At 35.4% G+C, this 288,358-nt stretch overlaps 13 protein-coding genes, 1 long non-coding RNA gene and 2 other non-coding genes across 76 annotated transcripts in view; 9 read left to right on the top strand and 7 right to left on the bottom strand.

Moving 5' to 3' along the window:
* The window catches only part of LOC18434827 (uncharacterized), an 18,093-nt gene extending 17,800 nt beyond the window's left edge, over positions 1-293 (bottom strand). For 6 of the 9 annotated variants that reach the window (XR_016060571.1, XR_016060573.1, XR_002280999.2 and 3 more), the window contains exon 1: positions 18-293. Coding sequence is in view for 2 of the 9 variants with exons in the window: in XM_088873578.1 (XP_088729704.1) it covers positions 18-140 (123 nt within the window). In the remaining 7 variants the exon portion in view is untranslated. The remainder of the gene's footprint in view (positions 1-17) is intronic. The other 3 variants (XR_016060583.1, XM_020667460.2, XR_016060578.1) reach the window with 2 other exon arrangements.
* A 6,740-nt stretch (positions 294-7,033) lies between these two features.
* On the top strand, positions 7,034-17,034 carry LOC18434828 (Radical SAM superfamily protein). 5 transcript variants are annotated; one of them, XM_088873572.1, is made up of 9 exons: positions 7,034-7,284; positions 8,002-8,054; positions 8,494-8,596; positions 13,501-13,598; positions 13,749-13,889; positions 14,155-14,263; positions 14,668-14,859; positions 15,481-15,617; positions 16,485-17,034. In XM_088873572.1, exons 4-9 carry the CDS (start codon positions 13,567-13,569, stop codon positions 16,795-16,797), a joined length of 924 nt encoding a protein of 307 aa, XP_088729698.1. In that variant the 5' UTR covers positions 7,034-7,284; positions 8,002-8,054; positions 8,494-8,596; positions 13,501-13,566; the 3' UTR covers positions 16,798-17,034. The 5 variants fall into 5 exon arrangements, with proteins under 5 accessions (XP_088729698.1, XP_006844954.2, XP_020523297.2 ...); XM_006844891.4 differs by having other exon boundaries at positions 7,040-7,284; positions 13,759-13,889; XM_020667638.2 differs by having other exon boundaries at positions 7,040-7,284; positions 13,501-13,636.
* Positions 17,035-19,315: 2,281 nt separating this feature from the next.
* Positions 19,316-22,272, top strand: PDE329 (calcium homeostasis regulator). Of its 2 annotated transcripts, XM_006844892.4 has the most exons (3): positions 19,316-19,743; positions 21,199-21,363; positions 21,723-22,272. In XM_006844892.4, exons 1-3 carry the CDS (start codon positions 19,333-19,335, stop codon positions 22,047-22,049), a joined length of 903 nt encoding a protein of 300 aa, XP_006844955.2. In that variant the 5' UTR covers positions 19,316-19,332; the 3' UTR covers positions 22,050-22,272. The 2 variants fall into 2 exon arrangements, with proteins under 2 accessions (XP_006844955.2, XP_011623625.1); XM_011625323.3 differs by lacking the exon at positions 21,199-21,363.
* Positions 22,273-22,421: 149 nt separating this feature from the next.
* Positions 22,422-25,479, bottom strand: LOC18434830 (dicer-like protein (DUF936)). 2 transcript variants are annotated; one of them, XM_006844893.3, is made up of 4 exons: positions 24,277-25,479; positions 23,747-23,938; positions 23,576-23,667; positions 22,422-23,456 (listed from the first exon to the last, which is right to left on the bottom strand). In XM_006844893.3, the coding sequence occupies exons 1-4, from the start codon at positions 24,985-24,987 to the stop codon at positions 22,679-22,681; spliced, it is 1,773 nt and encodes a 590-aa protein (XP_006844956.2). In that variant the 5' UTR covers positions 24,988-25,479; the 3' UTR covers positions 22,422-22,678. The 2 variants fall into 2 exon arrangements, with proteins under 2 accessions (XP_006844956.2, XP_088729669.1); XM_088873543.1 differs by having other exon boundaries at positions 24,273-25,280.
* A 23,546-nt stretch (positions 25,480-49,025) lies between these two features.
* On the top strand, positions 49,026-65,434 carry LOC148783925 (uncharacterized). Of its 4 annotated transcripts, none has more exons than XR_016060529.1 (4): positions 49,026-49,530; positions 50,095-50,213; positions 63,582-63,658; positions 64,969-65,434. XR_016060529.1 is itself a non-coding variant. In XM_088873518.1 (3 exons), the coding sequence occupies exons 1-3, from the start codon at positions 49,352-49,354 to the stop codon at positions 63,599-63,601; spliced, it is 318 nt and encodes a 105-aa protein (XP_088729644.1). In that variant the 5' UTR covers positions 49,026-49,351; the 3' UTR covers positions 63,602-63,958. The 4 variants fall into 4 exon arrangements, 2 of the variants coding, with proteins under 2 accessions (XP_088729644.1, XP_088729639.1); XR_016060531.1 differs by lacking the exon at positions 64,969-65,434 and adding an exon at positions 64,806-64,925; XM_088873518.1 differs by lacking the exon at positions 64,969-65,434 and having other exon boundaries at positions 63,582-63,958.
* On the bottom strand, positions 64,809-67,484 carry LOC148783924 (uncharacterized). Its single transcript, XR_016060532.1, has 2 exons — positions 67,379-67,484; positions 64,809-65,233 (listed from the first exon to the last, which is right to left on the bottom strand). It is a non-coding gene; the product is annotated as an uncharacterized LOC148783924 (long non-coding RNA).
* Positions 67,485-72,664: 5,180 nt separating this feature from the next.
* LOC18434834 (polygalacturonase 1 beta-like protein 2) lies at positions 72,665-77,064 on the top strand. 2 transcript variants are annotated; one of them, XM_011625325.3, is made up of 3 exons: positions 72,665-72,823; positions 73,034-73,845; positions 75,662-77,064. In XM_011625325.3, the coding sequence occupies exons 1-3, from the start codon at positions 72,749-72,751 to the stop codon at positions 76,857-76,859; spliced, it is 2,085 nt and encodes a 694-aa protein (XP_011623627.3). In that variant the 5' UTR covers positions 72,665-72,748; the 3' UTR covers positions 76,860-77,064. The 2 variants fall into 2 exon arrangements, with proteins under 2 accessions (XP_011623627.3, XP_088729633.1); XM_088873507.1 differs by lacking the exon at positions 75,662-77,064 and adding an exon at positions 73,953-74,412.
* Positions 77,065-88,969: 11,905 nt separating this feature from the next.
* LOC18434835 (uncharacterized protein At4g28440) lies at positions 88,970-96,137 on the bottom strand. 2 transcript variants are annotated; one of them, XM_088873496.1, is made up of 4 exons: positions 96,083-96,137; positions 93,411-93,523; positions 92,590-92,838; positions 88,970-89,535 (listed from the first exon to the last, which is right to left on the bottom strand). In XM_088873496.1, exons 2-4 carry the CDS (start codon positions 93,496-93,498, stop codon positions 89,345-89,347), a joined length of 528 nt encoding a protein of 175 aa, XP_088729622.1. In that variant the 5' UTR covers positions 93,499-93,523; positions 96,083-96,137; the 3' UTR covers positions 88,970-89,344. The 2 variants fall into 2 exon arrangements, with proteins under 2 accessions (XP_088729622.1, XP_006844961.1); XM_006844898.4 differs by lacking the exon at positions 93,411-93,523.
* Positions 96,138-104,235: 8,098 nt separating this feature from the next.
* FDH (formate dehydrogenase) lies at positions 104,236-111,239 on the bottom strand. The gene is made up of 6 exons (XM_006844899.4): positions 111,053-111,239; positions 108,606-108,777; positions 105,923-106,463; positions 105,223-105,347; positions 104,688-104,800; positions 104,236-104,613 (listed from the first exon to the last, which is right to left on the bottom strand). Exons 1-6 carry the CDS (start codon positions 111,128-111,130, stop codon positions 104,500-104,502), a joined length of 1,143 nt encoding a protein of 380 aa, XP_006844962.1. The 5' UTR covers positions 111,131-111,239; the 3' UTR covers positions 104,236-104,499.
* Positions 111,240-124,341: 13,102 nt separating this feature from the next.
* On the top strand, positions 124,342-147,542 carry ERA1 (Prenyltransferase family protein). Of its 2 annotated transcripts, none has more exons than XR_016060465.1 (14): positions 124,342-124,579; positions 125,116-125,202; positions 125,710-125,815; positions 131,996-132,031; positions 132,524-132,606; positions 132,703-132,756; positions 134,142-134,193; positions 136,082-136,146; positions 137,941-137,993; positions 138,172-138,244; positions 138,974-139,060; positions 139,141-139,324; positions 146,016-146,107; positions 146,613-147,542. XR_016060465.1 is itself a non-coding variant. In XM_006844900.4 (14 exons), exons 1-14 carry the CDS (start codon positions 124,470-124,472, stop codon positions 146,847-146,849), a joined length of 1,323 nt encoding a protein of 440 aa, XP_006844963.1. In that variant the 5' UTR covers positions 124,342-124,469; the 3' UTR covers positions 146,850-147,542. The 2 variants fall into 2 exon arrangements, 1 of the variants encoding a protein (XP_006844963.1); XM_006844900.4 differs by having other exon boundaries at positions 137,941-137,997.
* Positions 147,543-148,972: 1,430 nt separating this feature from the next.
* Positions 148,973-165,062, bottom strand: LOC18434838 (TCP-1/cpn60 chaperonin family protein). The gene is made up of 14 exons (XM_006844901.4): positions 164,865-165,062; positions 163,595-163,656; positions 163,362-163,434; positions 160,467-160,534; positions 160,108-160,177; positions 159,789-159,857; positions 159,628-159,699; positions 159,228-159,301; positions 158,497-158,774; positions 157,546-157,930; positions 156,596-156,721; positions 150,347-150,451; positions 150,145-150,219; positions 148,973-149,429 (listed from the first exon to the last, which is right to left on the bottom strand). The coding sequence occupies exons 1-14, from the start codon at positions 164,887-164,889 to the stop codon at positions 149,238-149,240; spliced, it is 1,674 nt and encodes a 557-aa protein (XP_006844964.1). The 5' UTR covers positions 164,890-165,062; the 3' UTR covers positions 148,973-149,237.
* A 9,453-nt stretch (positions 165,063-174,515) lies between these two features.
* LOC18434839 (Phosphoglycerate mutase family protein) lies at positions 174,516-178,785 on the top strand. Of its 7 annotated transcripts, none has more exons than XR_016060453.1 (6): positions 174,726-175,058; positions 175,146-175,234; positions 176,060-176,305; positions 176,744-176,825; positions 177,783-178,005; positions 178,287-178,785. XR_016060453.1 is itself a non-coding variant. In XM_088873480.1 (6 exons), exons 3-6 carry the CDS (start codon positions 176,091-176,093, stop codon positions 178,405-178,407), a joined length of 633 nt encoding a protein of 210 aa, XP_088729606.1. In that variant the 5' UTR covers positions 174,726-175,007; positions 175,146-175,234; positions 176,060-176,090; the 3' UTR covers positions 178,408-178,785. The 7 variants fall into 7 exon arrangements, 4 of the variants coding, with proteins under 4 accessions (XP_088729606.1, XP_088729597.1, XP_011623673.2 ...); XM_088873480.1 differs by having other exon boundaries at positions 174,726-175,007; positions 177,791-178,005; XM_088873471.1 differs by having other exon boundaries at positions 177,791-178,005.
* A 4,951-nt stretch (positions 178,786-183,736) lies between these two features.
* LOC18434840 (uncharacterized) lies at positions 183,737-209,932 on the bottom strand. Of its 32 annotated transcripts, none has more exons than XR_016060367.1 (25): positions 209,813-209,932; positions 209,520-209,580; positions 209,151-209,390; positions 205,469-205,531; positions 199,713-199,767; positions 199,370-199,553; positions 199,158-199,227; positions 198,969-199,046; positions 198,801-198,860; positions 198,577-198,681; positions 196,648-196,758; positions 192,717-192,758; positions 192,483-192,602; positions 192,224-192,408; positions 188,869-189,125; positions 188,636-188,757; positions 188,484-188,526; positions 188,264-188,355; positions 188,091-188,139; positions 186,877-186,947; positions 186,348-186,470; positions 185,999-186,090; positions 185,447-185,539; positions 184,903-184,948; positions 183,737-184,125 (listed from the first exon to the last, which is right to left on the bottom strand). XR_016060367.1 is itself a non-coding variant. In XM_020667513.2 (24 exons), the coding sequence occupies exons 3-24, from the start codon at positions 209,397-209,399 to the stop codon at positions 184,078-184,080; spliced, it is 2,265 nt and encodes a 754-aa protein (XP_020523172.2). In that variant the 5' UTR covers positions 209,400-209,412; positions 209,520-209,580; positions 209,813-209,932; the 3' UTR covers positions 183,737-184,077. The 32 variants fall into 32 exon arrangements, 20 of the variants coding, with proteins under 20 accessions (XP_020523172.2, XP_088729526.1, XP_088729535.1 ...); XR_016060383.1 differs by having other exon boundaries at positions 192,501-192,602; XR_016060387.1 differs by having other exon boundaries at positions 188,636-188,754; positions 192,501-192,602.
* A 31,239-nt stretch (positions 209,933-241,171) lies between these two features.
* Positions 241,172-243,457, top strand: LOC18434841 (putative aspartic proteinase GIP2). The gene has a single exon (XR_016060348.1). It is a non-coding gene; the product is annotated as a putative aspartic proteinase GIP2 (transcript).
* A 7,732-nt stretch (positions 243,458-251,189) lies between these two features.
* On the top strand, positions 251,190-253,768 carry LOC18434842 (putative aspartic proteinase GIP2). The gene has a single exon (XR_016060342.1). It is a non-coding gene; the product is annotated as a putative aspartic proteinase GIP2 (transcript).
* Positions 253,769-271,249: 17,481 nt separating this feature from the next.
* Positions 271,250-287,971, top strand: SIS3 (SUGAR-INSENSITIVE 3). 4 transcript variants are annotated; one of them, XR_016060341.1, is made up of 10 exons: positions 271,250-271,730; positions 271,943-271,981; positions 272,913-272,979; positions 273,316-273,389; positions 279,881-280,019; positions 280,154-280,246; positions 281,991-282,056; positions 283,247-285,952; positions 286,420-286,533; positions 287,178-287,971. XR_016060341.1 is itself a non-coding variant. In XM_006844906.4 (10 exons), exons 1-10 carry the CDS (start codon positions 271,702-271,704, stop codon positions 287,526-287,528), a joined length of 1,092 nt encoding a protein of 363 aa, XP_006844969.1. In that variant the 5' UTR covers positions 271,250-271,701; the 3' UTR covers positions 287,529-287,971. The 4 variants fall into 4 exon arrangements, 3 of the variants coding, with proteins under 3 accessions (XP_006844969.1, XP_011623629.1, XP_020523206.1); XM_006844906.4 differs by having other exon boundaries at positions 285,833-285,952; XM_011625327.3 differs by having other exon boundaries at positions 271,429-271,730; positions 271,943-271,977; positions 285,833-285,952.
* The last annotated feature ends 387 nt before the right edge of the window (positions 287,972-288,358 follow it).

Raw genomic sequence — 288,358 nt, 5'->3', positions numbered from 1 at the left:
GATGAAAACACAAATACCTGATCAAGTTGAATATTCCCATGAACATTATCATACACAGTTTTCAGGTGCCTCCGGCTATGGAAGCCCTGCGATTCCGGCCACTTCGACAGATACTCCTCATGCTCAAAGCACGATCCCATTCTCTCTCTCTCTACAACTCTCCCTCTCTCTCTCTCTCTCTCTCTCTCTCTCTCTCTCTCTACAACTGTCTCCCTCTGAGCATGCCGAAGGAAACTTGGAACAGAGTTTAGAGACAGACAGAGAGAGTGAGGGGACAGTATTTGAAGCGCCTGAATGTGTTTAGTGGGGCCCCCTGCATTCTCTTTGTTTCTGTTCATCTCTTGCTGAAATGGACGGACTACGTTGATTGAAAGCCGTTTGAGAGTATCTCAACCGTTGAATGCACAGTTAAATAGGAAGGCTGGCCCACACGATGGGAAAATTGTGGAACGCGGGAGTGCACCCGCCAATAATTGGAAATAAAAGAACGAACACCTTTTTGTTTTTTTTTTATAAAAGGAAAAATGACGAATTTAGCCCTAATGTTTACGTAAATGGCGAACTCTGGAGTACAATAGGCCTCGAAAAGAGGAAAAATATCCTGAGCGTGCTATTCTCGTTTTGTATCAAAAGCAACACTTCCGAGGTTTGTAGAATGGAAGTACAGTATCCATCTACTCTCTCTAAGTATGCAATCGGTCTTGAGGAGTACATACCCAAGTTAAAATATGGTGAGGTTTAATATTTTAATTTTAAGCCATCGATTTACATTTTTGGTATCTTGTTCGTAACTGAAACTCAATTATTGATTTACTTTCAAACAGTAAAACAACTTCAAATATCAATTGTAAAATCTTTTATTTCAAAATAATAGAGTTCTATAAATTTTTTAATAAAATCAAAATTAACAAAAAGTTACATTTGAGTGTTCTTCAAAGTAAACGATGATAATCGTACTCTCAAAGTGTGTGGTTAGAATCTTCTCGCAAAAAGAATTTATTATTCTCTTACACATTCAATATTTCTTATTTTCTTTTGTTCACCTATAAAATTTCCCCGTATTTATAGAGATGGAGTTTTAAAAGATTGACACATTGCTTTCACATGGCCTTAGATTATGCATTTACATAATTACACACTCATTGTAGTGTTGTAACCACCTGGAAGTATTATAGGTGACTAGTAACTGTGCATAATTTTGTATTATTTTAAGAGTAATGATCCTATAGGACCTCCCCTCGCCCATATGAATAGGACTTCAAAGAATCACCATTAAATTTGATGCAGATCTTTAGAAAAATTATCACATAGGTGTAGGATTTGATTTATTTAGATATCCATGTTAAATTTAATGATGATCTTTGGGGTTTTACACACATGGGTGGAAACAAGTCCGATCATTTCTTTTATTTTAATTATTTACTATTCATCACTTTAATTATTGTACAAATAACTTTGTATAACTTAATATTATTTTAATCATTTACCATTCATATGCGCACTTGTCTAGTTCGTTGTGCACATTATTTTTCACAATTATTGTCCTCTTGACGACTGACTTATACAATCCAAACAAACATACGAGGCGAAAAAGCTAACAAAATAAAATCCAAATATTGAACAAAGTCTTCGTAATTTTTTTCAAAGAGAGATCAAAGTGTCAAAAAAATTCAAAATTCAATTTTTTTTCTTAAAAACAATCATCAAGTGATTGTTTAGTGGTAGGTGGAAAAATGGCAAATCAAATAAAAAATAGCTAGTTCGAATCAAGAACCATTGGGGCCAGTCTGATTCGTCCAAAATATAAAGAACTAATTGGTTTTGTCATAAATCGGCCTCACTTTTTTTTTTATTATTATTTTTAAAATTTTGTTATTTTCTAAATTTAATTTTTTTTTATTGGCTGATTCACTCAGCCGGAATCCCTATCCTTACTACCAATCCACTAAACTGGACATGTTTTCCAGGTGGGCAATCCAAAAGCCACTTATCCAACTTTCTTTTAACCTTACTTTTGACTGAAGGAGTAGATGCATAGATGTTGGTGCCCCTGTGGGAGCATGATACACATGCTCTCTATATTTTATTTGTCTTCAATCCTTTCTTATGATATTACTATTTTTTCACAATTCTTGCTTTTGTCTTGAACAAGTTTTAAAACACATATGGAAAACTGGTCCAAATCGGTAATCCCCGCAGAGTGAACTGCCCAATAAAAAAAATTTAAAAAATAGAAAACAAAAATTCTAAAAATAAAAGGTGGGGCTGGTTTTTTCACAATAACAGCTGGAAATCAGCTGGCCCCGGTATGAGCAGCCAGTTACCAATATTTTGGAGACACCAGACCAACCTCACCAATTACAAATCGGATGCGTCCAGTGCTGGTCCGGTTCACCATTTTTGAAACACTGGTCCTGAAAATGTATCAATCACAATTTGAACGAAACAAACTCGATGGTTAAAGTTTGATGGACTTAATTTGGACGTGTGGATCACTATAATCAAACTTGCATGAAATTAAAGTCGTTTCAGTTACTTGGTGGCCTTCTACTTTGTTACTTGTTTGGTCGAGACCTCAGACCATTGTATACATAGCGATTACTCGCATTTTGTCTTGTATGTACTTCTGTTCGGGTTGAATCCCTTGTAGTTTAATTAGACAGAGAGTGTGGTAAGTTTGCGATTTCTTTCGCTTAAGCCTCGTTTGGGACCCAGTTTATGTAAAACCTGGGTATTTATATTATGGTTTTCAAGCCTACCAAACTTGTTTGGATGCAACTTTCACACCAAAACCATAAATATAACAATAATCCTCAAAACACTCCCAAATGAGGATGAGGTTATTCCCAAAGGCGCACCAAAGTTGTGTTGTGTAACGTATAAAAAGTATACAAACAAATTAGGGATGGGCTCAAGGCTAGGTGGTCAGTGTGGCAATATAACATGTTGAGTTTCATTCATATAATGTGGAAGAGATCCTTAACCGTCAAACTACCCAAAAAAAGGGAAAAATGATGAGTACCCTATAAATTGTAGTTTCAAGGCAATGTGTCCTCCAACCTAAGACATTTAAAACATATCTATTAACTTCAACACTATTTATTCTTGTATTTTTACTTTGAAGTAAAAAAAAAAATTTGATTTTTTTTAGGCCAAAATACTTCCATTTCATCCCGATTTTATGTTTTTTTTATCACGCTCCATGTTCACTCTCTAAGTCAGTCCAGCACAACTCGAATATAGAACTAGGACCAACACAACTTGAATATAGACCTAGACCAACACAATTTCAATATAAACCAGCCTGACATGTGTTTTGCTGGATCGATAGAGTTTTAACGTCAGAAGCTATTCCAACACATTTTGTTAGAAGCCGGACATGCACATTTTCTGCCAGACAGTGCCCAACAGATTTTGAAGATCATAAATCAATCTAACACATTTTTGTGTCGGACAGGCACATGTTGGTCACCACTTTTTTTTGAGATAAATGTGCGTTAAAATATGGGTATTTTGGTTTTAAAAATTAACTTTTTGCTTGATGGGGTGGATGCAATAATAAATAGTAGTGTTGGGTTAATAGTGGTGGTGCCAATAGCATTGGGGCGAGGGGGGGAAGTGTTGTATAGTTTGGGGGATATCTATAATTTTCTTAATAAATATCATATAATAAAACCATTTGCTCCTTTACAAAAAAGCTACAATCACTTCTAATTGTAAAACCAATTTAAGGCTTTGATGTTGATGTGCTTCAAGTCCAAAAATATTTTCCTCAAACCTATGCGCATCCTAGCCACCCAATTTCTATATGATTGCTCACATTGACTGAAGGATCTTCTTGTCCTAAAGGTCGTGAGTGTTGTAATATGTTGTAGAAAGTTACACTCATGTTCCCTAAACTAACCTTGTTACCAAAATCCCTCCCTAATTTTGTTTTTAGATGATGCCCCTTTTTTCTATTTTATTTATTCTTCAAAATACCCCATTTTTTACCTTGAATGTACGAAGTAATAACAACTTTTGGATCAAAGTTATAAACTGTGACTTTGGATTTTCATGGCTTGGGGGCAAGTTCTTTTACTGTGACTTCAAGCCTTCATAATTTGAATTCAAATGTTTACTATTATTTCAAACCTTCATAGTCAAAAGTCAAGGTTTTATTGCGACCTCCGATTTGTCCATAGTCTTAAGTCAAGTTGTGTTGAAATAACTTTCGATCATCAAGAACCCAAGTCATTTCAAAATTTTGACTTTAGCCTTTAAAAGTTCGAAGTCAACACTTTCTCAATATTTTTTAAGTCAAGTGGCTTTGGATATTGAACATCTCAAGTCATTACCAAGAGTCATACTTCGGATCTTTATGATTATCTTCTCATTTGACCCACTAATGATCCTTTGTATGGATTGTGGGTCATGAGCAATGCTAGGTCGCTTTGAGAAAACCTTTGTGGTTTATAGCTCGTAGTTGAACATGGAGTGTTCAAGTAAATATTTATTCCTATACCATATAGATAATTTTTCTGTCAAAATATTTTTTATTTTATTTTAATAATATGTGATGTTTAAAATTTTTATTTGAATTTTTATGAACATCTTGATATTTTATTTATCAAAACTGATTTTATAATGATTTAAATATTCAAACAATAATTTTATGTTTTTTTAAATAAATAATAATATAATTACATGGGAGCCTTGATAGAACTTTTGGGCCTCCCATAGCAAATTGAGTGGGGCCCATTATGTGCCATAATGGGTGGCACGCCCCACCCAGGATACTTTATATTTTTTTGTAGTCAAGCTCTAACATTTGAGAGATGAGTTTGTGTAGTTTCAATAAAAATTAAGCCTTGAGGAAAATTTGAATGGTATTTTGGTATGTATGAGAAGACTTGTGCATAAAATAAAAAATGATAATATTATCATATATTAATTTATTGTTTGAATTAATTGATACGAAAATAGTTTATGAAGTAGGGGATAATGGTTCTAGCACCTTCTATAATATATTGATGACCCATCTATAGAATGGAGAGCTCATATCTCACCCCACAAGTCACTCGAGATCAATGGTGCATATGTAATCTCACATGAGTGGCAAACCAAAAAAACCCTAAATTAACACTATAAAAAAGGGAATACCCTATCCAAATATTTACACCATATCTCTTATATCTAAAATATCTTTTATCTATTCCATATATATATATACAATAAGAGGGGCACAACCGTAGTAGAGGAATTCTCTCTCTCTCTTGTGAAAATTAAGGGGCACACCTCACCTAGAAGGAAACTGTTCTCTCATCTTAAAAACTCTCTCGCCTCTCAAATAAAACCCTAAGGGGGCATACCCCATTCCATCTCTCTCATGGTTGCTCTCTTGTCTCCCATCATCTCTTATCTCACATTGAGGATAAGGTTATAGAGTGTGATAGGAAACTAGGTTAAGAGGGTTCACTAGTAATTCAATTTTGTGATCAAAGAAGTTCATGTTCCATCATTGTGGCTTGTCCAAAACTTGCTTATCGGTTAAGATTGAATGTTGAACATTAAGCCTCGCACCATCAGAAGGTGATGATTAGGTGTGGGGTGTAAGAAGTCCGGATAAGATAATCTCCGACACCCTCTTTTGTTTATTGCATATCTATTTATTATGTATTTTATTCCCCAACATAGGTTGTGTATTTTATTTGTTAATGAAAATAACGGTTTTGAATGGCTTCAAGTTATTGATATCCTATTGTATTATTTTTAATTTTTTATTTTAAATTATTATATTATAAAATGACTCATTGTGAGTAATCTAGGGCGCGAAGAAAATAAAAAGAATTGAAAATAATAGTAAAAAGAATTGAAAAAAAGATAAAAAAATTATTATATACTCACGGCTAGATCACACGAGTCCTTCTTTCACTATTTGATAAGGAAAAAGTTTATTTAAGGTTGGGACCCTAAACAATTTAATTCATACGCATCTAAAAATTTCAATGGAAAAAGTTGGTTCAATACCAAAAAACCCTCAAATCTGATTGTCTCGATCTTGAGATGCATGGACTTAAACAAAACAGACTTCAAGGCTTAGAAACAGTGCATCATATAATGCATTATCTAGACCCTCAATTTTCAAGATTTTCAAGTTTTGCTCGATCTACACTATTTTGGAAGCTTTAAATTTTATAATTAGGGATTAAAATAAAATTTAAAGTCATCATAAAGTTTCTCAATACTGGAACGATGTCTCTAGACACTCTTTGAAGGTGCACCTTATTTTGATCATTTAGGGCCTCGGCCTTATACAAACCACACCCACTTGAGTTGAGGCTCCAAACAATAAAATTAGATTCGACCTCAAAATTTTCGCTAGAAGAGGTTGTTTTGATGCCCAAATATCATCAAATTGATCATCTTGACATCAAGATGCATGAACATGAGAAAAATATCTTTCAAGTTTTGAAAATAGTATATATTGCAATACATTTTTGGACCGTCAATTTTTTAAGATTTTCAAGTTTTCATAGATCTGCTCAATCTATCCTACTTTTTTAAGCTTGAAATTTTATACTCAGAGATAAAAAATATATTTCAAGGCTATCACAAAGGTTTCCGCTATTGAAATCACATTTCTCGACACTATTTGAAGGTGTGCTTTATTTTGATTGTGTAGAGTCTTGACTCTATACATATTGCACCCTTTGATAAATATGATAATTTTATTTCAAAATATGATTATTGGATCCAGTTTCTATGTAGCCAAGCCCCGCAAGTGGAGAAATGCGGGCCTCTTAATAAATATATTTTTGAAATGGATTTTTGGACTTAGTTTTTAAGGACATGTAATCTCTAACATAGATATCATGAACATGGAAAAATAAATAAATTTAAAAAACTAAAATTAATAATTTCAGTAAGAAAACATTTAGACCGTTGATTTCCATTGTTTTTAAGATGAAATACCTATTTGCATCCGATGGATGCTTTACACTTTTGGACCGCATATGTAGTCATGCAGTCCAGCCCGCATGAAACAATTTTTATACCACAAATTTCTAATGGCCTCAGTCCTAATGCTGGGGATTTTTAGCTTACCCTTGGGTGGAAGAAGGCCCAACTGTCTATTTTCTGTGAAGTCCATGTCTATTCTAAGATGCACCACTCTTTCTCTCTCCTCTCTCAAATTTTATTTGTACCCTCACTATCTCCCCTCTCTCAGACCAGCTTCAAATGTGCGATTTTGCTCTGCAAGTTCCGGACTTGCAGTTTCGGCTACGCCCCATTTCAAAACTGGTGAGATTTTGTTTGGATTTCTTCTTAGCCACCTGTATAATCTTAATGCTTTGTTGGGTTTCTTGCATTTTGTTATCTGATCTTACTGCCATGCTCTTTCATTCCTTCATGTTCTAAATATCTAAGTTGAAACACTTGTTGGATTTCTCTATTGCTACTTTGATGTGTTTTTATCCATAAGCATTGGGGTTTTTTTGTTAATGTGATTAATAATAATATTATACTGGTAATTTGAGTTTGGAAAAACTGGGTATTTTAGGAGCTCCAGCCTTTCTTGTGAATTTTTTAGCTTTTTATGGGAACTTTTTAGCTTGTTATGGGAACGCGATGTGCCAGTCTTATGCATAAGAGAACCAGTTTTCATTCAGTGAAACACAATAAAGCAAATTGATGCAAACAAGTGCATGTTATGAACACAAGTACACAATCTGCTTGGTATTTGTGTGTATTCCAAACCCAATGAACCTTAGAAAGCCCTAGTAATGCATATCTGCATATCGCGTAAGGAATTTATGATATTCTATGTTCTCCATGACAATACATAGTATTTCCATGTGGTTATGATATTCTATGTACTCCATGGTAATACATAGTATTTCCACGTTGTTTGAAATCCTCTAGAATACTTGCATGCACTTTATGATATCAGAAATATTGTTATGTAATCAGTGACACAGTTTAATTGTTTGTTATTGTTCATTCCATATAAACTTGCAGATTCTGAAGGTTCAAAGGTTATCTTAAAGGGAATGGAATATGCTGAACTTGAAGTATGTACATTATCTTTTAGCCCTTCCCCATTATCGAGCATGTCTTTCTATGATTTATTTCTTTAAACATTGCAAGAATATATCTTGCATCGCACTTGATTACCCGTGCTTTGAGGTTGTTAAATTGTCGGTCTTTTTATTATTGAAAAAAGCTTCTGGTCTTTTTAAGTTGAAGGTTCCAAGTTCCTAAATTTTCCTGGTAACCTGGCTGTTGATTTTTTGACTTGGGTGCATGTCACTCCAACTTTTTATTACTCCATTTTATTTACAATTTCACAGATAATTATTACCAGAATTCATAGAAGATTCCTTGTACTATTTTGTGGATCAAAGTATGTATTACTTGTAGTCACGAATATCTAGGCCCATGCACTTTTTCTATATCTCTAGAGGAATGAAATATGGCCAATACTAAAGGCGAAATTACATTTTGGAACAGAACTGGGTTCAGTCACAAGGGTATCGCTCGGGACAAGCACTGATGCTTTGGAAGCGCCTGTACGGAAACAATATTTGGGCACATCATGGTGATGAATTAGAAGGTTGTGTGTAAACTTTGATTCTGTGAGATGGTTTACTATTTTCATTAGTATGGTTTGGTTACTTTCCAAGCTTTGTTAGAATTATTTTCTTCATACTAGTCTGCCCCCTGAAGATCTTCTTTGAGTTTTGACTAAATTGTCTGGATTTTTATTCCTGATTTCTTGAAACAAAGCACATGCAGACAAGACGCACAAAGCGCAATAAACACTCTGCATTTTAACAATTGTACATCTAAGTATCTAATTCTGCTAGGCTGTGACCAATTGATAGAAGTACTGCACCATTGCCAACCTTTTCAGGAGAAAGTGCTTCAGTTTTAAGACCCTATGAATCAAATTCTCACCCATGTTTCTCTTGTTCCACACTCTCTAATATAATTGCCTATTTCGGCCCTTGGCATCATTGAATTGCTGTCTTGTTGCTTTTTGCTCAAGATGCAAACGTTTACTTTAATGCAGACTAAAGAAAGCAGACACACATCCCATAATGCGACTCTTTCTTTGATTCTATCGAATACAGTCCTAGGTACCTGTAGACACCCTGTTTGTTTTACATGTACCATGACATTACAGTATAACTCCTCTGTTTAGTCGATTACGTTGATGAGAAGAGAGGAAGAATACAATCATGAGAAGAAGAAGAAGAAGAAAGTGGTACATCTTAAACAATTAACCTTTTTTTAAAAAAAAAAAGAAATTGGTACATCTTAAACATATTGCCCTATATGCTTCAAGTGTGAATCCCCTTCTGGTTCTCTGGTGCTCTTCTGAGCTCCAGTTGTATGTTATTGGTGTGATCTTCTCTCCTTATCTCTCACATTGCACTCTCTTTGTTCTCTCATGTCCCTATGTCTCTGTGTATATTTTAATACTTATATCTGTATATCCCTTCTAGGTGAGATCCTTTAGCTTTTATACAAGCATTTTTGTGGTCTCAATTGGAGCGGGTGGTTATAGAGAGTAGTGGAGGCAGCTATGTTGAGGTAGAGGGATAAAGAACCTGAGTGGCCAGGATAGAACGTCCCTCAGGCTGTGTGACTGGCACTAAAGAGGGACCTTTGGCTTTTCGCCACGCACATCATCCTTTGTTTTATAATATTTTTTATTTTTAACCACTTATGGGTAATAATTATTGAGATACATGGCATAGATGGGGTCATTTAGCTTTTGCCTTTATTGTTTTTTAATAACATAAGCATTGCGATGGTGTACCATGGTGACTACTAAAGGTCCTTCCTAAGGCTTGAGCTTTCCTAATGAATATATGTTTGCAGTTGAGTGGAAAATCTCCTTGAATACTAGGTCTCCAACTTTGAATTGTCTAGGGATGGCCTTCTTTTGGTATGCTTGCTCAACCCCCTGGTGGTATGTCTTCATGATGTTGGAGGATCGAAGATGCCTTTCATCCATTGTGTCAAGGGAGGCTAGATAAGCTTCGTCTGTTTGTCTGTTATCTGATTCTTTCGGAGCAAGTATCTTGGGAGAGGTATTTCCACTTTGACAGGCATTACTGCCTCCATGATGTAAACTATCGATTATGGGGTCATTCCTTGATGGTCTTCTCGGTAGTTCTATAGGCCCAGAGTGCATCATGTAGTTTATTATGCCTTTCCATTTTCTAATATTCAATCAATTATCTCGGGCTTATTAGTGGCTTAGGCCTGGTCATTTCCTTAGGGGTAATATTGGTAGAGAACTTCTGTATTATGCCAAATTTCTTGCATACCTTGGTACCTTTTCATTTTTGAAGTTGGCCTCATTATTTGTGATTATGGTTTTTAGGACTCCGTATCTGTAGCTAACTAGGGGCTACCCTATTATCACTCATACATGAGCAAATAATTGCATGTTTGTATCAGAACTTCCCTTGCATGATTGTCCTATGTCTCAATATTAAGTTCACTGTCAAATCATCAAACTCTAGATCCATTTAGAAAATGGGGAATCGCAATAACCATATAGTTTATGGTGGGTCTCCATATCTGCATCACATATGGTGGGGGTTTTGATAACCATGTTGCATTGGCCTGTATAGCCTTGAAAACGTACACATGGGTTTGTTTGTCCGCAGTTGGCCCCATATTGTCTGTTTTGGCTTGAATCTTGAAGCTCGAAAGCAGGATCTGACTTTATTGAACGTTTGGGGATGGGCATTAAGCCCTAGGTCCCTTCTCTCAGAGTCTTCTATAGTCAAAATCTGTAACATCATGGCTACTCGAGCATCCATCACATAAGGCATAAGTTGTGCAAGACATGCAGATCTCGGGATGTAAGCTGAAGGCATTGGCCCTGTAGGATACAAGCCATGCAAGGCATAGAAGACAAGCACCACTTAGGGCATAGGCCATACAGAGGATAAGTTATCTGATACATAAACTGTAATGAGGCATGATTCAGACATGACATGAACCATACAAGGCATATGTCATAACAGATATGAGCCATACAAAGGTGTAAGTCACATAGGATATATGAGCCATACAAGTCATGTGTCCCATAATATGTGAACTACGACATGCATATTATTCGGTTTCTGAAGTACTAGGTGTACAACTGCCATAACACATCTTGTATGCGGCCTAATATGGTAGAGATCATATTTTGGGTTTGATCCTAGTTCAATGACAATAGGTCTACATCAGGGGGTCACTATTGAGCCCATACCTTTTTGTATCAGTCATGGATAACTTAACTAGGCACGTACAAGATGAGTTACCATGGTATATGTTGTTTGCAAATGACAGTTTTGATCGATGAAGACCCAAAACATCGTCAACACAAAGTTAAACTTTGAAGGATGCTCTAGAATATAAAGGTTTTAAAATTAGCCGGACTTAAACAAATATATGGAATGCAAGTTTAGCAATATGAGGAAGTAGTTAAGATTGACGACCAAGAAATAACAAAAAGAGCACACTTTCTATATTTTGGGTCGATAATAGAAAATGAAGCGATAGAGGAAGATGTCACGCATAGAATCAGAGCTGGGTGAGCAAAGTGGAGATGTGCATCCGGAGTTTTCTGTGATTATCGCATACCAATGAAGCTAAAGGGCAAGTTCTATGGGACAACTATGAGACCAGCTTTACTTTATAGGGAGGAATGTTGGAAGGTCAAGAACCACATACCCATAGAACGAATGAGATGGATGAGTGGCAAGACAAGAAGGGATAGAATTCAAAGTGAATACATTCGGGAGAATTTAGGTATGGCACCAATAGGCGATAAGATGAGAGAAAATAGACTTAGTTAGGCTGGTCATATGCAACGTAGACGCAGTATAGCACCTGTTAGGAGGTGCGAGTTGGTTGAAGTGGAAGACTCAAAAAGGGCAAGGGGTAGGCCGAAAAGAACATAGTTGGAAGTAGTGAGAAAAAATATGGGGACTTATGGTCTCACTGAGGATATGACCCTTGATAGAGCAGAATGGCGGACCAAGATTCGTGTAGCCGACCCCAATTAGTTGGAAAAGGCTCTGATGGTGATGATCCTTTTAAAATTCATTGAGATAAGGAAATACTAGTTTCTGATCTCAATAGCAAGAACTAATGGGGGAATGTAGTCAGCAATTGGGCCAGTTTGAAGACTGTATCACTGACTTTAGTTGGAGCATTAGGACCGGGCATTAAGTTATGGTGATTATGTCAATGGAATCCCAACTAGCTCCTTAGTCTAGAATCATAGGGAACACCCTATCTGAAGATCTTGTCAAATGTCAAATCATGTCTAGGATGTCTATTGTAAAGATTGAGAAAGAGGATGTGCGTGCTGCTTTGATCCCTTGGCCACAAGGGCATAGAGAAGCCGTGAGGAATTTCATTGAGCACTAGTAATGCGTCTTAGATGCTAAAGATGTCAACTTTATTCACAAGTATTTGCTTTATTCCCTTGAAGATGCGTTGATGAAAGGAAGCATTATTTCTGATATTGCCTTTAAATAGAGACCATCATGTCAATATCATGGCCATTGATTGGTAGGAGGCTTCGGCCTTTCCATACGTTATTGAGTTTTCCACCATGGAGGGGTCACTGAATTCTACCTTTATGCGGGTGACAGGCTTCAAAGACTGTAGCGCACCTAAATAGCCATGACGGCTTGAACTTCTCATTGAATCGCTTCATGTGACAACCATATTTGTCACAGGGCGGTTATTGAACAATTTTCTTGGACTCTCAGCTCCTACCTCAATGACTAGGCTGTACGTCAAACACGAAGCTGATTCGAGCTGCGTTAAGCTTCAATGGAGGCACTAACTCATTTGTCTCACATGCAAGGGTTGTGTTTCAGCCATTGAAAAATTGTCATGGGCCAGAGGTGTCATAGAGCATTTCGCACATGGATTCTTGGTTTTGCCTGCACAAGGCTTCCCAGCAGTCAACCTTGATCGTGCAAGGCTTTCAAAACACTCGGGGTCAGAAACTAGTTGTGACTGTGTGGAGCTTTCACTAAGCCAACTTGTATGCGTGACATACGCGTAAACAGTTCCTCCTTGGGGCGACTATGTTAAGATATCATGTCCTATCCTTTGTATGAATAAGGTTATACATTCAGGCCTCTCAGCCTTAAGAGAATGTCACATATGTGTGTGCATATTTATCTACATGCTATCTGAGTCATATCTCTAGACTCAAGCTTTTAATTGTACTTATATGCGTAACTTGTAGCTGTGAGGCTTTTCAAGCATGAATCCTGAGATGGACCTTGTTAGGTTCATCAAGGCTTAAGGGTGGTATAAAAACTACCCAAACAATTGCATGTTGTTTTTTTTCTTCCCTGTTCATTGTTGGCATCTAATCTGTTTGTTTCAATCGGATTATTTTGACATGCGTGTTAAAATTTGGAACTTTGAGAAATTGGAAATTTTAATGTATGATGTATGATATTCCAATGTCTTATATACCAGGTTTAAACAAAGATTTTAAAGCAATGTTGTGTGGAGTTGCTGAATTCAAGGCATTGACTCTAAAGGATGTTTACACTTCATCAGACAATACTCGCAAGGTGGATTTTAACAGTTGCCATTGCTTATTGATCATTAGGTTTTTGTTAACATCCTTCATAGTGGACTTGTGTATATTTGTATTGCATTTGATATTCTGACACATGATTTCACTGCTTGAGAATATTCTCATTGATTTTAAATACCGACAGGAGATTGCAGATTCTATTTAGTTTGGCAGATGGACTTGTGATAGAAACTGTAGTGATTCCTTGCGATAGGGGGCGGAACACTGTTTGTGTTTCGAGTCAAGTGGGTTGTGCAATGAATTGTCAATTTTGCTATACTGGCAGGTATGTTCTTTTGAGTTCTTCGAGTGTATTAAAACATAATGTTTTTTTAGTCTAATGAGCCAGCCAAACTGCAATACGGTCGAAGTCTAGTTGTGTACTATGAAAATAAGAAAGTTATTATGCTTCTGGATCTTGTTGTATTCAGTATTTTCCTTATTGTTAACCATCAAAACATAAGAAATTCCCTTGTAGCTTTCTCAGTCATCAAAAAGTAAAGGGAGAAACTTCTGGGTCTTTCATGTTGGTTTTTTTTTTAATTTTGTAGGATGGGCTTGAGGAAGAACTTGACTGCTGCTGAAATTGTGGAGCAGGCTGTTTTTGCTCGACGTTTGTTCTCCAGAGAAATTGGTCCTATCACAAATGTCGTGTTTATGGTGAGAATCATGGACGTTGGATTATATTTGCTAAGCATATTGCAGTTCAATGAATTCAACTAGAGACTAGCTAGAAACAACTAGTCATATTTACACTCTGGGAATTGGATATTTCTGTAAATCTTTGGCATCTTTATCATTCATGTGTTTCCATATCATTATTGTTTTTAATATGATTGTTATTAACTTATTATCTCTGATAAGAAGACTTGCTGAGTCAATCTAGGCGAAGCACTACTTTTAGCAAAACTTAATTGGGAGTGTACTTTTACTATCTACTGCCAAAAATACCAATTTTCGACTTATACAGAAAAACCTTTATTTTTTCTTACCCATTTCCTAGTAGTAAATTTTTGTTAGATTTCTTTATTCTCACCGATTTAAACATAGAATGAGTACTACAGGGAATGGGAGAACCGCTTCATAATATTGACAATGTCCTAAAGGCTTCAGCCATAATGGTTGATGAACAAGGGCTTTATTTCAGCCCTCGCAAAGTAACAGTCTCGACAAGTGGGCTCGTCCCCCAGTTGAAACGTTTTCTTCAAGAGTCTTCATGTGCACTAGCAGTCAGTCTCAATGCCACAACTGATGAGGTATTATTCCATTTCATGAAGAATATTGCCTTTTTCTTATGAACTTCAAAGATAACTGCTGTAAGATTCTCAATATTTTTCTTTTTCTCTAGATATTTTCTATTAAATTAATATTATTAGAAATTAAGAATTGAAGAGTAGAACAATAAAGCAAGAAATTCACCAGCATATAATTTCTTCTTTTAAATCTGTTAGTAAAAATGTTTGGTCACAAGGAAAATTTATCCAACATTACATGTGAATTAATAAAAAATGATCTACTGGAATAGCAGGTCAGGAACTGGATAATGCCGATTCATCGAAAATATAATCTGGCCCCTTTTCTTGACACTTAAGGGATTAGCTTTGCTTCAAGATTTCATTTCATGAAGAATATTGCCTTTTTCTTATGAACTTCAAAGATAACTGCTTTAAGATTCTCAATATTTTTCTTTTTCTCTAGATATTTTCTACAAAATTAATATTATTAGAAATTAAGAATTGAAGAGTAGAACAAGAAAGCATGAAATTCACCAGCATATAATTTATTCTTTTGAATCTGTTAGTGAAAATGTTTGGTGACGAGGAAAATTTATCCAACATTACATGTGGATTTTAAAAAACGATTTACGGGAATTGCAGGTCAGGAACTGGATAATGCCGATTAATCGAAAATATAATCTGGCCCGTCTTCTTGACACTTTAAGGGATGAGCTTCGCTTCAAGCACAATTACAAAGTGCTGTTCGAGTACGTCATGCTTGCAGGAGTGAATGACAGGTACCCCTTGCTTTGCCCCCTTCTGTTCAGTTCATGAGTTGTATATGTAATAACTGTAGGTTTTCTAGAGCGCATCTATTTTCTCTTATCTTTGAAGTTGCGTCATTAATGAAAGTTTTGAAAATGACCAAGTCCTCATTTCTTTGGAGATCAAGAGCATGTTTAGAAAACACTGTAATTTACTAATAGAACACTGTATTTTTCTTTCTGCTGCATGTGACCATGAGTAACATGATAATTACCATCCCGTTTCAATGAACCTACCTTCATAAAATATTAGGAATTATTACCATAAGGGGCACTTTCTGGGAAGAGAAATTTAACAGGTTTTTAGTCTTGCATGCACGGCTTTTTCTGAATCTGAGTCTTGATATTCATCTGCAGATATCTCCTCTGTTTTGAACCTTTGAGGCCTCTTCTGATCCAATTTTGTAGAAATTTTGAAGTATCCTAGCCAGACTAGTTTCACCAACTTGGTTTAAATAATGTAACAGTTTTTAATTTGTAGAACATATTCCTATACCTCACACATTGTCAACCCTAATTATTATTATTGAAGAAACAATTTTAAATGAAGGCACTTATTCAATCTGAGTCCAAAACCAAGAAAAATAGGAAAGTATACTGTACTTAATTGCTGAATGATATACAGCCCTGGGGCCATCCATCCACTCTGTTCCCTATGGCATATGGTGGAGCTTGACAAGGCCTCAACAAATGTTTTCCCCAATAAATATGATTAGTTTGTTCATCATCAGGAACAGATGAAGATTTCTCTGTCGTGTACCTCATTCTGTACATCGCTATCTTATAATTCTGGTCTTCTAATTTTGTCCCGAGTTTGACCCTCTACACCTGTATTTTCAGCATGGAGGACGCAAAGAGGCTGGCAGCCCTAGTCAATGGAGTCCCTTGCAAAATCAATCTCATAACTTTCAACCCTCATAGTGGGTCTGAATTCGAACCCACTAGTGATGAACAAATGGTTGAGTTTCGAAATACCCTTGCAAGTGAAGGGTGCATAGTTTTCATGAGACAGAGTAGAGGTGATGATAAGATGGCAGCGTGTGGACAGCTTGGGAAGCCTGGAGATATCCAAGCTCCTCGTCTCCGTGTTCCCCCTAGGTTTCAGGCTTCATTACAAGGGCCTGAGGGTGCAGCTGATATTTTGTCCACATGAATTTGGCTGGATTCCAGTGACTGAGAAACATAGGATCTATGTATATTTCTCGATGAGGGCCTTGTTGTTTTCCTTGCTATCTGGAGATGGCTCATGGAGAAAGGTGGGTTGGGATGTAATTTTTGGTAGAACATCTTTGTATACTCGTGGGAAAATTTGGAGTTGTATATATTTAGAAACAATTGGGGAAATATGCTACAATGGACTTCAAAAAATTAATTGTCCATTTGATTGAAATGGAGTGATGGGCTGAGTGGAATTACTGATAGAAATAAAAGGAATGCTGATGAAGTATTCAAAACTTTAGTAGAACTATCCTCGAGTATAAAAAATATCAGAAAATGGCTATGAAATATTCAATTTTGCACAAGGTGTCGTAATAATAACAGAACTTTTAAAAAGTTTTTGATTCTATGTAGGCACGTTTGGTACGTATAAAAATATTTTCGTGAAGGTATTTTTGCATAAAAGAACTTGTCCATATGAATAAGGAGATTATATACAATGAGACTATTTACGTTTGATACAAGGTGGGCACAATTCTTTACAACCATTTGATATGAAATTTGATGACTTGGATGTGTCACAAAGTTTGAAAAAAATTCTTTTGAAGTTTGAGCTTGGTCTGGAATAATTGTAGCCAACCAATTTCACATTCACTAGTCATTTTTGTGATCACTTTATATCAAAGATAAATGATTTCACTATACTTTTTCATGATTAAGTGTGGGAGTTTTTTCACCCCAAATGATCCTAGTGCATTTTTTTACACCAATTGACAACCAATTGGTATGAAATAACTCCCATGTAGTACTTTCGTGCAAGAAAATATTTTCACACAAACATGTTTTTTTTAAAAAAACTTCCCCGGAATATGTGAAAGAGCTAGAACACTTTCATTTCCTAGTTAAAATGCAGTGGCCCCTGAATATATCTAATAATATCCAGGTCTTGTTTTGGCGGGTTTGTCTCTAGATACCATCCATTGAGGGGTAGTGACCCAGTGGAGTGTGTTTTGTTCACAATCCATTGATTAATAGCAAGGACTGAAAAACCCCTTATACCGATTCAAACTGATCTTAGACTGATCTAAATCGCTGATCCAACATTTTGACACAAATTTGTGAGGTGAACGATCCGCCCTACCGATACAAGCACCATTAACCAACAAGGTTATTTGGAAACAAGTGAGAGTTGTGGGTGTTTTAGCATCAATTTTCTTTAATAAATGCGGTAAAGAATCCTCACCAATCTGCCGGACTGTTCTCTTTTTTGCTTATGAAACACTTTGGTAAAGAGCATAAGTTAGTTTTTTTAAAGAGTCACTGAAGTGGTGTCAATGGGAATAAAAACCATAATATGGTGCCTAAAGTATGAGGGTGTTATCACCATAACTCTAGCCTTTTTTCTGAATCAAGGTTTTCAATAGTAACAGTTCGGTAGAAAGTAAGGCCCATAAAATCATGACTATAAAGAAGTGCCTCTATAAGTCTTTTAGGCCTCTAAGGCTATAAAGAACCATGGCCCTTGGTAAGTAAATGATTCGCTTTAGGTTAGATTATTTGATTTGAAATTTTTAGATCCACTAAAAATTGTAAGTATTTCAAAATTTTGAGTTCCTAAACACAATTGGAATGAATTGGGTGCTCTACGTGTAATCTTAGGGTGATTTATTTTTTGTTGATCCATGGTGCGTATAGGTTTAGTGGGTGAGGTTTCAAAAGTTGGGGTCTTAAAAAAAATAAAAATAAAAGTTGTCTATAAAAACTCTATTTATTTTTGTATATGGAGGTCAGAATTATTCTTTTTTAAATTTTAAAATGGGTGGCAACAAGAATTAACACAAAGTTAAAAAAAAAATTAATAAAATTCTTGGACTTCATAACTCACTCCAAGCCACCATATCTAATGAGTAAGAATAAGCATAACCAGTTTTGATTGAACCACTCAGTAGAGTTAATCGTGGTAAGAAAGGACCAGTTTTGATTGAACCACCCAGTAGAGTTAACCGTGGTAAGAAGGGCATGTCTATTTTTAAAATTTATTAATGGATGAAATTTCCATAGGGCTTAGGCTTTATGAAGACAAAACAAAACTTCACACCTAAAATCTTCATCTAGAAAGCACTTTTGTCATCTAAAATCTAAAACTAATTTTCTACATCGACAATAAAATTTGAAACTCAAAAAATGGTATAGATCTTGCATAAATGTGAACACTTCATTTTAGGATAAAATGGATGGTCTAAATGATTTGTTGCAATATACACTATTTTTAAATTTTGAAATCCTAACATATAACATAATGTTGAAGCTGAGATAATCGGTTTCAATAATTTTCTTGGATTGTAATTTTTGATGAGCTAGGTGAGGCTTTTCTTATTTTGATAGGCCCTATCAAACTATTTTCCTTTATTAATTTGCTATCCTAAATCCGCAAAAGGAATCACCACCGTTGATTCAAGATATAATCTGCTGCACTGAATTATCATATAAGAAAGAAAAAGACCATAGGTTTTGAGAGCGGGCGGCCACCATGGCTGCAGCTTCATCCACCACTCTAAACACTTCTTCTCTCTCCACGCATTCTCACCACCTCAAAAACCTAAAGAAACCTCTCTCTAAACTCAAATCGCAATTTCTTCCAAACCCCGGTTTCTTGCTCAAGTCCTCTCTCTCTCTAGAATTATACCGCCGAAAATGGAGGAACAGAGGAAATGGGTTGGCAATTACAGCTTACATGGAGAGACCCAATTCGTTTGGGGGCTTTGTGAGAAACGTTGTCGGCTCTCTCCCAGTTGTGGGGCTCTTAGCGAGGATTTTGAGTGATGAAGGAGGAGTAGGAGGTGATCTTGTTGATTTTGCAGAGTTTCGCAGAAGGGTGGGAAAGAGATGCAGTAACATTGATTCTCAAGCTTTCTATGATTTCAAAGAGCGGCGAGGCCGGGTAAGCTTGAGTTTTTATTGGGTTCTTTTCCTTTTTTTTTGTTGGTAATTTTTTGCTGAATTGAGATTGATAATAGAAATTCCCTGGTTTTTATTCTTAAGTTTCAACCTCCATTTTGTTGGTAATTTCAGGTACGAGAAACGGAATTCTTTTCCAAGGAAAATAAAGTTATCAATTTGTGTTTAGTTTTAAAATTTTCATTTTTGGATACTAAAACAACCGGAGTATTTTTGCTGATAACATTGCTGAAGTGCTTTCTTTTCTGTTAATTGGATTATATTCCTGAATGAATTAGTGTCTTCACCTTATGGATGAAGTGGAAAAGAATCAATGTTTTCCATGTGATGCTGAGAGAAATCATATCCAAATCAATGTGAAATTACTTGGCTCAGGCTGTGGGCGTCATAACCCAGGGGAGTTTGAGTGGACTTGCTCAAGTCATGTGCGAGCCCTTAATTGCAAAAGGAAATTACAAAAAAATAAAATAAAATTAAATATAAATATCAATCAAGAGCGAAAGAACTTGTAAAATACACTAATAGGAATCTACAAAAACTAGAAAGAAGTATGCGAGAGATGGAATGGGATAAAATCGATTTATAGCTTGAAACAGTTCAGAAAAATAAAACAAAATGAAAAATAGAAAACTAGAGCATATAGTAAGAAAAATTGACAAATTATCATAAAAAACATCGAAAATATTTTACTAAATAAATAATAAGACGTTCTAATCATGCCTAGTTTGTGACCAGGGCACATCACGGTGCCGAGGCCAAGTTTTAGGACACTGTATTCAATCTTCAAGGACAGGGGTGTTTTGTCCCTTGTGTTAGTGGTTGGGTTAGAAGTTAACACTGTGCTTTTTGGTTCAAATCTCGGCTTATCCATCCAAAAGAAAAAATAGAAAGAAAAATTATGGAATTCCATTCTGTGTTTTACTTTAAATGGTGGTTATAAAAAAATTGAATGGTTTTCCATGAAATGATTAAGAGAGCATTGTGTATACATGCTTATTGTCCAGCAACTAAGGGAAAAAAAAGAATAAAAAACACTTATTTAAGAATCAATACTACAGATTCTTAGAAGCATGCATGAAACTAAAGAAAGCACTTATTTAAGAATCATTGAACACTTAAACCTATAAATCCCAAATCTACCTAACTTAATGGGCATGTGTCAAAGAAATATTGCAAAATGGTGAAACAATGAGTACATGAATGAAAATAATAAGAATGGTTGGTGCGAGATATCACCCTATCAAACTTTCTCCAGGTGGTTATACAGAGGGAAAAACATGAAACAAATTTCCAGAGTGAAACTCCAAGAATCTCCACCCTGTGAGGGAGGGAGAAGAAGAACAGGGCGGGGGGGAGAGATGGGTGAAATCTCTTCCTTTTTTGTTTCTCTTTCTTTCGTATTTCCATTTCTATGGTTTGAGGTATATCTCCTTGGTAGGCAGGAGACCCTCTGTATGTTCTCCTGTGCTGCTGGTTGCCTGCCGTAGGTGCTGGCCTCCTCAAATCGGAGGACATTTTGAGTGGGGCTGCTCGGCTTCGCATATCTAACGATATAGAATTCGAGGAGGAGACGTTCTTTGCCATGATGAATGAAGCAAAAGAGGTCAACTACCCTTCTTCTTGAAGTCTAATCCCTTTTGTCTTTCTAAATTTTGGATTTTTTTTATTGGAAAGTATAAAATGAGACCATTTACCTTTGATACAAAGTGGTCACAATAATCATTGCCATTGGATGTGAAATTGAGTGGCTGCAATTATTCCATTGGCCAAGCTCAAACTTCAAAATAAATTTTCTCCGACTTTGTGACACATCCAAGCTATCAAATTTCATATCAAATGGTAGTAAAAATTTGTGACCACCTTGTATCAAAGGTAAATGGTCTCATTGTATACAATCCCTTTTTTTATTTGATCTCAAGATTTATGTTTTATATCCAGGCTTACCGAATTCTTTTATTGCAGAGAAGAGATAAGCTGAAATCTGCAAGTCCAGAAATTCCAATGGCTCTCAGGGCTGAGAAAGCATTGGAAACCATATATGTTTGCTGTTTTGGTAAGGACTTAATTGAAGAAGAAGACGAGAAACTATTGTGTATCATGCTTAATGCAGTTTTTCAAACTGTTGGGCAAGAAGAGATTAATAGGATGGTGAATTTGAAGGCTAAGCAAGCGGCTGAGAATAAGGAACAAGAGCCTTCAGAGAAGCAGCAGACTTTGTCAAACGAAGCTAGACAATTACAGTTGAAGGAACTCGAGTTCCTAAAACAAAACAGCGAAAGCTTTCAGTAAATTTGAACCATTTTAAAATTTGAACCATTTTAAAGTGTCTTGTGATTATCTCAGGTCAGGTCTATACACGTCATGTATGCTAGAATGGAACAGATTAGTTTTGAATGATATTCCAGAGTGTATTTGGTCTCTTGAATCTGAACAAGTGGAAATTATGACTTATTTGGTTTGTAACACACAAAAGTTGTCAGTCGCCCAAAAGAAATGGAGCTTAGGTTGGTTACTTTACTTGGTGTGGTGTTTCTGTTTATCTTTTTTAGTCTTTAATCCTTGCCTCTCACTTTACAAAAGCCCATCAATAGAAACATCTGTACTTCTCAACTGCAATGATAGGTCATACTTATCTCATGGCCTGGACAACAAACAACAAAGTAACATTATGGGTTTCTTCATATATCTTTTGACTTGTTTCATCACATTGGAAGAACACTTAAATCAGGACTTAGAACTTCTAAAATACAAGTCTCTCAGCTACACCTCTAATACAAAGTACAAACCTCACATAGCCTGCAAATCTTACAAGTCAATAAGAGATCAATGAATATGTAATAACGAAATGAAGTCTAGGTTTACAATTCTGACACAAATTGTGCAACCCCTCAATCAAATCAAGCCATTGCTTCACAACATTAGCATGGGTTTTTCACCCTAATCCTCAACTTTCTTGCTATTTGAGCAGCTCTAGGATGAACTGGCCTCTTACTGTTATCACACAGTTCCATCTCCACCCAGTTTATGACTTTAAGTATGAGAGATTGAGGCCACACCGCCTTCTTCAAATCACCCTGGTTCGATCCCCTACTCTTCTTAATACCTCTCTCTAAAGCCTCCTCCAAAAATTCCATAAACCAGTTCCCTGCCTCTGTATCTATCTGCTTTCCCAGTTTAATCAGATGGCTAAAACTAGTAGTACTGCTAGTATTAGTACAAGTATTAGACTTTTTCTTCATTTCATCACTTATAGAATTAATGGCTTCTGCTGGTTTTTTCTCCATCGGTAAAGCCTTCTGATTGGAGCTCGATCTTGTCACTCGAGCTCGAGTAGTAATGCTAGTATTAACACTAGTAGATTTTGGGTTGTTTCTTTCAGGTGTGACTGAAACTGATTGAGATAGCAAGGGCCTCTTCTTACATAGGCTCTTGTGTATGCTTTGATCAATGGCATTGTATTGGAGTTCTAATAGAACTGATGAATCCAAGTCCCCTGCATTTCTTTTAAATTTTTCTCTCTCATCGCAAGTGCCCAAGCTTTGAATTGGGTGGCCAGAATTAGCGGTAGTGGTTGCTGCTAGAATTGCTTCCATGTCGGCCACTGCTTGTATCATTTGGGGATGTAGAGACAGAAACTGATCGAAGCAGGCAGCCGGTGCATCTGATCTAGCTCCCAAGCACAAGTCTGAAAATGTCCTGGAAATTGGTACATTAAATTTCATTAGTGGATACCCATCTGATGACTGCAGTAGAATCAGAGAGAGAGGGAGAGAGAGGATAAAGGAGAATAAATGATGGGTTTTGAGATTCATTACTTGAGAAGGCGGGCTATAGTTTCGGTTGCAGATGCATCTCTCAGCGCTTGAAGAGCGATTCTCTGAGCTGTTTCCCTCTGTTGCATTACCTCCTGTGAAATCACATGGATTCTCTTTGAGAGAGAGAGAGAGAGAGAGAGAGAGAGAGAGAGAGAGAGTATTGGAGAGTACCTTGCCAAGTAGGGAGAGTTTTCCTGGTAAGGCAATTGGTGAACTGTCGGTAGTCTTGCTGGCTAGTACGTTAACAAACTGGGACTGTGGTTGTTGTAAAGCTGCAGTCTTTGGGTTCTCTTTTTCTCCATCCAAATTGAAAGAGGCTCTCATGTTTCTCAATCTTGGCGGAGGTGTTGCACTCTTCTTCTCCTGCAAGTTGTGAAATTTATTTTTCATCAAGAAATAAGTAAACAGGAGCAAAGAAAGTGAAAACCAATATGTTCTTTTTCGTGACCATCTGACATGAACATCACATCAATACCTCAAGCAAGTGAGGCCGAGCTAAATTTGTACTACAAATTTTTTAGAAAATCATTTGGGGGCAATAAGCGAGAAAAATGAATCAAGTTTATTTTCTGCATCATATAAGGGAATTCTAAAACCTCTCTCTCCCTCTCGATCAAAAACTAAAACAAGTAGAAGAGCACTCTTTCTCTCTCAATCAATCACTAAAAACCTTAAAACAAGAAGAGCAACAATGTACCTACAGCAATGCTGAAGGGACTCTTCGGTATCTGCCGATCCCTAATGCAAACGCTCTTGCTCCTTGGAATCTTCGACGCAGAAGCAGGAGCAACAGCACAACTCCTTCTCACCATACCTGGAGACTCTCTCTCTCTTGAATCCATACCCTTCCAGATAACCCCATTCACGGAAGACCTCACCCCACTACTCCCCTTAACCAGAGGTGAAACCGAACTACCCCTCAATAACCCATCTTTAACAGGGGTCCTCAGCTCTGGAACTTCAATTTGATCCCATGAACCTCTCCTATGAACTGAAAACCTTACTTTCTGATCACTAGAAATATTGATCCTCTCGCTTTTCTCTCTAAGACCCGTTATTTGTTCAGGTGTTCCAACCAATGGGTGCCTTCCAGGAATCGTTTTCACTCCTCTCAGAAGGGGAACCGGCGATCCAGGGTCCAATCTATCGACGTAGATAAATTGCCCAAGCTGCAATTTGTTGCTCAAAACCAAGTCATCCTGATGGTCTGGTAGGCTTACATATATCGAGTGAGAAGAGTCTGAGACTTTTACGTAGAACCCATGCTTTGGCCACAATTCATTGTCCTCTAAATCAGCAGGGACAATGTCGGTCACCTGTAAGAGAGAGGATCGGTGCTCGCTCGTGGGTTTTGTCCCACTATTCATGTTTTCAAGGAGCTTTAGCAAAATTCCTGGTGCAAGTGTTGCCATTGATCAAAGGGGGAGTGAATGCTATGAGGCTTGTCTGTGTTCGAGGAGAGAAGCAGAGTGGAGAGAGAGAGAGAGAGAGAGAGAGAGAGAGAGAGAGAGAGAGAGAGAGGGGTTTAAGTAGAACACAGTGAGGGATTGGTGAGTTAATGGAGGAGGGGCGCTCTCGAATTTGTAAAAGGGGTGAGTGAATTACTGTGGATGAAAAGCAGGGGAGAGATTGGAACAGGGGTCACGAGAGAACAGCCAATTGAGAGAGTATTGATTAGAGGATGGACCCCTCCAAACCAACGGTCAGGTGGTTTGCCTACGCGGCCCGACTTTTAAATTTCGAAATTTGGACCGTTGCAATGCAGCAACGGTCGGATTTAAATTGCCTACAGGTATATCATATTAGTGTAGGATCCCGTTTGTTATGTCGTCGATGACTAAATAACCTTTACAGTAAGAAATGACGAAGTTACCCATGCAATATTGGAAAAATCTATGGGAATTATCCCACAAGTGTATGCACTAATCGTAAATCCGTAACTACGTTTGCCTAATGTATCCTCACCGGGCAGAGAATTTAGCGGTTTGGATTTGAAACTCGAACTTTCGACCCTATTTGAATCTGGATATGGATTTAGGACTTGGATTCGACCGGTCAGACCTAAAATTTGGATCTGAATAGTAATTCAGATCTGATCTAGTTACAGGTGGATCGATTCTGGGTCCGATCAAGTTATTAAAATATAGATCCAGTTTCTATGGGTCCATGTAGAAATGAGGCGCCTCTTAAAAATCTATTTTTGAAATAGTTTTTTAGACTTAACTTTTAAGGACATATAATCTCTAACATGGAGATCATGAATATGAATTTTTTTTTTGAAATTTAGAAATAATAATTCTATTAAAAAAACTTGTGAAATGTTAGTTTCAATTGTTTTTAGATGGACCACCAATTTGCATCCATCTTAATTGCATCCATCTTTTTTTTTACCAATGTTCAAAATTTATTGATAAACTAGAAAGAAATTACATAAGAAGATATAGAGAGAGAAATAAGCCCAACGCCCCTTTTTGCCAAAGCATCAGCAACCTCATTAGCCTCTCTATAAACATATGTAAAAATGAGGTCTAGCCCGCATGAAACTATTTTCCTTTAAAAATTAGAAGGTCCCTATACTTTAAATATTAGGTCCACATGATGTGGATGCATCAAGAGTGCACAAGCATCTTCCCAACATTCCAGATTAAAAGAAAAGAAAGTGGACAGTTGAGATTATTTATAATGTTTTATTTTAAAACAGAAAATCACATTTGTGGCACTTACATGTTCTAAAAAATTGCACAGCACCCTTTTTCATCTCTCATATTGATCACCTCAACCTCAATATGTATGGACATGACAAAAATAGATTTCAAGTCTTATAAATAGTGTATCTTGTGATACTTTTTCAGATTATCAATTTTCAAGATTTTCAAGTGTTCATAGTTATGCTCAATCTACATTACTTTTGAAATTCTAAATCAATGTTATTAAATTCGCTTCGTTTCGGCCGAAGAGGCTGAAGCCTTCAGAGTTTAAGCATAAACCGAAGCGAAGAGAAGTGTGGTGCTGCCACTTCGGTCAGATTTGGGCCGCTTTGGGCTGCTTCGGGTCTGCTTCGGTTGAAGCTTCGAGCTGCTTCGTTCAGAAAAGAAATACTTATATAAAAGTAGTTTTTAATTTTAAATTTTTTAATTATGTTATGTATTATATATATAAATATCTAATTTATTTATATTATTTTTTTTTAAAAAATCCAAAGTCTTCCTCCGAATCTACCAAAGCAGTGAATTGCTTTATTTTTCTCACCAAATCGAAAAAGACTCCAAAACGAAATTGATAATATTATTTTAAATTTTATAATTAAAAATAAAAATAAAATTTTAGGCCATCACAAATATTTCAAATATTAAAACAACATCTTTCGATACGATTTGAAGGTGCATCTTACGTTTATTGTTAGAGCCTTGGCCTTATACAAGCCACCTCAACAAGCCCATCAGGTAGCTAAGTCGAACTAATTCTCCAACAAAGCCTTACATTTGAAAGTCAATTCACTTACGTACTCGCCTCAGCTATTTGGTTAAGTGCCCCAAATTGCCCTTGCTCCAAGTTTGGAACCTTGAAGATGGTATTTGGCAATTTAGTCATTTAATTTACTTGAGCTAAATGATTTAAATATTTCTACTTATTATGATACCAAACAAAAATATATGTTTTTCATATAGAAGGGAAAATTATTAAAAGAACTCATGTGATTTTATTTAATTTCAAAGTACCCATGATCTTTTATTTAATTTCAAAATACCCATAAAAAGGCATATAATCACGAGTTGGAATAATTTCAAAAGTGGAAAATGCTAAATAATGTATCTCCCAAGTGTATTTTAATAAACTTTATTTGAAAAATCATCTTTAAAAAACTCTAAATAAGTAGGGGTTTTTTTATTTTTGGCTCGGGTAACTTAAGTGGGGCCAAATTACCATATGCCCTCACTTGTACTAAGTTATGATCTTGGAGTAAGATTGTTTTAATGAAAGAAACATGTTCGTAGTTTAGAACTTAGAAAGAATCGGTGTTTAGGCCACTTGACTCGTAATTTTAATAAGTCTAATTGTCAAAATACCATAACTTGTTCAAGATTCCAATTATAAAATAATAGTAATTTTGGTTTTTTTAAATAAATTTCTTGAAAAGGTACCTAAATAAAAAGATTTCTAAAAAAAAGCCCATTTATTGTTAAAATTATTGTTTTAACCACCTCAATAACCTCATTAATTTTTTAGAAATGTACCCCAAAATTTTTGTTCTTATGTTCATGACCAATAGGGGAGTAAGGGCTCTAAACAAGGCAATTGTCAGCCCATTGGGTGTGCACTAGTACTATACATAAATGTATGATGGTACTCTATGCAAATGTATACTCCTATGAAATATGAAATTGTATGATTATTTTTTCTCCATGCCAAAGGGGACCTACCAAAAACCGCTCCTCTTTCGACATCAAAGGAGACATGCTTCTATCTTATTTACTTCCTCGCTTCTCAGCTCCCTAACGCCATCAGCAATTACTTTACGCAAAGTACGGCCTATATTAAGGAAGACAAACACTTTTTAATAGTTCAGATTAATACAAATAATTATGATTTGATTTAGTATTTTAATTTTAAAATTTTTATATATAGTAAATTGGTATGAAAAATTTGAAGGTACTTATATGCTTAGGTGCACCTACAAAATTATAAAAACTTAAGTTACAATAGATAAAGGAAAAAGTTTATATAGAGCCGAAGTTCTAAACAATCAAATTAGAGCCCACCTAAAAAATTTCACCATAAGAAGTTGCTTTGATGACCAAATATCATCAAATGGATCATCTCGATATCAAGATGCATGGACATGAGAAAAAAATGGATTTTCAAGTTTTGGCAGTAGTGCATCTTATAACGCATTTTTTGATCGCCAATTTTCAAGTTTTTCATGTTTTCATAGTTCTGCTCGATTTATACTATTTTTGAAGCTTTAAATATTGTATAATTAAATATGAAAATATATTTTAAGGATATCATAAAGATTTCCAGAATTAAAACCACATTTCTTGACACTATTTGAAGGTGCACTTTACTTTGACTGTTTTGAGCCTCAGCTCTATACAAACCGCACCCATAGATAAATGGGATTGTATACAATGAGATCGTTTACTTTAGATACAGGGTGGTCACAATTATTTACAACCATTGGATGTGAAATATAATTGCTAGGGTGTGTTACAAAGTTTGAGAAAATTTATTTTCAATTTTGAGCTTGGTCAATGAAATAAATGCAGCCACCCAATTTCACTTCTAATGGTCAAGATGAATTGTGACCACCTTATACCAAAGATAAATAGTCCCATAATATACTTTCCCTAGATAAATTGACTAAAATACCAGATAAAGGTTCTAAAGGTATTTTGAATACACTTTTGTTTTATGGCAATGAGACGGTGATATGAAATCACTCTTAATTTTGAGTTTCAAATGGAATTCAATAAATCATTGTTTTTTTTTTAGCAAATCTCCTTTTTTATTACTATATTATTGAAATATATACTCTTTCAGCAGCACTCTTGACATAATTTAACTACTCCATGTAAGAACCCCAATACCCCTAAAAAACCAGGACCAACGTACAATTGCCTGCTCTCTCTCTCCAACCTTATTCTCTCTCTCTAAGACCCTCATTTTCTCCCTCTAAAGCTTGCGCCCATAGCAAGATGCTCTGAACTTGAGGAGCTTCTGACAGATTTCCCCAGAGGGCAAGTACATAGCCGGCCAGCAGTAGCCTGGGAGTTTCAGAATTGCCCTACAAACATCATCACTAGGCTCTTTTCCACCATTAAACTGTAGGGTCATATCCCTTATAACCTCATAACTAAGACTACCCCAACATGCCTGCAATCTTTTAATTTCTCCTTCACCTGGGTTAGGAGGTGCCGTGGGACACTGGTATGCTTTCACACTAAGCACAAAGGTGCTTCCAATGATCAGTAACAGTGAAGAGAGAGAAAGGAGCTTCTTGGATGTGGCCATGGTGATGCTCTGGTCCTTTCTCTGTTGGGTTTTGGGTTGGTTTCTTGGTGAGCTTGTGTGTGGTTTTTATAAAGGTTGTTGTGGAGAGAGAAGAGTTTTATTCTTTTATATCTCACTAAAAACCGTGTCCGTTTCTCTTTGGAAATAGTCTCTCTCTAGGTTTTTTTGAAATTTCATGTTGGTGCAATTAGTGTGCATGTAGGGCGAAGAATTAATGGTTTTTACTTATTCTTTACAAAGGGTTTTATGTCGTGCATTTGATGTATAATTAGTGCCCATAGAAGCATGAAACTGACAATGGATTAAAGGATGAGAAACAGATATGTGTGTCTATTTGTGACACAGAGAAAGGATGAGAAACAAATATTTGTGTCTATTTGTGACACAGATACAAGTGCTAAAAATTTCAACCCAAAAAAATCATTCAGGCGTGAAACATCGGCATAACAATTCATATGTCATAACAATAGTAATGTCAAACCGGTAAAATAATGAAAGGTGTCATCCTTTGAGAGATTTGGAAGGAAAGAAACAAAATGACTTTTGATGGGAACTCTATATCTTTTGAAAGACTAATCTATATCATCAAACTTTCCATTTGGTCTTGGTTATCAGTGACTAAAGAGGGTTGGGGTATTTTAAAGGTAGATGTTATAGTTAATCTTAACAATCTTTTTCTTCTTGGTTGTGTTCGTAGTAGACCGAGATGTATTTGGACTGCGCCTTCTAGTGGAAGTTTGAAGCTCAATTTCGATGGTAGCTCTTTTAGAAACCCTGGTTTAGCTAGGATTGGTGGTGTATTGTGTGACTGTTTTGGTAACATTCTTTTTTTCTTATGTCTTGTCCGATAGGTATTAAAACTGCTAACTATACCGAGCTGAGTGCTTTAGTAAATGGGGTGAAGGTTTTCATTGATAGGAATCTTAGTAACAACTGTTGGATTGAAGGAGATTACTTGAATGTAATTTAGATGGTGCAATAAGAAGCAAAAAGTTCATACGGAACTTCGGTTGTTATGGTTGCAGATTATGGATTTGATGGGCTCTCTGTCAGTTTTTTTTTCTCATGTTTATCGTGAAGCGAACAATATTCTTTTTTATAGTTATTAATTAAAAAAAATAAGAACATTTTTTTTAAAAATAAAATAATGTGTCAAATAAATAAAAATAAATTAAATTCATATTCCAAAATATGTTACTTCAATGACCCGAACTTTATTTATCAAAAATTTATTGCAGTCCAAGCCAAAGTTGCATCATACCTATTTGGAAAAGGATTTAATTCAAAATGTATAACCCTTTCGGCCTGCTTGTTTAATAGGATCCAAATGCACTCATCTAAAATCATATTGTCTATATGTTTTTTTTGAAAGTTCATCTCGTGCTTGGGTGTTGCAATTAGTGTGCATGTAGGGGGAGAATGAATGGTTTTTACTTATCCTTTTAAAAAAAAGTTTTATGTCGTGCATTTGATGTAGAATTAGTGGCATAGAAGCATGAAACCGACATGGGTTTAAGGATGAGAAGCGGATACGCGTGTCTATTTGTGACATTGATAAAGGAGTTAAAAATTTGAGAAAATTACATATATATTCGTTATAGTTTCCGTTATTACGGTTCTACCAAATAGTTTCCGTTATTATCATCGCGTATGTTTTTTTCATGTCAAAATGGAAATTTTTTAAAAAAGAGGATTTTACTCTTTTTCAGTTGTTGAACAACCGAATTCAAAGTATTTTTGGTTGTTCAACAACCAAAAATACACCAATTTTGATTATTCAAGAACCGAAAAATGTTTTCTCTCTATTGTGGCGAAAATGTTTTCTCTCTGTTGTGGCGAAAATGTTTTCTCTCTTGTGTGTGTTTTCTCTGCCTCTCTGAAATCATAGTTATCCGACAAAATCAAAGGGGAAGAACTAGTTTGAGCCCCTAAATATAGGAGAAACCTTAGAGATTATGAGATTAGAAGATTTGGATAACGCTTGTGTCGTATTCTCTCTCTATCTCTTTGAAGTCATAGTTATCCCTAAGATTTCTTCGAAATTTAGGGACTCAAAACTAGTTGTTCCCCTTTGATTTTAGGGAAAATTTTGAATAGACCTCTAATTCTCCATCTTATTTCAAGATAGACCACCCCTCTATTTTTCTTTCCAGTGTCATAAAAAAACCCTCAAGTATTTCAACATGCCCCCTCATCTCTTCTCTCCCACGTTTATTCACTTTTGGCCACAAAAATTAGTCATAATAAGTTGTTTTATTCCATCTCAATCCAAAAGATTTTTTAACCCTATTTTGTACTTTTTGTAAACTCTCTCTCACTCTCGTGTACACACGTGCACACACACAATTTAAACACAATCGAATTCTTCTTCGTTTTTTTTTTTTTGGCAAAATCAACACAGAATTGAAAAAGTGCAAAATAGGGATAAAAAAACTTTTAGATTGAGATGAAATAAAATAATTTGTTGGGGCTAGTTTTTGTGGCCAAAAGTGAAACCTGGGAGAGAAGAGATGAAGGGCTACAGTGAAATACGTGAAGGTTTTTTAATGCCACTTGAAAGAAAAATAGAAGGAGGGTCTTTCGTGAAATAAGATGAAGAATTAGGTATGTATGAAATTTACCCTTGATTTTATCGAATAACTATGACTTCTGAGAGGTAGAGAAAATACGCCACAAGAGAGAGAAAATATTTTTCAGTTCTTGAAGAACAGAAAATTTTAAATTTTTGGTTATTTAAGAACCGAAAATACTTTGAATTCGGTTGTTTAACAACCGAAAAAAGGTAAAGTCGTCTTTTTTTAAAAATTCCATTTTGACATAAAAAACGGACACGGTGGTAATAACAGAAACTATTCGGTAGAGTCGTAATAACAGAAACTATAGAGGTCTGTGCAAAATTTTCAAAAAACACGACATGAACTTTCAAAAAACTGTAAGAAATTTTGCACAGACCTCTATAGATCTGAACAACATATGGGTGCTTGCATATAAGCATCGTCTATAAATATATATATTGAAATTTATTTGTAGTTTACAATAATATTTATATATATAACAATTCATATGTTATAACAATAGTACAACATCCAATAAATAAATAAATTAAATTCATATTCTAAAATACGTAACTTCATTGACTAGAATTTTATTATAAAAAATTTCTTACAGTCCAATCCAAAGTTACATCATAACAATGTAGGAAAAGCTAAAAGCTATTAGATAATTATTAATTCAAAATGTATCACCCTTTTTGCATGGTTATTGACTAGGATCCAAATGTACTCATCCAAAATCATATCGTCTTTTTGTTTTTTGAAAGTTCATGTCGTGCTTGGGTGTTGCAATTAGTGTGCACGTAAGGGGGAGAATGAATGGGTTTTACTTGAATGCTTATTCCTTAAAACGGGTTTTATGTCGTGCATTTGATGTAGAATTAGTGTGCATAGAAGCGTAAAACTCACACGGGTTTAAGGAAGAGAGACGGGTATATTTGTCTGACAAAGTTACCTGAGTTAAAAATTTTAACCCAAAAAAAAAAACATCATTCAGGCTCGATAGACAGTACTATACATGGGTGCTTGCATATAAGCATTATATATATATATATATATATATATATTTGTGCATCCTAGTTTTTAGTACATATATCTAAAATTTCATTATAATCCAATTTCTAAAAAATATTAAAATTCATATAGTGATATGCATTCTGAACCACATAATGAAGATTTGACAGCTCCTATTCCACCTATATTATTATTTATTATAGCTGCCCAGCTGTTGTAAGGTTTATTATATATATATATATATATATATATATATATATATATATATATATATATATAGGGAAATTGTCTAATACAATGGTTGTATAGTATTATAATGCAACCACACATCTAGAAAACCATCTTTTTGGAATTTGTATGATCCCAAATTTTGCACGCATATTCTCTTCATCCTCATAATCAATCATACGAAGAAAATAAAATTCAATTTGTACCCTAGATTTGTCAAAATTAGTAGTCATCCAATAATGAATCTCGACTATTCATTTGGTGAATTTCAAGATCTAGGCCTTAACAAATGCAAAATCGTTTTTTCTTTTTTCTTTTTTAACATTATTAATTTAATGATGATAACACTATATAAAAATTTTGGGAATAAAAAAATCCACTTGAGGCCTATATCTAACAATTTCAATAAAATAGACGGCTTATATTAATTGGGCTAGAATGAAAACTTTATAGAGCATTTTTTCAAAATTTTCTTTTTTGTGATTGTTCTCATAATGGAAAGGGTGTACATTTAAAAATTCGTGTCAAACAAATGTCTCTAACGTGGTTTTTGAATATGGTTGTATTATACTAATGTACAACCGTTGCATGAAATCATTCCCCACATATATATATGAAAAACTCTTCCCAATGCCTATAGGTGAAAATGAACAGTGATTTCACCTACCCTTATCCCCATCCAAACTTCATCGCAGGGTCGCAGTTGTTTGGTAGTGTTTCATTTTTAATTTTTTTTTCTTTAAATCCAAATTACTTGAAATTTGGAGTGTATATACATCTTAGTGAGGTGCACCTAATAAAAATATGAAAAAAAAAAATATTTTGTAAAATATATATTGACTAAAATACCCCAAAAAATTTATGGGGGTATTTTGGTCAATTTATATTTAAGAATTATTTTTTTTCATATTTTTATTAGGTGTACCTCACTAAGATATACACACACTCCAAATTTTAGATCATTTTAATTAGTAAAAATAAAATAAAAATTGAAAAACTACAAGACAACTGTGACCATGCGATGAAGTTTAGAAAGTGATGAGAGTAGACGAAATCACTTTCGCTTATAGGTGTTTTGTACTATCTTTATATATATATATATATATATATATATATATATATATATATATATATATATATATATATATATATTTATTTATTTATTTATTTATTAAGAAATATCATGTCAGCCCACGGGCGGATAGCTACAATGTCAGCTAATGACCCAGATTGAATTTGGGCCTATCTGACGGTCACGACATCATTTCATGTTTGAATTTTTATTTTTATTTTCTACAAACCCAAATCGTTTGAAATTTGGAGCGAGAATCTAATAAAAATATAAAAAAAATAATTCGTAAAATTTAAATTGATCTAAATACTCCCGAAACATTTCAGGGGTATTTTGATCAATTTATATTTTACAAATTATTATTATTATTACTATTATTGCACTAGCGAAAAATATAAAAAAACTATTTTCCATAAAATAAAATGACCAAAATACCCTTGAAAGTTTCAAGTGGTATTTTGGTCATTATATTTGTCAAAAAATTATTTTTAATATTTTTTATAAGTGCACCCAATGAGAAGATGATACGTACCAAATTTCATATTCATACATTTTGTATAAAAAATAATAAAAATAAAATACTTTAAGATGCCAGATCTAAGATTAAACGGTGAGTGGCTCTCTTGATCAAAATTGGACGGCTGGATGGTAGGGGGAGGATATAACTTCTATGCTGTAGGGGAAGTAAAGAAACCTTTCCCCTGATATAATCCACTCCTATATATATATATATATATATATATAGCTTTCTATGCTCCCCGTAGAGCATAAAAGTTCTATCCTCCCCCTTATCCACCCGTCCATTCTGAATGGAGGGCTAAGATTGCCCCAATCACAATGTCATGTCTTTACACCATTTCATTTTTAATTTTTTTTCTATGAACTATTTTGACACCGAATTTTGGATGTACATTCCTCTATTAAACTCGTTCTAGCAAAAAATATAAAAAAATATTTTTAATAAAAATAAAATGACCAAAATACCCCTAAAATTTTCAAGGGTATGTTGGTCATTATATTTTATCGAAAAACTATTTTTAATATTTTTTTATAGATGCGCCCCAATGAGAAGATGGCACATACCAAATTTCATATTCATACAATTTGTATAAAAAAAACTAAAAATAAAATACTTTGAGATGTCAGATCTAAGATCAAAGGGTTAGTTGCTCTCTTTATCAAAATTGGATGGCTGGATGGTAGGGGGAGGATAGAAGATCTATGCTATAGGATAAGCATAACAACCTTTCCCTATGTATATAGAGCAATGATCCAATGCAATGGTTGTGTCATAGTATAATGCAATGATACTTCTAGAAAATCATGTTTGTGGTATTTGTATAATCTCAAATTTTACACACACACTCTCTTCACCTCAATAATCAACTCCCCCAAAAAATAAAAGCTCAATTTGAACCCTAGATATGGTCAAAATGAGTCCCTTCCAAAAACGAATCTAGACCATTCATTTTGTGAATTTCAAGATCTTAGCCTTTATAAACTATACAATGGTTTCATGAAATCATTCCCCTATATATATATAGGGGAATGATTTCATGCAACGGTTGTATAGTAGTATAATTTAACCATATTAAAAAACCATATTAGAGACATTTGTTTGACACGAATTTTTAAATGTACACTCTTTTCATTTTGAAGAACAATTACAAAAAATAAAATTTTGAAAAAATGCTTTAGAAAGTTTTCATTCTAGCCCAATTACTATAAGCCATCCATTTTATTGAGATGGTTAGATATAGGCCTCAGAAGGATTTTTTTATTTTCAAAATTTTTATATAGCGTTATCATCATTAGATTAATAAGACTAAAAAAGAAAAAAAGTGATTTTGAATTTGTTAAGGCCTAGAACTTGAAATTCACCAAATGGATGGTCGAGATTCATTGTTAGATGGGTATTAATTTTATTTATATCTAGGGTGCAAATTGAATTTTTTTTTTCGTATAATTGATTATGAGGATGAAGAAATTTTTGTGCAAAATTTGGGGTCAATACATATGCCAAAAATATGGTTTTTAAGAGGTGTGGTTGCATAATACTACTATACAACCATTGCATTAGATCATTTTCCATATATATATATATATATATATATATATATTTTGAAATTTATTTGTGGCTTACAGTTGCATTTATATATACAACAATTCATATGCCAAGACGATAATAACGTGCCAAATTAATTAATTAATTAAATTCATATTCCAAAATATGTTACTTTATTTATTAGAATTGTATTTATCAAAAATTTATTGCAGTCCAATCAAAAGTTGCATTATAACAATATAGGGAAAAGCTAAAAGTTATTAGATAAACTCTAATTATTAATTCAAAATGTTTCACCCTTGATCCAAATGTACGCATCCAAAATCATATGATCACGCTTGTGGTGAACAGCGCGATACCTTGTCGGTTATCTTGGTTAGCAATATAAGTTAAATAACACAACTTGGAGTAAAAGGCCACGAGCCAGACCCATCTCTATGCCAATGTGAAGTGCCAATACTACACTCATGAATGCTCTCTCTCACATTATTCTAAGAATGAAATAGAAGGACATATTTTGATATTTAAACATGCCTTTCTCCATTCCTCAATATGAGATTAAAATTCACTTCTTTCTTTTCAGTATACACTTTACAAATACTATGATTTGAAAGGATATTATTTTGATATAACACCAAATATTTTTTTAAAAAAAAAAATTGCTAAAATTTTCAACTTAAATTAAAACCCTACTGGGAAAAATTACTAAAATTTGCAACTTAAAAATTACCCTTGTGTTATCTTACAAATTTATTTTTATTCCTTAAGATAGAATTTGTAGCTCTAAAAATAGGGGATACACAAGGACATGCGCATGCTACGTTTATAAGACTATCAAGTTCATTATAGTGTTCAAAACAATGTTCCAAGACTCGGCTGCGTCCACTCGGACCCAGCCTAATAACTGGACTGATTGGCAGAGGCATGTTCTAGGGGGCCAACTCGCCCCAGTATAAAATTGTTGTAAAGTCTAAATGATTGTTATAAAATCTTAAGTATATGATTTATAAATACATTTTTATATGTTTTATAAAGTTTTTATGATGATTTGAGAACTTTTTCTTATTCCATACTCTAATTTTTTATTTTCATTTTTTTATTACTTCAAGGTATAAATCAAATCTTCAAGCATCCATTTTTTATGTACTTTTTTCGAATTTCATAGACTTCAAATGATTACAATTACTTAGTCTACTTTTTGCTAAATTTTAATTATTGTTAATAAATCTGTGTCATCTCGTTAGTGTATTAACATACCTAAGAACTTTAGAGATCCTCTATTTTATTTTAAATCTTCTCTTTATGGTGATTTAAACTTAGGAAGAGGTAAAACGATGTATTTTTATCTAAGCCCCAATCTTAATGTAAGCTCAAATGGTCAAAAATAGTGTAGGACTTTTAACTTTCCAAACCTTCCTGTGCACTCTCTCAACACCCAAATTGTTTAAGTAGCAGAGAGTTAAAGTTTTGAGTTTAAAATCGTAAAATTTAATCTATTAAAAGAGTCAGTATTTTAAAATATTTACTAAAATATTTGAACTACAAACCATTATTATGACAGTTACTAGTTCATTCCCTAAGGTGGAATCGATAAAATATGTTAATCTATTTAGTTAAATGTTTGAGTTGATGCCCTTATTTGCGAAAAGGAGTTATCCTTATTTGCAACGGGAATTATATACTATAGGGTCATTTACTTTCGATACAAGGTCACAATCACTCATAGTCCTGATAACATGTTGGAAAAGTGGTTTTTTGCCTGGTAATGAAACACCCCTAACAGTTTATTTTTACATCCAACAATCAAGATTGTAAACTCCATACACCAAAAATAAATAGTCTTATTGTATGCGTTTCCTCTATAAAATTACATACTTGTTTCTCCAAGGCCTAGATGGCAAAAGCATGTCATTTATTTAGCTCAAAAGTTTGGTCAGTCTCCATTTCTACAATCAAGAGAAGATAATATACACCGAAATGATTATAAGGGATTGATCAAAATACCCATAAGAGATGGGTATATTCCCTAATTGCAACTATTCATTTGTCTTTTTGATGGGTATTTTGAAATTAAATCAAAAGGTACATGTCCTCAATTGTAACTATTATTTATCTTTTTGATGGGTATTTTGAAATTAAATCAAAAGTTAAATGTAGAATATTGAATAGTTCATCTCTTATGGGTATTTTGATCAATTTTCCAAAATATAATTAAGAGACAATTCTATGAACACGATAGGAATGTTGGAAGGTTCACGAACAACATATCCACCCTCTATCCAAGAATCCGATGGGGGAGAAGAAAGTTGTAAGAGTATGGCTTCCAACAAAACTCATTCTGTCCGTAGGGAAGTTAATCTCCTCTGTTGCTTATGTCAGTGAATGGTGGATACATTGCCCTTTAATGCATTAAAATAGGGAATTAAGGTGTACCTCAAAAAAGCCATTGAAAAAGGTTATTTGGAAGATTAAAAACATGGATATGGAGAAAAATAAAAATTTCAAGTAAAAAAGTACTAGTTCTTGCAAAACATTATCCGCATCATCCATTTTCAAGATTTTTATGCATTTATAGATTGGTAAGATTTGACTCAATTTTTTAGTTTTAAAATTTTATAGTTAGAGATAAAAATAGATTCTCGCACCATCCTAAAAATTGTCGTCACAAAAATTGAATCTTATGACCACACCCATTGATCACCACTATGATAATTTGATAAATTTCTTAAAAAAAGAAATTGCAAAATGTAAGTGCTTTATTTTGAGAAGGAAAATACCGTGAGTGTCAAAACAGACCCCCTCTCTCTCTCATCAAAATTCAACATCGCTCTACCTAAAAGACACACACTTTTATCTCTTGTTCGCTCTCTATCTCTAAGCTGAAGTAGATTTTGGAGCATGGGCGGCAGCAGGGTGCGAAGCATGGGTTGCTTTGCGTGCATCGCAGTTAGCCTTGAGCTTGGCGATGGGAGGAGGGATGAACATATGTGGCCAGCAAGATTCCGGCAAAGACTCGAATGCACTGCAAAATTTATTACTTGGTGGCTGCCCTTTGATCAAGAAATCGAGCAACTCTTTGATGAGTTTCGGATCGCAGGGAAGCAGACAGTGAGAGATGATTCCGAACATGGGCCTCAGTCCTTAGTGTGAAGAGCATAGAGATGAAGCAGGCTAATTTCTTGGACTCCATGCTCTCTGATTTTTTTGCGGATTCTTCTTTTTGTTGAGTTTGTTGGTGTTTTGATGTGGGTTTGGGATGGTGGGTGAGGGGAATTATATAGTGGAGTTTGGAAACAGAAAGGGTAGAGAGAGGATGAGGCGTTTCTTCTGTTTTCTTCTCTCTCTAAGGTTTTTATTTCATGCATATGTGCAATAGCGGTTTAAGAGAGTTACAAAATGTTTTGATGCTACCTCTCTCTAAGATTTTTATTTCATGCATGTCAGCATTAGCGGTTTAAGAGAGTTACAGAAGGTTTTGATGGTCTCTCTCACTCTGGTTTTTATTTGAGAAATTTACGTATGGAATGGGTTTTTTTTTTTTTTTACGGTTATGACGATATGGTCCATTCGGATCGTTATTACTTCAGTTAATAATAGGTTATTTTGGGCCATACTGTTATAGCCAATGGTTTAAAAAACGGATCGGTGACCCGGATCAGGTACCCAAAAAACCGATCCGGATCGGTGAATCGGCAATTCGGATTGAGAATCGGGTGAATCGGTCAGAATAAAACTTCAAAAACATTCGAAAAAATTATTAAAATTCATTATAAATATTGTTTTTTAGGAATTCAATAAGAAATGAGGGTACTCCATTAAGAATTTTCATGTTTTTGCATGAATATGCGAATATTGATATGTTCTTTCCCTGCATGAACTACTATTCAGCATTTAATTTACATCACACAAAAAGATAAACATAGAATTATCATGGAATAAGTATATCAACATACATGGACTACAATAAAACATAAAATTAGTAACATACGATCTAAAAATAAAATGATAGACGACGTTGTTGTTCTTCTTGGTCACGCTGGTGCCATTGATTAAATTCGTTTGACAATTCATTGATTCGATCTAAAAACGAATCATCGATATTAACAGGCGTTTGACTATTCTCAAATCCCTGAGTGTTAGTGTTTTATTGTGTTCCCAATCCAAAATCCCCGAAGCTTGTCTATCCTTCATGCTCACCTGCACTGTCGTGCTCATCCCTACACTGTTACTGTTGGGACTCGATATGTGAATAATATGGCTGGGATAGGGTGGCCTCAAAATCATCATCTCTCTCATTTTCTCTTAGACCCCCTTCTCACTCTCCCTCATCAGGTGCAATATCACCGACATCTCCGACGAATTGTAGATACGTTGGCTGATTGCTTCCTCTTTCATGCTGCTCATCACTTTCTTCAAGATCTTCATCACCGATAGCCTCAAGGAACGCTCTCTTGTGCAACACTAACTCCTCCTCTTCTACTACCCATTGGTCTGCTGTGTCTGTGACAAATATTGTGTCTAAGTCTATCGGCCCATAGTCTTCAAGCTTCCTTCTTATTTATCACTCTCGGAGGTTTAAATTATAATGAACGTAGGCTAGTTTATGAAGCTTCTCATAAGCGAGTCGATTCCTCCTAGTAGTGTGCAACCATTGGAACGTACTCTAGTTGCGCTCACTGCCAGTAGCAGAACATGTCTGAGAGAGCACCTTGATTGCTATCCTCTTTAGGTGAAGTGCATCAGTACCATATATCTCCCACCTTTCAGCTGAATTAAAATGCAAAAAGCATTGTACGACAAAAATAATTCATAAGATTAAATATATGAATGAACAAAATATTAGCGAGCGGATAATCTGGATCCATCATAATTCGAGAATTCCTGGCAAGTCTAGTTCCGAAGGATCCTATAGCATCCCTATATATAGCAAGCTAAAACAAATATATTACGTTATAGTACATTATTCCTCACAAATATAACAACTCAATGAAGTTCTTACCCAAACATTAAATAATACCTCTTGTATTGCTGCTACTTGGTTTCGATGGCTTTTCTCCAACCTTACAATAATGTATATGACCCCTTCCATAATCTTGTGGGGTTGTTTAGGTGTCAAATAGAAAAATTTTGGGTTGAAGTAGTAACCTACAAAATATATAGGTAGAAAAATGTCATTTACAATTTCATAAAAAAATGATTTAAAATGAAACATCGTAATGATATAAATATATATTTACCAGCATAATGAATTGGACGTCCAAATTTGGTGTTCCACCTCCTTTCTATAATCTCGATCACTTTGTTAGCAAAATTACACTTCTCCCCAATAGCTGATTTCGCCCTCTCAATACCTTCATCAAGGATACCCATGGCAGCTTTCTTGTCAGCATCCACCATTCTTAATACCATGACCAAAGGGGCAGTGGCCTCTACAACACTGGAACATCGAGACCAGAACCGCCTATTTGAGACTATGTTGTCCACTTTTATACCAGTATTGGACTTCGAGAGGCGGTCATTTAACCACTCTTCACAGGTAAACAATCTCTTTAATGCACCTTCAGATTCTCGAATGGAGTCCACAGCTAAGTAATCGGTCGCAAAGCAGGTTATGGCAGGCCTGATTATCTCTTTTTTCTTAGAGTGTTATCTAAACAGAAATAAAATTTTATAGTGGTTGTATATAAATCTCGATACCAACCTTGCTTCCTTTAGAGTCTCCTTCACAATTTTGATCTCACCGATCTCCTCTAACATAAGATCGATGCTGTGTGCAGCCACGGGGTCCATACTAGATGCTTCCTCTTATCCATCAACATGCTGCCCGCAGAAACACATGCATGCGCATTGTCCGTAATAAACCGGACTACATGCTTATCTCCCACCTCGTCCACTATCTGATCATATAGTCGTACGTAGAAGTTTGCATCTTTCTTCGTCCCTGATACGTCTTTACTAGACAAAAAAGCTGTACCTTTTGGGGAATAGGCCAAGAAGTTTAAAAACTCATTTTTGCTAACTTTATTCAACCAACCATCACTCATGAGAGTAATGCCTGTCCTTGGCCAACTCTGTTTATATTCTTCAATCCACTTTTTAACTTCCTCCACCTCTTCATCTAATATTGGCCCACTGAGCTCATATGCCGTCGGGGGTTTTACCCCGGGCCCGACTCTTTGGATTGCACCGACCATAGGTGGAAAATATGGGCTATTGGCTACATCAAAGGGAATCACTTTATCGTAGAACCATTTACCAACATATCTCCCCAACATGTTTCTTGTACCTTTAACCATGCTCTTTAGGGTCATCTGTTGTGACTTAGGCTTTGAGAGAAATGAGTCTTTATGACCATGACCTGCAATACTGGCACTCCTAGGTAACCTAGAAACAATTTCTTCAACATCTGATTCTCCTTGATACATATTGCCACCAACCCCTCCATACATATTTGAGCTAGGCCCGCCATACATGCTCGAGCTGGGCCCGCCATGCATATCTGAGTTAGGCCCACCATGCATGTCTGAGCTAGACCCACATGGCATTCTAAACCCACGTTCTCTCTGATATTGTTCATATAAACTCAATCTTGTGGACATGTCCAGCTCATTGTTATATTGCTCTTCTAGGTCATTATTATATTGTTCTTCTGTATCATTCTTGCTTGATGACGTATATAAATTAGCTATCTCCTCATTCATCTTATGTTTGGCGATTTTTTTACTTTTGTTAGCATTAAGAATTGCCGCCATCTGTTTTTTTACATTACTAGGGCACTAGTGCATGCAGAAACTTTTCCCTTAACCCCTGCCAAGTGTTGCTTGAACCTATGTACCCCATTACTTATCACTCTTTGACAGTAATTATAAATAATTTTGTCTTTTTTGTTGGGATTAAGTCTGATCCCATATTGCCATGCAGGGTCTTCTGCAGATCTTGACATGATTCAACTGTTTTAAGATGTAAAAATTATAAAATTAACCTGACAGTTCAAAAAGAAATATAATCACCATGTGTAGTGATAATATGTTGCGGTAGTTCATGTAGTCATATTTGTTGTTATTGCAAAATACCTCTATTGACAATAATATTTTCGTACATATCAATTACAAACATTCAGGATAATATAATACAAAATGCAAGCTCCAAACATGTCTACAACTCAATTATCAAGAACATACATTTTTTGCATTAAAAATTAATAATAAAAACAATTCTTCACAAAGCCAGCTAACATCAGTCATTCCAACTAGAAAATGCATGAACAACAGATAAAAAAAATATAGTTTTGCATTAAAAATATAGTAGCATGCATTTTTTTGCATAAATAATCTATCAGCATACAATTTTTTCAACAAAAACTTTAACAATAAAAATTTTAAATATGGTTTAATACCTCATGATAATTAAAACCTTGTCACGATTTTCACATCTTTTCAGAAAATCATTATTTTTCAAAAAATTCGATCATGGATAAAAAGAAATAATAAAAAAAAAAGTACAGCAAATATTCAAAAAATTCGATCATGGATTACAAAGAAAAATTCGATCATGAATTAAAAAAAAAAATAACAAATTTTCAAAAAATTGGATCATGGATTAAAAAAAAAAAATCAAAAATTTTCAAAAAATTCGATCATGGATTACAAAAAAAATTCGATCATGGATTAAAAAAAAAAAATCACAAATTTTCAAAAAATTCGATCATGGATTACAAAAAAAAAATTCGATCATGGATTACAAAAAAAAAATTCGATCATGGATTAAAAAAAAAATCACAAATTTTCAAAAAATTCAATCATGGATTACAAAAAATTTGATCATGGATTACAAAAAATTCGATCATGGATTACAAAAAATTCGATTATGGATTACATAAAATTCGATCATGGATTACATAAAATTCTATCTCGGATTACAAAAAAAAAAAAAACATAAAAAAAAAAAACATAAAAAAACAAAAAATTCGATCGTAGATTACAAAAAAAGAAAAAAACAATTCGATCATGGATTACAAAAAATTCAATCATGGATTACAAAAAGTTCTATCATGGGTTACAGAAAAAAAAAAAAAACAAAAAATTTGATCATGGATTACAAGAAAAAAAAACAAACATTTCGATCATGGATTACAAAAAATTCGATCATGGATTACAAAAAATTCTTTCATGGATTACAAAAAATTCGATCATGGATTACATAAAATTCGATCATGGATTACAAAAAAAAAAACACAAAAAAAAACAAAAAATTCGATCGTGGATTACGAAAAAAGAAAAAAACAATTTGATCATGGATTACAAAAAATTCAATCATGGATTACAAAAAACTCTATCATGGGTTACAAAAAAAACAAAAAACAAAAAATTCGATCATGGATTACAAAAAAAAAAAACAAACATTTCGATCATGGATTACAAAAAAAAAACAAACATTTCGACTATGGATTACAAAACATTCGATCATGGATTACAAAAAATTCTATCATGGGTTACCAAAAAAAAAAAAAAAACAAAAAATTCGATCATGGATTACAAGAAAAAAAAACAAACATTTCGATCATCGATTACAAAAAATTCGATCATGGATTACAAAAAATTCTATCATGGGTTACAACAAAAAAAACAAAAACAAAAAATTCGATCATGGATTACAAAAAAAAAAAAAAAAATATTCTTTACAGAGCCATCTTACATAAGCCATTTTAACTCAAAAATCCACCTCTAAGTGAATAAATTACATCCAATTGAGTACATTTTCTGATAAACAACAATATAAGGAATCAAAACCCTAAATTTTGAACTCATTATTTCTAATATATCATGAAAAAAAATCGAAAGGCGGAAAAAAAAAAGAACAGCGGAAATTTGGTTCCGCAGACATCTCTGTGTTCATCTCAAATTTCATGCTGTAATTGACCAAATTACATAAAATTGAATATGTTAAATCATAATAGACATAATAAAGATTAAAAACCCTATAAATTGAACTCATTATCATAAAAATATGCCGTGAAATTAATCATATGGCGGAAAAAAAAAAACCCAAACTTCTTACCTGGTTTTGTGAACCGGAGCTTTCAATCTCCATAAAACTCTGTTTTTCTCAACGATTATCACAAATTAGTAACAAAAGGTTTTGATGAACAACTTTACAATCAAAATGCCTACAAATTTTGAAAGATTCATGCCCTATTTGGCATGAAACACAATGAAAGGCGGTAAAAATGCAAGTTTCGTGATCCAAAAACACCAAATTTCTCAACCATTTAATCCGTGTAAAAGCTGAATAAAGCTGCTTAAAGCCTGTAAATTAGATCACATGCTAAAAAAAACAAGAAAAATGATAAAAAAAATCACAAATTTTGAAGAATCCCGTGAAGAATACTGTGCAACCCGTGTTCTTCACGGGACTCGCCGATTCCATACAGTAAATCGGCGAGTCACTGTGCAGAATCGTCTGGTTCTCTCTAGAACCGGACGATTCCCGATTTTTTTAGCTGTTCGATCCTTCCATGGCGATTCTCGAGTTGAACCGGGCGAGTCCGGTTCGACTCGGCTTTTTTTTAAACACTGGTTATAACAAGAAAAAAAATCCAGCCCATATGTAAATTTTCTTTTTTATTTCATGTGTATGTGAAAACCTTAAAATTTTATTTTCATAGCTAATTATAAAATCTAAAAATTCAGAAATAGTGTACATTGAGCATATCAATGAACACTTTGAAATTTTGAAAATTCACATTATAGATAATCCTCACAAGATGCATTATCTCCAATACTTGAACTCTATATTTTATCATGTCCTTACATCTTGAGCTTGAGATGATTGAATTGAAGTTTTTTTAGCATAAAAACAACTTATACTGAATTTTGGAGGTGCGCATTAATTTGATTGTTTAGAACCTCAACCTTAAATAAACTTTTTTCTATCACTTAGAGATAAAAAAATTTAACATTTTTGCCCATTTGCCATTATTCTAAGACAATGTGTTTTTTTTCATGGGTATTTCGAAATAACAAATATTCATGTGTAATTTGATAAATTTTTCTAAATTTTGTCGGAAGTTTGATGTATCTAAGTTTTGGAGAAAATATAATGAAAAATTGTTTCATGCATCGGGGACCACATTTCTATGTTTGCGGTCCCCGAGGTTTGAAGCATCCATCTTAAAGATTGATGCAAATAGGTGGTGTAACTAAAAATAATTGAAACTATCTGTCCAAATATTTTTTAATGGAATATATTTTTAATTTTCAAAATTTATTTATTTTTTCATATTCATGATCTACATGTTAGAGATCACATGTCCTTAAAAATTAGGTCAAAAAATCCATCTCAAAAATAGAGTTTTAAGAGGTGCCTCATTTTTGCATGGACAAAGAGAAATTGTGTTCTAAATAAATTTGGACATAGTTTTAAAAAAAGGTGTGGTTTGTATAAGGTTACAATTTTAAATAATCCAATTAAGGGGCACCTCCAAATTTTATCATAACATACAAATTTGGTGTAAAAAATTCTTAGGATTATTTAAAAATCTATTTTTATATTTAATTATAAAATTTTAAACTCTAAAAATGGTTAAAATCAAGTCTATTTATAAACATATAAAAATATTGAAAATGGACGGTCTAGATAATGTGTTACAAGATGCACTATTTATGGGACTCAAAAATCTTTTTTTTTTTTTTTTTTTCATATTCATACATGGAAAAAGTTTGTATAAGGTTGCAACCTTATATTATTGAGGAAAGGTGCATGTCACAAATTCTACAATGGAGAGTGTTCCCACATAAGAGAGCCCTCCAACTAAACAGCTCAATCTTGAGATGAATGGACATGAAAAAAAAAAAAAAAGAATTCTAAGTTTAAAAAATAGTACATATTGTAAAAAGTCATCTGTACCCGTATGTTTTCAAGATTTTCAAGATTTTCAAGTGTTTATTGATCTGCTTAATCTGTACCATTTTTAAAAATTTAAAGTTTCTAAATGAAGATTAAAAGAGATTTTGAAGCCATCATAAGATTTTGGGAAAATTACATATATGTATCTATTATAGTTTGCGTTAATACGGATGTACCAAAAAGCTTCCGTTATTAAATGTCTGTCTTTTTTTTACCTTTCATAATGCAATTTTTTTTAAAAAGACAACTTTGCCCTTTTTCGGATGTTCAACATTCGAATTGAAGGGTTTTCAAGATGTTCAATATCCGAAAATTGCCTGAAAGTTTAACGTTCACATTTCCATTTTCAGTTGTTGAACAATTTTGTAGGCACATTTTCGGATGTTGAACATCAACATCCGAAAATGTGTCAGTTTCGGATGTTCCAAAAAGCTTCTAAATTTCAGATGTTTCATAAATCTTTAACTCAGTGGCATTCCGTGTGGTGAAGTCATTGCGATTATTAACCATATGCATTTGGATCCCACTGCGTACTGTCTTCAGTGTTTCATAGTGGAATACTTTAAAAAGGCATTTCAAACTCATTTGGGCCTGTTCCAAATAATGTTGAGTTGACAGGTATGTTCAACCAGACATTGTTGCCACCAAGGACTACACGCCTTCTCGTTAGGTCGAAAAAGCAACGAAGAATATCTGAGACCGAATAGCCGCCCATTATCAGGCCTTTGAAGTGCAAATGATGCGACACAGTGAGTTATAGTAGGAGGACATACAGATAACCGATAGAGTGAATTACATGTTGTCAATCTTGTGCTTTTGTATCGAATTATCAATTTCATGAATTAATTAATGAAGCGAATTCGGTGTTGTCAATATTGTGTTGTTGTACTTGGTGTTAGTGGGATTGGAATTCGGAGTTCCAGAAAGCATATTGCGAGATGTTTTAAGATGATATGTTGTTAGGAAGCATAATTTAATACCATAAAGATCTAACAGTCTGCTTTACCATAGCATAGAACAATTTATAGAAGTAAGAACAAAATTTTACTTAAAGTAACTATAGTTTACAGAAGTAATAACATAATTATAGAAGCATAATTTAATACCTTAAAGATCCATCAGCATGATTCACAATATCAGCCACATTTTAGAAAGCTCGCATTGCCATTTTCGGATGTTGAACATCCGAAAATAGCACATTTTTTGATGTTCAACATCCAAAAATATGACTGCAAAATTCAAGAAGGTTTCTAGAAGATCCAAAAACTGGTACATTTTGGATGTTCAACCTAACATCCGAAAATGTGCCTTCGAAATCGTTCAACAACCGAAAATGAGAATGTGAACGTTAAATTTTCGGGATGTTGAATATCCGAAAAACCCTTCAATTCGGATGTTGAACACCCGTTAAAGTTGTCTTTTTTAAAAAATTACGTTATAAAAGATAAAAATGAATAGACATGTATTAACGGAAACTTTTTGCTATATCCATAATAACGCAAAATATAACGGATATGAATATAATTTTTTTTGAAATTTTCGATGCCCAAAGAACATCTCTCTTAAATTTTATAAGTGCACTTGACTTCTATAGAATAAGGAGGCAACCTTATACAAACCTCACCTTTTATACGTATCTGTACATGTCAAGATGATCGATTAGAGATTTTTCCAGCGCTAAAACAACTTTTTTGGATGAATTTTTTAAGGTGCATCTATAATGCTACACTACCCTTAAGTTGAAAACTTTTTCCTTCAAAAAATTCGTATATTTTCAAAGTAATCTTTTAAATAAGGGATGATATAATATGATATTTCTGATAAAATACACGAAAATATTTTCCCTTTCGGAATATTATTTTTAGAGAGCACGCTCCCTAGAGATCCTGTATTTTTTAACGCTCTCAGCGGCCGTAGTGAGGGAAAACATGGCAAGAGTCGCTGCCGCTACTTCGTTTGTCAGAAGCAGATGTATCCCGCGTTCTTCAACGTTCAGAAATGGCATAAACCCTTCTTGTTCTTCGGAACCCACTTTCAATCGTTTCACCTCTTCCACTCCATCATCTTCCACTCGCTTGTCCAGAGATAGAGACTCGTTTATATCCAGGTATCTCTTTTCAAATTCCTAAAAAAATGGACAAAGAAAGAAACAGAGACCTTATTTGTTTTGTTCTACATATTAGTTTGTTCTTTGGTTATGACCCATCTCTTCCTTTGATCCTTTTCAAATGAAATTGGTGAACAATCCTTTGATTTTCTTTTTGGAAATTTCTCTTATCTGTTCCTGTTTATGATTGTTCCAAATGAAATGGGTGAAGATCGTTTGGTTCTCTATTTTGAAACTTAAGAATCTCTTATTTGTTTATGTTTTGTGGGTTATTTTTGTTATTTGATTATGGCCTATTTCTTCATTTGTTTCATATGGAATGGATAAAAATATGGCTTTATGATACTCTAACTTTTATTTTTTTGATGTTAACATATAAACTGTTAATCACCCATCTCTATCTATTCATTTTATGCGTCTTTGGTTCGTTGCATGGATGAAAATTATTTTCTAATAACAATTTTGTGTATTTTATTATTTATTTATTTATCTGTAGGCTCCTTAAAAATGATATTTCTCTAATAGTATTCGTTTTCCATTATTTTTGTTGATTTACTCATTTAGGGGGCTCCCTGTATTGAGTTGTGTGGGTTCATTGGTTCCTTTGCATAGTGTAACCGCCTCGTCTCTACTTGTTTCTATGCTTTCTGTCAAGTCTCAAAGCTGGGGATGGCTTTCTGAAGGTACACTCCTTTCTTTTGCTTATCTATTCCCTTATGGTTTTATTTTAATTTCTACGGTTTATTTTTTCCCTTGCATACTGAGATGTTTATTTTAAAGGGTAGGAATGTGCTTATGTTTAATGCTGAATCTTGGTATTACTTGAGCATTTTGTTATTGTGGATGCACTGTATAGCTTGCAATCTTTCTATTTCTTTCATTTCTGTCGATATTGTTTTTTTATTCTTATTTTTTGTTTTAATTTTGAATTTTGGGTATGGAGAAGAGGGACCTTTCGATGTCTCATATCAAAGTATAGTCATACATGAATACCTTAGAACCAATTGTTTCTCATTCTAAGGGTATTAAATAAAAATATATATCAAAATTGTTTTTTTCCCCCCAATTTCAATTTTCCCAGCCAAAACTCATACATTTTGGCGGCAACTTCTCTAGTTGATTGCTGTGCTTTGATGGACCACGTAATGTGCTCTGTGGCTGCATTCAATTGCTATGGACTAGTTCTAATTGTTATTTTTTTGTTTTTTTTCTGTCATTGTGTTTTGTTCTTGGACTTTTGGTTATTGGTTGTACTTGCTAAATACATGGTATTTAGCTGGATGCTACTGTTTCTGCTTTCTAGTTTCTTTTAATAGTATTATACTATGCTTGTTTTCTTCCTTAACCGCTAAATATATTCTTTTGTTCTTTATGATATTTGATGACTTGATTAGATTATTTTGTTTTGGATTCTGGTTATATTGGAGAAGAGAGACAAAAAATGTCTCAGTTACTCTACCAGTGACTCAAACATCATATGTAATCGTGACAAAGTCTACTATTACATACACATTCATGTTGTTTTTTGTCTCCTTTTAAAGTTTGCGATTTTGGATTTTTTTTTTTTATATGTACTGCTCGCATAAGGCATCGAGGCACACAGCACGTGTGACCAGCCTAGCACCGTACACTGCATCCTGCATTTGATAACCTTGACCTAATGATAAGGAAAGTATGGCTTCCATTGAAGAAAGTTTCCCTTGCTCCATCTCCCTCATGGGCCAATTTCTATTTTATTCATTATTGTTTTAAGCTTACTCAATCTTATCTTGTTGTCTTTCCTCTTGGCTTATAGCCTAGATTGCTTCTCTCTGGATGATCACTTAGACAAGGAGATAATTGCTGTATCGCTTCAACTAATTGTCAATTACTTGTCACACTTATGGGATTTAGTTCGTGATCTTACTCCTTGGAATTGGTTGATTGGATTGTCATCTCCCTCACCCTTTACTATCTTCAGTATTTGTGCTTGTGGCCAATATATTCATAATATCAGGAACCATAATCTGGCGATAACCCACTTTGGTGTCTTTTAGTGCATGATTATTACGCCTAAGCAGGAAATGGGCTTGGGCTTGAGTGGTTAGCAGTTAACGTCAAGAAATGCTACATCTCAAGTTTGATTCCTATCACTGAATTATCCAAACAAGAACAAAAAAAAAAAAAGATTAGTTATGCCTAAGTGATTTGCCATTTTTCATGGGGTTATATACATGGTTTTTTAGTCGTAGCTGAATTATCTCATGTTTGCCATTTAATAGTCGTGGTTTCTGTTTGTTTCTGGGCTCCTCTTACATCTTGGAAGCAAGAAGCTCTAGATTAGAAATTGAGTATTTGGTAATGTCATCTACTTTGAGCCATATTTGGATTTTAGCTCTTCTTTGTAATGTTGAGTGTTCTTAATTCTGATCTTCTTTCTACACAGTTTTTTGGTGGTAATACTGGGGGTACTTGGATTGCTTCAATTCTGTTATTTTTTGAATGGAAGAAGCAACTGAGGTTGATTAGTGTTCCATTGACCTCAAATTTAAATGGGGTTGAGGTAGGCTCACAAAGAGAATTTGGAAAAGATACGAAAGAAGGCAAATCTTTTTATATACGTGTTTTTTTTTTGCCCCCACAGATCTTTTTATATACGTGTTTTTTTTTTTTTTTGCTTTCCAGTATGCCTGGAGATAGATCCCGATCATCCAACATGCTGAAGTTTACAAGGGGAGTCACGTTACTTCTTGATTACCTCTCCCTATGAACAATTTTTTTTTTGGGTGAATCCTATGAACAAATTTGGGTTATCATTAGTATGGACTATTTAGGGTCACTTGCGATTTCCTTTGGTTAATGAGCTATCCAACCTCTTTCAAAGCGAACCTTCCTCTTTGTCATCTTATATGCCATTTACCAAGCCATTAGCATCTCAACGTTTTCATCATGCTTTGTGAAATTCCTAGAAAAATCCTCATCTATTATCACTCTCATGTTGCTCTCGGATCTTTTTCTTGGAAACAGCTTTCTAATAACTTGCTTCTTCCACCCTCTTGTTCACTGACACTATGTAGCTATCATATCCAGCGAATTGGTGCTGCTGCTACAAATGCCACTGGAGATTGAGCAGCCTTGTAGTTCACTAATGGCGCATTTCTAGTACTCTTTTTTGTTCTCAATCTACCTTGAATTTGCCAGCTGCATAAAGTGTTTGTCAAAGTACGAAGATTGATTTAGTTTTTTTGCACCGATGGCCTCTCCTTTTGTGCTCCCTGACTTGGGCCTCTGCCTATGTTAGTTAAAATTAAAAGAATTGGAAGTGCGGCATGGAGCATGTGGTGGTACACCTTGCTTTCTTCAAAGTGTGTACCATCAACATACTTGTACAAGTCCATTAGAAAAGCTGACTTGAACTTTGGTGCTGAGGTCAACTGACTTGAACTTTAGTCAACTATGATCCTTAAAAAAGAACAGCAAACATTTGTTATATCATTCATTGTGTGTAACATTCTTGCACTTTTATCTATAAGCTCCTCCTCCTCCTCGCCATCATTATCATCATCATCCAAGCCTCATCCCAACTACTTCTTAGTCAACTTCAAGCCTCATCCCAACCATTTAGGGTCTGCCACATGGATCCTGTTTTGGCATTCCGCTCTATCAAGGGCTATACCCTCAGTCAGAGGTAAGTCACTTTATCTTTTCACACTACTTTGATCCATGTCCTTTAGGGCCTTTGCCATGCCATTTTATAGCCTTTCACTTGAACCAAATCACTTCACCCACCGGTGTTGTTATAGGTTGATGCTACATATGACCAAACCACCTAAATCTACTTTCGCTCAATTCATTGCCTATTGGAGGCGGCTTTCCCAAATTTTCTTTGTATGTGTTTACTGCACCTGGGTGCCCTTCGGGCGCGTCGCTTCTAGTGAACGCCCTAGCTAACACTTGCTCATTTCTCATTACGCTTGGGTGCCCATACACTGTGTCGCTTACAAGGAATGCCCTAGCACGAACATATAAGGTTGGATCAGGATTCGTGATAGGGATGTGGCAAAATTTTCCTGTTGGCTGTAAACCTAACACAACCCTTTCTCATCCGGGCTTGGGATAGGCAATGGCAGAGCTACTCTAAGGGTGGCAATGGGCTGCTCGGCTTAGCGCTGCAAATTAGGGCCTGTGCCGGGCCACCGTGGCCTGAGGGCCCTGTTGGGCTTGGGCTTGGGCCAATACAGGGCCAGCCTGACTTGGCCCTTATTTCCTTTTTTTTAAACATTTTATTAACCCAGCCTTGGTAGGGCCAAGGCCAGGGCCTCCTTGGCTTGGGCCGAAGCCCGGGCTAGGGCCCAAGCTAGGCATGTTGCCAGCCCTAAGTTACTCGAATCGATAAGCTAATGCATGACTTATAAAGGTTACATACTAAACTCGAAAGGGAGGGTAAGTGCTCCACAAGGCAGATGTGATTTGCCATGTGGGTAGTTTAATAACGGTTAACATGAAATTTCAATAGGTTAGACCATCTCTAGGAACTTTTATACTGGGTTTTCACCGAGATTCTTGCGATAGATACCGGCCTAAGCTTAAAGTTTTTCTACCTATGAATTCTCTCTCTCTCTCTCTCTCTCTCTCTCTCTCTCTCTCCCCCTCGCTCTCCAAAATAAGAACGATCGATTTTTTACTGTTAACAAAATAATGTTAGTGATCATTTAGAAGGAAGGATAAGTACACTGACAATAAAAAATACATTACATTACTTCTTCGAAATTGCAAAGAGACATCCCAGCGATTATTTCTTATTTTGTTTTTATGGGAGATTGCAAATGACATAGCAAGACAAAGTTCACAGAAACATGAAGCACACTGCATTAATGCAAAGTCCCAAAACCCACAAGCTTAGCCCCTCCCATCTACTAACATCCCCTGTACTCAGAACTTCAGTAATTAATTGTTATTGAATTGGCTTCCCTAGAAATGGGATGTGTTACACATTTACATGCTATAGGGTCCAAGCCTTATCTAAAACCCCCACCCACTTTTTATTTTCTATTGTTTTACTATCTCATCAACCTGATAAAAATTCTTCCTTAACATGTAGTTACTTTTGAAACGTTTCATAGGAAGCTGGAGCTTCAGGCCATGAAGAGCTATTCATGCCTAAAGTTTTGACAATGTTCATTCAACAATCTATATAATCTTTCTTTCTTTGCCCTAGACGAAACCTTCAAATCCATATGATAGTAATTCCCCTCTGAATATGCTGTCAGAAATTGTTCATGTAAAAATTGCATTTGGTGGTGGATCACTGTCAGCTCTAATATTGCTACTAGAGAATATAAAGGAATGCCATCACTACACCTATAGAACATAATTCATGTAACTTCTATTTTCAACCACATGCGTCACTCCTTTCCAAAAACTTGACTCTCATAGGCTTCACACCTTTTTAAGATTTAGAGAAGCTTTTCTTTCTTCTCTCATTCTAACTCCCCTAAACTTTATTTCCTACTATGTTCTCTTTTCACTAATTTCTTCCATTACTGGCCACTCTCCAAGACCATCTATAGAGCACAGCTCCATTTACTTCTCATTTCCTTGCACGCATACTGCTGAGTCTCTTGGATGTTTGTTTCTATGATTAGTAGATTCTTTTAGTATTTTCAGCTGCATTATGATTATCTAGTAATGAGTGATTGATTAGTGGATTATTGTATGCAAACTTCGATGAATTAATATGTCTAAACTACCACGTCTTAATAAAGAGAAGCCTAGTGATTGATTGGACTTGCTTGGAGAGTTATAGGGTTAATCACCTTTTTCTAATTATTCAGTTACTTGTAAGAAAAAAAGACCTTTTCCTTATTGAACTCTTAGCCATTACTTATGGGAAGCTAACATGTAATTCAATTTTAAATGTCCACAAATTCTTTAAATAGTCATTAGTTTTTCCCATTGTGATTAATCATTGTTTAAAAATTCAATTGTAAACTCTGTACTTTACCTGATTCCACTTGGCTTAATTATTGAGTTTTAGAACTTCTCAAGTTGCCAATACAAGAAATGGAAATACTCATCCGAGTTTTCAAGGACTTAAGTGATTACTGTGCTGAACTTTGGGTGAAACCCACGTCTTGTTCGAGCCTGTCAATACTCGTTTAGTATAATTATTAACACTGTGCACTCAAAGTGTGAAGCTGCTGGAAATGAAAGCTTCTTTTAATTTTCCTGCAATTTTTGTGGTTTTAAAAGGGTATTCCATCCTATTTTTGCCTCTTCTTTCATATCCTACCATTTGATGCCCAAAACAACCTTAGAACCGTAGGAATGAAGGGATTTTTTTTTTTTTGGGGTGGAGGGTTTGATGCTGCTAGGGTTTCTAAGTTGTTTTATTTTATTTATTGTGTCTGAAATTACATTTGGGATTATTTGGATTTTTTGTTTTCTTGTAAGGTATGTTATGCCTCTTTTTGTGTTTTTGTTTTTTTGGGTAAATATTTCTGTTTTTGTGGTTGAGAATAAAAGATGGTGTTGGAAATTTAACTTTTAAAAGATGAAGTCTTGGAATTCAATGTGATTGGAGTCTTTTATTGAGTAAGTTAGATTTTATAGTTTTTCTTATGTAAGTATGTTAATGTTGGACAAAAGAAGAGGAACACTAGATTTGGGTCTTGTCACATATCATTCTGTCAGGGTGGATTCCCTTGCAAACCCAGAGAGAAGGTATATTGTCCTCACTTTGTTTTTATTTTTAGTATTTATGGTTTTTTTTTTTTTTCCCCTGGCCCTCCTCCCTGCATCTATTGGTATCTTTGCTTCAAAAGGTCCAACCATCCCAATGCATGCAAAACCGCTCTTACGATTTGGGGAGATACTGTCACAATAGTGGAGGCATATTTGAGTCCAGATCAGTAAAATTCGAGGAGAGATTGGTGAAATAAATCAATGGTCGCAACTATTAGAGTATATCTATCACCAAGAGGTGGGTGCTTGCAGTCTTCTAAATCCAGCACCAGATCTTAATTGAGCTCCATGACCGTCTTAGGGGACTGATCTTGTGCATAATGAGCAAATTTCAAGGCAAGAACCACAAGTTGTGGAGCATCCACGCGATCTCAGTATCAAGGTTGATCTCCTTAAGTTTTATGGTAAGTTACATATTAGGGTTTTTATTGATTGATCAAGTTCAACGGAAAATTACTTGATTGGAGTGAATTGTTGGAGGAGCGTGAAGTTAAACTTGTTGCAACCAAGCTCTGTTTGTATATTATGTCCTGGTGTGAACAAATTTTTGATTGGCAAAATATGAAAAAGAAGTTGAAAGCAACTTTTCTTCCTATGGATCGTGAGGAAATTTTCTTTGAAGGCCTCCAAAATCTTCGAAATAATGAGAGGAATGTGAAGGATTATACATGGGAATTTTATAAACTTGTGGCTTGAAACAACCTCTAATAGACAAAAGGTTTCCATGTATCTTAAATGGGCTCCAACCAGCCATTGGAGATGGAGGTTTTCCTACAACAATCATTGACATTAAGTGAGGCTTTTCAAATTGCTCTACTAGTAAAGACCAAATTATAATGGAGCACTAATAAGATGTTTCTTACCCAAAATGAGGTTTCCGACCACCCAAAATTTAATGAAGAAAATAAGGCATGAGATTAAGTGGGTTCCTCCAAGATTAATTGTTATCAGTGTGATGAAACATAAAGCTGTGCTTCGTGAATACCCAAAGAGGAGGACAGAAATACTTGTGGCCAAAGTAACTCGTGAAATTCATGAAGAAGATGAACATCCAAAGGTTTACCATACATGGTGACGAAGGAGATAGTCTTTGATTCAACTTTTGAGTCTATAAGATTAAGATTGAGCTTCTCCTAACCTCAGGAGAATGATGCAGCCAGGTTTCTAATTAATTTATTGTATTATACTTTTATAAGTAGTTTGAAATTAGGTTTGGGGTTGTTTGGATTTTTGGTTTTCTTCTAGGGTATGTATGTTTTTTTCCTTTTTTATTTTTATTTTTTGTGGTAGATATATGAAGGTTAGAATTGGAGTTTAACTTTTAAAAGATGAAGGGTTAAGATTAAATACTACTTAGGATTTCTTACGAGGCAAGTTAGGCTTTATGATTTTTCTTCTATAAATATGTACATTTTGGACAATGAGAAGAAGAATAAGATTTGAATTTTTAATTCATTCAAAAGATCTTTATTTTGGGTTTCCTCTGCAAACCTAGAGAGAGGTATTTTCTCCCAACTTTATGTTTGTTTTCAATTTCCTGGTTTATTTTAATTTTCCTTATCCCTCATCCCTGCATTAGTCGGGGGTGCTTGTTCGTATTTTGGTTGTCAGGTCGAGTTCCTTCCGTAAATGTTGAAGCTAACAAAGTTCTTCTAAAGGATGACACAATTTAATAAAATATTTTTTCTTATGGAATAGCATGGCAATGCTCTGAATGCAGATTTTTGCTGCTGCTTTTTGGACTTTTAAAATCATTTAAAATTGATAAAACATATTGCAAATGGGCTACAAATGAAAAAGGAAAAGCAAAGTGGGCCTTGAGACGTGGTGCCCGTGCGAAATTGGCCTCAGATGTCTCATATTTCAGAGACATGACCCGTGTCACACATGGCACAACATGTATCCCGCACGACATGCGCCGGGCCTGATCGCAAACATGTCATCCATAAGGGCATAGTATAAAGCTCCTGGCAAGTCCTACTCTGCCCCCTTCCAGGGGCAGGGAAATCGCCATTTGCCTTCGATTATTGGGCAGGTATCCAAGCTGTGGGTTGAGAATCTAGGCCTCGGCTTTCTTCATAGAAATGGCATTGCCTCCTCTGATGGTCCTGGCAGCTCACCTTGAGAAGTTGCGGCTGCTGAAGATGATTCCAACCTCTCTTGATGCCTCTTTATTAGTGAAGGGGGAAAGGAAAAGGACAAGTATGGAACTACCATGCAGAATATTTAAGGGTACGCTCAGGCTTACCCTTCTCAAATTTCTCCTTGCGAGAAGAACTCTTGCACTTCAAAGCCATAGGCCTCAACACACACGCTAAGAGAATAGCAACTCATAAGAAAAGACAGGACAACGATCAATAGGGTCGTAGAGACGCAATTCTGAAGGAACTAGAATTTCGTGCTGGACATTCTGAGGGAAATAGAGCAATGCACTCGTATGCCGAAACCTGTAATACAAGGCCAAAGATCCATAAGGTTTTTGAAGACAAGAAAGTGAGAGAAATGAAAGGAAAAAAAATGAACATATTGCGCCCCCCCCCCCCATCACTTCGTGGTAGTATCAACCCCCCCTCAAAAAAATTTGCCCTTCGGTGGTTCGTCATCAAAGGTATCACCACGATATACAATGAGGTGCTTGTCATTAAAAACATCGACAGTGTGAATATAGTTGAGAAGCTTCTATTTGTAGGCATTGTCATTAATTTTTTGCACCACTTGACACGGTCTAATGTTACCCTGGCTCAACTTATGATATTCATAACAACTTGGTCTAAAACTATGAACAAGCATAGGAGGGAAGAGTCTTTAGTTACTCCTAGTAATACATCCTCAGAGATATCCATTCAAAATAAGTTTGTAGGAAATCTCACCTCTATGACTTGTAAGATTGAGCATTGGATATTCCAAAGGAGATTGCCAATCTTGCAATGAACTGATGAGAATGCAATGCCAGTGCAAGGATTACAACCAAACTCATGTTTTAGAGCTTTAGCATGGGTATGCTTAGCAGCTCCCGACTCTCAAATCGTCCACTACACCACTTTGATATAGCAATACTAGCAAGGGCAAAATGAGAAGACCAAAACCCAGAGTTTTTCATCTCTGAGAAGTTAGAACCATTGTAACTCAACCATAATGTTATACAATTTAAAATAACTAGCGATTAATGTTTTCCTGGTTATGGTGCCTCTCATGAACATCTCATCCATCACGTTTTATGCACAATGAAAACTAACACTGCGGCGATACAAATGCACAACACTATCAATCATCACCATATCTAAGGAAAACTTTTCTCTTAGTATACAAGAAAACTTTCAACTCTAAGGGTCATTGTTACTGGATTTGGTGAGGTCGAGATGCAAAAATTAGGCTTCGTAAATTTAGGTTTTGGGGGAAGATGACAAAGAAGAGATTTGGTTATTCCATCAAAGCAGACTAATGACTCAGCCTGAATTCTATCGAAGAGAATGATTTCAGCAGCCCTTTGGTGAGCACCTCTTATGTTAAAGTCACTAACTAAGAGTTCAGGGGAAAATACATTGGATTATTTGGTGTGAACATCATGTGACACCCTAAATTCAGGTAAAACTCGAAGAAGAACAACTTCATCATCATTACCTTCGTCAACACCATTCTCCTGGCTACTTTTCCTGGGGACTAAGAAACTAGTTACCTCCAATATTTTGGAAACAGCTCCTTGACATCCACCCTGTTCTTCATTAAGAATAGGAGTATCCACAAAATCCTCTCCAGTGGTACAATCTTCTTCTCGATCCTCTTTATGGATTGGATCACCGACTTCTTTCACAAGACCCAAATCTTCATCCAGGTACTTGTCAAATACTGGTGGTGAGTCCCAATGCACAACATGCCAATCTTAAGAACCATTGGGTGAGAACAAAGTTTCTCCATAGTTGGCCTCAGATAGAGTTTCGCAACTCAAATCATCATCAATTTCGTGCAATTTGACCCATCTGACACCAACTTGGTCACCGACGCATCTGCCTCGATCTCATCCTCGTGACACGGGGCTCCATCTACGCTAAATGCAGAGTTAGGGTTTCAACCAATCTCCTCAAATCTGCCATTCCTTTTCGCATACTAGCATCACGGTCTTTTACGATTTCTACTTTTCCTCCTCTTGCTCTGCGTAGAGACATAGTTGTTGATCTAGGGTACAAAAATTGACACTAAAGTACAGTACGTATAGAAAAGCAATGCTACAGTACCATCCGCACCACAATACCATCTACAGTACCTTCTATATAGATCGTTGGGCTTTGATACCAACATGGCGCAGACCTAATAGCATGGAGCTAGCGTTTAGTAAAGAAGAAGACAGGAAAGATTCAAAATTAGAGAGAGATGCAAAACCTAAAGGAGCACTGGTTGCTCTAGGATTTCAAATAAAGTCCATAACAAGATGTTTGTTGATGATTGAGTACATCCTTTATATAAGAAAACCCTAAACAAGAATTAATCCTGCCCATCCAACCAATCTAATCATGGGCATTTATTATAAGAGATTCTAAGTGAATAAAAAGACATAAAAGACTTTGGAAATTACTACTTATGCTCCTAAGTAAATAAAATGACTCATGGCACAAGAAATAAATAAAAGACATAAAGGATAGATTCAATATATAGTTGTTGAAAACGTCTGTGATTCAGAATCATTTTTGGAATCAGAATCGCGTGTATCAAAAGTTTCAGAATCTAGGAATCGTTGTCCGTACGATTCGGATATGAGAATAATGACTCACTATTTTGGAATCGCGATTAAAAACATTAGGAATCGTGTTTCCTATTTGCAAGAATCGATGTCCCTTCATGTTAGAATTGCGTTTCATACCTATATGGAATCACCCATGACCCCACTTGTTTCGGTGGTTGTTGGAATCGTGATTCCTAAAACTATGGAATCGTGATTTCTAAAAATAAGGAATCGTGATTCCTAAAATTTAGAATCGTTGTCCCAAAAAACTTGGAATCAACATTCTCACCATTCCGGAATCGTGATTCTCCCTTTACTAGAATTGCGAACCAATTCCTTCCGGTATATGAGAGAAGTATTAAGAAAATATATAAATTTACCCATTACTACAAGATTGAATTTTGGTATGTAAATACTCAGTCCAAGACTCCAAGCACTAATGTCAATCTTTATGATATCTTTGTGGACAATCCCATACAATGGATTCAGTCTACCGATAACCCTATTATGCCTACAAGGTTTGGAGCTAGTCTACGGCATACAAGGAGTGAGAATAAGGGCAAGCTCCCTTTATCTCCTTTCCTTGAATTATAAAATAAGTACATGACATAGTAATTATTTTTTGTTAAATGTAGTTTTGAGTCTTTTGACTTTTGAATTGAGTTATTCAATTTTTAGTCAATGTCTCTGATATTTAGTGATTAATTTAACCTAAAACACCACACAGGGCACTTCGCTCATATCCTTATTATCTTTTTATTTTACTTAAAAAAAAAGCATTTTTATCTTCTTATTCAACTTGAAGAAATGACGGTGTCGATCATATATTAAACATTATTACATTAGTAGTTTAGTACCCACACCATTTACCAAACATTATTAAATTTGAAGTAACATATTCTTTTAGTATTATTTATTCTTGGTAAGAGTTATTAAAAAGTAACATGGAATGCAGGATGGAAATTAGTAAATAAGAAAATAAAAAGTTTAATATATTACTTATATTTTAAATTTTGATTTTATTGCTGTGTTTAACAACTTCAAATTCTCTCACACTCTCATACATGGCGCGCTCACTCATGATTGAGCACCATCGAAGGGTTTCTGCTCTCCCTATGCTCAAATATTACTCATATTTTAAATTTTGATTTTATTGCCGTGTGCAACAACTTCAAATTCCCTCACGCTCTTATACATGTTGCGCTCACTCATGATTGAGCACACATCGAAGGGTTTCTGCTCTTCCTATGCTCACATTGCTTCCTGACAACATAGATTCGCAATTCGTTAATACCTCGAATCAACGTTTAGCATAAGTAGAATCGCATTGTTGTATAGAAGGAATCACGATGTCTGCGATATAGAAACTTGATTCCAAACAACATGGATTCGCAATTCCAAAAAAATTGAAATCAACGTTTCTCACATGCAGAATCGCATTCTTGTGTAGTTAAGAATCATAAAGTCCCCGATATGGAATCGCATTCCACAAAAAATAGGTGGAATCGCATTCCACAAAAAATAGAAACGTAATTCCTTTCTTTTAGAATCGACTTTCTCCCGGGAAAACGCCCAATCGAGATTCCGAAATGGAATCGCTACCCTCATAGGCGATTCGGGTAACTATAATTCAATGAGTATTTTTCTCTTCTGCAGTTCTTGTTTGTCTCTCTTATCTAGACACTCGAGAGCAGTAATTTTGGGCTGCACCACATCTCTGACAATTAATCACTCCACATATTATTCACAAACATTCCCTTGGTAACTGTTGTGGATGGGGGTGTGTGTATACGTTTGTGTGGATAGATCGATGGATAGATAAGGCTGATAGACAGACATGTACAATTTTGGCTGGGTTTGGGACACCCCTACTTTTGTACTATAATGCAATATGGATTAGGTTTATATAGCATTCATCAGCATGGTGTATGCAAGTGTTTGCCAACATGAAAGACGTAATACAACGGAGAAGCTCATCAAAATGCCGCCCCACTGCCTTGTAATACAATAGAGATGGAAAGAGCCATTGCCTTCATTCCACCTCTATTGTACTTTCTGCAATAGAATATGCACCGCTTTGGATTCTTAATGCATGGTGCTGACCAAGAGAGCCTTAATATTTTTCATCACTTTTTTTTTTTTGGGGGGGTAAGTAAAATGTGCAAGTAAACGGGATGGATATCATCACTTTTATGGTTGCTATGATGAACAATGACATTTATTTCAGTGTTAAAACTAAGAACTAACACAATGAAAAGTTGAATGTTTTTGTGCAGTGCATTTATTCTGTCACCAGGATCTGTACTTGGTACCCATGCACATAAATTGAGTCAGTGCTCCTTAGTGTCAATATGTGGTGCAAGCTTCATGTACTATGTATATTAAGAGAACCATTTAAATCTATGTAACTTGTATTTTATGGTGGTACAATTATTGATAGGAATCCATGTTTCACTAGGGCTGATGAAGACGGGTGATGTGTGTGTGTGTGTGCGAGAGAGAGAGAGAGACAGAGTACATCAAATTGTCTAAGCAATTATCAGTTCTGTTGGTATCAGGAGACTGTACATTGTATTTTTTTTCAATAAGAGACCTTGATTTGGTGATGTAGGGTTTGCCACGCCAGTGTAACATGGCCAGTGGAGCTTGATGAGATAGCAGTAGATATGGTGTTTACTCTTTCTCCAGGTAACTGCAGTAATTATCTCCTTTTTTCTTGATTTATTTATTTTAGCATATTGATATGCACTTTGTGAGGCTTCGGATTGAACGAGAATGACATTTTTTTTTATGGATGAGCACATATTGTAGGCGAATTTGATTTCATATGGAATCTCTTCATCGTGTGAGTCTTTTGGTAAATTAATGAACACCCACTAGAGAGGAATTTCCTCTGATTTAATTGATTTAAGTGTTTGGTAGGAGAGGACTAGAAATGAAAAATCCATCAGAGAGGGTTTCATGAATAAAATGGCCGTGGTTTAATTACTTCGTGAGTTTTCATGGGAATTCTTTTTCTTTATTTTGTGAGTAAACTTGTGTTTTTTATCTATTCGAATCAAGCTTGAAGGAATATCATTCTCTCTGTCTATTGTTTCCTAAAGCAGTTTATTGTTTTGCTTTTCCTTCACCATTTTATAACTGGGACTATGATTTGTCAAAATATGGCAGCTTGCTTAGTTTCATATTATTTACTATAAGAATAGATTTCAACTGCAATATTGGTTGAAGGTTCTGGTTTGGTAACTCAAAATTTTGAGCCGTATCTTAGGCATTCAGCAGCTCTGTGTTTTCAAAACTTCGACTCAGTAAATAGAAAATGGATCAATTTGGATTTTTACCCCAAATAAAGAGTTTTGGTTAAAATATTTCCAAATGCTTGTGTGCTATGCTATGCTTTGTGTTTCCTGCACTTCCCTAACACCCCCAATAAGGTGATGTCATCACCGGACGATCAGGGTGTCTCACTCCTTTCATATCGCCATCGAACCTTGGGTCGGACTTTGAGTGGAGGTATAAAACCCTCTTGCTAAAATCTGACGGTTGGTGGTGTTAATCGTCGGAAACACAAATGATAGCATAGAATACATTTCCTTAACAACTTTACTGCTTTACAAACGTAAGCATTTAGTTAGGGTAGGTTTTGGATTCATTTGGGTCCAGAAAGAGTTTTGATCCTGTCTCTCTCTCTCTGTCTCTCTAATTTTGAAACGAGCATTTCTCTACACATACCACCTACCACTGTCGTTATCAGAAAATAATTTCAGGGTCAAAGCCCTGGATTTCTACTCATAAGCAGCCATGCTAATGTGATAAAAATGACGTCTTATGCTAGGTGTATTACAACTGTTGAGCACCATTTCATTAGAAAACTGAAATCCATTGCCACATTAAGCCGACACAATTTAAACTACTGGATAAAGATCAACTTGTTTTCATGATGCGGTCCACCTTTCCTCTTTTTATATTGCCGTTCTTAGTAGACATTTTTTATATAGTGTGGGGTACTTGGACCGGCACTTCGCGGTGCTTACAATGAATGGTGGGGATGAATGGCCATTCTCCAATAGGATAATCGTGAGTTTTGAAGATTTACAGCGGTTGATCTCTGCCGTCCATTGATCAGCATGGAAACTATGATTAGTAGCTAGTATTGGATCATATTTGGTTTTGACAAGATATCCAAATACTTCTATATTTTTCTCTACTTTGTTGACGTCTTCTATCCTGAGAAGACATTGCGATACTGGATGTACTTCATTCCTGAAAGGAAAAGTAGTTGGTGAGGTGGCTTACTCGTATGTTCCTCTGGTTTTCGAAGGTTATAGGACCCAAAAGACATCCCAAATCATTGTAAATTCATTTCTTTCTAAGTTGCATGAATTTGGAACTCCAAACGTGTAGATCTAATTATATTTAAAGAATTAAAATGAATGATTAAAAAGGAAAAAGCATGACAAAGGCTACATTTACTGCTCGAAGTTCACTTTTTTTTATTATTGGATTCATGATCATGGTGGTTAAAGCAAAATTTGGATTCAAAATTTATCTCCATGATGAATTTTGGGATGGTGGATTCAGCATAACAAGTGCATCTTCTGACACAACTGAAACCTACTCATTGTGAAAACCTTATTTTTTGGAGTTTTGGGGATAAACCTGTTATTTTATTTTGTTGGTTGACAATAATAAGGGAGAGTCGTCATGACAAACCATCAGGAAACCATCATTTTTCCCAATTGAGTGTAAATGGGTTATTTAACCTTATTTATGTGAAATTTATCATAATATCCATAAGAGATGCACTATTTAGAAGAGATGCACTATTTAGCCTTGGGTGAGGTTTGTATAAGGTGTCAACCTTAAACAATCATGGTAAAGTGTATCTTACAATCTCATTGAAAGATATATTTCCGTTGCCAAAACTCTTATTATGGCCTAAAAGTCTATTTTTCACAGCTATAATGAAATTGAAAGTTCCAAAAATGGTACAAATTTAGAAGATATATGAGCACTCAAAAATCTTGAAAATGGACGGTCTAGATTGAAAATGGACGGTCTAGATAATATGTTATAAGATAGACAAATTGAAGGACATGATTTTATTTTATTTTCATAACATATATATCGAGGTCGAAATGATCGATTCGGGAGTTCTCTAATGATAAAACAACCTTTTTCAATGGGCTTTTGAGGTGTACTTTACTTCTATTGTATAAGGTTGACATCTTATAAAAGCTTTTTTTTTTTTTTTGGCTAATTTAGTGAGGAAGGTTGGGCCCTACCTTTTTTTTCAATAGATTGGGGAGTTAAATTTTGAAAGGGTTAATTAGGGGTGTTAGCAGCAAGAATGAATACCACGATGTGGTAATTGAGTGTGGGGATGCCACCACCACGACCTTAGCCCCTTTCATACCTTATAAAAAAGATTTTCCTATAGCATAAAAACCATGGGGGCTCAAAAATTGGTCCAAATAATATCGGACCAGCTTTAATAAAATATAAATAAAAGTAGCTAAATAAATATGAAATATTTCATAGAAATGACCCCATAATATGATCAATATTCTCATAATTATTGGTCCCAATGGGGGCTCAAAATTGGTCCAACCAATTATCGGACCAGCTTTAGTAAAATATAAATAAAAGTAGCTAAAATAATATGGAATATATCATAGAAATGACCCTATAATATGTTCCATATTCTCATGATTAATGCTCATCTCATCCCACTGTCTGGCCCTACTTTCTTTTGACCATCCAACCAAATTGATTGGTATCAAGCATAGGGGTCATGGTTTACATTACAATCATATGGATCGTATTATTTTTCCTTATCAAAAGTTCAAACATATTTTGTCCAATTCCAAAATCCAATTGAATTATGTGTCAGAATTTATTAGAAGGGATATTCAACTTTGATTTTCTGCTAAATAATTAATGGGACTGCATACTATGAAATGAATTTAACGGGACTGCATACTATGAAATGAATTTGAAGATGTAGAATTCTATAGCTTGAGTATGTCATAAAATTAAAAAAAGAAGAAAGAACTTTGAGCCTGGTCAATATGGCACATCCCTAAAAAATCAACTTTTCATCCAATGTTCCAAAGATAACTAATCTTATTGTATTTTTTCCATAATAAGTACTATAATAAACCTTAGAGCACGTATATTATGTTCCCTTGGGATCATAATTTATTTCTACTCCGTCAGTTAGAAGACCTATTTTGGAGGTTTTTTTTTAAGTGCATAGAGGGTACAACTTGGAATTTATTTTCATTAAGGTTTAGGGTTGAAAAGGTTAGATTCCTCGGGTCCTAAAATTAATTATTACTGGGGTTTTTTCCCGAGGGATTAAATTGATAGTATAATCCTGATGGAGTATAATTTCTTTTGGCTTACCTCACTTGTGCATGGTGTGTTTCCCCTCTAGTCGTTATTGGTGGTTTCTAACCAGGGCAGTTTTTATGTTTTCTTGTAGTGGCAAAGGCATCTGTTGCTCTGTCCTGATACAACAAGAAGCTTGAATCAGCACAGATCGGAGGCATGGTGACCTTAAAGGTGAAACTAGTGTTTCAAAACTTAGATCAGTGTAATGGGTTGTCCACCCGCATCCATCTTGGATTGCTGGATCGGCAACGCAGGTTGTTCAAGTCAGCAATCCAGAAAAAATGTCAAAAATTAAAATTAAAATAACGGTTTGTGGGGGTGAGGATTTAAAAGTAACTTAAGAAACATTAGATAGGCTTAAATAAATAGAAGAGAATGAAATGGGGTTTTAGGGAGACCGATACCTTTTTTCGAACTGTTTCAGTCCCAGTCGATACCAAGTCTACATCCGTGATCCAGATTGGGTATAGCCAGGTTTTGAAACACGGGGTAAAATACCTTCATTGGTTATAATTACCCGCTCCTATTCAACATGGGCTACTCCCAGAATGATTGTGTTCCTCTCTTTCTCTCTCTCATGTTTAGTTCTTTATCTGGTTCTTCAACTCTCTTGAAGAAACCCTTGTTTGAATTCAAATGTGGTGTGGACACATGCGCGTGTTATGTGTGTGTGCGCACACGAGAGAGAGATGAGTGTTCCTCTCTCCGACGAAGGCATGTTTGAGTTCCTCTCTCTCGAACAAACCCATGTTTGAATTCGAATGTAGTACAGACACGTGCATGTGTTATGTGTGCGTAGGCACATGTATGTGTGTGTATGTAGGTGCAGAGAGAGAGAGAGAGAGAGAATATGAGTACCCAATATCCTGTGTGCCCAGCTCCTAGTGACTTATAACCAACTCTGGTCCCAAATTTCTAATACCACATGCAAAGCCAAGTCAGGGAGTGAATGTGGGTCAGGTGCATGCTCATGTTTGTATGCTAGGCATGTGCCAATGTGAGAGAGATGTACTTTGCTACCACAAAAAATCAGGTTCGTTAAGACAAGAACCTATTTTCTACATATATCTCAAGAAATCCTCAAAGAAGAGACATCCCTTTGCCACAAACCCCAAGGATTTAACAATTTTGAGTGGCCCTAGAATATATTCCTTCTCATATTTCCCTCTCCTACCCTACACAAGGGTTGTCCAAGGACTGAGACATTACACTGGTGCCTATATCTATGCTATTTTGGAAACCTCATTAAATAGGCCTTTAGAGGTCTTGTATTTTATATTTTATCTATATCTTTTGATTTAATCGAAAGAAAGGAGCTTTGGCAAGTGGGGTCATACTAGTGGTTGAAAAATCGGTGAGCCGACTTGGAATCGGGCAAGTCTGGTTAGACTAAGTGGACCCCAACTATAGGTGGTCTCTGAATAGAGAAACTCTAGGGTTTTCTAGAGACAGGTTCATTGTTATGATTTGATTCTAGGGTTTTCTAGAGACAGGTTCATTGTTGTGATTTGATTCACTTGAAGAAGGTAGGTTGTTGTGGATTCCTCACCCGAGTCTCAAGTGACTCTTTCTTTTTTCTTTTTCGTTTTTTTTCACCTTTTCAATGGAAGGTAATTGGTGTCGAGGAACGCATTTCTACAATAGCAATCCCTGGTGCACTCAATATCTATTTTGTAGATGGATGTCAACCGATGGCGACCCCACCCAGATTCAAAATTAAAGTTGTAAAAATTATTTTATTTTATTTTATTTTTTTAAGGATTCATAGTTATCATGGTTTAGATTTTCAATATTCAAAATCCATCTTTAAAAAAGATTTTACAGCGATAACTCACTTAAATAGGTGAGGCATGAGACTCCGAGAATCCTTGTCCTGGTTCTCATTGGCCAATTTATAATCATCAAGCCAACCCTTGAATTGGCAAGCCGACTTCGATTAGTGGGGGCTCGAGTTGGCACACGATTCCTATTTTTTGAATATCGAGTCACCATTATCATCATCACCGTCAAAAGTATTTTTTCAATTAATTAAAGTTGGCTATAAGAATCTTGGTCTTTAATTATGCTCTATTAAGGGTCATACCTTCAATGAGATCATAAGCCCTCGTATCTTTTTATTCAAGCACGTGTACATCAGTTATTTTGAACCATCAGAGTGAGAATCAACATTAAGTCATGCGACAATAGAGGCATGTGCCGCATCCAAACCACCTCAGTGAACCTTTCTAATATCAATCCTTTAGCTTACGAGGCCAAGAGGAGAAAGAGAGAGAGAGAGAGATATGGATGAAATAAAGAGGAGAGTATAGGAGTAGAAGCTGCCACAAATGGGGCTTGTCCTTGATATGCCCACAACAACAAAAATGAATGGAATGATGAAAGAGGGGAGTTATGGGCCCATCCTTCTCTCTTACGCGCTTATCTTTAGAGAGAGAGAGGAGTTTAGGTGCACTAAGTCCTAGAGCACCACGAGATTAGTATCTTCCAAACTTTATTTCCCGACCCCTAACAAACAAAATTAGAGATATCTTACTCTAAAACAAACAAAATTAACTCACGATTGCAATTGCTACATGAATGTGGCCCCGTGCACGCGCTTTGAAGTTTATTAATAAAAAAGAAAAGTAGAGAAGCGGGTTTTCTAGAGCCCCACCACCAACAAATATACATGCTTCTTCAAAATGTCGAAACTCCCACCTGAATTTTTCATGATGTCCTTGCTTCCTTATTTTCAGTTCATGTCCTTGCTTTTTTTCAATGTTAAGGAAATATTCATCTTAAACATAATCAATCTCTCTCTCTCTCTCTCTCTCTCTCTCTCTCTCTCTCTCTCTCTCTCTCTCTCTCTCTCTCCTCTACTTATGACAATCTCTAATTTTGGTAGTTCAGTAGTAGGAGAGAACATGAGATTACTGTTGCCCATTTCACATGCTAACTACTCAAACCCAAGAAACATGAACTGAGATAGAATATACCGTATGCAAGTTTAATACTGATGGAAGTAGAAATGAGGAAGTAGATAAGATTGATGGCTAAGAAGTACCTACAAGATATTATTTTTAATGTCTTGGGTCGATAATCTTAGAAAATGGAGAAATTGAGGAAGATGTCGTGTATAGAATTAGAGCTAGGTGGGTGAAGCGCAGATGTGCATCCGATATTTTATGTGATCGTCGCATACTAATGAAAGTGAAGGGGAAGTTCTACAGAATAATTGTAAGACCAACCATGTTTTATGTGGCATAACCTTAGGCGGTCTAAAAACAATATACCAGTATACCCATAGATGAGTGCAATTTAGATGATGATGTTGATATGGATGAGTGGCAATATAATAAAATGATATAATTTGGAACGAATGCATGCGAAGGAATTTAGCTATGGTTTTAATAAGTGATAAGATGAGGGAAAGTAAATTTAGGTGGTTTGCCCATGTGTGATGAGAGAAAGTAAACTTAGGTGGCTTAGGCATGTGCAATGTAAACCTAAAACAACGGTTAGAATGTGTGATTTGGTTCAAATAGAAGACTTTAAAAAGACAAGAGAAGACACAAAAGTACATGCATAGAAGCCCAACAATCTCGACGTTGATTCTAAAACTATGTTTCTCATCCTCTCCCTAAAACTACCCTTTGGTGAAGTTTCTCCCTCTTTCATTGTAAAGCTTCCGTTCTCCAAAACTATGTATATTACTAGGTCATAGTGCTAGCAAGCCCTGTACCTTACTTGCATGTCATGCTCTCTAATCCCACAAACAACTTTGAAAATTTAACCATTTAAATAACGGTTAGGGGCCTATACTACCCACTTAATTACTCAAAAAAAAAAAAAAAATTTATTTCCCTCTCTCTCCCTAAACCTCTTTCGTGAAGTCTCTTTCTCATTCTAAAACTCTCTCTCTCTCTTTTTCTCCTCTCTTTTGGGTGAATGCAAGACACAAAAAAAAGTGAGGAATGCATAAATTTTGAAGAAGGCGAAAAAGAAAAAGTGTGAACCAAGGGAAGGGCATGCCGAGCGGGAACAACAACATTCATTCATATATGGCGTGAAGGAACAAAGCGTGGTCACAGGTCAGGAATTCAGCAATTATACGGCACTCTTTTCAGAAACTTTGTTCCACATTTCTTGAAACAATTATTATTATAACAAATGTCGGAAATTGATATTTAAATTATTAAAGGATTGTTTTCAATGAATGCCCACCATAAATCTAACCCCAATGACTTGAACACCACAATCTCTTTTTTGAATTTGCAATGGTGTTCTTAAGCTCAAAGGTCGTCGTGGTTCAGAATTATCCACTTTTTTTAGCCAATTTCAATATATATATATATATATATATAGAAAAAAAAAAGAGACCACTACTTTTTCACTTCTTTTTAGTTCAAGGAGGTCACAGGGAATTATCCACTTTTTGTAGCCAGTTTCGAAATATAAAAAATATATATATATATATATATATATATATATAAAGAAACCACTTCTTTTTATTACAAGGAGGTGAGCAAATTTTTTTCATTAAATTTCAAATGAAATGGTTATAGATGTATTTGGGACTAAACTCAAAGGCCAACGAAAAATTTCTTGAACTTCAGCCCAAGCCATCCAATTGGACATCTTAGGATTAGGATTAATTGCGACTTCTTTGTACTAAAAAGACATTGTACAAGCCCATATAAAAGATTAGCATTTTTTATATTCTTGAGAGATATAAGGGGTACTTTGGACTTTGGAGACATGCACTTAGAAGAGAGAGAGAGAGTGAAGTTCCAAATAAGGTTGTAGAGAGAGAGAGGGAGGATAATTTCCAAAGTGGAAACAGGATTGTAGAGAGAGAGGAAATCTCCAAAGTGGAAACAGGATTTTAGAGAGAGAGAGAGAGTGGAGAAGTTGGAAATAAGGTTGTAGAGAGAGGAGAATTTCGAAAGTGGAAACAGGATTCTAGAGAGAGAGTGGAGAAGTTCGAAATAGAGGAGAGAGAGAGAGGAGAGTGAATTGGAGATATGGATCGCAGCCACCAAAAAATGGCCTTGGCCAACCCATTGTGGTGGTGGGGTTACTGTTAACAAACGTTCTCTCAGTATTATCTATTTTTGACGATCTCTCTCTCACTTCTTTCTCTCTCTCACAAAATAAAGCAAACGCTTTTCTTGCCTCTACTCATCCCTGTACCTCTCCCGTTAATGGGGTTTATTTCACCCTCTCTTACTTCTCTTTGTACCTTTTTTACGCACATTTTTCCTTGAACCCCCGCCCTCTCTCTCTCTATTTATTTGGTTATGCTTCCATTCTCCCAGTGAACTACAAACTTTATAAATTTTCAGTGAGAAATCAACTCTCTCTCTCTCTCTCTCTCTGTCTCTGAAAAGCAGGCCATTCGTAATGGAGAAACAGAAGCGGAAGCAGTCATCTTCTCCACCCATCATCTTCTTCCTCCTCATCCTCTCCTCCTCTCTGGTAATCTCTCTCTCTCTCAATTCACAGACACAATCTCACACACCCGCCACATTCCATTCACGACCCCATCTCTCTCTCTCTCTCATCACAACTCAAAATCCCACAGACCATAATTCTCTCTTGCACAATTCTCCCTCACCTCTCATTTTTTGCATGATCTGTCTCTCTCTCTCTCTAACATCTCTATCTCTCTCTTCACTTCTCTTGCAGGTACCAGCTCTTAGCACCACCTCCATTTCTCCGAACCCGCTTTCTCCAAGAGCTTCCGTCAAAAGATACTGGCAGAGCCTCCTCCCCAATTCCCCAATCCCCCATTTCTTGCTCGACAAATCCTCCCCCTTAGACCACCTCCACACTGCAATCTTCTCCAATTTCATCGACAAAAACTCTCTCTCCTCCCACCTCTCATCCTTCTGCCAAACCGCCCACCTCTTCTGCTTCCCCCGCCAGTCCCTAGCATCACACGGACGTACCGACAACTTCGATTTCAAAAAATACACGGAGCGCAACTTCTCAGACTACGGCACGGGCGCCGTTGGTGGCACTGGCGGCTCCTTCAAGAACTACTCCGACTCGGAAAATGTCGTTGCTCAGACATTTGTCCGATACAGTCGTGACGCCACCGGGCACGGCGATTCTTTTGCCCACTACTCCCCTGACACTAATGTGTTCGATGGGTCTTTCTCTGGCTATGGATCCGGTTCGGTGGGTAAGTCGAGCGAGTTCGTGAATTATGCCGGCGATGCAAATGTGCCGGAGCTCAGGTTCAATGTTTATAGCTCGGACTCGACGGGTCGAGAGCAGAGGTTTGCTAGTTACTCTGATAACGCCAATGCGGGTGATCAGGGCTTCAAGAGTTATGGGAAGAGGGGTAACGGGGTGCCGAGTTCGTTTACGAGTTACGGTAAGGACTCGAATGTGATGGGGTCGACTTTCGTGGCGTATGGCGAGTCTGGGAACGGGGCGAATGACTCGTTCGTAAGTTATGCCGAGTCAGGGAATGTGCCGCAGAATAATTTTAGGTAACGCCAAAGTGTTTTTTTTAACCTAAAAAATATTCTTCTTTTCTTTTTATTTATTAGGTAGAGGGGCCATTCTCTTTCTAGAAGGTTTATGTGGTGTGCTGTAGATTTCAGGTTTCTACAGTGTGCTACTACTTCCTCAGCAGTTTGCATGCGAAGGATGATTGACGTGTGCTGGTCATCTGTTCAAAACCTCACTGTTTTGATGGGCATTGGCCAAGGGTCCATGAGCCTCAGATGCCTTTAGTTGGCAAGGGACGGCTGAGAAAGTGCTAGCACACTGTGTGTTGAAAAATCATCATTTCCATTAAAAACTTGGTAACTCCTTATATCTGTATGATAAAAGGGCCATCCTCAAAAAAAAATTTTCAAATTTTGTCGAGTTCTTAATTTGATGACTAAATGTGATTGCGACCTATTTATCAAAGATCGATAGTGTTGTAGCGCAGATGTTGAGTGCTTTACATTGCGCTTACTTTGCTCCCACTTGAATACCGTATGCATTACTCCCTTTGGTAAAAGACTTGACTTCTTAATGTTTTCAAAAGATAAAAAAAAGAAGAAAAAGCTGTGGTTCTAAACAATCAAAGTAAGGCGCACCTGAAATGACATTGTAAAGTGTTATTTCAATATTGAAAACTTTTGTGATAATCTGAAAATTTATTTTTATCTCTAATTATAAAACTCAAAGGTTGAAAAATAGTGTAGATCGAGCAGATCTATGAATACTTTAATAATCTTGAAAATTGACATTTTAAAAAATACATTACAAGATGCACTATTTTCAAGATTTGAATTCCATTCGTTTTAATGTTCATACATCTTGAAGTCGAGATGATCGATTTGAGGATTTTTTAGCATCGAAACAACCTCTTCTAGTGAACTTTTGAGTTGCGCCTTAATTTGATTGTTTAGAGCCTCACCCTTATATGAACTTTATCCTTATTATTTTCAAGCACACAAAAAGTGCGAATTGAAAAAAAAAATTATCAAGAAGGTTGCATCTCCAAAATTTGGTGTCCTTAAAAGTGCTCATGGATTGGGTTTTAGATGACAGTATACTATTGTGTAAACGACAAGTCTTTTGGCGTAGTGCTTTTTCTTTTTTTTTTTTTTTTTTTTTTTTTTTTTTTTGAGTTTTTTAGTACTTAGTGCTCCCCCTTCAAATTTTAGTTGGTTTCTATTTGATCTTGAGATATTATTTTTTGAAAGCCAATAGAAAGATAGAGAGTGTGATTGGGAAACGTTTGGATCACATTGTATATAACTCCCTTGGTTGAAAGAGACATTTGGAGAACATTTTTTAAATGAATTCGTTGGATCAAAGTAAGAAGTTATTTGAAACAAACAAGCAAACAAAAAATGGATTTTGAGTTCCTCACCACTTTAGATCTTACCCTTTGAAAATTGAATGTTCCTTCTCAATTTAGGACCCTATCTTTTCAAGCGCATAGAAAATACATGCCATTGGGAAAAATTCTTTTCTGAGGTTTGTCTCTACACTTTAGAGGTTACATCCCAAAATTTGGAGACCAAAAGATTTTAATAACCTGAGTTTTATCTGAGGGAGCAAGCAGTTAGTATGGTCTCACAGAAGTAACATATCTTTTGGCACAAGGGAGTAAATGCACATTATGCTTTCCATGGGAGCATGAAATCTTTTGGCTCTATAAATTTTACTAACTCCACCGAAATCTCGTATGAATTTTACTGCCACCATGGTTTTTGCTGTTCCACCTAAACCACGATGCAAATGTCGTTTTATGCCATAAACAATTATCTGGAAAAATCGGCGATTTTTTTCATTAAATTACAGGAGCTACGGCGACTCCGGAAATGGCGCAATCGAGTCATTTATAAAATACCGTGACTCGGCCAACGTAGGTGACGATACGTTCCAATCCTACGGAAAGGGCTCGAACTCGGGATCGGCGAGTTTTTCGAACTATGGAAAATCGTTCAACGAAGGCAGCGATTTATTCAAAGGCTACGGCGAAGGAGCCAACGCCCAGACCGTTAATTTCAAAGGCTACGCCGGAGACAACACCACCTTCAAAGACTACGTCAAAAAGAGCGCTACCATCACCTTTTCCCAATATACCAATTCCACCCCCTCGGAAAGCAGTGCCGGCTCCCCACAAACCAGTAAATGGGCGGTTGAGCCCGGTAAATTCTTTCGCCAAAAGTTGCTGACGCGCGGCGCGATCCTGCCGATGCCCGATATCCGGGACTCGATGCCAAGCCGGTCATTTCTACCGAGATCGATCGCGGAAAAATTACCCTTCTCAACCGAGTCATTGCCGAGACTCGCTGCAGTATTCAGCACGGTCGAAGACTCGGGGATGGGCAAGGTGTTGAGGAAAACCCTAAAAGAGTGTGAGAGAGAGCCGAGCAAAGGGGAGAGGAGGAAGTGTGTGACCTCAATTGAGGGAATGATGGATTTTGCGGTATCTATTTTGGGAAAGAAAGCGTCATTGAAGGCGACGGAATCCGTCAATGGATGGGGGAGAGAGGTGGAATTGGGGGAGGTCAGAGACCTCAACGTGACGGAAGCCGTTTCGTGCCATCAAAGTTTGTTTCCTTATTTGGTATACTACTGCCACGCCGTGCCGGTCGTAAGGGTCTACGAGGCCGAAATATTGGAGAAGAGAGAGAAAGTGGGGGAGGGTAGTGAGAGAAAGCTAGGGAAGGTAGTGAAGAGAGAGAAAGTGGGGGAGGGTAGAGAGAGAAAGCTAGGGAAGGTGGTGAAGAGAGAGAAAGTGGGGTTGGGGGAGGGTAGTGAGAGGAAGCTAGGGAACGTGGTGAAGAGAGAGAAAGTGGGGTTGGGGAAGAGAGAGAAAGAGGGAGGAAAGAAGAGAGAGAGGATAAATAAGGGGGTGGCAATATGTCATTTGAATACAAAGGAGTGGGGGCCAAATCATGGGGCTTTCATTGCTTTGGGCCCAGGACCCGGAAAGATAGAGGTGTGCCATTGGATATTTGAAAATGATATGATTTGGGTGCCTTCAAATTAAGGTGGGGTTTTAGGTATTTGACTAGGTTTCATCAATGTGTGTTATATGATCTAGAGAGAGAGAGAGAGATATGATCTAGAGAGAGAGAGAGAGATATATGATCTAGAGAGAGAAAGAGAGGATTGATGATCTCTTGGCTTGGAGCAAGGAAAGATGGAGGGCTTTTCTCTTTTGGGTAAATAATAGTGTTTGGTTTAAGAGGAAAGGGTTTGTTTGCTTTTTGGTTTATCTTTTCCTCATCACGTAAACACTGTTATATCTTCCTTTTTCATGTATGTTTCGAGAAGGCTTCTTTTGTGTGCTTTGACAACTTCCACGAGAAAGGCTGTCTTTATTTTGCCCAAAGGTTATCTGCTCCTGCGGGAACATATCTTTTATGTCCTCCACGCGTAAATTCCTGTCTTGAGTACTTTTCGGACCCTAAGTTTTGGAGATGAGAACTGACTTTTATGACCCAATAACCAATATTAAAACAAAAAAATTATATGCATTTTATATCTTCTCTATCAACAATCCGAACTTTATCTTATTTGGGATTGGCCACGCGAATTCTGATATGTTGCTCCGCTCTATTAATGGTGGTATTTTCGTTCAAATTATAAGTCACTGTATCTTTTCTGCACGAATTATGTTATGTTATTTCCCTCTATTAAGGGTGATATCCTCGCTCAAACCCTAAATCACTGTATCTTTTCTTAGTTCTTCCATCTATTTCTAAAAAAAAATATGATGCCTTAAACTTGAGCTTAGACTTAAAAATTGAACACGTGGATCAAATTATTCAGAAGCAAGAAATTCATCAAACCACATTGGAAACATAAAGCATTTAACATCTGATCCATTCATCAAATCACATTAAAATATGGTCCTGAAAGTTTTGACTAATTCATGCTTAAGGTGGTGTCCTTCCAAAATCTGTTTTAGCGATGGATTTTTGGATCTGAAATTATGTAAGTCGTTATTTTCAACCACCAAGATAATGAACATGGAAAACAAATGGGAATTTAGAACTTAAAAATAGATTATTGCTGTCTCTTGTGGGGAGGTAACGGCTAATGAAGCAGAATTGGCTGCGTTAGAGTATGGAGTTCAAATTGTGAGTTAAAAGAATATCAAAATGCCATATATAGTTGAAGGGAACTCTCCGAATGTGATAAATTGGTGCAATAAGATATCCAGACCACCGTGGAGCTTGAGGAGGAAATGGCTAAATATTATGGATATGTGTAAAGGTTCTCCAAATAGCATTTCAGCATGTGTATAGGGAGGCTAATGACATTGCCGATGGATTGGCAAAACGAGGGGTGTCTCTGCAGAATTTGTTCATTTCGGATATTTTCCCTTTCTGATTGGATGTAACCTTTGACTAATTAATAAAACTTTAGTAGCTTTGTCAAAAAAAAAAAAAAATTGCATGAGAACTAAATTAAGGGTGAAAAAATGATAAAAAAGTATAGCTCCTAGTCATATATTTTTAAGAAATTTCCTAGTCATATGTTTTTAGGAAATTAAATTTATATTTTTCAGATTCATGGTTACGAGTTTAAAAATGTTAAATATAGATCTAAAATCCATCTTAGAGAAGGATTTGGGAAGGGACAGCACATCAATAGGGTGAGTCAGCTATCCATCCAAATATTAATTATTCTACGCATGATTATGTTTGTTTTTTTTCATAGTCATGATTGTGCACTTTTATGGCCTTTTTTAAACTTAAATTAGAAAATGGTTGAGCTGTTAAATACTAGTGTTTTGATAAGGGGTATGGTTTGTATATGGCATCAACTTTAACAATTAAAGGAAGGCAAACCTCCAGGATCTTGCTGAAGGGTGCGCTTTGTATAGAGCTGAGGCTCTAAACAATCAAAATAAAGCATAGCTTCAAATAGTGTTGAGAAATATGGTTTCAATATTAGAAATCTTTGTGATAGCCTTAAAATATATTTTTATTTCAAATTATAAAATGTAAAGCTTAAAAAATAGTTCAGATCAAGCAATGAAAACTTGAAAATCTTAAAAACTGACGATCCAAAAATGCATTACAAGATGCACTATTTTTACACTTGAAATCCCATTTTTTCTCATGTCCATGCATTTTGATTTCGAGATGATCAATTTGAAGATATTTGGACATCAAAACAACCTCTTCTAATGAAATTTTTGATGTGCACTCTAATTTGATTGTTTAGAGCCTCGGCTCTATATAAAATTTTTCCCTTGCTAAAAGATGCAATTCTAGTACGAAAATCTTACAATGGCCTAAAAATCTATTTCTTGAAATTTAAAGCTCCAAAAATTATATCGATTGTTCTTATCGATAAATAATTAAAAATTTTAAAATAGACAGTGCAAATAATATATTACAAGATACAAAACTTTTAAGACTTGAAATCTTCGTTGTTTTGTATATCCATACATCTCAAGGATGAGACGATAAATATAGGGTGATTTGGCATTGGAGCAACATTTTTGTTTGGATTTTAGGTGTACCTTATTTCTATAGTATAAGGTCACCTTATTTAAACTTTACCCTTCAATAAATTTCCTATTTAGAAACTAAATATCCTGACTTTTTTCTTGAGAATACTCATCTAATCATTCTATAGTGCATCTCCAAATTTCATAAAGTCTTCCAAGTATGTCGTTTGCCCGAACACGCACATGGACAGTGTGTTCCCCGCGGGAATACTATACTCTCTCATCGTTAGTATGGCTAGGCCAGAGGAGATTTATTTTTCTTGTACTTCTCTTTTCATGAAAGACTCTCTCTTTCATTCTCATAGATAAAACCGTGTTAAGTCTCCTTTTCTTCACCCACAGGCAATACAGGTCAAGAGAAGGAAAGAGAGCTCACTCTTTTGATTGATATTATCCGGATCACACCTTTCTTTTTGTCCTTCTTTAAATTTGTTATTGACTTTCACTTTTTGTATTGATGAAAGAAAGGGCAGTTTTCTTCTTAAATCATCATGGAAACTCTATCAAATCTTGCTTTTCTCTTCCCTAGATATGGTTTAATCCCTTTAGTTTATTCTTTGCTTTGGATCTTAGAAGGGGTATATATAGCCTTTCCTTTCTCCCTCATTAGGGCTGGCAATGGGCCGGGCAGCCCGGCCTATTGTAAGTAGTGCCTCGGCTACAAAAGAGGGACAGGTTGCTGACTTAGTTCAACCTAGCCTGACTCTCTTTTTTTTTTTATAGATTAATTTTTTTATTTTATTTTTAACCCTACACGACCTACCGGCGTTGGCCGTTGGCCGTGTAGGACCGGGGCGTAGGCTGTCCCAGGTCGTTGACGCCCCTTATTATTCAAGCATTGAATTGGAAGAGACAGCAAGAAAAGCAAAACAACATTATGTCTCAATGGATAAGCATCATTCATCATCTACCCCACACCAGCCCCAACTATCAAATACCACAATTCTAGAGAGAAAGCATGTCTTTCTCAAGGAAATCATTATATTCTCAAAGGGTAGAGTGAGAAACATGAGGCATGTGAAAATTTTTGGCCATGATACTTATTATCACCATTCTGACCGTAAGGAGAGAAACATGATCATGTCTTACTCATGCCTTAAGCATGAGAATGAGAAATATTGTCATGTGTTTTTTTAACTCAATATACTCTATCTTGTCTTGCCAGGTGATATCACTATACTCCAACACTTGAACGTCATCAACTAATTGCTCTCTTAGAATAATTTAAAAATGAGGTTGCGGCTAGTTCGATAGAAAAAAAAATTTTAGGTAATTTAGTAGGGAAGACAGCCCGTATCCGTTTTTCTATAGGGTTCTTGTGAACCCCTCATCTTGCAGAACTGGCAATCCCAAATACCGAGATCGTGTACTCAAGTGGCTAAAAACGAAGTAGATGAATACAATTATAAATCGAGTACGAGAAATAAAGTATACTACCACAGCACACGATTTACGTGGTTCATCCCGTAGGGCTACATCCACGGCCTCGACAACTAGAAATCCACTATCACAATAAAAGTTATAGTTTTGGGTTACAAGATATAATATTTATCTCTAAATATCGATAAAAGACCATCCTTGATCTTCCTTTCTAAACCCGCTCTTCAGACCGAGCAATACCGTCGATCAACATCCTCTTTTCCACCGTAATACCGCTACCGGAACGATAACATTGAAAACAATATAGAGATTTTCTTTTTCGAGAAGTGGAAGTTAACCAACTCAAAACTCATGAGAATATCGTTCCTCTCTCAAAGGTCATGTCTCTCTTAAAGACCCATCTTCATATTGAATATTCATTCCCATAACCCCCAAGGGGTAACACTCAAATGGGGTATTATGTCCTTTTTCACTTTCTTATAAAGATATCACTTTCTTTTCCATAATACCTTAATCTTTAGAAGATTTTCAAATAAATTAGGAGTAGTTTTTTTAAGGTGTCAGTAAGATAGGAACCGCAACATGGTAACTAGATATAGAGGTACTATACTACTACCACCATGACCGAGCCCCTTTATCAAGTTTGATAAAAAAAAAAAAAAAAAAAATTATAGTTATAAAATTGTAGATCATGTAGCCCACTACTTTGACGGTTCAAAGTCAGACAATACAGGGGCGTAGAAATTAAGGGTCGAAACATGGGATTGTAAAAAACATGGCTTTAAAATTTGCTGATTTTGATTGGTAACCTACTACTCGAATCGTATTGGGTACCACATTGCCGTAATTGCCTCTCTCAAAGTCGGGAACTGGCTCTATGATCTATAAAACTTACTGCTTTCCCGTCTGAAACATGTTTATATGATGATATATAACACATAATAGATGGGGAAGTTGAACACACAAATTTCTTTCTATTTCATCTAATTTTCAGTTTTAGCTAGAGATGCACCTGATTTGGCCGATTTAGATTGATATAATAGAGGGCTTTTCCATCCGGCCGATACATGTTTAAAACCTTGGCAAAATATAAGGGAATGATATGATACAGTATTGTTTTTTAGAACGTTTACATTTAATTCTTTATTAGGAGAAGTATGTTGTTGGTAGGGGTTGCAACCGGTTAGATCTGGGCCAGGGCTGGGCTAGCCTTGGCCCTGACACAGTCTTTATCCCTATATAGCCGCCCCAAACCCAGTTGAGGTTGAGCCGTATAAATAATACATAAATGGGATCATTCCTGGCCGAATTGGGTCAGCACTGATCCCACTTTGTGACCCAGGCCATACTTTTTAAGGGTTGAGCTGCCCCAGTCCACTGCCAAGCCTAGCTGTTAGCTATTTGTCAATGCGGGTTAACCCAAAAGCTACCCAAAGTTTTTAAAACTATATTTTACAAATGATACGATCTGTATGTTAAGGATTTGATGCATAATCAGGTTTTGTGAATTCTAAGTCTCAAACAACCTATAAAGTTCTTCCTGACCTTTTTTCTTTTTTTTTCTTTTTTTTTATTTTCTTTTTTTTAATTTTAAAAAGAGAGAGAGAGGTTAGTACGGATACAAGCCATCATACGTGACGTCTTGACAGTAAGGATAGAGTTAATGGTCTTTAAAGCTTAGTACATTAAATTGTATGTTCAGCTATTCAACACAGCTCCAAGAAAAGTAGCACGATTTCCAACATTAAAAAATTAATTAATTTTTAACATTAAAAAAAAATTTAATTTTTAACACTAAACAAGAATGTTACTCATGCTCATGTGTCTAGAGTACAAGCCTAAAATATAAGCACTAATGAAATATGAACAGTAATTGTTGCATCACACTCATATAAATCTGGTAAAAGTGTGAATATAAATTCTTACCATTAAATGTACCGCTCTATGCTCCATGCTCCACTTGAAAATTACCAATATATCCCTGACGAAATGAATGTAAGAAAGGGACACGAGAGAGTGCAAGTGACCACATTGACGAGATGATGTGTAGGCATGACATCATGTGGTGTCATCATGATATCCCTCACATTATGTCATGCACATGCTATTTGAAAAGAAAAAAAAAAAAAAAAAAAGATAAATATGGTCTAAACTTAGCTTTATGCCATTGTTTAAAATATATATATATATAGTCATCCAAGATCAGACTAGATCAGCTGGTTCGATCGGTGAAACTACATACTGGTTCTCTCGAAACAAAAATAGGGTTTGGTTAAAACTTTGACCAAGCTTTTGTTTGACCCATTTTAGCATTTCGGACGGGTAAATTTGATCAGATAAATTTGTTAAATAAAATTAAAAAAAAATTTTGTGATATATCCTATATTTTTAAATTAATATTTTTAATTTTTTATAATTATCATTCAATCAATTTCATTGATAACCAAACCAATTTTAAATGAATGAGACCCCTTACAAGTTTAATGGTCAATCCAATTCTAATAATACTACTTAGTACTTATCGAAAACCTCAATTCTACGAGGAAAGTGACACATTACAACAAACCTGGATTCCATCAGGGAAGTGATACATCATGTATGTTTTATCTTTTCTCTCATTGTGGAGTGTGTGCCTGTTGCAAATATCTTCATAATTCCTGACAAATGTCTTAATCTCATAATTGAAATAACAGGCATACATCTTCATATTTCCTGAAAAATGTCTTAATCTCATAAATGGAATAACACTGTGTCTTTTGGAATCATCCGAGCTACTATTGTTTCGGTGAAACAAGGAACAACTATATATGTACATGTTACCAAGAAATACACATGAGTAGAAACTTACATTACATATGGCATCATTATAATGCCCAAGGGATCACGAAGATGTTATTTCTTGGGGCTTGTATAAGATTGAGACCATTTATTTTTGTTATAACAATGTTACCATTATTTTTAACCATTATTTGTTAAATTGGATAGCTTGGGATATATCACGAAATTCGAAAAATATTTTTTAAAATTTGAATATAGTAAAGGACACTCTTACAACCACTCAATTTGAAATCTCACGGACAAGACTAATTATTTCTTCACTTAATCAAAAGCAAATAGTCTCTTTATATACCAATATATATATATATATATATATATATATATATATATATATATATATATATATATATATATATAGAGAGAGAGAGAGAGAGAGAGAGAGTTTGATAGACTACAGCCCTATCAAAATAACTAAAGCCTCACTTTATATCTCATAGAAAATTGTAATTCAAGCAGTAGCAAACCTTAAAAATCGATCATCTTGACTTAATTATTATGGTTGTGAAAAAAAACAAGATTTCCGGTTCTAAAAATAGCATATATTGTAATAAATTATCTAGATCATCCATTTCGCCCTAAAAATAAATATTCAAAGATCCACAAGAACGTATTTTTAGTTTCAAATTTAGTGTCAGTGTTGCAAATTGATTTTAGAGCCTCTATAGTGATTTTCGTTGCCGAAAGTGCTTTTCAATCAAGGATTTGAAGTGAGGTTATGTTTTATAAAAACTTCATCCCTATTAAAAAATAAAAAAATAAAAAATCCAAAAGAAAAAAATAGAAAAAGAGTCTATCCTGATATTTGGATTAAATAAAGAGTCCATTCTAAATTATGTAGAGAGAGAGAGAGAAAAAGAGAGGGTCCATGATTGAGGGGGGGGAGAGGCCATGTGCTTCAACAAAAGTTTTCCAAAGAGATATTATCCCCTCTTGCATTTGGGTGTCGGTGCATGGTGTCCAACTATCCTTTATTGGCAGCAGCAGTGTACATCCACCCAACGACCGATAGCTCTGCAACGAAGGACTTGCAGACTCAATGCAATAAATTTTGAAGAAAATCAAATTCAAATTCAAATAGGACTTGATGGGCCACTTTTTAAGTCAAAGGAAGAGCACTTTAAATAAGCATTAAACCTATTCTGATGCAAATTCAAAGTAGTTTCACATGAATTGAGTAAGCATGAGTTAACGAGGAGATTGAAGATTTGAGGAAATAAAGGTGTAAAGTACATGTATTTCAAGGCGTGCAATGAAAAGGCCTGATGAGCTTTCACAACACTCGATTCTCTTTATGAGATTTGATGGATGGGAGAAATTATGACTCCTCCCTCTCTCAGCTGTAAGCTTCATTCTGAGTTGTCATTGTGTTGAGCATGTGCTGTCTTAGAGAGAGAGAGATGGTGGGGGAGTTGTGCATCTCAAAAATTATTGATGCCTTCCCAAACGTGGCTCGGCATTGAGAGAAATGGTTTTTAGGGTTGGATTTGAGCTGCTGCTTTCGACTGGTATTGAGCTAATGGGACTTGAGCTCAGGGATCAGAGTGCGGTCGGTAGAGTAGGGTTTAGTGATTTTTTTGGTATTAGGGAGTGTTGGTCGCTCTTTCTTTGAAGGAAAAAGGTTCCAACCTTAGAAATGTAGAAATACAGATGCACATTAAAAATCCATTGGAAAAAATTGTTTTAATGATGGAAATAAAACCTCTAATTCATCATCTCGGTATCCAAATGTATAAAAAAAAAAGATTTGTAGTCCCTAAAATTGTGCATCTTACAACCGTCTATTTTCAAGATTTTCCTATGTTTTTTTTATCTACTTGCTTTAAACTATTTTTAGAGTTTAAAATTTTTTAATTAGATATAAAAATATATTTTCAGATAATCCTAAAAAACGATTTTATCAAAATTACTTGGAGATGCTCCTTAATTGAATAGTTCAAGGGTGCAGCCTTATAGAAACCACTCCCTTCTTTGGGGTCCGCTAAAACAAGAAAACTAGTAACATCCTGCAAATTATGGATTTAGGGAGGGGAATGACTCAGGGGCTTGCATGTTAAAAAACAGATGATATGTGACCTTTTTATTTGGGAAAATGGTTTATAGAGAGCCGAGGCTTTAAACAATCAAATTAGAGCCCACTTCAAAAACTTCATTAGAATGTCTTCAAATTGTTCATCTCGATATCAAGATGCATGGACATGGGAACAAAATGGATTTCAAGTTTTGAAAATAATGTAGTTTATAATGTATTTTTGGACTGTCAGTTTTCAAGATTTCGAGTTTTCATAGATCTGCTCAATGTATACTAGTTTTTAACCTTTAAAATTTATAATTAAAGGTGAAAATATATTTTAAAGTTGTCACAAAGATTTCAAGTATTGAAATCACACTTTTTTTTTTTTTTGAAGAACATTAACAGCTATATTAAAATCAAATAACAATAATACAATAATGCACAATTTATAAGAACTGGCAAATCAAAAAAAAATAAAGCACTAACTCCGACTTTTACAAGAGCATCAACCTCCACATTGCTCTCCCCCATACACATGCACAATCTGAACCTCCAAACTCTTACAAACATTAATCAACTCTCTAATTAAACTTTGTAAACCCCAAGAATAATATGCTTTCCCTTTGATCCACTTCACAATATTCATAGAGTCCCCTTCAATTTCAATTCAATAACAGTAAGCTTATTAAAACCACTTTTCCGTGCAGCCCTACACTCTGCCTCATTAACTGTAGTAATTCCAATAAGACAGAAAAAATTAATCAATAAATCACCTCTACTGTCCATGATGATCCCACCAATACCCGCAGGGCCTGGAATGCCCGTAGAACCATTTCTCGATACTATTTCAATGTGTGTTTCACTTTGATTGTTTAGAGCCTCGGATGTATACAAACGGCACCCCTTTATTTGAGAAAGAGAGAGAGAGAGGAGTGGTGTACATGTAAAAGCAAGTGGTGGCATGATGCACAATTTGGTGGGCGTATCGTGGGCATGTCTTGGTTTGCATGTAAAAAGTGAGTAGTCATATCACGCGCACCATTCTCATTCTCATTCTCATTCTCATTCTCATTGAAATGGACCATTCAGTCCCACGAGCATGGAATGGAAGCCACATGCGCCAGCTTTTGCTTTTCATACACCATCTTACTGCAAATTATTCCGACTTTTTGGTTGGGGGAAGCGAAGGAAAGGAAAGAATAATAAGCAAAGGAAATCAAACACTTTGTGGTCTGTGCTCACCACCATCAACCACCCATTCCCAGTGATGAAAGGTGCAGATTCAAAGTAGTTGGTACTAACAAACATTCATCTCTCTCTTTTTCTCTTTTTTTTTTTTTTTTCTTTTTTTTTTCTTTTTTTTTACTCTTTTTATGGTCGTTGTCCATCTTGAGATATGGACTCGAATATTGCCTTTTTTTTATGGACGTTGTCCATTATCGGATATGCGGTGAATAATATAAGCCTAGAGATTATATGCCTGGTAGATGAGTATTTTTTGGACCTGAAATTTTAGGATGCAACTTCCTCAACCAAACCAATAGATTGGTCTCAAATTTTAAAAATACATCACACTCATTGTGTGTGTTTCTACACAATGAGCAATGTCCATAAATTTTATGGAGATCATCAATATTTGGACTGTCCAGTCATATATAAGTTAAAGAAACTCAAAATCTAATTTTCATTTTTTGAGCAAACCTTGATCCCAAAATTTTATTGGGCAGAGAAAATATTTCTAGGTAGGTCCTTTACTAGTAAAATTTTGGTAAAAGAAAAGAGTTTCTAGAAGGTTGCAACCTTACACCATATGAGTAAGGTGCAAATAAACAATCCAGTAATAAAAAAATGCTCCAAAATTCAGAAATCTTCTAATTGATCATCTCGATCTTGAGATTTATAGATATTAAAATAATAAAAAATAAAAAACAAAAACTTCAAGTCATAAAAATAATATATATTTTAACAAATTATTTGGACTATTTATTTTTAAGATTTTTTAGATATTTATACATTTACTCAATGTACATCATTTTTTTAAATCTAAATTTTACAATTTAAGTTCCTCCAAAATTGAGAATGACGTCTTCTTTAAGCATGCTAGCACGGAGACACAGGAAGTATATCGCTTTCCTTCTTCTTTTTTTTCAATTTTAAAGTAGAACTAGAATTCTTTTTTTTCCATATTTGCATTTGACTCTTTTTGGTAAAAAGATCAAACTTGGTATGATTTTTTCAGTTTAAAATTTAAGAACCACTTCTTTTTTTTCTTTTTCTTTTGTAATTCAATAGAGAGGACACACCCATACCCGTGTTTTCAAATAGTTTAAGAGTTAATTTTTTTATCTTTTCACTTTGAGAATAGGGTTGACGTCTAGTGGTAATAAAATGAATCTCAACAACCGGACAAGGTTCTCATTCCCATTGACGCATTTGAAAATCACCAAGGTTGGGACCTACTGAACTACCCAAAAATAAAAAAAAGATCGATTAACCGATCTGGACCGGCTGACCAAGAGACCGCCATGGTTGATGGTTACATAGTAAAGAGAAGAAAAGCGTCGACCACCATAGAGAGAATTGGAATAGATATTAAATTTACTGCTTGCCGACTTATTGGGTATGCTGAAGCATAATGGGAATAAACACTACCGCGTTATAGATTCCTATGGTCTACATATGGTATCATAATCCTATGGTCCACATAAGGCATTGTTATGGTTCTCATCATACGACAAAACAATTGACAAGCCTACAGTCCACCGTCCCAAACAATGATTGGATGCTGATGAACCCCCCCCCTATGTACGTACTGTTACCATATGTACATAAGCATATAAATCACAGTACACTTTTTCAGGATAGGAAATCAAGGCGACCATACAAAACCACATCAACACTGGAAATTCCACTGGAAAAGGCCCATTAAAAATACACGAGATGATGGATGAAGTTTCTATAAAGCCTCACCACAAATCCTCGTTCAGAAAACACTTCCCCCGACAGAAATATGATCGAAATTAATTTCCTATACCGATAATAAAATTTGAAACTTAATAACGATCTGAGATGGGAACACTTGTACCTAAAATTTGAAACTAAATAGAGATACGAGATGGGAACACTTAAAAGTTTATTTAGGGGCAAAATAGACAGGTCCAGACTATTTGCTACCATATACAGAAATTTAAGAACTTTTTTTTTTCTAAAACATAATGTTCAACCCGAGATGATCGATACAAACATTTTTCAATGATGGAATTGCAATTTTCGATGAGTAGTTATGAGGTGACGCTTTTACTTGAAACCAATTCCCTCAAGTAAATGATGGAAGAGAAACAGAGCTCTGTTTTGGAGAAGCACCAGAAACACTAAAACCTACAGAAATAAGCATAGTGTGCAATTATGAAAGCCATGATCCAAAATCCATATTATACCATGAAATCCATGTCCCACAGTGATGGGTCCTTATTAACATAAAAGATTTAGGATGAAACTAAACATAACCCAAGTATTCTTTCTGATACTCGTGCATATCATCTGTGCACAAGCCTTTCTACATTCATGACAAAACCTTCACAAGTCGATCAGCTGTTTTAACTGCAGGGACGATAACTCCATTCATAGCAAGCATAGGGATTCATTTTCTTTACCTGAAAACCATTTTCCTAAAGAAAAATATACCTGGGCTGCTTTACTTATCAGGAACCAGAAACCCTCAAAAAACCCATAAAATCAGTCTGCCCTTCTTTTGCTCTTCAAGCGATATGTTAGGCCTTCACTCTTCGACAACATTTACAAGCTCATACTCCACCAGAGAGAGGTTGTTGTCTTCTTTGACAGTGAAATCAGCTGGCTCTGTCACTTCAACACGGCCCCACTTGTCCACAGCAAGCCTCATAGACCCCTTGAACATGTCGATTTTTGCATTCCTCAGAATGATAGTTGAGTTCGGCTTCATCATATCAACTGGAGGGAGAACACTTTGTAATGGAAATCACAAATTTACATATCCAATTCCAATGCAATTGATGCCACATGTGCTATGCAATAAGGGGGATGAATTATGCAAACAAATCACTCCATACTTTCTATAATTCCACATAATCTCTCCCTCAAATAACAGATAGTGTACTAGACGACTATAGGATCATATTAGATATAGGGATTAATTATGCAAACAAATCACACAATATGTTTTATAATTCCACACAATCACTCCCTCGAATAAGAGGTTGTAAAATAGAAGAATGTGAAACTGTATTGGATGCTAGAAGACTAAGAGATTGCATGCCATAACATTATCTCCCTTTAGTACAAGGAGATTACAGAGATTGCATGCAATAACATTATCTCCCTTTGGTACAAAGAGATTACAGAGATTGCATGCAATAACATTATCTTGCATGCAATAACATTATCTCCCTTTGGTACAAGGAGATTACAAAGATTGCATGCAATAACATTATCTCCCTTTGGTACAAGGAGATTACAATTCTGCCAAGTGCGAGAAAAAATAATCACAGTCGACAGTTTTTTCTACACAACTGGAGGGAGAACACTTTGTAATGGAAATCACAAATTTACATATCCAATTCCAATGCAATTGATGCCACATGTGCTATGCAATCAGGGGGATGAATTATGCAAACAAATCACTCCATACTTTCTATAATTCCACATAATCTCTCCCTCAAATAACAGATAGTGTACTAGACGACTATAGGATCATATTAGATATAGGGATTAATTATGCAAACAAATCACACAATATGTTTTATAATTCCACACAATCACTCCCTCGAATAAGAGGTTGTAAAATTGAAGAATGTGAAACTGTATTGGATGCTAGAAGACTAAGAGATTGCATGCCAAAACATTATCTCCCTTTAGTAAAAGGAGATTACAGAGATTGCATGCAATAACATTATCTCCCTTTGGTACAAAGAGATTACAGAGATTGCATGCAATAACATTATCTTGCATGCAATAACATTATCTCCCTTTGGTACAAGGAGATTACAAAGATTGCATGCAATAACATTATCTCCCTTTGGTACAAGGAGATTACAATTCTGCCAAGTGCGAGAAAAAATAATCACAGTCGACAGTTTTTTCTACACAAATAACACGGATTGATAAACTTTCACATATTGATAAACACCATAATAAAATAGTAGCAGGATTAAAAAGGACCAAAAGATTATAACTCTTTTCCACAAGTGAATAAAGAAAAAGAAAAAAGGATTCCAAACACCCAATCCCACCCGAGTCACCCACAGGGATAAGACAGGAGACTACATCACCATGCAGGCAATATCTAGAACCTCTTGCAGCATATTTGCAGCTTTAATGAGTCAATTCCACCATTAACTGCTCAGATATGAAAATTCAGTGTCTTGTTTCAGCCAACAAATAAATACCTAGACCCAGACTCAATGGAAACCTGCTTCCTCAATATAATTCTACACTACACTCATTACTGAATGAGTTTCCTGACTCAGTCTCGGATCATAGTGAGTCCCTGACTCAGTTTTTTCTTTCTTTTGATTATTATTTGTTGGGTCAATCCCAACAAATAACAATCAAAAGAAAGAAAAAACTCACATTAATACAAAGAATTATGTTAATACATGGCCCAACAAATAATAATCAAAAGAAAGAAAAAAACTCACATTAATACAAAGATTTATGTTAATACAGACAGTAAAACTCACATTAATACAAAGAATTATGTTAATACAGAGAGTCCGGTTAAAAACTGTCTCCCATTCCATTACAGGCCTGTCTCAAGAGATCATTTTTACCGTGTCTCAAGAGATCATTTTTACCGTATTGCCCTCTCCAACATCAACCCTCTCTCTTCTAATACGATAAAATCATGATTCTTGCAATCCTTTAAACCAAACTCTACCAACCCAAACACAACACCACCACCACCCCCCACCCCACCCCCCCCCAACCCCAAGGGGGCAGAAATAATAGCAGCCTATCTTTAAGAGCTCAACCAACAAATCCTACACAAAAACATGCATCCATCCATGTGGATGCATGAAGGAGCATTAAAGATTGGATACCCAAAAATGTGGCATCAAATATACAGTCACACACTTTCTTTTCTATTGGAAACCGTAAACTTTTAACATGCAAATTCATTTATAAAATGCTTGCTTCCATATACAAAAAATTTTCAATAAAGAATGACATACATAATATAGACACAAATACACTTATTTCTGCAGAAAAGAAATGCTTACTTCCATATAAAACAATTTCTCAATAAAGAATGACATACATAATAAACACAAATTCACTTATTTCTGCAAAAAAGAAATGCAACTCTTTCGAATGCGGGAACAAAGTCAGCATATGCACACATCCGAATTCTTTGGACACGATACCACACTCGTTTATGTGCACCTTCATGTTCATGTAGTTTTGTTCTATTTCTTTTGAGTGTAGGTCTTCTGGCATGTATGTGATTTGAGCACATCAATGCCAGAAGACACCACACTCAAAAGAAATAGAACAAAACTACATGAATATGAAGGTGCACATATGATCAAAAATTTCTAAGCTCGCAGGCTGACAAAAATGCATCTTTCTCCACTCAAGAACTGAAAAATGGAAAAAAAAAAAAAAAAAAAAAAGGAATATTGTTCACTGGAGCACACACATTGAGAGAAATTTAATGCATTCACAGAGCACTAAGACCAGCAAGAGAGCAAATAAACAGTCATATTATACCATCAAAGAATGAATCCAACAAAATTTTGAATGCGCAAATATTTGTAGACCCATCCATTTCCTAGTAATGAAGTCTAGATTTGCTGGCTATTGGGAAGCCTACATAAGCCTGACTAATGTTACCATCCACCAACTAATGCCAATTATAACCATACAAATAGGCAATGGAAGAGGGAAAAACATCTAACTCGTTTAAGGCCACGCTTAGAAATTTCCCATACCCGGGAATCTAGACCATTATTTCTCATAAGACGGTGAAGTTAAAAACATGATTACCTTGATCATTCCTTGCTGTAAAGACAATCATCCCAGTCTCATCGCCAACCAAACATTCAGCAATACGCATCTGGCGAACTTGCGGCCCATCAGGACGCCCTTTCTGCAAAACCATCTTTGAACTCACCACCTTCACAGTCAATGTGTGGCCACTGGTGCCGGGCCGAAGCTGATCAACCTTGGTGAAAACTGGCTTTCTCATTCCAGGCTTTGCCTCAGCCATTTCAAGCAAATCCAAATTATAATAACCTGAAATTACCAAAATTTGCATTTTTGGATTCTCACAAGATCATTTGAAATGATTTCAAACTCCAAATATAGAAGTGTGAAAAGCCTCATGGAATAAACATCACAACAATGGGACTTGGATGTTCTTCATGGGACTTGGATGTTCTTCGAAGAACTTGCCAAGTACTCGAAAGAAAATGGCTTAACCAAAACAACTCAATCATTTAGCATAAAAAAATTATATTCAGAAATAAAACACTTAATAATCAACCTTAAAACCCCACAACAAAGATACAAATCAATAAATCAAAAATCATCACCGTCTGCAAACTTTAGGAAAGAAACTTCCACAAAAATGGAAACTATAGCTGTGAAAATGAGAGCGATGAATGGGGTTGATTGAAGTCACCACTTGTGACTCAACTAAAAGTCTTGGTTTCCATTCCTACCAATGCTAACCCCTTTCAAAAACTACTGACGGTTTCAAAATTGTTAACCCACTACTAACAATTACCGTTCAAAAAAAAAAAAACAAAAAGAGAGAAAGAGAGCCGTCCTCCTAAATTCATTCAAAGTTGGTTTTTCAATCTTACTTCTTTGAACATTTTGAACATGTTTTCTCAGGCTGGATAATAACTCATGAAAAAACTGCTGTGTGATCCAACTTTCATGGCAGCACATCAACGTGCTAGATCCTAATCGAATACTGGCATTTCAAACATCAATTTATCAAATAACATGTTTCACATTACTCTAAAACTAATTTTTCAAATCACATGTTTCATCAGAATAATAATAACAATACCAACAATAATACCCAAGTAACGATATTATCCAAAAGATGTAAAGAACAAATATTAATTAATAAAAATCTATATATTCTAATTATATCAAATATATTGCAACGAAATACAGGCACTTCATTCTTTTTCATTGGAGTACTGCACACAAAAGATCTTTCCCTTAATTATTAGAAAAACTAGGTATTTATTACTATTGGAAAATAGGTACAATTTTTTTTTATTCCTTCTATTTTCTTTAGGGTAAGATTTCAATCAGCAATCCCAGATATTATGGGTGTGTCGGAGGTCCAAGTTGGGCTGGAGTTTGATATTGAAATGAACAAATAAAAATATTGGAATTCTTTGAGACTCATGAACAAACTTGTTTTGAGCTGGATCTAATACATCATGCGCCAAATTTCTATTTAGAGATCAATTACAATCCACGATCAACTCTAGTGGCTCATCACATATGCAATAGACTGATATTGAGGCAACGAAGCATATGTGAGAACTCAGTATCAAGGTCAATCTTCCCAAGTTTCATGGCAAGTTCAACATTGAGGGTTTTATGTACTAGTTGAGTTCGATAGGAAATTTTTTCAAGTGGTGTGAATTTCCAAAAGATAAAAGCTTAAACTTTTTGCAATCAAACTCAATGGGTCTGCTAGGGTTTGTTGGGAAAATGTTCAACAAGCTCAACGTAGCAATGAAAAAGTGAACATACCTGATTGGAATACGAAGAAAACAAGCAAATTGTCTTACAAGGCCTCCAAAAACTCTGACAAAATGAAAATTAGAGAAGTTTGACTGTGGTTCATACCAACCTCTAAGAGACCGACGGTCCTGAAGTTGCTTTTTATGTTAATGGGCTATTGGGCTCTAATTAGTGATGGGTAAGATTTTGTACACCAGCCATGGACTTCAAGTGAGGTTTTCAAATTGCTCAAAGAGTGGAGGCCAAACAAAAATGGAGCATTAAAAAGCAATTTCTTACCAAGAAACTCATTTCTCAAGACCCAAAATTTAATGAAGAAATGAGAGGATGAGTTCAAGTATGTTTCTCCAAGGTTACTCGTTATGGTGCAACTTTATAAATGCCCAAAGAAGAGGATGGAAGTTCACTTGACAAAAGAAAGAGACAGAATTGCTAAACAAGGTGAGTGCCCATGAGTATGCTACACAAGATGAGTGCCCAAGAGTATGTTTGCATCGAATTGCTCTTAAAAGTGGACACCAAACAACAATGGAACATTGACAAGCAATTTCTCCAGATGCAACGAAACTAGCCATTATGTTTATGAATACCTGAAGAAGAGGATGGAAGTTCACTTCACAAAAGAAAGAGACAGACTTGCTAAACAAGTGAAGTACCCATAAGTATCTTTGCATGGCAAGGAGAAAATTGGGAAAGGCGGAATTCTTAGCTTGCTCATACATTTATTAATATTGCCAATTAGGTCAAATATTTCATAATTCCTTTTTCTTTTTTCAGGGTGGGATTTTAGTCAGCAACCCCAACTAGTATGAGTTGTCCATGAGGTACAAGCAGAGTTCGTGTTTTCCCTTTATTTTCATACATATGTATTTCTTTAACAATGAAATGAGCAGAGAATATAGGCTTTTTATAAAAATTGTGAAAAGACCAGCATTGGGGCCCATTCCCTTGCAGGCTCTTAGAGAGAGCATAATCCCAATCTTCTATTTTTATTTTTTTTGTTTTCCCAATTGATTTCTTTTCTTACATCACGTCAAAACAATGAAAGAAATATTTGATTCCCAAAAATGATAGAAACAATACAAAATCCAAATCATCAGTAAAAACTTAACAATCAACGGTCAATTTTCTATCAAAACATAAATATAAATACAAACAAAAGTATGAAGTATAAACCAATATTTTCCTCAAAAATGTATTAAACACGATCAAATTCGTATGGCATAGTATTATCCTGCGTATCACAACAAACAGCAGAAAGTAACCATCATTCCATTCCTTGCCACACATCAAAACAATATAAATAACATAGATCTATTAATAATTTCAACTAGATAACCACGTATGAACCTTTACCAAACTTATCAGAAGAAAACCAGCATCATAAACAGACCCCATGTTCATGAACTTTTCAATCCCATCAGACAATAATCACACCACGAAAAAACAAGGACTTTCCCAAAAACATCCAACAGAATAGAGAAATTAAAAAAGAAAATAACCCTAAATCAACAGAACACTATTAGAAAAAAACTCCGCCATCCAAAACAAATGAAAACTAAAATTGCCACTAAACACTAAGAAACAAGTGGAAAACGTGAGATTTGCACACGAAAATAGAAAATACCACTCTAAATAAACGCTATCAAAACCCTAATTCACTGATCGATCAAATAAGCAACCAACAGGCCGATTATTTTCATCAAAAATATTCAAAAAAAGACAAAAAAAAAAAAAAATAGAGAGTATAAAAAGTAGGGTTTACCTTCACAGAGTTGCAGAAGCAATGAAAAATTAGGTTTCAGCGACCTTAGTCTGTCGTCATGAAATCACCAAACCCGGCGTTTATGAAAGAAAGAGAAACGAACCCTGACCGTCCGATCATCTCTTTTGGAGAAAGGAAAACGGATCCATGACCGTCCATCATTGAGCCGCGACGCTTCGATGCTCTAATCCCAGCCGTCCGTTCAAAAGCAGGGGGGTGATTTGACTGAGATGGACGAACTTCCATCCTAAGGTATCGATGGACGGTCCGCGACGCTTCGATGCTCTAATCCCAGCCGTCCGTTCAAAAGCAGGGGTGATTTGACTGTGATGGAAAAACTTCCATCCTAAGGTATTTGTTGTACAAAATTAGCATGAATTGTTGATTATATTTCATATATAGCCTTGTAAGTTACGATAGAGGTAACAAATGCGTTGCGCCATCCTAGGCTTGGTGCACGTTTGGACGCCCTGCTTATCACTAATTACTTAGTGTTTAAATAAAGTTAATTTCAATATGTTGTTTGGTAAGTTTTAAAAGACGTCGTTGAAGTAGTTTGAAAAGATATAGAGATTTATAGTTATCGAGAGCATGCCCTTTAATAGAGCAGAGTAACGGATCAGGATTTGTGCAGCTGACTCCAATTAATTAAAATAAAGCTATGATGATAATAAACCTCCTATAAAACTATAAAAAATTATATAATCCTAATTAATATTTGAGGTTGCTTTTTTATTTTCATTTCACTTAAATTTTATCTCTTTAATAACTTTTTTAAAATATTTTCAAATTGAGAGGATTAAAAAAGCTTAAACAATTATGGGGTATTCTAATAATTTGACCTCCAATAAACCCATTCGAGAAAAATTATTAGTTACAGTCACAAATAACTAGTTTAGTGGTGAGAAACAAATAAATGTATGTTTACCATTTGGTAGGTAAATGCTATGCATATGTAAAACAATATCAATGACTAATGCATTGCATGTTCAATTAATATTACCACTATTTATTCCTCACTAATTATTCATCATTAAAAAATGTAAAAATGTTACTTGTTTGTAACTTTGAACGGGATATTTTAGTCGTTGGAGAACCAAATGTATCAACTGTTATTAAAACCCCTAATTATTCTTCACTAGAACGGTTTGTTCATAATTTGTAACCCACTTGACGATTCGATCAATTATTTGTAACTCAAAATGGTTCAAGCTTTCCAACTCTAAAAATAATAATTATAAAAAAAATTAGGGTCTTTTTAGGATGTACACGAGTAAAATGAAAATGAAAATGCAACTCTCAAATGTTAATTAAGACCACTTAACTTTTTTTAATGATTATGTAAGGGGGCTTCAACCCCTTAATTAATAGAATTATATGTAGTTTTTTGTAAAGCTTTATCTTTTCTTAAGATCATTTTTTCGTTCAAAAAAATGTATAAAAGGTATCAATATTGTGCTATAGAAATAAGGTGCATCTCGAAAACCTAAAATAGTCGAAAACCATTTAGTTGATCAAATTTGACTTTGAGATATATAAATTTTAAAAAAAAAAATTAAAACTTTTAAAGTCTAAAAAGTAGTGCATATCATAACACATTACCTAAATCATCAATTTTCAATATTTCGAATGATTGTAATTGATCTAAAGTATTTTTAGAACTTTAAATTTCATAAAGTGACCACAACAAGAGTTTCAAGCAACAAAATTGTATAGTTTGACACTTGTTTTCAAGATGCATTTTCATATGATTGTTTGAGGTTGAAATCTCGAGTAAACCCCTTAGTCGATCTACACCATTTTTAGATCTTTAAATTCCATAAAGTAACTTAACAACGTATATTCAGATCATTTTCTGACGAAAAAATTATATCTTGCACCTTCCTTCGATTGTTTAAGGTTGAAATCTTAGATAAACGCCCCCAGAACTTTTTTTACATGAAACTCAATGTGTAAGGCGCTATGTGGTTTTAGGGCAGAGAGTGAAGGAAAATACCCTCCTCTCTCTCCAAAACCCTAAACCCCATTCTCTCTAAATGTCATGTCTCTTTCTCTCTTGTTTGCCACCGCTTTCTATTTCTGAAACTCCCCTTTAAAACTCCGGAAAATTGTTTCATATGACGGGGACCGTATTTCCATATTTGCGGTCCCCGAGGTATAAAGAATCTGTATCTAAGATGGATGCAAATAGGTGGTTCATCTAAAAATAATTGAAACTAACAGTCCAAATGTTTTTTTAATAGAATTATTATTATTAATTTAAAAAATATATTTATTCTTCATATTCATGATCTCCATGTTAGAGATTACATGTCCTTAGAAATTAGGTAAAAAATTTTATCTCAAAAATAAATTTTTAAGAAGTCATTCATTTCTACATGGATTCATAGAAACCGTGTCCTTCTCTGAAACACCCCTTTTCTTTCTCACCCTGTGTCTCTATAACTACCATTAATTGCTGTTTGATGATTGAATTGAACCAAACCAAGTTTGGATTTTACCTTGGTATGAGAAGAACCAAAGTCGCATGTCATTCTCTAATTATTGAACCTCTATCAGGTACTGTTGTGATAAATAATGCTCTGATAATTGAATCCAATCTAGTTTAGAAGATACCCAATCAACAAAACAGGTCGGAATTCCGATTCAAACATGGGTTTGAACCAGCAATAAGTTGATGATCCTAGACCTAAGATCCAAAGGAAACATGGGTTTCGTTCCAATACCAGAATTGAAATTGGAAAGGCAAGATCCAATGCCTGTAGCAAGCAGTATGCATACTCGCGATTCGGGAACTGGCTCGGCCCATGCCCATGCCGAGTCTAAGTTACTCTTCCAGAGTAGGCCCAAGGACCACATCCTAGGCAGGCCAAAGTGTTTGAAAAAAAGAATACAATAAAAATCTAAAAATAAACACAACTCATTTAAATGAGGTTAAAAAATGAGTGAATTTTTTTATTTTAAAAATTAATTTGTGACCGGGGATATTTTAATACTTCAAAAAAATAAAAAATATAAAAATAAGTATTCATGGCCAAAATACTCTACTCAAAACATAAAAAAATAAAAAAAAACATATTTCAAATAAATTTCTTATTTCTTAAGTTTTTATTTTCTTGAGTTATTTTCTTGAGATGTCTTAGTTGACCACCCAACTCTGAGATAGAGGTACTCGAACTCGTCAAGGTGAGGAGCCCAATTTATTTATACAAATCTGAGTTGGCTCGCCGAGTAATTGAACAATGCTAAAGTGTACATTCTATGAAAAGCATCACAAGACAAAGTCAATATCTTGAAGATATTCAAAGAATCTTGCTTCAAGATATCGAGAGAAGCTCACTTTCTCTCCTAATATCTTCATTAATCACAGTTTTGGGTAGAATCTCATTAATCACAGTTGCATGTCCCCACTAGATAACTCACCGTTAAAAAATCTATAGAGAGAGTGCTTGCAAAGGAATAACCATGCTTTTCTACTGGCTATTTATGTACTCGTCTCCCTGTATTCTTATTTTCCACATGTATAGAAAAATTCGGTGATTTAAAAAATAGATTGGTGACTAGGATCGGGCATTGCAAAAATCAGTTTGGATTGGTGAATCGACGGTCAAGATTGCTATTTTACTTTACAAATAAAATAGTGAAATGACAAAAAAACAAGTACAAAGACAGTGAACTAAATAAGAAACGAACGGAATCGGTGAATCGGCATTTTTATTGTAGCAATATATATTTTTATTGTAGCAAAACGTTCTTTTACTGTAGCAAATCGCTAATTATATTCTAGACCCAGACAATTTCCTATACATTGATATAATCGATACAGGGTGTCCGATTCCCAGGTCGGACTGGCGGATCCCCGTGTCGACCCGGTGTTTTTTAAATTACATGAAATATTTGTAAAGACTGGAGTGGGCGCCATCTACGCTTAGACTGTTTGGATTTGTGGGATATGCAAAACCATGGAGGTCCTTGGATTGGGTGTTGTATATGTTGCGGTTGTTTTTTAAAGTATTGGAGTTATAGTGGGTGAAATGGGGGCAAAAAAATGGTACGATTAGAAAAAATTAGATCTCGAACTCTACTTGTTTTTGGGCATGCAATAGCACTATTTCAAAACGATATTTGTCCCCCTTTGATGTAATATATGTTGCGCATAAGAATGGCAGTTCGTCCTCAGAATACAGAAAAACAGCGAGGTCTTATAACAATATTCCTAAGCTCTATGCAACCGAGCTTGGAACCCATACAATAAACACCATAGTCTTGATAGTTTAGAGAGATAAAAAGACAAAATCGAGTAGAGAGAGAGTTAGCTTACCGGCTTGTTTGCTGGAATTGTAGAAAATGGTCTATTGAGAGAGGCTAAAAGATTGTTCTAAGTGTGTAAAATCATATGGGTAGGAGGGTCATTGTTACAACGCTCTAAAATGCTGCCCATTTAGTGTTGTGTTGGTTACATGCATCACCCAATAGCTACGAGTTACATGAGTTACATGTACCCCAACAGGTACAAGTTCCATGAGTTACATGCGATGGTTGCTATTACAAGCCTCCATCTCATCGACGGCTAGATGACTGTTGGATGTCCCACACTCATCAATGCCTAGTTGACCGACACTATTTGACGACTCGATGACCGACACTCGACAATTAGAGGATTCCTCTACGAGCCAGGCTCACAAAAAGATAACGAGTTACGAGCTCGATCCGCACACGTGCTCAGGCGAGGGGCACATTATGTGCCAATACCAGGTGAGGAAAGTGCAAAGTGCGCCATCAAGTGCCCTTGCACGTATGCCCCTCGCACACGCATGTGGCCTCCATCTCATCAACGGATAGTGACCGTTGGATGTTCGACACTCATCGACGGCTAGTTGACCGACACTATTCGACGACCCGATGACCGACATTCATCGAGTGCTTGAGGATTCCTCTACGAGCCGAGATCACAAAAAGATAACAAGCAACGAGCCCAACCCACACACGTGCTCGGGCGAGGGACATCGCATGTGCCAATGTTGGGCGAGGAAAGTACAAAGTGTGCCATAAAGTGCCCTTGCACCTAAACCCTCGCACACACACTTGGCCTCCATAACATGGACGGCTAGATGACCGTTGGATGTCCCACACTCATTGAGTGCTAGTTGATCGATACTATTCGACGACTCAGTGACCGACATTCATTGAGTGCTAGAGGATTCCTCTACGAGCCGATATCACAAAAAGATAACAAGCCACGAGCCCATTCCGCACACGTGCTCAGGCGAGGGGCACCGCATGTGCCAATGCCAGGCGAGAAAAGTGCAAAGTGCGCCATCAAGTGCTCTTGCACCTACACCCTCGCACACACACTTGGCCTCCATATCATGGACGGCTAGATGACCCACACTCATTGAGTGCTAGTTGATCGACACTATTCGACGACTCAATGACCGACATTCATCGAGTGCTAGAGGATTCCTCTACAAGCCAAGATCACAAAAAGATAGCAAGCCACGAGCCCAAACTGCACACGTGCTCGGGCGAGGGGCATCGCATGTGCCAATGCCAAGGGGGGAAAGTGCAAAGTGCGCCATCAAGTGCTCTTGCACGCCCGCGCCCACGCCCTCGCACATGCATGTGGTACGCTTCATATACTCCGCACATATGCCTTCTCTCTCGTTTGTACTCAAGAGTATATTGCATGGGAATGAGTGCTCTTAAATACACCTAAACAAATTCTCCCCTCTTCAATGTGGGACTCAAACCCACATCTCTCTCTCTATACAAAGCAATTTAGGATAGAACAATAAAACCATAATCAAAGCAATTCGGGAAAGAATAAAATACCATAGTGTTGTTTTGAAATACATATAAGTATTTTTCAAACAAAAAATACTAACATCAAGTTGTTCTATCCCCATTAAAACTAAAAGTAGGGGTAATTATGAAAAAATATATATAATTAGAGTTTCTAATTATAGAGGAATAAGTTTATATAGAGTCGAGGCTCTAAATAATCAAATTGGAGCCCACCTAAAAAATTTACCTATTGTTTTGATGCCCAAATATCCTCTAACTCATGATCTTGACGTCAAGATGCATAGATATGAGACAAAAATAGATATCAAGTTTTGAAAATAGTGCATCTTGTAACATATTTTTGGACCATCAATTTTTAAGTTTTTAAAGTTTTCATAGATCTGTTCTATCTACACTATTTTTGCAGCTTTAAATTCTATAATTAAAAATAATATATTTTAATGCTATCACAAAGATTTCTAATATTGAAACCGCATCTTTCGACAATATTTGAAGGTGTGTATTTTACTTTGATTGTTTAGAGCCTCGGCTCTATATAAACCACACCCAATTATAAAAGGAAAGAGTTTGCGTAGGTTGCAACCATCTTAAACAATCCAAGTAGAAAAGCGTTTCAAAGTTGGAAGACCTTCCAATCATTTCAAACTCAAGATGTATATATATATATATATATATATATATATAAAGTATTTAAAGTCTTAAAAATAGTGCATCTTTTAACAACTTATTTAAACTTATTTGAACTGTCTATTTTCAAGATTTTAAAGTATTTATAGATTTATGCACTGTTTTTAGATTTTTAAATTTCATAATTACTGTTGAACGTTAATTTTCAAGTTATCGTATAGTTTTCGATATTAGAACTACATCTTCTAACAAAATTTAGAGGTACGCCTTACTTGGATAGTATAAGGCTTGCACCTTATACAAGCCTCATCCATTATAAAACCAGTATTTTTTACTTTTTGTACGAGACGTAAATGATAGAAAAAGTTTATATAAAATGTCAACATTATATTGTATAGGTAAATGGCACCTCAAAAATATATCGGGTGATTTTGACACGAAGAAATCCTAAAATTGATTATCTCAACCTTGGGATATATGATATGGAGAAATAAAAAATGATTTCAAGTATAAAAAATGATATATATTGTAACACATTATTTAAACTGTCATTTTTTAATATTATCAAGTGTTTATTGATCTGCTCAATCCGCTAATTTTAAAATTTTAAATTTCATAATTACAAGTGAAAATATATTTTCTAGCCATCTCAAAAATTTCGTCCCCCAAAATGACACCTTCTAACAAAATTTAGAGTTTGCCCATTACTTTGATTATTTAATAACGATACCTTATACAATCCACACCCTTGATACCAAAATGACATCTTCTAACAAAATTAGAGTTGTACATTACTTTGATTATTTAATGTGGGCCCTTATACAAACCACACCCTTGACCCAAGTTTTAGGAGGCAATCTAAGATGCCAAAAGATATGCTAATCTTACAAGAGCATGCTGCCCATTTGCTCCCTCAAGTAAATCTTATGTTAAAAATAATTTTAAAGACCCCAAATTTTGTAGATATAACCTCTTGAGCACAATGATGTTATACCTACAAAACCCCAAATTTTGTAGATATTACATCAATTTTTGTAGATATCACATCAATTTTTTCAGGAGGTGTTGAAGACCTCATAAAGCACCTTTCTTTTGTTTGAAAAATAGTCTTATCAGGTTTTTCTTGGATCCAAAACCTCACACAAAAAATTGTTATATATTGTTTGAACAGATGTTGCACGTCCAATTGAATCTCAACTCTGGAACGTCAAGTTGAATCTCAAGTCTCACTCTAGTCTATCTTCTTTAAAGTGAGACTTGATTCTTGCTTTGATTCTATTCAAACTTTAAAGCTGGCACACATGTAAATCTCATCTAATGACAAAAACAATGATTTCGCGCAAAATGAGTCCACCATTTCAGCCAATGATAGCTTTCTATTTGGTAGACAGCGAACCTAGGCCTTTCAAAACTCAAAAATAAAACTTATATTTTTTAATCGAAAATATTTATATTTGTTTAATTAGAAATAGTATATTCTAGTCCAAAAGATCTCTCTAGCTATTTGTTCTTTTCATACAGCCGTTAGCTTATAGAATCATTTTCCTACAAATTATATGTTGTCCGAGCTAAATTAATAGCAAAAAATGCACACAAATATTTTTTGACAATATCATGAAAGAAATAAGATTATTTTTGGGGTAGATCTGTGGAGAATACAGGCTCCTACTTGTTGTAGGAATACTTGGTTTTCGAACGCATAAGCGGAAATGGAAACCTACTTGGATTAAGACCACTTGGATTAATAATAGCAAAACACAAATACTCAGAAAGTGTGATTAAGACCACTTGGATCCATTCATTTCCAGTACATATCTTGTAAAAATTGTATGAAATCTCATTTTCCCTTCCAGCTAGCAATATTTATTCCATTCCAAAGGCTATCATTCAAGAAAAAACCCAACTAATTCAAGAATGCAGCCCAACACTTATTCTGCCTAACATTTGTCCCCACAGGAGCTTGATCTTGAAAGAGGGCTAGAAAATCATACGTACTGACTTGCCAGTTTACCTTCCTTGACAATGTAATTTTGAGGGGGGAAGTCCTCACCCTTGAAGTATCTCTCCAACATGTCTTTCACTCCAGCCGCATAACGTATCTGTAAATCCTTTATCAGTTCACAAGAATAATGAAAAAACACACACACAAACACATGTAGGGAGAGAGAGAGACCTGGCCATCGATGGTGGTGCCAGAGATATGAGGAGTCATGGCATGATTGGGCATATAGCGCCATGGGTGATCCTTCGGAGCTGGTTGTGGATTCCACACATCCCCACTATAACCTGAAATCAGGATTCAAAAAATATAAATTCCAATTGATGCACATGCACATGCACACAAAAAATGCGATGTGTATGTATGCATGCACAAACGCACACATATTGTGAAATAGTTTGTAAATTCCTATCATAATAGAAGAGCAAACAAATTCAGGTTTATGCGAAGGCTGCTTCAATTTCGTTTCAAGCTCATCTATGCCGTTTTAGTCGCCCGAAGAACTAAAATCCAGATGCTTATACACGAGATTCTAACAACTGAAGCTTACCAATACAAGATTGTAAGAAAATGCATACCAACGTAACATATACATACATACAAACATGCATACTCTGATCTTTCTCATATCTCGTTTCTATGTGTGCATAGAGAGAAAGAAAGAGGAAGGGGGGGGGGGGGGGGGGGGGGGGTTTATGTTACTAGTTACCTCCAATGTGGCCATTAGAACAAGCCTCAGCAACTGCGTCAGTATCCATGATAGCACCCCTTGCATTGTTCACAATCAGAACTCCCTTCTTCAACTTAGCAATACGGTTCTTGTCAAACATTCCCCTGAAACACCAATTTCATACCCGAAAAATATCTAAAAATAAAATTGAGGCAGGCTAATATAAGAAAAATAAGTCATTTAACACATGCCAAGTTGATTGCTTTCTCATTCCAAAAGATTTGTTATTCTTTTAAAATCTAAAAGGATGATAAAAATGAGAGACAGTTATTCTTTTAAAATCTAAAAGAATGATAAAAATGAGAGACAGTGCCCCTTAGGCATTGGATCAGTGGTAGACATCGCCATTTGGTGAGGGAGGTCAAGGGTTCAAACCCTTGAAGATTGTCCCAAAAGACCAAAGAATCCAACCTACCCCCTTCTTTCGAGGATTCAAGCTTCGGCTTGATTACTTAGTGTTGACAATTGCAACACTAAAAGGCAAGCCTGTATCTTACTACTGAACTACCCAGAAAGAAAGAAAGAAGAGACCAACAAATAACATAACAAAATAATCACAAAAAATTAACCCTCACCACTCATCAAAAAAAGAAGAAGCAAGAAAGCGAGAAAAAAGTGACTCCACGAAAGAAAAGAAAAAAGATGAACTACAAAAGCACAAAAGGACATAGAAATTTACTTGGTTTTCTCAGTAAGTGGTGTGTTGATAACAATCACATCACATTTCGGAAGCATAGCATCAACATCCGGCTCAAATTGAGCTCCAATTTGTGCCTCCAATTCATGCTCCATCTTGATTCGATCGTGATACAACAAATTGCAGTTGAAAGGCTTCAACCTTTGAAGCAAAAGCTTCCCTATACGACCAGCTCCAACAGTCCCAATTGTTTTCCCCTCAAGGTCGTAAGCTCTATATGCTATCGCTGCAACATTCCATTCACCTTTGATGACTTGGTGATAACCAGGCAAAAAATTTCGAACAAGAATGAGAATTCTCATGAGTTCATCCTCAGCTACTGATACCACATTGCTCCCTGTGATCTCTGCAACTGTTAAGCCAGCTGCAGCAGCAGCTTTCAGATCGATGTGGTCAGAACCAATACCAGCAGTAAGGAGAAGCTCTAAATTTTTTGCCTTCTTTATACGCTCAGCTGTTACATAGGCTGGGTGGAATGGTGTCGATATCAGAACATGGAGGTCGGGGATATGTTTCTCGAGCTCTGTGATGATAGAGAAGGACAAATTAGTTAGAATGGGATTGATACCCGAACCAGTAAAGATACCCGAACCAGTAAAGTGTCTGATCCAATCAAACCAGTTGGACTGAATTTAAAAATATAGAGAAAAATATAGATAATTGTTTAAAAATATAAAAAATATTACAAAAAAATTATCGGTCAAACTAAGAAAAGACTTGGCAGTCCAACCGGTCATGCTTGCCAATCCAATTCGGTCTTGATGACTTTGGAATGAAAGGTGTTTCTTGGGCTCTTGATGAGTGAAACAAACGATAATTTGCAAATATCAAGTGTTTCTTCGACTTTTGATAAGAGAGAAAGCCATTATAATGCAATGATGGGTATCCATTTGAAAGATGATTCAAGGGAAAGTAGATAATAATTCAATGAAGTATGGTGTTCATCCCAAGGTTTTACCTGAACTTTCCAATTTTAGAGAGAAAGATCTAGGTGTTCATGAACTCAAAATCCAAAATTTTATCTAAATAAATCATTTAGTAATATTTAGATGAGTCAAAGTATTTTATTTTTAGTTTTTTTTAATACAAATTTTTTTAATATGAAATTTGGTACGTGCATCTTCTCCTTGGGGCGCACCTATAAAAAAAATATTAACAATAATTTTTTGATAAAAAGTAATGACAAAAATACCCTTTCAAACTTTTAAAGGTATTTCGGTCATTTTATTTTATTAAAAATATTCTTTTTATATTTTTAGTTAGTGAGAGTTTAACTAATGAATGAACGCCCAAAATTTGATATAAAAAACAAAACAGAGTTTAATAGAATAATGGACGCCCAAACTTTGGTGTAAAAAATAAAACAATATAGAGCCGTGACATTGTGATTGGGGCAATCTCCATTGAAAAATAGAGGAGGGTTGGATAAGGGGAGGATAGTTGTAAAGGGAACATAAAAGCTTTCCCTTTAAAGAATAATATCTTTCTCCAAAATGAGTGCACAACTGCAGTTTCTAAAATGTTTCCCATTAATGTTATGTATCATATTCGATACATGTTCTAACCATTAGTGTTTTAAAAAACTTGGCGAGAGATGCCTGCCAATTCTTGTGTACAAAACTCAGGTAAAGTAAAAAAGTTCTTAAAAATATATTTATTTGTAAAATTAATGCATGTTAATTTTATATATAATTTTTTACATTTGTTCATGATGATTTGTGAGTTTTCGTGACAAATGCCCTATTTTTATATTTTCCCTTTTCTTTATTTTTTTGAATACTTTCTGGCCATAAATCAAATTTTTTCCAAAGGGTTGTGGATGGTATTGTGTCCACAACATGTGTATGCTTCATAGGTGCACACGCACCTGGTTCAGATTGATCCAGCCTATCCAAGGGCTAAAAAAGATATTTTTTAATTTTTATTCAAAAATGATATTAATCTGAATTTAGGCTTTAGCTTCATTTTTATAAGTTTTTATATTTCCCCTTTTCTTTATTTTTTTGAATACTTTCTGGCCATAAATCAAATTTTTCCAAAGGTTTGGTATTGTGTCCACAACATGTGTATGCTTCAGAGGTGCACACACACCTGGTTCAGATTGAACCAGCCTCATCCAGGGGCTAAAAATGATTTTTTTTTTAAATCTTTATTCAAAAATGATATTAATCTGAATTTAGGCTTTAGCTTCATTTTTATAAATAGAATCAAATAAAAATAATATTTCGAATAAAATTATTGATCAAAATAAATTTAGTGGTATTTTGATATTTTTATTTAAAATATTTTGTGATCATTTTATTTAGTTATCTTTAGAAAAAGAGACCTACACCTCAAAATTCAAACATGAAATTCGTCCACCCTTCCACCCGTCCACATGATGTGGAGGAGATGCTTTTCCTTTTCCAAATTCATCTTTTATGAAATTTTTATTTGGACGTTTAACATTGCTCGTGGTTTACTTTGTTTTTTATCAGTTTTTTTATCTTGAACAATTTTCATGCATTTTTTTATCAAAATTTTAACCCTTTTTTAGCTGGGGCTCCTGCATGACCCGTGTCCGAAACCCGAGACGAGTAAATGAGCATTTGATCAAAAGTCAAACAGGCTCCCTCTCTGTCTCTCTCTCTCTGTGAATTGAGCATAATGGATAATAATACTTAACCACAGTAGGGGCCTTCCTTGTCATCTGTTACTATGTATTGGTGGCCTTGAGATTCAAGCCAACCCTTTATGCCAAGAGCATTCTCTGCACAACCCAAGAAGTTCGGGTTCATGGACGCATACTCGTTGGCCTTGTAAAACACGCCCACGATCTTCTTGCTTCCTGATGATGCCTATAACAACAACAACAACAATGTCTCAATTCAGCATGCAGCAAAAGAAACACCAATTTATCGTTCGTCTCAACCGTGTATTGAGTAAAAACAAGTTTCAATCCGATTTGAATGATCTTGTTGAACTTCAATTATGACTGGTTAAAGCCGCCAAAATGAAGTTAGACAAGTTATTTTATTTTATTTTAATTTAATATCCAGCACCATTTGATTGCCTGTCAAACGAAAAGAGAATATTAAAGGTATGAATATGGTCCTTCCGCGGGACCAACTTGTTCACCCTTGTTATGAACTTAGGAAAACAATAAAGTAAATATTTGAGGAACTAAAAAATGCCTAAGTTCATTTTCTTAGGATTATATAATTTTTTTTTTTTTAATGTTTTTCAAATCACCGACAGGACTTGCTAAACCGGGTGAGAGCCAAAGGCCAGTTCGGTTTTACGTGGCCGGTTCCGATCTGTGATGTTACCTCTCTCTCGTAATGCCTCATAAACCTCTTGTCTAAGAGTAAAAAAAACATATTTAAGAGTTTTTCTTTTAGTAATAATTTTAACTCCGAGATGATTAATATATATAAAAAAGTCCATAAACAAAATTTCATTCCAATTTTAAAATATCATTTTCTTCCAAATATATGGATTATTTTTTTTATTTTTTTATTTTATGAGGTTGATTGGTTGGCGGACCCTAAATCCCTTCAATTTCTAATGCTAAGGCGCATTAAAAAAAAAAAAAGTAGCCGGTGACACTCGTCTCTACTTTAAGGGACAGACCTTATCGTGTATCGATAATGCCACCCCACGTGGCTGGGTTGAAGGATACACTTGGACTGCAGTTTTTAAAAGCCTTGAACTTATCCAATATTCTGAAAAGTGCCAGCTCATCGTATTTTAATATATGTTTTTGAAGAGGTACGCCACTACTTAAAACGGTGGAGGACGAATAGTATACTCCTAATGGATCATTCTGTACAACAGTTCCTTCGACATCATTGCCAGAGATTTCTTTTTTCTATTTGAAATTTTGGAATCCAAAGAAAAGCTTTCTATGTACCCTTATAACAAGTTCTATCCTCCTCATACCATTCAGCGCTCATTTTTTACCACTCATCTTTTGATCTTAGATCAAACATTTTAAAATATTTTATTTTTAAGTTTTTGAATATAAAATTTGATACACACATTTATTAAAAAATATTAACAATAACTTTTTGACAAAAAATAATGACCAAAATACTTTTTAAAACTTTAAAGGTATTTTGATCATTTTATTTTACTGAAAATATTTGTTTTATATTTTTTTTAATGCGATTTTAATAGAAAAATGGACATACAAATTTTAATTTATAAAAAAATAATTAAAAAATAATAATGTAGAGACATGAGATCGTGAATTTCTATCTTGTAGAGGAAGATAAAAGGCTTTCCCATATAAACAAACTGACTGTTTTTTTTTAAAAAAAAGAAAAAAAAAAGAATGGCATCTTGATCTTTCTCTCCACACAAAAAAAGAACGACATCTAGATCTTTCTCTCCACGCAAATGGACAATTATTGTGCAATCATTGAACTTTATCTTCATTAGGCCCATGGGTTTTCTTCAGGCTCCTAGGTTGAGTTTTATCTGAAGGAGTAGATGGACTATATATTCTCCTATGAATAAGAAATCTTTTTGGTTAACGGGTCGGATCTGGGCCCATTGCCAGCCCCATGCCCATCCCTTCCCTTATTTTGGTTAGCCAAGGTCCTAAGGTTTCAGAGCTGGGCCATAGGACATGTCCAACAAATCCGAACCGTCCACCTGGCACACATGTATATCCTTCTAGCATAAGAAAATCATGGCCGCCCACTTATTAAAATCGATGCTAACTAGAAGATGTAAACCGGGTCCCTGATCCATCAGGACGCATTGCCACCCCTATGCACATCCCTTCCCTTCTTTTGGGTGAGCCAAAGGCCATGGGTTCTAGGGCTGTTCTTAAAAAATGGGGCCACAAATCTGAACCGTCCACCTGGCACGCATTTATATTCATCTCAGCCTAAGAAAATCATGGCCGCACACTTATCGAAAATCTGAACAGTCCAAGCGCTAAATCCAGCAAAGCGTACCAAAAGAACCACATGAACCTAAGGTGCTAAATAAACTCTGCAAATCCCATGAAAATAAAATCGATGTTTCATTTACAAGAGGAAAATAAATTCCAATCAAATTAGAACAAAACGAAAAGCCAAAAAAAAAACCGATCAAGAGAAACGTCGAAAAAGAAATACTTACATGGAGATGTCTGGAAATTGCAGGGCCCTTGGATAAGAGGGCAGGGATAACAGAGGCAGCGGCTCTTGAGATCGCCATGTGGGGGAAGAGAGAGAGGTTGAGATATAAATGAGACAGTACTGAGAAAAACTTATATAGGAAAGGGGAAGGAGGAGGAGGCGGCGACCAGAGCGTACAGAATTGTGGTCAATTCTGAGAAAGAGAGAGGTTTTAGAGGGAGAGGGGATTTATTCAGGCAATAGAGGGGCGGAAGGGGCGGAAGGGGCGGAATTCACATCAATTATTGAAAGAGAATGAGACGTTTTAGAGGGGAGAGATAGAGGACGTGGTAAAATTATAGAGAGAAAGAGAGAGGCTTGTGAAAGACTAGGATTTATTCATTATAAATGGTCCTCTAGGATTCTCTTCCATCTATGTACGGCCTAAACCCAAAGGATAAGCATTAAGTTTGGGAGGAATTTTTTACATAAGTTAAATTCTACCCTTATCACTTTTTTTGGGATTCGTATTAAATTTAAAAATGATCCCTTTCGATCCTTGACATAAAGTGGGGAGGACCCTCTCCCGTCATGTAGAACTTGGAACGATAAGCATTAACGTTTTTTATACATAAGCAACTTTTTAAGAGAAGATTTGTGTTAAATTTATTGATGATTTTTTTGTATTTTATATATTAATGAAAAAGATCTTATAAAATTATTAATAATTTTTTTAAAAGATTCGTATTAAATTTAATGATAATCATTTTAGATCCTACACATTGATGGAGAAGGTCCTATGAGATCATTATTTTTTTTTCATTGACCATTGATTCTATCTTTTAGAGGGAAGACGAAAAGAGAGTTTCATCCCCTAAAAGAAAATATTTTGATAGAGCTACAGTCCTATCGAAATAAATAAAGCCTCACTTCATAATTTATCAAAATTACAATTCAAGTATCGAAAAACTTTTACATCAATTGTTTTGGCTTTAAAATATTAGTTGTAAAAAAAAATTAGGATTTTCAACTCTAAAAATTATGTATATATTATAACAAATTATCTACACTGTTCAATTCATCTTAAAATTAAGTGCTGATAAATCCACAAGATATGTCCATTGAGTTTCAAATTTTATTATCGAAAATTAATTTAGACCATGAAGCTTTCTATTACCAAAATGCTTTTCAAAACATGATTTGAGGTGAAGTTTTATTTGGTTTTCACAATGTCTTGGCCGTATAGAAATTTAATCTTTTACTAAATGCAATGACTGATTGGAGAGAGATAGGCCTTAGGGAGAGAATATACTGATGGGAAAGGTTTACCCTAGATTATCGAGAGAGAGGGAGACTAAATGCAATGAATTTATTTATTGATTACCCTATAATACAGAGAGAGGGAGGCAAGAGAGTTTGCTAAATGTAATGAATGAGAATAAAGATATTGAGTCATCACGGCACAACAATTGAAGAGAGGGAGAGGATTTACTCATTAACACTAGATTGTAGAGAGGGGGGAAGAGAGTTTGCTTAATGCACTGGATGAGAAGAACGATGTTAAGTCATCACTGTACACCGCATGGAAGAGAGAGGATTTACTCATTCAACCGATATTAGAGAGAGAGGGAGGGAAAGACAATTTACTAAATACAATGGATGAGAAGAACGAGACCTTTTTTAAAAATATGGAGTTTTTTTCAAAAACGTTTAAAAGCACGATTTTTTTAAAAGATCGGAAAAAATACGTGTTTTTTCTACATAAACATTTAAAACGCGTCTTATTGATATTTATGAAAAAATTGGTTCAAATAAACTTACGTGTATTTTTTTCTTCTAAAAGATGAAAACTTTTTTCATGTTTTATATAATTGTTATTTCCATGATTTCTAAAAAATATATTATTTAAAAAAAAAAAAAAAACTTCCCTAAAAAATAATTTTTTATCCCTAAGTATGTTGTTAGGGTTTATGTTAAAATCCATTGAATCAAATTAGAACATAATACCATAAAAACCTTTGAATAAAAAATCCCCAATTTTTGACTTGGCAAAGTTCCACCAAAAAATCCATCCAAATTAGGGTTCGAAGATCCAGATTATCACAATTTGTACAACATCTTAAATCTATAAAATTTGATATAGTTTCTCTCTTTAAAACTTAAAATTGGAGATAGTTTATCTTTCTAAAAATAAATGGCCTCTTTCAATCTCAATTTTTTGGGTGGGGAGCATGAAGGGTGGCAATGGCCTACTATAGGCCAACCCTACCTCAGGGGGAGTTAGTTGCACCTACAAATGATATCAATATTACTGTTGTTTTAACTTTATCCATGCCAGTACAATATTTTTTTGTAGGCATTAGCAAGAAATGATTGGGTTATTTCGATAAATATATTCAACTAACTCCAATACTTTTAACAATTAATATACGTAATAGTGCGAAAGTAAGGCCGGGCTCCTAGTTGTTACGAAATAATGGAATATTGGCATTAAGTTCTCGACCCTTTGACTTAAGATTAGTCAGTTCTATTAAATTTTTTGAGATAGTTTATCTCTCTAAAGATCTTTAAGTACTTTCCCTCTCTAAAATTTGATATAATCACTCTTAAATTTTAAGATGCTTTATCTCTCTAAAACTTATAATTTGAGATAATTCATCTCTTTAAACTTTGATACAGTTTATTTCTATAAAAATTTAATATACTTTATCCCTCTACAACTTAAAATTTAATATGGTTTCTCTCTCTAAAAATTTTGAGATAGGTTTTTTCTCTGAAACTTTTAAGTATTTTTTCTATCTTTTTATTTTGATCTAGTGTTGCTCTCTAAAATTTTAAGATACTTTCTCTATCTAAATCATAAAATTTACAATAGTTTCTCTCTATATAAATTTTGAGATGGTCTCTCTCTCCAATTTTTTTTAGGTGGTTTTTCTCTAGAAAATTTGTTATAATTCCTATCTTTAAAATTGCAATATATTTTATCTATCTAAAACTTAAAATTTGAGATAGTTTCCCAGTCTAAAGAATTTTATACATTTCTCTCTACAAAATTTCTGGCAATTTCTCTTTCTAAAATGTATCGTGATCCCTCTCTCTGAAATTTTAGGAATGCCTTTTCCCTCTAAAACTTAATATTTTATATAGTTTCTCTGTTTAAAAATTTTGAGATAGTTTATATAGTTTCTGTATCTAAAATTTTTTGGTACTTTCTCTCTTCAAAAGTTGATGTAGTTTCTCTCTATTTTATTATCTCTTTAAAACTTAAAATTTGATATGATTTATCTCTCTATAAATTTTGAGATCATTTCTATCTTGATAAAAATTTCAGGTAGTTTTTATCTCTAAAACTTTATATAATTTCTATATCTTAAATTTTAGTATACTCTCTCTTTAAAACTTAAGATTTTAGATAGTTTCTCTCTCTCAAATTTTTGAAGATAATTTTTCTTATAGATTTTAAGGTACTTTCTCTCTCTAAAATTTTCATGCATGCCAAATGTGCCCTATGTTTCAGAACGAGGGGGCTAACAAGTGGAATCATCGGGCCTTGAAAATAAAATAAAAACAACTTTTTGTATGGAATTGAACGTGTAAAAGTTATTCCAAGATTTAATTTCCATAGAATTTTAATTTCCTAGCTATTGAACAACCCAAACGGTGGATTTCAATATTATCATGATAATAAAAATCTATGTCCCAAAATCCATGTGCCCAAACAGGCCCTTAAGATTTTTGAATGTTTATAAATCTATCCAATTTATACTATTTTGGAACTTTGAATTTGTGAAACTAGATTTTCAAGGCCACCACTCCAATCGCCTCTTGTAGTAAAGTTTTGATGGAACATGTACTTAGGATGCGATTAGCATGCAACCAGTCCGATGGTTGGGCCTGATTTCTCGTCGTCACCGGTCGGGTGATCCGGTCTGAGGAATCCTCTCTTGAACAACTGCAGGGCCCACGCTCGTATGTGTTTGTGCATGAAGTGTAGATATGAACCAACACAAGAGATATTTTGGTCGGCGAGAAAGGGCTCAAGCACCTACCACACCAGCTGGGTTCAGGGAACGCATCTAGGCAATTCATCCTTTTATATCGCTTAGAAATAGCTCTGACTGTCATTGCAGTGTGGTTTGAATTTAGCTCCATCACTTTACTGCAAAACACTATTTTCACATTTGTCTATGGCTTTTGAGAGGTGTCCCTTGGCTCATTGTTTGTTAGATGCGATAGGTTTGAAAGGTGGGGGTTGTGTTTATGGGTTAAGAGGTTAAGAGAGATAGTAAAAAACAAGGGGAAATTTCACCCGATAAAATGGGTAATCTTCTGACGTCACCTCTCCCACGACGTATTACCAGTCGACAAAGAAAAGGTATTCGACTTGTGATCGAAATACCCCGGAGGATTCAAGAAGTCAACAGTTTATGGGAACAAGCCCAAGAGCCCCCTAATGCATGATGTATGGTAATAATTAATAAAGTAAATGAAGTTTATATATGTATGAATGATAATGAGTGATTGAATGGAGAAGGGTAGTCTTTGAAAAATGTTAGAAAGTAAAGTAGGTGTAAATGTAAGGTAAAGATAAGGGTTAAGTGGTAAAGAAATGGTGTAAGAGATTTGGAAAAAGAGTAGAGGAGTTTTAGGAAGTAAAATGAGGATTTTAAAGAAAGAATGAAAGTTTAGGGAAGAGATTGAGTTTTGTATGTTTTTTTTTTTCAAGAAATATATAAAGGGCTTTGTGATAGAGAACTTTAAGAGATATAGAGACCGAGTAGGTTTTTTAATAAAAAAGAATGAGAGTGAACAAAAAGAGAGGTAGGGGAGTGGAGAGGTAGAGGAGTGAATAATGAAGAAGGAGAAGAAATATAAAAGAAATAAAAGGAAGAGAGAGACGAGATAGAGAAATAACAGAATAAGAGTAAGAAAAGAGTGAGATAGAGATTGATGGGGAGAAAAAAGAAGAGAGAGAGAGAGAAAAGAGAGAGGAGAGAGAAATAGAAATAGAAAGAGAAAGAGAAAAGAGAGAAAAATAAAGAGATAAAGGAGAAAGAGAGAGGGAGTGAAAGAGAGATGTGTGAGAGAGAGAGAGAAAGTGAGAGATTGAGAGAAGATGAGAGAGCCACTAGGTTGCTGCCCTTGAGAGAGATAAAAAAAAAGAGGAGAGTAAAAGAGAGAGGGAGTGAAAGGGAGATGAGAGATAGAGATTGAGAGATGAGGAGAAGATGAGACAGAAGATTCTGCCCACGTGAGAGGAAATAGAGATTAGGGGAGAGAAGAAGAGGAGAGAGAAAAAGCGGGAAAGAGAGAAAGAGGGAGAGCATGGGAGAGAAGACGGGGGGCAGCAACCCTGCTCCGTGAGATGAATGAGAGAGATTAAGGGTGAGAAGAAGAGGAGAGAGAGAGAGATGGAGAGAAAGAGAGAGAATATGAGAGTGAGAGAATGGGACAACACTTTCATGTGATAGATGAGAGATAGAGATTGAGAGATGAGGAGAAGATGAGACAGAAGATTGGCGGGCAGTAGCCCTCGTGAGAGGAAATAGAGATTAGGGGAGAGAAGAAGAGGAGAGAGAAAAAGCGGGAAAGAGAGAAAGGGAGAGCATGGGAGAGAAGATAGGGGGCCGCAACCCTGCCCCGTGAGAGGAATGAGAGAGATTAAGGGTGAGAAAAAGAGGAGAGAGAGAGATTTGGAGAGAAAGAGAGAATATAAGATTGAGAGAATGGAACAAAGCCTTCATGTGATAGACGAGGGGGAGAGAGAGATAAAGAGGGAATGAGAGAGAGAGAAGATGAGAGTGAGAGAAGGGGAAGGCAGTCTTGTTGTTGTCAGGTGATAGACGGGGGGAGAGAATGAGGGAGATAGAGAGGGAAGGGGAGAGAGAAAATGAGAGAGAGAGAGGAAAAGGGAGCGAGAGAGAAACAAAGAAGAGAGGGGAATAACAACCCTGCTTTCTCATGATGGAGAGAGAGATGTGGGGACTCGTGAGGGAGAGAGAGAAAGCGAAGGGAAAGAAAGAAAAAGGGGCTGCTCGTGAGAGAGAAGCTTGTGGGGTGCGGGCAGTAGGCTCAAGTGTGAGAGAGAGAAAAAGAGAAGGGAGACAGAGAGAGGGAGAGAGAGAAGGGAGTCGGGAAGAGAAGAATGAGAGCAGAAATATGGGGGCCTATGGCCCAAGAGAGAAAGCGAATTGATCGGCCCCGCGGCCTGAAAGAGGGGATCTGGCCTGCGGTCGAAAAGAGAGAGAGAACCCGGACTGTGGCCCGAAAGAGGAAAGATTGGGCCCGGTATCCAAGGGACGAGGGCATGGCTCTAACTCAACGGCTAGGCAAGCTCCTACGGTATTGGTTGAGCACCCTTGAGGGGCCTGAGTCCTATGGTCCAAGGCTAGGGTGATGGTTAACTTGGCTGGACTAGGTTAGGTGGGCTAAGTTAGGTGGATTAGGCTAGGGTGTATGGGATGATGATTGTGGGCTTAAGTGAGTATGGTAATGGGTATGGGTGTATGTATGGTGTATGGATAGGAGTATGGTGTATAGGTATAGGTATGATGCATGGGTAGGAGTGGTGGATGGGTAGGTATGGTGTAGGGTGCAGTGTGTATGGAAGTGAGGAGTGATGTATGATGTAGGGTGTATGGAATTGAGGAGTGGCGTATGCCGTAAGGTGTATGGAAGTAAAGAGTATGGGAGAGGGGTATGTGCAAAGGTTTATCTCTCTTCTCTCTCAAGGGTGAAGGGTTTTCAATAAGGCTCAAATAACACATTCTCTCTTAACTTCAACTCACTATATTCAATTTTTGCCAACTCCTTACAAAAATGAATCAACAAGCTTATATATACATCCACTAAAACATGGGTGGATGCCCAAAAGTAACTCAAATTGACTAAAATTATATTTAATTTTAAATGAAAGTAAATTCACATCTTTGGGAAAAATGACCAAAGTAACCATATGTAGAAATTGAAAAAGGACAAATTAGTCCCTCTCCTCTCGAAGAAGCCCCATGCCATTGCCATCTTTTGAGGTCAATTTGGAAGCTTTTCGGCACTCTTTTTGACAATCCATCATTGCAGAAATGCTATTCAAATCATCGATGTCGTTTTGATATACATCATGAAGCCCGAACTGTACTTTTTGTTCATTATCCAAATTCCAGCCATCTTTAAGAACTTGAAAATTTTCAAATCTTTGTGTAGCCCGATTTAATAGGTTCTTGATCAATTTCTTCATTACAAATTAAAGGGAATTTTATCATGATCATTTTGTGACAAAAATCGTTCGATTTGATCGTCATTTGAACACTTGCTCAAATGGGAGGATCGCTGAAAAATGAGATTCCGGCAACCAAAAAACTTGCTACTTTAAACTTGAAATTACATGTCAGCCGTTCTTCCATCTTGCATGAATTTTACTTAGTAATGTTTACCTTTGTCTCACGGTTGCAATGGGCCCATTTTCATGACGATCAGATGCCGGAATCTCAAGATATGGCCGTTTGATCAAAATCATATCATTCTAATTTGATTCTAATTTTTAGAGAATATATAATATTTAACATAGAGAACATGGACATGATTTTTAAAAAAAAAAAAACTAGAAATAATAATTATATTAAGAAAACATTTGGACCGTTAGTTACCGTTGTTTTTAGACGAACTACTTATTTGTATCCATCTTTCACTGCAATTGTTCAAGATCGACCTCTTTTACTAACCGCACCAAATTTACAATTAATTTATATAAAATAATTCATATATAAATTATTTATATAAAAAATTTATATATATATATATAGTTTTAAATATAATTTAATCTTAATTATTTTAAAATATAAAATCTTTAACATGGAGATCTTGAATGTGAATAAATAAATAATTTAAAAAAACTAAAAATAATAACTATATTAAGAAAACATTAGGACCGTTAGTTACAATTGTTTTTAAATGGACCACCTATTTGCATCAATCTTTAAGATGGATCTTTTATACCTTTGAACCGCATATTGTACAAATGCAGTCCAGCCCCGTACGAAACAATATTTCTTTTACCATTAGTACAAGGAGGTCCATATTAATAAGTGCAGTCTTGATTTGTTTAGGCTTGAGACTCGGAGAAGCAAAAAAATACTATCGCGTTTAATTGACCCGTCTCTTGGCCTCTATATAAACCTTGGATGTGGTGATATCCAAAATCACCCACATAAAGAAATCTCATATTATGTGGTTGTCACACCCCAAGAATTTACAATACTATTATTCCTGAGATGTGACGGACAAAACATATATACATCTATTGATAGGACAAATTTACAGAGGCGAGGTCTTACAAAGTAACAAAAGAAAGTTTAAATAAAACTACAATATCTTCCCAAAGTTGATCTTGACGAAGACACAAATGAAACCGCAGTTATCCTGAAAAATGTTTACCATAGTTTGATGAGTTTGGCTACTCAGTAAGTGATCATCATAATCCTAAAAATAATCATGGTTGAAAGATATCAATATTTTCAAAAAGAAGATCTATTAACAGAAATGCATCAATAGTTTCACTTTCAATAAATGCATAATTAAGTAAAATCCGTGTAATTGAAATGCTCATAACACTTTTAACGGCAGTACATAATTCAAAGGATTTCACAAAATACCCTACTGGCGTCCCAAGTAGGTCACCTATATACCCCATCAGCGTCCTGATGGGTCCACTTAATCCCTATCGGCGTCCCAGATAGGTCCACTTAATCCCTGCAGGTCCACTTATACCTCACCGGCGTACCGGATGAGTCCACTTAATCCCTACCAGCGTCCCGGATAGGTCCACTTATACCTCACCGGCGAACCGGATGAGTCCACTTGCATACTTAAATTATTTCTAAATCTCTTTAAACATTCGAAAGCAGCAATATCATGTACTCAACATATCACTGAAACCATTAATATGAATTTCACTTAAACCATTAATAACAATCACTCTCTATAACATTTCAAAAATAACCAATCAAATATTTTGGGCTCAAATTTAGAAAGGTAGCAATTTGTAAAGGCATTCTAGCATAATTGCCAATTTAATATGTATAGAAAAACTCTTATAAAAATTCAAGAATACGGAATTATCACAATTTATGGAATATCAATTCACAAATAAACATTTCACAACAATACTATAATCAATTGCAAAAATGTCAATTTTTAAATAATAAGGCAGTCATTTGCACATGAATTTTACAATGTCTAAATATTCAAAACAGTAGAAAGAAATATCACAATTTTACTAAAAGCAGAAATGTCACATTTATTTCTAACAATAGACAAGAAAAATAAATAAATTTATTTTTCTAATTTACAGCATTCAAAATTTCTAACATAGATAAAATATCACAATTTTTATTAAAAAGATTATTTTTCAAGATAATGAGGTCACGTGCACATAAAATTTATCGCGCCTAAAATTCATGATAATAAGCAGAAATAATTATTTCATTTTATTTTTAAAAAAAATGGATTATTTTTCGAGACAATGAGGTCACTTACACATAAAACTGATAAAATAAAGATCCTAGACGGAAATATCACTATTTATTAAAAATAGACTATTTTTCAGAAAGACGATGTCACTTACACATAAAACTGATAAAATAAAGATCCTAGACGGAAATATCACTATTTATTAAAAATAGACTATTTTTCAGAAAGACGATGTTACTTACCCACAATTATTTGAGAGGGAGCTTCCGATAAAAATTTTCGGTTCGAGAGAGAAGTTCACTGTGTTTCGACCAGAGAGAGATCTCAAAGTTTTGTTTTAGGGTGGGAGTGCTCACATCCCTTATTTAAATTCTTATAACGTATTATTATATTATTTTCTTACGCTTTACCTCATACCTGAGGTGTCGCGTTAAAAGCAAACGTTTATCGTACGAAAACCACGTCCGCTAAAGGACGCTGCCAGCTGCAAGCAGCAGGAGGCAAAAGCGGGGAAAGGAAAAAGTAAAGGCAAAACAAAAGTTAATTCAAAGCAAAAGTTTTTGAAAACAGTGATGGTCCCCAAGGACCATCATACTCAAACAGAACATCACCTATTTACAAGCATATTTTCTCCCTTTTTTTTTTTTTGAAATTTTAGGATTGTTACATTCTTCCCTCCTTAAAGAAATTTAGTCCTCTAAATTTATGTACCTGATTATTGCAAAATATTTTTAAATTTCCTAAAAATCTTAAACCTATTGCTCTGATACCATAATTGTCACACCCCAAGAATTTACAATACTATTATTCCTGAGATGTGACGGACAAAACATATATACATCTATTGATAGGACAAATTTACAGTGGCGAGGTCTTACAAAGTAACAAAAGAAAGTTTAAATAAAACTACAATATCTTCCCAAAGTTGATCTTGACGAAGACACAAATGAAACCGCAGTTATCCTGAAAAATGTTTACCATAGTTTGATGAGTTTGGCTACTCAGTAAGTGATCATCATAATCCTAAAAATAATCATGGTTGAAAGATATCAATATTTTAAAAATGAGATCTATTAATAGAAATGCATCAACAATTTCACTTTCAATAAATGCATAATTAAGTAAAATCCGTGTAATTGAAATGCTTATAACACTTTTAACGGCAGTACATAAATCAAAGGATTTCACAAAATACCCTACTGGCGTCCCAAGTAGGTCACTTATATACCCCATCAGCGTCCTGATGGGTCCACTTAATCCCTATCGGCGTCCCAGATAGGTTCACTTAATCCATGCAGGTCCACTTATACCTCACCGGCGTACCGGATGAGTCCACTTAATCCTTACCGGCGTCCCGGATAGGTCCACTTATACCTCACCGGCGAACCGGATGAGTCCACTTGCATACTTAAATTATTTCTAAATCTCTTTAAACATTCGAAAGCAGCAATATCATGTACTCAATATATCACTGAAACCATTAATATGAATTTCACTTAAACCATTAATAACAATCACTCTCTATAACATTTCAAAAATAACCAATCAAATATTTTGGGCTCAAATTTAGAAAGGTAGCAGTTTGTAAAGGCATTCTAACATAATTGCCAATTTAATATGTATAGAAAAACTCTTATAAAAATTCAAGAATACGGAATTATCACAATTTATGGAATATCAATTCACAAATAAACATTTCACAACAATACTATAATCAATTGCAAAAATGTCAATTTTTAAATAATAAGGCAGTCATTTGCACATGAATTTTACAATGTCTAAATATTCAAAACAGTAGAAAGAAATATCACAATTTTACTAAAAGCAGAAATGTCACATTTATTTCTAACAATAGACAAGAAAAATAAATAAATTTATTTTTCTAATTTACAGCATTCAAAATTTCTAACATAGATAAAATATCACAATTTTTATTAAAAAGATTATTTTTCAAGATAATGAGGTCACGTGCGCGTAAAATTTATCGCGCCTAAAATTCATGATAATAAGCAGAACTAATTATTTCATTTTATTTTTAAAAAGAATGGATTATTTTTCGAGACAATGAGGTCACTTACACATAAAACTGATAAAATAAAGATCCTAGACGGAAATATCACTATTTATTAAAAATAGACTATTTTTCAGAAAGACGATGTCACTTACACATAAAACTGATAAAATAAAGATCCTAGACGGAAATATCACTATTTATTAAAAATAGACTATTTTTCAGAAAGACGATGTTACTTACCCACAATTATTTGAGAGGGAGCTTCCGATAAAAATTTTCGGTTCGAGAGAGAAGTTCACTGTGTTTCGACCAGAGAGAGATCTCAAAGTTTTGTTTTAGGGTGGGAGTGCTCACATCCCCTATTTAAATTCTTATAACGTATTATTATATTATTTTCTTACGCTTTACCTCATACCTGAGGTGTCGCGTTAAAAGCAAACGTTTATCGTACGAAAACCACGTCCGCTAAAGGACGCTGCCAGCTGCAAGCAGCAGGAGGCAAAAGCGGGGAAAGGAAAAAGTAAAGGCAAAGCAAAAGTTAATTCAAAGCAAAAGTTTTTGAAAACAGTGATGGTCCACAAGGACTATCATACTCAAACAAAACATCAACTATTTATAAGCATATTTTCTCCCTTTTTTTTTTTTTTGAAATTTTAGGATTGTTACAGTGGTATTGAGATTGATATAGATAAATTCCATAAATAAAATACGAATCTAAAAAGATTAGGACTCTTGGTTTTTAAGATATATGTAATATGAGAAGTTTTCCATTTGGTGTGGCTTTCTAATATCATATATATGAGATGCAAGATAAAAGAATATGTATGCAAGCTTACCGTGTGGGAAAAGTTGCTTCATGTATCGTGGTTTAGTTTTGGAATAGAGATAAGTCAATAGTTTAGTTGTGGAATAGAGATGGATATCTTACTGGACAATATCTTCGCTCTAGAATAGAGATAGGGGGTTAGTGGGTGATGCTGTTAGAAGAGCTGGTACAGTAGCTTGGTTGTAGAATAGAGATAGAGGATCGATGGGTGATGTTAGGTAGAAGAGTGGATCTATTATCGGTAATTAAAGATGTAATTTTATATCCCAAAATCAGTTTATTAGTACATGGGATTTCTACTTGCCATGCCTAGGTGTTGTCGATGATTAAAGAGATAATTCTATGTACCGAGATCTATTTATTAGTATAGTGGATTTATACTTGTCATGCTTGTGGATGTAACCCTTTTGGGGCTAAATACGTAAATCTTTATGTTATTGTAAAGAGTATGTTTCATACTTTATGTATGTATTATGGCTCGTACCTTCTCATATTTTGTTCCTAGCTGGATAAGTATACTAGGGGTGGCAATGGACTTGACCAGACCCGAAACCCGATGGGGTAGATATGGCCTCAGGTTCGGGTATGGGTTCGAATTTTGAACCCTAATACTATTCGGGTCCGGGTTTGGGTCTCAATCCAAATCCACTTACACTTGACCTATACCCGACTCGTACCCATAGCCATAGGATATTTGATGTCAATAATGTGTCTTTAGGCATGCAGTTGTTCATATTGCCTCAATATTAATAATATCTACAATATTATTGGTACAAAAAAGGAGAAGCTCGTAGACAGAACGTATATGATGGTAAAGGAGAGCATAAAAAAAAAAAGAAGCTGATACTTATAGGGTGGCAATGGATCTAAAAAGAAATGGGATCCGATAGGTAGACCAGATACCCGATGGGTGCCGGCATGGGCAAATTTAAAATTGGATTATTATTCGGGTCGGGGTCCGGATCCGGATCCGACCTGTTGCCACCCCTAATAAGTTGAAAAACGTTCGCAGTTCTCGATCTCCTCGGGAGTTTCAGTCCTTTATTCCCTCTCAATATCTCGAGTGTCGACCATTAGAGTTTAGCATAACAGTTCTGACCTCGAAAGTTGAAACCATCTCTCTATCGCTCTTGAATGGCTTCCGATTTCACTGTAACACAACGACAGCAGCTGCTTGTTCAAGAGAAGGTGGGAAAGATACTCAACACCTTGATTGGCGCCTCTCCCGGTACCAAAGATTTACTGTATGTTACTCTCTTTCTCTCTTATCAAGAAAAGGCTTGTTCTTCAATTTCATTTCTATTGTGGACTACTTTTTCTTGGTTGATTTCCTGAGTTGTCTCTATCTTGCTAGAAATCCAGTCAAAATTTGGGTTATTCACTTATATCGGCTCTGCTCCCTCGATCTCTCTCTCTAGAACATAAATCATTTTTCTTTGTTGGTCACTGGAATTGGGGTTTCTCCTCCTCGCATGAGTGTTGATTTTCTGGAGATATCGATTTCTGAAGTGTTGACTCTCATTAAAAGCAACTAATATTTCCTTTCTCAACTATGAAATGGTTTCCATCTCTTTATAGTGGCTGTTGTCTCTCAAGGGCACCATTGAATGAATGCGAAAACTTGTTCATCTCAGATGGGATATGGAGCTAGTAATTTAAGCTTGCATTGTTTCTTAAGAGTAGTTAAAATCCACTAACTTTTCATTAAGTGTTTATTTACCATGTGTAACCCTCATGGTTCCTATTCATTCTCATTGTGAAATGCTTTGTTACACCACAGGCTGGAGCTTTGGTATGAAAGACACATTGAGTTTCTCAATGCAGGCCTTAAGCAACTTGGACCCGGTTATAGTGTGTTAGATGCCAAGTATCTTTCTCTCTGCCCACTGATTGAATATTCAACTTCCTTTATTTGTCAAAGATTATTTTAATAGGAATAGTATAGAAAGAGATCATTTACTTTTAATACAAGGAGGTCGCAATCAATTTTGTCCGTTAGATCTCAATTGGGTGTGTCATTAACCAGACTCAAAGTTTAAAAGAAAAATTCTCAAACTTTATGACACACTCGAAGCCATCCAATTTAGCATCTAATGGCTAGTAGCAAATAGCAATTGTAACCTTCTTGTAACAAAGATAAATGGTCTCATAGTATACAATCCCATATTAATATTAGTTAATAAATTTTTTGTTTTGTGAGAACAGGAAACTGCATTTTTTGTGAGAATAGTTAACTTGTAGTTTCTTGTGTTTACTTTTAGTTATTAAAAGTTATCTATATTATTTTTCTTATTCCAACAAGTTAGTTCTCTAAATTCATATGCAACATTGTTTATTAAAATGCTGTGAATCTTTTCTCTTTTGTGGGTTTTAGTCGCCCTTGGCTTTGCTATTGGATTATTCATTCAATTGCTTTATTGGGAGATTCTGTTGATGACGAACTGGAGGATCGCGCAATTGACTTTCTTTCCCGTTGTCAGGTTCGTGATATGGTGTAGACTATAATGTGGATCTCTTATGTGAGCTGTTGTCATGCTATGACTTTTTTGGTTTTGAGATTGCTTGCCTTTACCTTTGTTACCCTATTAATGTCATGACCTTTAATTGCTTTTGCATTGAGAAAAGGTTCTCTCAATCTTGCATTTTTGTTAGTCAGTGGCCATACCTGTTCTGGTTTGTCTTTATGGCACAATTTAATTAAATTTTATGGGGATATGCAAAAAGTATTGTGAATGTAGTTGTAATGTACACTTGGGGGCAAGAGCTGGGCAAAAAGAAGAAAATTGTGTATAATATTAAGTGAAGGTTTTAATTGCTAAAGTGGAATTTATGCAAAAGTGAAACACTGAAAGTACTTTCAAAGGGATGATCAGACTGGAGGTTGGTTCTTTTGTTAGATTGCTGATGGCATGTGACCTGATGGTACAGGAGCCATGGGTGAGAAGATTTCCTGCACCCTTTGGTTATAGAGATGATGTTCTAATCAATTAAAAAGCCAAGAAAAGAAGATGATGTTTTAAGTTCCATTCATTGGATTGTAGAATTTATCATTGTGGTGGCTTTGTAAATGTAGCTTATGTATTCTGCTGCCCCATCGAGTGCTTGTTTCTTGTATCTACAAGAAAACCAATTTAATAACTTTCATAATAGCTGACTTTAAGACACTCGTCAATGGATACTTTGCTGGGAAGTAAGGTGGAGGTTCCTTTGGAAGGATGTAACTGGCATACAAATGCAAATGATCTATGATTTGGGTGTGCGTTTCTTTTTTTCGATGCTGTTAACTATTGTATTGAAAAAGAAGAAGAGTACTAGGGTCCAGAGAGAGCGCCCACATTTTGGGCCTCTTGGCAAAAAATAAGCTAACCTTGGTCAAGTAAGCCTATACAATAAATGAGAGGGGCTTATAACATTGCCTGTTTCAAAGATGTACAAAAAAGGAATAAGAGAAAGGTCTGTCAAGAGTAAAAATCCCGAGGGGGAGGACCACAAAAATCACAAATGTACAAAAGGATAAGGGCATGGTCATCAAAGCGTGGGTCTCGAATTCTTCTAAGGATCTGCGACCTGTGCGAGAGCTCCATCCTTAGCCATCTGGTCCGCCAGGCCGTTTGAGAAGGCTATATCCCTACAAAGTTGTGAAATCTCATCGTAAATAGATGCAAGATACCAAGGTCGTGTGGCGTAGCCGACAGCCCTGGTAATAATATTCCGGGTGTCTCCTTCCACTAAAAGAGGTTGTCCCCACTCGGGGTCTAACATTTTGAGTCCTGTGAGAAGAGCCAAAGACTCGGCAAGCTAGGAGTCGGCATGGCCAATGTGCTTGGAGAAAGAGGCCAGGATGTACCCATCGTGGTCTTTGAAAACTCCGTCGATACTTGCCCGTCCGGGGTTCCCAAGGGAGCACCCATCGAAGTTGAACTTTATCAGACTGGTCGGTGGAGAAGACCAGCAGCTAGCTCGTGCAGCCTGACGACATTGGAAGAGGAGGACTTGTTCCCAACTTAGTTGGAAAGACAAAGTTGAAATACCTTTGAAGGCCTTGTGATTAGAGACCCAAAAGATAACCAAGGTCTTAATCTTGTGAAAAAGGGTTGAGACTTTGCATTTGACTGCTCGAAAGATCCTTGAGTTCCTTTCTGTCCAGATTACCCAAATCGTGGCCGCTATGGAAGCCTTTCATAAGAGCCTGGCCGCCTTGGGCCAGGCCGCCAAGGAGGGTCCCCGCAAGTTTGAAGAGGGCTGGAATGGAGGCTGGTGTAATCCAAGACAATCCGAAAAGTCGTAGGAATCTGCTCCACAAGTTTAGTGTTATATTGCAGTGGATAAAGAGATGAGGATTGTTCTCTTCTTCGCAAAGGCACATGACATAGCGGTTTGGGATAGGGACTGCGTTGGAGAGCTTTTTCAGAACCCACGAGTCAATTGAAAGCTTGAACTTTCGGTGGGGCTATCGAGGACCATACCTTGGAAACCATAGAATTCAGACAAAGGAACCCGAGGGAGAGGGAGTCCAAATGAGACTATCTAGCCCAGAGAGGGCGATGAATGTGGCATGTAAGAGGGGGATGAGAGTGAGATAAATTTAAGGAATTCAACGTTCGAGAGAGGGCGTCTAAAGGACAAATTCCAAGCCTTGGAGCTGCCTGCATTCAGGATCTCTTCTACTATCGAGGGGGAGGTATTGGTGGCTAGAGAGAACAGGGAAGGGAACCTTTCCCTGAGAGGGGTGTGGCCCAACCAGAGATCAGATCAGAGGCAGATTCTAAGGCCTTCCCTTGGCTGGAAGCAAATGTTTTGCTTGAAGATAGAGAGGGCAGACAAAAGATTTTCAGGCCCCAGAAGTCCTACTCTGTCGACTACCCTCTGGAAACCAAGCATCGAGGGGAATTTTGTATTTGCATCTGACCATTTGAGTTCAGAGCAGGTTATTGTTGTTCGCAAGACACCACCACCATTTTCTTAGCAGTGTCGTGTTCTGTTTTCTGAGAATCTTGATCCCTAGTCCACCCAAGTGCTTTGATTGGCAGACTTTATCCAAGCAATGAAGTGAATTTTTTTTTATTAAGAATCTGCTGACCAAAGAAAATTCCTCATAAGCTGTTTCAGGTGATTGGCGACCGCTGTAGGCATTTGGAAGAGTGACATGAGATATACAGGTGTATTGGACAAGGTTGCCTTTATGAGAGTTTTTCTTCCTGCAAAAGACAAGAACTTGCCTTTCCAACCTGCTAACCTGTGGTCTGCTCTGTCTATAACATGAGACCATTGTCTCTTCTTAGATTTTCCAGTGCCCAAAGGCATCCCAAGATAGCTAGTAGGAATGTCTTCCACTTTGCACTTCCAATCTGGGATGAGAGCTCTAGTCGCCAAAGGTGTGAGAGGCACCCCTATCATAGTGGATTTCTTTATATTTACTTTGAAACCAGTGGCGTACTCGAAGCATCTGAGGAAGAGGCGTAGGCACTCAATTTCCTCTGGGATGGCATCAGTGAACACCAGAGTATCATCGGCGTACTGAAGGTGGGAGACCGTGGGACCTCTGGTACTGCTTTTGAACTAGACAGGAGGCCCAGTGGTACATACGAAAAATAGATTGACTGAATACCTCCCATGCAATAGCGAACAAGAATGGAGAAAGAGGGTCCCCTTGTCGGAGACCCCTTGAAGAGGGAAGGAAACCCCTGGGAACCTCATTACTTGACATTGAGAAATATGGATGAGAGTAGCAACCCCGCATCCATTTTCTCCATCAATCCCTATACCCCATTTAGGCCATTGTTTCATCCAAGATCGACCAATCAACATGGTCATAAGCTTTTTCCCAGTCTATCTTGAAAATGTGGCCCGAATCCCATCCAAAATCTAGAATGTAAATGAGGTATTTCTTTAAAATCAACGTCATTTTTTGCTAAGTGTCTAGAGTATAAGCACTCATGTGCCACCAGGATCCCATCCAAAATTTGCATATCTTTGATGAAGGTGCTCTGAGAGAGAGAGAGAGATCACAAAAGGTAGGACCTCTTTCATTCTCGAGGCCAACACTTTGGATAGTATCTTATAGGTTGTGTTGACCAAGCTGATAGGCCTAAAATCCTTTAGTTCCTTTGCCCCTTCGACTTTAGGAACTAGGGCGATGAAGGTTGTATTCATCGCTTGGTGCAGGATACGTCGGTGGTAGAATTCCTCAAAGAAACTGAGGAAGTCAGGTGTGAGTATCCCAAAACAACTTGAAGGGGGCTACTGGAAAGCCTCCCGGGCCTAGCGCTTTGTCTTTGCCCAGATCCGCAATGGCCTTCAGAATTTCAGCTTCGAAAAATGTACGTTCCAGCCACAGAAGCTAAAGCAGAGGCACCATCAGGAATTGTGAGTCCCCTATTCTAGGTATGGAGTTCGACAGAGCAGAGTAGAGGTCTAGGTAGAAAGAAAGGATGGCTGCTTCAATGTCTTGAGGTCGATCGCGGATCGAGTTGCCCACCTTGAGAGTGGATATGGTGTTGTCCCGATGTCGGCAATTGGCAATTCGGTGAAAAAGCCGGTGTTGTGGTCTCTGTGGCGGAGCCATTTGACCCTGGATCTCTAGGACCGATAAATCGCTTCTTTCTTGAGAGGGGACTGGGATCCTTCAAGGCTATCTAACTCTTGGATGGTGGCCAGGTGAGAGTTTTTAAGATGAGAGAAATCTCCTGGGATGGTTATGCTCCAGGTTTTGAGGCATTGAATTTTAGTTTGAAGGATATACCTCGCCCTACCCGAGACTACGGGTGAGAACGACTCCCACCATTGAGGAATAAGAGATGATACAGATGGTTCTTCCAACCAAGAAAGTTCGAACTAGAAGGGTCTGGGGCCTCTCAAAGCGGGTTGGGTGTCTAGAAGGATGGGGTAGTGGTCAGAAGTAGCACTAGAGCCGGGGAAGTCTTAGTCCCAAGACAGGGAGAGAAGAAACCTGTCGAGTTTGGACAGAGTGGTTTGACCAGGTAAATAGGTTGCCCTGAAGAGGGATGTCCAGGAGTTCATTGCGGGAGATGAAGACGGAAGAGTCCGACATTCCTTGTGAAATATTGGAGTTTGGGTTTCTCTCAAACGATCACCTAGTGATATTGAAGTTCTCCCCTGATCACCAAGAGCGGTGAGGGAGGGAGGCAATGAAATCGAGCTCATCCCAGGTGTTGCTCTGAGTGATGTTGAGTTAGGTTCATAGGCAATTGTGAATTTCCAAAGAAGACCATACGAGGTCCTAGAAAGGATAGCAGTAACAGAGAAGTCCCCTATGTGGGAGGACACTAGGGAATGCTCTGAGGGGTTCCGGATAACCCAAATACCCCTGGAGGCACTTGAGGTAGCCTGCGAAAGCCATTGGCAAGGTCTCCATCCCTAGACCTGGCGAATGAGTTGAAGAGAGGGATCAGGTTGTTTTGTTTATGTTAAGGCTAAGATGGTGGGAGTGGATTGTGCGTGGCGCACATGTCCCGCGCTGCATTACGTTTGAGGTCTTGTCCCAAATCCCGGACGTTCCATGAGATGATCTTCATAAGGGACCAAGGGGGTTGGGGATGGCCGTCAGCCTAGGGGACCACCTAAGGTGGGGGTTGAGGAGGGAGGGCTGATCTACGACCACTGAGAGGGGTTCAATGAGGGCCCGTTTGTCATAATTAGTGCTGGAGTAGAGGTTTAGGACCTCCCTATAGCCTTTGATCCTCACCTTGAGTCTGCTCTGAGCGTATGCTTTGAAGAAGCGGTGAAAAGGATCCTCAGGGCCTATGTGGGATGATGCATACAATTTTCTAGTTGATGGGGCTAGATTAACTTTCAGGTTAATGGTTGGGGAGCTTTGTAGGGCGAATGCATAGTACTTAGATGTTAATGTATACCTTTTTATGTCTCCAATAGCTCAAGATTTCCCTAGGGATGACTTACAGCCATTAAATGGGGCACAGGCGAAAGGTAGTTAAAGAACAGGATGGGACATCCTTCACAGATCATCTTTAACAATCAATGTGTGATAAAAGTTGCAGGCATCACAGGGGGGCAAATTGCAGCTATATAAAATTTGTGAACCCGGTTTGCCCCATTATTTAAGCAGCCTTATAGAAGGATATGATTCATTGGAAGTCATTGAGGTCTCAAATGAGGAGAAAGGATAGGATAATGTAGAGGGAGATAAGTCATCTTGAAGGATTAGAAAAAGGTTGTCCTCCTTGTTGCAGAACTTTGAGATGTTTTTCATTGTTGTTATTAGTTTAGTTCCATCAGAAAAAACACAATTTACTTTAGCTGTATCCTATACAGTGATGTATTTCTGTACATACGATTCTTATTGAAAATTGTCAATATCATGATTAGATGATACCCCAGCATTATTTGGGTTTTAGTAAAACTGCATTACTTTTGATCCGAAACAGGATGCTCAAATAATGTATTCTTGGGGCCATCTAATTTGTGTTATTGATGGACTGTGCAGTTTTCTTTCACTGTTTCTAATGTTTGTCGTTTTTAGCTGTTTTGATGGTCAATAGCAGCTGCTATTTATTTGCATTATACATGACTACGTCATATGTATAGCATAAAAACCTTGGTCATGAGCCAAGTACTAGTAGTTTGTTGCTTATGCCGATCATGTGGTCCCTGATATTGTTGCTTCTAATTTCTTTATGTAGGATACTAATGGTGGATATGGTGGAGGACCTGGCCAGGCAAGTTTACGTAGGAGTGTTGTTTTTGTTTCATTTCTTTCTATCCTTTCCGAATTTGCATATATTTTGCATGATACCTTTTTACATCTTGAAGTGTGCAGTATCAAGCAAAGGATTTAATATAAAAAAAATTGCATAATTTTTATTCTAATAAGAAAAATCTGATAAAAGCGTTATCTGTACTCTATAAGCATTGGAAATGATAAGAAAGCATTTCTTGGAAATTTCTATTAATAGAAAATTTTGGCATCATAATAAGAGTATATTACTTTTCAGAGTGGGACATCTGTAATATCAAGATTTTACTGAAAGATTGTATGAGAGCAACTTTATAATGTTGATATGTGCAAGAGTTCATTTTTACCATTGTCTTATGACATTCCCAAAATTCTTTAAATTGTTTTCTTTCATTCAGAAAACTTATGTTTGGTGGCCTCCTCTACAACATTACTATTTACTAACATGTTTTCCACTTTTGAAAAAAATGTTCAGATTCCACATCTTGCCACAACTTATGCAGCTGTGAATACACTAATCACTATAGGAGGAGAAAAGGCTTTGTCATCAATAAATAGGTGGAATATTTTTACTACGATTAACTCTTCTCTTGCATATTAATTTCTCGTGTATTCTGTAAATTAGTCTGATCTGATCACATGCCCGCATTTCAGAGACAAAATGCACATGTTCCTGCTGAGGATGAAAGACCCATCTGGAGCTTTCAGGTTTGGACTTGGACATCTATGCTGTTTCCTTGGATTAAATAGAACTATTAGTTGTTTTGGACAGTAATGATAAAAACTAAAAACACTAAAATCATGCATAAATACTAGTTTCATACATTGTTTTAAAATGCGGGATGCGGACCTGATGGGTGGCCGATGCGGTCTAGCTGTGGGCGCATCACCCCGATGCAGTCAATAAATATAAAAAATTCCAAAAAATCTCAGAAAAATAAGCTAATGCATGACAAAAATATTGAGGTGATTTATGTGATTTTAGGTACTAATTTATTCATTAATTCCAATATTACCAGCTGGGAAAAGGCTCTGATGATAAGGATGACTAACTCCAATATTATCAGCTGTCGGAGACTTTGAATCCCTTGGTATAAACATTATAATTGAATTTCATCTATTATATATATCATTTTGTATAATTTTCTTCCTTTCTTTTGTTTTTTTTAAGCGATCCATGTATTCACTAATTTTTAATCTTTTTGGTTGATTGTGGGCATGCTCTGACCCCTAGTAATACCGGCTAGGTGTTCTTTTTCTCGGAAAATAATCCTGATGAGTATTTGATATTTCCACAAAGAGTACAAATAACACAATTTCAATCTTTTGGATTTTTGAGTTTTGCATATTTCCAAGCCAGATCCTTTTTACTAAAAGATTGTGGAGACATTGCCCCAAAAAAAAAGTGTTAGGAACTGAAAACTTAATTGAAAAATTTTGATATCTTCTCAGCCCTTGATGAATAGATGCCCAAACTTCTTCAAATCAATGCCCAAGTCAAATCCCAATCGACAACCCAACCAAAATCCAAAGCAATCCAATGATTTCAAACAAAAAAATTTCACCCATTTTTTTAACTATTGTTTATGATATAACAACCACCACCATGGCCTTTTTTTGGGTTTGGGCGGTTTTGTACCCCAAAACCCTTCCACTCTCCCCTGTTTCGGGGAGGGGAGGATTACCTTACTGTCCATGCTCGTGGGCATTATTTTTGCCCATGAGCTTGGGCGGTGTATACGGGCGCTATGCGCCGGGAGATGCCGCATATGCAGGTTCATCCCTAAAAAGGGCATATGCGGCCTGAGCCAATGCGCCTCAAGCCGCGTAGCGCATGATGCGGCCGCATAAAGCGCTATGCAGCCGTATTTTAAAACACTGGTTTCATATTTGTTTCCCTAATGCTAATTATCTTTTTCATGTCTGTCTTCGTGAGAAGTTTGGAATTTCCAAAAAATGACAGTATTTAGCTGATAACATAAATTGGTATTCTACACTAATGCTCCAAGTATAATGTTCAGGGAATTGTACCTTTAAGCATTCGTATCTTTTAGGCACATTTACTTTCAATGTGTTGATATTTCTTCCATCAGAATGCATGATGCAGGTGAAATGGATGTCCGAGCTTGCTACACTGCAATTTCTGTAAGTACTGACCTTGAAATGCGCAATAAAATTGTTTTTTATGTTGCAAGTCTTTTGTAGACTGATATTGTCCTAGCATCTGAGAATCCCTAGAGATATTTCCAAAAGCTTCATAGGTCATTAGTTAAAATTTAACTGCTTTAATTCTTTCAATAGCAGTTAAAGACAATCCTGGATAAGTTATTCTGGATTAGTATTGTAACTGAGAATCACCTGAAGGCTATAATTTTTTTCCTCATTCACTGACTTCTACATTTTAGGTAAATTGTGGAATTGGGAGTCCAGTGCTATTAGTATTTTGCCTTCAGCATAGTAGCATCACAATTGAGACAAACTTGATAATCTGACCTTGCCTTCCATTGGCATGTGCTAAGGGAGTGATCAGCATTTTTAATCTTAGTATGGTATCACATGGTAGAACCTTTTCCTTTTGTTTAGTAATTTGTGGAATAGGGCGGGGACTTTTATCTTTTATTGGCAGGGAAGGGATTTGTAATTCGGTAATGAAAGCTAGTCGAGTTCTTGTTGGTAATATGACATATTAGGGGAATATAAAGCCAATGGTTTGGGGCTGATGATTAAGGCATATAGAAAATGGTAATGGTGACATATCACTGGGATCGCCCAACCTAGGTGGTGCTTCAGCTCCAAAATCTCTCTGCAGTACTCCATGAGATTGATCTTTAAGGGATCTCAATTTTTAAATTTGTAGATCTTGATCCCCGCTATTCGAGTTCAAGATCCCAAAAGGTTGGGAGCAATCCCAACCTGTTAAAGATTACACAGTTAATTTTTACAAAAATTAAACATTGTGGTCTTAAAATAGTTCTATATCTCAAGATTACATTGTTTAATTCTAGTTCTCAGTGGGAAATTGTAAAATTACACATTGTACTCTTAATTTCTTGCACGATCCCAAAAGGTTGAGAATAATATCCCCACAAGGTTGGGACCAAGAAACCCCAAAAGGTTGGATCAAGATCCCCAAAAGATCAAGAGCAAGACCATAGAATATGCATCATATGATATTCCCTACCACAGGGATCTTTTAGCCTTTTGTGATCCCCCGCTTCTAATCCCTGATTCACTTCCGATCCCGTCCCATTTGAACAACTATGGTCCCCAATGAAAGAATCGATCAATGGCATGGTGCCCAAAGTAGTGTTTATCCCATCGATGGAGAAAGGAACTTAGGAGAGGTTGAGTCAGTAGTGAGGGATATTCTGAGGAGAAGAGACAAGCTGGTTTTGAAGAAGGTTTTGGATATACAAGTGGGGAAGGAATGGGATGGCTAAGATAAAAATGAGTGTGTGCCTGTGTGGGAGTTCTTTTGGTCATAGTATATTGCCAATGTATTGTTCCACTTCTGGTATTCCTTTTTCTTCACCCATAGAGTTTATCGACAAAAAGAAAAATGTGTATTTAAGTTTATTATGAGCTGAACATAATCACTCTCTTAAAAATGACAAACATTGAACTCTCTTTTCTCTTTATTTCTTTTATTGAAAAAATGCCCTAGTTCTATTTTCTCTTTATTTTTTGCATCTAAATTGTTGCACATATGGATTTCATTCACTTCTATTAATCTGCTGCTGTTGTATTGTACTACTGCCCCCTATTTGTTGATAGTCACTTGATTCAACTAACCCTGGATGGGGATTTTTGAGCCAAGTTGGTGTTCTTAGATTTTGATGGCTAGTTAGCTATTAATAATAAAAAAAGGTGCCAATGTATGAAAATTAGTAATGTGAAGATAAGTTTACCGATATTCAGAAATTTTTTTGAATTATGCTTTATGGTGTCTTGATTTCAATCACATTTAATAATCTGTTGCTTTAGTTCATAGCTGGCTATTTCTTAGCTCATGAGAATTCTTGTTTCTTTTCAGGTTGCAAGTATTCTGAACATTCTGGATTATGAGCTTGTACAGAATGTTGGAAATTATATATTGAGGTTGGTTTTATCCATTATCAGATTCTTTAATATATATAGTTCTTGTGTTCTAAATGGCAATTTTGCTAGTATAAGCACTAGATATCTGGCGGTGGTATCTTTTCTGAGATTTAGGTTGGTGTTCATATTCATATTCATCTTCAAAGATCTTGTTAATACACAGAAATGTTGGATATCTGTCCATTACTTTTATTGGAGGTATAAGCAAAATATAGAGTGTTGTTATAGGTGAAAAATTTGTAAATTGCTTTAGAAGTCACACAGAGAAACTGGAGAATATTTTACATGATGACTACGTTAACAACATCTTAGAGTTATCCATCTTTTTTATTTTGTTGTTGATCATCGATGAATTGCCCATCAACATGTTTGCTGGTATTTAATCCATTTAAGAGAGCAAAAATACTTGACAAATTGCTTATATATGCTACCTAAATACTTACAAGCTATACAATTTGATGATAATGTACGAGAACATTTTGGTAAATTCGGATGCTGTACATGTGGTTTATTTAATTTTGTGTTATATTTTTCAAATATATAATTAGCATAGCTAGGCAGCTACTTTGACAAATAATATTATGCTGTATGGTTTATTTTAATATCTATGCCTGGATCCAAATAGATTGTGATCCTTCCCTCTATTTATTGTTGCCTTGCTTCAAAGAGACAGAAGTTGAAAAAATTCAGATTCTTGTCCCATGATGATGATTTCATATGGATCTATTAAGTTGGGGGCTATATTCTGGCACAATTTTGGAAGTTATTATAATTTATTTCATCATGCCTTTAGGGACTTAATATATATACAGATTTTCAGACCAAGTCGATGATCAATGGAGTTGGATTCAGCTTGTGGCATGTTTCCCCATTTCGTAATGCCTCTTGTGATGCTTGTACTTTTTGAAAGAGCAGTGCAAGTTGATTTCCAGAGGAAGCAATTATAAATGATTGTCATTTATTTTGATAGTATATGTTGTAAAATACATGACCTAAGTTATTGTGTTTGTAAATCTGTAATTAGTGTATGTGTGGATGTGGTGTTTTTGACGAAATAATATCTTGTTCATGACTACTTTGATGCCTATAAATGGTTGAAAGTATTTTATATGCCAGGTAGACTTTCCTTATTTTTGGTATGATGCTGTATTCTAGAATTAGTAAGCTGGTTTCCAATCTTAGTTTACTTATATGCATATGCAGATTAAATTTTAATTTGGAAAGTTTAAATATGAAGAGAATGACCAGAATTCCTATTGATTTCAGTTAGAATTTCTTCCAAAATATAGTTGGGTATTCATTTTAATATTCAGAGCAAATAATATGTCATACGTTGGATGGATTTAGCGGTGAACATTTGGCCTGAATTTTGGCAATTGTAATTCAGATTTGACAGATGTTGGTCAATCACCACTTCATGGTGAGTGATAGAACATAGTAAGATTTCCAAAATCTCACGATATTCCAAAGATTGTATCGTGTTTGAAAAAACCTACACATTGTTAATATTTTGGTACTTAACAAAAATCTAGATATATTTTTCCCCATGATTCAAATGATTCCTCTGCATGCTAAATAATGTTATGCCTTGGCTGATTGTTTATCATAGTAGCATCCAATGCATTACTATCGTGCACTCGTGCTTGTTCTCCCATCTGAATGTATTGTGCAAATTCTATTGAGCTTTCATCGTATGATTTTAGAGCATGTTCTTCTATCAATGTTATTTTCTGTTTATTTGGCATATGAAATGAGATGCTTCTGCCCATTGATTTACTCCGATCCTATATCTAGTTGCCAAACATATGAAGGTGGCATTGCTGGGGAACCCGGTTCTGAAGCTCATGGTGGGTATGTTTCATTATTTGTCATGTGTCTTTCTTTTTTGAAAAATCTAAATTGGAGACTTCATCGTGAGGAAGCATCCCTTTCCTTTATTCTTATTTTTCCACTTTTGGAGATCTGACACAGTTTATATGTATAAATACGCATTTATGTGATTGCTTGGCCCATGAAAACATGAAGGTACACATTCTGTGGATTGGCTGCAATGATTCTGATTAATGAGGCTGATCGTATGGACTTACCGAGTCTTGTTGTGAGTTTCTTTCGTTTCATAACATATTTTTGTTTGAAAGTTCTTTGTATTGTTTTTCATTTGTATTTATTTTTTAATTTGTAATTTATACACATTTGTATTTAGTGTTTGTATTTGTTGCTATTATTGTGTTTCACTTATCAAAGAAAATTATGACTTTTTCTTTTGCCTATTATTTATTGAAAAAATGATAAAACTCCCATTGAGAAACATACACAAAATACAAAAGGGAGAGAATGGGATGTATCAGTGAAAAGAATTCATGTGGCTTATAATCTTAGAACCAAAATCCGAGAAGTCCCCACATTTACAAGGGTCCCTTCCGTTGATTTCACTGTCCGCTTTGTGTGTAAGCACTTTTACTGCATTATTTGCACACTTTATTTCTGAAGCTTGAAATAACCTTTGTAAATGCTCAACCATATCCACCATTCTTACACCTCTAGCTAATAATCTGATGACATCCCCTTTGGTGCCGTACCAAACCTTTTGTTGCCTGTCTTCCTTCTAAAGAACCAATTGTTCTTTTCCCTTCTAAGTTTTTTAAAGCATTGTGGAAGTTCATAGAGAGAAAAAAAATTGAATAACTCTCTTTTTACTTCCTGTGCTAGACCTTTGGGATGAATTTTCATGCATCAAAATAAATAGATGAATAAATAAATACCATTATATATTGTTTTATTTTATTTTCTTTTTAAGAATCTATTGGTCATCTCCGTATGTAAATAGGATTGGGTTGCATTTCGTCAAGGAGTAGAAGGCGGGTTTCAGGGTAGAACAAATAAACTGGTTGATGGTTGTTACTCCTTTTGGCAGGTATGATTATTTGCCTTCTACAATCACAGAAATCACAGAAATGTGATTCTCTTTTTTTATCTTGGTACTTTTTTTGGCAGGGTGGTGTCCTCGTGCTGATACAAAGGATGTCATCCATCATTGACAAACAACTGAAGGTCTCACATATTGAAGATGAGAAATTGTCTATGAAGCACACATGCGAATCTGCAGATAACTCATCTGAAGAGGAAAGCAGCACAGAAGGGTACCTTTACCAAGATAGAACTATCCCTTCATTTAAAGGTACCCCTTGCTGTTGAAAGTTGGCACGTCTTGTCACACTCTTGAAATCAGTGGCTTTTTCTTATATTTTTTAAGTTTAATGACCATCTAGAAAAATCATAAAATACAAAAGGACATATTGATATGAAGATAAATCTCAAAGTCATCGTTTGAAATGTTTGAAATATTGAAGCATATTACCTTGTTTGCCAAATCGACACTTCGATTCATGATGTAAAGAGGGTCAAAATTCATTATTGTACTTCCACTGTATTTATTTCCGCTTCTTATGGTCATGTAGTAAATGTAAATATGGCCAAATGATATTTCTACAGCAGTGTAATTCACCAGGGGTAATGTTGTACTTTCCACTTTAATAAATATTAATAATGCGACATCGTGTGACGTATGGTTACATACAACTACAGCTACCAAATGGGCCAGCCGGCCTGCTGGCTTTCGTGCCGGACCTGGATTCAGTCAGGATCTAAAGCCCACAGGCTAGGCCAGACATGAATTTTTGGGCTGGGCATGGCTCACCCTTGACCTGCCAGGCCCAAGCCATTCTTGACCCGCCCCGATCCTAGCCCAAAAGTATGCAGTTCATATAGGCTAGGTATTGTCTGCATTAATGGCTACAATAGTGGCTATATAAATGGTCTATATATGTTACTTAATTGCATTACCTTTTTGTGTGCTCGATAATTACAAGTGTTATCATCTCCTCTTTTTACATGCTCACTTGCTACAACAATTAGATACATGCTAAGTTGATTAATTGTACCAACACCATAAAGAGATCTTGCAGAGTGAGAAAACCATTTTTTTGAAGAATGCAATTAGAAAAGAGAAGAATATAACTATTTTTTAATACCAAGAAACAAAAGTGGGAAAAAAGACGGATTAGGAAAAAGAGATTTTTGTTTTTTTTGTTTGAAACTAGGGAGAAAGAGAAAGTTGGGCATTAGGTATCACAAGTCTCTTTGTAAAATTAGTTTATCATGATTTTTTAGCTTTTACCATTAAGACTCGATGTAAAGAAATGTAAGATATTATTCAGAGAGAGACGCCGAATGTAGGTGGTGCAACATTTAGATCGTGGAAACTGAATCCTCTTAAGCAGTAATTTTCATGTTGGCTGGATTGGGCCTCGACCAAGGTATTTAAGACAGGCCCGAGCCTAGCCCAAAAAAAATTAAATTTGGGTCCAGGCCCAGCCCCAAAAAATTTTGGGCCGAACACAGGCTAGGTCAACCCGCCCTGAGTGCATCCCCTTGGCAGCCCTATAGACAACTTTTTCTTGACTATATGACACCTTGCTATTGGACCTATTTGGTACCATGTGTTGGGCTCACCCACTTAGAGCCCTCTCGTACGAATGCGGATGCGTGCGGTGGATCGTGGATATGAGACACAAAAATATGTCAAAGTCGATGTGTGTGTGTATGAGTGAGAAAATATGCAATAAAACAAATAAAGAAATAAATCTTATTGGCATTGGATTTACATGGGTCACCTTTCAGGCTACATCCATGGGAGAAAGAGACGAACCAATTATTAACTCAACGGTTACAATTGTCTGCTAAGAAACAAACTTTCTTGGGCTCACTTTCATCTAGAGACTTCTCTCTCTAGGTTTCCCCTCTCTAAGGTTCTCTCTCAGAGACTTCTTTTCTTTCTAAAGGCTTTCTCTATTTAAAAGGAAAAGTTCTCTTTCTCTCCTTTTCTTCTCTCTCTCTCTCGTTTCTCTCCTTACAAAGAAAAGGCTTAAGAAGATGATCACTGTCTTTCCTTCATCTTCTTCTTCTCTCTAAGAAGAAGGGTAACTCTCTCTTCTTCTTCTCTGTCAGAGAAGGATAAACTTTCTCTCTTCTTCTCTCTAAGAGAAAGATAACTTTCACTCTCTTCTTTGCGAAAGAAGGTTTCTTGTATCTCTGATACACCAAGAAGAGTCCGACCAAAGAATGGCTCAAGAGAGATGGTTTTGGTTAAAACCAACATGAAGCTCAAAAGTCTCTCACGTGATTTTTATTTGTATGGACTCAAGGGGATAACAACCATATTTGGAAGGATATCCCATAACCAGCTAAATGGGTGGTCCATCTCTATTTCCTTTTAGAAGGAGATAGGAATATCTTCCCTTATCAAAACTATATGTGAGATCCTATTTGTGTGGGATGGTGACTTGGTCAACAAGTCACCCTCTTCCCGAACTGCCCCTCTAACAATAGAACAAATCCATTCGTGTCCCTCCCTCATGGGATGGGACGCCCAAAAATCTTCCCCTCCAATCCCAGGAGGGAGGCACTCCTTTGCGATCAACCAGGTGCTCAAATGACTCAAATAACCAGGCACCCAACCATGCTACTACATGACTCTTGCTTGTCTTTTGTCTAGGTCTTCGTCATCATATCCAATATTCTCCTATCGGTATGGATTTTCCCTAGTTGGAACAGTTTGTTACCCTTATGTAGTTTGGACTATCATATAACAACTCTCCCTGCAAAAGTAATCGAGTATCCCGAGATTGACGTCCTTGAATCTAGTTCTCCAGCGATGTCTTCATCTTTGTACCAATGTAACACATGTTTTCCTCCCCCAAAGCAAAAACACACTTTGGATGTTCCTCTGATATACCTAGATATCACAAGATTAGTGATATCTGAATCTGCTCATGGTGTCAGTGTCAATCAATAGAGTTACTAGCTGTTAAAGTGATTCACTGTTGGTCAAGGTGGTGACTAACGGTCCATTAGTGAATACTTTTGTTACACAATGGCAATTCACTATTGGTCAAGGTGATGACTAATGGTCTGTCGGTCAACACTTTCTTTGCACAGTGGGCACTCACCGATAGTCTCTAACTGAGCTCACCACGCTTCCGTTGCTTGTGCTTCCTTCAGTCGACCCATAGGGAATTTTTTGTATTTCTTCATTCTTCTTCTTGGTTGAAGGGATCTGTCTGGCACTTAACTCCCGTGCGCTCTTGCCTTTTGGCAACTTTACCAAGTGCTTTCTTATTCCACGTAGATTTTTGTTCTATGAGCATGTGCACCAATGCCTCAAACACCATCAAGTGTGAATAAGAGATATCCTTTCTGGTCCAACGTCTCTCTAGGATCTGACCATCCAGAGAAAACAACGGGCATTGATATAGATAGCATATTGTGAGGACTGCTTCACCCCAATACGGCTTGGTAGTGGATAACATGCTCCTAACTCTGAGACACTTTAGCAGCTTGCTTGTCTCCCTTTCCACCTTAGTGTGGAAATCCTAAAAGATCTCAAACACCTGATTTTTTGATTTCACCCACACCTTTAATGAAGCATCATTGATGAAGGTGGTGACGTATGATGTGCCACCAAACGACTTGACCTCCATGGGGTCACATCTGAATCCACTAGATCCAGGATTTCCTTAGAGCCCTTACTGTAGGAAGATGCTCTATGTTTTTTGCTTAACAAACAGTGGTCACATGGGGTTAAGATGCATGCATCTCCCTTACCCACAATCTTTGAGGAATCGCTGTTTCCCATCTTTACAGAGCCAAAGTCTTCCACTCTGTAAGAAGCAAAATAGCATCTTTGTGGAGTAACATGAAACGATGCTCCGGTATCCACAACCCAATCCGAGTTGCATGCCCTTCACCACAGTTTTCAACCACACCATCGTCTGTTATTGCAGTGGTTTCCTTGCAATCATTCCTGGCATTATCCTCATTCTGCTCATTCTTGAGCATCCGGCAATCTTTCTTGATGCGCCCTTCCTTGCCACAATGAAAACATTTGATCCCCTTTCTCGTCTTCGATCGGTTTGGTCCCCCATTCATGAACCTTCCTCAATTTGTGATAAGGGCTTGCGAGTACGATGTGTCAAAGACTTTTCTTCTCACCTCCTCATTCAGCAGGCTACTAGTGACCTGACTCATGGTCACTATCCCATCCGGTGCTGACTTACTCACAGAGACTACCAGAGTCTCCCAATAATCCGGTAGTGAACTAAGCAAAAACAGACTATGTAGCTTATCTTCCAGGAACAACATCATTGCGAGTTGGTTAACAATGCTTTGCACCTCATTCAAGTGCTTTGCAACGGATTCCCCATCCTTGAACTTCATATTCACTAACTTCCGGATCAAGAACACATTATTTCTGGTGGTCTTCCTCTCATACAAGTCATGTAGCTTATCCCACAAGGACTTCGAGGATGTCTCCATCGACACATGGTGGAACACATTTTCTTCCAACCATTGTTGGATACTTTCGAGAGCCTTTCGATCCAGTCTCTTCCACTTATTGTCTTTAATACCTTCGGGCTTGTGTTCTACCGTTTCAATAGGTGTTTACAAGTCTCGACAATATAGTATATCTTCCATCTTTGGCTTCTAGATGATCCAGTTATTTCTATTGAGTGATATCATTTTGCTCCCGATACTGGAATCCATCTATTCACACACACTATCCACCGTCTGTTACAGTTAGCTATCGCCCGTATGTTACGGTTAGCTATCGGCCGTGTGTTACGGTTAACTACCGCCTGATCGTTACTGTTAACTACCGCCTGATCGTTACGGTTAACTGCTGTTCGATCGTTACGATTAACTGGTGCCCAATTGTTACGGTTAACTGCCGCCCGATAGTTAAAGGTTAACTGTCGCTCAATCGTTTCAGTTAACTGTTGCCCGATCGTTACTATTAACTGGCACCCAATCATTACGATTAACTGCCGCCCGATCATTATGGTTAACTGCCGCCCGATCGTTACAGTTAATTGCTGCCCGATTGTTAGAGTATCCACTGTCAGTTAAGCTTTTGCAGAAATTTTCACAAAATTTCGGTAGAGCTTTCGCATGAGGATTTGAATCCAAAAAATCCCGTAAGTCCAATTAATCGAAAGTCAAGTCAGGGCAGAGCCCAGAGCAATGACTAAGATTAAAGGATTAGGATTAACAACGAGTCACTGAACCTTCTCCCCGTCGTGAGCATATGTTCAGGAGTCAGGTTACGGTCATTGAACCTTGCTCTGATACCACTTGTTAGACTCTCACCCACTTAGAGCCCTCTCGCACGAATGCGGATGTGCATGGCGGATTGCAGATATATGGGATAAAAAAATATGCCAAAGTCGATGTGCGTGTATGAGTGGGAAAACATGCAATAAAGCAAATAAAGAAATAAGTCTTACTGGCACCGGATTTACGTGGTTCACATTTTCAGGCTACGTCTACGAGAGAAAGAGAAATCCACTCTTAACTCAACGGTTACAATAGTCTTCCAAGGAACAAACTTTCTTGGGCTCACTTTCATCTAGAGACTTCTATCTAGGTTTTCCCTCTTTGAGGTTCTCTCTCTGATACTTCTTTTTCTTTCTGGAGGCTTTCTCTATCTAACATAAAAGGTTATCTCTTTCTCTCATTTTCTTCGCTTCTATCTCTTTTTTCTCTCTACAAAGAAAAGGCTTAAGAAGAGGATCGTTGGTTCTCTTTCATCTTCTTCTTTTCTCTAAGAAGGGTAAATCTCTTAGAGAAGGATAAACTTTCTCTCTCTTCTTCTTCTCTCTAAGAGAAGGATAACTTTCACTCTCTTCATCTTCTTCTTCTCTGCAAAAGAAGGCTTTTTGTATCTCTGATACACCAAGAAGAGTCCGCCCAGAGAATGGCCCAAGAGAGATGACTTTGGTTAAAACCAACATGGAGCTCAAAAGCCTCTCACGTGATTTCTATTTGTATGGACTCAAGGGGATAACAATCATATTTGGAAGGATATCCCATAGCCACCTAAAAGGGTGGTCCATCTCCATCTCCTTTTTAGAAGGAGATAAGAGAATATCTTCCCATACCAAAGCCACACGTGAGATCCTATTTGTGTGGGATGGTGACTTGGTCAACAAGTCACCCTCTTCCACTTTGCCGAACTGCAATAGAACAATTCCATTGTGAGAACGAAAGTGTCCGATACTGATCTGATATGGCTTGAGAGTTGGTGTATTGAGTTTCAAGAGTGTCTCATGATGATTAAATTAGGGATTCTGTGCCCTATTTCTCTACTGCAAAGTTTCATTTTTCTCTTGGTGATCAAATTAGGGTTTCTATACCCTATCACTTTGCTACAAAGATCATTTGCTTTCTTGGTTAAGCTTATCACTCTGGTGGTTTGTCCAAGGGCATTTCTGTCGAAGTTGATAGAGAATAAGTGGATCTACCTTTCTCTACTCGTTGTGTGAGAAATTTCCATATTGTTATCAATTGAAATCTAGGATTTTCCTTCAACATTTTTTGAAGATTTTGATGGAGATTTAACCTTCAATTAATTTCTGGTAGTAGATCAGTTTCCAGATTTGACTTCTTTTAGTATCTTGAAGGCTGTTGATTGCTTGATCAGAATTGCGGGCAGTCCAACATTTAGTTCCTAGTCACCTATTTCTTCTAGTACTGGTTTTTCTTTGATCACTGTGTTATTAACTCTGGTGGTGCTTATTAATGGCTCGTGGGAATGAGGCATCACCTATTGTGTGTTCCAAACTCAAGGGGAGAAGCTAGTTCCCCAGGTCATGTTTGAGGTCTCTCTCTATATTGTCCAATATGGTGTGTAGAATGTATCAATATGTTTCTTTTCATTGAATATCTACTTGCATTGTCTATTCTCCTCTGAATAGTTCATTGAATATCGACAAGTTTTAAGTCATTCGATGCTTGACATCAAATACATGCAGATTGTGGTTCCTCTTTCATCAAGGAAAGCATTGATTGGGGTCCTCTATTCAATTGTGCTGCATTGCAGCAATACATACTCTTGTGTTGTCAGGTACCTCCACTTAAATTACTGCACCTTTCACTTTTTTTATTTGTTTTGTTTTTTGATGTATTTTGCAACCCCATTCTTTCCAAATCTGATATGTTCTTTTCCTTTTTATTTCAAATTCCATTTTTTCTGGCTTGAACTGCTTCTGAATCGTGGCTGCTCTTTTTCCTAGGTTTTCATTGAAGAATTGTGTTTTTTTATAGAGATTAACTGATATTCTCTCCAAGTTCCAAAATTTTGGTTTTGCTCACTTGGCAGGATCATAATTCTTTTGGGATCTTTTACTTGAAAAACTCCTGCATAGTTTGTTGTCATGTGGTGAATAAATGCAGGGTATTCCGTAAGGCTAAAAACACATCATCTCTCTCTCTCACACACACACGCTCTATAGGTCCCCCATCGACCTCCGCCCCTCCTCTCACAAGTGCACATGCAGGCAACACGCATTACAGGTTCCTAGGTAAACAGTGCATTTGGGTTAGTCTTCACCATTTGAGCTAATTTGCAGGTTCTAGAGGGAGGTTTCAAGGACAAGCCTGGAAAGGCAAGAGACCATTACCACACTTGTTACTGCTTAAGTGGTCTCTCTGTGTGCCAATATAGCTCTTCAAAAGACCTGGGAGTTACCCCACCACCAAATGCTGTGCTAGGCCCTTGTTGCAACTTGTTGGAACGAGTCCACCCCCTCTACAATGTTGTGTTGGAGCGATATCAAGACGCACATGAATACTACTACATTTCCTAGCTGATATGAGTATTCCATGTACGTTTATTTTAGGGGTGGGAGACATGGTTAGTGTTTCCACTCCATAGAAACCTGAAAATGAACTTTGTTTTACTCTTCTAGAATGTTGGAAATTTGGTGCTCTTGTTGTGTTTTTCTTGATGTTTGGGGATTTATTGAAAGTTTCTATCATGCGGTAGGTTGGTTTATATGTAATGATCATGTACAGAACGATCCCAAGGGAGCATATACTATACACGTATTCCCTTGGCGTAAGTTCTACCTAGAATGATTATTTTAGGATTCACCGAATAGTTATTTAGAAAAAATGTGTCTTGAGCCCTTTACTATCTGGACCTCCCAAATAGTTGATGATATCTGTTTAGTCATATGATATTTTTCGGACATATTTAGAGGGCATATGAATTTTACTTTTATTTCTTTGAAGTTGATCCCTGGAAGAGGTTATACATCCTCAAAAATTGTGGTCCTGAAAATAACTTACATTGGGTTTTACCATTGCAAGTGAATGGATGAAATGCTCCATGATTCTTGGCATTTGTAATTTGCTTGAAATTTGTAGTAGTTATTGGGGCGAAATTCTTCTTGGAGGGTTCCATTCACCTGACTTTGGGTCCCGTGTGGTTTCCCGCTATCATTGTCGGATGCTAAGAAGAATGGAGAAATAAAATTCATGTAGTCGATCTTAATTAATTGGGATAAGGTTTGGATGATGAGGATGATGATGATTTTAAAATATCATGTTTTTAGGCAGTCTTAAAAGGAGAACCTATCCAAAGGTTTTTATTGATTTAAGTGAAATTTATTAAAATACCCGTAAAAAAATGAACTATTTAACAATTTACCCAACCTTGACTATTCCGACTAGGTATCTTTGATGGGTATTTTGAAATTAAATAAAAAAATATAATAAAATGTTAAATAATTAATCTATTGTGAATGCCTTGATAAATTTCCCTTAAATTTAATTACGAAAGCAGATGCACCGACACAACGGTCAAAAGGGTAAAATAAACCCTTATTGTAATGTTAAAAAAACTGAATCTTGTATCGGATGGGACTCAACTGATATGGAATGGCATGGGGCTATATACCGATCTAACCCAACCAAACAAAACTAATAAATATTTTTTAAAAAATAATAATTATATTGAAGATGTCTGTAAAATATTGGATATAGCAGACTTCACAAGGTCATGACATCATTTTTCGAAAGATAAATTCATGATGTGATACAGCTTTATGAAGGGAAACGTTTTCTATAGAAGGGATCTATAATGGGCTGCTGCTACAAGTGCTTGTTTCAAATATAAGGCATCACAATGTTTAAAGTTTCAATTTTATGCCAATCTTGTAGTGGACACTATTAAGTGTCAAAATCACCAATGTTTGATCCTATCACTCGATTTTGACTTGGTAAAGTAGACATCACTTATTGGCTCAGGAAAGGGCCTTTGGCCATTGACATCGACCGATACAACCAACAATTTTAACGATTTCGTAAACATACATATTCACTCCATTATATCAAGTATTGAATTTAAATAGCTATGAACAACAAATTGCTCATGCCTATATATGCAAAAACTCTTATTATTATTTCTATCTATATCTTTGTAGAGTTTTTATTTTCAGAGCTTTCCACAAAAACTAAATCGGTTTTTATGGTCTTTTTTTTTTTATAAAAAGTACTAAATTTTTTTAAAAAAAACACCCAAGTGTAATAATTGATAGTAGAGTGAACAGGGCAGCTGAAAATAGATCCAAGTCTCCCCATAGGCGGACATGGCGATCAGGTTGAGTCAACTGGTCAACCCAACACCGGTCCAGGTCCAAACAGCCAATACCCAACCTAGAGCAAGGCATAAATGTGGATCCAATCTGGACCCCAACGGGTCCAGTTCTAAGTCAAAGTCAACCCGAATCCATTAACACCCCTACTCATTTTTTAATATTTTATACATGACGAGCATCCCCAAATACCAATGCTGACATGCCAAATGTCACATGTGCCAATAACAATTACGTGTGTACGAGAGACAGGTTCATCCTAAATTGTCGATTGAAGAGGGAAGAATTGAAGCTAATTGACCAGAAAAATATCGCACGAGTTACACATCATACAACTAAAACGGAGCAAGCTGCCAAAATCTCATTTCTATCACCCACCGTGACGACTTGTGTGTTCAACTTAAACGAACTGAACTCTCATAAATATAACCAACCCACTAAATAGGATCATCAAAAGATCCATAACCATCTACATTAAAGGACCCTTTTAATCCTCTCCACAAAAAAAAAGAAAAAGAAATAGGATGCACACGTTTTTTGTCACAAGATACCACCTTTGATGTTTCGATTTCAACCCAAACCAAACATCTCTAAAATTTATTCAGGAAGAATCTGTTCACCATCTGCATCATCTTCTTGGTCAACTTGAGGCTGCTTAGGAGCTGATCCTGCCCCTCCACTTTGTTTCTTCTTTATACCACTAACAATATCATCTATTCTCAAGAGCATGCAAGCTGCCTCAATGGCGGTCTTAAATGTCTGAGCCTTCACATTATATGCATCCCAAATCTATGGAGAGACAGAAAAGGGGCCAAAAAACTCAGATCACACCAGACCGCACATAGCAAAAGAACAAATCGAAAGAACATATGATCCCAAGGGAAGCTAAAAAAATCAAACCACCAGTGTATAGTATATGGAAAACTGTCACCTAATCACCATGTTGTGGTTTCCATTCCCCACCAACACCACCCCACTGATACCTTCAAAAAACTAACTCCTACACTATTTGAGGAAACGGGTCTCCTCTGATAAACTAACTCCTACACTATTTGAGGAAACGGGTCTCCTCTGATTACCCAAAAAAAAACTTGGGCTTGATTGGTTAGATGTTGACAATTGCAACATTATATCCTGAGTTCAATTCTCACCTAGTCACCACGTTGTGGTTTTCATTCCCACTGACACCACCCCACTAACACCTTCGAAAAACTAACTCCTACACTAATTGAGGAAACAGGTAGAGGCCCATCTTCCCCACTGATTACCCAAAAAAAAAACAACTTGGTATCGATTGGTTAGATGTTGACAATTGCAACATTATATCCTGAGTTCAATTCCTACCACTGAACTACCCAATAAAAAGCATAACGAAAAAAAGGATCTCCCCTGTCTGTCATAAGAATGGATGGGAGATGTCCTGGAGGCATACCATATACTATAGATGGGCGGAGCATGATAAACTGTCCAATCAAGGTTGAGTAATAGAATGTCAGAGTTATACCCCTTTTTCTTTCATATCCACGATAGTGCCTGTGTTTCCGTCTATGCCAATCCATGCATTTTCACCATTTGCATGCTGCAACAAAAGACAATATTCTTAGTTTTTTTTTTTTTTGTTTTCTTAAACAAGTAAAGAAGGCTTTACATGAATAGCTATAATGAGTCTAAGAAGTAATGATCATTCAAAATTTTACATGATATACCTTTCCTTGCAAAGCTGTCATCGTCCGGATTACATTTACTCCACAGTTTTGTGCCAGAGTACGGGGGATAGCCTCGAAAGCAACTGCAACAGCTTCATATGGCCACTGCGAAATGACCACGCAGATATTTAAGGTGCAAGGTCATCAAAAAAGTTGAACACTCAAAACAATACCATGTTCCAATGTTTTTACTCTATTTTTTCAGATGAGTTTCTAATGTTTTTTCTCCCCAGGAACGTTTCCAGTTAATGGAGGGAGATTATATGATCTTATTGCCAATTAGTCGATACAAATACACTCGCAACAAGTAAGAAGCAACCAATAGGCCTTTTGAAATACTGTCCATGAAATAACAAAGATCCCCAAAAACAATTTCTTTTAACATTTTTGAACCAGTAACAATCTGGACTTCCAAAATACTGTAACATTTTAGATCATAGATGCATATGCATAGTATGTGCATTACAGAAGGATGTACTGTTCAGATGATATTAAATCTGGATTTTACCCAATAATCCGTCTATTAATATTCAATGGCCAGATTACTCAATTATACACTCTTTTTTATGCTTTTCTTTCTTCTTCCTTTTTTTTTTGTGGAAGACGGCGGTCGCAGGGGATGTAACCTGACTATTACTTTCCCACATTGAACTTTGAACTTTTCCATCCATTAATTGGTTGTTCCTTTTTTTTTTATCAATATCATTAATTGACTTTTAAATCCAGTCCCTTCACAAAGTTTGGTTACTGAAGCACCTGAAAGTTGAGAATCATTGTGTTTGTAGCATAGTTTGAAAACTCGCCGGGTCGAACCGGACTCGCTCAGTTCGACTCGGGAATCGACAGACACCGTACAGGTTCCACTATGAAACCGGGAATCGCCTGTGTCTAGAGAGAACCGGGCAATTCCCAATAGTGAATCGCCGAGTCTCGCCCAAGAACACGGGCTGCACAGTGTTCTTCATGGATTTAATCTTTTTTTGTCATTTTCTTATCATTTATCATCTTTGTCAGCCTTATAATGGAATCTTGCAGGCTTTAATTCAAATTTTTCAGCCATTTCAGTCAATAAAAGGTAGTGAATATCCAATTTTGATCAAAAAAATTTAGGGTTTCCGCCATTTCACTGATGTCAAACGAAACAAGGCATCATTTTTTGTAAAATTTCAATGTGATTGATCGTAAGAGTGTTGTTCAAAAGTTTTGTTCATAATTTGTGATTATTTTGGAGGAATACATATCAATTTTGAATTTGAAGGCACGGGTGCACGAAAAACAGGTAAGAATTGTGTTTTTTTTTTTTTTTCCCGCCATTCTATCAAATTCACTCAATATTTTGCAAATAATATGTTAAATTTATAGGCTTTTGATTCGTTATAGTATTGTTTATCATCACATGTATTCAATTTGATTATATTTATTCAATTTGAGTTGGATTTTTGAGAAAAAAAGACCGATGTCTGTGGAAAAAAATGGACTGAGTTTTTTTATTTTTTTTTCCGCCATTCTCTCAATTTCAGTAAATATTTTGTAAATAATGTGTTAAATTTATAGGGTTTTGATTCGTTATAGTGTTGTTTATCATCACATGTATTCAATTTGATCTGGGTTATTCAATTTGAGCTTGATTTTTTAGATTGAATGATGTCCGTGAAGAACTGCATTTTTTTTTTTTCCTCAATTCAATCGATTTTATTTAATATTTTGATAATAATGTGTTAATATTATAGGGCTTTGATTCCTTATAGTGTTATTTATCAAAACATGTATTTAATTTGATGTAATTTATTCGATTTGAGGCGGATTTTTTAGTTGGAATGACTGATGTTAGGTGGGTCTGTGAAGAATTGCGTTTTTTTTTTTTTTTTAATTCATGATCAATTTTTTTGAAACATCGTGATTTTCAAAAAATTGTGACCCATTTTTTATTATCATGAGGAATTAAACAATATTTTTAATTTTTATTGTTAAATTTCTAGTTCAAAAATTTGCATGTTGATAAATTATTTATGCAAAAAAATACATGTTATTATATTTTTAATGCAAAACTGTATTTTTTATTTTGTTGTTAATGCAAAAAAATACATTAACAAATACATGCTGTTAAACTGTATTATATTTTTCATGCAGTTTTGTATTAAAAATGTATTTTTAATCTTTTAAATTTTTAATGCACAAAATAAATGTTGTTAAACTGTATTATCATGAGGAATTAAAATGAATATCATTGTAAAAAAATCGTGGCATGTATGATAATTATATTATCTTGCATTTTTCAATTTTATTATTAAATTTTTAATTCAAAAAATGTATGTTCTTGATAATTGAGTTGTAGCCATGTTGGAGCTTGCATTTTTTATTATATTATCTTGCATATATGTAATTGAGATGAATGACTATTTGTGGTCATTTCAATCGAGTTGGGATTGTGCCCACTATATATCATTGTAAATTTTATTTGTGGCATTGTGAATGACTATATCATTGTAAATGTTTTTTGTGTCAAATATACGTGTAGTGGCATTATGGATGACTATATTAATGTAATTTTTTTCTTGATTCTAAGTGTGACTTATACAGACTTTTTTTTATCTATAATGTTGCATAAATATTTTTTTTTTCTCAGTAGGAACTAATTCATGTTTGTCGAAATGAAGATTTGTGACAAGTCCACATGTATTGGCATTGTGAATTACTATACCATTGTAAATATGTTTTTTATTGATACTATATCAATGTAAATTTTTTGTTCTATATGTAGTGGCTGATATAGGCTATTTTTATCTATAATGTTGCATAAATAAATTATTTTTCCCAGTAGGAACTAAAATATTTTTGTCAATAGAAGTATTTTGTATTAACAACAAATATAACTTTACGAACTACCCCTACATATTATCACTACACATAGTAATTATTTTTCATGTTGAACTGTCAGGTTAATTTTTAACCTTTTACATATTAAAGTTGAACCATGGCAAGATCTGTGGAAGACCCTGCATGGCAACATGGGGTCAGACTTGATCCCAACAAAAAAGACAAAATTATTTGTAATTACTGCCAAAGAGTGATAAGTAGTGGGGTACATAGGTTCAAGCAACACTTGGCAGGGAGATGCTTCTGCGTACAATAGTGTCCCTAATAATGTAAGAAAGCAGGTGGCGCCATTTCTCAAGGCTACCAAAGGTTAAAAAATTACAAAGCAAAGGATGGATGAGGAGATAGCTAGCTTATATACGCCATCAAGCGGGAATGATCCAGAAGAGCAATATAATGACTTGGAGATGGCCACAAGAATGAGTTTACAAGAAACATACCAGAGGAAACTCGGGTTTAGAATGCCTGGTGGTTATGCATGGGCATGCATGGTGGGCTCAGCTCAGACATGCATGGCGGGCCCAGCTCGAGCATGTATAACGGGCCCAACTCAAATATGTATGGAAGGGTTGGTGGCAATATGTATCAAGAAGAATCAGACGTTGAAAAAATTGTTTCTAGCTTATCTAAGAGTGTCAGTATTGCAGGTCATGGTCGTATAGACCCATTTCTCTCAAAACCTAAGTCAGAACATATGACCCTCAAAGGCATGGTGAAAGGTACGAGAAACATGTTGAGCAGATATGTTGGTAAATGGTTCTACGATAAAGGGATCCCCTTTGATGCAGCCAATAGCCCATATTTTCCACCTATGGTCAACGCAATCCAGAGAGCTGGGCCCAGGGTAAAACCCCTGACGGGATATGAGCTCAGTGGGCCAATATTAGACGAAGAGGTAGAGGAAGTTAAAAAGTGGATTGAAAAATATAAACAGAGTTGGCCAAGAATAGGCATTACTCTCATGAGTGATGGTTGGTTGAATAAAGTTAGCAAAAAAGAATTTGTAAACTTCTTGGCCTATTCCCCAAAAGGTACAGTTTTTTTGTTTAGCAAAGACGTATCAGGGAAGAAGGATGCAAACTTTTACGTACGACTATATGATCAAATAGTTGAGGAGGTGGGAGATAAGCATGTACTCCAATTTATTACGGACAATACACGTGCATGTATTTTTGCAGGAAGCAAGTTAATGGATAAGAGGAAGCATCTAGTATGGACTCGTGTGTTGCACACAGCATCGATCTTATGTTAGAGGAGATCGATGAGATCAAAATTGTGAACGAGACTCTACAGGAAGCGAGGTTGGTGTCAAAATTTATGTATAACCATTCTAAAATTTTATTTTTGTTCAGAGAACAGTCTAAGAAAACAGAGATAATCAGGCTGCCATAACCCGATTTGCGACATATTACTTGGCTGTGGCTCCATTAGGGAATCTGAAGGTGCAATAAAAAGATTGTTTACCAGTTAAGAGCGGTTAAATGACCGCCTCTCGAAGTCCAGTACCGGGCTAAAAGTGGACGGCATAATCTCAAATAAGAGGTTCTAGTCTCGATGTTCCAGTATCGTAGAGGCCACTGCCCCTTTAGTCACGGTGTTAAGAATGGTGGATGCTGACAAGAAAACTACCATAAGCATCCTTTATGAAGGTATCGAGAGGGTTAAATCAGCTATTGGGGAGAAGTTTAGTTTTGCTAATAAAGTGATCGAGATTATAGAAAGAAGGTGGAACACCAAATTTGGACGTCCAATTCATTATGCAGGTAAATATATATTTATATTATTAGAATGTTTCATTCAAAATTAATTTTTTATGAAATTTTAAATGACATTTCTCTATCTAAATATTTTTTAGGTTACTACTTCAACTCAAAATTTTTATATTTGATACCTGAACATCTCCACAAGATTATGGAATGGGTACATTATTGCCAGGTTGGAGAGAAGCCATCGAAACCAAGTAGCAGCAATACGAGAGGTATTATTTAATATTTGGGTAAGAACTTGATTGAGTTGTTATATTTGTGAGGAATACTGTACCAAAATGAAATATTTTGTTTTAGCTTGCTATGTATAGGGATGTTTTAGAATCCTTCGAAACTAAACTTGCCAGTAATTCTCGAACTAAAATGGATCCAGGTTATCCTCTAACTAATATTTTGTTTATTCATATATTTAATCCTATAAATTGTTCTTGCCCTTACAATGCTTTTTGCATTTTAATCCAGTTGAATGGTGGGAGATACATGGTAGTGATTGACCTCACCTAAAGAGGATAGCAATCAAGGTGCTCTCCCAGGCTACTGACGAAACTGGAGTACGTTCCAATGGTTGCACACTACTAGGACGAATTGACTCGCTTCGAAAAAGCTTCATAAACTAGTCTACGTTCATTACAACTTAAACTTTCAATAGCGACAAATAAGAAAGAAGCTTGAAGACTATGGGCCGATAGACTTTGACACAATATTTGTCACAGACACAGCAGAACAATGGGTAGTAGAAGAAGAGGAGCCAATGTTGCACAAGAGAGCGTTCCTTGAATTCGGTGAAAAAGATCTTAAAGAAGGTGATGAGCAGCGTGAAAGAGGAAGCAACCCGTCGACATATCTACAATTCGTCGGAGATGTCAGTGATATTACACCTAATGAAGAAGAGTGGGAAGAGGGTCTAAGGGAAAATGAGAGATGATTCTGAGGCCACTCAATCCCAGCCAAATTATTCACATATCGAGTCCTAACAACAAGAGGGTAGGGATGAGCACGATAATGTAGGTGAGTATGAAGGATCGACAAGCTTCGGGGATTTTGGATTATGACCACAACAAAACACTAACACTCAGGAATTTGGTATAGTCAGGTGCCTACTAATTTGGATGATTCGTTTTTAGATCGAGTCAATGAATTGTCACGCGAATTCAATCACTGGTACCAGCGTGACCAAGATGAAGAACGACGTCGTTTGTCATTTTATTTTTAGATCGTATGTTATGAATTGTATGCTTTATTGTAGTCCATGTATGATGATATACTTAATCCATGATAATTCTATGTTTATCCTTTTGTGTGATGTAAATTAAATGGTAAATAGTAGTTCATGCTGGAAAAGAACATATCAATATTCGTATATTCATGCAAAAAAATGAAAATTCTTAATGGAGTACCCTCATTTCTTATTGAATTCCTAAAAAAAAACATTTATAGTGAATTTTAATAATTTTTTCGGATTTTTTTAAGGTTTAATCCGATTGATTCAACCGATTCTCGATCCGGATTGCCGATTCGTCGATCCATATGGGTTTTTGAGATGTCCGATCCGGATCACCGATCTGCTTTTTAAACCACTGGTTTGTAGCATAGGGATAGGACGTACCTTTTCAATCCCTTCGATGGACGAACTCTTCTGCTTCAAGGTTGCAGACACAGTTAGCTCAGAAGCCCCACCACCAGGAACAAGCTTTGGGTTCTTTATTATATTTCGTGCTACAGACATGGCATCCTGCAAATTAACCATTCAATTAAACAAATGACATGAATTCTGAAAGCTTGCATATTTCACCAAATTTTAAATGGTAGTCAGGCTAAAAGTAAACGAGATAGCATAATATAATCCAGTGGATTATAGGATAGCTAGAGTCTTTTGTCATCATCACCATCCAAGGCAATGGACAGTGATAGAGAATATTGCACCGCCATTAGGTCCCAATTGTGTCACGTCTTGTTCCATAGGGTCCCACTATTTCCTCCATCACCGTCCATCATTTGTCCAATGGCAATGATTCTAATAGACAGTGAGTTCTCTATATCGTCCCTCAGATTATGGTATGTTTTTTAATAAAAGAAAAGTAGCAACAGATATCATAGATCTTCACAACATATTTTTTCACTATCTTTTAGAAACCAAAATCCAAAATCCTGTTTGTATCTTCTTTCCTTTTTGTAAAAAAAAAAAAATTTCGAACTTTTTTTTTTGACATAGTAACGGTGGGAATAGAGAACGGGATGTAATGATGAGGCATTGGTCCCCCATGCACCAATGCCACACCCCCAATCCCAATTTTCTTTTTTTGATACTGTTAACATTGCATTGAAGGAATGTTAACGTTTTAAACATTATTCTAACCAAAATTCAAAAGTCAAGGAGTCCTCTATCCAAAGCTGCTAAAACTTTAATTCCTGATATGAAACATGAGAACTGTAGGCTTATAAAAAACACACATTGGGGTCTGTTTCTTCCTTTTCCCTTTGGTGAGAATCAGATCCAGAAAAGTGAGAACCGTTGAGTTGTACAAGTGATAGTGCATATTTCAGAAGAAAACAAACCTGTAAATTCCTTTCAACTTCATTTAAAAGGTCCTTGCTAGCACCTCTTACAAGAACAGTGCAAGCCTTTGGGTCTTTGCAATTAGTGATGAAGGCGAAGAATTCGTCCCCAATCTTCTTGACCTCGAAAAGCCCAGCTCCTGTTCCAACATCTGACTCTTGTAGCTCATCTGGCCGATTTACAACCACGGCTCCACAAGCTTTGGCAATCCTGTTATTGTCAGTCTTCCTTAGCCTCCTTATGGCACTAACACCAGCCTTGCTGAGATAGTGGCACGCAAGATCGCTGAGCCCTTTCTCTGTGATAACTAGGTCAGGCTGGAACTTCAATATCTGAGCACAGAGACTCTCGATATACTCTTCTTCCATCTTCAGCAGGACACTCCTACAAGATAATTCACCAGTCAAAACATTTGGACCCAAATAGCCTACAGTTTGGTCTCCACCATTGTTTAATGCTGAAAAAATTTCAACCTGAATGGCATTCTTGTTATCAAACCTTAGATCCTCAAAAGATAATCCCATGAATTTCGGGAAACTATAATCCCTTGGGTCATGCAATTCAATAACATGATGGATGGTGGAGATAGAAGGGTACCCACATAGAGAGTATGTGTCGGTCTAGTGGCTCCCATTCTCTCTTAATCATCATATCATTTCATATTATACAGTGGAGGCCACATATATATCATTAAATTATGGCATAAATACCTTTTCCACCAAATAGAAAACATATATTGTTCACAAAAAGAAGTTTGGCTAAAATACGGTGTGAAATTGAAATTTATCTGTAACTGCAGGTCAAAACACTTCTACAAAGCAAAAGTCTACAAGTTAAAACTTGGATTTGAACAACAATCTAGGCAGTACACAAAGGCATGCCCAACAAGACCGCAAATACACTTTCCAACAGACTAGAATAATAAGTTTTATAGCGGAGATGTCAGATACCAGTCTTCTTCTTTCAACAACTCTGCATTTGTTTGATTTTCCCCTTTCTTGTATTCAAGAGGGCAATCCAGAAGAATGATGCGAGGGTTTAGTATCTTTCTTTTCATTTTGCCTGGAGAAACCACATCTTTGTTTATCATAACTCCCTTAAGAACTTTTGAGTCTTCCAACTGACCACCAGGAATCTTTTCAACTTTTATGTACTTTTTAATGTCGACTTCTTTTATGCCTTGGCCGAGATCCACACCAATAGTTGTAGTAGCACCAATGGCTAAGTCCTGAACACAGAAGAATGAAACATGATCACAGGACAAAAAGGCTGAGAAATAAAATGATAAATATACAGGACAGGAGAATGCACAACAAATCTACATGGTAGACCTAATATGCACGCTACCTATGGTTTCTTTTTTGAGAAATACAATATACTTTCAGCATTACAAAAAGTTGCACGGCTTATTCCCTTGAAAGGCAACAAATTAGTTCTGAAATTGACTAAATGAGGTTCAGATCCCCTTTGTCTACCTCTACTTTTTCTCGCCAGTGAACCATATCAAATATGAAGGAAAGAAAAAAAACACAAGTTTTGTGCATTGACTTGATATTTGGACATGTTACAAGTCCCCAAACTAAGTCAAACCATGGTTTCAACATAGAAAATAATTGACAAATAGAAATCCAAAATCACATATTTCTTGACATTTGTAAAAGATTAAGGAAGACAATCTTACAGCAATGAGGTCTCCAAATTGGCCAGTGAATTTTGTGCCGATGCAACTTTTGACTAGTTTCAGCATTGTCGCTCCTGCCGTGTGAAGGTCACAAGCCAAAATTGCATTCAGGGAATGAAAAAAAATTGCAATAAAAGGAACTAAGCTGATGATTTTTCTTTTCTTTCTTTTTTGGATGGATAACTAAAATGATGAAATTTCAGTAAATAAAAGGAATCCTACCATGTGCTTGACCAAATAGATTGTATACAATTATCATTTTTTTCTTATGACTATGAATATGATCTTTGTTTTTTTTCTTTCGGAGAACCAATATTTTTTCTTAGAAAATTTGCCTGTAAACAAACATATATCATAAAACCAAGAGAGTAAGTCCAGATACAAAAGCACAGCTACTTACGGTCATTTACATCAATGGGCACAGCGATCTTATCAAGCACTGCAATAGAATCCTCAAGGGCCTTACTGTAGGCTGCATAAGAAGCGCCAACATTGTAATAATCAGAAGCAAACCATTGCACCATTCAAGCTGCTATCTCACCAAATTTGATCTCAGCATACCTCGGCAAATGACTGTAGGATGATAGCTCTTGTCAATAAAAGCTTCTGCCACATGAAGCATCTCACCAGCTACATCAAAATTTCAGTTAATGAAGGAATAATCAATAACTGCTGACAATTCTATTTTCCATTATCACTTATAAATATATGGAATCTGCTAAGAAGCTTTATCGACAGCAAAATCCAGTTTTCCATTCTCAAGCCTCAACTATCAATATTCCTTCTTTCCTATTTAATATATGACTATACTCAACAGATTTAACTGAAAGTTTCCAAAAACAGAGTAGGAGCTGAGCTATGGAAATTGTTAGCAACATACCAAGAACAATCACTGACGTAGTCCCATCCCCTACTTCTTCATCTTGTGTGCGACTAAGTTCAATCATAGACTGTTGTTCCACAAAAGAAAAATTAACAAAAATAAACACAAAAAAGACAACTTCATATTACCATATAACACAAGTTCAAGAGCACACTTAAAACATCACAACAAGCAGAATCAGACTGCATGGGATACATTGGATTGCTTTCTTCTGATATAATGCACAAAAATGATGACCACCAAATCTTGATTTACACAGCAATGGGGCATGCACAAGTGAAATTTAAAAAAGAAAGCTTTGACAGGAACGAAAAATGGGACAAAATTGACTAGGGAAGAACAAAGGCCATCCATACCTTAGCAGCTGGGTGGGCCAAATCTAGTTCTCGCAGAATACAATTTCCGTCATTCGTTACAACAATTCCTAAACAGGTCACAAAAGTCATACAACTAAAATACCAGATTTGTAGAGTGAACAACATAAGAACTCAATTCATCAGAGAAAATGTCATCATCAAAGCAGAAGATATGGCCAATATGTACAGTACATCTGACACTGTAGATAAAGGTGCTCTCTGTAGCTATCCATGCATATAAACATTGTTCAAACACTCAGCAAGACCGAATCGGACTCACCTGCATCCCTACCAGCACCCTAACAGTTCCAAATAACCTGTAGTCAGTTAATCCGAGTCCAGGCCACCAAGTCCACACAAGTCTTGATCAAGCTTATCCAGTCTTTGAAAAAACCAGTGATTCTGGTCTGAGTCTTGAACTTGGGACTTGGACCTGCCCCAAGCCTGGGATCTATGATTTCTAACATTGTATATAATATTAATGCATTCGGATAGCTTCTGATCCTGTATTCCGTGAAATAATGAAATACAGTGAAGTGGATAATGGCTTTATGCAAGCAATGTCACCTGCTGGTGCACTTGGTATACCTTAAATCCTAACTCAATTCAGTTCACCAATTTGTTTAATTAACCAAGATACACAAAAATATTTGATCGGCAAACCTGTTCCAGTTCCTAAAGAAGCAGCAGTTCGAGGTATGGAATTAAGAGTAGGTTAGGGGTGCTTCAGTAAATAACTAAATATGATTCCTTGTTGCTGTATGCTGTTATATAGAAGGAATTTACTCCATCCTTGGAAACATCCATATGCATGTGAGAGATTTGCTACCTCATTTTACAAGAATCAAATTCTCTTATATTGCAGACAAAGCTCCTTCTTTCCAAAACATTTGTCATTTATTCAAGAGGGAAATAACAAGAGGAAGTTGTGTTTTAGTGTGATTTGAACAAAGTAAGTTGTAAAGGAGTTTGCAAAACACCATAATTTCATAAATGTAATAATACAATTAGTGTTTTGACCACCAAAAAGATTTATAGCATTTATTTACCCAAAGGAGAAAAACACATTGATAAAAGGGTGCGGTTTCTATAAGGATGCAACCTTACAATCCAATCATGGCGCACCTTAAAATTTTATCATAACATGTAATTTTGTTGTAAAAAATTCTCAGTATTATCTTAAAATCTATTTTCATACCTAATTACAAAATTTTAAATTCCAAAATTGGTTAAAATCAAGTAGATCTATAAATATATGAAAATCTTGAAATGGACGGTCTAGATAATCTGTTGCAAGATGCACTATTTCCGGGACTCAAAAACTTTTTTTTTCATATTCATACATCTCAACGTCAAGATGATCGATTAGAAGGTTTTTTCAACATTAAAACAACATTTCTAATAGATTTTTGAGGTGCATTTGTGATTCTACATTTTAAGGTTGCAACTTTATATAAACTTTTCCCTTGATAAAATTGCCATGAGAAATGTTTATATCATAAAGACTATAATCTGCCAAGCATATGTAAAGTTCATGACACCCATTTTTGCCATGTATTAGTACAGGAAACAGGATGGGGGCGTGATATTGGTTCTGGTACTTGAGGGTCGAAGGAGTTTCCGGTACATTGTTATAGAAACAGTTTCTATTGATTAGTTGGCATGTTTTCTAGAAGAGATGGTACAAGTTTCCAAGAACCTGATACACATATACTTGTATGCTCTTATTACGAGAATGTATGATTTATTGGTACTTGATGGCCAAGTAAATACATATAATTTTGAATACTAAAACCGATGGGGAAATTTATCAAAATATACTTACTTTTCCAACAGCTTAACAGTTTACCCGTTTTCAATTATTTGGACTCATGTTCATGTGTATTTTCATGGGAATTTTAAATTAGGGATTGTATACTATGAGACCATTTATTTTTGGTACAAGGAGTTCACAATCACTTTTAGCCATTGGATTATGAAATCCAATAGATGAAAGTATCACAACATTCAAGAAATTTAATTTTGGACTTTGTGCCCAAACAATGACACATCCTCAACCACCTAATTTCAAATCTAATGGTCAATAATGATTCTGACCTCCTTATATCAAAAGTAAATGGTCTCGTTGCATACATTTCCTTCAAATTAAAGGAAAATATAATACAAGTGCCATTTTAAATAGCAAATCTCTTTTGTGCGTTTTGATGAATTTCCCAACCTATATTAAGTGTTAATTGTTAAAAATAATGCATATGTCTCTCTCAATGGCTCATTGATAATCTCTCTCTCTCTCTCTCTCTCTCTCTCTCTCTCCTTTTAATTTTCATTTTTATAACTTCTTCTATTATTATCTATCACAACAATGGTTCTTTCTACCATGTGCCTCTTCTTTGGAGAGGGTTTTGGATTCTTATTCCCATTATTAGCAAATTATTTTTAAAATATGTTCCTAAATACATGATAAGTGTTGATTATTATGTATATAGAGTTTCTATAGAAATTGGTACGACTTGCGTTCGTATGGTTCCGTCAAAAAGCACTACCCAAAAAGAGAACCTGCATAAATATGATCTCACCAATAGCCAGAAAAGGTCATAATAAACATCACATGCTTATCTGGATCCATGCATAAGCATCACACAAATTGGGTGTTAGGTGTTGGTATTTTTATCGCCAATGTACACAATGTTGCACCTCAGAGATGCAGTTTCCCACATATTAGTCGAAAATTAACAATAAAACAGGAGAAGAAATTGTCAACATATAAAATACAAGACAACAAATCATTCTAATATCATAGAGCAACATATAAAATGATCACCAGAGAAGGTACTGCATTTAACTTCACATATCAGGGAATAAAAAAGATCAATCCAACAAGAGAAATTAAAGGACCTCCTGCAGCATCTAGTAGCATCTTCAACATGGATCGAGGACCCAAAGTTGTTCGGATGATATCAGCCACTGCCTGTGAGAGCAAAAGAATACAACAAAGTAAAAACTAGCATTTCCACAAACTTGAAAAACCATAACGAAGAGACAGGACCCATAGTTTCATCAAAATATTCCTCATTATCTGCAGACTGAGATATATCTCATCAGACATATCATGAATATTCAAAACTCACCTTAGATGCCTGGATGTTTGCATGGTGAACTTTAGTTCCAGACTCTCGTTTCAAAGAATCTTCTGCTCAAATCAATTTACAATGAAATAGAATCAGTGAACAGATAAACAATGAGAAAAATTTGCTCAAGATCACCACAAAACATCAATAAACAAAAATCCCACTTCACTTCCTAATCCCAAAGAACAGAGAGGGAGAAACTTGGGTGTCACACTTAAACCATCCAAAGTTCTCTCTGTGAAAAGAAAAACCTCGCAAGAAAAATAAATTAAGTGTGACTAGATAATAAATAGGATGAAGTAAGGATCTTACATGCGCATCTCATAAACTTATTAGAATACATATGTCAAATTTCATAGATCAAGGATTGTCCCGATAACTAGGATTCCAGTAGGAAAGTTGACATGAAAGAAACTTTATAAAGGAACAAGAATTCTAAAATAAAAAAAAAAAAGCAATAGAGGAGCCTTAAGGGTCTTTTCAAAATTCTGAATGGCTCTTAAATTAATAAGTAATGCATATCCCATCAGAATAATTCTATTTTTCAATCTAATGAGAACCATTCTTTAGCTTGCAGAAAGTAAGAAACAAGCTTAAATCTAACTCCCAAAAGTTTTAAGATCAAGCTACGAAAGTCCAAAAAACTTTCATGAAGGCATTGAGATGACACAAAAACTATTTTTAAATTAGAAAAGCAATTTCGCGAGACCATCACTAACAGTTGAACTATAGACTACCAAAAAAGGAAACCCCTAATGACCAAAATAATCAATTGATTACCGAAGAAATTAAAAAATCCATAATGACATTACAGAAAGTAAAATAAATCAGGGAGTAGGAGATTTCCAAAACTGCTAATCTTTGCCATTGACCCAAAAATAATGCATCCATGAAAAACAGAATTTATTTTCTTCTTTATTTCTTAAACGTGATGGAAGAGATCGTTTTCCACCGCACAACTCAAGAAAAAAAAAACAAAAAAACTCATGAAATCGTCCTTCTAAAATTCTCCATTACTGAAAAACTAATTCTTAATAAGCTAGATCAGTTTCCATGTTTATCGACCCAGTAACCAAATCCTAGATTGTATAATGAATCAAAGCAATTACTACTAGGGCTCAAAACACAAAAGAAAAACACATGGCAGAGAGATTGAGCTATTCATCCCAGCCAACAATGGCATCGTTTTGAAGAATCAACTGAAGAGAGAGGAGCATATCAAACATCAAAATAGAGGCAAATCTGTGAGATTCAGACGATATGGACTTACTGAGAACAAGTACTGGTGCGTGCATCGTGGATAGAGAAAGTGAAGAGCAGACCAACTAGGGTTTTGGGGGTTTTAGAGGGAGAGAAAAATCGACAAAGAAGAAGAGGGAGAAAGAGAGGGAAAGAGGGTAGTTTCAGAAAAGCCGACCCTTATATTTTCTCACTTCTTCCGGGTTCTTCTGCAATTGAAAATAGTTTCAAACGGAAGATTTCGGCCTATTAGGTTTTAAAAACTTTCTCATGGTAATAGTTTTTTAAAAAGGAAGAAGTTTACATAGAGCCGAGGTTCTAAACAATCAATTTAGAATACACCATAAAAAGTTCACTAGAAAAAGTTTTTAATGCCCAAATATCCTCAAATTGATCATCTAGATGTCAAGATGCATACACATGGCAAAAAGAATTGATTTAGTGCATCTTACAATATATTTTTGGATCGTCAATTTTTAAGATTTTTAAGTTTTCATAGATCTGCATGATCTACACTATTTTTTAAGCTGTAGATTTTATAATTAAAGATAAAAATATATTTTAAAGCTATCACAAAGATTTTCGGTATTAAAGCTATATTTCTCGATACTATTTGAAGGTAGGCTTTACTTTGATTATTTAGATCCTCGGCTCTATACAAACTGCACCCTTTTAAAAAGGTCCCGTTCCGGCCGAGCCATATGTAGAAATGCACCCCTATTAATAAATTTATTTTAAGGATATTTAATCTAAGATCATGAATATGAAATAATAAATATATTTTAAAAATTATAAATAATAATTCTAGTAAGAAAAAATTTGAAGAGTTAGTTTCTATTGTTTTTAGATGGAATACCTACTTACATCCATCTTTAAGATCGATGCTTTACGCTTTTTGGACTGTATGTGTAAAAATGCAGCCCAATTCCTATGAAACCATTTTCTTTTAAAAAAAGCTACAGTTTTGGTGAGAGCCGACTCATCTATTACCATTCGGTCCCTTGTCTATCTAATGTCCATATCTAAGATGGATGCAACAAAATGTAACATCCACTAAAAATGGTAAAAAAAAAAGTAACATCCATTCAAAGTTAAAATGGATAGTGAAGAAAGGGGTCAAGAAAATAACATTTATATATTTTGAAATATATAAATTCTATAATTTAGATCATTGTCAAGGTTGAAATTATTGAACTCTAAAATTTTGGATCGAAAATACATTTTAGAAATATATTTTTTAGGGAGACCACACACGAATAATATGAGTTGCCCAATTCACCAAACATTTATTCTTTAAAAAAAATCTAACTCTATTAACCTTTTTACTTATTATTTTTTACCCAAACAAAAACTAAAAAGGAGAAGTATTTGGTGCGTCCAAGCCCGCACCTATTACCATGCGAGCTTAGAGATCTACACCATCCACCAAAGAAGTGTAGATCTTCATCATAAATAATAGTTCTCCAAATAAAATGTAAAATCAATGGTTCAAATATTTTATCCAAAAAATATCATTTATAATTTTAAAAAATTATTTATTTTTACAGATTAATAATCTACATGTTAATGATTGTACATTCCCTAAAAATTAAGATTAAATTCTATTTCAAAATAAATTATTAATGGGCCCATATTTTTACATATGAGTCCGTTGACTCATAGAAACTGTGTCTAAACTAAAACGATACCTTTGTCTGTCTACTCTGTGCAAACTATTCACGCGAGGGCCCGGTTTCTATGCGGCCAATCCCGCATATGTAGAAATGCGGGCCTATTAATAAATCTATTTTTGAGATGGATTTTTTGACTTAATTTTTAAGGACATGTAATATCTAACATGGAGATCATGAATATGAAAAAATAAGTAAAATTTAACTATAAATAATAATTATAGCAATAAAACATTTGGACCGTTAGTTTCCACTGTATTTAGATGGAAGACCTACTTACATCCATCTTTAAGATGGATGATTTACACCTTTTGGACCGCATATGTAATCATGCCGTCCAGCCCGCATGCAACAATTTTCCTTCATGCAATAGCCATGAACCAATGCTCCTTAACTTTCGTGTTGCTAATTGCATTGTTCATTTTGACATTGAACATGGACTTACGGATGAAGAAATACGTCGTATGCAAAGAGATGTTCAGAGGAGAGATAGAAGTGTTTTTTAGCTTTTGTTTGGGCTAAAAAGAGCACAAGATAAATTAGCTTCAAAGTCAGAAGATATATATTTTTTAAAAAAAACCTATACCACTATAAAAAATTTAAAACTCTAGGTCTATAGGAAATGGTACACCAATAGGGTTGCCAATGGTAAGGGCCCGGCCCGAGGTTTGGGACAGCCCGGAATTGTTGCAGGTTGGCCCTGCAAGGCCCAATCCCGGAATAAGCTTGCCAACAGCCTGGCCCGATAAGCCCGGAAAAGTGTATAGAGGCATGTGCCTGGACCAGTAGGCTCGAAAATTTGATATCCTAGAATTGAAATATGCATAAAAAAACATTATTGATTCATACCTAAATTACTTTTAGCATGATTAATAAGTACTTGCTTTCTGATTTTCCCATTTAAAAATTGGTCTTTGCTTCTCACTGACAAAGAAAAGGCCTTTGAAAGGGTGTGAATTCTTCCATTTAGGGCGAGAATGATAGAATTACTAAATGGTTTCCACATAGAATCAATAAAACATGGATCTTCCTCATGGTTGGTGTGCAGGTAAGCAACTATAGCAATCCCATAGAGGAATTTCTCATGTTTCTTCTTTCTGTTTTATTCTTAGGCATCTCTTACATTACAAGTCCATGGTTGAAGGTGTAATCTGTATTTAACTGGTTTACCCAATTGGAGGCTGTTTATCTTTTCAAATTCTCCCATGTGATTGCTTACTATCATTGTGTGAACTCGAGCATGGGAAGAAGCTTTGGGTGGAGTTGGAAAATAATTATTAGGCTCTTGGGAACCTTAAGTTTAATTGATCTTTTAATTCCCAATGAAAGTTGGGAATTGTTTTGATTGGGCTTGGATTAGATTTTTGGGAAAATTACAAAACCCTCCCTCAAGTATACTATCCATGCAACTTACCTCCAAGCTAATTTTTTCTCTCACTTTTTTCCCACAACCATCTTTTCTCGCAAAAACCGCCCAATCCAAAACAAAAGAAAAAAAAGACTAAACTATCCCCCTCTCTCTCCTCATGACTTTTACCCACGACTCTCTCCCCATGCCCTCCGGCAGTCCATTTAAATGCTCCGGCAATGAAGATACGCGCTCCGGCAATACAATGACTCACTCGGGCAGTGCATCTTCTGGAGCCATAGCGCTCCAGCGGTTGAATAGGTCGCTCCGCAATGAAGATACATGCTCCGACAGTACGCATTCTGGTGCCATATCGCTTCGGCGGTTGAATAGTTCGCTCTGGCAATAAAGACAAGCACTCTGATAGTACAAATACGCGCTTCGGCAGTACACCTTCTGGAGCCACATCGCTTTGACGGTTGAATTGGTCGCTCCGGCAATACGCTACTTGGGAGGGGCATTTTCCGTAGGGAAGGGCATTTTCATTAAAAAAAAAAACTTTTTACCTTGGGGAGGTTTTTGTGAGGAAAGGTGAATGTGGGGAAAAAAGTTAGAGGAAATATTAGCTAGGGGGTAAGTTGCATAGTTAATAAACTTCAGGGGGTTTTTATAATATTTTCTAGATGTTTTGGAATTAATACATAAAATATATTCTTAGCAAAATTCCTCCAAATTTCAGCTGAGTTTTTCAAATTGAATTCACTTTTTTGCGAGAGAGGAGTTTTTAGAGAGAGAATGGGATATTGGCTCTTTAGAGAGAGAGTTTTTAGAGATAAAAAGAAAAATAGTGAAAGAGATATTGGGTTCTTAGAGAAAGATAAATATTTGATTTTTAGAGAAAAAAGAGTGGGTTTTAAAGAGAAATTAGATGTTTAGAGCGATAGATTTGATTTTTAGAGAGAGAAATAGTGGGTTTTCGATAGATATTAGGTTTTCAGAGAAAGATTGAGTTTCAAGAGAGATTTTTTAGAGAGAGAAAGAGAAATGATATTTTTCTTTAAAATTAGGGAAATTTTAGGGAAGTTTTTCGAAGTTGCATAAGAGAGAGATTATTCTTTAAAATTAGGGAAATTTTTCGAAGTTGCATAAAAGATTAGCCATTTAACATTTTATCTATATTTTTCAATGTAATTTCAAAATACCAATCACCACACACATTGAGTGTGATGGAATGGTTGAAAGTAAAATTGTTAAATTACAAAAAAGTAGGTATATTTTGATAAATTCCCTCAAAATAATTTAGAAGGGAAATGAAAAGTACATCCAACTAAAAAGATACCCACGGTTTTATGAAAGAGATTAATGGAATTGGTTTTGAGCTTGACTGATACATGCGCTGGTGTGTACATCGTTTTTTTTCGTAGCTAGTGTGCCCAGAAAACTACAGCTCGAAAGCCAATAAGCAACAGCTAACGTGAAAGTTGTTGCTCTAACGCGGATATATTTTCTTGCTTGTTTTTGCAACAAAAGCCTACATGCATGCTAGTTTTTTTTGCAGCTAGCGCACCCTGTAGTTGTTTTCACATCACATGCTTCAACCACGAAAACTTTTTACTATTGCCAAAAAGCGAGTGAAGAGTTCAATCGTTAAGATAAAAATGAATGATTAGAGGCAAAGCCAAAATAATGCTTGTTAAGGTATGGTTAGCAGCTGGCATTAAGCACAGTTGCATCTCAAATCCGATTCCTACTACTGAACTATTAAGAAAAGGACATTAAATAGCACCTTGTGCCATGGGCCTCATAGCTTTTGTGGTGCGAGATCCTTGATCTGGCCAGAGGGTTGATGGTGTCATTTCAACACATCTACCAGGAAACAAATGATTAGGCTGATGCTTTAACCAAGAGAGGAGTGCATTTGTCTTTTAGATCAATAAAGTTATTAACATTGGTAAAAATAAAATAAAATAGAGTGAATATGATGCAGACAATGGGACTTAATGGTAGATTCCATAGTGTGGTATATCAACTAAATCGATGTTGAGCAAAAAGGCGATAACTCTTGTGTGAATACATAATAATTGCACTAAAATTTTCATTTTATGCAATAATAGCCTATTGAATTTCAATACTTGTGGTATAATGCATCTCTTCTCAGGATTCCTTTTAAAGCGTTTAGATTGGATAAGTTTATGGTGCACACTAGATGCATTTCTATTTTGCAGCTCAAAAAATTGTATTAATTTGATGACCTGCTAAAATTTTGAAAAGTAAACAACCCAAAATTTAAGTCTAAAATATTTCTTTTAAGCTTTATAATTCATCATTTCATGTTCATGATCATGATAGTCAAGATTATCGACTTGTAAAATTTTAAACTAAAAAAATATATCCTAAAGAAGCTTTTTAAAAGAGATTATATTTGAATAAATATGTTGGTTGACACACCAAAATTGATTATAATTAAAGAGGAAACATAAGTGGTTGCTACTTTAGTGGTAGTGTCCGACCCAATTGTTGGGCTCACCCGTTCGAGTACTCTCAAATAATGCGCAGGCGGGCAATGGAAACTAGATTTTATAAGACAAAAACGCCAAATACGTGGGTATGAGTGAGAAAATGTATAATAAAATAAATAAATAAATAATAATTCATTGGATCCGAAATTTATGTTGTTCATCTTTTCAGACTACAACCATAGGTAAAAGAGATGAAAATCCGTTAGAAATAATAGAGTACAATTTTTCTTCCAAAAGGACAGTTTTCTCTTGAGCTACAACTCTCTTGGATTTCTACGGGAGGCTTTTCTCTCTCAAGGTTTTTTTCTCTTTGGTTTTTGTTTCTTCAAGAAGGTCCTTCTCCATTTAGGATTATCTTCAGGGTCTTCTCTCTATTTGAGCACCTTCTCAATATACTTTCCTTGTAAGGGTGTGGTTTCCATAAGGTTGCAACCTTAAACAATCCACTTAAGGCACACCTTCAAATTTTCTCATAACATATAATTCTGATATAAACTATTCTTAGGATTATCTCAAAATCTATTTTCCTATCTAATTATAAAAGTTTAAACTTTAAAAATAGTTAAAATCCAGTAGATCTATAAACATATGAAAGCGTTGAAAATGGACAGTCTAGATATTGTGTTGTAAGATGCACTATTTATGGGACTCAAAATCTTTTTTTTCTTTCATAGTCATACATCTCGATGTTGAGATGATCAATTAGAGGATTTTTCAACATGGAAAAAGTTTATATAAGGTTGCAACCTTAAAATGTAGAATTACAAATGCACCTCAAAAATCTATTGGAAAGGTTGTTTTAATGTTGAAAAATCTTATATTTGATCATCTCGACATCGAGATGTATGAATATATAAAAAACAAAGTTTGTTAGTCTCATAAATAATGCACCTTGCAACGCATTCTCTAGGCCATCCATTTTCAAGATTTTCATATGTTTATAGATCTCCTTGATTTTAACTATTTTTGGAGTTTAAAATTTTCTAATTAGATATGAAAATAGATTTTAAGATAATGTTAAGAATTTTTTACAACAAAATTACATGTTATGATAAAATTTGGAGGTGCGCCTTAATTGAATTGTTTAAAGTTGCAACCTTATAGAAACCGTAACCTTTCAACATTAAAACAACCTTTTCCAATGGATTTTTTAGGTGCATCCAAAGTTCTACATTTTAAAGTTGCAGCCTTGTATAAACTTTTTACTTCTTGTAATAATGATAGCATCTGAGCCTTCAGGTTACGAGAGATCTTTATGCCCAATATCAATTAAGTATGTCCTAAGCTCTTCTTGGGAAAGTCCAGCATGCAACGGGGGAAGCGATTCCACATGAGCATCTCTCGATGCATCAAACATCCATCTATAAATATTATGGGGCTGCCAAAATTTGAAATTGTTAGTCCTGACAACACATCAATTAATATTATTTTTATTTTAAATATTAATTTATTTTTATATTCATGTTTACCATGATAAAGATTCTTAACTCTTAAATTTTAGATCCAAAATCTATCTCTAAGATGAATTTTGGATGAAGGACTCATGTAAATAGATGAATCGGGGGACTTTACAAAACCTTGTCCTTTAAGGTTCGTTTTATTTATAAATGCACAATCAATTATAGAGCGGGGAATGTTAGATTCGTAAGTATTGTAAAAAGATATTTTCTAAGGTAAATTCACTATAAGTATTGTAAAACGACATTTTATAAGGTAAACTCACTTGGGACATTGAGAGACTGTATATTCTCCCAATCTTTTATATTTTAAAAATTTTGTAGTTGATTTTGCGTTATTTCTCCCTTTTATGTTAAGCGGTATTATATAATTGAAACCCATGGTCCGACCTAGAGAACGATGTAGACTAGGTGAGAGAGAGAGAGAGAGCTATTATTCCCAAGGGATTGTAAGAGAAATGGTCAAAATATCAATTAAGAGATTGAAACCCCTTATAAAATATTGAAGAGGTCAAAAGATCAACTACATTTGATGTTTTGGTTTTAAGTTTCTATTTCAATCAGATATGTCCTCAAAAAAAAATTATTTTCTAATTACCCTTGTTCGGTTTTAGGAAGCCCGAACAATTGACAGTGGTAATTTTACCACTAAGGAGGCTTTAACAGAATGATAAAAATATCATTGCTTGTTCTGGGGATAGAAATAATGAACAACTTATTTAGCATTTGAAACGATGAACAAAAAGGGCTATTTATGTAATTCAACATGTTTGGCATTTGAAATGAGGAACAATAAGGAGCATTTATATCATTTGACATAGATATATACCAAATGATATAGATACCTCTTATTGTTCCTTATTTCAAATATCGTACCAGTTGTTTGTTACCTATAAATTGGAACAAGTAGGGGTACTCTTGCTATTTTGTTAAGGCCTCTCAAGGGTGAATTTATTAAGCGTCTCTAATTGTTTGGGTTTCCTAACACTGAAATAGGGGCAATATGGGAAAATTTTCATTTTTTTAGGGTGTACTTTATTGGAATAGAAATTTAAAATCATACCTTAAAATATAATTTCTGATTTTTTTTTGTGATATTTTAACTTTTTAATGATTTTGTGAGGGGTTTTAACTATTTAATCCACATTTTCCTAATAATCAATTTATCATAATCATCCAAGCCTTCTAATCATCGATTAGGAGATACAAATAAAGGAAAAAGTTAAAAAAGGCCTAGGCCTTATAGAAAAAAGTAAAGCTGCATCTCAAATATCATTGAAAATTGTAGCTTTAGTGTCAAAAAATTTCAAATCGAACATCGAGACCCCAACTATAATGGGTAATAATAAAGAAAAAAGATTTCAAGTCTAAAAGACTAATGTATACTATAACACATTATCTAGATCATCCATTTTCAAGTGTTCATGGATCCAAGAGACTTATCTCGTATTTTGAGCTCCGAAATTTGTAATTGGTGATGGAATTTTTTAGAGCTATAATAAAGGTCTTCGAAATTTGTAATTGGTGATGGAATTTTTAGAGCTATAATAGAGGTCTTCTATTCCTTGAGTGTTTCTTAGATGAGTTTTTTAAGGGCGTGTTTGATTTCTAAAACACATAGTTTTAGAAAATTGTGCTGCAATACTCCAAACTGCATCTTCTAGAAATCAAATACTCCTAAAATGTTTTTGATATTGGAAAACCCTCAAACTGGTCATCTTGATTTCAATATGAAAAAAAAAAAAAAAAATCAAATCTTAAAAATAATGCATCTTATAAAAAGTTATATGGGTTGTCTATTTTTATGATTTTTAGGCATTTATATATCTACTCAATCTATACTAATTTTAAATGGAAAGCTTTACATGTGACCTCACTCACATATATGCTCTTTGCTATCAATTGTCATATCAGAAATGTAAATGGCCAAGATGGCTTGAGTCACAATGTAACAAATTGGTTGTCGAGTTTCATAATCTTGAATCAACAGCCTATAGTATTTTATTTTTAATATTTATTTTATAAATTATTTTACAGTGAAATTTGGGGCATCTATACATCTGACGGGGAATACATGGAAATAATAATTAATGTTATAAAAATTACTAAAATACCCCTAAAACCTATGGGCATTTTGGTTATTTACTTTATTGCGATTTTTTTCCTTTTCGTTTTTATTAGTTGTGCCCCCAATAATATGATGAGACACCCCAAATTTCTCTTAAAAAGGCTATGTAGAAAAAAATAAATAAAAATCAACACTATTTTATGTGAAATTGTAACATGAGAAACTCTAGCCGTCCATTCAAATAGAGTGGCTGAAAAATAGGGTCACATACAATTTATATGTGGGTCGGGTTATATAAAAAGTTTTACAAATTTTAAAAGGAAAAAGTTTATATAAGGTTGTAAATGTGCACATAAAAAATCTATCAGAAAAAAAAAACATTTATTTGATTATCTCGACCTCAAAATGTATAAAAAAAAAGAAGAAATTTTGACTCCAAAAGTAGTTCGGCTTGCAATACATTATCTTGGCCGTCAATTTTCAAGATTTCTACATGTTTATAAATCTACTTTATTTAAATTAGCTATGGAGTTTAAAATTTTATAATTAAAAATGAAAATAAATTATTCGACCCTCCTAAAAACATTTTCCTCTAAAATTACTTGTTAAGATAAATTTGAAGAGAACAAACTCATGCATTAAAGCTAAGAGTTGATTAGAGTGGTGATGTCGTATTGTCTCGACTCTCGAAGGATTAATTAATGGAAAGACGGATTAAGTCCATGAAGAAAGAGAAATGGAAACTGATAATCAACCATTGGATATAAAACTTTGCAGCATTTCACAAGCCCAGGAGTAATGGCGACTCTAGCTTTCTCACTATCATTTTCCTATCCAACGTCGCCTCTAAACCCTAAAAGCTCTAATTCTATCATTTCTGTATCTAATCACATCAAGAGCCCTAATGTTCTTCGTCTCTCTAACCATTCTAGGAACACAGAGCAGAAGGAACTCGGGTGTCTGAAACACCATCTCCTTGTTTGCCTCACCTGCTCATCTTTATTGTTCTCATCTCCTGAACCCCTAACCCTAATTTATCCATTTATTGGTTTCATCGACAATGCAGAAGCTCGAGGACTATTTCAGATGCCCCCTGTTCGCCTGAACAACAGGTGAGGTGATTGGGGTTTCGTTATGGATTATCGTTGGAGTGCAAATGATAGGTGAGAGAACTAGGGTTTTATTATGGATTTGGCAAAAGCCTGAAAAAAGGTTTGGGAAAATTTATCTCCTCATTGTGTCTTTTTCAGTTGAAATACCAGTCCATTGTCGCTGGCTCTCTCAATGTTGATCTCCTGATTTTTAAACTTCAAATCAATTTTGTGCAGCAGTCGCCAAGGTATTTTTTCAGTCATTGGATATACCATGAATTATTGCCAGAGCCACAAAACTAGGAAATGTACAGTTTTGTAAATATTTTGAGCTAAATTTTAGTTCAAATTCTACATATTTTGGAAGCTAGCTCCATCCTGAAATTCATCAAGTTTAAAGAAACTCATGGTTTGTCTCGATTCTCGAATTAGATTAGCTCCATTCCCAGCTTTCTCTTATGTAAAAGCATTGAGAGCAATGATCGAGAACTTGGCCGAGTTGATTGGACTCGCTCCTTGCCCAGCCGAGTACTCGGTGCAACTGGGGCCACTTAAAAAGAATTAAAAAATCATGAAAAATATAAAATGTGGATTGATTTTGCGAAAATTAAACATGTAATTTGGATATTTTATTACAATGATTTGTGAGTTTTCCTTGTAATATGTGCTATTTTTATATTTTCCTCTTTTTTTTTAGATTTGTCTAAAATGTTTCCAACCATAAGTCAATTTTTTTTCTAAATCTATGTTTAATATACTTATTTTAGTTTTTTGGGACTTTTTATGCTGCCTTTGGTTTCGTTTCACTTAACAATTTTTATTTTATTTTTAAACATTTTTTTTAAAAAAATTTAGGGCCTTTTGGGCCCTTCACACTACTCAGATGAGTCCGCTCGGACTCAGCCGAGTTACTCGCATCAGGTCAGGGTCGAATCCAAGGCCCAAGGCCAGTTGAAAAACACTGATTGAGAGAAATCAATCAAAGGTGTAATGGGGTTCCGTAGGACTATGGTGTAATGGGGTTCCCTAGGACTATGGACTGTGTTAAAAGGATTGAGTTTTATTTTGTGCAGGTTCTTTCTAGTTAGGGCTGGAGAGTCAGAAATGGAGAGCAAAGGGATTGTGTGCACGAACCCAGTTTCAAAGACCTCAGTTGATAGTGGTCTCTCAGAAGAAGGGAAGAAACAAAGTGTAGATGCTGCTTTTGCTTTGAAGGAGATGGGGGCCTGCGAAGGCAATTGTTGGATATGGCCATCAATCACCCAAAGATCATACCAGGCTGCAGAGATCATAGCCTCTGTTAATGAAGTCAATCGTAGGTTGGTAGTGCTCGGAAGTCTGAAATGTTTACTGTTTCTGTTGGTTTTTTTGTTGATGCTTTATTATCTATACTTTTTTTGTCATGTAACTCATGGAAGCTTATACATCTAATAATCTATCCAGCTATCAAGTGTTAGGAAAAATTGTATCTTTCTTGTACCTCATAATATAAAAATTCCTTTGAAGTTAAATTTTTAGGTGATGTTCTGTCTTCTTGATCTTTTCTTGCCGTAGTGCGTTGCCACTATTTGGTGTAGCCTGTGTGCGGACTAATGTTTTGCTTCTTGTTCTGATGCTTTTACTTGCTGTAGAAATCTGGGCATCGTGTGATTTTGTCCAAAATTTTCACCTCCTTGATTCTCTTCGATAATAGTAACATTTGGAGTTCTTAACTTCCACGAGCCCCTCCTTGATTTATCTTTCTCTTACTCTTTCAGTCATATAGTTCCTGAGTATAGCTTCTTGGATGCTCGTGCTTTTGGAGCATATGAAGGAAGGAAATTGGAATCTCTAAATGAGGTGAGTTTTTAGATCCTATAAATTATGGGACTCTAGAAGTTGGTAACATGGTTGGAGATGACTAAGTATAAACAGTAGTACTTTAGAATCCATAACTAAAGACATCAAGGCCTGAAAACTTTAGAGTTTCTTGAAATTCTCCTTTTGTCACTGAAAACTCCTAAATGTTCAGACGAGGGTGCCGAAACAGACCGCATTCAGTACATTTGATAATTAGACAAGTACTATTTTGCTTATTGTTGGATATGAGCGCTTATAGGTAAAGAGAAATTCATGGGAATATTGAATTGCTGATAATGAACAACTAACTGGGGTATATTGTTATGTGGTATTAACTGTTTGGCCTAAGAAAACGAGCGATGCAATGGACCAGATATGTTATCCATCAAAAAAAAAAAAAACCGGAAACCAAAAAAAAGAATGCAACATACTGGTTGCTATGGTCGCTTGGCATGAATATGAATTACTCTGAAGTAATTTAGTACCCACAAATTGATTTTAGTTGTAAATAGCTTGTGGGATAAGAGAAGCTCCCCAATAAGGGTTCTATAACCGTTAAAACCAGATGCAGAGGAAGTAGTGGTCACCAAGCATTAAAAAATGTGTGGAACCCACAAGGAAGTTGCATTATTGTAATTAATGGCAGATTTTTGAAAAATGTGAATCATCCTTAATTCTATAATTGAGCATCAATGATAAACATCAAGCAAAATGTGTTATTTCTCGTCAAGTGTCACCTATAAGTTCTGTATTTTTTCTTATTTGTAATATTGCATCCTTATCCAAAGTCTATGTACCAAAATAGTTCTTAACCAGTGACAGTGCTTCTCTCTCTCTCTCTTTCTCGCCCTCTGTGTTTCATCTCCCCTCTCTAGATTCACACGAGATGTGTTTTCTTTTTATTTAGTATATTCTGGGTTGCATTTTTCTCATCTGCTGGAATATCAAATTGAAAAGATTGGCAGGTTTATGAGTCAGACCGTATCTCTCCTCGTGTGAGGCCACCTCCTGTGGACAATGGGACACCAAATGAAAGCGTCGAGGACGTGTTTGTTCGTGTAACACAACTCATGTCCATCATAGAGACACAATACTCGGGTGACAACATAATAATCGTGTCCCCAGATTCTGATAACTTGACAGTTCTCCAGGCCGGCTTGATTGGGCTTGATCTTCGCAGGTAAAATATTATAAATTTATTTTTTACACATGTTACATGTGAAAATTTTGGTTCTTTTACCAAGATGCCTCTTGTTTAATTTAGGACTAACCAAGTGCAAGTAAGAGTAGCCCAATAGTTTTGAATTTACAAATTGCTGGAGAGAGAAGCAGAGAGGAGAGAGTATGCAAGAGAGAGAGAGAGAGAACTGGTCATTTTTTAATTTTAGAGCATGTAGTGTTTGCGTTTTTATACTTTGAGACCCCTAACTTGTTGCAATTTTCTCTGCTCATAATTTGCAGGCATAGGGATCTGTCTTTTGGTCCCGGCGAAGTCAGGTATGTGGATCCTGCAAGTGTGCCAGCTTATAAACAACCGCCTTCAGCCATGTACCAGTGCTTAAAGCCTCCAAACTGCACATGAACACAAAGAGAGAGAGACAGAGAGAGAGAGCCTTACGGGCCATTAGAATATGGAATGACAGTGCACAAAAGAAGCATGTATGAACTATGAAGCGTGACATGAGGCCTGCGGAATCTTATTATCTATGGTCCTGCTCTGATCTTAATCTGGGCAGTCAATCTGGACCTTTAAATCAACCCTATAACATTTAGAGGCAGCTCAGTGTTGGTGATTCAAATCAGTTCATGGTCTTAAGTTATCTTGTAATCTCAAGTAGAACCTAATGTCTCTCTCAAGTAGAACCTAATGTCTCTCCCATGTGTAAACAATGATATATCATTTTTAGAGGATAAAAACCAAGTTTGGGTAAAAATAAAAGAAGAAATTTTTGTGCAGAAATTTAAAAGAACGAGGCGCAAGGTGTATTTGGATGGAAAATACAAGACCTTAAAAAGCTTTCTTACCAGTCTTAAAACATGATTTTATCTTAGATAGAACCCACCCAACAGATCTACAAGAAACTAATCCTTTGCTTCTTTACATATTGATACATTTTCATGCACAAGCTCAAGAATTTGTGTATTAATGTGTGTCAGATTTTAGACATTAATTTCGATAGTTGCCCTAATTCCAAACACCCATATTTTGTTTCTAATTAGCCCTGCATTTATTGGGATAAAAATACCCTAGCTTTTAGGTATTTTAGAACAATGTGTGGAAAGCACACATTTATTTTGTTTCCAAACGCTCATATATCAATTTTGCGGTTGATAACTACTCTAGATTTGAAGCTTTTTGGATAGAAAACAATCATGTTTTTTTCTTGAAGAATGCAATTTATGGAAAATGTTTCTATGCGTCCCCTACAGCATAGAATAATTATGCTTCTCCTACCATCCAGCCATCCAATTTTGATAAGGAGAGCCACTCGATCTTAGATCCGACATCTCAAAGTATTTTATTTTTAGTTTTTTTTTTATACAAATTGTATGAATATGAAATTTGGTACGTACCATCCTTTCATTGGGGCACACCTATAAAAAATATTTAAAATAATTTTTTTATAAAATATAATGACCAAAATACCCCTTGAAACTTTTAGGGGTATTTTGGTCACTTTATTTTATTGAAAATATTTTTTTTTTGAGAAATTATCTTTAATATACCTTAATTTTAAGAAAATCGTGAAAAAAACCACTAACTTTCCAAAACCTTGCCCACACTTTTTTTTTCCCAAATTTCGATATTTTCTGGATGAAAATACCTTTTAAGGTAGTCTTTCTATCGTAATGCATTGCGACCATTATGGTAATTAAAATACCGTTATAAATAGAGATAGAATTACGGTATTTCTAGTACCATAATAACATGAACATTTATTACGGTACTTTAATTACCGTAATAACATAGAGTATTATGGTAATTAAAATATCGTAATATGTTAAAGTAGTATTATGGTAATTTTATTACCGTAATATTGCCCAAGCCTCATAACAAAAGATTTTCTACTATCTCGAGTCTACTATCTATTTATTCTCTCGACAAAAATCCATACTAGTTGTATTTTTCAAATCTCAAATTTTTAGTATATAATCTCTACTTAATTTTTATATGGTTCTCAAAATTTTAGAACAAAAACACTCTTAAATAAGTGTTTTTGAGTGAGAGAGTAGATCCACATCGGGCTCCCATGGGAACATAGATTTTTTGAAAAGAGAGAGGGGTCGAGCTTTTAAAGTATTACAGTAATAAGAATACTGTAAAGTCAAAAGTCTTACGATAATAAGAATACCGAAAAGTCTTTACTGTATTCTTAATGTAATACTTTAAAAGTTTCAAACCAAAGCTAATATCAGGGCTACCCCTCTCTCTTTTAAAAAAATCCTTGTTTCCATGAGAGTATGATGTGGATTTACTCCCTCACTCAAAAACTACTATTTAATAGTGTTTTTGTTCTAAAATTTTAAGAATCATATAAAAATTTAAGTAGAGATTATGTCCTAAAAATTTGAGATTTGAAAAATACAGCTACTATGGATTTTTGTCGAGGGAGTAAATAGATAGTAGACTCGAAAGAGTAGAAAACCTTTTGTTATGAGGCTTGGGCAATATTACAGTAATAAAATTACCGTAATACTACTTTAAGGTATTACAGTTTTTTAATTACCGTAATACTCTATGTTATTACGGTAATTAAAGTAACGTAATAGATGTTTACGTTATTACGGTACTAGCAGTACCGTAATTCTATCTCTATTTACAACTGTATTTTAATTATCGTAATGCATTACGGTAGAAAGACTACCGTATAGGGTACTTTCATCCAGAAAATGCTGAAATTTAAGAAAAAGGGTGTGGGTGAGGTTTTGGAAAGTTGGGGTTTTTTTTTTTTATGATTTTCTTAAAATTAAGGTATATTAACGATAATTTCTTTCTTTGTTTTATATATTTTTTCCTAGTGCGAGTTTAATAGAGGATTGGATGTCCAAAATTTGGTGTCAAAATAGTTTATAGAAAAAAAATAAAATAAAATAAAATAGTGTAGAGACATGACATTGTAATTGGGGCAATCTTAGCCCTCCATTCAGAATGGACGGTTGGATAAGAGGAAGTATATAAATTTTATGCTGTAGGAGATACATCGAAAGCTTGCCCTCAATTTATTATAGAAAACAATCATATAAATTAATAGCGTATTATATTTGTTCATAAATTAGTTGTATGCTTATTAAAATTAAAATTACTTCAAATTATGCCTTTTTACAGGAATGATGAACAAGGTGGTGTTTTATGTAATAAATAATTTTTAGCTTCCCATGGATCCTCTATTTTCTTAAATTTTAGGAATAATCTGACTTCTTTTAAGTGCCATGTATACCTAGTTTCAATAAAAATATCAACCTTTGTATACCAATTTAATTCAAATAATAATAAAAGGTTTTTGATTTATTTTAACTTTCTAAGTGCCTTTTTTATTTCTGCTTTATCTAAAGCTAAAGTCAAACCCCGATAAGAAAATGCTATCTTTCTATCTCTCTCCATTCCATGGGCCTTTGTGCTAATGATTGATGTGTGTGTGCTCTTATGATCAAATACTGACCGTTGATTTTCGTCAATTTAACAATTTTTTTTAGATCTTTCACCTCTCCTTACAAAGTAGAAAACTCTTTTTGCATTCTAGAGTGCCAATAACTAAAGTTACATCCGTGAATCTATACAAAGGTTCTCTCGGAATAAGATATTTTTTTTTATGTTTTTGGATTCATATAACATTGGGGATTTTAAGTCCTTATACCATATAGTCCCAATAAATGAAGTTTATTTTCACATACAATGAAGTCGGGTTCTCAAATCACAAAGATTATTTTAATTTTTTATTTTCCAACAAAAAATTCAAATGACAGTCTTCATTTTAATGATTTTTGATGGATTTAAATTACAAAACTTAAAAAATAGTTTATAACTTGATTGGTTATGCATGGACTGCGGATTGGCAACAACAAAACATGAGGGTTTGAAACAAGTAGGGCAGAATGTACTCAACAATCACCTTTTGGTAATTAGTGTATTTATTTTGTACATTTGTCTTTTGTGCCGAAATTATGCACGTTTCAATAACTTTTAGTCCTCCAGTTGCGTAATAGTAATCACTTATTTCATTTCACGCTATTTTTATTGGACACCTTCATCAATGGGATTGCTTGGTCATAGTCTCTTTTTTTTTTCCGAGTCTTCATTTATTAGGGGATTACTTGGTCATTAGTCTTTGTTTTCGAGTTTCGCTTATGAATTCTCTTACCACTTCCTTTCTTTTTTTTAATTGAATGTTAATTTGGATATGGTGAGAATGAAACTCAATACGTTTTTATTTTTTATTTTTATTTGAATGTTAATTTGAATATGATGATAATGGAACTCAATACATCACGTTGCAGCACTTTAATTATACTCTGCCTACCTTTGCCTAGAATCCATTCTCAAACCTAACTTTAAACTTTAAACTTCCAATACACAAATGTTTCTGCTAATGAAATATGATTCAATTTGATGCATATATGTGGCGTTATAACTATTGAAGTTCACAAAAATAAATCCATTGGTAAATAAACCCTAACCTTATTAATTAAGGAAAAAGTTTATACAAGGTGTCAACCTCATACTGTACAGGTACGGTGCACCTAAAAAGCCACTAGGGAAGGTTGTTCCTATTTTGGAAAACCCTCAAATTATTCATCTTCACCTCAAGATTTATAGACATGAAAAAAAAGAGATTATTAATTCTAACAATATTCTTCTTCTAATACATTATTTCCATTTTTAAGATTTTCAAGTGTATAATCATCACCATCTCTGAAATTTTAAATTTTATAATTGGGGACAACAATAGACTTTCATATCATCGCAAGGCTCTGTAGCACCTAAACTGCATTTTCGGCATGGTTTTGAGGCACACCTTACTTCAATAGTATAAAGATTGACACCTTGTACAAACATCGCCCTTTAATTAATGATATGTTTCATTGGACCTATCTTCCGATCACCATTTGAAACAATGATGGGCTGGTAATGACCCCTTGGTAATTCCCAAAGCGCCTTTCGGATGGACCTAACTTTTTGAACTCCACCCTTGCCTCCATCCATTTAGGATTTCAAAATTGATCGAATAGATATACGGACTGTATAGGATCATTCCCTGGAATGGAATAAGTAATTCTTTGAAAGAATTCCAATGTACACTGCATCATGAATGGGACCAAGACTTTGTATAATAGAGAGAGAGAGTCGTCATTCATATGGAGTAAGGTAAGGGAGTGTAGAACCTACCAAACTAGGTTCAGTTGATTCTCCCTTCACAATTTTCAGTCTCAAATCCAATCTCCTGAACTCAGTTACACTTTGTGAACTATTACTAGCTCATACACCAGCACATAAGATGGACTGGTTGCAATACTACAGCTTTCCTCCCTCCACTTACGCACTTTTAATTCGCTTGGAACTCAACCAACAGGAACTCTGAAACCCTAATACCAGACCTAAAACTAGGAACACGAAGAAAATACGACTTGGTAGTACAATCTGCTCTTATACTAAAAAGCTGCTCCTATGTTCTAAGAACTGCCACTGAAATGCCTGTGACCCTCCTACAAAAAATCTGTCTTTCCTTGACTTCTAAATAATTCTCTTTAGAATTGTTTGGCCAACCAAACAGGGCAGGTCAATACAATTTACTTCCAGATTTTTCATTACAAGTTACTTTTCAGATTTTTTGGCCAAATCTAGCAGCTGTACCTGCATTATAAATCATCTATGGGAGCTACAAAGTCTTAGGACAATACAAACAAGTCTACAATTTATCAACATTAATCCCATTTTACAAAATTCAACAGTTGTACAGTACATTTTTGGGGTTTTCTGTTAAAAATATTGCCATGGATGGACCACCCTCTTGTAGGAATTGCACTGTTGAAGCTAAAGGAGCACGGAACATGGAAAAACGATCATAACATTTCTATGAACTTGACAAATTGCTCAGCATATGCAGCAAATTACAAGTTATGATCAGGACTGGGTCAATGAATTGCTTTACATGAGAAATTTTTTTACAAGACCATGGCATTTTACCACATGATATACAAATCAAAAGTTACATCCCATAGCTTCATTCTCAGCATGGCATCATCTGACTATCTCCTAGTTAAAGAACAGGACCTTCTTCCTTCTCTTCTTCTTCTCTACAGCCTGCAACAAACCATCAAATCAACATTCATTGCTTATGCCCCCCGCCCCCCTCTTCAAAAAAAAGAAAAAAAAAAACGAGACAATTCAACATGTCATTTTTCTTTATTTGATTGATTCAATATACCAATTTGATAATCTTAAATGGCTGAGCTCCTTGTTAATTACATCAAAAAACATACTTATACTTCCTTAGATTGCTCTAAATGGGGAAAGTACTGTAAAACCCAGATCTATTTACCAAGGGATCTAAAAAATGCACAAACATAAAGTCATATTGTTTTGCTTATGTGAACAAGTGTTTTTCATCATGCAAGGTTGGTGTGAGGTGGCCTTCCAAGAGAGTTTCTTGACTGGAGAAGCTATTTTTTACATGCACTGTAAAATATACAGCTGTTTCAACAAAAAGTCAATGGGTAATAACATTTGTATACACTACTCGCATACATAAATGGCTAATTGAGCCCATATTTGACCATTAAGACCATTCTAGATGATACAAATACCCTTTCAAGTACTCTCTATGATTCATGCATTACTCACTAGCATGAATTCTCCGATTTTAGGATAGCAAAATCGGACATTTCATCATATCCACAAAGGACCAAAACCATCAAACCATGTCTCAAGAGTCAAGACAACATAAATCACAGTAAAATGGTATTATCACAAAGTTTTTAAGCTAATATATAACAAATTATATTCACAGTATAATTTCTAGGAACTCCACCAGAAATCATGCATGGAAAAACACAAGATATTGGAGAGAACACTACATACCTGCTTGATAAACAATCTCATGGTGAGAACAATGGTATCTCTCGATCTGTACGCAAAGAGAGAGCACAAATAAATGATTATATGTACAATATCCTTATATTTTATCCTTAAAAAAAATTACATCACGGATAAAATCTATGGCAATTGCATTCAAACCAGAGATTTACAAAGAAATTATTCTCTTAAAAGGAAAGCATATTAGTTATTGACATTCTTTCCTCCATAACCAATCCACCCCTTCTTTCTGTTCCCCCCCCCCCCCCCCCCCCCCCCTTCTCTCTTTCTCTCTCTCTCTCTCTCTCTCTCTCTCTCTCTCTTATGATGACATCCTAAACCAACAACTTTGTTGACCTCAGCAGCATCCAAAGATGATTTGTGCCGCTATGAGACAAGAAAGTGTAGTAGCACAGGCAGGCACCCTGCACCTATTTGTAGAGGATCAAGGCAGCAGGCCGTCTAGCCTCTCTCTCTCTCTCTCTCTCTCTCTCTCTCTCTCTCTATATATATATATATATATATATATATCAGAGCAAGGCAGATCCACCTGCTCTACACAGTAAAAAGGGTTCGTGTAGCAGCAAGAGCTGCTCCCCCCTACTTCTGTCGTTGATTTGAACCATCTTGGCCACCCGAGCTCCTTTACAGGCAGAAGACAGTGGAGCTCCAATCAGTTGCAGTGGTGGTTGCCAGGTTAGGCTTGTCACTTGTTTCAAAGATTTTAGGCTTACCATAAAAATGGTTTTAGAACATAATAAAAGAGAAGATGTAAAACTAAGTCCAGAATAAATATAGAACAAAAAAGAACATTGCTGCTAAAGGAAAATAGGTATCTCTCATCAATTTAGCTGGGCATCTGAGAATATATAGGAACAAAAATTTCTTGTTCATGGTTGGAGCATAGAATGAAGATGCAATATCCCACAAGCAAATATCATTTTTGTCAAGAGATAATCTTTTAATTGGCAGTAAAAGGTATTGTCAAATATAGGCCTGTTACATGGGAATGATGCAGAACAAGAAAAACCTGTGTAAAGCACATTGTTTAATGGGAGCGAGAGAATTCCACAGAAGTTCCAGTGGAAAAGTTAATACTTACGAGCCACTATCAGTAGTCATCTTTAGATGGTGTTCACCTCCATCAGAACTAAACAACACAAATTCAAGTGCCTGACCATAAGGGATTGTTACCTGCAAAATAGAGATGAGATGCATTAACCCCTACACAGAAAAACTAAATTGTCGGTTTACAATATCATTAATAACCATCATCAATGGCTTATGATGAATTGGTGATATTTATCCAGACAAATGGATGGACATATATGTAGACAGTCAAGTCACAAATTTGAGGATTAGATAATGGTTGCGAAGAATGACACGAACTCTCGGATCAGTAACAAAATAAGTTTAGTGAAGCACTCTGACTAAGAGCAAAGGAAACATACAGAGACGTTTTGTGAGAACTTCTCTGAAATAAGGATGCCACGTGGTTTGCTTCCATTTTTAATGGTGTAACTCTCCATCTTAAGCGACAATGTAGCTGATTCCCATATATCTAGACAGCCAGCCTGTAAACTCAAGAAACAGCAAGAATCTTAGTGTGATTAAATCTCCAAAGATCCTTTTTGCAAAAGCAACTTCTACAAGAAGATCAAAAGCAAAAAATTCCTGCAAGTTTTTGTAGAGAGCATTTGATTCAATTTGAACAGTAAGAAGTTTATTTTATAGTATATAGAACATTAAAAGTCAAAAGTAGGACAATCTTTTCTAATCTTGATCCACTACACAGTTTATACTACAAGCATAGATATATAAAACAGCTGAACTGCTTAAGAAAGTGTTCAAATCCTGAGATAAATTAATGCAGATATCAAAACTGTGCATTCCAAATCTTTTAATGTGATAGGAAACAAAAGAGCTCAATTAAAAACTTCATTATTTTGAAAATTGAAGGCTTCTTTGATAAGGGCGTACCGACAAGGAAACTTCAAAGGATGCCTGTCCATCAAAAAAGTATCTTTCAATCTGTTCTTGCATAGCAGGATCTGTAACCACAAAGCAATGGGTTCCAATGATCTTCCACAAGAAAAATGGTCCATGAATATAATGGCATGATCAGCAGAGCATCTACCAGGTGCTTGAGGACCAGAGTTTCTAACAAGTATTCAGTGAAATCCATAATGTTTTAAGTAATTGTTACTTCAACATCCTCATACTAAAGAATCAACATTTCACAATATAACGAAATTTACTTTTCAATAACAACAGTAGAGCTGCCCATGATGCCAACCTCATAAAAATATGGGCACAGGAACATCAAAAGCAGCAAAAGAAAACATATTTTACTTTTTAAGAGTTCTCAGAATTTCCATTCCTATTTGGGTTACTCTACTCATGCATATCAGAGATGAGATTGTTGGCTACTCCTGAGAATTCACATACTCACACCTGAGACTTTTGACGATTTCTGATTGTTCCGACATACAGTTTTCCCTTTTTAGGGTTCTCATAAGTCTTAATCATCTTAGTTCTATATATAAATTTTCAAGGTGGGTATAAAACCGTGCAAACATTTGCTTGCAAAGCATCCCTCTAAATATTTTGTCCTCTATAATTACCTCACACACATGTATATACACATTGACAATATCTACAACTATGGGCAAATAACAATTACAATAATTTACCTTATAGATATTTGCATTAAAAAAACTAAAATGTCTTTGTCTGAATGCGCATAACCTCCAGAAATATTGGTCAAGATCATAACTATACTCATGGTATATTGCTAAAATTAAAAAGTTATCCATTTAGATACAACTCTGATATGCATGCTCATACAGCCAAAACGTCACTAGTACTAACAGCGAAAAGGATAGTTTACGACTCAGAAATTTAAATATAGAGGTATCATTTATACACTTGTATGTTAGTAGTAAAATCACTACCATGAAGGTCCACACTAGAATGTTTATACATTTCAGTTATGCATCTCCACACTTAAACACTTCCGACCACTTTTAATGGCCATGTGCTCTTATTGGATTGCATACATTAGAAATATTGAGTAATTTGTTACAGACTTCGCTTTCAGAACCTTTTTTTTTAATTTAAATGAAGTAAGGAAAATAAGAACATCTCCATCCATGTGGCACTTGTTATATAGATTCATTCAGCCAAAGACTCACCACAAGTTATTTTGTGCTGCTCATTGGCAAAGACTGTAACAAGCTCCCCCTATCAACACCAATAAAACTTGTCACACTAATAGAAGAAAATATTTCTTCCATTATAATAGAAATTTAATCAAGCACTTTGAAAATATGAATTACCATCAAATTACTTTAAAGAATGAAAATACCTTTCTATTCCTGTCATCCATTGGAGCACATTGAATAGCAAGATGTGCATCAACATCATCAGCTGTGACCAGATATATAGGTTGATCTGCCCCTGATAAATCAACAAGTAGAAGTTCAAGAGACCAAAAAGCACGATGGAGAATCAGAATTAATTGCATCAATGGACACATGAGCACCAGCTCAAAATAAAAGATCAAGAGTCAGGTTATAATGCAGTACCAGTAATGTATTCCATTGTCCCATCTTGGAAATGGCGTACCCACTGCAAATGAAAATATAAATGCAACACTTTTAAATGATTTTCTATGAGAGTTGTTCTTGATAACAGTCAAAAACCACAAAGAATACACGGATTCAAGTACTAGACATACTTGGAAAATACAAACAGTTGTGCCATTAGTGGAGAATCCACATGCTTGAATCTCCCGTCCTGGGAATGCATCACCGGCGATTTGAAGTTCACGTATCGCCGGTAAAGCATCATCGTCTGCTGCTGTATGCCACAGCATCTTCAATGAGCAATCAAGCGGTGAACTGCTTCCTTAAAGTGCTTCCAATTCAGCACAATAGAAGAACAAACAAAAGATTCCACATTTATAATTACCTTCAGAATATGAGGAGCTAGGTTCTTCAAGTACTGGAGGTAAATGGGGAGTAAAGGACGAGCTTGGATCCTCAGGTGCAGGCATGTTAAATGGAGCACTTGCTGAAGCCCAATGGACCGCTGGTTCTCTCTCACTTTGTTGTCGAGAACCATCTACTTCACTATCACTCGCAAGGTCCTTGAATGAGAGAGAATCAGCATGACCATCATTTTGTGCAGGAGGAAGAACAGATGACAGACCTTGGGCAGTAGCAATCCTGGAAACACAACAGAGGAATTGCACAATGGAATGCAGAACTGTATTGCTTTAAAGTAGTTGTCCTCCAAATATTGAGTAAGATCAAGAGAACCAAAGAAATTTATTTCCAGTTCTTCAACTATTTTTGTCAAGTATCAGTTAATGGTTAACTTATCGCCTAGATCAATATTCATTAATTAAAATGTTCAGCAGTAACATAAAATTGAAGTATCAGTTACAACCTTTTTGCTTAAAGTACGACAAAACAAAATTTCTTTTTTTTCTTATATATAAAGTACGACATAAAACATTGATAAAGAAATGTTAACATCAATAGGACAAGCAGAACACGCCTACCATTATGCTATGTAGTGTTTAGGAAGGAGGTAGGAAATCTTGTGACATTAGGCCTCATTATACTCTATTCTCAATGACTTGTGGTTTATGCTAAGGGTAAGGGTGTGACTCTAGACGATATAACCTCATTAAGTGTCCCTTTTTTTCTTGGGTGAGTAAGTGGGGAGAAGGGTCCCTAACCTTGGTAGGAATTGACCCTAGGACGTAGCGTTGCAAATCGTCAAGCGCTAACCAATTAAGCCCGGGCTCTTTTCCTCATTAAGTGTGTGTCCCCTTTACCCTTTCGCCAATAGCCGCAAGCATGAGGTTTATGCAGCGTGTTGTGCATGGTGTCCAAAAAATACAAAATACAATGCCGCTTTTGTCACAACAAATTAGCAGCAAACATAATGGCTACAGACATATCTGCTAATACCTATATGACACGCTCCTCTCCTACCTCCTCAATACCCCCTTGTCCACCAAAGAAAAAAATTAATTGTGCATTGTGAATATCATCAAAGGAACCAATAGACATCAAAATCATTATCCCTAAAGGACAATTTACCATCAAATTTGTCATGTTACTACTCTTCCTCCCACTCCATATATCTGTCATTAATGAGACCCCATATTGCATGCACACATCCCAGTGGTTCTTGAGGTACCCATTTGTGAGTAGCAGCGGCTCCTTAAACTCGTGTGGTTGGCCCTTTCAATCCTGGCCCATATTCATGTGGTTGGCCCTTTCAATCCTGGCCCATATTGGCCAATTGGCTCCAACAATGTATGGAAACTGCTTAAACAAGTAGCATTGAAAGGAATGCCTCCTGATAACATCCACTTAACAATATATTGATCCACTCGGAATGGATTGTCCTTAAACATATTTTCAATTATTAATTTCTTCTTCCCTTCCTCTATTGTGGAATCGGGTGGGAGACATTCATAGGCCCCAGCCTTCTTAAACCCAATTCCTCTGGAGAACCTATTCACTCTCCCCTTCATTGACATCTTCTTCGTTATCACCAAATATATTCACCCTCCTTCAACTCTGCAATGTGTGCTTTGCTTGCCACCTTTTTCTTCTTTCCAGCATTCACATATTTAAGAAATTTTCCCCCGGTCCAAGGGCAATTTCCACCTTCAGGTAATAGGTGCCCAAAGTGGACACCTCAGCTGAGGCGTGCTGCGTTACACTTAGACGGGGCCGCCTACCGCGATGTACATCACTTTTCTTTACCTTTCTTTATAGAACCTGAATCTTAATTATCATTGATAAGAGCTTGATGCTCTTTACATTAATGACATAAGACTTCACTTGATGGCAATAATAGAAGTTCTATTTTCGAGACCCTAAAGTTACACACAATGGTTATATTAGCGTATCATAGTACCACCACATCTTGATGAAGGGAAATGTATATAATCAAACTTTCAAACCAGTGTATTGATTATTAAGGGATGTGTTGTTTGTACCAGCACAAGATAGCATATTCCATTTAACATTTTGATTTTGATATCACCCATACCTCGCTTCATATAGGATTATAGACTACATAAGCTAATAAGTCAAGATGAGCTTGTTCAATACAGGTTCCACATGAAAGCACAGTTGGAGGCAGATTCTCTTAGAAGAGCATATATACTAAGTTCTGTGGGGAGAAAAATTTATATTTACACCCTCAGACAAACTATTCATGGGATTTTTGTTGATCTAAAATTTTGGGATCCATGTTAGGATCACTAGATGGGTAGCTTAAAAAAAAAAAAAAAAGGATTTTGAGTAGTTAAACATCTAGATCTGACTATCCTAAGGCATGATTTTTCATGCAGTCTCTGAGTGTGTAATGAACTCATTTTTCTAGGTTAGTTGCTTTGAGTAGCTCCAATCCCAAAATTTGGATTACTAAATAATACTCCTAGCTAAGGTTTTGTCCAAGGGAGGGAATGTAAATTTCGGTCCTACAGACGAATATAATGTTTTCAGCAGTTAAAAATATTGAAATCCTACAACTACTCAAATTCATCTAGAAAGAAATTTATCAGCCATTACCATACTCAAACTAAGGCAATATTAACCTAAAATTTATCTAGGGGTCAATTAACAAGAGTAACATCATCATCATCATCATCAGAGTCTTTTCAATTTGGGGTCGGCTACACGAATCCTAGGTCCTTTTAGGCCAAACCCCTTGCCCTTTTTGAACCTTCTACTTGAACCAATTCGCACCTCCTAACAGGTGTTGTACTGGGCATACGCTGCACATACCCAGCCCACCTAAGTCTACTTTCTCTCATCCTATTGCCGATTGGACACTCATCCATCTCAACATCCTCATCTCAGCTACCCTCATCCTATGAGTATGTCTTAACAAGAGTAATATATTCACGCCAATAACCAGAAAAAAGCAGAAAAAATCAACATCCTTGGAATTCGATTGGTCATGTTTAAATTTTGAAGTTGAGACATTTCACAAAATTAACATAGAATAGAACATGAGGGCAGTAAATTTGATAACTGAGTAGACAGACTTAAAAACACAAGAGTAAGTAAATACATGATTCCAACAACACTTCTTCCGTTATTTTTTGGCAATTTGTAGGAAGAGCACTCAGTGAAATTAGAGCATGATTAATTCAAATAAACACAATATATTGCAAGAACACAAACAATAAAGGAAAATGGAACGAAAAAGAGACCAAATAAATAAAAGCAGCAATAGTTGGAGTTTCGAGATTTTCCTGTCGAAGATTGGCATTGGAGCTATAATTGCTCACCTAGTTTCAGAGAAGGTGGATGGTTCCGTATTATCATGACCCACATTTTTTGAACCACTATGATGATATTGGTTCCCAAATGCCTCCCAATCTATTATGGCTGTCTGGGCATTGGAAGTAGGAGATATTGGCATTTGTGCAGCAGAATATGCAGCTTGGGGCACAATTTCAAGACCACGTTTAATCTGACATCAAAACATCCTCCATAAGACAATTGTCCTCTCAGTAATGCACAAGAGTACATGTTATAAGATCTTACATGAGATGAGTGTGATACCTCACCACCAGAATGGAAAGGTGGGTGCGGAATAAAATTGGGGTTGTTCAGACTATCTGGGTGCCAAGCGGCCAATTGGTACTGAGACTCCTTCATCTTAGTCTGCAATGAGCAGCATTAACTATAGATATGAAGGGAAGCTATTTTAGGGACCTTCTTGAAGTTCTATGCGATGATGAAAAAGGAGGGAGACAAGTTAAAGTGCAAGTAGAATACCTCACTGAAGTTCAGTTTCTCACGCAAATGTTGAATTAACAACTGGCAAAACAAGAAAACATAAATAAATTAATCAACAGAGAAAAAAGATCAAGAGCTATAGAAAGCAGCAGTTCATGTATGACCCACAACCAAAAGTAGAAAAAGTCAGAATGGAGAAAAAGAATGCCTACTTCAGAAATTAGAAAATAGTACATGCACACATGCATGTATTCAGACACAAACATACACTCCAACATTCAAATGATGCATGTCCCACAGCATGAAAGTAGAAAAAGTCAGAATATAGAAAGAGAATGCCTACTGCAGAAATTAGAAAAAAGCACATGCACACATGCATGTATTCAGACACAAACACACATACACTTCAACATTCAAATGTGCATCTATTAATGACACTACATGTAAGAAGCTATGCATATAGATTTATGCTTAAGGACCTATGAGAACAGAATACAATCCAAAAAACGAAGGTAACATCATTGGCCCAATCTAGGAATATGACCCTTCCACTGGTCAGACCAAGATTCTCCTTGATCTTCTCTTCCCTATAAACCAGGCACCACTTTCCCATATTCTTGTTGTGATGAGAATTCTTAAATGCCAAGGTTCTCTTAATGGCACCATGCAATCCAAACCCAATACCAGCATCTTCAGTATTCAAGAAGATAAGGGTTAAGTCCTTATATTACCTATATATAGTAAAAACTAAGGATACATGTGCCATTTTTGCTTTTTCTATCAGCCTCAGTCAAGTTAATAACCAGACAGAGTTCATCCAAGTCTATGGTCAAGTTTGTGCCACATTTTTTTGAAACTGTTAACATTGTATAAATGGTTTAGAATAATACAAAAGGGCCCCAGAGAGGATACAACAGAAAAACCCAAAAGTCACCAAGGCGAGTGACAAAAACCCAAAAACTACAAGACCCAAAAAAGAAATACAAGACAAAAGAAGCCCAAAGAGAAACAAAGACGTCAGGGTTAAGTCACTGAAGTTGACACAGCAGCTCCAAGTTTGGCCAGGTCATCCGCTACTTGATTTGCCTCCATCCAGGTATGCGTCCATGAGACTGGAATAGGCCTGCACAGGGCATAAATTTCATCAAAGATGTGCCACAATTTCCAAGGGGGTTGTGCTGTGTGGGACACCCAGGAGATGATATTAAGGGAGTCTCCTTCTACCAAAAGAGGGAGGCCCCATGAAAGGTCAAACCGCCTAAGGCCTTCAAGAAGGGCTCTGGCTTCAGCTTCAGTGGAGTCGGCAATCCCAAGTATGACAGGATAGAGATCCCCTCCGAATTCCTGAAGATCCCACGAGCCCCGACTGGGCCGGGGTTGCCGAAGGAGCCATCGAAGTTGAGTTTGAAGATTCCCCCCTCTCAGGGGGCCTCCACAGAGCCGAACGAGGCACCTTTCTTGTCCTGTAATTGAGGATGTTGACCCAGTTGGTCAGGAAATGAGAGGTTGGAATGAGTTTGAAGAGGTCGAAATCAGAGATCGGAATGAGTTTGAAGAGCTGGGTTAAATGGCTAGCGCGTTTGTGCCACATTAAATGTCATCCTCAAATTGATTCAAATTTCATTGGGTCTCATTGACCTTACCGAGTCTTTCAAGACTAGAATGGGCCATGAACTGTGTTCTTCATCAACAGGGTGTCTTTAAGTTTCTGCTTATGGAAGTAGTTTCATATACTGAGATTTGACATAGTTTTACTTTAATCGATAACAAACTTACAAAAGAGGCATATAACCCTATTCCACAAAGGAGCAAAATCTTTTGCTCCACAAAAGAACAAGAGAGGCATATAACATTTACAAAAGTGTTACACGAAGGAGCAAAATCTGAGAATACAGAGAAACCTCTCTCTAAAGAACCTGGCAAAATAGTCCTGTTAAGTTGGGGACAAGGGGTGCCTCCTCACAAAGTGGAACACAGTGACTTGGAGATTGTTTACAAATAACATAGGTCTCCAAAAAGGCATATTGTGTACATTAGGTCGAGATGATTGGCATTACTATTCCTGTTTGAAAAGCCATATATCCATTCAAATAGGTTCATTGCTCTTGCCTAGAATATAATTAATCCAGCATGGGCCACTTAAGCCCCAAGTCATCTACCAAACCAATTGATAACACGGGCATTCCCAGCAAAACCTGTGGTTTCTTGGTCAGTTTATTCCAAGGCAAGAATAAAAAACAAACTTTTTTATCCTTGATTTTTCATTTCAACCAAATTGCCATTCTAGATCAAGTAAAGACTCTGGGTTTCCGGCAAGCAGTTTGACATCAATTTTGTTAGGAATTGATGACCTTTTAACAACACCTTCTGAGGAATGGCTAGTACGCGTAACAACAAAGTTTGATTTTGGAAAGGTACCATCATTATGAAAATGTACAGGTATGGAAAAAAAAAATACGCCAATCAATTGAGATATGATTTGCTAAAGTCGATATTTGAGACAAGAAATGAATCCAAGCCTCAGAATGAAAAAGAAATATTGATAAAGCAAAGCTTGAAAATGCAGCTCGGATGTATAACGGGCCTTGGGCAGTGCAAGCGACTATAAGAGTCAAGAGTAGATTCCCCCACGTCCTCCTTGAGATGTGCAAAGAACCAAAAAAATCCAAAACAATTGGGAAAACTCCAAAATATCGGAAAAATAAGCAAAAAACTTGTGAGAGCAGAAAAATTATATAAAAGATGAGAAAATAAAATAGAAAAGATAGAATACTGGTTAAAAATCATTTTCGCAAAAAAAATGAGAAATGAATAGAAAGACCAAAACTATTAAAAAGTATAAAAACATAAAATGTATACTTAATTATAAAATTATGTATCCATAATATCATTCCCAATGTGAATCCCTTTAACCATCTCAAAGAGCTCCGTACTTGTAATAGAACTTAACAACGCATTTGGAGTCTTGGACAAACTAATAGCCATAACCAAGCCATATCATCAGTTACCTTTGTTAACAATCGTGAAAATAGGCATCTTCAATTGTCATAATCAAGTACAACCATATCCAAGTTTTTGGTGATACAGATAAAAAACGTTCTCTTCTTGTATCCATAAGGACAAAATGCAGCTTAAGTTTAACAACAGCATTCACAAACAAGTAGGGTTTGCCTTAAGTTGTGCAGTGAATATGCATGGCAAGTTGGCACGCTACCCATTTAGGTGCAAGTATAGAGGAGTTTTATCGCTATGACCAAAAAATGGTGTGTCCATATGACCCTATGGATCTAAAGGTTTCAGGGATAGTTCATGAAGGTAAAAATAACAAAGGTCTACAATCGAGATAATATGAAGAACATGTTAGAGCTTGATTGCAAAAAATTTTGCAATAGAAAATGTTTGTCTCCTAAATGTGACAAACTTTAAAAGAGGCATCTCACCCACCCATATGTTTGCACAGATTTAAACACTCTGCTGCAGAACAGGACAAGTAAACAAACATACACAGACAAAGGAACACCTGCTTACACACATTCATGAGGCCATGAACATAAATGTGCATCCATAAATACATGCATGCATTGCACAATGCAAACACTTGCACATGCATCACACTTATATGCATGATGTTGACATCCACACCTGAATGGATATGCATGGAAAAGAATGCACACATATACACAGAGTTTAGTACCCACACACTAAGAAAGAAAGAATTACATTGATGATATCATTTTCATGGGTAGCAATCCACACCGAGTCGATTATTTCTTTGCACTAATTATCTGAAATTCCCTCAATGAGTATATAAATTACTAAAACTGTGCAAGGTTTCAAATACTTTGTTCACTAGGAAAGCACGCATAGACATGCACGTATCGTTTATGACATTAAGTGATAAATCGAAAATAAGAATTCTAGATCCAGTACTTCTAGGATTAACTCTCAAAAAAATTTCAATAATCAGTACCTTGAGATTGCTAACAATGGATTGAGCATCAGTCACAGGTGGTGTCAAATCATAATCAGAAAGAAGAGGCAATAAGGAGGATATATATATTGTACGCTCTTGCTCTGAAGCCTGGAGAAGAAAAACCAAAAGGTGTTACAGACTGGGAAATAAAAATTAATAGCATAGAAACTTGAATTTTAAGTTTAACATGAAGAACACCAATACTAGAACCAATTTGTCAAGTCAACTCAAGAATTGTTTTAAGGAAACAAACATCGTATGCCAATTGGCCATTTTTATTACTCCAAAAAGTAAACGTGCAAAGCAACCAAAGGTACAGGCAAAACTGGTTACAAGAGGTTTCCTTTTTTGACATGTTAACGGGGTAGAATGCAATCTTTGATGCCACGCTGTGTCTTCACCATAGTAGTTGGGATCGGAAGTAATCTGGGATGGAAGCGGGGGTTGATAAAAGGCTAGAAGATCCCTATGGTAGGAAGCATCATCCGTACAAGACATATGTTAGGGACCTTGATCCCAACCTTTTGGAATCTTGATGCCAACCTCTTTTGGGATCTCAATGCCAACCTTTTGGGGATCTTGCTCCCAACCTTAAAGAGTAGAATAGAATTATTAAAGTAAGAATCTTTTTATTTAGCGCCAACTAGTAATGCAACTACATTAAAAATATAGTAGCATCCCTACTAGCTATAAATAAAGAGAATCATCAGTTTGGTTGTTATCTTGGTCTTTAAATTGGGGATTGAGATCCTTAATAGTCGGGTTTGAGGTCCCAAAATTGAAAAATCGAGGTCCCTTGAAGATCCCTTTTCTGGCACGCATAAGAGAGATTCTGGAGCAGGATCGCTAGTTGAATTGGGAGATCCTAGTAACTATGGGTTCCGTCACCCTGAACACCCATGTAAATGGCCCATTTCTATTTTTCTGGCACGCATAAGAGTGAGATTCTGGAGCAGGATTGCTAGTTGAATTGGGAGATCCCAGTAACTATGGGCTCCGCACCCTGAACACCCATGCAAATGGCCCATTTCCTAGTTACGAGAGGTTTCTTGCAACGGTATCAGATTTTTCCCAAGACAAAATCAATTGAATTGTGATAAGCAAGACTCATATCACAAAGGTTTATCACAATGATACGCTGGTAATTGTTCGAGAATTTTCCAAAGAAAGTATAACTAATGTGCATAAACTACGTGCTTTTGCTATTGCAAGAAATAGAAATCTAAACTTCTCAGATGATAAAGCGGCTACTACAAGGAGTTTTGAAAGGCGTCAAATCTGCTAGCCACCATGGTGTCTGCATGAGCGTAAATCAATTTAGTTCGTGAACTTCACCTAGATGGACTTATGCTTGTGCCCTTGCATGATTCAATAAATTCAGCTCCGAAATTGACGAAGATAGATTTAGAACATGATATATTTTACCATTAGAAAACTCCAAAGTACATCTGAAACAGAAGATCACATTAATCTATAACATTATTTAGTAACACAAATGGATTGTTGTCTCCAAATCCAACTATGGGAATGGACCTTTTGAAGAGAGAGGAGAGGGTTGTTAAATGCCATCAATTTAGAACGAATCAACGACATCTAGATATCAAGGAATGAGGTACTATGAGCCTGACTTGGAGAAGTGTTTATCCTTTATGGTGGTCAGCGAAAAGACTATCAAAGAGGGGAGCAGGGGTTGGTTTTTGCTAAATATAAAGGCAGAATAGGTCTAAGAACCTCTCATTAATACAATCCACATTATTCAAAATTATCCGTGGACCAAACTAGAATACATTAAGCCAAATTATTACAGACATCATGGCTCACACTATCTGGTCATATATGTTTTGGCCAATTGAAATAAAGAAAACTTGCATTTCAATATCAAAAGGAGAACCTTGTTTTGCTATGCTGTTTGTAAAGAGGTCTTACTTGTAGTGCATATGTAAGACGTATGTTTTCCTTTATTATATCTTGTCTATATGCTAGAGCCTTTGATGCTGCATCCACTAGATCCTGCTGCTGCTGATCAAATGCCTAAGTTCAAATATCAAGGTATGACTAAATCAGGAACCTTAAAAAAGTAAAAGATGCAAATGTTGCTTTTGCAACAAAGCAAAGAATAAAAATAAAAATATAATGGAAATTTTGCTCACCATGCGCATATAAGCAATGCGCTTTTCCAGAACGTTTTTCTCATTACGTAATTGTGCTTCCTATAAATAATGGCGGAAATGAAAATCCAAGTGACATGAAGTCAAGACATAACAAGAAAATATTGCCATTCATGACAAAGAAATAAAATTATATCCGCTTTCCCATACCCTCATAGAATAGTCAGCAAGTTGTTTTCTTGAATGAAATATGTCCTCCTCATATTCTCTAATCTTAAGAGCCATATTCTGGAACAAAACTTGCAATCAGCTAATAATTATGCGAAGGGCAAGTTAACCATACATTTATCATCTAATAGCAAATGAGAATAGCTTCTGAAGCCCGCCTGAGTAACTCACTTCAGGAATGTACACCAGCCCTTGATCAGATGACTTAGGCCTGGGATCATATTGCCCTTCCTTTTGGTGCCTGTGACATATCATCCAAATCAACCTCTCAGTACAAAAGTGTATCTAGGTTAAAAATATCCTCCCTAAGGAGAATGGATCCAAAATATGCTAACCAAATGGAGAATTTCACAATCAAGTTTCAAGTGTTAGCAGGAACGGACCGGTAAGATGGTGAGGATATATGGGAGAACCCTGCATTATCCCCACCTGCCAGCCCATCAGGTAATGCTCTGAAAGTTCCACTCCCATTACTGCTCTGAGGGAAGTGTTGACTTGCTGAACTAGTTTCTGGTGCATGACTAACATTTTCTGTGGGTGTCGGATTATTGTGGATGATCATCATACCTTAGAATCCACCACATAATCGTCAACCATATGGGCCATTTCAATATTGGCAAAATGACAAATTATATAAAAGAATATACAATGAGTTGAATTCCTTTTTCTGCATTTAATAGAAAAGCTTAGATGAATGTGTCATGTAGCCTGCTCGGACATGCTGACCTCCTTCTCCAGAACCATTTGCAGTTGACATTGGGGGACTTGCAGCTTCTAATTTCTGCAGACATGTGAACAAAAGAGTCAATAGACAGCATCCCACATTGCAATAACCTTACTCTGGCGTTTCAGATATAGAGCCAAAGCTCATCATGTTCAAAAGTTCAAACACTGATTACAGTATACATTAAAACAATACTCATAAAAACTGACAAAAAAAAAGGTAAATCTTATTTATGTTCATTATCAATTATTCATAAAAGTAAATGAACATACTGAAATCAGTGTTTACCAACATCCTACACTAGCATTCCACCAACTCCATGTTCCTGGTCTCAGTATTTCCTTGCAATATCGTACACCAAAAAGAAAAGAAAAAGCATACCCAGTCCCAAGTTTACGTGGATGTACACACGCTCCAAATTTCAGATCATTCCAATTTGTAGAAAAAAATGAAAAATGAAACACTACCAGACATCCGTGACCGTGCGATGAAGTTTGGATGGTGATGAGCATAGGCGAAATCACTGTTCATTTTCGCCTATATATATATATATATATATATATATATATGCTGAAAAACATACTCAAATCATTGAATCGCATTTCAAAACTGTACTAAATCAAAAGCAACAGATGATATGCATGATTCAATGAAAGACTCAAACATCCATAAAGACCAAATACTAAAGAACTTGAAGTACAAAACCACAACCACAAGTCCATACTCCATAGGTCAGACTTTAATCTCCATAGCCCATACCCTTTCCAGTATGGAAAAACCCAAAGTTCAAAACTACGATGTAATGAGAATTGTGAAAGTCATAAAAGTACAATGCTAAGAATATGAGAAGAAAATTTAATAATAACTTAGTCTTCAACCATCATCTTCTTCACAATTGTTGGCTTCATCCCAAGCACCTCCATCCAATTCCAAGCCATCGTTATCAGAATCATTATCCTCTTTTGACATTATGGCACTCCTCAGTTTGTTCCAAATCCGCCCCCTCCTCATCCATCTCCCTCTTCTCCTCTATGAACTAGGAGTAGTGGTCATTGATGTAGTGGTACTCCAAGGGTCAAAAGCCTCCTCAACTATATCCCAAGTCAAACCCTCATGAGGGAAGACCTCTTTAATCCCAAGGGTCTTCACTCAAACCACTCACTGACATCATCCAAGCTTTTGGCTGCAATGGTATCCCTCTACTCACAATGTTGGAATTGTTCCTATAACCTATGATTATACTTAGCAAGGGCTAAATCACTGACATCTTTTGCTCAAGCATGTTCTTTATCTTTATATGCATCAGGGGGAAAATGCATGACCTATAATCTAGACTTGGAAAACAAATTACCAAAGCAGTACAGTAATCTGAAGTTCTTAATAGATTAATAGTCTACATAAACAACTATTACTAATAGAGTTTAAAAGTTAATAAGAAAGTTATTACTTGTAAATTATAATTTAAGTTTAGGTTATAATAGAAGACTTAGAAATACAACCAATGACTAATTGTGTAATACTGATCTACCAAACTTTACAAAATGCAAATTGCATGGCAAATGCCAACTTACCAACTCTCCAATTGCACTCACAGCCAAATGAGCCACATATTAAGCTCAACACCCCTTGGGCCATCCTTTATAAGATCAGACCACTACTCCCATGTTGACTCCATCATCGAGTTTGGAAATTGAAAAATGATCTGATTTGGTTCTGTCTCACTGTCATTTCCTGTCCAAATGATTGCAATGCACACTTATACAAAATCAACTCATCAGCAGATATCTTATCCTAGATATCATTGTCGGGAACCAGCCTCTTTAGATATTCATTAAAGCCTTATTGCATCCTTCCCCTCAATATCCAGTTTTGCATAGAAGAACGTTTGAGTTCAAATATTACACATCCGCATACAATGGCTGATGAGGCTGCCTATTCCATTTTGTATCTATAATCTCCTACTGAGCCATACATACTCTTATTAGTGCTCAAAGCCTCTGATTGCATCTAGACCACTCTTCTATAGTGAACACCGATCTCAATTGGTTTCTCTTCCCTGATATGCTCTGCATACTTTTGGAAAGCAGTGACAAATCTTGTTACTGTGGGCCTCGCTAGATACCTTTTCTCAATGGACTTATGCATCATGGTAAGGGTAAGCGTGCAACTATAAAGGAACACTACCACGGCCTTAATGGTAGTAAAAAGTACTCTTTACCCTATGCATTTTACCAATAGCTTCAAGCATGAGGGTTATAAAGAGTGCTGCACATGGTGTTCAAAAGATACAAGGCCACTTTTGTCGCAACAAATTGACAACAGCTAGATTGGCTGTTGCATTATTAGTTACCACTTGAATTAGATGCACTTCCCCAACCTCCTCAATACTCTAGTCCATCAAATAAAAAACGAAAGCTGCATCATGTGTATCATCAAATGTTTTAGAAACTTAAAAAATACTATTGTAAAAAGACAATTCACCAACAGGTTCATCACACTCCTCTTATCACTCCAGTATCCATCATAATTATGACCCCACATTGGATCCATCAATCCTTATGGGTCTTGAAGTACTCCTTTGTGAGTTTTACCTCCTTCTGATGCATTGACTACTTAAGCTCATATGAAGTTAAGCCCCCTCAACCTCAGCCCAAATTGGTAAATAACTCCCAACATTGTATGAAAGCTGCATTAAAAGCAATACCTGCTCGATTAAAAGACCGAGCAATATACTGATTTACTCAGCCCTGATGTTGCTTCTTGAACCTTTTTTCTAGTGTTAGTTGCTTTTCTCTCTCTTCTGCAGCCACATTTTTTTTTTTTTTGGTTTGGAGGGGTGGGCTCATAATCCCCAAAATGTTCACCTTTGTCTGCAGCTCTACACAACTTGCCTCTGTTGCCACCTTCTTTGTTTTGTCGATATCCATATCTTCCTATCTCCTCCTGGAACTTCCTACATGGGGTAACATCGTCCCAATACCCGTGAGGTGCTCCGTAGATTTATTATTACATGCATTTGTATCTTCACTGCAAAAATTGCAATGTCAATTCATCATTTTTAGAGGGCAAAACCCATATTTTCATCCCAGATCCCCACTCCTAAAAGAACCTATGAAAGACAAAGGAAGAAATCTCAAGTACGAAGATAAGAAACCTAATATGCTGCCCAATCTTTGATATTCGAAGTATTGGATACTATGGACCTTTAAATCACCCTAAAGTTCCATGTTTAACTTCTCTTGATTATTCGCAATGAATCCAATAAAAAGAAGTAAAGTTTGAGAACTTCTGTGATTTTTTTTTCTCAAAAATTTTTGAAAAAAAAAAATTTCATTTTATTTTTTATTTTTTATTTTTTTGGGATTTCAAAAGCTCAAAAATAGCTTTTGAGGGGTTTGAATACCATTTCCCCCCCCACCCAACCCCTTTTTCCCCCCTTAAAAGTTGAAAGATGCCCTCGCTCCACCCTTGGGAAAGGGTGTAACTGCAGCGCCCGGCGCAGCCTATAAAACAATTTGTAGAAGGAATAGTATCAACGAGGCAAACTTTGTATAGGCAAAGGAGGCTCAGGGGAGTTTTCAAATTTGATGTCTCTCGAGTCGAATTTCATGAACATTGATTCTAAAATACTCTTAAGATTTTAAGTGAGTGAATTAGAAACTTCTTTAATGAATTTTACACAAGTCCTAAATCGACAAGAATTAGGGCAACACAAAAGGACATTCCCTTTTCATGTCCAAAGTGAATTTATGAATTTTCTTTCACAAATTAAAAACACTTCACTATGGGATGATGTAAAATAACCAGGAAAAGCGATTGGATATGGTTTCCTAAAAGAAAACTTTTATCTCGAGGTTGTAAACTCAAGATATTAATCAAAATTATCAAGTTTCAGTAAACTTGAACAACTTTTGAAAATAAAGTCTTTAAATTTTTTAAAATAAGCTATGGTTTTTTATGAAATTAGTACAATTTGGTTCTTTTTTGATACAAAATCAAGATCGAAGGTTCAAAATTACCAAAATTTCAGATTGCATAGTGATTTAGGATTAAAGGGCCCTGATTTTCAGGCCCAGCTGCTGCACGCAGTGATCTTTTTTTGTCTATGAATGATCCATTAAATCCAATATGTGTTACTAAAAAGGTGTAAATTCTCAAAATTCATGTCCTCTCATGTCTCTAGAAGAAAGAAAACTTTAGACGAAACTGATTCAGAGAAGGAAGGCTGCCAAGTTTAATAGGTTTTCCTTTTACAAAAAATCTCAAGCCATGATGTCAATGACAGAAGCTAGCGAATTCTAGGAGCTTCCGATACATAGAGACACTCATAAATTCCTGAGACGGGTTGGTGTGTGTGTGCGTATGTCTGTGTGTGTGAGAGAGATATATAGAGAGAGAGAGAGAGAGAAAGAGAGAGAGTTGATCCAACTTCATAGTTCATACAAGCTCTAAGGATTCTTGAATGAACGACAGCTCAAAACCCTCGCACTATACATAAGGTATACGAAGTTCCATGTAAATTCCAGTATCCTACGTCTGTAATTTTTCTTCTTTCTTTGAGTCTCTAGAACACTTTGTAACCACAGAACAAAGGATTTCCTTTCAATATAAAGATTGGATGTAAATGAAACGAGTTGCTTAAAGTGCTTGGAACTCTTCCTAAATTCAGTTTTAATATAAAAAAGTTTCGATCTTGAGTTTTGCTCCTGCTTGGGTACTTCTCCGGTTTTTTTCTTTGATCAGAGTCATATTTCCTTTAAATTCTTCTTCAGTACACTTTTGGGTGAATCAAGAAGATGGGAACGTAAGACCCAAGAGATCAAACTCAGGAACTGTTGCTTCAGAAAGATTTCCACTACCCAGATGCACAATTATACTACATACATGCATGGATACATATACATGTATGTGTCTGTGTGTCAAATTCACATATTTAAAATTTCATATGGAAATTTTAAAGACAATTCAAGTATGAAGCACACAAGAGCTAACTCTAAAGAGAAAACATAACCAATGTACAAATAAGCTACAACTACATAAAACCTTAACAGAAGCCACAATCTTATCCTACTCCATGCATGAAACATTTGCCCAAATTTTGGCTCAGATTTACTTATGAAAAATAAATGGCTAGAACAAACTCAGTAGCCATTTGTGTTTTATGAGTAAATCATAGCCAGGCCATTTGTCAAAAGCAACTCCCGGGGTGCACGAATGGTAGCCCCAAGTGGATGACAATCGCAGCAACATGATGAAAAAATATCCTTCGGCAGAAAACCTGCTACAGGTGAGGGTAATACAGTCTTTCCCCCCAATTCAGGAGGGTAGGAAAGGGTTGGAAAGGTTTACAGCCCCCTAACATGTTTTAGATCCAAACCAAGCATAAGACATATGGGGAATAAAAAGAGTGTTGCTTTTGCAAGTGCTTTTGACTTGCAAATCAATATTATGTTGCGCTTTTGATTAAACTAAGAGCAAAATAGGTAATTATGAAAAACATTGAAAATCAATATATGAGGTTCATGCATGGCACTAAATTTATAACACAGAATGTGAAAGTTTGTTTTCTGTTTCTTATTTTTCATTGATGTAGTTTGCTTTGTATGCTTAATCCTAATAGGTGAATGGGAAGATGAGAGCTCAAATTACCTATAAATGAAAATCATTTTGAAACAACTAACACGATATGAATTGGTGCAAGACTGCCATTACAAAAAGAAAGTAAGGAACATGTGCAGTTCAAAGAACAAATACTCACATATTTTTCAAGTTCCTGTCCTTTTCTCTGAAGTTCCATGCGCAGGTTCTTATTCTCTTCTTCCTGTCAATAACACTAAAAAACAGTCAACACAAATCCATTCCATCAATTCAACCATAACTAAAACTGAAAGAGGCCACATACATAAAAACTCACTGCTGCTACATACTATATTTGATATAGAAACTAAGAGAACAAATAAAAAAATGATATAATAACAAACTCCTACCACGTTTAATATGAATAAGTATAAGATACACAGTGTGCATGGCATACCTAAATAATAGTCCTTTCTCTATGGTATATATTAGACAGTGTTAGTAATATTGACCCAATGAATTTTTGCTTCATATGGTGATTTCAAGCATCCTCAATACCTGATACAACTTATTAAAGAGACAAGCACAGCTAATGGGTAAATCTCACCAACACAATGCAAGGGCACATGATAGAACTAATTATGTCAGAATATTTATATTTTAAGATCCATGAGGGAATGTATAGCAAAAAAGAAAATGGCTGCAACGTGCACGGCCATAACATGAATCAATAACATCTTTCACCGCATAACTTGCATGCAACAAATGACCAGACATCAGCATTGGATGGAAAATCTTACCCATAGTAAAATAAATCATGAAGTGTATCAGTATAAATAAGAATGAGATGGGACGTAGAGATCCAGAGCCCTTATCCTATTGCTCTTCGTGCCTAAACACGCCCCAAGAAGAGAGGAATGAGGTGGTTAGTTCAGCTTTTCTCCATCTTCATTTCTTTTGGTACTCATGCAAAACAAAAGCTTGTAAAACAGAAACCATAAATAAATCCTCGTTTCGAGTAAAAAAATCACCTCACCCAAATCAACTCAACTCATCCAATGTGCGAATTTTATGCATGAAATAAATGGGATGTTTCTGAGCTTTTTCTTCTACATAAATTTGTTTGTGAATTTGACTTACAGGTGGTGCCTTCCCATGTGGGGTAGTGTTGCAGAATACTTAGGTCCTATTCACATCATATGTGCTTGTTTGCATTAAATTCTTTACACATAAGAAAGGGGGGGGGGGGGGGGGAGGGGGAGGAGGAGGACTCCAAGTTTTCCTAGTCTACTATTTGACTTGGCGAGTTAACCCAGTTTTTGCAGTGATAGAGTCAGCCATCGAGTTCAAGTTTTTTTTACTATGTTTGCATTCATTTTTCTCCTTCAGCCACTTCATTCGTACTAAAGATGGCAGTTTTATATTACTATTAAGTTAGTTGCTCCAAAATGTGTGGCTTAAGACAATTGGAAGAAGATAAGTAAGCAATCCCCTAAATTCCAAAAAGAGGTCCCATAGAGGGTGGGGGGTGGTGAACAATTTTAGAAAAAGATGAAAGCACATAGCAGGGGACCTGCTGCCATGAAGGCTTAAGGCATAATTGGGTGGCTGACACGGTGTTTAAATGCCTAGCGGGGAAGGCTTTAATCATATGACATATTATGTACATCAACAATAGAACAGATATGCATCATACTATGTATATCAGATTTTCTATCATTAGCACCCTACAAAAACCAACAGGTTAAGGAGCGGGAGTGTTAACAGCTCTCTATAAAAGAATCCCTTACTTCTTATTAACCTATCTGTATAAATATGGACACGCTTGGTTATTCTGTGGGCATATGTCGTGTTAACATCCACTAATAAATTCTGTTAACAAGTTAGCCATAAAAAGAACAAAAAATAAAATAAAAAAACCACTTATACTTTATGGTTAGTGTTGTAATCTATGTTAAAATCCCATCAGTGTTGTAATCTATGTTAAAATCCCATCCTAATGTCTTATAAGTATATGCACAATCAAGATCACCTAAACATATTGTTTCATGTTATAAAATCTCAAATCTCTAGGGCAAATAAGTTCAAATATACATTGACGAATAACCCATGTTATCAAATGTGGGCAATAACATGATGGAAAGTAGAACTTAGGTGGGCTGGGCATGTGCAGTGTTGAGCTAAAACAACACCTGTTAGGAGGAGCGATTTGGTTCCAGTGGAAGGCTCTAAAAAAGCAAGGAGAAAGCCCAAAAGGACATGGATGGAAGTAATGAAAAGAGATATGGTGACAGATGGTCTGACTGAGGGTATGACCCTTGGTAAATCAAAATGGCGGAACAAGATTTGTGTAGCGGATAAGGTTGAGATAATGATGATGACGATGATGCTATGGTAGGGTACTGAGAGAGTTAATTTGGTGGGTTTTTTTTTTTTTTAACTTTAACAATGAAAAATAAACATTAATTTGGTGGTTGTTAGAAAAGAAATGAGTCTCTAGAGGATATATTGACACAGTGAGAAATATATACGAGGGATCACTAATTAGTGTGAAAACTAGTAAAAGACGAGTGAATTTTCAGTGATAATAGACCTACATTAGGGGTTAATGTTGAGCCCATATCTCTTTGTTTTGGTTATGGATAAGTTAATTAGGTATCTACAGGATGATGTGTCTTGGTGTATGTTGTTTGAGGATGACATAGCTTTGATTGATGAGATTGGAGATGTCGTCAATACAAAGTTAGAACTTTGGAGGAAAGCTCTAGAATAGAAAGGTTTTACAATTAGCTGAACTAAGACAGAATATAAAAAAATGATTTAATAATAATACGAGTAGAAACAAATAATTAATTAAGATTGATGAGCAAAAAATACCTAAAAGAAATTATTTTCAATATGTTTTTTGAATATGAGATTACTTTCGAGATTATTTTCGATGTCTTGGGTCAATAATCTATGAGTATTCAGAGATTGAGGAATATGCCGCATATAGAATTAGAGCTAAGTGAATGAAATGGAGATGTATTTCTGGAGTCTTATGTGATCGTTACATACTAATGAAACTGAATGAGAAGTTCTATAGGATTGTTGTAAAGCCAGTCATGCTTTATGAGATGCAATGTTGGACGGTCAAGAAACAACATATCCATAGAATAAGTGTAGAGCAAGACAATAAATAATAAAATTTGGAATGCATACAGCTGATGGAATTTAAGAGTGACTCTAATAGGTGATAAGATGATGGAAAGTAGACTTCAATTATCTGGTCATGGGCAGAATCGACTAAGAACAGCACCAATTAGGAGGAGAGGTTTGGTTCAAGTATAAGGCTCTAAAAGGGAAAGGGGAAGGCCCTAAGGATATGGATGGAAGTATTAATAAGAGATACGGTGACTTATGATTTAACTAAGGATATGACCCCTAATAGAGTAAAATGGCGGAACAGGTTTCGTATAGCCAACTCTAAATAATTGAGATGAGGCGTAGCCGACCCCAAATAATTGAGATGAGGCATAGCCGACCCCAAATAATTGAGATGAGGCACAGATGATGATGATGATGATGACATGTTTGATGGCATCACTTAAGTGGTTAGCAGCCACCTCGAAGCTCAGACCATACTAATAGTTTTGCTTGCCCCTACTGAGTGACTAAATTCACCACCACGGATATTAAAGCCAATAACAATATCTATTGAAGTTTTCATAAAAAGGGGCTACACCTCCCTAAAACCTTGAACGATTAGTTTTGTCCCTAAATGTGAATGTGGAGAGAGAAAGAGAGAAGAAGAAGAAGAAGAAGATGAAGAAGAAGAGGAATATACATGTCAATTACAAATCAAACAAAAGAAAAGACTCTACCTGTTGATTGATAACGGCTTCAGCTGCCTCAACTGCCTTAATAACCTGCTTGAGATTGTCATTTGTTGGAGCTGAGCCATTAAAATCTGGTCCATCCCCAAGCCGAAGCCTCTGAAAACCTTCAAACAGAGGCCCTGTGCCCTTCTCCACGGGATGAAAATAACCCCTCTGATAAAAAATTTCTTGAGTTTCTCCATTGTATCCCCTTGCTAATTCCCCCATGGAAGACAAGTCTCCTCTCTGCATCATTTGTCAAGAAAACCTGTAAATTAACTGGGTGATCATTAAATAATGAAAACGTATAAATGAACCAACGATTTAAGAGCAACACAAAACAATTGCTTCATCACAGTATCATTTATCACTCACATGTTCAAGAACATGGGCATAGACTACTGCGACATGAAATAAACACATCCAACATTGAATCCTGGAAATCAGCCAAAGAATAAACATCAAAACACAATTAACATCTCACCTCTATAGCGTTTGTCACTTGCAACTACAACATCATGAAAGCTCTTAAAAATGAACCAGACAGGTGGTTAAACCCCCTAACCATGGAACCAGGCGGAAATTAAGAGTGCGATATCTGTTTCATCTCTCCAATTCTCACTATTGAGGCTATATTACCATGAAATTGAATCAGATCGCAAACTTACAGGCGGAAAACCTCGCAATCGAACAGAACAAAATCAACTATCAAACCCTAAAAATCTGAAAGGAGAGGAGAGCTCAAGTGCTAGAGAGAAAGAGAGGGAGGGAGGGCAGGAAGATGAAATATCAACTGATTCAAGCAGAGGATGCTTTTATGGTCATTGGATAGTAAAAATAATAAAAATAAACTCTAATACAGTCAGAAATATTTTGTGTCGGATGCCATATTATAGCCTAATATTTTGTATTAATGATAAAGGCATCCTAGAATTCTTTAAGGCCAAAAAGACCGCCATGTAGATGGCCAATCGAAGCGTGTGGGTCCGTTGTTTTCGTCGATTTGAATTGGACGGCTCAGATTGAAACAATACGTGTCCCGTGTTAACCGTTGGATTCACATTAATGGAATATGAAGATAGAAATTGTTATCCAAATTTTAAACAGACTATATTTAGAGCAATACTAAAATTAATTAGGAATAAATTGTGGGATAAATCTCATTTCCAAATAGAAAAAGTTTCAAGCAGTGTTTGAAAACCTCGAACCCGATTTTGAATCAGCAAGGTTCAATTCTATTTTTCCCGGTTCGAATCTAATTATATCCGAATTCAATTTGGATATGTACGATGAAATTTTAAAAAAATATAAGAAGGAAAGTTGAAGAAGTTAGGGATTTTATCTTTTTTGTGCAACACATTGGGATTATTTTACTACTATGCTCACAAAAGCAATAATAGTGCATGCACCGGAAAGAGTTGGAAAATATTCAAGTACTTAGAAAAACCAGCTATGTCATGGAGCTCAGTAGTATAGCTTCTCATTTGTTATGGCTTGAACTTTTTATGTCTGATATCGGTGCACAAACTGAGAGATAATTGCTATATTATCCATTCGAAACTGCCATAGAAATGTGAATGATGCATAATTCTTTCTGCATCAAAGAAGTAGTTGTTGATTTACTTCATGGCTAGATAAATAAATGTTTGGATTTATGTGATTATTTCTTACCATAAGCTATTGAATATCAAAAACTTATTACAAAGGCAAAAAGAAGGAGACTCATTAGCTTATTAATTACTACGAATCAATGAAAGATAGAATCCATCAAAATTAATCAATAGGCTCTAAAAGGAATTCCAGGGGATTGTGAAAATTTAGAAGCCTGACACTTTGATAGAATAAAAAATATAGAATTGAATGATTTTGAATATCGACTTATAAGTAAAAAGAACTTTCCCTCACTTATGAATTATCGAAACAAGAACTCTATGTAAGAGTAGAAGCTCCAAAAAGGGAATTAGGGGGTTTTTTTTAAGGGAGATAATAGTGTTTTTCCTTAAAGATGGAAAATCTGTCCACCTGATCTTATCAATTTACAAATTCTTCCTCAGCTAGTTAAAAGAATAAAAGTGGCTGATATGATACTAGGTCAGAATTGTCCATTCGAACCTGCTCTAACTCAGCAAGAGGCAATTTTTCTGAATCTTGTTTGAAGTAGAGATTTTTCAGGGTTTACAGAGTTTTGAAGGGAAGTTCCAAAAAATGGATTAAATGTTTTTGACTGTCGATTATTTAACATGGTTGTACCCCCCAAAACAAAAGTCTTCAAGTCCTTTTTGACAAAAGAGTGCCTTTTTGGAAAGCGTTGAAAGTGCTCCGATGCCAATAAAGAGAAACTACATTCTTATTTGCCATGCCTTTCATTGAGTGCCAACCCGAGTTCAAAGTCTTTCCACTCTCATAAAGAACTATCGTTTTCGAACTCGGCCGAGTTCCTCGGCTTTGTCCCACTGCCAAGGCCGAGGGGCACCGAGTCTATGGTACAGTAGCTTTTGGTCCATTGGGTGATCAAGAATCACTGAAAAAGGGAAGATTCAATCCAAAAAACATGAAACTCTTCTGATTTTGCACTATTGGTGGATAAAACTCATTTTTTATAATAGAAAACTTTTGTAAACAAATAATCTGAAATTTGGGAGTGATTTTGATCGATTTTTTGAACCTTTCCATGTTTTTAACATAAATATTATCTTTATGATAATATTTGGGCTCATCAAAACTCAAATCGAACAACAATTTATCATGAATATATTGGGTTTTTAGGGTTCTATTTGGGCTCATCAAAACTCAAATCAAAGAACAATTTATCACAAAATTTTCGGGTTTTTAGGGTTATTCGCCCATCAAAAAAAAATCCGCCAATCTCCTCTGTTCTCTCTTATTTATCCACGAACTTGATTGATTATGGGTTTTTTTTCAAATCTATTGAAGTTATCTACAAAAACCCTATACTGATTCTTGTGTTTATCGAGTTTAATAACCTTAAATTTACCGTTTTAGGGTTCTATCCATGATTTTTTTTTTTTTTCCGCCATACTTCTTTGTTCTTGCTTATTTCTACACCAACTCATAATATTTTTGGCTTGTTTTGAAGCTTTTGAAATCGGCTTCAAAACCCCTGTACAAATTCATCGTTTGTTTGCTCCAATATTGACTGATTTCGTGAAGCTTAGAGCTAATATCGATGAACAATCAAAAAGTTATAAAATCTAATAATTTCCTCCAATTTGTCAACAATATTGTTTTGATTATTAATATTTTTTTAAGATCTTGAAATAACTTGAAAACCCTTATACTGCTTTGTGTTGTTTTTCTTCAATATTGATTCATTTATTGTATCATAGAGGTAATGTTAATGAACTATGTAAAATCTAATATTTTTCTCTAATTTATCAACAATAATGTTCTGATTATTATTATTATTAAGATATTAAAATCCCCTATCTTGCTTTGTGTTTGCTTGCTTCAATATTAATTGATTTATTGCCTCATATAGGTAATATAGATGAACTGTGTAAAATTTAATATTTTACTTTAATTTATCAACAATAATGTTATTATTATTATTATTATTATTATTATTATTATTATAATTATTATTTTAAGATATTGAAATAAAATGTAGCCCCCCAATCGAACTCAAGAGAGTTGTGGAAAAAAGAACTCTTAAATAAAGCCAAGCCATTAATAAAAATAGAGTTAAAACATAAATCCAAACCATTAAGAAATACAGACTAAATATATATATTTTTTAAAAAGGTTATGAAAAAAAAAAACTCCAAAATAAATACATGCACTAAGACAAATAGACCTAAAAAATGGAACTCACAACCCGAGGTAAAGACCACAAGTACCCATTTGCCACACATAGCTATAGTTGCAATGGTGCCTCCATTTTTTTATACAACGTAATGTTTATTTGCTAAAAAAGTGCCTCCATTTTTATATACAACGTAATGTTTATTTGCAAAAAAAATTCAACAGGGTGTGGGGGAACGTAATGTTTATTTGCCAAAAAAATGCAAGAGGGTGTGGGGGAGATTGGATACCACGTCTTGTTCGGATTCGGGCTGCATAACTTCTATGGGCATGCTACCACAATGCCAAGAGACATACTTTGAATTAAAGTTGCTCCTCATTATATATATATCTAATTATTTTATGTGATTTTTTGTTTAAAAAAAAGGGAACTTGACTTGGCCAAATACATCGTCTCGGCCAGGACCCACCCGAGTACCTTGGCCGAGTCGATGTTTTGAATGTTATAAAAAACAATTAATGATGGTACGACCCAATAGAATCCACATGTAGGATACACACTTTGTAGTATGTGCAATCTAGGGTCTCGACTGTTCATTTCCAACGAATCAGTAGTTGAGATGAGCCGTCCCCATGCTCAAGGCCGTTGCATGCTTGAGCATGGGAATTGGATTCTTACCAGCCGTCGTGGAAATTGGATGGTTGAAAATATATGCAGCATGTCGTTTGCAGTATAAACGAGGCGTGTTTTATTTTCCATTTTATGAAGATTTCATTGTTGAAATGATAAAGCGGAGACTTTTGTGTCTGTTAAGATTGTGGGACTATGCCCTGCGAAAAAAGCTTTTTTGACATTAGAAAGGCAAGCTAATAAGTCTGCCACTTGCGTACGGTAGCCATTACGTATATTCGAAGTTTAAAATTTGCACAGGTCAATGGAAATTAACCCCTCTTCCACTCAAAACATGGAATTGCTTTTGAAGTAGGAAAAGATACAATCAGGGCGATTTGCATTTGGCATGGGGATTTCGCAATCGCCTTTGATATATAAACTTGAAATTGGGTCGCTCGGGCTGTACCATTGGCCGTCTCAAAGCTTTGAAGTTTCTCAAACTTTATTACACTAAAAAAAGGACAAAAAGAAGAAGAAAAATTGCAGCAGGTCATCTTGCTTTGATATCGATCAAAGTGGCTGAGTAGAATAGCATAGTGCATATATTCAACAATTTTCTCTTTTCATTCTATTATTACCAGCAAATTCTACTTATGTGAGCCACCATACAATGTAAAAATATGAAGTGTGAGGGATCAATTATTATTATTATTTTTTGATGTGTGTAAAGGGTTAGGTGGGAAATGCCTTATGAGTGATTGTAAAATGAAAATATATAGTGAAATATAAACTTAGTGGGAGTATGGTCCCTTGTATACCTTATTAAGCAAATGATGTTTGCAGATACTGAATTGTACTTGACGTGCTAAGTCAATATAGTTGAAAAAAAAACCAAGGTATCTGGGAATAGAGATATAATCTATGAGGGTTTAGTGCTTTAGCCCTTTATGAGGTTGGAGTATACTAGAACCAAGGGACTGCGTGACTTTGTGTGTGATGAAGGCCTTCAGAGACAAAGCCAAAGCCTCATCATCTGTACCATCACACGGCATGCACATTGATAGCCATTTTTTGGAAAGTGAACCACATTTCAGGGTGATACATATGTATGTGCGAGAGGTACTCCTTTTGCACTATTGAGCTATGGATTGTATCAGCTCAGGATGACATTGGTCTCATCTTCAACCCCTTGCAAATTGGCAAGACTTTGGTGACCCACTAATGATCCCATGTATGGACTGTGGGTCATGGGCAACGTTGGGTCGATTTGAGAAATCATGTGTGGTTTGTAGTTCGCGGTTGGATATGGAGTGCCTCAATGGAATTTGTTTATTTTAATAATTTATTACTTTTAGAATTGTTATTTGATTTTTTTTAAAAAAAAATTGATATTTTATTTATCAAATTTGGATTTATAAAAACATAGATATTGATTTTATAATTATTTAAATATTCAAATGGTGACTTTTATATTTTTAAAAATTATAAAAATAATATAATTATATGGGAGGCCCAAGAGATCTTTTTGGCCCACCATTGCATATTGGGAGGGAGGCTCATTATGTGCCCAAATAAGTGGCACACCCCACCTATAGAAACGTTCTATTTTGTGGAGATCAAGCTTTAAGCTCGAGAGATAAGCTTGAGTTGTTTTAAGTAAGCTTAAGCCTTGATGACATTTTGAATGATATTTTGATATGTAGAAGAAGACTTATGCATAAAATAAGAAATGATAATATTATGATATATTTCTTATTTGAATTAATTGGTGGGAAAATGATTAAGGAAGTAGGGGATAATGGTTTACACCTTCCATAGCATGTTGATGACTCATCTATTAAATGGAGAGCCCAAATCTCTCACCCCACAAGTCACCCGATATCAATGGTGCATATTCAATATCACATGAATGACAAATCAAGAAAAAACCTAAGAACTCTTAGTATTGATCAATCACTATAAAAAAAGGGATTGTTCTACCAAAATCTCTACACCTTATCTTTTTATCTCTCTCTCTTAACTTACCAAATGTGGCACGCCCTACTTAAAATATCTCTCTTAAGAAAGTTTTTATCTCTCTCATGAAAGCCCAAAGGGGCATACCCACTCTCTCATCTTTGAGATTTATCTCTCTCCTATATTGTGAAAGAATCATGATCTCTCGTACCTCTTTGGGTTTTTAGACAATAGGGTTGTGGTAGAAAAGAAAAACATATTTCTTAAACTAGGTTGCTAAAGGGATTCACTTAGGGTTTGAATTTTGTGATCAAAGGGGTTCATGTTTCATTGGTTGGCTTATCCAAACTTACTTTCCCGGTTGAGATTAAAGGTTGACCATTAGATCCCGTGTCATTGGAAGGTGACGACTCGGTGTGGAGTGTAAGAAGCTCGGTTGAGGTAATCTCCGACTTCATCTTTGTTTCTTCCATATTTATTTATTATATCTTTTATTTCCAAGCATAGGTCGTGCCTTTTCTTTGTTGATGAAAAACGTGGTTTTGAATGGCTTCCAGTTCTTGAGATCCTATTGTATTATTTTCTTTTAATTTATTTGAAGTTGCTATATTGTAAAATGACTTCTTGTGAATGATCTAGACCGTGCAGGAAATAAAATAATTGAAAAAGAAAAAAAAAAATTACATACTCCGGCTAGATCACACATGTCTTTCTTTCAGTTGGGGTGGGAGAGGAACTAATATAATCTAATGATCGACTCTTACTACGAAAACTTAAGATTTTATGATACTACAATCTAAGGATCAACTCCCACTGCCAAAATTTTATTTCCAATTATAAAAGTATACTAACATCTTGTGGCTAGGGGTGATTGTGAGCTCTTTGAACTAAACGTGAGTGGTCTTATACCATGCAATTCCTTTCGAGACACCCCAATGCTTTTATAATGTATTATTATACAGACATCCAGCACTTTTCATTTTTCTCGAAAAACTTCCACTTGTCTTATTAACAGCTTCTACCCCCAAAATTGCCCCCTTCCATAGTTATCTAGACTGGATTGAACTGGTGATTGACCTATCAAATCACCAACTTGTGTCTTCATTAGTTTGATCTAGAGAAAAAATCATATTTCAATAAACACCAGTCAAAACTAGTGATTGACCAGTTTTGGTTGATCTAACCAATTTGGTTTCGATTGGTTCGATGAGCAAAACAAGATGGGTAACTATTTTTTCTAATATGTTAAATATTTTAAATTATTTCTTATATTTTTCTTTATACTTTTAAAATCCAATAAGACCAATTCAACTGATTATAAGGCAAGTTTTGATGGGATTAAATCCCTCCTTGGTGGTAGCGGGTCCCATCCTAATAACCCTACTCCTCTCTTTAAAACTACTCCTCTCTTTAAAACGCATGTATTGCATGCTCTCGTTGGACCGAACAATACACTAACTTCCTCTAGCAAAGAGCTATTAGGGAGTATCCTTTTTATTTGAAATGTTGGGATCGACCTAATAATCATTGTATAATTATTCTAATTAAAAATAGATTTTGAATTCTTCAATACTTAGAACTTTGCCCTCCAAAATTTTGACGGCGGTCATTGTTCAATATTGGGATGTTTAATTTTTGTAGCACATACAATGGGCTTTTTTTTTTCTTTTTTTTTTTATGATATTGGTCACTAAAATTAAGAAGTTAAATTTCCAAATTTGGGGTCCTAAAAAACACTCCCACCTTCAATTTTATCGGAGGGGGCAAATGGACAGGATCACTCCATGGGAATAGCAAATATTTTGGCATCTGTAAAATTACAAAAAGGAAAAGAATTATCGAAGGCTTCAACCTTATAATGTAGAAGTAAGAATCACCTAAAAAATCTATTGAAAAAGGATGTTCAGAACACTCGAAAGCCTTATAAGTGATCATCTCAACCTCGAGATGCATATGAAAAAGAAAATTATTTAAAGTCCAAAAAATGATGTATCCTGTAACATATCATCTAGACCATCCATTCTCAATATGTTCAAGTATTTATAGATCTAATTGAATACACCTAAGCTTTCAATTTCTTAATTAGGGTTGGCAATAGATTTTAAAGCAATCATATGGTTTTCAGCAATAGAACTATATATTCCCATGACTAGACTGTGGCAACAACACTAGCCTTGCAACTTGTCAAATAATTCAAGGGAAAGGTTCCTATACTTTTGAAAGAAATACCTATGTGATTTTTTTCAAGGGAATACAATTCTTTTTTAATGATAATAATCACCCCCTTTTTTATTTTGGCAAAAATATCACTTATAGATGGTCTTTTTGTAATAAATAAATATTTTAAAATAAAACAGGACAACAATAAAAATAAAACTCAACCACTTGATGCCATTTTTACAACTCAATACTATGCAAAATGAAGTAAAAGAGAAGATGCCGGAGATTACATCAACCGGACTTATTACACCCCACACCGAATCACCACATCCAATAACACGGATCAGCGGTCTAGCTTGAATCTCGAATCGGGAAAGCTAATTTTGACAAAACTAAGTAACCACCCTTAAATCTCTAAAAAACCCTAATTCCATAATAATTAGGCTCAAACCCTTTCCCAACCCTTAAATTAGGTCATGAGAGAGAGGGAGAGTCTATAGGGTTGGGGCGTGCCCCTTAGGGTTTATAGGACAGAGAGTTAGAGAGAGAAAATCAGAGAGAAAAGAGATAGAAGCGTGGCCCCTAGGGAGGAGAGAGAGAGAGAGTTTATAGGAGAGAGAGAGGTGTGTAAAGATGTGGGGAGAGCTCCCCTAATTATAGTGCTTTAGGGTTTCTCATAGTTTGCCTCTTTCTTGAGATTTAATATGAACCGTTGATCAAGACGACTTGTAGAGTGAGAGATCTGAGTCATCCATTCCATATATGGGTCATCAACATTATGGAAGGTGCATAAACCATTATCCTCCTTTTCTTAAACCATTTTTCTCATCAATATATTTAAATAAGTTAAATCTATTAAAATATTATGCATTCCATAAAATTGCATAATCCATCTCATATATTCCATAAGAATATATCAAATAATATCAAGTTTATATATACCTTCAAGATATGGTCAATATTTCTTAATCAATATCTGACCATATGCTACAAGATATAGTTACCATATTTAATAAACTTGAACACAAAGCAACAAGAGAAGGTGTCCAAGGGTGGGGCATGCCACCCATGTATGGTATGTGGGGCCCCACCTAATATGGTGGGCCCATGTGCACTATGGGCCTCCATGTATTTTTTAATAAATATTTTAAAATCAACCAAAATGAATTTTAAAACATTATAACTTTATAAATTAATAACTTCATTTTTATAAGTCAAAAAAAAAGAAATAAAATATCAAATAACTTATAAAAAATCAAATAATAAATCTAAAATAATTTAATAATAAAATAAATACTATTAAATTAATATGATGGGAAGTGGATCCATTCGGTTCATGAATTCTATTAACGATCACAGGGTACTCCACTTTCAACTGTGGACTATAGACCACACTTGTTTTATCAAACCGACTTAGTGTTTCCCATGATCCACAGTCTAAGCAGGGGCTTATTAGAGGGTCACCAAAGTCTGCCCGATGAGTCAAGGGTTTGCAATCCCAGTATGTGGATTACAGGTCCTCCCTTAGAGACGAGCCAAGGTCACTACGACCTGATGCGATCATAGCTCTATGGTGCATAGGGGTATCTCTCGCACGAGCATACGCTTCACCCAAAGGTGGATATCTGGCTTTCCCGAACGATCTATCGATATGCATCTCGTGTGATGAAACATGGATGATGATTTGGCCCTTGTCTCTGTAGGCCTACCATCATACACTAGGGTCACACAGTCCCTCAGATCACTCATCCAGGCATGAGCTCCGACCTCATCAAGGGCTAACTCAAAACCCTTCTCGATTTATTCTTTATGCTCAGGTACTTTGGCTTTTCCAACCGACTGGCCTAGATCATCAAGCACATTCCGGTATCAGCAAACATCATTTGCTTAGTATGATTCTCGAGGGACCACACTCCCACTGAGTTTATGTTCCACTATAGTAAATATTTTTCATTACACTTGGCCTTTGAAGGCCTTACATTCTATCTTCCTCAATTTCTCTTATCCCCATCTCTCTCACATGTCTTACAAAAATATTAGGGACAACTCCCTTAGTCAGAGGGTCTACAATCATCAAATCTGTAGATATGTAGCTAATCTCGATTTCTTTCAATCTCACCTCATTTCTTAGGTGACAAAAATAAGGTTTAATATGCTTGGAGTTCTTGTGAAATCGATGCTCCTCAGAGACACAAATAGCCATAGTGTTGTCGCAAAAAATTCGCACTGCCTCACAACGTGCATGATGAAAATTTAGTTGATTAATAAACTTCTTAATCCACACGGCCTCCTTGGCTGCTAGATAGCATGCCACGTACTCGAATTCCATGGTGGACAAGGCCACAATATCTTGTTTTTTTTATTTCAAGAAACCGCACCCCCTCCAAGTATAAACACATACCCAGATGTAGACTTCGCATCATCTGGATCAGCGAGATAGCTTGCATCTGAATATCCCTCTATTGTTATTTCAGTTCCCCCCTTATATGTGAGCACATAGTTCATGGTATCTTTTAAATATCTGAGAATTCTTTTTACAGCTTTTTAATGCTCATCTCCTGGATTACTTTGGAAACGGCTCACCAGACTCATGACGAAGGACAAGTTAGGCCTTGTTCCCGTCTTGGCATACATAAGGGACCCAACTGCGCTCATGTATGATACTCTCTCCATGGCTCTTATATCCATGTATTCAGTAGGACACATTTTATTACTAAACTTTGTCTTTTTGTCAATTGGGATAGACATGGACTTACACATACCCATATCAAACTTTTTTAGTATCCTTTTACATTAGGTTGCTTGGAAAAGTTAGATGGTCTTATCTCTCCTGTTTCTTATTATCTTGATGCCCAACACATATGAAGCTTCTCCAAGATCCTTCATATCGAAGTGTTGTACAAGGAAATTTTTCGTCTCTACTACCAGGGCAATTGAGCTACTAACAATTAGCATAGCATCCACATATAACGATATAAAGACCACATCACTCCCACTAACCTTTTCATATATGCAATAATCCTCATTATTCATAGAGAACCATGCAAGGGATTTTATGTACCACTGTCGCGACGTTTGTTTCAGGCTATAAAGGGATTTATTAAGTTTACATACTAGGTTCTTTTTCTCTTTCTCCTCAAATCTCTCTGGTTGGGTCATGTAAATTTCTTCTTCTAAATTCCCATTTAGAAAAGTTGTTTTGACATTCATTTGATGAACCTCAAAGTCAAATGGGTAGCTATAGCTGTAAGGATTCGGATGGATGAAACTTTGGCAACATGGGAAAAAGTTTCATCATAATCTATCCCTTCTTTTTAGGTGAAACCCTTTGCAACCAACCTAGCTTTGCATTTTTCTATTTTCATTTCAGAGTTCAACTTTTTCTTGAAATTCCACTTACAACAAATAGCCTTACGTTTATGAGGTAGATGTATTAATTCCCATACATGGTTTCTGTTAATGGAAGCATACTCATCTTCCATGGCTTCTAACCAATATTCCCTTTCAAGGTAGTTCAAGGCTTTACAGGAGTTTTAGGTTCTGAATCTGGATCTTCCCCAACCTCATCAAAATGTTCTCCAAAGTAGACAAATTATTTTAGGTAAAGAGGTGACCTACTGACTCGGTTACTTCGTCTTGGTTGATGTAAATGTTCACTTTCTATAGGGAGTTCAGGATCAAGCTGGGTTGGTTTTGAAGTTTCAGGTTCAGGGTCTCGCATTATATCCTTGTTTTGGGCCTCATCATAAAAGTCGGCTTGTTTTCTACTCACCCTTGTTTCAAGGAACTCTTCCTCGAAGAAGTGAGCATCGCGGTTTTCAATAACCACACCTGTTTCAAGGTTGTAGAATCGATACCCCTTACCAATTAAAATGGATTTGACAGTTTTGGGTTGCAATTTAGTTCTCTTTTGATGTGGGATAAGGACATGGGCTGAGCAACCCCAAACTCTCAGGTGTTCAAGAGAGGGATTACGATCTGTGAAAATTTCGTGAGGAGTAAGCGGGGCAACTTTTCTGGTAGTCCGATTAAGGATGTAATATATTGTTAATACAGCTTCTCCCCAAAACTCCAATGAGAGATTTGCATGCCCCATCATAGTCCTTACCATTTCCACTAAGGTCGTATTTATTCTCTCAGCTACACTATTTTGTTCAGGAGTATAAAGCATGGTGTACTAATGGATGCTCCCATTTTCAATACACAAATTCTTTGAAAAGGTTAGATGAATATTTCCTCCCTCTATCGGTTCTAAATAATTTAATTTTCAGGTTAGTTTGATTCTTTCTCTGGGCTTTACATTCTTTGAATTTTTCTAGAGCTTCTGATTTTGCATGAATAAGGTATACATAGTCATATCGCGAGTGATCATCCATAAAAAAGATAAAATATATGTTTTTCCACTTTTGGTAGTCACATTCATAGGTCCACATATGTCACTGTGAATGATTTTCAATACACCAGTAGTTCTTTTTGCCCTGGTGGTATTTTGTTTTAATAATTTTTCTTATACACAAGACTCGCACACTTTCGATAAATCTCCCTTATAATTTTGAAGAATCCCGTCATTTTTTAATCTTTCCATTCGTTTGATATTAATGTGTCTTAACCTCATATGTCATAGGGTAGCATCGAATTCATTAGGGGACGAGACATAAGCAATATTCTCTTTTATTTCAATAGTAAATAGCCCATCTACAAGTCATCCAGTCATGATCACATCTTTCCCCTTTTTGACCACCACTTTCTCCCCAATGAAATGGATTATGAATCCAGCCATAGATATCTTAGGAATCGAAACCAAACACTTCCTCATATCACGAGCATAAAATGCTTTTTTTAGGATCAAGGTGCTCCTACTCTTCAGTTGCAACTCAAAATCTCCAACTCTAAGAACATCAGTTTTCTGATTTTGTCTCATGTAAATATGATGTTGTACTAGTCCCATGGGAGTGAAAGAATGGAAACCATCTTTGGTGTTTGTGACATGGATCGTAGTTCCCGAGTCAAGACACCAAGAAGCTCCCTTGGGGTCAGTCAGCATAGACTCAAAAAACCACACATGCCAATTCCTTATTGGTCCTTCCAAAATTGTTGAACCGACAACTATTGGCTATGTGGCCCACCTTCTTGCAAATAAAGCAAGTTCGAGTCCTCTCCTTGCTCTCTTATTTCCAAAATCTCTGTTTTTGAAATATCTTTTCTTTTCAAAATTATTTCTTCTCTTTCATTTCTTAAATTTAAAAGAGGGTGGAGATTTTACCATATGCACAGCTTCCCTTGGAGTTATTATCTGTAGTTGCCTTAAATTTCTCCTTTCCTCTTCTGTTTTGATTGTAGTGATGAACTCGTCCAGTTTTGGTGCTTTCCTTTTGACTGAGATGGAAGATATGAAAATCTCTCATGAATTAAGAAGTGAATTCCTAATATGAATCACTTGTATAGATTCATTGCGTTTCATGCATGTATCTTCTAGCTCTCTGAATAACGCGTAAAAGACGTGCACATGATCTGCACACTTGGTACCTTCTGTCATCTTTAACTCATTATAATTCCTCATAGCCATGATATGCTTCATAAGAGAGGGTTCAACATACTCTCTCTTAAGTTTATCATAAATCTCACTTGCAGTATAATTGACTCATACTCAGAAGCATATGATTCAATCATGACAAATAAAATAATGTGTTTGCATCTCAGATTCCTCCTCTTCCAATTGGCATACTCATCTTTGATTTCTTGAGATGAATCGTCAGTTGGACGACGATGACAGTCCTCAAATAGTACCTCATGCAAGTTTTCCTCATAGAGCACATATTTGATTTTTCTTTTCCAAGAAGTAAAATTGGTCTCATCAAACTTTTCGGCTTTCAGAATCTCTGAGATGAAAGTACGAGCAGTCATACCTTTCTATTCTGAAGCAAAAGAAAATAATAAAGGACTTCTAATGGCAATCAAGTAAAACCAGCTCTGATACCAATGAAAGAAAGACCTATGTGATCTTTCCCAGGGGAATACAAATTTTTTTTAATAATAATAATCACCCCCTATTTTGGCAAAAAGATCACTTACAAATGGTCTTTTTACAATAAATAAATATTTCAAAATAAAACAAGACAACAATAAAAATAAAACTCAACCACTTGATGTCATTTTTACAACTTAATATTATGCCAAATGAAGTAAAAGAGAAGATGCCGGAGATTATCTCAATCAAGCTTATTACATCCCATACCGAGTCACTACATCTAATAGCGCGGGATCAGCGGTCTAGCTTCAATCTTGAATCGGAAAATTTTGGCAAAACTAAGCAACCACCCTTAAATCTCTACAAAACCCTAACTCCAAAATAATGAGGCTCAAACCCTAATTTTCTCAACCCTTAAATTAGGTAATGAGAGAGAGGGAGAGTCGATAGGGTTGGGGCGTGCCCCTTAGGGTTTCTAGGAGAGAGAGTTAGAGAGATAAAATCAGAGAGGAAAGAGAGAGAAGCGTGACCCCTAGGGAGGAGAGAGAGAGAGAGTTTATGGGAGAGAGAGAGGTGTGTAGAGATGTGGGGAGAGCTTCCCTATTTATAGTGAAATTTAGGTCTATGATTTGCTTTAGGGTTTCCCATAGTTTGCCTCTTTCTTGAGATTTAATATGGACCGTTGATCAAGATGACTTGTGGGGTGAGAGATCTGAGTCATCTATTTCATAGATGGGTCATCAATGTTATGGAAGGTACATTAACCATTATCCCCCTTTCCTTAAACCATTTTTCCCATCAATATATTTAAATAAGTTAAATCTATTAAAATATTATGTATTCCACAAAATTGCAGAATCCATCTCATATATTCCATAAGAATATATCAAATAATATCAAGTTTATATATACCTTCAATAATCAGGATAAGATATGGTCAATATTTCCTAATTAATATCTGACCATATGCTACAAGATGTAGTTACCAAATTTAATAAACTTGAACACAAAGCAACAAGAGAAGGTATCCAAGGGTGGGGCGTGCCACCCATGTATGGTATGTGGGGTCCCACCTAATACCTACATGGTGGGCCTATATGCACTATGGGCCCCCATGTATTTTTTAATAAATATTTTAAAATTAACCAAAATGAATTTTAAAACACTATAACTTTGTAAATTAATAACTTTATTTTTATAAGTCCAAAAATAAGAAATAAAATATCAAATAACTTATAAAAATTCAAATAATAAATTTAAAATAATTTAATAATAAAATGAATACTATTAAATTAATATGATGGGAAGTGGATCTATATGGTTCATGAATTCTATCAACGATCATGGGGGTACTCCACCTTCAAATGTGGACTACAGACCACACTTGCTTTATCAAACCGACTTAGTGTTTTTCATGACCCACAGTCCAAGCAGGGGCTTATTAGTGGGCCACAAAAGTCTGCCCGATGAGTCAAGGGTCACAATCCCAGTCTGTAGATTATATGTCCTCCCCTAAAGACGAGCCAAGGTCACCACGACCTGATGCAACCACAACTCTATGGTGCATAGGGGTATCTTTCGCACGTGCATACGCTTCACCCAAAGGTGGATATCTAGCTTTTTCGAACGATCTAGCGATATGTATGCCCTGTGATGGAGCATGTACGAGGATTTAGCCCCTGTCTATGTAGGCCTATCATCATACACAAGAGTCACACAGTCCTTCGGCTCACTCATCCAGGCATAAGCTCCAATCTCATCAAGGGTTAACCCAAAACCCTTCTTGATTTATTCTTTATGCCCAGGTACCTTGGGTGTTTCAACCGACTAGCCTAGATCGTCAAGCACAGTCCGGTATCAGCAAACATCATTTGCTTAGTATGATCCTCGAGGGACCACACTCCCACTGAGTTTATGTTCCACTATAATAAATATTTTTCATTACATGCTCATAAGGCTTTTAAAGGCCACATAAAGCCAACAACTTCCTCTACAACATAGAAGATATATACTTCCCCCTCCATCTAGCCGTCGAATTTAGATCTAGTGAGCCATTGACCGTTTGATCTAAATCCAACGTCTCATGGTATTTTAATTTTTCTACAAATTGTATGAATATAAATTTTAGTACATGCCATCTTCTCAATGGGGCGCACCAAAAAAATATTAAAATGAGTTTTTTTGATAAAATATAATGATCAAAATCCTCTTGAAACTTTTAGGGGTATTTTAGTCAGTGTATTTTATTGAGAATATGTTTTCAAAATTTTTTACAAGTGCAACTTTAAGAGAGGAGTGGATGTCCAAATTTTGATGTCAAAATATTTTTTATAAAAAAATTTAAAAATAAAATAGTGTAGCAATGTGACATTATGATTGAGGCTATCTTAACCATCCATTCAGAATGGAGGGCTGACTACGGGGAAGTACATAAGTTTTATGCAAAGCTTGCTCATAATTCAAACCACATAATATCACATTCTTCAACATTTTGAGCTATATCCAATAAAAAAATTAAGGCTAATGATTTAGACCATTTTCCTTCGAGTATAGGCCCTCTTGAACTACGTCACACAGGCATCAATAGAGATAACAACAATGGCCTGGTGGGTTTCTATTGAGATATGGAGGAGACTAAGCTGGGTTGACTTGCTAAAGAGAAAAAATGGAGAGGTTTTGTTGAATTAGGATAAGTGTTCTTGCTAGTGTTTCAATGGTGACTAAGGGCCCATTTGGATCTCTAGATTTTTCAATCTTGGGAAAAGTCAATTTTGGAATTGGGATTTACTGGAATTGACATTTCCTTTAATATGGTATATGCTGTTTGGATTGCATCTTGTAGAAATCAAAAAAGGAAAAAGTTTATATAAGGGGTTAACCTTGTACAACATAAGTAAGGTGCACCTAAAAAACCTATCGCAAAAAGTTATTTCGTAGTTAGAAAATTATCCAATTAATCATCTTGACCTCGATATGTATAGATATGAACGACAAAATAAATTTCAACTCCAAAAAATAATGCATCTTGTAACACATTATCTAGACCGTTCATTTTTTTAAGATTTTCGAGTGCTCATAGATCGACTAGATTTTTTCAAAATTTTCAATTTCATTATAGGGGTAAAAATAGACTTTTAAGTTATGATAAGAGTTTTGGTACGGAAAAAACATCTTTTAATGAGATTTGGAGGTGATCCTTACCGTGATTGTTTACGGTTAACACCTTATACAAACCTCACTCATCAAGAAAATACAAATTCCCCATTTGGATCCTGGAATATCCTTTTTTTGGAAATACAAATCCTCTCTCTCTCTAAAAATTTTGAGATAGTTTTTCTCTCTAAAAATTTAATACAATATTTTTCAAAAACTTAAAATTTGAAAGAGTCACTCTCTCAAAATTTTGAGATAGTTTCTCTCTAAAAAATTTTTATATGTTCTCTCTCTAAAATTTGATATAGTTCATATCTCTAAAATCTTGATATACTTTCTCTCTTTCTAAAACTTAAAATTTGAGATAATTTTTCTCTATAAAATTTATGAAATAGTTTCTCTCTCTAAACAATTTCAGGTAGTTTCTCTTTCTAAAATTTTAAAGTACTTTATTTATCTAAAACTTAAAATTTGTGATAGTTTCTTTTAAATTTTTTTAAGATAGTTTCTCTTTCTACGAAACTTTAGGCACTTTCTCGCTCAAAATTTTGATATAGTCACTATCTAAAATTTTAAGATGCTTTTTTTCTCTAAAACTTAAATTTTGAGATAGTTTAAACTTAAATTTTGAGATAGTTTTTCTCTAAATTTTTCATGTAGTTTCTCTCTCTAAAAAGTTCAAGTGCTTTGTCTATCTAAAATTTGATATAATTTATCTCTTTAAAGTTTTAAGATATTTTCTCTCTCAAAAAACTTAAAATTTGACATAGTTTCTCTCTCTAAAAATTTTCAAGTAGTTTCTCTATCTAAAATTTGATATAGTTTCTAATCACTCAATTTTTAATATGGGCTCTCTTTAAAACTTAAAATTTGCGATAATTTATCTCTCTAAATGTTTTGAGATATTTCTCTCTAAAAATTTTTAAGTAGTTCTTCTCTTTAAAATTTAATGTAGTTTCTATCTCTAAAATTTTAATATACTTTCTCTCTCTAAAACTTAATATTTTAGATAGTTTCTCTCTCTCTAAAATTTTTAATATGGTCTCTCAAAAACTTTAAATTTAATAAAGTTTCTCTCTCTCTAAAATTTTTAATATGGTCTCTCAAAAACTTTAAATTTAATAAAGTTTCTCTCTCTGAAAATTTGAGATAGTTTATCTCTCTAAAAAAAATCGCGTATTTTATCTCTCTAAAATTTTTTATATATTTTATTTTCTGAAATTTGATCTAGTTTCCCTCTCTAAAATTTTAATATGTTTTCTCTCTCTAAATTTTGGTATAGTTTATTTCTCTACAATTTTGATATTGTTTTTGTTTTTAAACAGCAAAATGGAACATTTCAATTGAGATTTTCAAAATTTAAGCTTAAAATGAGCATTCAAGAATCCCACGGAAATCTCAATTCAATGGAAATGTCAACTTTAAGTGAACCAAACACAATTGGTCCAACTTTTCCAGGAAAAGTGTCTTCTAGAAATCTGAATCCAAAGAACCAAATTTGGTAAGGCAAAGGGTTTTTGGTTTATGGCAATATTCACACTCATACACACTAAGGAAGTGAGACGCATGTCAAAAATCCATCAAAAAATGTTGTCATGATGCAAGAAAGCCCTCTAATTGCTCATCTTCAAGATGTATAGATACAAAAAATGATTTCGAATCTTAAAAATAGTGAATTTTGTAAAATATTATCTAGACTATCCATTTTCAAGATTTTTAAGTGTCTATAGATATGCTCTCGCACTATGTTTTCAATTGTAAATTTCATAACTAAAGGTAAAAAAAGAATTTTAGGCCATCGTAAAAGGTTCCAATACCTAAACTGCATCTTCTAGCAATGTTTGGAGGTATGCCTTACTTTAATTGCTCAAGGTATATATATACTTAAACAATCCAATTAAGGAGCGCCTACAAATTTTGTTACAACTTGTAATTTTACTTGAAAACATTATTAGGATTATCTAAAAAACTATTTTCATAAAATGATTAAAATCAAGTAGATTTATAAACATATGAAAATCTTGACAATGGACAATCTACATAATGTTTTGCAAGATGTACTATTTTTGGTGCTATTTTTAGTTTTTTTCTTCATATTCATACATCTTGATACGAGATTGTCAATTAGATGGTTCTTCAATATTAAAACCACATTTTATGATGGATTTTTGAGGTGCATCTTTAATTCTATATTTTAAGATTGCAACCTTGTATATATATGTATATGGAAAATTTTATATAAGGATGCAACCTCATAATGTAGAACTACGGACGCACCTCAAAAATCCATCGGAAAATGTAGTTTTAATGCTGAAAAACCCTTTGATTGATTATCTCGACATCAAGATGTATGATCATGAAAAATAAAAATATTTTAAGTCTAAAAAATAGTGCATTTTACAACATATTATCTACGCCGTCCATTTTCAAGATTTTCATATGTTTATAGATCTACTTGATTTTAACCATTTTTGAAATTTAAAATTTTATAATTAGATATAAAAATAGATTTTGAGATAACCCTTAAAACCTTTTACATCAAAATTATATACCATAATAAAATTTGAAGGTGCACCTTACCTCTACAGCTACGGATGCATTTGTATACCAACTGCATATATAGGGAAAATATGAGATTAGCCCACTAGCTCATATGAACATTTGAGCCCAACGTTCCAGATGGATTGTGGGCCGATCTGACGATCACGGATATCCTGTAGTATTTGAATTTTAGTTTTTTTTCTACAAATCTAAATCATTTGAAATTTAGGCATGTGTTCATAAAAAATAGGTGAATCTTTGAAAAATATAAATCAAATATTTTACATGAAATAAATTGATCAAAATATCCCCCAAACATTTTGGGGGGTATTTTGGTCATTTTATTTTTTACGGGTAATTTTTTTTATATTTTTTATTAGGTGCGCCTTGATGAGAAGAATGTACACCTAAAATTTTAAATGATTTAGATTTGTAAAAAAAAAAAAAAACTAAAATTCAAGCACTACCGGATATCCGTGATCGTTAGATCGGCCCAGATTCAATCTGGGCCGATGGGCTCATATGTTCATATGAGCTAGTGGGCTAATCTCATCTTTTCATATATATATATATATATATATATATATATATATATATATATATATATATATATAGGAAGATACTACAAAACGGCTATTGGTGAAAATGAACAGTGATTTCGCCTACCCTCATCACCATCAAAAGTGCATCACACGGTCATGATTATCCAGTAGTGCTTTATTTTTAATATTTTTTCTACAAATCAGAATTACTTTAAATTTTTAGTGTATGTTCATAAAAAATAGCTGAATCTATTAAAAAGATCAAAAAAATATTGTACTTGAAAAATGACCAAAATACCCCTGAACATTTTTAGGGGTATTTTGGTCAATCCATTTTTCTTGAATTATTATTATTTTGTATATTTTTATTAGGTGCACCTAACTAAGATATACATACAATCCAAATTTCAAATTATTTCAATTTGTAGAAAAAAAAATGAAAATAAAACACTACCAGACAATCGTGACCGTGCGATGAACTTTGGACGGTGATGAGGGTATGAGAAATCACTGTTCATTTTTACCTATAAGCGTTGGGAAGAATTTTTCATATATATATATATATATATATATATATATATATATATATATATATATATATATATATATATATATATATATATATATATATATATATATATATAATTTAAGAAAAATAGATTGATCAAAATACCCCTAAAATTTTTTAGGGGTATTTTGGTCATTTTTTCATGTACAATATTTTTTTGATCTTTTAATAGATTCAGCTATTTTTTATGAACATACACTCCAAATTTAAGGTCATTCTAATTGGTAGAAAAAACATTAAAAATAAAACACTACTGGATAATCATGACCGTGCGATGCACTTTGGGCGGTGATGAAGGTAGGCGAAATCACTGTTCATTTTCACCTATAGGCGTTTTGTAGTATCTTCCTATATATATATAGGAAAATATGGGATTAGCCCACTAGCTCATATGAACATATGAGCTCAACAGCCCAGATTGAATCTAGGCCGATCTGACGATCACGGATGTCCGGTACTGCTTGAATTTTAGTATATGAAAAAAATGACCAAAATACCCTTGAAAATTTTTAGGGGTATTTTAGTCAATCTATTTTTCTTGAATTATTATTATTTGTATAGTTTTATTAGGTTCACCTCACTAAGATATATACACAATCCAAATTTCAGATCATTTCAATTTGTAGAAAAAAAATGAAAATGAAACACTACCAGACAATCGTGACCATATGATGAACTTTGGACGGTGATGAGGGTATGCGAAATCACTGTTCATTTTTACCTATAAGCGTTGGGAAGACTTTTCCATATATATATATATATATATATATATATATATATATATATATATATATGTTAGCCCACTAGCTGATGGACTAATATCAGCTCAACAACCCAGATTGAATCTGGGCCGATTTGACGGTTAGGATTGTATTTTGGAATTATAATTTTAATATTTTTTGTATCAATTCAAATAATATGAAATTTAGAGCATCAACTATTCTCATCAAGGCGCACTTAATAAAAACATTTAAAAAATAATTTACAAAAAATAAATAGACCAAAATAGCCCCAAACTTTTCAGGTGTATTTTGATCAATTTATTTTTTACGAATTATTTTTTTGATATGTTTTATAGATTCCAATATTTTTTAAGAATAAACGCTCCAAATTTTAAGTGATTTGGATTTGTAAAAAAAAAAAAAAAAAAATTCAATTACGAAATACAACCGTGATCATTGGATCGACCCAGATTCAATCTGTACTGTTGCGCTTACACTGTACTATCAACCCATGGTTTGACAAGAGCTTTTTCCATATATATATAAACACTTACAAATACCTATTGGTAAAGTTCTATAATATGTTAGTCATTGCTCATCACTTTTTAAAATCCATCATACGGTTAATTGTCTTCGAATTTTAATAATTTTTTTACAAATTAGATGCATGTGAATGTGGGCATTCATACATCTGACCAAACCACACCAAAATAAGATATTAAAAAGAAAGTAAAAAATAGACATGAGATAGGATAAACAAATTACAAAAAGAAATCAAGAACAAACAACAGCTACAATTTTACTTGGCTTATCACTAGGGTTGCATATATGGGCAATACGGCAATAAAAAATCGATTGTTAAAGATAAATTTAGAATATAAGATACAACGTTGTATCTATGAATGATCCGGTAAAATAAATATCACCAAAAACCCCTAAAAATATCACTGAAAGATTGTCTTTCTTCCCAAGATTTACCACTGTGATCGACTGCTCTGAATAGTCCAAAAGAAAAAAGACAAGATCCCAATATCTCTGCATCAAGAAAGACAATATGGTCCTTCTTCAACCCTCTCCTCCTTCTCGCTTTTAAAAACTATTTAAAAGAATATAATTGCTCCTAAAATATCAATAATACTAAATGACCTAAAGTTTCCTAAATTCTCTACAAAAATTAAAGACCAAATTAAGCCTACAATTTCTCAATAAATAAACCCTAATCCATAAATGAAAAGAAACCCTAACTACATCATTCTTATTCTTGGGGGTTGATAAGAATCTTTTCCTCAAGCTCCAGGAATTTGAAATTTTTCCTTCATTATCTTATTTATTTTGTTGCAACTAGAAATGTTCACTATTTTCCGATTGAACTTTCAATTTTTGAACTTAGTTCAAGAAAGTTGCAACACAATGGCAAAGCCATGTAATCCTAGAAGGTTGAATCCCATGCCAAAATCTCTTTTGCTCTCCACCACTTGTGTTTCATGCCTTTGCAACACATCTAATTCTCTTCATGTTATTCATATTCTTGTACACATTTAGAGGTCAATATTTTCTCTTCATGTTATTCATATTCTTGTACACATGGTACATTAATATGGGTTGTATGGTTCTAGTATCACTTGCGTTAATTTTCTAAGGCTTCCTTCTAGGTCTTTTTGGATTGTCTCAAATATTTGATCCATGTGCTCCTAAAAAAGGATCAGTAGATATTTTTTGTGGCATCATGTTGTATACATCTCAAGGCTCTAATACCAATCAATATTTGGAAGAGGGAAAATTAAAATATAATGAATTAAAAATAAAATATTAAAAGGGCGAAAAAACATGCCATCTCTTTGGGACCAAGATGGTCTACTTAAAAAAGGTATTTCACATTACTTAAAAAGTCAGTTCTTTTTCTTCTCTATCTTTTCTTTATTCTTGTCTAGCAGTTACATATTTATAAAAGAGAAATGATCTTATAGGACCATCCCCCACCTATATGTATAAGACTCTAAAGGATCATTATTAAATTTGGCATGGATCTACAGAAAAGTCAAGTCCCTCACCCATGTGATAACTTTTCTAGATATCTATGCCAACTTTAATGATAATCATTGGGGTCCTATACACATGGGTGGGGGATGATCCCATAGGATCATTTCTCTTTTAAAAGTAATGATCATATAGGACCCTCCCCCACCCATATGTATAGGACCCTAAATGATCATCATTAAATTTGGCATGGATCTATAGAAAAGTCGAGTCCTATGTGATAACTTTTTTAGAGATCCATGTCAACTTTAATGATGATCATTTGGGGTCTTATACACATAGATGGGGGAGGGTCCTATAGTATCATTACTCTTTATGAAAATATATAAAATCCTAACTTGCCCCATAAGAAATAACAACTATCATATCATAGTCCTTCATCTTCAAGAGATTAAAATTTCAACTTTACCTCTCATATCTACAACAAAAGTAAAAGACATAATCATCCTTAGCATATCTACAAAATACTAAAGGAACTAAATATATCTAAAATCTCTACAAAATTGAAACCAAATCAACCCTATTGCTTCCTAAGAAATAAACTCTAACCACATTAATAACAGCAAACCCTAACTACATCACCATCTTATAGGATCACTGGGATTTTTAAGTTTAAGGCTAATAGTTTAACAAGTGGAATGAAGAAAAAAATTACCATTATTATTATTATCATTATCATTATTATTATTATTATTATTATTATTATTATTATTTATTTTTTTGAATTTTCCTGCTTTTGGATTTCATTCTTTAGGGTAGACAGAAAAGCTGGTGGTGGAGATTTTAGAGAATAGGACTTTCCCCATTTGATTTGTTTGGAGAAGGTTGGAGGAGATGGGGGTGGTGGAGTGGATGGAGAGGAAGGTGAAAGTGGTGGTGGAAGATGGAGGTTTAGTTGTTGGGACTTGGGAGATGCACGATGTTGTCGGAGATGGGAACTAACAACCAAACCTGAACCAGAAATTAATTTCAATGCATTTTTGAAAATCTAGTTGATGATCATTTACGTTTAGAGAAAAAAGAATGCACATTCATTTTCATTTGAAGACAAACAAGTGGCAAGGTTTGGACACTTCAGTTGTGGTATCTCAAGTTCGAATCCTACCCCTAATGAATTCCCTAAAAATAGGGAGAGGAGATTCGGTGTTAATAATGAGACATATCACTTTTTAGCCGGTATCATACGTTAGACACATATCAACGATATAGACACCAGTTGATATAAAAATAAGTATCATACGTTAGACACATATCAGCGATTTAGACACCTGTTGATATAAAAATAATTAAATATTTGTAGAAGTTCTCAACACGATGTTTAAACTCATAGCAATTTGGGCATATTATTCTCTACTAGACCTTCTCCTCGTACACTATTATGTGGTATAAGAAAGGGAAAATAACTGCCTCCTCATCCTCTTGCTATGTCGTATGGAAATGGAAAATGATTATATATACTAAAAAATATAATATTTTATTAAGGGTAAGCTTTCTATGCTTCTCCTACAGCATAGAAGTTCTATCTTCCCCTTTATCCAACCGTCCATTTTGAATAGAGGACTAAGATTGCCCCAATAACAATGACATGTCTCTACACTATTTTATTTTTAATTTTTTCCTATAAACTATTTCGACACCAAATTTTGGAAGTCCATTTCTCTATTAACCTCGCACTAGCAAAAAATATAAAAAAATATTTTCAATAAATAAAATAACCAAAATATCCTTGAAAGTTTCAAGGGGTATTTTGGTCATTATATTTCATCGAAAATTATTTTTAATATTTTTTATTGGTGCACCCCAATGAGAAGATGGCACGTACCAAATTTCATATTCATACAATTTGTATAAAAAAAAACTAAAAATAAAATACTTTGACACATCGGATATAAGATCAAACAGTGAGCGACTCTCTTGATCAAAATTGGACGGCTGGATGGTAGCGGAGGATGGAACTTCTATGATGAAGGAGATGCATAGAAACCTTTCTCTTTTATTTACATAATAATTATAGGGGATGTGTTCAGCAACGATCACTTTCGACACTAATGGACACCGACACTTGTATCAATGCTAGTAGACATCGACACTTGTATCAATGTAGATGCGACTTAGATGAGCCTCGAACTCCTATATGACCCGCCTTATATGGTGGCTTGTAAAAAAAGACCTTTGTAGTTGTACAATAGTGGCAACTATACATCCCTAGTAGGCATCTCATTTAGTGCCTCTTTTCAGGCATGGCACATGTCATTTAAGGCCTCTGTACCCCATCATGCCTCTCATCCCTTTTCCATTTCCATGGGTCATCTCAATTATAACAATATTAGACTCTCTATATAATATAGAGAGGTGAATTATAAGCCAATCATGCTCAAGGAGGTCATAATAAGAGGGCGTGTTTGTTTTTTTGAAAGTATTATTCTTTCAAATTTTGAAAAAGTTCCATGTTTGTTTCACACTTTTCATGAAAAGCTTCGTGTTCGTTTCATACATTTCATGAAAAGTTCAGAAACTACTCTTTCAACGAAAGTTCCCATTCATATTGTTATAAAATCTATTATATTATAGAGCAATGATCCAATGCAACGGTTGTATCATAGCATAATGAAACAACACTTCTAGAAAACCATGTTTGTGGTATTTTGTACACGCACTCTCTTCATCTCAATAATCAATACCCCCCAAAAAAAAGTTCAATTTGAATTCTAGATATGGTCAAAATGAGTCCCTTTCAAAAACGAATCTAGACCATTCATTTTATGAATTTCAAGATCTTAGTCTTTATAAACTCAAAATCACTTTTTTCTTTTTTAACATTGTTCATCTAATGATAATAAAGTCATCCAAAAAAAATAGAAATGAAAAAATCTTTCTAAGACCTAGATCTAAGCATCTCACCTAAATGAACGTCCTATATTAATTGGGTTAAAAAAATACTTTATAGGTTGTGTTTTTAATTTTTTATTTTTTTGTGATTGTTCATTAGAATGAAAAGAGTGTATATTTCAAAATTTGGATCAAACAAATGGCCATAAGATGGTTTTTTAAGGTTGTTGTATGATATTACTATACATCGGTTGCATGAAATTGTTGTTTTATATTATATTATATTATATATGTTATATATTTATATTTATATTGTTAATATGTATATGTTATCAAACATAGTACCCATAATTTATTTAAATCTTTCAGAACAAAACATTCAAATTTTCAGAAGATATCTTTCATAAAAACAAACGCGCCCTAAGAGAAAATAATGTGACTTGTGAAGGCCCCAAAATAATAAAGAATATGAACCACAACCTCGTCACAATGAGCCAAAAGATATTTGAAAGCCGCAAGCTTAAAAAAAAAATGTTTAGAGTTTAGGGTTTTAGGTTTGGGATTTAGGGTTTAAGGTTTAAAGTTTAAGGTTTTTTCTTGCTGTACTCATGGAAGGGCATTATGCTACATAAAAAATTATGTATCTAAGGAGGAAAAAAACAAAAAAGAGGATCGTAACGATAATCCAACGAAGCCTTCTATGCATTAGTGAATTCTAACACAAATAAATACACTAATGGATCATAGATCCGACAACACTTGGAACTTATATAACCCCACCAGGGGATCTCTTCACCAAGGAATCAAATACTAGAATCACATTAGTGATGGGTAATTATTTGAAACATGAATCACGAGGCACATGGATTCTCTTTAGCCACCAAGCATTCATGCACCCAACCAGAGACTACAAAACTGGAGTCATCTAGAGTGATGTGTGAGGGCTGAGTCTAGTGGAGTACCACGAGCATGTAATGTATTATATTTCCTTTATTAATGTCTATTCCCATTGTATATGACTTATTTTCTCTATAATTTTTTAAATATTTTTATTAAAACTTATGTATACATAAAGGTTTTTTTATTAGTGTTCATCATAGCTTTTATCCTTCAAGATAAATAAATAATAACTGTTTATTTCCCCACTTTAAAATGTAATTATATTTTAATAAAAGCATATTTAGTAATTAAGAATGGCAAAACAAATCATAGTTATCAAGATCTGATAGGACCAGCCAGTCCGACGGTCATACCACCAATTGGTAACTTGACCAGTTTGATCAAAATTAAAAACTGAGTTTGGTTGAAAATTGCCTAATTTCATTGTTTGACCACTTTTCACCTGTTTGAATGACTAGTTTTGATCGATTAGAACAGCCAAGCAAAAATAGGCGATTCTTTTATAATATATTACGAGTTTTGAAAGTATGATTCATTTATTATATATTCTTTTAAAATGCCGTCGCATTGGCTGGATTGAGTCAGATCAATTTTGACCGAAACAAACCCCTCAGCTTGTTTTGGTCCAATCCTAATGACATTGATTTATTCTAAGCGTGATATATACTGAGTTACTCAAATTCGGACTTCTTTGCCAACATGGCTCATTAATGCCATCTTGCATTTTTTCTTAGTTAGATTACCAAAATATTTATACTCCTCAAATAAATTTTAATCCTTCAATTATTGTCTTTAACATTATAATCTTCATCATGCATAAGTTAATAAACCCAGGTTTAAAATCTTACTAGATATCCCAAATAATAGAAATAAGGAATTATATACAGTGAGACTATTTATCTATGATACAAGGAAGTCACAATTACTTACAGCTATGTGAAGTAAAATTTGACAGCTTAGATATGTTATAAAGTTCGAGAATTTTTTGTTGAAGTTTGAACTTGATCAATAGAATAAATGCAGCCCTTGAATTCATATCCAATCATCATGGTTAATTGTGACTACCTTTTATCAAAGATAAATAATTTTGTTGTATACTTTTCCTAGAAATAATTGGAGCCACACTCCACCAACTTTTTTCAAGTGTCATGACTAATTTATGTCCTCCATCAGTCATATCATACCATGCCAGTACATGTTGAACTGGACACTCGCAATAGAAGTCCATATGCTTACTCTCAATACCACATGAGCATGAAATACCATATACGATATGAATTTCATTTGCTTTGACTTCTTCAATATTCCAATTAAGGAAGTCTTCTTCTTATATACGACCTTATCTGGGGAAGTTACCGTATGGACTAGGTTAAATTTATGGAATTATTTTTTACTATGTAATTTTTAAATTTTTATGGTGAGGTATTTTTTTGTGTGCTTTTTTTCGTTTTCTTCAATTCTATCCCCACTTCAATATTTTTTCTTTCATTTTTATTTGTTGTTGTTACTGAGGCAATACCCTAAGCATTGGCTTTGCCCATTTTTGGGGCAGTCCAATATTAGAAACATTAGTTTGCTGTATTATTTCGCATGGTGGGTTTCAGTTGGAGGGTCTGATGTATGAAACATCAAACTACTCTAAAGTTATTTAAAAAAATTGTGGAGTTTGAATCGTCTTGGCTTGAATATTATGATTGTGAAAAAAAAAAGGATTTCAAGTTTATAAATAGTATATATTGTAACATATTATCTAGATAATCCAATTCACCTTAAATTTTAGTATTCATAGATCCTCAAGATCTGTACCATTTTTTGAATTTTGAATTTCATTGTTGAAATTGGAAATTGATTTTAGAACCATCATGGAGATATCCGTTACCGAAAGTGCTTTCTGGATGAGGATTTGAGGAGAGGGTTTATTTTGTTTTCATAAAGTCTAAGTCTTATAAAAACCTCATCCGGAAAAAAATTATGTAAAGAATTAAGGTGCATATAAAAAATCCATCAAAAAATGTTGTCTTGATGTTGGAAAAACATCTAATTGATCGTCTCAATATTGACATCTATGAATATGAAAAAGGAAAAGGATTCCAAGTCCCAAAAGAATTTATCTTACAACACATTAAATGGACCGTCCATTTTCAAGATTTTCATGTTTTTATAGATCTACTTGATTTGAAGTATTTTTCGCGTTTCAAAGTTTATAATTAGAGATGAAAATAAATTCTTAGGCCATCCTAATAATTATTTTATAGAAAAATTAACATGTTATTTGCTTAAATTGGGTGGTATTGAGGTTTTCATGTTAGTAACATTGGATCGCCCTTTTTTTTTATTTAGAAAATATTAAAAATAAGTAGATATTTTCAATTGCAAATCACCGCCAGTATGATATCTAAGGCATGGGACTGCCCCAAAATCCACAAAAAAATAAATAATTAATAAAAATACGGTTCAATATTTTCTTTTGAAATTAATATATGAAACCTTCAAAACATCGAACATAAGATAATACTTAGAAAAAGAGCCTGGGCTTAATTTGTTAGAGCTCGACAATTGTAACGCTACGTCTTAGGCTCAATTCCTACTAAGGTAGGGGCCCTTGTTGGGTTTATGTGGCCTTTAAAGGCCTTAAGAGAGATTGTATAAACATTTGAATAAATGAATCATAAACTTAGTGGGAGTGTGGTTCTCTTATGGACTATATTAGGCAAATGCAATTTGCCGATACTCGGACTAGGCTAGTCGAGTTGAAAACCCATGGTACCTGACCATATAGGTAAAACCTAGGAGGGTTTAATGGGTTAGCTCTTGATGAGGTCGAAGTATGCTCGGATGAGAGGGACTGTGTGACCATTGTGTGTGATGAATAGTCTATAGAGACATGATTAAAACCTCAACATTATTTCATCACATAACATGTATATAGATAGTCGTACTGAGATAATAATTCACCATTAAGGGTGAAGCGTGTATATGTGCAAGAGATTACCCCTATGCACCATAGAGTCATGGTCTGACGGATCATGGTTTGTATCTAGGGAAGAACCTGAAATCCATAGACTGAAATTACTTCCCCTAGCCCAGTGATTAACTTTGGTAGTTAAACTATGAGCCCCTGCAGTAGACTGTGGGTCATGAGAACTACTGGGTCAGTTTGAGAAACCTAGTGTGGATAGTGGTCCACAGTTGAAGGTGGAGTGCTCCTTTGCGTTGATTAAATCCTAGACCTATTCGTATCCGATTCTCATCAAAATTAATTTAATTTAATTTATTTAATTTTATGTTATTTGATTTTTAGAATGTTTATTTGAATTTTTATGAATCTTCTGATATTTTAATTTTTTCATTTGGATTTATAAATTAAGATAATTTCATTTCTAAAGTTTTAAATAAACTAAGAGGTTTAAAAAATCTAAAAATAAATTTTTGTTGTTTTAAATTATGTGGGACCCTCCGTAATTATTGGAGGCCTTTTTAAATCACATGGGACAATTGAGTGGGGCCCATAAGTGGCCACCAAAGGGTGGCGCATTCCACCCATAGGGGATTGCCTTTTCTTGCTAAATATGGTGAGAGGTATCCCTTGCTAGTTGGCTTTCTATTTTGAAGAGAAGCCTATTTGTATTAAGGAATGATAATATTGAGTTTTATAATATCTTATTAATCAAGAAAATTTGATTTGAAAAATTAGGAATGAATATTTACTAATAAAAAAAGTAAAAAGCTAATTTTTTTATTTAACTTATTTGATGAGAATAGGTTTAGGAAGGGAAGGATAAAATTCTAGCACCTTCCTTAGCATCTGATAGTAGATCTAGAGAATGGATGGTTCACATCTCTCATCCTACAAGTCTCTTTAGATCGATGGTCAAGATGTGCTCTGACGGTTTTATAAAAAACCTTAATACATTAAAATCTATAAAAGGTATCATACTCCTCCCTTGTCTCTATACCTCTTACTTACTCTCTCTTCTCTCTCTAAAATAAAATCTATCTCTAACCTCTCTATGGGGCACGCTTCACATAGGTGTCTCTCTCTAAGAAACCTAAGGGGCCACGCCCCACCTTAGCTTACTTTTGTCTCTCTTTCAAACTATCCTAAGGGGCATATGCCCAAGCTAGTTGGGTTAAACTTGAATCTCTTTCATAGTTCTAAATTAAGCTAGGTTTTGTTTATGTGATTTTGTGAGCAACAAAAAGATCATCCCTAGCTAATAGTTTTCTCCCTCCTTTCATGATTTATATCTCTCATAAGGATCAAGCCAATAGACTTGAATTAGGCCTAAGCATTAAAGCTTTAGGTGGGTGGTTCTAGATTGTGATCCATGTGCATTATTTGGGTTTTACCATAAAAAAGAGAAATCAAGAGACTGATCAAAGATCCCGAATATCATCGGAAGGAGAAGACTTGATGTAAGGTGTACTAAGCCCAGTGAGATAATCCCCGGAACTCTCTTTTGTTTCTTCCATATTTATTTATTATATCTTTAATTCCTAAGCACAGGTTGTGTTTCTTCTTTGTTAATGAAAAGTGTGATTTTGAATGGCTTCAAGTTTTTGAGATCCTATTGTATTATTTCATTTGAAGTTGTTATATTGTAAAAAGATTTCTTGTGAGTGATCTAGATTGTAAAGAAAAGAAAAGAATTGAAAATGAAAGAAAAAAATTATTAGATACTCCGGTTAGATCACAGGTATCCTTCTTTCAGCCCTCTCCCCACTTTGCCCCAGAGAAAAAAAAAAAAAAAAAAAGAACCGAAGATAAAGATAGTACTAAAAATGAATGTGAAAGAAGGACCTCATTGTAAATTTTTAAAAAATTACAAACCAAAGGTGATCTTGTAAATTTAATCCAGACCGTACGTAAAATCCTTTGTAACACACAGCTTCGTTGTAAGCAGTAAATGATAAGCAAACGGCTTCAACCTACCCACCTGCAACTCACTTAAAGGTGCCTTGCACCCTCTCAATGTGCATCTCTACTTAAGTTCCTTGCTCCCTCTGAATAGGCATCTCTCTCTCTTTCTCTCAACTGATCAATGTCAACTGGAAGGAGGGCTTTGCTCTCACTCTCGGCCTTCTTCTTCCTCTGCTGCTATGTCTCTCTATCCCATGCCCAGTCCTTCAGGCCCAAAGCTTTGGTAGTCCCTGTCAAGAAAGACCCAGCCACCCTCCAATACCTCATAACCCTCCACCTCAAGACCCCTCTCCAACCCGAGACCCTCACCCTTGACCTCGGCGGGGCATTCCTCTGGCTCGAATGCGGCACGACCTATACCTCCTCCTCATACCAGCCCATTCTCTGTCGCCGTTCCCAGTGCTCCATCGTCACTACTGGTTGCGCCCGCTGCTACACCCTGCCTGGCCCCGGGTGTGCCCCTAACAGAACGTGTGGTGTCGTCCCATCCAACCCATTCATCGCCATATCCGGCCTCGGCGGACTCCTCGAAGATGTGCTCGCGATCCGCTCGACCGATGGCAGAGCCCCTGGCATACAAGTCACTACGCGAAATTACCTCTTCTCCTGCGCCCCCTCCTCTCTAACCAAAGGCCTTGCACCCCCCTCTCATGGCATCGCTGGCCTTGGCAATCGCAAGATCAGCCTGTCTGCACAGCTCGCCACCAAGTTCAGCTTCCGCCCACGCTTCGGGCTCTGTCTCTCTGGCTCGTCCAAGCATCCCGGCGTCCTCTTCTTCGGCCAAGGCCCATACATGCTGCGCAACCTCGATGCCTCGAAGGTTCTCACGTACACTCCTATTGTAGTAAACCCATTCGGTACCGCAGCCGCAAACTGGGAAGGGGAGCCCTCGAGCGAGTACTTCATCAAAGTGAAGGGCATCAACATCGAAAAAAAGGCCGTCGAGCTGAACACCACCCTGCTGGAATTTTACTGGGCAGGAAGGGGCGGCACCAAGATCAGCACCGCAATCCCATACACCATGCTCGAGGTCTCCATCTACAAAGCCGTGACTGCGGCCTTCGTGCGTGAGGCAGCACTCATGAACCTGACGAGGGTCGCTGGGGTGAAGCCGTTCGGCGTGTGCTTGAGTCCAGAGGGATTGCCGTTTACGCTCACTGGAGCAATCGTGCCGGAGATCGAGCTGGTGCTCGACAACGGTGAGACGTGGCCCATGTATGGCTCCAATACCATGGTGGAGATGAGCAACGGTGCGCTTTGTCTTGGGGTTTTGGATGCGGGGCCGTCACCGTTGTCTTCTATCGATGCTTCCATCACCATTGGAGGGCATCAGATAGAAGACAATATGTTGGAGTTTGATCTAGGTTACAAAAGGCTTGGGTTTAGCACTTCTCTGTTTCGCCATGGCAATACATGTGGGGACTTCAAATTTTGAAGTGACAGATTCGTGGGTGGCTCATGAATCCTTAAGATGGGGCATGAGCAAAAATAAAAAGAAAAGTGTCGTTTATATATATATATATATGGGTGCGGTTCATATTGAGCTTAAGCTCCTACCCTCAAATAGTGTCGAGAAATGTGGTTTCAATACTAGAAATCTTTGTGTTAGCAATAAAATATATTTTCATCTTTATTTATAAAGTCTGAAGTTTCATGTAGATCAACATATCTATGAAAATTTGAAAATTGATGGTTAAAAAATGCATTATAAAATACACTATTTCCATAACTTGAAATGTATTTTTTTCTATGTCCATGCATCAATTTGAGGATATTTAGGTATTAAAACATTATCTTCTAGTGAAATTTTTGAGGTAGGCTCTAATTTGATTGTTTAGAGCAGTGTTTAAAAAGACGCTGAGTCGAACTGGACTCGCCAGGTTCGACTAAGGAATCGCCATGGACGGATCGAATCGGTGAAAAAAACGGGAATCGTCCGGTTCCAGAGAGAACCGGACGATTCTGCACAGTGACTCGCCGATTCACTGTACGGAATCGTCGAGTCCCGTACGGAAGAACATAAATTTATTTATTTATTATTATTATTTTTTTTTTTTTTTTTTTTTTTGGAATCCATGATCGAATTTTTTGTTTTTTTTTTTTTTTGTAACCCATGATAGAATTTTTTGTAATCCATGATCAAATTTTTTGTAATTCATGATCAAAATGTTTGTTTTTTTTTCTTGTAATCCATGATCGAATTTTTTGTTTTTTTTTTTTTTTTTGTAACCCATGATAGAATTTTTTGTAATCCATGATCGAATGTTTTGTAATCCATGATCGAAATGTTTGTTTTTTTTTTGTAATCCATGATCGAAATGTTTGTTTTTTTTTTTGTAATCCATGATCGAATTTTTTGTTTTTGTTTTTTTTGTAACCCATGATAGAGTTTTTTGTAATCCATGATTGAATTTTTTGTAATCCATGATCGAATTGTTTTTTTCTTTTTTTGTAATCCATGATCGAATTTTTTCTTTTTTTTTGTTTGTTTTTTTTTGTAATCCATGATAGAATTTTTTGTAATCCATGATAGAATTTTTTGTAATCCATGATCGAAATGTTTGTTTTTTGTTTTTTGTAATCCATGATCGAAATGTTTGTTTTTTTTTTTGTAATCCATGATCGAATTTTTTTTTTTTTTTTGTAATCCATGATCGAATTGTTTTTTTCTTTTTTTGTAATCCACGATGGAATTTTATGTTTTTTTATGTTTTTTTTTTTTTTGTAATCCACGATGGAATTTTATGTAATCCATGATCAAATTTTTTGTAATCCATGATCGCATTTTTTGTAATCCATGATCGAATTTTTTGTAATCCATGATTGAATTTTTTGAAAATTTGTGATTTTTTTTTTTAATCCATGATCGAATTTTTTTTTGTAATCCATGATAGAATTTTTTGAAAATTTGTGACTTTTTTTTTTAATCCATGATCGAATTTTTTTTTGTAATCCATGATAGAATTTTTTGAAAATTTGTGATTTTTTTTTTTTAAACCATGATCGATTTTTTTGAAAATTTGTTAATTTTTTTTTTAATCCATATTATTCAAAGAGAAAATGAGAGAGATGATGATTCCGAGGCCACCCTATCCCAGCCATATTATTCACATATCGAGTCTCAACAGCAACAGTGTAGGGATGAGCATGAAGCATGGACAAGCTTCGAGGATTTTGGATTGGGAACACAACAAAACACTAACAGTCAGGGATTTGGGAATAGTCAGACGCCTGCTAATATTGATGATTCATTTTTAGATCGAATCAATGAATTGTTAAACGAATTCAATCAATGGTACCAGCATGACCAAGAAGAACAATAACGTCGTCTATCATTTTATTTTTAGATCATATGTTACTAATTTTATGCTTTATTGTAGTCCATGTATGTTGATATACTTATTCCATGATAATTCTATGTTTATCCTTTCGTGTGATGTAAATTAAATGCTGAATGGCGGTTCATGCAAGGAAAGAACGTATCAATACTCGCATATTCATTCAAAAACATGAAAATTCTTAATAGAGTACCCTCATTTCTTATTGAATTCTTAAAAAAAAATATTTATAATGAATTTTAATAATTTTTTAGGATTTTTTTTAAGCTTTATTCTGATCGATTCACCCGATTCCCGATCCGGATCGTTTTTTTGGGTGCCCGATCAGGGTCACCGATCCGTTTCTTAAACCATTGGTTTAGAGCCTCGGCTCTCTCTCTTGCTCTATATATATATATATATATATATATATATATATATATATATATATATATATATATATATATATATATATATATATATGAGAAAAGATGAGATTAGCTCACCAGCTCATATGAATATATGAGCCTAACGTCCAAGATTGAATTTGGGCCGATCTGACTATCATGGATGTTCGGTAGTGTTTAAATTTTAGTTTTCTTTTTATATAAATCCAAATCACTTGAAATTTTAGGCATGTTTTCATAAAAAAAATAGGTGAATCTTTGAAAAATATCAAAAAACATATTTTGCATGAACTAAATTATCAAAATACCCTCAAAAAGCTTCAGGGGGTATTTTGGTCATTTAACTTGCTGCAAATAATTTTTTTAATATTTTTATTACATGCGTATTGATGAGAAAAATACACACCTAAAATTTCAAGCGATTTAAATTTGTAGAAAAATAAATAAAATTCAAGCATTATCATATATACGTGATCGTCAGATCTGCCCATATTCAATCTGGGCCGTTGGGGGAATGTTTATATTATCCTCTCACATATTTGATATAGGATTGTATATTAAAAGACAATTCACTTTTTGTAAAAGAATATCATAATTAATTATAGGAAAGTATATAATGAGATCATTTACTTTTGGTATAAGGTAGTCACAATTAATTGTGACCTTTAGATGTGAAATTGGGTGGCTGTATTTATTTTATTGACCAAGCTTGAAGTTCAAAACAAATTTTCTCAAACTTTGTGATACACCCAAGCTATTAGATTTAACATCGGATGGTATTAAGTAATTGTGACCTCTCTATATCAAAAGTAAATGGTCTCATTGTATACAATCCCATTTGTTATAGCCATTGGATTTGAGACTCGACATATTGAAGTGCATTACAACTTTATTTTGGACTTTGTGCCTAATTATTGACACTTCCACTGGATTTCAAATCATGAATAATGAGAGTGATCTTTATGTATCAAAGGTAAATGATCTATTTTATACATTCCCATTTGATACATCACTGCATGTAAAAGTCGTGCTTGTCTTTCCTTTCTATTTGTGTCCTTATTTTTTTCAACATTCAGTAACTCGTGTCAAAAGTTATGTTTTGGGCAGCATTTTAGCCTATTAAACTGTTAGAGTCGGTGATGTTTAAAAAACGCGCCAACAAAACAAGTTATTCTAAACATTCTTTTTTAAGGATGAAGTTCAAGGCATAGGCTTTATGAAAACCAGTGGTTTAAAAAACGGATGGGTGCCCCAGATTGAGCACCTCAAAAACCCATCCAAATCGGTGATTTAGATTGGGAATTGGCCGAATATGCAAATATTGAGATGTTCTTTTTCTGTATGAACTATTGTTTTAATCACACAAAATGTGAAGCATAGAATTATCATGGATGAAGTATAAATCTCTAAAAATAATGTTATTTTAGTTTCTAAACATAATTAGGAGAGATAAATTATGTAGTTTCATTACTTTGTAAAAATAGGTTAATTTTGATATATTTTCTTGCTTGGATGTCTGTATAATTATTAATTATAATTTAGTATTATAATATTATAAAAATAATAAATTTTCATATAAAGTGAAATTAGAATTATAACAAAATATTAAATATTTATTAATTCGTTTTACTCATCCAAAATTATCACAGTCTAACTAACTATAATATTATATAATGAAATTGAAATTGTTGGTTTATTTTTTATAATTATTTTACTATACACATAAGAACAAATCTAAAATGTCTTATAATATCATCAAATTTAAAAAAATTATTTACAACAATAAGAAAAATAATACATTATATAATTTATAATGTAAATAAAATAATAAATAAAATACAAGATTGGGTTATCAATATATAATTATTAATTATAATATTATAGTAAACATGATTAAAAAATTATTAGAAAATACTTCCATATCATATGATTAAAAATAAAAATAAAACCCCCAATAAATTCTAATGTTATGATATTAAAAAATGCAAAAAAACTTTAGCCAAAAAATGAAAATGAAGATATCAAAATTCAAAAAATAAAAAAAATGCCTATCGACAACATGCACAGTAGTTGCAAAATAAAAATAAAAATAAAAATACACATAGAAATAAATTCTACCAAAAAAAACATTGTACTAATAAATAGGAAAAAATTTTATATGTAAATTTTTTAATTTGACACTCTAATTAATTCATTTAATTAAAAAAAATATGTTGATGAGGCTCATTGAATACGACACGTTAATTTGGAAACATGATATGCTAAGATTTATAAATAAATTGGCGTGCTCAATAATATTGTTAAATTAATTGACATACTCATTAATTCATTTTTTATAATATAATTTAAAAAATAAAACCCCTTATAAATTTTAATATTATGAGACTAAAAACAATAAATTAAAAAATTACCCTAAAAATTGGAAAATAAAGATATTAAAATTCAAAATTAAAAAAAAGCATGTTCATTCTCCTAAGTTGCCCCACTACCATTTATTGTTGTTTAAAAAATAATAAGTGAAAAAATGGCATGAAGTAGAAAAACAAGGTAGAGAAAAAAAACTATTTTATAGCATATTATGTGGTTATGCACCATCAAAATGAGCCCTATTAAAAGACCCAATGTATCTCTAGCCTTCAGCCACCTCATTCTCTCTCCTCTCTCTAACCCCACACCACGTCAGCCCTAGTAGGAGCATGTCTAATGGTACAGTTGGTATTTTATCTTTTCACTAGATTGATAAAGAAATTTACCAAATGTTATTGCAAATGAGTGGCGATAAGTGAGAGAGAGGTGGGAGGGAAATTCTTGAAGAGTTTTGAGAAAGCATCTTACACCCGCTGCAGCAAAGTTCCGCAACGGCTACACTAAACACGGTTATTGTCCCACATCTAATAATAGAGGAACGCGCGGATATATAAAATCCAGGACCTTTACTTTATAATCGTTCGTTATATGGCTCTGTGAACAAGATGGACACCTTTCCCGGCAACGTCCTTTCCAAGAGATGAATGCATCGAGATCATCGGAAAAGTGTTTGAAAAAAAAGGATGGGGTTTTTTTTCCGGTGTCAATGGCGTTTTCACGGCAAAACAAGCAGAGCAAACAAACTTCGAGCCCAAAAAGATGATCAAATTCCGGCGAAAGACTCCAATTTCTCAGTACGCACAAGGACTTTGAGAATGGTCGCCATGTGACAGGCTTGACATGTTTTATGAGGACTAAGACGACCAGTAAAGCTCAACCATGAGTTGCCCCAATTTGCGATTTTTCTTGGTCTGGTCTTCAGTAGGATCAACCATTCTCTTTTGCGGAAAGCGTTCCGAAAGATCGATAGGGACACCGAGGTATTTCCAGGGTTCGGTGATGTTTCCCATCGAGCAGTGAAGTTGCCGAAGAATATCTGTCGGTGTACCGGAACATTCAAAAATAAAATCTAACTGACTTTTAGAATAGCAGAACTTGTAATTCCCCCATAAGCCTGGAAAACTGCAGGGTATGAGAGGGGCAATTGTGGCCATTACACTCACTTTCTCTGTTATTCCTGTAAATTGGGGCTGAATTCAATCTGTGAAACCCTAAAGTTCAAGCAATAAAACCACAATCAACATTATCTGTGTTTTCTCTTTCTTCCTGCAATCTCTGGCCATTTCTTGCCATCAAGCACCAACTCGTAGTTTTGTCCAATCTATCTTTAAAATTGTGCCAAAGTTATTGTCATCAAACCCTAATTCATTTGCTACTCCGATTCCATGCACATTCCGATCAAGATTCCGGCCAAAATGGTGGCCGTGAAAATGGATCCCCTGACATGGTTCCGACCACTGTGTCCATCGAGCTCCGGCTACCTTTGAAACCTCAAAGTCCAAGCTTTGCTATGGCTTCCCAGACTCTAAAGAGTTGGGGGAGATAGAGAGAGAGGGGTTTGGGAGGTTGATCGGGGAAAGAGAAAGGGAATCATCTCAGGTTCAAAAACAATGTCTTTTTTAAATTTGTTTGAGTAAAAAAAATTAATAATAATAATAATAAAATATGTTTAGGGGCTTAAGAGATATAATAGTGTGAATTTTTATGTAGTAAGATAGGTTTTGCAACCTTAAATCAATAGGAGAAATGAAAATTGAAAATGTGATCTATAAAGATATTTTCCCTATATTATAAATGAAAACCAAATAAAGCCTCACCATCTAAAACCAATTTTTAACGCCGATAACAAAAATTAAAACTAAAAAAATGTACAAACCTTGGAAGATCATTGAACTCTTACTTTAGAGTGAAAAAGACAGTTTAGATATTTTTGTTAAAGGACACGGTTCCTATGAGTCTATGTAGAATGAGTCACCTATTAAAAATCTATTTTTGAGATGGACTTTTAGACTTAATTTTCAAGGACATGTAATCTCTAACATGGAGATCATGAATATGTAAAACTTAATAAATTTTGAAAATTAAAAATAATAATTCTACTAAGAAAACATTTTGACCGATTAGTTACAATTGTTTTAAGATGGACCACCTATTTGTATCTATCTTTAAGATGGATGCTTTATACCTTGGGGACCGCAAATGTAGAAATATAGTCCTCGTTGCATGAAACAAATTTTCTTTGTTAAAATATACACTATTTTTAGATCTTGAAATCTTAAATTTTTTTCACAACCATAATGTTGAAGCCGAGATGATCGATGTAAAGGTTTATAATGCCTGAATTGCAATTTTCGATGAGTTATGATGTGAGGCTTTACTGATTTTGATAGGGCTGCAGCCCTATCAAACCATTTTCCTTTTTAAAAAAACAGGGCAGCAGACCAAACACGGTACCGAAATGCATTAGTAGCATGGCCAGGAGTTTTTAGAAAAATTACGAATTACGTACGAACACAAAAAGTAGGAAATTACAAAAAGAATCAATTTTACTTAAAATTATAAGGAAGGTCATTTACTGTAGCATTTTATTATTTTTTCCCCACAAGGCCCCTTGGTTCGAGAATACCATCTCCGGATTGGTTTTAATTTGTTTTAGATTTCTTCCATTGTCTGACCTGTATTATATGTCTTAGGACAGCTGGTGACCGGTCTGAAGTCCCCATCCTTGGACTGCCCAAATTGTGATGTTACACCACATTATAGGCAGTTCAAGGATGAAGATCTCAGACAGCTCGTTTAAGCTCAATCCAGTTAGTGGTTTGAGGTCCCCATCCTCAGACCGCTCCTACAGTAGTGTTTGACCATATTATGGTTCGGACCGCCTATATTGAGGTATAACATGACAATTTGGGTAGTCGGAAGGTGGCAACCTCAGGCCACCTATAATGTGGTGTAACACTATAATCTGGGTGGTTTAATGATAGGCATCTCGAACCGATCGCCAACTGCCTTAAAACAAAGGATACAACCCATATAATCGAAAAAAAAAACTAAAAATAAAAAATTAAAACCAGTCCTTAAACAGTATCTTTGGATCGAGGGACATTGTGGAAAAAATAAAAAATGCTATAGTAAATGGCCTTATAATTTTTAAGTAAAATTGGCTATTTATATTTGACCTATTTTATTTGACATCCGTACATAAATTATTATTTTTTGTAATTAAATAGGGAAGACAAGCTCTAACGTCTTTTTCAAATAAATTAGGGATTTAGCTTTGTTGTTTTTTTTTTTTTTTAAATAAGGTGCCAATGAGTGGTAACTAGATACATGACCAAACTATCCGTACGTAGTTGGCTCTTGGAAAGAGCAAAAAGAAGCGGTATCAATGTAGACCTTCCAATGCAGCAGATGAGGTTGGTCAAATTTCCTATGCTTGGGGGTTGAGTCGCCATTCACAAATATATCAAAGTAAGTGGTATTGCCCATCTGTCAAAAGGAAGCAAAAGGTTTGTGACCATGTGGCCTCCTTTATGCATATCCCTTAATAGTATTACACTAATACCCGTTTTTCAAAACCACGGGACCGACACGTTAACTTGTCTTCGAGGGAATCAATATGCGATTAGAATAATGTATAAAAATAAATAAATTCATTAATTAGCAATACAAAATTATAATTGTGGGAATCGGGCAATTTGCCCTTCTCGATGGCCCGATTCTTGATACTCATCTTGAAATATTCGATGGTCCGAATCATAATACTAATCTTCAATTCTAACGAAAAAAAAGGTACATAATGATTCTCGATCCAAATCGATAATTCTTGATATAAATCAATAAATTTTAAATCGATCCGTACCTTATTCATATCATATTACCTTACTCATTGTATGGTTTTTATGGATTTGGTATTTATGGGGACGTGGCTTTACGATATCCGGTAAAGCCGGGCTTTATTACTTTGTCAGAAACTAAATTTTAAATCGATCCATACCTTATTCATATCATATTACATAACTCATCGTATGGTTTTTATGGACTTGGTATTTATGGGGACGTGGCTTTACGATATCCGGTATTGTAAAGCCGGGCTTTATTACTTTGTCCGAAACTTCACTTTTAGCTCGGACACCACTTGCAGGTTTACTTTTTTACATATAAATATAAAATTTAAAGCTTTAAAAATAATAAAAATTTGAAATAAACGCTTCAAGTGATAAGTGTCGTGATACACAAAGATCGAGATGATCAATTTGACGGAGAACTGGTTTGAAATTCAAACCTGCAGTCGTGCATGACACCTTCTTGATCTTATCCCCAAATCTTAGCCATTCCGGTATCTGTTTCTTACAGAGTCAAATGAATTCTGACAAATGGAGCCATAACGCGTGCCATGGAGTAGATATAGACCCTCTTCCACAATTATTTTCATTACTCAACTCACATCCAAGAAATGTATACTCGAAAAAGAGCACCGGTGCCACTCTTGGCCTTCCTCTTCTTAAGCTACTGTTGCGCCCAAACTGTCATACCCAAAACCCTTGTAGCCCCCATTCTTAAAGACCCATCCACCCTCCAATACCTCACCACACTCCTCCTCGGAACCCCTCTCCGCCCTGAAACCGTCGTCGTCCATCTCGGCAGCTCCTATACGTGGCTCTCATCGACCGACTACACCTCCTCCACCTCCCGCCCTGTCCCGTGCTCCTCCCTGCTCTGCACCAAAGCCGACTTCACTCGGTGCTCGGACAATGGCACCTGTGGTGTGTTTCCCCAAAGCATACACACCGCCGACAATGCCCCCCTCATCCAAGATCGTGTGGCCATCAAATCGAGTGACGGTCATCTCAACGCCTTCTCGGACTTCACATTAGCGGTTGCTCCTTCCCATCTTTTAAAATCTCTCGCCGCAACAGCCACTGGAGTGGCCGGACTTAGCCGCTCTGATTACTCGCTCCCAAAACAGATATTCAAACAATTCGGCGTTCTCCCCAAGTTCACTCTCTGTCTCACTCGCTCGTTCAGGTCACCGGGTGTGCTCTTTTTTGGCCAAGGGCCCTATCTGCTTCAGCCCGGCGTCAACTCATTGAAGGGGCTCGCATACACACCACTACTCACTAACCCAGTGAGCACCGCAATGGTCGCCGAGCCCGGGACACCGTCGCATGAGTACTTCATTGGGGTGAAGGCCATCCGTGTGGGGGGAAAGCCTGTCAACTTTAGTGCTTCTCTCTTAGAGATCGAGCCTGCACACGGTGATGGTGGCACCAAGATTAGCACTGTTGACACTTACACAAGGCTCCATACCTCCATCTATACAGCGGTTATCGAGGCTTTCGCAAAGGAGGCGAAGCGCATGAACATGAGAAGGGTTCCGAGGGTGAAGCCTTTCGGGGCATGCTACAAACCCAAAAGCGTGGGGAGAACGAGGACCGGGCCGTCCGTGCCTTTGATTGAGCTTGTTATGGGCAATGGAGAGGCTACTTGGCCCATATATGGTGCTAACTCTATGGTGGAGATGAGCAACGGTGCTCTTTGCTTAGGGTTTGTGGATGGTGGGCATAGAGATGGAATGACTGCTGGGCCAGTGACTTCCATTGAGATTGGAGGGCACCAGCTGGAAGACAATGTGGTAGAATTTGACATGGAAAAATCTAGGGTTGGGCTCAGCTCCTCCTTGCTGCTTCAACAAACCACCTGTGCTGACTTCAAATTTTTACTTTGAAGTTTTATTTTACTGTTGCTCTTTGCATTTTTTTTTCTTTATAGTAATTTGAGTCTTTAGAGAATGGTGTGGTTTGTATAAGGCTGAGAACCTAAATAATCAAAATAAGGCGCGCCTTCCTATAGTGCCGAAATATGTCATCTCAACGCTGAAGATCTTTATAATAGTTTGAAAGTTTACTTTTATCTCTAATTATGAAATTTTTAGCTTAAAAAATAGTGTGCATTAAGTAGATTTATAACACTTTAAATTTTAAAAATTAATAATTTAGATAATATATTACAAGATGCATTATTTTCAAGACTTGAAATCTATTTTTTTTAAATCCATACGTCCTATTTTTTTTAAATCCATGCGTCTTAAAGTCAAGAGAATTGGATTTAAGGGTTTTACAACATCCAAACGACTTCTTCTCTACTTATTTGTGCGCCTTGATTTTATCGTCTAGGGCCTCAACCTTTTATAGACTTTTTCCTTGAGGGAAAGGAAAGTGTATTATAATGGATTGGTCTCTGAGGTCAAGGCTATCGTCCTCTAGGGATAGCTTGATTCTTGTTTGAGAGAATAACGATTAATGCTTTTAAAATTCCAGATTGGGGAGTGGAATTATATGATCTTTAATGGTATTATTTGCCATGTTAATTGTCTTAAAGACTCTTGAAAAGACTGAAATATGGGTAAAATGGTTATTAAAAACTTTAAGAACTTTTTTTTGACTAGCATTGGAACTGTATTTGAAATAATTTTCGTTTACCCTTGAAACGTCATTGTCTGATTGATAGTTATGGTGTAAAAGGACACCATTGCTTTTAATATGCAGATTTTTAAAGTAGGACACTCACTTAGATATTGGTTGTGGTTTATATAAGGTGACATTTTTATTTGTAGAAATAAAATAGGTATATTCTTCACTATCTATTTTAGTTAGAAAATGTAAATTTTACATGTCTTTTAAGACGTGTCAAAAAAAGTCACACCAATGTCCAAATAAAATAAGGGTGTGGATTGTATTAGACTGAGGCTCTAAATAATCAAAGTAAGACACGCTATCAAATAGTGTCAAAGGATATCGTTTCACTAACGAAAATCTTTATGATGGCCTTAAAAAATATTTTTATATCTAATTATATAGTTTAAAGCTTAAAAAATAGTATAGATCAAGCACATCTATGAACACTTGGAAATCTTAAAAATTGATAGTCTAAATAATGCCTTATAAGATGCACTATTTTTAAGATATGAAATCTTTTTTTTTTTTTTTAACGTCCATGAATCTAAAGGTCGATATGATTGGATTTGCGGGTTTTTCGGCATTGAAGCAACTTCTTCTAGTGAATTTTTTAGGTGTGCCGTAATTTAATTGTTTAAGCCTCAACCTTATATAAAATTTTAAGGTATATATCTGTTTTATTTACCGTTATTGCAGAATTACCTCAAATTTTTTAGTATTATACTGATACCCATTTTTCTGATGGCTAATTCACCCAACTAATCCATGTTTTAAAACACTAGTTTCAAGATATTCTCCTAATATTGAACGGTGGATAAAGGGAAAGCTTTCTATATGCCATTAGGCATAAGGAATTTATATATGCCACTCTTTCCAACCGTCAGATCATAATGAATGGCTAGGATAGATCTGAATGAATGGCTAGAATACCTTCAGTCATAATGTTACAAGTGAGCCTTGACCCCTTGATCTAGCTCTAACAACTCAGAGTATTTTTTTTTTTAATTTTTTTTCTGCAAATCAAACAAATATGAAAATTGGCGGGTGTGATCATCTCAGTGGGGTCCATCTAAATAAAATATTCAAAAAAATATTTTCACAAAAATAAAATGATAAAACTACCCCAGAAAACTTTAGAAGTATTTTGGTTGTTTTATTTTCTCAAAAATAATTTTTAACATTTTCAATAAGTGTGAGACTATGAGAGGATTGAAAGCCCCAAATTCAATGTTTTGCTAAAAGAAAATTTAAAATAAAATAATTTTTAAATGTGACATTGTGATTAGGGTTATCTCAATCGTCCATTCAGATTGGACGGCTGAGAGAGGGATGACAATATGTAAATTTTCTATACTCAGTGGCACATACAAAGCTTTCCCATAGGTAAAAGGTGCATATTCTACACGAAGGCCTAACACACAATTTCATGTGATGCATTACTTCTCGTTGACCTCGATTGATTCATTAACCAGTGTTGGGCAACCAAGGTTCACCTGTAATTTTATCCAAAGGCTACAAAAAAGGAAACATGAAATTGGTTGTGCCTTGCTTCCGAGTGCGCTCCACCATTGTCCAGCAAAATAATATTATCTTTTATATTTTGAAGAGGTTTGTTTTATGTATTTTATATTTCATGCATGTAATCCATAATTTTATTTAGGAGTTTGATGCATTTGTTAGAATTTTATATTTTAAATTAATAAATTTTTATTTAAAATATTTTTTAAATTTTTTTGCATCTCATCATTTCAAAATTTTATGACTTAATATGCATCCATAATTATTCATAACCAAAATTTACTATTATTATAAACTTTATAATGTTAGAAAATAACTTTTGTCTGTACCACAAAGTAGAAATTCAATTTTGCATCTTTTAAAAAATTTAAAATTGATAAGCCTATAGAAAACTCAAAAAGAGAATCTCATGTTACAATGAATTACTTTAAGCATGAGAGTACTGATTAGAAAGACAACCAAAAATTTCATCCAGATATAGAGAGCCGAACAATTTCATCTACTTCCGGCCAAAACTCAAATCAATATTAGATAAAATATGATTCTAAGATGAACATGGACACCAACTATAAACTTTACATGTGTCACTCTTTCTCTCTCTAAAATCCAACCCCATCTATGTTGGATTTATATCATACATATTTACAACCCATCTCTCTCACTCTCTATGGGTTTACATCTATGGTTCCTCTGGAAAGGAACACATTAATGCTCTCAAGCCATCCTATCTCTCACACTCTCTTGGGCTTTACATATATGGTTCCTCTGCAAAGGAACACATTGTTGCTCTCTCTCTCTCTCTCCTCTACGGAGGAATATATCAATGTTGCAACCAAGCTCTCTCTCTCTCTCTCTCTCCTCTACAGAGGAATATATCAATGTTTTAAAACCGAATTCTCTATTTTTTTTTGACAATTATTTTTTTTACATCACAAATACTTACACATACAAACCAGGCAAATCTCTCATGGATGGAAGCTGAAAAAAGTGCATCGAACCCAAAAGAGTATGAAATCATTTCTCCAACTATCACCAACAATCAAATATCTTCTTTCCTCTTCCGATCACAAAGTCTGTTAAAATAAACCTCGAGAAAGCTTGACAAGGGTAAAAAGAAAAGTAGTTATGTGGACAAAAAATTGCATTGGAAAATTGTCATAAAGCCATTACAATGCTATACAAATATATGTGAGAGAGATTTTATAAGTAGGAAGAATGAGAATTTTAAGATGTCATCTGAAATTGCAGCAGTGTGCATGGCCATTCTGTTGAGCTCTAAACCCGATGGGTTAATATTTGGCAAATAAAGTATGAAAAATAAAACATGAAACACATACAATAAGAACACAAAGATTTATGTGGATCACTCCAAAAGGGCTACATCCACGGGCACGACAAACATAAATCCACTATATAAATGAAAGTTACATCAAAATTTTTGGAACAAACCCCGACAAAAACACAGTCGAGTGAACCCTTTTAAACCAAATTTCCTTCCTTCTCTTTACTTCTGGCAACCATTGTCGACAACACCAGATAAGAGATATGAGAGTAACGAGAAACTGACTTTCTCTCTAACTAAAATGGAAGCTACCCAAAATATCAATGGGAGCTGCTTCTCTATAAGAAACAAGCATCTTAATCTTCAGGAGTCTAAAAGCGACACCATTAGAATGTTTTTGTTCAAAGAAAACTCTCTTATCTCTACGAGGAAACATTGCATCTTATGCATAGGAAGCCGTGCCCCATCTCTCTATAGATAAACCACAATTCTCATATGGTGACCAAAATAGGGCACACAAATTCTTTGCCCTTTTATCCCATATATATAAAATTAAAAATCCATATTAAATAATAAACTTTTTATTGATATTACATATCTCTCAAAAGACTAAGAGATATATTTAAGAGTCCTAATTTTATTGGATTTCTATTTCCTTTAAGAAAGTTATCAATATCAATTTCAATCTCAATCCCACATAATATGAGAATATTTCAATCTCATATAATATGGGATTTTGGATAACATCAAATCCAACACCTTCAACAATTGATCATCTGTCATGATGATTGATAATAGGTAAAACTTCCAACTATGGGAATATTGAATATGAGAAGTGTTGTGAAACTCTTCAACCTACATCCCATGCTCACATCTTCTATATTGATTAGCCTATGACAGTGATTAGCATGTTGAGAGCTGATAACTCTTGCATAGCATGTTGAGAGATGATAAATCTTGCAACGATAAATCTTGCAATGCCACTTGAAATTATGTACCCGGATCCATTGATATAAGAGGCGTATAATTCGTTAGGCCACTCCTCATACGTGACAACCCATTTCCTAGATTGGAGACGCCTGTGCAATAGGTTGAGGTATAAAAGGATTTTTTTCCTAGATCGAAAAAGCTTGTAAAACAGGTTGAGGTTACCCAATTCATTCTCTAGAACATTCATCAAACAAACCAATTTTCTCTCTTGAACATTCATCAAACAAAGAAACAAAGAAAAAACCAACAGTAAAGTGATAGAAATAACTTACCTTATAGTCAAAGTATAAACCACAAAAACAAATAAATAAATTCTCATTTGTATAGGAATCCATTAATATTCTCAAACACAATTATCTCTCGTACCCCTCATTAAGAGTCTCAATAAGTACATAGAAACAAAAGAAACCATATTACACAATATCATTTACAATCATGGATCAAGGAAAAAAAAAAAAACTAGAAGGAAAGAAAACTAATAATTAAAAGAAAAATACAAAACTATCACATAAGAAAGTAGAGTTTACGGTAGCACTCAGACGAAGAAGACGACCTGTACAATAAATTGAAAGTTGAAAGAATAGTACAGAGAAAGAATGAGAGAGAGGCCCATTTTAAATCGTGCATATACAAAACCCATGAAAATCTTGTATCTAAAATATTGCATGCAATAGGTATCAATATATATCACTCTCTTTTTCGATATTTGTTTCCATCCACTTTTTCCTACAACCCAGGGAGAGAGATCATAAATATTATCATATAAAATAGTATTATATATCATATAAAATATTGAAGGTAAAATATATTTAAAATTATATTATTGATTATATTATATAATATATTATAAGCAAATTATTAACACCATTTTTTTAGATAATATTCTTACATTTGAGATAAAATATAAATACTATAATTACTAATAATTTTTTTTTAAACATAATCCATGACACAACAAATAGAATCTCTGGTTTCGTGATGAATCTCTAGTTCCATTACTAAACATGTAATTCATTACCTAAAGAATAAAATATATGAAATATATTTTATTATATATATATATATATATATATATAGGGCTATTTTGAGCCATTGCCTCCATGCCTTGTTGTTGACGTGTCAAAGGTATATATATATATATATATATATATATATATATATATATATATATATATATATATATATATATATATATATATATATATATATATATATATATATATATATATATATATAATATTCCTATCTTTGAGATAAAAATTATAATTACTAATAGTTTTTTTGCCAAACATAATCCATTACATAATGATTAGAATATCTGGTTCCATAACGAATCTCTTGTTCAATTACTAAACATGTAAATTCATTACCTATAGAAAGTTTACCAAATTTATTCTTATAAAATATTTATTTTATATATGTAAATATAAGGGAAATTAATAAATAATGAAGTGAAATTAATAATTGCTTGGGGTAAATATTAGGGAAATTAAGATAGAATGAAGGGAAATTAAGAAATTTAAAATGGCATACCGATTGGTGGTGCTTTATAGCGGTGGGTTGCGTATCTCTCAAGTTGCTTTTAACTGATTTGAGAGATATAGACCAAGGCTTTGGATGTCTAACTAATGGCCTTGCTTGCTTATGGAAAGTTGTTGCTGTGTACAAAAACCATAAACAATGAGAAATAAAATCACATAAAAATCTAAGTAGTACTATAGAGGCATGTTGACGAAGCTACCTTTCTCTTTGTGATGATAAATAACCTACTTAACCTATGCCAATAGTCGTGACTGGCCAAAGAAGGGTGGTAGGACTCAAGAACGGGGCAATAATGTAATAAAGAATAACTTCCTTAATTTAAATAACAAACTAAAAATCATAAATCCATAAATTTATAAAATTCACACATAAACGAAGAGAGAGGGAGAGAGAGAAACTTATGCATAAACAAAGAGAGAGGGAAAGAGAGAAACTTATACATAAACAAAGAGAGAGGGAGAGAGAGAGGAACAAAGATATAAAGGAAGCACACTATGTTGAGGTTGAGAGTGGCACAAAGAGGTTGAGAGGGGAATGTGAATCTATAAAACATAGCTTGAGAAACTTTTTATTTATAATACTTTTAAACCTAATTAGGATAGAAGTGGAATCACTCTCTCTTAGCATGAGAGAGATATTTTAGGCTCTCTTAAAATATCTCATTATCTCTCTCTTGTGCATCTTCTCATGGTTACTCTCTCTCTCTTCCCTTTGTTCCTCTTCCCCTTCTTCCTCTTCCTCTCTCTCTCTCTACCCTTAGAGTATGGAAATAATTTTAGTTATATATGCAATCTTAAATATATATGGAATCTTTTTCTCTCTTCCCTCTCTCACTCTTTCCTATTTTAGAAGATTGAGCTTTCTTTCTCTCTTCCTTTCTTTCTCTTCCACTTCCTCTCTTTTGCACATACTCTCTCTCTCATTCTCAAAATCCCTTATTCTTTCTCTTGCGTATACTCTCTCTCCTAAAATCTCTCATTATCTCTCTCTTATGCATATTCTCTCAAATAAATCATACTAAAATATTGTATTAGGAGCTTATTTCTTTCTCTACTCTCATCTCTCCTATAATTTATGTTTACTCTCTCTCTCTTTCTTCCTTTTTTTTCTCTTCCCCTCTCTACTCTCTCTCCTAAAATGTTTCATTATCTCTCTATCTTTTGTATATTCTCTCAAATAAATCCTACTAAAATCTTGATGTAACAATCCTAAACTTTCAAAAAAAAAACAAAACAGGGAAAATAAACTTTTAATAAGTGATGGTCCATATGAGCATGATGGTCCTTAGGGACCATCACTATTTTCAAAAGCTTTTGACTTAAGCTTTTCTTATCTTATAAGAGTTTCTCTTACGTGGTGGCCCTTGACAATCCACTATGACGTGTAAGTAAATTAAATGTGCCACCTTCCTATGGTATAACCATGAGATACGTCTTTTTAACTGAAACTTTTATCACTGAGCTCTTGTGCATACTGATTCGATAAGATCTACTGTAAACGGGCGGCCTTTTAGTGCCCCAACCAACATACACAAAAAGCATCAATTTCGTGAGTGATTATATGTAAGTGACATCGTCTTCCTGAAAAATAGTCCATTTTTAATAAATAGTAATATTTTCGTCTAAGATCTTTATTTCATCAGTTTTATGTGTAAGTGACCTCATTGTCTCGAAAAATAATCCACTCTTTTTAAAAATAAAATGAAATAATTAGTTCTGCTTATTATCATGAATTTTAGGTGCGATAAATTTTATGCGCAGACGACCTCATTATCTTGAAAAATAATCTTTTTAATAAAAATTGTGATATTTTATCTATGTTAGAAATTTTAAATGCTGTAAATTCTTAGAAAAATAAATTTATTTATTTTTCTTGGCTATTGTTAGAAGATTTTAGATACTATCAAATTATTAGAAATAAATGTGATATTTCTGTTTTTAGTAAAATTGTGATATTTCTTTCTACTGTTTTGAATATTTAGACATTGTAAAATTCATGTGCAAATGACTGCCTTATTATTTAAAAATTGACATTTTTGCAATTGATTATAGTATTGTTGTGAAATGTTTATTTGTGGATTGATATCCCATAAATTGTGATAATTCCGTATTCTTGAATTTCTCTAAGAGTTTTTCTATACATATTAAATTGGCAATTATGCTAGAATGCCTTTACAAATTGCTACCTTTCTAAATTTGAGCCCAAAATATTTGATTGGTTATTTTTGAAATGTTATAGAGAGTAACTGTTATTAATAGTTTAAGTGAAATTCATATTAATGATTTCAGTGATATGTTGAGTACATAATATTGCTGCTTTCGAATGTTTAAAGAGATTTAGAAATAATTTAAGTATGCAAGTGGACTCATCCGGTTCGCCGGTGAGGTATAAGTGGATCTATATGGGACGCCGGTAGGGATTAAGTGGACTCATCCGGTACACCGGTGACGTATCAGTGGACCTGCAGGGATTAAGTGGACCTATCTGGGATGCCGATAGGGATTAAGTGGACCCATCAGAACGCTGATGGGGTATATATGTGACCTACTTGGGACGCCAGTAGGGTATTTGGTGAAGTCCTTTGAATTATGCACTGCCGTTAAAAGTGTTATAAGCATTTCAATTACTCAGATTATACTTAATTATGCATTTATTGAAAGTGAAACTGTTGATACATTTCTGTTAATAGATCTCATTTTGGAAAATATGGATATCTTTCAATCGTGATTATTTTAGGATTATGATGATCACTTACTGAGTAGCCAAACTCATCAAACTATGGTAAACATTTTTTCAGGATAATTGCGGATTCATTTTGAGTGCTAGTCAAGATCAACCTTGGAAGATATTGTTGTTGTGCTAGCTTTCTTTTGTTACTTTGTAAGACCTCGCCCATGTAAATTTGTCCTATCAATAGATGTATATATGTTTTGTCTGTCACATCTCAGGAATAATAGTATTGTAAATTCTTAGGGTGTGACAATTATGGTATCAGAGCAATAGGTTTAAGATTCTTAAGAATGGAAATTTAAAAATAATGTACTTAAAATCACATTTATTGTGTGTACAGACCAGGACAAAGTCAAGATCCAGAATAGCTGAGGCTAATATGGAAGGAATTCACAAAGCCTTGAAAAATATGGTTACTCTAATGCAACATCAGATGGAAAACAACAATCCACCCAGGCAGTCAGTTACAGGAAGTGGTGGGAGTAATATCGAACAATTTAAAAAATTGAACCCACCTTCTTTTAAGGGTGCTGTAAACCCACTAGAAGCCGATGGATGGATTATGCAATTGGAAAAAATATTCGAGGTTATGGAATGTGGCCTTGGCAGTTTTTATGTTAGAAGGTGAGGCACAACACTGGTGATGAATGGCAAAATGAGTATTGGTCAAAGAAAATAAACCCTTGACTTGGGAAGTATTTTTAGAGGCATTTAAAGAAAAGTATTTCCCAGATTTTATTCGAGACCAAAAAGAAATGGAATTTCTAGAATTAATCCAAGGAAATAGGACAATAGCACAGTACGAGGGCAAGTTTACTGAATTGGCCAGGTTTGCACCACATATGATTAACAATGAGGCAAGAAAGGTGAAGAAATTTGAAAGGGGTCTCAGGCCAGTTATTATAAGTAGAATATCAGTCTTGAAATTGAGAACTTATGCTGAAATAGTGGATCGAGCCCAAATTGTCGAAAAAGATTTTAAAGATTACCAAAAGACGAAAAATCAGAACAGTCATGTTAGATCTACATCATCTAATCGACAACAGTTTGAAAGGCCAAACAAGAAGCCAACGCCCTCGCCATTTCAAAACCCAATAGAACCATGTAGAAAATGTGGGAAAAATCATGGATCAAGCCCTTGTTATTGGAATACCAGAGCCTGTTTTAAATGTGAAAAATTGGGACACCAGATTAGACAATGTCCTAGCTTACAGACACAACAGCTTCCAAAGCAGGGAGAGATAGCTCCAAAGCCTCAGATAAAGGGAAGAGTATTTGCGATTACCGAGCAAGACGCTCAGGCCTCAAAATCAGTGATCCAAGGTACTCTTACTATCTTCCAAAAAGTAGCTCATGTTTTGATTGATCCTGGATCTACTCATTCATTTGTGTCACAACACTCTGCATGCCACTTAAAGGTAGAACCAAAACAATTAGAATACATTCTAGAGGTAGCCACACCGATGGGAGATTCAATTAACACCAATATAGTGTACAAATCATGTGTAATAAAGATAGAAGAAAAGGAACTGTTGGTTGATTTAATACTCCTGAAAATTCAAGATTTTGATGTAATCTTAGGCATGGATTGGCTTTCTGCATACCATGCAAGTATTGATTGTTATAAGAAAATTGTTACCTTTAGTATTTCGAATCAACTAGTATTTTACTTCAATGGTGTCAAAGAAGACTCCCTATCATATTTAATCTCTTGTATTCGAGTTAATCGCCTCATTCGAAAAGGGTGTCAAGGCTTTCTTGCCTATATCAAAGAAGATAGAAAGGAAGAAATAAATTTGGATACCACTCCGGTTATCCGAGAATTTCCCGACGTTTTTCCAGAAGAATTGCCAGGATTACCGCCTGACAGAGAAATTGAATTCTCCATTGAATTATTGCCAGGGGTAGCACCAATTTCTAAGGCACCTTACAGAATGGCTCCTGCAGAACTTAAGGAACTGAAACAACAATTGGAAGAATTATTAGATAAAGGTTTTATCAGGCCCAGTGTGTCACCTTGGGGTGCTCCAGTACTGTTTGTCAAAAAGAGAGATGGGACTATGAGATTGTGTGTTGATTATAGACAGTTGAACCAAGTGACAGTGAAAAATAAGTATCAATTACCTAGAATTGATGATTTATTTGATCAATTACAAGGATCACAAGTGTTTTAAAAAATTGATCTTAGATCTGGATACCATCAGCTTAAGATTAAAAGTGAAGATGTACTCAAGACAGCTTTCAGAACAAGGTATGTCCATTATGAATTTTTAGTCATGCCTTTTGGATTAACCAATGCACCGGCTGCATATGGATTTGCTGAATCAAATCTTTAGGCCCTTTTTGGATAAATTTATTGTGGTATTCATCGATGATATTTTAATTTATTCCAAGAATCAAAAGGAACATGAGCAGCATGCAAGAATGGTATTGCAAATATTAAGAGAAAATAAATTGTATGCCAAACTTAGTAAATGTGAATTTTGGCTTTAACAAGTGACATTTTTAGGACATGTTATATCAAAGGAAGGTCTATCAGTTGATCCTTCAAAGGTTGAAGCCGTTGTTAATTGGAAACAACCAAGTAATGTGACTGAAGTTCGAAGCTTTTTGGGATTGGCAAGATATTACAGAAAATTTGTAGAAAGATTTTCTCGAATCACAACCCCTTTGACTCGATTGACACAGAAAAATGTCAAATTTGAGTGGACAAGTGAATGTGAGGAGAGTTTTCAAGAACTAAAAGTTCGATTAACTTCAACACCTATTTTAACTATTCCTGAGAGGAGTGGGGGATTTGTGATTTATAGTGATGCTTCATATAAAGGTTTGGGCTGTGTATTAATGCAATATGGGAAAGTAGTGGCATATGCACCAGACAGTTGAAAGAATATGAGAAAAAATATCCAATTCATGATTTGGAGCTAGCTGCAATAATATTCGCTTTGAAAATATGGAGGCATTATCTATATGGTGAGCAATTCGTAATATACACGGATCATAAGAGTTTGAAATACCTTTTCTCTCAGAAGGATTTAAATATGCGGCAAATAAGATGGATGGATTTCTTAAAAGATTATGATTGTACAATCCATTATCATTCAGGAAAAGCTAACGTTGTGGCCGACGCTCTAAGTAGAAAATCTACGGGAGTCTTAGCTCATCTAATGATCCAAGAAATGCGATTGTTAGAGGAAATAGTGGATTGGCATCCAACTCCGTCCATTAATAGTGTGGTAAGTATGATTGCCAACATTAAGGCGGAACCCCAATTAATCCAACAGATTCGATTGGCACAAAAGAAAGACCCTCAGCTTATAACAATTATAGAAGATGTGAAGTAAGGAAATAGAGATGAATTCTCTATATATAATAAGGATTTACTAAGATTCAAAGATCGGGTTTGTGTCCTGAATGATGAAAGTGTAAAGAAAGCTATCTTAGAAGAAGCACATCATTCTCGTTATACGATACATCCCGAAAGTATTAAAATGTATCAGGACCTGAAGAAAACCTTTTGGTGGAATAATATGAAAAAAGAGGTAGCATTATTTGTGTCTAAATGCCTAACATGCCAGCAAGTAAAAGCTGAACATCAAAGGCCCGCTGGATTGTTGCAGCATTTACCCGTACCAGAATGGAAGTGGGAGCACATCTCTATGGATTTTGTCTCTGGCTTGCCTAGAACAAATTCAGGACATGATAGCATTTGGGTCATTGTGGACCGGTTGACCAAAGCTGCCCACTTTCTACCGATTCGCACGGTGTACACTTTGGATCGACTGGCTCAGTTGTACATTAAGGAAATAGTGCGGTTGCATGAAGTTCCTGTCAGTATTGTATTGGACAGGGATACTCGGTTTACTTCTAAATTTTGGGCTAGACTACAGTCAGCCATGGGGACGAGACTCACCTTAAGTACTGCCTTTCACCCCCAAACTGATGGACAATCGGAGAGGACCATCCAAACCTTAGAAGATATGCTGAGGGCCTGTGTTATTGACTTTACAGGAAGCTGGGATGACCATTTACCCTTGATTGAGTTTGCTTATAATAATAGCTTCCAAGCCAGTATTCAGATAGCACCATAGAAAGCCCTGTATGGAAGGAAATGCAGGTCACCCATATGTTAGGACGAGGTTGGTGAAAGAAAGCTTTTGGGACCAGAAATTGTCCAGATAACTACAGATAAGATAACATTAATTCGTGAAAGGCTCAGAATAGCTCAGAGTCGGCCAAAGAGTTATGCCGATAACCGACGGAGAGATCTTGAATTTGAGGAAGGTGATCGAGTTTTCCTAAAAATCTCACCAATAAAGGGCATTATGAGATTCGACAAGAAATGAAAGTTGAGCCCGAGTGACATCGGATCATTTGAAATCCTGGAAAGAATCGGAGGTGTCGCTTAAAGACTTGCCTTACCACCCGAATTGGCAAACGTCCATAATGTCTTTCTTGTATCTTCACTACGAAAATATCAGCGCGACCCATCCCATATTTTAAAATATGAACCTTTACCGATCAGGAAGGACCTATCCTTCATTGAGCAGCCAATTTTGATACTGGATAGAAGGGTGCAAGTGTTGCGTAACAAGGAGGTTCCTTTGGTCCGTGTATTATGGCAGTACCATTCAAGAAAAGAGTTGACTTGGGAACGAGAAGACAAAATCAGAGAAAAATACCCCTATCTTTTTCAGTAATCAGGTACACAAATTTAGAGGACTAAATTTCTTTAAGGAGGGAGGAATGTAACAATCCTAAACTTTCAAAAAAAAAAAAAAAAAAAAGGGAAAATAAACTTTTAATAAGTGATGGTCCATATGAGCATGATGGTCTTTAGGGACCATCACTATTTTCAAAAGCTTTTGACTTAAGCTTTTCTTATCTTATAACAGTTTCTCTTACGTGTTGGCCCTTGACAATCCACTATGACATGTAAGTAAATTAAATGTGCCACCTTCCTATGGTATAACCATGAGATGTGTCTTTTTAACTGAAACTTTTATCACTGAGCTCTTGTGCATACTGATTCCATAAGATCTACTGTAAACGGGTGGCCTTTTAGTGCCCCAACCAACATACACAAAAAGCATCAATTTCGTGAGTGATTATATGTAAGTGACATCGTCTTTCTGAAAAATAGTCCATTTTTAATAAATAGTGATATTTTTGTCTAGGATCTTTATTTTATCAGGTTTATGTGTAAGTGACCTCATTGTCTCGAAAAATAATCCACTCTTTTTAAAAATAAAATGAAATAATTAGTTCTGCTTATTATCATGAATTTTAGGTGCGATAAATTTTATGCGCACACGACCTCATTATCTTGAAAAATAATCTTTTTAATAAAAATTGTGATATTTTATCTATGTTAGAAATTTTAAATGCTGTAAATTCTTAGAAAAATAAATTTATTTATTTTTCTTGGCTATTGTTAGAAGATTTTAGATACTATCAAATTATTAGAAATAAATGTGATATTTCTGCTTTTAGTAAAATTGTGATATTTCTTTCTACTGTTTTGAATATTTAGACATTGTAAAATTCATGTGCAAATGACTGCCTTATTATTTAAAAATTGACATTTTTGCAATTAATTATAGTATTGTTGTGAAATGTTTATTTGTGGATTGATATCCCATAAATTGTGATAATTCCGTATTCTTGAATTTCTATAAGAGTTTTTCTATACTTATTAAATTGGAAATTATGCTAGAATGCCTTTACAAACTGCTACCTTTCTAAATTTGAGCCTAAAATATTTGATTGGTTATTTTTGAAATGTTATAGAGAGTGACTGTTATTAATGGTTTAAGTGAAATTCATATTAATGATTCCAGTGATATGTTGAGTACATGATATTGCTGCTTTCGAATGTTTAAAGATATTTAGAAATAATTTAAGTATGCAAGTGGACTCATCCGGTTCGCCGGTGAGGTATAAGTGGATCTATCTGGGACGTCGGTAGGGATTAAGTGGACTCGTACAGTACGCCGGTGAGGTATAAGTGGACCTACAGGGATTAAGTGGACCTATCTGGGATGCCGATAGTGATTAAGTGGATCCATCAGGACGCTGATGGGGTATATATGTGACCTACTTGGGACGCCAGTAGGGTATTTTGTGAAATCATTTGAATTATGCACTGCCGTAAAAGTGTTATAAGCATTTCAATTACTCGGATTATACTTAATTATGCATTTATTGAAAGTGAAACTGTTGATGCATTTCTGTTAATAGATCTCATTTTGGAAAATATTGATATCTTTCAATCATGATTATTTTAGGATTATGATGATCACTTACTGAGTAGCCAAACTCATCAAACTATGGTAAACATTTTTTCAGGATAACTGCAGATTCATTTTGAGTGCTAGTCAAGATCAACCTTGGAAGATATTGTTGTTGTGCTAGCTTTCTTTTGTTACTTTGTAAGACCTCGCCACTGTAAATTTGTCCTATCAATAGATGTCTATATGTTTTGTCTGTCACATCTCAGGAATAACAGTATTGTAAATTCTTGGGGTGTGACACTTGATCTCCTAAAATCTTGTATTAGGAGATTATCTCTTTCTCTACTCTCATCTCTCCTATAATTAATGCGTACTATCTCTTTCTCTTCCCTTTATTCATCTTCTCCCTTCTTTACCTTTAGAGTTATGAACGTGTCCTACAACCTCTATACAATTAGGGACCCTTCTTATTTTCCCGACTCTTGTCCACCCTTTAACTCTTGCATAATAATTTAGTATAGATAATAATATATATTATAATGCTACTATTCCAATGTTGACTTTTACTGATGGCGTGATTTCACTAAAAGTAACCCTACTAGGATACCCTAAAGCAACAACTCTCCTTAAGGGAATAGTGAATGGGGAGAACTTGTGTTCTGATTTTCCCCCATTTTTACTATTCCCAAACATGTTAAAACTATAGTAATAAGGAAAGTCAGGCACTTTCACTGTTTTACGCAGTTATCAAAAGCCCCTTAAGGGTCCAAAATGTTTTCCTCAAACGTTGTTACACACCCATGATCACCAGGTTTGATATTCGATGATTAGTGAGTGAATGCGACCTCCTTGTAGAAAAAATAAAAGATTTTATAATGTATAATTCATTTTTTAATTAGAAGAAGTATACCATAAAAGAAAAAGTTTATATAGAGCCAAGGGTCTAAAGTCTAAACAAGCAAATTAGAGCACACCTCAAAAATTTCACTAGAAAATGTTTTTTTGATGCCCAAATATCCTCAAATTGATCATCTTGACATCAAGATGCATGGATATGAGAAAAAATGGATTTCGAGTTTTGAAAATAGTGCATCTTGTAAGGCATTCTTGAACCGTCAATTTTTAAGTTTTCATATATCTGCTTCATCTACATTAATTTTGAAGCTTTAAATTTTATAACTAGAGATGGAAATATATTTTAAGGCTATCACAAAGATTTCCAATATTAAAACAACATTTCTCGATACTATTTGAAAGTGCACTCTACTTTGATTGTTTAGAGCCTCGTCTCTATACAAACTGCACCCTACCATAAAACCATTTATAGAACAAACAGGTAACAATCTAGATTGCCCTAAATCAGACCGCTAAAGTTATCATACTGGCCGATTCAAAGTCTAAAAGACAGTATTTGGAATTTTACGACTAATCCAAGTTGTCAAATATTGCATATGGTGGTTATAGATGATTCCTCGACTTTGAGAGACCTTGTGATTTATGAATCATGCCAACAAAATGATGCATGCCATATTAAACTAAAGGGCGTTGTTTGTATAAGGCCATGGCCATAAACAATCAAAACAAGGCACACTTTCAAATAGTGTTGAAAGATGATGTTTTAATACTAAAAATCTTTATGATGGTATGCAAATTTATTTTCATATCTAATTATGCAATTTAAAGCATAAAAAATAGTGTAGATCAAGCAAATCTATACACACTTTAAAAACTTGAAGTCCATTTTTTCTAATTATACAATTGAAATGCATTACAAGCTACATTATGTTTAAGACTTGAAATTCATTTTTTTTCATTTGTATACATCTTGAGGTCGAGATGACAAATTTGAGGAATTTTGAAAAATGAAAATAACTTTTTTTAATGAATTTTTGAGGTGCTCCATAATTTGATTGTTTAGGGCTCAGCTTTTTTCTGAAGTAAATTCTATATAGATGACCCCATTCATTCCATTCGATTTTGTGTCTGCCCAAGAACAAGAATGGCTCAGTTTCATCACCCGTTGCAAACGTACCTCTTGCTTTCTAGGCTCGCAACTGGCCGGGCCGGGCTCCAGCGACGCTAGTCCAAAGAGGCCATAGCTCTAGCCCGAGATCCTGCCTGTCAGGGCCGAATTGTGGGCAAAACAAATGAAGAAAAAGGGCACGGTTTTTATAGAGCCTAGGCTCTAAAGAATCAAATTAGAACCTACCTTCAAATCGTGTTGTGAAATGTGGATTCAATGCTGGAAATCTTTGTGATAGTGTTAAAATATATTTCCATCTTTATTTATAAAATTTAAAGGTTAAAAAATAATGTAGATCGACAGATTTATGAAAACTTGAAAATCTTGAAAATTCACAGTCCAAAAATGCGTTACAAAATACACTATTTTCAAAACATGAAATCTATTTTTCTCATGTCCATACATCTTGATGTCGAGATGATTAATTTGAGGATATTTGCGCATCAAAACAACCTCTTTTAGTACGGTTTTTGAGATAGGCTCTAATTTGATTGTTTAGAGCCTCGGCACTATACAAACTTATCCCCAAAGGAAATAAAGATAAAAAAAGAGGGCCGAGTTGAGGTGGCTCTATAGTGGTCCTGGGCCAGTCTGGTCCGCCCTCAGGCCACAATTTCTAGCCCAGGGTCTAATTTTTTAAGTCTGGGCTCAGCGGGGGCAAGGAAGATTTGCGAGGCCCAAAAAGTCTTTACTGAAAATTTTGTCATTTCAAATAAATGTAAAGGCTATTTCACTACGTAAAGTCACCTCACTACCCAGAGAGCCTTCCGCTTGCTTTTGCTTTTGCTCTCGCTCTCTCTAAAATCACACCACTACCCTGTCTCCTCTCTCTCTCTCTCTCGCTTCCTGAACTTCCTATATCTGGTCTCTCGATTTCTCTCGTCTTTACTCTCTCTCTAGGATTTATATGAATGCCGACCTGGTTCGCCGATGATTTCCATGAGTCTCTCTCTCTCTAGAGTTACCTCGTGATCTTAAAGATTCTCTCTCTATTCGGTTTAGATGAAGTTCTCTGCAGATGGCAATACGGGGAGTTGATTTCAAATGGTAACATTTTTAACTCTCTACTTTCCCCCCCAGTAAAACCAGTTTCACTGTTAAGCAGTGATCGTTCTTTTCTTTTGGCAATTCTAGTGAGCTACTTGAATATTTCGTAACCTCGTAAAATCGTATTAATGGCGCTATGATGAGAGAATATTTTCGATCTTGTTTACCCTTTACACACTTTGATTTTCCATTGTTTAATCTGAAAATTGCAGGTATGATGGGTTCTTCTTGTCCATGCTTGCAACGAGTGCGTATCCGTCGTCTACTAAAAGAAGAATTGCTATTTAGGGTTTTTGGAGACCTATGTCTTTTGATGCAAATGCTTGTTGTTCTTTGCCCCGGCAGGGGGGGGCGTCTCTCCAACTTGTTTTTATTTCTTTATTTTCACCTTGATTGTTAATATGATATTCGTTAAAGAATCATCATAATACACCAAGGGGGTCCCTGAAAACACTTTTTCTGTTTTTTGTGGGAGAGTAGTTTTTGATGCCTCTGCATGTTGTCTCGGAAGCTACCAGTGGATTTATACTGTTAGATTAAATTTACATTGTTTGAGAAAACATTGCAATATGACAATCTGTGGTAAAACTTCCATTTAATATTTACAATATGTTAAATTGATATTTTTATAAAAAATATTTATGATGTTAGATTAAATTTACATTTTTATCAATCATAAATGAAATATTCATTATTTTTTGTTATGTTGTGAATCTGATATACAATCTTAGCTGTTACTAGCTAACCTACAAAGAATTTAAATGGTGTCATCCTAAGCTAACTATGACTATCTACTATATGAGATTTCTTTTCTAATCTTTTCCTTTCTTTTTTTATTTGAGCTCTGTACATTGTCATCGGAGTTATTTGGTTAGCTTTATTTGCATACAATTTTTAGTCTTTCATGTTCTTTAATTCTAATTCATGAATGAAATGCAATAATGCGACCAGGGAGAGTTTTGCTCAAAGCCTAAAAATTTAAAGATTAATAAACCGTCCTTGTTGACAAAGACCCACTAGCCAATGGAAGTCGTGTCAAAAAGAAAAAGAATTAATTATCATATTTTCAAAAAAATTAAGATTTTTCTTCCTGTCAAGTGAGCTTTTCTGATTTTAAGTTATCATATGCTTCTACATTATATTTTAAACGTTTAGTGTGTTCTTTAACATCTTGACTGTCAGAATCATCGTGTCAATCAACTGGAAGCGATACCATCTCTGTACATATCCACTGCACATATGGATTGTGGTAAATCTCAAAGCCTTGGTGACTTCCTTTTGTTAATTCTTCTATGCTATTTAGGAACCAAGAAAAGTAAAATTTCTATGCTACTATTTATTAGATACGCATTTGAATCTTACTGAGCAGATTCTCTTATATGGGATGGCAGCATTCACTCCTGCCCCAATATTAGATGTGTCCTAGTCCTAAGTATTAGATGAGTGGAAATATATAGCAATCAGTTTTTTTCTCAATGGAGACATACTATGTATTTATTCAAAGAAAACATGTCAAGTAACCAAGTATTAAAATTTGCCTCTGAAATGTGTCAGACCATGATGGATTGTCTCTCTTCCTTTTCAGGTTGACTACACAACGGTTTTTATATTCCGGGTGTTGATGTTTGTAGACAATGGGCTGGCTGCTGAAATGGGTTTGTAAGTAATACTATTTATATTGTGGTGTTTGTAGATTTGTGTATTCCTTTTGTTATCAATCATGCATAAAAAAGTTCTGTTAGGCTTCATCTGTTTACATGTTGTAATGAACTGTAACTGCATTTTGATTTGTAATTTTTGATGCAATTTCTTTTTTTTTAACAAAAACTAAGGGAATGCTTTTTATGCTTAAATATGTTTCAATCTACAGGGTGGATGGCTTTTTGTGATTATGTAATGCCATGATTCTATTTGTTTCCCTTGGAATCTGCAACCTTTTTCTAATGGTATTATTAGCAATAAAAAGAAGAGCCAAAGGAACTTTCTTATCTTTGCTTCTTCCTATGCCATTGCCCATAAGCCCTTGAAAATGTCATCATTTAATTCATTCCAGACGTTTTATATTTCAGGAAAAGTAAGATTCCCTTAAAAGGTGGCTCTTATACTTGGCCTAGGAAACCGTGTCCCCCTTCCAACCTCAAGAAATCCAATCTATATTTAAAATCAAAACAACATATTAGATTTAAATAAGGCAGAAGGAAATAATCCATGCCACTACTAGATAAGTGCAATGGAATATGCACATTGCACATGGGGAAGCTTCCTCAAGTTCACATTCATGAGAATCTTGTTAATATTTTTTAAATGAAAATGTTTTATGTTGTGGAGATGCTATGTGCTTCTAACCTTTGCTTATGGATGCATCCTTGAAATTACGAGTAATAGCGGAAATAATGGACTACGGTGAAAACAACCAACAACAAAAGTAGTGTGTCATTCCTTAGGGTGATTGTCATCTTGGCTTAAGTTGATGCAATTGTGGGAAAGGATGTTCTCAAACCACCAATATTTTCCTATAGAACCTTGGCATAATCATTTTAGCGTCCCCCTGGAAAGGTCTTAAGTAACTTAAATACTTAAAATAAATCACTTCAATCTTCTCAAATGCTGGTTTTACCCTTTCCTCTTCAAGTCGTTCACATATTTGTGACAGTGTTTTAAAATGCAGGATATGGTCCTGATGCGGTTGGGGTCCGATGCGGCGATGTAGCTTGATGCGACTGCATCACCTCTAATGCGGTCAACAAATTTTTAAAAAATTGAAAAAAAAGAAAAGAAAATAAAACGTAGAAAAACCGTAAATGTGATTTTTGCGAGAGTAGATATTTCCATTTATTCAACATATTAGTTGTCTGAGACTTTGAGTCCCTTGAGAATAGTAGAGTTTGTTGTTCTAACTTCTAATCTTTAATAGTTCAAATGTCTGACACATTTAACATGTAAAAGAAAGCAATCCATTCCATCTCATATAAAATATCTAAAATTCTAAACTTTAAGAGAAAAAGATAGTTAGGACGAAAAGTTTGACATATAATAGAAAAAGATACTCAACTGTCAACTCTGAATCAGACAAGTCATCGAATGCTTAAATGTCTTCTATCATTTCCCTTTGTCTTCTTTTTCTTGGCTATCAATGCATGCCCTAATCTCTCTTCCAATCTCATCGGTTGGTTGTGGGCATGCTTTAGCATTCTCGGCAATACTGGCTAGGTGTTCCTTTTGTTGGAAAATATCCCCCTGTATAAGTATTCCTCACAGATTACAAATAGCACAATTTCAACCCTTAGGATTTTTGAGTTTAGCATATTTCTTGGGATTCTTGTTACTAAGATGATGAAGATATTGCCCCCCCCCTCCCCCCCCCCCTCTTGCAAAAAAAAAGAAAGGTATTAGGAAATGAAAACTCACCAAGCAACCCAATTTTTGCCTGGCCAACTTTTGGTTGTCATAGGCGATTTTTGACTGTGCATAGGCCTTTTCCTGGCCCTGGGTGGCACCCATTTTTGTGAGGGTCGCCACACCAACCTCATGTACTTTTCTTTTTTAATGACAGGTATCAAAAAAAAAAAACGAAGAAAACTCACCAAGCAACCCATAGAAATTTCGATGTGGGGATACGGGCAATGCGACCTCATGTGCGAGTGATGCGCTGCTTATGCGGGCACATCACATTTTTCCGCATATGTGGTCTGGAGCAATGCGCTCCAAGCCACATAACGCTATATGCGACTGCATCTTAAAGCAATGATTTGAACTACATCATACTCCTAGGAAGAAGAAATCTTATAAATTTGGACAAATCTCTCATGGTAGTAGAGCATTGATCTTCTGAAGTAGCCAACGGATCAAAAAACATAGAGCATTGTTTTCAAGAGCCGGAATGCTACCCCATTTTGTGGTGGTTATAACTGAGTCTAGAACCATTGGCAGTTGTTTAGGAAGTTGTTGTTCTTTCTTTAACTAGATGACATGGGTGCCATGTATTGGCTGGGATCCAATATGTTGAAGCTAAATTACTGGTCTTTTTTGGGATTAAAATTTTGACATGTCCTGATGATTTGCAGCACATTTGTTTTGGCACTGTAGTGTAGGAGGATAGTCTTCAGATGTTAGCTTCAGTGCTATGGTGGAGATGCTTTCTTCTAATGGTCAGTTTGAGTGAACAAACACACACATATGAAGAAACAAAAAGAATCCTGTAGCATTTTCCCTGCCGTAGTTCTCTTATACACTTAAGCACCCTATCTTTGTCAGACAATTGAAAATGTAAATATTTTGTATTTAAATTTTAATAATTCTCTATAAATTGTATTGCACAGACATTCGGGGCGTCTACATTTCTATCCAGGGCGCACATTTTAAAAATATGTACAAAAAAAAAGTATTTACAAATTTTAAACAGGTGCACCCTTGTTAGAAGGGTGGATGCCCCAGATTTCAACACTTATGGATTTATTAAAAAAGGAAAAAATAACTCAGTAAACGGCGCTTCAATTTTCTGATCAAGATGGCTGATTAATAGCATTGCACTATAGGAAAACTTCTGTAGCGTTTTGTAGTCCACAAGCACACACATATATTGGTCGTTTGTAAAAGTTTATGTATAAAAAATGATGTGCAGGTATATGTCTCCTCTCTATCACATCTCTCCTGTAAGTCTGTGGGTACTGTCTTCACTCCTTGACAAAATTGATTCTATGTACAGCAGAATCTACACACAGGTTTCAAAACAGAGTGACGACAAAATAAGGTTTAGATACTCTTGTCTCTTACTAAGCTAATAGTTTCCTCCTTAGCCTCTGTCCAAGCAATGGCTGAATTTTACCTGAAGCTTTCTAAGACAATCCCATATTCCTTTAAACATATTATGTAGCTGCCATGTGCACTTTGCCTTGCTGCTGACCAATCAAAGCATTGCTGCAATTTCCCTCAACAATCTCCTTATCCCATCTTGTGTCCATGCATCTCAGACTACAGAGCAAGGACATAGCTTCCGCTTCTTTCAAGCCACAGAATTGGAGAGGCCCTGAGTAGGATAATGAGATCTTTCCTTATTAGTCCCTCACTTACCACACACCCCCCCTCCTCTCCCCCTCTTTGGGATTGCTGCTGGAACTGCCCTTCAACTTCACCATTCCATCCCTTCAACTTCACCATTCCATCTGGGCATGGACGCCATTTGCTGAACCTCTTTTTTTTTGCCGTTTTAGAGCATACAACTGTATTTCAAAGTCTATAATGCTGTACCCCCAAAATTCTCATCTAACCCTGGCCTGTGAAGCCACTGTTGTTTGGATGTTCCTTCACACAATTCAATCCTCTACTCTTGTCATCAATCAAAGGATCAACAATTCTTATCAAACCAAGTGAGCCAAATGATGGCCAATAGAGATAAACTGCTCAGGATTTGACCTTTCTTTTGCCATGAAGGGAAATACTATTATGATAAAGAGCTTCAATAAAGGCCGTTATCACCCAATATTTTACTGAAACACTTATGCATCTCCATAATATGACTCCAATGGATAAAATGAACCAGAGAAACCAACACATATGGGTCAAATTTACCTTTAAATTTCATATAATGGAAACAAAAGGGTTTTTACATGTAACTACTCTTCATGAGGAGTTCCGAGAACTTCCAATTCCATTCACAGTTTGCATTAAACCGCTATATGGGGGCCGAACACCCTTGATTCGGGCCTTGAAGTTTACACACACAGATCTAAAAGGAAAATATACAGAGCATAGAAGATATCAACACCATGGGGCATATAAAGCCCGTATACTTGACTATATGTATGGGTATGGTCCAGGAATCTACTTCTTCTTGAACTGGGACTTCAAGTGAGTGGGATCAGCGGCGTTTCTTTTCTCTCTGTTAAGCTTCCTTGCACGCAGCAGAAAGGTAGCGGCGTTTCTTTTCTCTCTGTTAAGCTTCCTTGCACGCAGCAGAAAGGTAGCGCAATGATGGGCTTATCTCCTTTACTGAATGCAAGCGACTGGGTAGAAAAGGGTTGTCATTCTCTTCTCTCACTTTCCTCTATCACACACCAGAAATGATAAGTACTGGAGAATGTGAGTTCTCAGGATTCCCCCCTCTCACTGAAGAGTACGTCTAAATAGCTCTCTAGACGTGGTAAGGATGAAAAACCTATAAAGCTTATCAGATTTTTGACACTCAAAACCATCAAGATTGACGCAATATTGCATGAGAAAATCGAAGAGTAATAGTTATCTGTGACATGTTGTCGGTTAAGCTGCAGAGCAGTTTTGATGTGTTCGAGTATTTTCAATGCCGCTTTCTACTGATGAATCCTTTGATCCTGAAATTTTACGGGGTGATAGAGAACTTAAGGATGAAAACCATGGTCCAAACCTCACTTCAAATGGATCACGAATTAGGAAAATATGGTTTGTCAATGATGACCCATTTCTGCTGCATATTGCGACAACAGATCCGAGGGTTGCAGCCCCAACCGCTCTCACCGTTGGGAATCATTGACCTTGACGATTTGATAGTCTTGTAGAGGGGCTTAAGATCTCCATATATTGGGAGATATAAATCAATGGCGGTCAAACGTCTGCACAGTTTTTATGGTTGCTGTTGGGAAGCTTGCCACTTACATGAGAGATCCATAGGATGCCACCATTATATGGTTGATGAGGCATTGAGTCTAGAATCTAATGGTCCAAGTCCCATGAGAAAACTCTTATGGATAGCTTGTGAGAAATCTCAAATTTAGTGACTGGAGGTCATCCTAGCTATCTGCCTGGCAGACAACCCATAGGGGGTCTGGCAGCTGATTGATATGGATTAGAGATATAATGCATCGAATATGATTTCCCAATAGTTTTTGGATCAATCCCCAAAATATCGTATTAGGGTCATCAGTCAAGGCATATCTTAGCTGCCGATGAATTCTTGATGATGAGTTGTATGACGTTCAATTTGTATGATTCTTGGATCAGAGGCATGTGAGGCCTCATTGAGTATACTTGCGAGATTATTCCTCGTTTGGATATAATTTGATGTGGTTTTCTCAAAGTCCGGCTGTCAAACCCCTCTCTGACAGACAAAGGATTCAAAGACATTGCACCATATCCAAACTACTACAATATCGCATGAAAAAGGCATATAGGGGCGTTGGGAAAATAAGTCCTAGTGTTGGTCTCGAAATTGAGATGGCTTGATAGTCGTTGATAACCGGTTGGGAGTCAAGATATAGGCTGACCGGTGGTCAGGACTTTTGAGGCATATAGGGGCCTATGTATGACAAGTTCCGCCTTCATCATACCCCATTAACACACTTGGAGTATATTTCACAAATCAATTCCCAAGAGTCATGTTTATTGGTTTTATGCAATTACCCATTGTCCACCGAGCATATAGGCTTGGTGTCCGCTCAATACTGATCTTTTACGATAACCCTTCGGATTTGTGTATGGATTGCTTAAAGTGTTTATGCATTGTGTTGCAACTAAAAATACACCCAACACTGTGTTAACCAGCTTGTGATATGGAGCACGTGGATGAGCAATAGCCTCATCCTGGATACATGTTCCCGCCTCCATGAAATTCAATTCAAATTCATCTGAATTTGAAACTGAATTTAGATCTCCCCAACTTGAAGTATTATTTTGTGGAACTTGGGACATTTTGGGGCCTGGCTGCCCCAATATTTCTTTGCTGACCTGTAATTTTATCCACTCAAATCCTCTTTCTGTTTGCCACGTCTCACCATTCAGCGTCAGCTCATCTGTTATTCCACAATCCAATCTCTATCCTTGCCCCTGTCCTGCTTATAATCCTCAATTTGATCATAGGTTTACCCTTTCTGGTTCATCCCATGAGCTGTAGTACCGCTTGTTACTCCTGCAGGGACCATTCTCCTCTCCTGTTCCTCAACCATAATCTCCAACCTTAAACTCCATCTGGTCCACCACAAGGTTCACATGACTTGGAACAGGTTCCGCTCATATATTTGGATATATTTGGATATATTTGGATATATTTTGTCAATGGATTGAATATATCTTGATGTTGCTTTATATATCTCTGCTTGTGTTGTAGCTGTACTTGCACTTGTTTCTTGGTTAATGCTTTTATGTACATGGAATGGTTCCTTACATATTTTACATGCTTCCAGGGATTTAGGATGGCAGCAACGATATGGTCCATTTTGTGGACGGATTGTGGTGATTTCAGTTCTTTCTCTTCTTCTCTATCCCTTTTTATGGGCATGGACTGTGATTGGTACTCTATGGTTCACGAGTGCAAAAAGTTGTGTAAGTTTTACACACAAGTTCTTTGATGTGCTACTTCTGAGATTTTTTTCTGCTACAGAATTGTTTTAAGAAATTTTTTTTCCACACATTGCTTTTTTTAAGGAGTATGTTATGTATCAATTTTACGTGCGCAGCTGCCAGAGGAAGGTCAGAAATGGGGCTTCTTGATCTGGTTGCTTTTCGGGTATTGCGGTCTTATCTCCATTGCTTGCATGTCAATGGGAAAGGTTGGTGTTACTTCACTTCCTGGATATACATGTATGGTCAATGTGAGTTACAATAGGTATGCTACAGGAGCCAGAATAGATACTGGATTTGCTTAATCCGAGATAATTTTTGACTTAACATATCTTTTTCCCTTTCATTTAATAAGTAACTTATATCGATATCTAAAAGGGTTACCAGTAAATGTATGTATTGTGTAACAAGTATATGAATTATAATGACATGCAAAAATAGGCAATGGATACATGAGAGTAAACGGTTGTTCGCTTCAGTCGGGAGGAGCCAGCCTCTGGGTCGCCTAGGTTTAAAAGGGGGCAAGGGGCATCCAGGGATCCTGTTTTTGGTCTAGATTTTGTACAAAAAATCATATTAATGCTTTTTTTATAATTCAAACAAGAAACACCAAAAATGCTGTGGGTATTTTTGGACCTAGGCATGCGCAGTCCCTTGGTGTCCGCCCAAGCCCTCTTAGCCTGCCTAGGCACCCACCTAGGTGTTCAGCGAATCGCTTTTTGAAACAATGTAGTTAACAGACTCTTCTATGAGAAGTGAGAGCCCCCTTTTCTAGCATGAGATTCAGCTAAAGCATCCTCTAATTTCTAAAACATGATAGAATGGACTGTCCAGTGGTTGGCTAGTTTTTAGAATCTCTTCGAACGCATTTGTGAATTCTCTTGGCTACCGTTGTTGCACCAAATTATGCTTTATTGGATTGGTCAGCTGTGGGGCTCAAAATTTGGACCTCGTATTGCAGTTTTGAACCTCATAACGGCATAAGCATCTACCCAGGTTCCTGAATACTTCCACCAACTGATGTTCAAATTCTTAGAATACTTCTTTTTCAAATTCTTAGAATACTTCTTTTTGAGGAATTTTTATTGAAATACTTGTGAAACCAATTAAAAGTGCTTTTGCTTTTGCCTCGCTACAATCATAAATTGGCAATGGACCAACATTAAATTGCTCCCTGTACATTGATGACAATTGGCATGGGAGTCAAGCCTTCTCCAGTTCTGGTAATGCCATATGCAAGTTTCAAACTTGGTAATCACCATAGAAACCAATGTTGCTTCGTTCCCTCTAGTGTATTCCTTGTTCTTGGACGCTTACTTGAAATGAATGGTGAAGCCTCTCAGGTAGCATAGTTTTTCTGCAAACTTGATCTTTGATACGAAGGTCCAGTTGCATTAGGTTAGAATGTAACCCATTTAGCAATATAAACCGTTCTTTTTATTTTTATTTTTTCATTCTGAATGTTTGGGTGGGTTGTTTTCAATTTTCACTTACCCTTCTCTTTCCACACCTCACCTAGGAAATTTATTGAATTCCTCAGTTTGTTCATTCTTCTGTACTCTCTAGTGTAAGAAGATGGTATGAGAAGTAGGGAATGAAAATGATGGGAGATTCTAGAAAACGTTGGGATTCTTTTACTAGATTATGAAAGCATTTCAATATTTTAGGTGATTCTACACTGGTTTGAGCACTCTGTTCCAGCTCTTTGGCTGAACCACTTCCTGTGGGATCCAAAGTAAACCCATGTCTACCCTGTCGATAAATGCATATTATATACGGTAATATCTCATAACAAATGTATTGTTATATAGCCGAATTACCTACTCATTTATGTGGTATAGTATCTATAGATCTGTTGATTGCAGATAATAATCATATTCCCCCTTCTTTCAGTGGTTGAAAGGTTTTTATTCTTTGTTCCCTATCTGCTGATTGTGAACTTTGGCTTTGCAGTGGCTTACAAGGAGACATGCCCATTTACAACGAGCTCAACAAGGAATTCCAATTTCAGAATTTGGAGTGAGTAATTATTCTCTTTTGTTCTTTATTGCGTGAAGAAGTTATACCTTATGTTGTTTCTTTAGTCCCTTGCTTTTCTGCATTTATTGCTCTTATATTATGGATTGTGTTACATGCTCTAAGAAATGCAGATCATATCATCATAGTATGGCATTCTTTTATTGAGAATAGATTCTCAAGGTTGTAAATAATTGGGAAATTCCCTCCGTATAAACCTATAAATGCACCGCTTTAATGGGTAACTAGCTAGCAAATTTTCGCACATATATTCTTAAGCTTCTTTAGGTGATTTCTTAAATTTTTTTTTTTTGAATGACTCTACGTTTATTTGAAAGTCATATTTAGGATGTGAAATGTATAACTAATGCAATAAAAAGAATTATAACCAATATGGAATGGCTTAGTTCTACCATTCCATTTTGGAAATGGTAATATGCCCCAGTCCTTGTTCATTTCTTTTGAAGATTTGAACAGAATGGCTTCTTTTTTTCTGGATCCATAAAAACACCTCCATTGGGTACCTAATAATGGTTCGAGCCCATGGCTTAACCTTCAGATGCTTTGTGTGGACCCAGATTACCTACAAAGATAGTCATATTTTCTGGAGTGTTCGTCGCTATGCCTGAAAATGGAAGTCTGATTCGCTGCTAATATCCCACTACTGTTTACATGCATCAAGATTTATCCTCTTTTGGTAATAAAAAGAAAATAATTTATCTTTTTTTCTTTGTTTTGTTTTTGCTCTTTTCATTTTCTAAAGTTTGCTATGTATCATTTTCTCGTCTTTCTGTCATTGATAAGTATAACCTATTGTGCTTCTACTCGATAGAATGTGGGAAGTACATTTGTGCATTGAGAACTTTCGTACTTGCTTATTCTGTAGTCATCATTTAGACTTATTTGGAGTGCATGTGTTGATCGGTATTTGTCACTTCGAAGGTCTGGAGACAAATAAGCCAAATACACAATCTCATCATCTATTATAAAGGAACTAAGCCAAATTTATTAAGGTATTGATTTTTTGTAGATTTATATCCAAATGAAATGTTGCTACATTCTGTACTGTCTTTCTATCGCAAACCCAGCAACCGTTAGTCCACAAGTCATGGAGTTAACTTCCACTGGATATATGGCTGGATTCCATTCTTTTCACCATATGTACTGAAAACCCCACTTTTTGGTTGTTTCAGATTTTCTTCTGCATGGGTAACAGCTTATACTCCTACAACATTGGGTTCTTCTTTATTCGGCTCAAGATTAGGAGATCAGATAGCAGTTATGTGAAGTGGAGGCAGTTTGGATCAATGTGCATTCGCTCTTTGTTTATTTAGTTATATATTTCATTTTTTTTGTTGATATTGATGCAGATAGAAATTTAGAAAGTACGCATAGATAAGGTGGACATGAGTTTTAGTAGGATTGGGGATATGGTTGATTTTAATACTGGGCAAAGGGATTTAGGACTCCTATTTTGCTGGATTTAGGAGATTTACTTAGAGATTAATAGGAGATTTAGATAGAGATGGATTTATGGGGAAGATAAAGATGGGGAAATTTTGGTGTGTGAGGATTTAGGAAAATAGGGAGGAGAGAGGAAATAGGGGGAGAGAGGAAATAGGGAGAGAGAGGTGACACGTGAGGTAAGAGAGAAGATAGGAGAAGTACGTATTTTTTTAGAGAGAGGCTTTATTTTATTTTGGGTTTTTTTTAGTTATTTATTTATTTTATTTGAAATGTATTTGAAGGGAAGAGGTCCCTCATTGAATAAAGTTGATTTTGTGATAAGATCTTTTGGGGTGGATTTCACTGCAAAATTTGTTTTTGTGGTGGTTTCCCTTGCATACTTTGTTTTTGGGGTGGATTCCCTTGTATACTTTATTTTTGGGGTGGATTCCCTTGCAGACCTTGAGAGAGGGTATGTACTCTCAATGATTTTCTTTATTTTATTTTTATTGTTCCAGTTTTATTTTCTCCCTGCATCAGTTGGTATTAGAGCCCTAAGATCCCTGATCTAGTTATGGAGAGCTTCGATCAAAGATTTGATAGAATTAAAGAAGACCTAGTAAAAAAATGCCTACGAAATGTATTTCATAGATTACAATCTGAACAAGAGGAAGAAAAATATGAAGAGGTAGATCTCGATATAACAGATGAAGCCGATAACGCCAATGTGCAATAAGAAAATGGAGAGGTAGATCTCGATACAAAAGACGACACTGATAACCCCAATGTGCATGAAATTTTGAAAACCAATTATGAAGAAAAAGATATGTGCAATGCAATTTTAGAAATTCAATCGAGTGAGTTTTTTTTGTACTTACCCAAAAAAAAAACCGAGTGAGTCTGAAGGAGAAATCAAGATTGAGCCCGAAATCAGTGAGTTATACTTCAACACGAAGCATTCAATGAATGGATTTAATGAAGAAATTGAAGAAAAAAGGTGCATGGTGGGACTGCATCACCAACTTTTGATAAGTGCCATAAAAGATTTGAGTTCGATAAGCTCGAGGACGAGCTTCTCCCAGCCCGGAGAGAATGATGCAGATAAAAATTTACAAAGTGCTCATAGATAAGGTGAGGCTTGTGTTTTAGTAGGATTGGAGATATTGCTGATTTTAATATTGGGCAAAGGATTTAGGTCTCCTATTTTGATGGATTTAGGAGATTTACCTAGAGATTTGTAAGAGATTTAGATAGAGATGGATTTATGTAGAAGATAAAGATCTGAAATTTTGGTGCGTGAGGATTTAGGAAAATAGGGAGGGAGAGAAATAGGGGGAGAGAAAAAATAGGGACAGAGGTGGTACGTGAGGTTAAGAGAGAGAAGATAGGGGACGTATATATTTTTTTTAGAGAGGCTTTATTTTATTTGGGTTTTTTTAGTTATTTATTTATTTTATTTGAAATGTATTTAAAGGGAAGAGGTCTCTCATTGTTCAATGATTAGAGAATGATTAGAGAGAGTTGAATAAAGTTGATCTTGTGAGAAGATCTTTTGGGGTGGATTCCCCTGCAGAATTTGTTTTTGGGGTGGATTCCCTTGCATATTTTGTTTTTGTGTGGATTCCTTTGAAGACCTTGAGAGAGGGTATGTTTTCTCAATGATTTTCTTTATTTTATTTTTATTGTTCCAGTTTTATTTTCTCCCTACATCAGATACTGTTAACATTTTATAAATGGGAAGAGTACTACTACAAAGGGGTACCCGAAGGGAATACAACCGCAAAGCAAAAGCTCACCGAGATAAGTGACAAGATCCCAAAAAAAGAAACACCCTCCTAATTTTTTATTTTGTTACTTCAATATTCCAATAGTCTATAATGTGGCCACATGCTAAGCCAAATTAACATTGTATAAATGGGAAGAGTATTACAAAGGGGTCCCCGAAGGGAATACAACCGCAAAGCAAAAGCTCACCGAGATAAGTGACAAGATCCCAAAAAAAGAAACACCCTCCTAATTTTTTATTTTGTTACTTCAATATTCCAATAGTCTATAATGTGGCCACATGCTAAGCCAAATTAGAAATCCTTTTTCTGCGAGCTTTTGGTTGTGGGTGGGCTTCCTTTCTCTAGGAAGTCACATAACTGGGTTTGGTTTGTAACGTAGCTGTTTCTGTTGGTATTGAACCATTGCTTGTTGCGCAAAGTAAAACAGGTTCGCCAAGACATAAGATAGCAAGAAGCGTGGTATCTGAGAGATTGCTGAAAACATGTAATTCTAGTTATAGCAATGGCACTTTTCATATTAATTGGATGCAATTTCTTCTGTTTCAGGTTATAGTGGATATGATAAGGGTGCCTGGTTGGGCATTTGAAGCTGCTGGCCAAGAAATGAGGGGGATGGGCCAAGACACTGCAACATACCATCCGGGCCTTTTCTTGACTCCAACCCAGGTTAGAATCATTTTCTACCTTGTGCACACCACTCACACAATGGGAGGGAGGTTTCTATTTCTTAGGAAGTTTGAAATTTCAAGTCTGGTTAGGTTTGAAATCCTGGTATCTGCGACTGACTGAAACTCCGCTATTTATTACTACTACTGGTATATACAGGTTTCTATTTCTTAGGCAGTTTGAAATTTCAAGTCATGTTAGGTTTTGACTCCTGGTATCTTCGACCAACTAAAAGTCATGCTATTTATTAGTACTATTGGTATATACATTCCTTTTTGGTATTCTTACTATTTGGTTAACTCTGACATTCAAAATCGGTATAGGGTATAGAAACTGATGTCACCTCTGGCAGAATGAACATTACAATCATTATAATTACTATTGCTACTGTCACTATTTATTATTGTTCATTGCCATAATGAGCAGCAATGGAAGTATTCTGTATTAAAATATGGTTTTTGATGTAGAGGGAGGCAGTGGAGGCACTCATACAGGAGCTTCCTAAATTCCGGCTGAAAGCTGTACCAATTGATTGCAGTGAATGCCCGATTTGCCTCGAGGAGTTTCGTGTTGGAAATGAGGTAAAATCCGTATCTGATGGCAATAAGAATCCATGTTAGAAGTAAATTTTGCTAGATATTGATAATCACTATTTATTAATTTAGGGAAAGAGTCATAAGTAGTTATTATATATGTCCCTACTCTTTTGAACGTGGAATGGCACTGCGAACTAGTTACATTAGATTCGTCTCTTTTGAAAATTTTAATTTGAGTTATATTATCTTTTATTGATTTTTATGCGGTATATTTCATTGATATGCAAAGATTGATGGCTTGTGTTACCTGGCACAAAGCAAAATGAAAGGATTTATTCTTTGCGCAGAATGACTTGTTGATTTATAATCTCTCTTTCAAATACTGGTATCGGTGTACATAATTCGGGACAATTTCCGTCTAATTTTGATTAAGTTCCTGCTTTGGTATGAATTTTGTGTGATCGATGAAATTTATTCCAATTTCCTTTTAAAAGCAACAAAATTTCATTCTGAAATTCATCTTAGGGATGTCATTGTATGACGCCAAATGTTGGATATGAAAACTCGCCCACTCCACAGAATTTACTGCACAGTGAGAACGCTTATAAGCATTTTGTTATCATGATCATGTAGATCTTCCAATATGTTTACTTTTATTCAAGATTCTAATAACTCTCTCTCTCTATCAGGTTCGGGGCCTCCCTTGTGCCCACAATTTCCACGTCGAATGCATTGATGAGTGGCTTAGGCTCAACGTAAAATGCCCTAGGTGCCGGTGCTCTGTGTTTCCAAACCTTGACTTGAGTGCACTTTCCAACCTACGATCAGTGGACTCAGTTCGAGCCACAGGGAGCTCGGCTCGTTATGTGCGCACCCAACCGGCGCCTGCCCACAGCAACCTCATAAGGTTGTGGAGCACCATGCGAGCTGAGAATGCCGTCCATAGTGAGCCTGGTGTGGGTCAGGGTCAGGTGGAGACTACAGAGAGGGTGCCTCCTAGTTCGGTAAGCACCATCACTGAGAACCCATCAACCGAGTGACTACAAAAGCCTCCATTCTCTCTCCGTAGCCCTATGAAATTTGGGCTGAGGCGATGTGGGCCTCTCTCTCCGTAGGAAATTTGGGCTGAAACGTTGGGTTCTCTTTCTCATGTGGAGCCAATGCCTTACTTTTGTCTTGTAGAAAAGCCAAAGCACCAAATGGGCTTTTTTTGGTTCCTTCTTATCTCAATGTCTAATTTTTGAGCCTTCGGTATTGGAAAGCTTGTGCCTTATTGTTTCTATCTCTCTCAAATACATGTTAAATTTGGAAGCAATACCCCATGTTAAATTTGGAAGCAATACCCCATCAGCCCATGAGCCCATGGGTTTATGGAGCAGTGTAAGTTCAACGGTTCAGATTGAATTTGGATCGATTCAATGATCACCATTGTATTTCGTAATTGAATTTTAATGATTTTTCAACAAATCTAAATTACTTGAAATTTAAAGCGTCTATTCTTCAAGAATATTTGAATCTAATAAAATTATCAAAAAAATAATTCGCATAAATTGAATTGATCACAATATTGGGTATTTTGATCAATTTATTTATATGAATTATTTTTTAAAATATTTTTATTAGGTACGTCATGATAAGAAGAGTTTATGTTCCAAATTTCATGCAATTTTGATTTATATAAAAAATGTTAAACTTATATTATCGATATACAGTCTTGATCGTCAGATCGGTCTAGATTCAATTTGAGTCCAACGGTTTAGATTAAATCTATGTCGATATGAGGATCTCAGATGTTTGGTAGTGTTTGAATTTTAATTTTTTTTTACAAATTTAAATCACTTAAATTTTAGGAGTGTGTTTATAAAACATA

Source organism: Amborella trichopoda, chromosome 1 (assembly GCF_054954075.1).
Source record: "Amborella trichopoda isolate Santa Cruz 75 chromosome 1, AtrichopodaSantaCruz75HAP2 v2.0, whole genome shotgun sequence".
Taxonomy (NCBI): Eukaryota; Viridiplantae; Streptophyta; class Magnoliopsida; order Amborellales; family Amborellaceae; genus Amborella; species Amborella trichopoda.
Note: the sequence above shows the minus strand (reverse complement) of the source record. Positions and strands in the feature narration are given on the sequence as shown.

Bases quoted from the DNA above. Each gene is read 5' to 3' on its own strand.
- LOC18434835 (XM_088873496.1), bottom strand. From the start codon at position 93,498: ATGTGCTGCCATGAAAGTTGGATCACACAGCAGTTTTTTCATGAGTTA. The intron at 92,839-93,410 runs GTAAGATTGAAA...TGGTAATTTCAG, and splicing joins TGTTCAAAATGTTCAAAGAA to GTTATTATAATTTGGATTTG. The intron at 89,536-92,589 runs GTAATCATGTTT...TTCTCCCTCCAG, and splicing joins TACAGCAAGGAATGATCAAG to TTGATATGATGAAGCCGAAC.
- LOC18434838 (XM_006844901.4), bottom strand. From the start codon at position 164,889: ATGCACGCACCAGTACTTGTTCTCA. The intron at 160,178-160,466 runs GTATGGATGGCC...GTGGAACAACAG, and splicing joins TGGCCCACCCAGCTGCTAAG to TCTATGATTGAACTTAGTCG. The intron at 159,302-159,627 runs GTAAGTAGCTGT...TTCACACGGCAG, and splicing joins GCCCATTGATGTAAATGACC to GAGCGACAATGCTGAAACTA.
- LOC148783925 (XM_088873513.1), top strand. From the start codon at position 49,352: ATGGCAAGAGTCGCTGCCGCTACTTCGTTTGTCAGAAGCAGATGTATC. The intron at 49,531-50,094 runs GTATCTCTTTTC...TTACTCATTTAG, and splicing joins AGAGACTCGTTTATATCCAG to GGGGCTCCCTGTATTGAGTT. The intron at 50,214-63,246 runs GTACACTCCTTT...GTTTTTGTGCAG, and splicing joins CTGGGGATGGCTTTCTGAAG to TGCATTTATTCTGTCACCAG.
- ERA1 (XM_006844900.4), top strand. From the start codon at position 124,470: ATGGCTTCCGATTTCACTGTAACACAACGACAGCAGCTGCTTGTTCAA. The intron at 125,816-131,995 runs GTTCGTGATATG...TTCTTTATGTAG, and splicing joins ACTTTCTTTCCCGTTGTCAG to GATACTAATGGTGGATATGG. The intron at 138,245-138,973 runs GTGAGTTTCTTT...GTATGTAAATAG, and splicing joins TGGACTTACCGAGTCTTGTT to GATTGGGTTGCATTTCGTCA.
- SIS3 (XM_006844906.4), top strand. From the start codon at position 271,702: ATGGCAATACGGGGAGTTGATTTCAAATG. The intron at 285,953-286,419 runs GTTAGAATCATT...TTTTTGATGTAG, and splicing joins TTTTCTTGACTCCAACCCAG to AGGGAGGCAGTGGAGGCACT. The intron at 286,534-287,177 runs GTAAAATCCGTA...TCTCTCTATCAG, and splicing joins AGTTTCGTGTTGGAAATGAG to GTTCGGGGCCTCCCTTGTGC.
- LOC18434834 (XM_011625325.3), top strand. From the start codon at position 72,749: ATGGAGAAACAGAAGCGGAAGCAGTCATCTTCTCCACCCATCATCTTC. The intron at 72,824-73,033 runs GTAATCTCTCTC...CTTCTCTTGCAG, and splicing joins TCATCCTCTCCTCCTCTCTG to GTACCAGCTCTTAGCACCAC. The intron at 73,846-75,661 runs GTAACGCCAAAG...ATTAAATTACAG, and splicing joins GTGCCGCAGAATAATTTTAG to GAGCTACGGCGACTCCGGAA.
- LOC18434839 (XM_088873466.1), top strand. From the start codon at position 175,030: ATGGATTATCGTTGGAGTGCAAATGATAG. The intron at 176,306-176,743 runs GTTGGTAGTGCT...TTACTCTTTCAG, and splicing joins GTTAATGAAGTCAATCGTAG to TCATATAGTTCCTGAGTATA. The intron at 178,006-178,286 runs GTAAAATATTAT...CATAATTTGCAG, and splicing joins ATTGGGCTTGATCTTCGCAG to GCATAGGGATCTGTCTTTTG.
- LOC18434828 (XM_020667638.2), top strand. From the start codon at position 7,050: ATGGCCTCAGTCCTAATGCTGGGGATTTTTAGCTTACCCTTGGGTGGA. The intron at 7,285-8,001 runs GTGAGATTTTGT...ATAAACTTGCAG, and splicing joins TACGCCCCATTTCAAAACTG to ATTCTGAAGGTTCAAAGGTT. The intron at 15,618-16,484 runs GTACCCCTTGCT...CTGTATTTTCAG, and splicing joins CTTGCAGGAGTGAATGACAG to CATGGAGGACGCAAAGAGGC.
- FDH (XM_006844899.4), bottom strand. From the start codon at position 111,130: ATGGCGATCTCAAGAGCCGCTGCCTCTGTTATCCCTGCCCTCTTATCC. The intron at 104,801-105,222 runs GTAACTAGTAAC...TCCTGATTTCAG, and splicing joins TTCTAATGGCCACATTGGAG to GTTATAGTGGGGATGTGTGG. The intron at 104,614-104,687 runs GTCTCTCTCTCT...AAGGATTTACAG, and splicing joins GCACCACCATCGATGGCCAG to ATACGTTATGCGGCTGGAGT.
- LOC18434830 (XM_006844893.3), bottom strand. From the start codon at position 24,987: ATGGCAACACTTGCACCAGGAATTTTGCTAAAGCTCCTTGAAAACATG. The intron at 23,939-24,276 runs GTAGGTACATTG...CACAACTTGCAG, and splicing joins AGAGTCCCTTCAGCATTGCT to GAGAAGAAGAGTGCAACACC. The intron at 23,457-23,575 runs GTAATGAATCTC...ACCAATTTCCAG, and splicing joins ACTATAGCCCGCCTTCTCAA to GACATTTTCAGACTTGTGCT.
- LOC18434840 (XM_020667509.2), bottom strand. From the start codon at position 209,567: ATGTGTTTATTTCATGTCGCAGTAGTCTATGCCCATGTTCTTGAACAT. The intron at 188,758-188,868 runs GTAATTATAAAT...TGTGGCATACAG, and splicing joins TAGCTCCTCATATTCTGAAG to CAGCAGACGATGATGCTTTA. The intron at 188,356-188,483 runs GTACTGCATTAT...TTGATTTATCAG, and splicing joins GACAATGGAATACATTACTG to GGGCAGATCAACCTATATAT.
- PDE329 (XM_006844892.4), top strand. From the start codon at position 19,333: ATGGCTGCAGCTTCATCCACCACTCTAAACACTTCTTCTCTCTCCACG. The intron at 19,744-21,198 runs GTAAGCTTGAGT...TCTCCTTGGTAG, and splicing joins TCAAAGAGCGGCGAGGCCGG to GCAGGAGACCCTCTGTATGT. The intron at 21,364-21,722 runs GTCAACTACCCT...CTTTTATTGCAG, and splicing joins TGATGAATGAAGCAAAAGAG to AGAAGAGATAAGCTGAAATC.